Source organism: Capra hircus, chromosome 13, assembly GCF_001704415.2.
Source record: "Capra hircus breed San Clemente chromosome 13, ASM170441v1, whole genome shotgun sequence".
In the NCBI taxonomy this organism is placed as follows: Eukaryota; Metazoa; Chordata; class Mammalia; order Artiodactyla; family Bovidae; genus Capra; species Capra hircus.
The window spans coordinates 33,119,314-33,407,671 of NC_030820.1; the positions used below are offsets into that span (position 1 = coordinate 33,119,314).

General features: G+C 39.5%; 1 protein-coding gene across 8 annotated transcripts; it reads right to left on the reverse strand.

The window, feature by feature from the left end:
• On the reverse strand, positions 4,363 to 204,542 carry ZEB1 (zinc finger E-box binding homeobox 1). 8 transcript variants are annotated; one of them, XM_018057186.1, is made up of 12 exons: positions 204,418 to 204,498; positions 152,771 to 152,927; positions 148,279 to 148,411; positions 139,203 to 139,343; positions 59,787 to 59,987; positions 38,815 to 38,877; positions 31,279 to 31,440; positions 23,084 to 23,286; positions 19,193 to 19,298; positions 9,198 to 11,008; positions 7,005 to 7,185; positions 4,363 to 6,879 (listed from the first exon to the last, which is right to left on the reverse strand). In XM_018057186.1, exons 8-12 carry the CDS (start codon positions 23,111 to 23,113, stop codon positions 6,281 to 6,283), a joined length of 2,727 nt encoding a protein of 908 aa, XP_017912675.1. In that variant the 5' UTR covers positions 23,114 to 23,286; positions 31,279 to 31,440; positions 38,815 to 38,877; positions 59,787 to 59,987; positions 139,203 to 139,343; positions 148,279 to 148,411; positions 152,771 to 152,927; positions 204,418 to 204,498; the 3' UTR covers positions 4,363 to 6,280. The 8 variants fall into 8 exon arrangements, with proteins under 8 accessions (XP_017912675.1, XP_017912677.1, XP_017912673.1 ...); XM_018057188.1 differs by lacking the exon at positions 148,279 to 148,411 and having other exon boundaries at positions 38,815 to 38,874; XM_018057184.1 differs by lacking the exon at positions 148,279 to 148,411.

Sequence of the window (288,358 nt, forward strand, 5' to 3'; positions counted from 1 at the left end):
TATACAAGGTTTGAACAAAAATCTGATGGAGCAAAATGTGATCACGACAGTCACAAATTGCATAATGAACCTATGATCAATTTTAAGCTGTAATAACTTCGCACAGTTAATTGTATTACTCCCTAAAAATGTATTGCTAAGTCTCCAATCAATAACGATAACAAAAGACATACTAAAATGTCTCCAGTGAGTATTTAACTGTATTTAACTTTATCAGACACTGACAAACTATCTTCTAAAGTGCGCATACTATTTTAAATTCCCATTAGTAATGTATGAGAGTTCTGGTTGCTTTCTATTTTGCACAGTATTTGGTATTTCCGGTAGTCTTAGGCATATAAATGAGTGTGTGTAAGTATTCTCCCAGTCTGTCTTCTCTTTTGATTTTCTTAACAGTATCTTGGAGAGCAAAATTTTTAAGTTGTAATTTCATCAATTACTTTTTTCTATGACTCACGCATCCTTTTTGTGTCTTATCTACGAACTATTTGCCTAATTGGACGTCACAAAGAATTCCTTCCTTATGTTTTCTTCCAGAAGGTTTATAATTTTAGCTCTTGTATTTAAGTATGTTATCCATTTGGAAATAATTTCTCTGTATGGTATGACATAGGTCAAGTTCATTTTCCTGCATATGGGGTGACATGAGGATCAAGTTCTAATATCAGCAGTATATTTTGAAAAGATGATCATTTAACCATTGGATTATCTTAGCACCTTTGGCAAAAATCAATTGGCTGTGAATATGTGGGTCTCCTCCTAACTTTTAATGCTTTTCTTGATCTCTATGTCCATTCTCATGCCCTTACAGCCTTGTATTGACTGCTGCAACTTTATAGGAAGGCTAAAAATCAGGTAATCTAAGTCCTCCAACTTTTCTTCTTTTCCAAAATTGTTATGCTTACCTGAAGTCCTTTGCATTTCCATATAAACATTGAATAAAGCTGTCAATTTCCACAATTATATGGCTTCAGTTTTCACTGGAATCATGTTGAATCAATAGATGAATTTGAGGAGGACTGACACAGCAATGACATTAAATCAATCTTCTGATCAGTACACATGGACTATCTTCTCATTTGCATTGCTTCTTTCAGCTGTATTTAGTACTTTTGGTGCCCAGGTTCTGCCCATATTTGATAAATTATCCCTAAATGATTCCTATATTAAAAAATTAAATTTCCATTTTACCACTGTTATAAAAATGATAGATTTTTGCATGATGACCTTATATCTGCAAATAAAAAGTTACTTCTCTTTTCCCAATCTGTGTGCCTTTCATTTCTTTTTCCTGTCATGCTGCACCTGATGGGACCTCTGGTACAATGCTTAAAAAAAAGTGAGAGTAGACATTCTTGCTTTGTTTATAATTTTATGAAGAAACCATTCAATTTTTCAAAATTATTGTAATAACTATGGGGTTTGTTGCAGGTGCCCTCTGTTAGATTGAGGAAATTTCCTTCTATTCCTAGATTGCTGAGGACTTTTATGATTTGGTGTAGAATTTTGTCAGGTGCTTCCTCTACACCTGTTAAGATGATCATGTGGCTTTTTTGTTCTGTAAATATGACAGAAGTATGTAAAAATGATGTAAATTGGTTTCTGAATGCCAAACAACCTTGCAGTCCTGGGATAAAATTCCACTTGGTCATACAGTATTTTCCTTTTGATACACTACTCAAAATGATTTCCAGATACTTTGTCAAGGATTTTTGCATCTACATTCAGAGAAATATTATGTGAAGTTTTTACTTATTGTTATGTCATTGATTTTCCTATCAGGTTAATGCTGGGTCCACAGACTAAGGCAGGAAATGTGTTTTATTTTCTGGATGAGCTTGTGTGGAATTTGTACAATAACTTCTTGGTAGAATTCACTGGTGAAGCTATCTGGTCCTGGAGTCTTCTTTGTGGGAAGATTTTTTAAAGTTTTATTTATTTATGGCTGCACTGGGTCTTTGTTGCTGTGCATGGGCTTTCTCTAGTTGTGGCAAGTGGGGGCTGCTCTCTAGTTGTGATGTGTTAGCTTCTTATTGCAGTGGCTTCTCTTATTGTAGAGCACAGCTCTAGAGCTTGTGGCACACAGGCTTAGTGCATGTGGGATCTTCCTGGACCAGAGATTGAACCCATGTCCCCTGCATTGGCAGGTGGATTCTTAACCATTGGACTACCAGGGAAGTCCTATGGGAAGGTTTTTAACTGGCAGTTTCTTTGTGCTTGGACTAATCAGGTCATCTATTTCTTATTAAAGTGAGTTTTGGTTGTGTCATTTTCATCAAAGCTCTCAAGTTCATTGGCTTAAAGTTCACAATACTTCCTTTTCATCCTTTTACCCTGTAGAAGTTTCAAGAGTATCTTCTCTTATTCTTGATGATTTGTCATCTTGATCTATCTGGCTAGAGGTTTATCAATTAATTTTTTCAAAGAATCAGGTTCTGATTGCATTGGTATACCCATTGCTTTTGTTTTCTGTGCCATTGACTTCTTCTATTACTGCTTTTCTGCTTGGCTTGGATTTAATTTTATTCTTCTAGTTTCTAAAGGGGGAAACTTATGCCTTCTTTTCTAATATAAGCATTTAATATTATGAATTTTCTTATATGCACTGCTTTTACTGGTTACTGCAACTTCTGATGTTGGATTTTCATTTTTACTTAGTTCTTTTTATTGTCAGTGTTTACCGAGAAACATGTTAACAGTTTCAAATAGTTATGCAGGGCAGGGGGAGGGGATTTGCCAGATGTATTTCTGTTACTGATTTCTAGTTTATTTTGTAGTCAGAGAAAACCACTTTGTTTTTAATTCTTTTGAATTTGAAGGTTGTTTCATGGCTTATAATATGGTTTCTCTTCATGAATGTCCCATGTGTTGTTGAGAAAAAATGTGAATTGTTGAGTGGACTGTTTGTTCACCAGAACAGAGAAATTTGTTTTATTTTTTTTAAGGTTCGGAGTCCGTATTATAGTTGTTCTAGTATATCCTCCCATTGATCTTCAGAAGTCTAAGTTTGCATTTTCATGTTTTCATGGCTGATTTTAAGCTTACACATAGATTTGAAAAAAGTCTTTGCCCTTCTCTTTTTCTCCATGTTATGACACGTGCATTAGTCTTGCTGACATCTTCTACTCGTATTACCTACAGCCAGGCTTAAGTTTAGATGTAGATAGTGTGGGCTGTTCTCACATGAGCTGTGATGCAGGCTGGTGACGAGCATGGCTCTCCGTGCCAGATATGTTATTCTGCTCCTTAATATGTGTGTGCTCATGGGCACATGGTGTTTCTGTCTTGTAAGGCTTCTGCGAAACCAGCTTTGACAACAGCAGCAAGGAATCTGTGCACGTGGCACAGGTCAGTGGCACACTGTTGCTGGATTTGGGGGAGTGACAGGAAATGCTGATGCGTTTTCATCTTCAGAACTTCTCTGATGAATCTAGAATTCCTTCATTAGCCATTTACCCATATAAATTGAGCACGGACTTCTTTGAGCTTCCTGTTAGAGTGATTATAGTATGAATGTGTCCTAAGAATGGTTACTTATTCTTGTTTCCTAAACTTCTACTGTGCTTACTGGGGAGGTTTTTCATTGATAGAAGTGAGGCGTCACACTGGGAATGTGAGGCTATCAGAAGGGAAGGGGGTCCTTGTGGAATTTGTTAGGATGGGTGCTGGCACTCCTCCCAGGGGCCTTGAACACATGTGTCATGTACCGTGAGGTTAAGCACAAGGAAGACACCTAGAAATAAACTCACAAATCAGAACAGAAAGGCAGGCGGACAGGCAGAGTTTACTATTTGTCTATTATGTCTAGTGTTTAATAGGACCTGAATAAGGACATTACCAAATTGCTGAAATCATTTAACATATACAGAAGCAAAAGAGTAGTAAAGACATAGCTGAGCTCTTTTAACATGCAAATTATATTATCGTTCAGCACACACGGCCGCATGGACTTGTGCTGGGCACTGGGGCAGGAGAGTGACCTGGCAGGTGGTCCAGAGGATCCTGGTCCTGGTGGGAGGGGTGTGAGTGACAGTGTAAGGGCTGAGGTGAGGAAGGCAAAGGCTGTGGGAGTGCAGAGGAAAGACTGTGAAACCCAGCTCCCCCAGGGTAAGAGGTCACGGATCCAGAGTCGGGGGTAAAAGCTTCTGGACGAGGACGCAAGCTCTCAATTGGCCATTCATTGTCACCTCTGACATTCCCAGAAACACCAGCTGCAGGAAAATCCCTGACTTGGTGGGGAATGTCTAAACCACTGAGTTTACCCAAATTCAGCCCAAGATACACCCAGAGCAGGATGATTGCATACCCACTTAACAGTTTTCCAGAGAAAATCTTGACAATGATCAAGAGAAGGACGGCAAGTCAGGCTTGTTGATGCATTTTATTGTGAGATGGGGAGTCTGGTAAAAAACTAGAAAATGACCATGGTGTAACAAGGAACTTAAAAATGGAGAGTCAGATTTGTAACTTACATACATGAATACAGGAACAAATTGGCACAAAATGTTAAACGTTGTTCCCAACACTGTTTACATGAGGTTATCCTAATTTGGCTTCCTAAGGAAATGAGAGTTTTATGGTTAGACTAATCTCTTAATAAAACCGCAGAGCATCATGCTATTAGTCACACAGTGAATTTCAAAATTTAAGAGTTTTATATTAAAAACTGGGTAAAGGTAAAATGACTTGATTGCAGTTGTAAAACTAATACATTCCCATTTAAATTCTGTTCTACAGTCCAAGGCAAGTATAAATGTTAACATAACACTGTTAAATCAAATCTCAATGCAAGAGAACCAATTGCATCTCTACTTTAAATCTTATCAACTTTCCAAATTTTCATACTAAAATATATTATTGTATTAATACAAACTACAGTATTATACACTACACTGTGTAATAAATAAAGAAATATAAAAATAAGACACATAAATATAAAAGTTTTCTAAAACTAAAAGTACATATGTCAGTAAGAAGGGTATTAATACTGCCAAGTTTGAAGACATACAGTACAAAAATGTTGCACAGATCTATAAACTAAAAGAAATAAAATAATACTGATAGGTAAAAATCAGCTAATGTTGTTAATAAACTGGGTCCATAATAACTAACATTTGGAAACAGTTATGAGCCAAATAACAATGGCAGGTCCATGTTTGAAATGCAAGTACATGGATAAAGCAGATTAGAAAATTTCCCTTTCGTTTCAGTAGAGAAATTTTGAAAGTCAATTAACGCAAAATGAATACTGAGGAATTAAAGGGTGAAATGTCCCAGTGTTTGGCTTCTCTGACAGAGTCAGTGGTTTTTATTTTGGAATTTTGATACAAGAAACAAATCAACAAATGCTAGTTATTGTAGGCCACGCATGAACGGAGGCTGGTCAGAGCCTTGAAAATACTGATAAATGGCACTTACAGCACACAGGTCTTGCTTAAGGCCAGAGGAGATACAAAGCTTCATATCACATCCTTCATATTTGTGTACCACGTACGCAAACACAATTACGAACACTGATTCTGACGTCTCTGCTGTCTCACCAGTATCAACACTGTTAGTCCCTGCAATCAGAACTCAACGGCAATCTCGTCAACTCCATTTTAAACCACATGAGTAAGAAACTTCAGCTCTTCTAGCGGCTGCTTTCTTAAGGCTAACAATACACTTTAAATGAGAATACGCTCTACTGTGACATCTAAATATTAGAAATGACTACCTTCTAGGTTGAATTTAGAAAAGGTAGTTAGCACGGTTTTGAACTGCATTATACTTCTCCGTGAAGGGAATTCTGTAGTGCAGAAGTTCTCACATTTTAAAAAACATAATAAAATACTGAAGCGGATTTAGCATATGTTTACCAATAAAAAATTATAAAATTTCTCCCAATTGTACAGCTTAAGAATAAACTAACGTAAGAGTGCTAATTAATACTGATAAAATGAAACAATGTCAGGTGCTCATCTAATCAATCAGCTTTCTTTAACCTGTTAAATCTCTGCTTTCTGAGTCATTAAGTTTTCTAATCTGCTTCATGTTACAAACTTGTTCCTAACTTTGAAAAATGCATGAAAAATTACTAGGTCTGAGGTTCAGGCACACCCGGATTTTTTTTGTGTGGTTTTTTTTTTTTTTTGATTTTGTGTTTTTTTAAATTTTTACTTTACACAGTAGTGAACAGAAATCACAGTATACAGGTTACTGTGTTTCCATGAAAAGCATGTATAATATAGAACAAAACTTCATTACCAATTAGAATTTTCTTTCTTTTCTAGAAAAACTATTAGGCTTCATTTGTTTTCTCTTCAGACACCTGCTCGCTGCCCTCACTGACTTTGTGTTCTAAGCTATGGGCTTGGCTTCCAGCCCCCGCCCCCTGCCCCACACCTTCTGTTTCTGCTCTCTCCCCCTCCTCCTCCGCCTCCTCCTCCTCGTCCTCCTCGTCGTCCATCTCCTCCTCCCCGTCCTCCACCTCCTCTTCCACCTCCTCCGCCCCTCGCGCCGCTCCACTTCCCTTCTCCTCCTCCAGCTCCTCCAGCTCCCGCTCCTCCTCCTCCTCTTCCTCCTCCTTTTCGCTGTCCTCATCCTCCTCCCGCGTCGAGCTCTCCCTCTCGTCCGAGTCGCCCTGCCCCGCGTGCTGCTCGGGCGGGACCCCTGGGCCTGCGGCCCCCGGCTCGGGGGGCTCCCGCTCCTCGGCCTCCCTCTTGCAGTAGGAGTAGCGGTGGTTCATGTGCTGGGAGTAGGAGCCCGAGTGGGAGAAGCGCTTCCCGCACTTGTCGCACTGGTAGGGCTTCTCCCCGGAGTGCAGGCGCATGTGCTCGATCAGGTGATGCTTGTGTTTAAACGCCTTTTTGCAGATGCCACACTCGTGGGGTCTTTTACCTGAAAATAAGGGCACAGCTATGAAATGTAACGGCATGGAGCTGCTAGGCCTTGGGGCACTTCCGGTTATGGAAATAGCCATCAATTCAACTCTGCAAAACTGGCAGCTTCCTTAACGTACATACCTGTGTGTTCGTATTTATGTCTCAACAGTGAGCTACTCTTTTGGAATATCTTATCACACAAATCACAAGCATACATTCCGTTTTCTGTCTTCCGCATTTTCTTTTTGGGGGGCGTGGAATCAGAGTCGTTCTGATCCTCTACGTTGGATACTCCTTCTGAGCTAGTGTCTTGCCTTTCATCCTAGAGGAGAAAAGGAAGTAGGAAAAGTTCATTTAAGATTACAGGATAAACGACAGACATAAATAAAAGCAGAGCTGAAGGAACCACTTTGATTTCTGCTTTCAACAACCTGACCAAAGCAGGCTCCAAGGGAGGGTTCAGGTGAGTGGGCAGTGCAGTCACAACAGCAAAAGCAGCCCAGGGTCAGCGGGCACTGAAAGAAAGGACGCTGCAGAGAACACTTTAGCTGCCTATGGATCATTAACTTATGAGAAGTCTGCCCAATGTTTTAACTTACCAGTTTGCTAAACAGTCGTGAATTTCTAACTGCATCACTTACCTTCTGGGTTTTACTAAGTGAAAATTAAGACTCTTCCTTAAAAGTGGTCTTTAAATTGTATCTTCCAGAACCTTAGAATTTTGTGAACTAAACTTCATTGTCTCCTCGTAAAGAGGGAGGTTTGTTCTATCAATTTTCTAAGAAGCAAGATGGAAAAACAATGCAGGCAGGTCTGTGTTTTTAAACGAGAATCTTTGCTTGATGGTGAATCTTCAGAGTTTTGGGTGAGGGTTAGGAAGAAAACTGGCAGCAGGGTCTCCTGTAGGTGGAAGAATTCTGCAGGGAGCCTGCAGTGGGATTGGGCTCCTAGGATCCTGTGTCTTTCCTGAAGACTTCCATCCTAAACTCACACATTTTCCACAAGTTTAGAGGTTTCCCACAATTTCTTACAGCTTTGTAAGGCAGGAGAGGACTTCCCTGGTGGCTCAGTGGTAAAGAATCTGCCTGCCAATGCAGGAGATGTGGGTTCAATCCCTGATGCAGGAAGATTCTCTGGAGATGTCAAACCTCTCCAGTATTTTTGCCTGGGAAATTCCATGCACAGGGGAGCCTGGTGGGCTATATATAGTCGATGGGGTCGCCAAGAGTCAGATACAACTAAGCTGAGTGACTGGGTGCGAAGTGCTGACAGACGTTGTTCTGTCACTTGTAAGCTGCCAATCGTGTTAAAGGGACTCTCTTCATGTTACTGGATCTCGTTAACTGAAATTTTCCAGTTTATTCTTCAAAGGTGTGAAGAGTGTTTTTATACAGTTAAAATTTAGATTTCATGAAAAATTTAGCCATGTGAAAACTTTCTCAAGGTTACCACAATTACAGGAAGCCCCATTGGTAGCAGTATTTAAGGAGACAAAAGTAGCAAAACATACGTGAACAGGATATTATAATTATTTTAGTCGCATCTTCTTAGAGTAAGTATTTGGGAAAAAGATTAAATTTATCTCTAGTATTCATTTGATTCAATCAGAAATTGATGGGAAAAATGGAGACATCAAGGTCAGTGACACAGAAAAAGCCTGGACAGTGAAACACACAACAGTCATGCAGAATAGCTTTATCGTAACTGTCATGGACTCGGAGAGCGTTACAGAGGAAAATCCACAGATTCACAACTGTATTCCCTCATGTGGTATTATGATTGAACACCAGTTTACAGCTTATAAAATCATCAGTAAACTCATTAGGTGAATTCTTCATATACTTTTGTTTGCTTCATTAAAGCCTTTTATAAACAGAGGTTAACACAAAAAGTGAGAGCTAAGTTAGCCTGGTGTAAAACATCTGTGAACAAATTTTCATTTACTGATGATCATAATCAAGGCAGAAACTATGATGAATTCTGGGAACTTAACTATAAAACAGTAGTCTGATTAATGAGTATTTGAATTTTACTTTCCTCTTCCATCTCTAGTTTCAAACAGTCAATCTTATAGCTGAGACCCATCGACCCTCTTTTCTGCAAAATAATACTTAAAACTGCAGTGGAAAACTACACTCTGGATCACTAAACAGCAAAAGCCGAGATGCCACCGCAGCTAAGGCACACAGTCAGCTATTTCCTTTCAAACGTGACAGTTTAGCAAGCTGCTTGGCTCTCTCATGCCTGGTTTTTATTAGAGAAATTCACTAAAATAAATCAAACTATCATTTGATCAATGGATTGGGGCTGGGAGTGGTTCTTTTCCTTTTTTACCTGATTTCCATTGGGCTGGATCACCTTCAAGGGTGTTTCCTGGACTGCTGGGCTGACTGCAGTCGAGTATGTGTAGGCGACCTGGGGGATCAGGATGGTCTGCTTGTTGGCAGCCAGTGCTCGCAAGCACGGAACGCTGTTCTGGTCAGCGATGGCCACGATCGTGGGTAACTGGGCAGTGACGGTAGGTATAGCAATATTTATGGGGTTGGCACTTGGTGGGATTACATTTACAACTGGTTCTGAGTCTGTAACACAACTGTCCTTTTGTGGCTCCTTTTTTGCACAAGACAAGTTCAAGGGTTCTTCCTGGACAGAATAAACACTGTTCTGGTAAACACTAGTGATAGTTGGCCTTTCCAATAACTCGCCCTGCTGCTTTGGTAGTGAAAGATCAAGAGGTTCGACCTGCGGCTCTTCCTGCGCCCCTTCTGTCGGGTACGAGTAACCCTGTGCGCTTCTGGAGGAAGAGAGGTTCAGGGGAGAAGGGGAGGAGGCGCTGCTTCCGGAACCATTGACGGCCGAGCCCCCTGGTAAGACAGGGGAGCTAGCTCTCTTCAGAGGGCTCTGGCGGTTCCCTGTGCTGTCCTGGGTTTCATCTGCGTCTGCAGCCTGAGGCTGACCGTCGCTCTTGGCAGGGGTGTTGGCTTTGCCTGGTTCCGGGGAAGATGGTTCAGAAGACTGCACTGAGATCTGTCCCGCTTGCATCTTTTCAAACCACTTTTTCACTACATCCAGTGGTAGGTTCACGGAATCGGCAATTTTTGAGAGCTCTTCTGCACTTGGCTGTGCGTTCAAAGCATAATATGCTTTCAGAAGAGACAAGAGGTTCTTTAAAGGTGGCTGACTGGGAGACAAACTGCCATCTCCGGACCCCGATGGAGCGGAGGCCTCGGGCTTGGCAGCTTCTGGGGTGGGGGGCCGAGGGGGCTGGGTGGGCTGCTTCAGGTCATAGTGCTTCAGCTCCGGAAGTGCATTGATGTCCCCGGGACAGTCGTCACACAGGAGGCAAGTGCTGTCATTCCCTCCCCCTTCAAAGCTTTTGTCCTTCTCAGACTTGACAGTAAGATCTTCCGGTAACTTTTCACTTTTGCAATTGTTGGTGGGGACTGGGGTTTCTTTTTTTAAATTCTGAGGAACAACTTGAAGTTGGCTAGGTTGTTCAAGACTGTAGTTAATGATGATTTTGGTTGTTCCATCTTGATCAACCAGAGGAAGACTGATGGCTGAAATAACAGAATGGCCGCCTTGCTGGATGGATGAAGCATTGATTGTTTCTTGTTCTTTGGATGCAAGACTGGCTTGATTATTCTCCAAAACCTGCCTGATGACATTACCATCTACCGCCACTTTAAGTACATTCTGAATATCGCTTAAATTGATGCTGATGGGGGACACCAAACCCACCGTTGGCAGAACGACGGCCTGCACCACACCCTGAGGAGAACTGGTTGCCTGTAAGGGGCCACCACCACTGAAAACCCCGTTCTGTAGAGGGGCTGAGCAGTTGATTCCTGAAGCAACCACTATGGGTTTGAACTCATAATCCACAGGTTCGGTTTTGATCTGGTTTACGGGAAGTTGCTCTTGCAGGGGCTTGTTCTCTGTCTTCTGCCGCATCTGTGGCCGCGTGGGGCTGCCTGGAGAGGCCGAGAGCGAGGGTGAGGGGCACTGCGAGGTCTTGAGCCCTGTTCTCGGCCGCCCGTTCACAGGCATCAGGCTGATACATTTCTTACTGCTGATGTGTGAGCTGTAGGAACCAGAATGGGAAAAACGTTTCTTGCAGTTTGGGCATTCATATGGCTTCTCTCCTAAACAACAACAAAAAGTTACATTCGTAAATTTTCACATATTCACATTTTCCCTAAAACAAGCAGTATCAATTTAAAAAGGGGGTTACCATGTGTGCTTGTGATACAATTTTATTTAGAATCATCACTTTTAAGTTGAAAACCTACATAAATGTCAAGCACCAGTAAAATGTTAGTTTGAACTATGTGCTGACCAGTAAGAGAATCTTCTCTTCAGGTGTGTATAACAGTTTTGTTCACTTTTAAAAGTTCAAATCTTTCTCAGATACCAAAAAATTATCTCTCACTCTTTCAAGTAATTTTTTTCTTATCCTGTGTCACTAAACTATGTAATTCTCTATATTTTACTCTACTTAACCATCTATAGGAGAAATTAATATTAGACAAAAGGAAGCAAAATCTCCCCTAAGACTCAATAACTGTGGACATCTATCCTTGACTGTATGAGTCATATGAGTATCTATCCTCCCTATATTCATAGGTTTGCTTGAAAAGACCTTTTTCAGTGGGGAAGAAAAGTTTAAATACAAGTATTGTTACAAGCCTTGGCTTATTAAGCTGGGATGTACGTGTGTGCTTAGTCGCTCAGTCGTGTCTGACAGTTTATGACCCCATGGACTGTAGCCCACCAGGCTCCTCTGTACATGGGATTCTCCAGGCCAGAATACTGGAGTGGGTAGCCATGCCCTTCTCCAGGGGATCTTCCCAACCCAGGGATCGAACCCAGGTCTCCTGCATTGCAGGCGGATTCTTTACCGTCTGAGCCACCAGGGAAGCCCAATACTACTGGAGTGGTAGCCTATCCCTTCTCCAGGGGAACCTCCCCACCCAGGAATTGAGCCAGGGTCTCCTGCATTGCAGGCAGATTCTTTACCAGCTGAGCTACAAGGGATGTATGTACTTCTAGATAAATAAGGCAGTGTTCTCTGTGTGCTCAGTTGCTCAGTTGTGTCCAGCTCTTTGCAACCCCACGGACTGTAGCCTGCCCGATTCCTCTGTGCATGGGATTCTCCAGGCACGAATACTGGAGTGGGTTGCCTTTCTTCCTCCAGGGGATCTTCCCAATGCGGGAAGCAAACCTGTGTCTTCTGTGCCTCCTGCACTGGCAGGTGAATTCTTTACCACCGAGCCTCTCGGTATGAAAAGCATCTTGGAGTTTCAATTTCAGTGACAGTGGTTACAGTAACTTAGAACATTTAAGTATTAAAACAGAGTATACTTCTGCTGCACAAATACAACATCTTTGTGAAATGTAAGGAAAAAAAAAATGAAGCTTCCTGCTTGCAGAGGCCTCAGTTACATCACTCCCCAAGACCTTCCACGGTACAAGGTGTTCTTCTGGGTCACTGTGGGTACTCTGACAGAAATTTTTGAGTTGAATATTTTCATACAACTCATTTTTTTTTTTTTTTGCTTAAGTTTGAACATGTTCTAGTTAATGAATGTATAGTCTAAAAGTTACCAATGCCTGGGTTCAGGGAGATCCGGGTCTCAGTGCTGTTTACTCCCACACCTGCTGCGTGCAGGTCACAGAGCTGCTCTGTAAGCCTCTGCCAGATGAATGAGTGGCCAACTATACAATGATGAAGTGTGGTGATGCTGCTTATCTACTCAGTAGCAAAATACAGCTCTTTATCTCCCCCTTTCTTTTTAATGATTAAAAGGAAAGCAGCAAGAAAGCGTAGGACCTGCTAGTCTTGGAATTTCAATGTTGTAAAGGTTAAAATAAGTGCATTATATTTTCTCAAATGTGTCTGCATAATCAAATTAGAGTTGGAAGGAATCTAATAAAGCCCTCTAGTACAGCCTCCTTCTCAATGAAAGGAGGTTATTGCTGCTGGACAGATTGGAGGAAGGCAGTCTAGTCTGGCTTTGCTGAGGACCAGGATCTAAGTTCAGATTCTTGCTCTGGCACATACTATGTTTATTTTCTTAACCTGTCCAAGCCTCAGTGTTTTGGTGCATAAATAAATGTAGATACATCCTCACTGGATTGTTCTGGTTATAACAGATGATATAGCAAAACCCAGTGTGCTCTCAAGAAATGTTAGTGACTCTTTAGAAAAGCAATGAGACAGAGGGTCAGTACTAAGCCAAAGTTGGCCTTCCATGTTATGTTTGTTTCTGATGCCGCATGGAGCTGGTCTAACATTTCCTTGACAAGCCAGACTTTCAATGTGATGAAGAGCTGTCCCAAGAATCCTTCAATTTCCCTCATGCAGGTTAAATGTGTCCAGGTCTTTTACACATTCCTCATGGGATGTGTTCTTCAGAACTCTTACCCGCTTGTTAACTCACCTCTGAGTTTCTCCAGTTTTATCAATATCTTTCCAATGGGATGCCTGAAATGTGATTCAATACTCAAAATGCATTGGATAAAAATTTCCAGTGGGTGTAAAACAAGGGATATGTCTTTGCATCTTTATTTGATGACCTTTTTAGATGAACTACATGATTGTTCCCTTGCTGACTAGGAAAATAAGCATCTGTAGTATTGATTATTTCTGTCTTTACAGAGCACAGTGGGGATGACAGTGGCTTTGGAGTCAGGAGGGCTGTGTCACAGAGCCCAGCTTTTCTGTGTCCCAGCTGAGTGACTGGGGACAAGCTAAGTTCTCTGAAACTCCATTTTCTCATCAGTGAAAAAGGAGGAAACAGTAGCATCTACCTCCCAGGGTTACTGTGAGAGCTGCATGACTTAATGCAGTTGAGGGTCCAGCAGGTGCTAGTTACCGTTACTATTATGGGAATCACCCAGTTACTTTACTGCTGCTATAACCAAGACTGCAGAACAATTATTCTAAAGCCAAAGTCTATGTCTGTTAGAAAAAGCCGTGTTTCTAATTCTAACTTCATAGCTAAAGCACATCACCTCAGTTACTGACCTAGGTTAGTGTTTGTAACTACTACTACGACAGGAAGTTGTGTTGCTCAAAGTTTGATACATTATGCACACTGACCTTTTTCTAATGGCTAAGGTGGTGCTCTGTTGCACGTGATGTAAAAGTTTTCTAGGCTGAAACGACTATCAGGCTGTGGAACAAACCCAGGTTACTTGCTGGGGAGGCTCCCCGCCTGGGTGCAGGGGCTCTTTTGCACCCTCTCTGTGGGCAGGTGCAGTGGCCTCCTCACAGTTCCTTTGCACAGTTCCCATGTGCAAAGGATATAGGACTGTGACACATAGGGTTCCTTTCATGGACATCAGAAGAGATCCATGCAATTCTAGGGCACATAACTTGAGGGCCCTAACCTTCAATGCCTTAAAAACTCAGCTGCAAAAAAACCCCCAGAGTTTCCTGAAGGATATGAGGTTCATTCATTATTAGGTACTCTAAGCAGTGCTTTCAAAACTACCTGTGGTGAATGATCACTGTTCTTTTCATTAAAAAACATTTTCCAATCTCCTATGGACTAACATTGTACAGACTCTAATGAATTTGTCACAGCTCTGTCTTGATATAATACTTTCTAAATGCTTACCCTCGGTTTCTGTTTATTTGGGATGACTTGGAGTAGCCCTGCTTGAAATCTCCCCTTGGAATAACCCACCAGGGAGCTGTAGACTTGGATGGTATCCACTGGGCACCCTGGGGCAGTGCTCTTTCTGAACTGCATTTTGGTGAAATATCACTGGCCTCTATGGAAGAATCTTACTTTAGAATGAAAACACTATTGAATCCTCTGCTGTATTATTTTAAGGATATTTCTGAGGATGATGTAAATTATCTTTTGGTTCTTTCTTCTTAATGATGTTCCAAGGAACAACTTTCTCTATGGACTTCGTATCAGAAGAGTTGTGCTTTTCTCTCATCTTCTGACATCTGATCCTTTTTACCTACAAACACTCTAGATTTCCGTTACTAACTGTAGTTTTCTTACTTCCTAAAACATAGGGTCTAATTTGTGGTCTCTTCTAGCATGTACAAAGGAATTCATAGTATTTTTTTTTCTTTCTCATTTTTACTTCATGCCTGTCTTGCTTTCTTTAAGAGACGTAAATATGAATGGACAGCAGAGCACAGGAGTCTGTGTGCCATGATGTGGCCTGAATCTGCCTCCTCTTTCAGAGCAGCAGCATGCTGTGAGCTTACTATAAAGCTCTTGACCATGGAAACACCTAAAGGGTTTCTACAGATAGCACAAGCATTATTACTTGATTGAAGCTGATTTTTGATGATCAGTGCAGGATTTTGTGATTAGATATCAACTTCTTGTTTCTGGACTTACAATATTTCAACGTTTTGTACGATCTGTGCTTCCCAACTGCATATAATCTATAGATCTGCGACCCTCCTATATGATTGCAATAGGACGTTCATTTTTATATATGAAATCTTACTCTGTTTTATTACCCCAACTTCAACATTAAAGAATGAATTAGCTATAATCTCTATCAACAACTTCAAATAATTTCTGGTGAGAAAGTGAAGTCGCTTAGTTGTGTCCGACTCTTTGAGACCATGGGGTAGCCTGCCAGGATCCTCCATCCATGGAATTTTCCAGGCAAGAGTACTGGAGTGGGTTGCCTTTTCCTTCTCCAGGGGATCTTCCCAACCCAGGGATTGAACCTGGGTCTCCTGCATTGCAGGCAGATGCTTTACCATTTGAACCAGGGATGCCCTTCTGGTAAGAAGCTGCTGCTACTAAGTCGCTTCAGTCGTGTCCGACTCTGTATGACCCCATAGACAGCAACCCACCAGGCTCCCCCCGTCCCTGGGATTCTCCAGGCAAGAACACTGGAGTGGGTTGCCATTTCCTTCTCCAGTGCATGAAAGTGAAAAGTGAAAGTGAAGTCGCTCAGTCGTGTCCGACTCTTAGTGACCCCATGGACTGCAGCCTACCGAACTGCAGCCTACCAAGCTCCTCCCATGGGATTTCCCAGACAAGAGTACTGGAGTGGGTTGCCTTTTCCCTCTCCAGGGGATCTTCCCGACCCAGGGATTGAACCTGAGTCTCCTGTGTTGCAGGCAGATGCTTTACCGTTTGAACCAGGGAAGCCCTTCTGATAAGAAGGGGGGTTATTAAAAATAAATTATTGATGTAACACCTATCCTTCTCAAACTATTTAAAAAAATTGGATAGGAAGGAATACTTGTGAACTCATTCTATGAGGTCAGCATTATCCTGATATCAAACCAAAGCACACACAAAACTGCAGGCCAGTATCACTGATGAATAGGGATGCAAGACTCCTTAACAAAAATATTAGCCAACCAAATTCAGTAATACATTGAAATACCCAGGTATACCATGATCAGGTGGGATTCATCAAGGGATGAAGAATGGTTAAATATCTACAAATCAAGGTGATATACCACATTAACAAATTGAAAGTAAAAACCATATGATCATCTAAATAGATGCAGAAAAAGCTTTTGACAAAATTCAATATCCATTTATGATAAAAAAAACTCTCAAAGAAATGGGTACAGAAGGAACATACCTCAACGTAATAATGACCATGTATGAAAAGCCCATAGCTAACATCATACTCAATGGTGAAAAGCTGAAAGCATTTCCTCTAAGATCAGGAACAAGACAAAGATATCTACTCTTGCCACTTTTATTCATTATTCAACAAGGTATTGGAAGTCCTAGCCACAGTAGTCAGATAAGAAAAAGGAATAAGAGAATCCAAATTGAAAAAGAAGAAGTAAAACTGTCACTGTTTACAGATGATACGATACGATATCCATAGACAATTCTAAAGATGCCACTAAAAAACTACTAGAGCTCATCAATGAATTTGGTAAAATTGCCAGATACAAAATTAATGTAGAAATCCACTGAATTTCTAGACATTAATAACAAGAAAGAACAATTAAGAAAATAGGTTCCATGATTCTATATTGATTCTATATAGATTCATTCATTCTACATATTCAAAATGCCTATTGGGTAATTCCTGTCAAAATGACAATGCATTTTTCACAGAACTAGAATAAATAACTCTTGAAATTTGCATGGAAACATAAAAGATGCTGAATAGCCAAAACAATCTTGAAAAAGAACAGAAGTGGAGGTGTCACAGACCTCAATTTCAAACTATGCTGCAAAGCTACAGTCATTTAGCATGGTGTTGGCACAAAAGCAGATTAATAGATCTAGGGAACATAACAGAAACCACAGGAATGAACTCGTAAGGGTGGTTAACCTATGGCAAGGATATACAGTGGGGAAAAAGCCCCTTCAATAACTGGTGTTGGGAAAACTGGACAGCTACACTCTCTCATACTATGCACAGAAGTAAATTTTGGATTAAAGATCTGAAACCATAAAGCTTCCAGAAAAAAAACACAGGCAGTAAGCTCTTTGACATAGATCTCAGTAATATTTTTTTTTTTGATATGTCTCCTCAGGAAAGGGGAACAAAAGCAAAAATAAAGGGGACTACATCAAACTGAAAGACTTTTATAGAGACAAAAAAACTATGAACAAATTGAAAAGGTCACTTACTGAATAGAAGATATTTACAAATGATATAAATGATAAGGGGTTAATATGAAAAATGTCCAATGAACTCATACAACTCAAAATCAAAAGAAGACACAACCCAGTTAAGAATGGGCTAAGAATCTGAACAGATATATTTACCCAAAAAATACTTATAGAAGCCAAAAGTCAAATGAAAAGATGCTCAACATCATTAATATGATATCCCCATACACCTGTCAGAATGATTATTACACACAAAAAAGTATTGGCAAGAATGTGGAGAGAAGGGAACCCTAGGTCACTGTGGGTGAGGATGTAAACTGGTGCAGCCACTATGGAAAATGGTATACAGATTTCTCAACAAATTAAAAAGAAAACTACCTTTTAATCCAGCAATTCCAGTTCTGAGTATTCATCCAAAGAAAATGAAAACATACTTCGAAAAGATTATATATACAGCCCTGTATATATTATACATTGAAATATAATACTTTTCCATACATTCACTGCAGCATTATCTACAATAGCCAAGGTAAGTCAAATCATGCTGTTTATACAGTGCTGTATGTCAGTTATATCTCAATAAAGCTAGGAGAAAAAGGACAGTAGTAGAGGAAAAATATCCACTGGATATATGTTAATATAATATTAATATATATATGAAATTGATGAAAATTGTTCAATAGCACAGGAGCTAAGAAATAGGATCCTGATGCAGATGCCAAAAGACAGCTTTGTTTTCCAGACACATTAACGAATAAAAATTTTAAAAAATGTATGAATCTCAGTTTGAGCATGTTTTAAGAGGTAACATTCTTTAGCCCTCAATGAGCAATTCAGCACAACTTCTATTAATGCCGTTTCAAAATAAAACACACATATCACAAAGCCACCCAACCGTACTTTTTGTGCAGGATATTTGTAAAATCAATTAATAATTGTTAATATAATAATTTCCACAAAACAAGCATATGCAGAAATCCATAACAGGTGTCTTTCATTGAAATTATTTAGTATCAAATAACGCATCAAAATTTACCAGGAGACAGATTTCATAATGCAATGTGAATTTTCTTGGTTGCTTTTGGGTAAGTAAAGCCTCCAAAAAAAGGCAAATAGAGCTCTCTTTGGTTGTAAGTCTGTAAAATTGACATAGTATTTTTACCATGTATTAATGTTCACTTTTCATGTGAAGCTGTAGATGATGAGTTGTGCAGAACTGAGGGTGAGATGGGGGAAGCCCGTTTTCCGTGAAATCTCCTCTCCTGCCATAGTTCCCACCCCTCCTTGTGCTGCCCTCTCCCACAATCCCCACGGTGCACCATGCCACTTCCTATCTTGAGTTCCATCTCTCCTTCTCTTATGGAGAGAATATCTTCATCTCCTCCTTTCCTTGTGCACATGCTTTATCAAGCATGTATCCTACATGCTTTATCATTCCCTTGTTAACTGTGCAAGAGGCAATGAAATGAACATTCATCGAAAAGCGTAAGTGTCTCAGGTTGTACATCTTGTAAAATGCTATATTCTTATTAGGAAATTCAAAGTGTGTCCTCTTAGCTTGATATACTTTAGCCGAAGAGTAAGATCCCAATAAAATACCGTTTATAAGCAGAAAATGTCTCCATATTAGTGTTTATCCCAAAACAATTGCAACGAGTTTCTAACCATATGTGTAGCTCACATGTGATATTAATTTACTATCATAATCACTAAGATAGTCAAGGTAGACAAAGAAAACATATTTACCACTGTGGATTCTTAAGTGCTCTTTTAGATGGTGTTTGTATTTGAAAGCTTTTCCACATTCAGTGCACTTGAATTTACGATTACCCCCAGACTGCGTCACATGTCTCTGTAAGAAAGAATTGGTATTTTATTTATAAAGCAAAAAAGCTTTAGACATAAAGAACATCCAGTCTGCTAAAAGTAATGTTTGGGTGGTTCTTTTGTTTCTTTAAAGGCCTCAAATAGTAGCAGTCACAAAAATCTAATACTTGGAATGTTACCAAAAAGGAAGAGGACAGTGGCAACAGAATTTCGAAATAAAGGAAAATCTCCACTTCCCAGTTTAAAGAATCAGAATCACAATCACTCTATGACGCAATATAGCATTTAGCAAAAAATATGTACTTGACCAGGAACTAGAGGTGATTTCCCTCGCCTGCACTCTAATTGACAGATAAAGAAACCATGGTCCAGAATGTCCAGGAATCTGTCTCAAGCAAAGAAGAACAAGGTCTCCAGAACAGAAGAAAAGGCTGGGCTTTTTCAGGACTTTATCCTCTCTAGCAAGTTTGGTATTTCCAAAATCTTAATCTGATGATTTAAAAAATACTTCCCTCTTTTCAGTCAAATATGGATTACTGTAATAGCTTTCTGTCTGGTTTATCAACCCCCCACTTTTACATACTTCGAATAAATTCTGCACCCTTTATTCATCTTACAAAAGCAGTGTTTGAACTGAATTATGCAATACATTCTACTCATAAATTTCTAGAGGATTCCTGTTCACCCCTGGGCACAGATTCTGAGGCTACAGATGCCAGGTTTATAGCCCCGAGTTTCCAGGCTGCTTCAGCAGGAGTCCACATCTATCATCCAGTGAGTCCTACGTTCTGCTCCCACTGATACCATCCTTTACTCCTTGGCGATGCTTCCCCTTAATTGTGACTGTTATGACTCTACCCATTGTTCAAAGGCTCCAGTTCTGCTTGCTCTGTGCTTTCCCAAACTGCTATCTCCCTTCTGTCCTTCACACAGGAAGGACCAAGAATAAGCGTGAAGTATGTGTCAGGTTCTGCTTCACCCAAACCCCTGGCTTTGAAATTGAATACACGGCGCCAGCTCCAAACAGCTCTCTCTAGATCTCTCCTCTCTCCATTTTAGACTCTCACAGCTTCCTCGACGTCCCCACTGAACAGTGACAGGCATCTGCTAAGAGGACTACACTGACCTCTTCATTTCTTTCCTGGAAATCAGCTCCTCCTCTCCTGTTTTTTGGGGGCTTAATCCACCTGCAGTGCAGGAGACCAGGGTTCGATCCCTGGGTGGGGAAGATCCCCTGGAGAAGGGAATGGCTACTCACTCCAGTATTCTTGCCTGGAGAATTCCATGGACAGAGGAGCCTGGTGGGATAGTCCATGGGGTCACAAAGAGTTGGACACAACTGAGTAACACTTACTCTTGTTTCTTACCTTCGTGAGTAAACCCCTCATTTATCTGATCGTTCCTTAGGCCCTGAATTTGGAGGAATCCTGGTCCCTCTCTTTCCGAGACCCTTCTCCAATCCCTCAGTAAGCCAGCCTGTAGCCACCATCCTCATGATGTCACATCTGTTACACCAGTGCCTCTGGCCTGGGTTACAGCCACAGCCCTTAGGTGTGCTTCCTGCTTCCTTCTTGTCTCTGTCCATCTACTCTCCACCCCACAGCTCATCTGGCCTTAAAAATAAGACATAAACACAAAACCCAGTATCTTTCAAATGCTTCCCTATAATACTTTAGAGTAAAATCACAGGCCTTAGCCATGGCTCATACAAGAGGCCTCGTCATCTGGCTCCTCCCTACCCAGCCTCTTCGTCTTTCTCCCCTTCATGCGCCCTGGCTGCCTGCCTTTCCTTGGCTTCTGCCTCGAGGCCTTCATGCCCCTCTGCTCCCTCTGCACAGAAGGCCCTTCTCCCAGTCATTCTGTGACTGGCTCCCTCACTTCACCCAAGTCTAGGGTCAGATGCCCTAGTCTCTCTATTAAAAAAGAAAAAGCAGCTTCCACCACTTTCTATCCTCTTTGCTTTGTTTTCTTCATTCCACGTGTGTTTATATTTTACATCTGTTTTCTCTCACCTATAATACAGGCCCACTACTGTCAGGGACTTGCTCATTTTCACTACTGTGTCTTGAACACCTTCAACAGGCCTTACACAGAATCAAAACTCAGACATCTGTTGCATGAATAAGACAACATGGAAATGTTTACCGTGATTTCCAGAGGCCAGCAAGGCAGACGCTCTGCCTCCTAGCCTAAACGGTTCCCAATTATACCCCTCACGTTGCTGGCTTCCACATTCCATCACGGCTCCTTCCTGACCTTGGTCTGACCACGTATTTCACATATGAAACCGACCAGCCACCTTTACATCCCTCAGAGAAAGCCTCACACACACAGTGGCCTCCATGCTCATCAGAGAGCTTACGACTTATTTTTCTCACAGCATCTCCTGCTTTCCCTCCAGTTCTGTCCTTCGAAGCTCCTTCCTTTGACAAGGGCCCTTGGTGGAGAGGATGTGGGGGCAGCGCTTGCAGGACAGCTCTGCTCCCAAATGTCACCTGAACAGCCCCTATCCCAGGGCCCATCGGCACTGTGGCCACGCCCCCAGGGCCTGTCTACACTGGGATCAGGTCCCCAGGCTCCACCCACACTGTGGTCAGGTCAGGACGCCGGGGTGCTAAGAGCATGCCTCTGTTCTGTCCCTGACAAGACTCGTTCAGGGCAGATGAGAATATGGGGTTTGTCTTCTGTGGGTCAGTTTCCTCCTCCTGGCACTCACTCCCACCCCAAGTGCTCCTTTGTGGACTGAAGCGCTGACCTACCCAAGGAAGAGCTGGCCCTGTGCTCATGCCTGCCTGTACACTCCACACCCCATGATTTCATGAGTATTGTCACCAGGGTCCTGAGAAGACAGGCTGACCCATTCTCATCACTGTTTCTCTTATAGATTTTGGCCTGGTTTTTGGTTGAGCCATCACAGCCCAGAGGGTGACTTGCTCTCTCGGGTCAGTGACGTGGGTACACATGGAGCAGACGCTTAAACTCAGGTGCACAGGTATTCCGAGTCTTTTGACAGAAGAGACTGGACATGTGCCCCAAGCACAGCACACACCTTCAACATACTGTGTGCTGCTGAACACTTATTCGACTTTTAAATCTAGATTAACCAGATATTAATTTGATTATTTACAGTTGACCTTACAGAAGCAGAACTGGCAAAACGTTTCTGACTTTAATCCTTAAATTCAGAGCCAGCAACATAACTTAAGGATGGTCTTGGTTTATACTTCTAGAAATTGAGGCAAAGTGACATAGAAACAGAATAAACCGTATGAAAAATTGAGTCCTCAGACTAAAAATGATTCAGTCTAAACTTTAGATTCTTAAGAGGCAACTTCCCTTACATGAAAAAAAGCCACAGTTGTACTGATAACAGTCAGCGTTTCACAAAAAATTAAACTTGATTATTGTTTGATTTTCTCCTCTACTTGGTCAGTAGTAAGTCATGTGCTTTATGAGATGCTATTTATTTTTCCTACATGGAACATTTTAGTAGAATCCATTTTGAAATCCAGTGATAAACTTGACATATTTGTTATGATATAAGCAAAATAACTGAGTTGAAAGGGACCTTGTCTGAAAAAGAAAAAATGTAGTCACTTCTAAAATAGTCTTCGTAGTGTTTACATGTGCGTTTAAACTCAGAAATGACCTGATCATCCAAACGAATAATCACTGTCCTTTTTACAAGGCTGCAGACCAGACACTGTCTGGTACAGCCCCTTAATCTTTCAGCGTGTGAGAGCCCTTGCCTTCCATGGAGCAAGGAGTTCTCGGTGTGGACAGTGGGTGAATCTGAGTCATGCCGCTTACCTGCTCTCGTCCTGATTTGTGGGAGGTCATGTGGCGCTCGAGCTGGGTTCTGTATGCAAACGTGTAACTGCACAGGGAGCAGCTGAAGTTGTCTTCATTCTTCTCGTGGCGATACTTAATGTGTTCTTTCAGAGAGGTAAAGCGTTTATATCCTCTGTCACAATACGGACAGGTGAGCAACTGGGAAAATGCATCTGGTGTTCCTGTAAAACAAGGATCGTACATTTTAAAGATGTTCCCAAATTAGTACCAAAGTGCCCACCGAGGCCCTCTGCTGTGTGCCAGATATTGTGCTTTGTATCTGATCCTCAAAACCAACACACTGATGTGTCTCTGTTTTATAAAGAGAGGATGTGATGCCCAGAAAAGGTTAAATTACTTCCAAGTCACACAGCCTGTGAACAATGAAGTTGAGAGTCAAATGCAAGCTGACTTTAAAGTCTCATATCTTTTTCACTAAAACATAATTCTTCTCTTCTTTTGTATGGTTAATTAGACAAAGAAAACAAAAGCAAAATTATAATGCAGGTTATCATTGTGAATGTATACACATGAAAGGAGTTTGGTACACAATAACCATCTTTCTACAAAGGTAACAATGTCATCGTTAGTTATTGAATGTTCATTCTTTCAAATTTGAAAAATGTCACTTCAGGCATCAGAGACTAAGTAACATACAGTTAGAGCCCGTTTCTAAGGCTCCCCTGCAGGTGACTGAGGAGGCACACTGTAGGAGGTGTGAGGAGCAGTGGGGGCTGGACTGAGGGCGGGCCACTGAGATGCCCCCGCGTGAGTTCTTCGTGTTCTTTCATCTCCTGAGACACACCGGCACACTTCTTGTTTAGTTTCAGATGGATGACTATTAGGATAGCTTTCAGAAAATAAGCCATTATAGATAAACCGTAGTTCAGAGAATGAACTACATATTTTTTAATACATGGAAACATCTAAGCCTGCCAGTCTTAAAATGTAATACCACTTGGCCAATATTATTTAACTACATTTCTATATTGGATTTACTTCTTCAAAGGAAAAAGTTCCTAAGTCACATCTTGCTATAAATGTTATCTTAACTTTGTTTTTAATTTCTTATAGAAAAACAGACTACCAAAGAAAATGTCACAACAATTTTCTTTACTTCCTCAACATGTCACTGTTATTGAAATTCAAGTCCATATAAATTTAATGTCTTGTTCAAGGACAAGCCTGCAAAGAACAGGCTGAACACCTGACTCTACACAGCTAAGACAGAAATATATATCAAACATATGAATAAAGTCAGACAACCAAGACCCCAAAGTTTATGATGGTATCTTCTGTTATCAGCTAGCAAGGAGTCACCAGTGATGACTCTGACATGACCCACTTCTCAGGGGACCAGACTAGCCCCGTGAGGACATGTGGGGCGGGGAATCATGCTGTGTTTTGTCTAACGTCAGTTTCCTGTTTGTACAGGCAAGTGGGCAGTCAGCACTTGGGACACTTTCCTCGCCCGTCGGTGCTGCTGCGCTCAGCTGGCTCAGGGGCTGGAGCTGAGTCCACGTGACGGGGGCTTCATCATCAGCACCGCAGTCAGTTTGCTTCCGCCAGTCAAGCTGCCCTGAACTCCTGTGTCATAAGCTGTCTGCTCGCATTACATTCTATTTTCTTGTTTGTCTTCATGGTTAATTCTTGTAATTAATGTACAAAATACTAATAATTTTATAAAATGGCAAGTTGCTCATATTTTAACAGCAAGTTCTTTTCATAAATATCAATTGAATGTTCTCACACATATGAAATATGAACTTATTATTTTAGGCCAACAGCATAAAACAATGAAAAATAAATCTAAATATTTAACATCATAAGTTTATAGGATGAACAGGTTTAGAAGTTAAAATTTTTGTTTTTGTTTTTACAAAAATAATATATATTTTTTAAACTCACCGTTTAGCAATGAAGACCTTTAAGGAATAAATGTTTCTTTTTAGAATTCCTATAATACACCTGTGGTAGGAATTCAGTACTAAAAAATCCACCCTATGTCTCACCACTTTTTGAACTATAATTTCTTTATGAATCTGTGACCATAAATAAATTTACTTAAAGAACATTTTACATTTCTGTGTCTTAAACTTCCTTTAGTGGCAGACTGATACAAAACCTGTGAAAAAACCTCCTTGATTAGTTCCCACTGTTCCAGAATTTTGATAAATCAACCTGCTGGAATAAAGCTCCCCTGTTTACAACTTACGAAGTACAGGATGGTATATTTAATTTACTAAAACGTTAAAAACCTAAGTGCTTCTGAAGAAAATTACTTTTTCATGGGAAGAGATGTTGCTGGTGTGACAGCATGTCTCCTGAGAAGCACTGTATTAGCAGCTAAACTACATTACATGCCTGAAGGTAATGAATACCCGAATGAAGAACATCGTACACTTCAAATGTTATACTGATTCAGAATGACTAAGGCTCCAATTCTTAGGGGACTTAACTGCACTGATTTGTAACAACGGACTTTACAAAGTTTAGTTTTCATTATTTCACTGAGGCTTTTTGAAATCCTATTTGTTACATAAAAATTTTACATATTTATAAACATCTGTATTTTAAGGTTTTATATTTCCCTTTCATATTTATTGTAACCTACTGCTTCTTCAGGTGAAAGGACATTAGCACCAAAATACTGAAATGATTAGGCATAAATCTAACAAAATATATGTAAGATTTATTTGAGGAAAACTACAACTACAAAACTCTGATAAATGAAACCAAAGCACTCGATAAATACAAAGATATTCCATGCTCAAGGATAAGGAGACTCAATACTATCAGGATGTCCGTTCTTCCCAACTAGATCTTCATATTCAGTGCAGTCCCAATCAAGTTATTTTATGGATATTGACAAAAATTCTAAACTCACATGGAGAAGCAAGAGACCCAGAAGAGGCAACATAACACTGAAGGCAAGAATAACGGGAGACTGACATTGCCTGTCTTCAAGGCTCACTACGGAACTATGATAATTAAGATAGTGTGGTGTTGGTGAGAGACCAGACAGATGGATCAGCGGAATGGAATACAGGTGAGCCCAGAGAGCAAAAGCAATAAAATAGAGCAAAGACAGTCTTTTCAAGAACAACTGGACATCCACACACAGAGATACGAATGTGAACACAGACCTTATACCCTTCACAAAAATTAAACAGGATCACAGGCCTAACTATAAAATGCAAAATGACTAAGACATAGGCTGTAACAGAAGAAAACTTATACCAACTTGGGTATTGTAAGGCCTGTTTAGATTCCAAAGGCAAGAGTCATGAAAGACATAATTGATAAGCTGGACTTAACTGAGAATGTTCTACCTCATGAGATAAGACAATAAGCAAGTTAGACGATAAACCAGACTGGGAAACCTATTTACAAATGACACAGCCAAAGAAGGACTACTATCCAAAATGCACAAAGAATCCGTAAAACTCAAACTCAACAGTAAGAAGTCAAATAATGCAATAATAGGTCAAATCATACCCCCTTCCTCATCCATCTTCATGACAGAGAATAAGGGAATCACCACTGCAGTGCTGAGTTCAAGAATATGTGCCTAAGATTAAAGTAAGCCCAGAGGACAAGATGGTGGAGTAAGGACCTGCGCTTACCGCCTCTCAAGAAGACGCCCAAATCACAGCTAACTGCTGAACAGCCAACAGCATAAAAGGCTGGAACCTACCAGAAAACACATTCTACTTCCAAAGACACAGAAGAGGCCGTAAGGAGATGGTATAAGGGGTGTATTCACAATACAACTAAGCTCCATTGCTGCTGGATGGGTGATGCATATACTAGAAAGTAATCATATTGCAGAGGTTCTCCCACAGGAATGAGAGTTCTGAGCCCTACATCAGGCTCCTGAGTCTGGAGATCTGGCATCAGGGGGATGAGACCCAAGAGCATTTGACTTTTAAGGTCAAAGGGGCTTGATCACAGGAACTCCAAAAAATTGAGGAAAAGAGAAGTAACACACTTAAGGGGCTCACACAAGGTATTGGGTGCGCTGGGACACAAGGGAAAAAGCAGTGATTTCAGAGGAGCCGGGGCCAGACCTACCCGTTGGGACAACATGAAATGTACCCACATTCACATTATAGTCGTCCTAGAAGAAGAGAGAGAAAGGGCCTGAGAAAATATTTGAAGAGATTAATAGCTGAAAACTTCCCTAACATGGGAAAGGAAATAGTCACCTAAGTCCAGGAAGCACAGATAAACCCAGGATAAACCTAAGGAGGAACATGCCAAGACATATTAATCAACTTGATAAAAAATCAAAGAGAATAGCATTGAAACATATATATTACCATATGTGAAACAGACTGCCAGTCCAGGCTCGATGCATGAGACAGGGTGCTCAGGGCTGGTGCACTGGGATGACCCTGAGAGAGGGGATGGGGAGGGAGGTGGGAGAGGGGTTCGGGATGGGGGACACATGTACACCCATGGCTGATTCATGCGAATATATGGCAAAAACCACTACAATGTTGTAAAGTAATTAGCCTCCAATTAAATAAATAAATTAAAAAATTAAAGAGAAAATATTAAAAGCAACAAGGGAAAAGCAACAAATAACATACAAGGGAGTCCTCATAAGGTTATTAGCTGATTTTTTAGCAGAAACTCTAGAGGCCAGAAGGGAGTGGCAACGTATATTTAAAGGGATGAAAGGGAAAAACCTGTAACCAAGGATACTCAGCAAAGCTCTGATTTCGACAGAGAAGTCAAAAATTTTATAGACAAGCAAAAGCAAAAATTTGGCACCACCAAACCAGTTTTATACTAACTGATAAAGAAACTTCTCCAGAGGGAAAAAAAAGCCTACAACTAGAAACAAGACAGTTATGAATGGGAAAGCTCACTGGTTAGGGCAAACATACAGTAAAGGCAGGAAATCGTCCACACCCAAGCATGGCATCAAAATCAGCAATTGTGAGAACAGCAAAGTATAGTGCAGGGTACTGGAAATGCATTTCGAATTAAGAGACCAGCAGCTTAAAACTACCTCGTATATATACTGACTGCTTTAGCAAAACCTTGTGGGAACTGCAAACCGAAAATCTACGACAGACATATGCACAAAAAGGAAAAAGGAATCCCAACACAACACTAAAGATAGTCATCAAATCACAAGAGAACCAAAGAGGAAGGGAAGAAAAATGATTTACAAAAACAAACCACCCAACAAACAGCTCATGCAACTCAGCTGTTCTTTTAACAATGCAATCAAAAAACGGGCAAAAAATCTAAATGGACATTTCTACAAAGAAGACATACAGATGGCTAAAATGCACACGAAAAGAAGCTCAAGATTATTAATTATTAGAGAAATGCAAATCAAAACTACAATTAGGTATCACCTCACACCAGTCAGAATGGCTATCATCAAAAAATCTACAAACAATAAATGCCCAAATCCACAAAAACAATCCCCAAAGTAACAAAACAGCAATAAGAATATATATCATCAATTACCTCAAATGTAAACAGATTAAATGCTCCAACCAAAAGACTGGCTGACTGGATACAAAGATAAGACCCGTATATATGCAGTCTATAAGAGACCCAAATCACTGTAGATGGTGACTGCAGCCATGACATTAAAAGATGCTTGCTCCTTGGAAGGAAAGCTATGACAAACCTAGAGAGCATATTAAAAAGGCATCACTGCTGACAAACGTTCGTATAGTCAAAGCTATGGTTTTTTCAATAGTCATGTATGGACATGAGAGCTGGACCATAAAAAAGGTTGAGTGGCAAAGAATTGAAGCCTTCTAATTGTGGTGCTGGAGAAGACTCTTGAGAGTGCCCTGGACTGCAAGAAGATCAAACCAGTCAATTCTAAAGGAAGTTAATCCTGAATATCCATTGGAAGGACTGATGCTGAAGCTCCAATACTTTGACTACCTGATGCAAAGAACCGACTCATTAGGAAAGACTCAGATGCCAGGCAATGGCACCCTACTCTAGTACTCTTGCCTGGAAAATCCCATGGATGGAGGAGCCTGGTAGGCTGCAGTCCACGGGGTCACTAAGAGTCGGACACGAGTGAGCGACTTCACTTTCACTTTTCACGTGCATGCACTGGAGAAGGAAATGGCAACCCACTCCAGTATTCTTGCCTAGAGAATCCCAGGGATGGGGGAGCCTGGTTGGCTGCTGTCTATGGGGTTGCATAGAGTCGAACACGACTGAAGCGACTTAGCAGCAGCAGCAGCAGTTGCCAGGAAAGAAGGAAGGCAAAAGGAGAAGCGGGTGGCAAAGGATGAGATGAGATAGCATCACTGACTCAGTGGACATAATTTGAGCAAACTCCGGGAGGTAGTGAAGGACAGGGAAGCCTGGCGTGCTGCAGTCCATGTGGTTGCAAAGAGTCAGACACAACTTACTGACTGAACACACACACACGACCCACTTCAGATCACACACACACACACACACACGACCCACTTCAGATCTAGGGATACATACAGATTAGAAAAGACAGTCTCTTCCATAAGTGGTGCTGGGAAAATTGGGTAGCTATGTGCAAAGGAAAGAAATTAGAATTTCCTAACACCACACACAAAAATAAACTCAAAATGGATTAAAGACCTAAATGTAAGACCAGAAACAATAAAACTCATAGGAAAACATAGGCAGAACACTCTTTGACATAAATCATAGCAATATGCAAGATCTTCTCTGACCTACCTCCTGGAGTAACATAGATTAAAAACAAAAACCAACGGGATCTCACTGAAAAGCTTCTGCACAATGAAGGAACCTATATAAGCAAGGGGAAAAGACGGCCCTCAGGATGGGAGAAAATAATAGCAAGTGAAACAACTGACAGAGGATTAATTTCCAAATTATACAAGCAGCTCACGCAGCTCAATACTAGAAAAACAACCAATTCCATCAAAAAGTGGGCAGAAGACCTGTACAGACATTTCTCCAAAGACGACATGCAGATGGCTAATAAACACATGAAAAGATGCACAATATCATTTCCTATCAGAGAAATGCAAATCAAAACTACAGTGAAGTATTATCTTACTCTTATCAGAATGGCCATCATCGTGAAGTCAACCAACAATAAATGTCTAGAGGGTATGGAGAAAGGGGAACCCTCTTGCCCTGTTGGTGGGAATGCAAATTGATACAGCCACTGTGGAGAAGAGTATGGAGATTCCTTACAAAACTAAGGATAAAACTACCATATGACCCAGCATTCCCACTACTGGGAATAAGAAACCATAACTGAAAAAGAAAGACTCATGTACCCCAATGTTCATTATAGCAATATTTACAATAGTTATGACATGGAAGCAACCTAGATGTCCCACTGACAGATGAATGGATAAAGAAGATGTACACATACACAATGGAATATTATTCAGCTATAGAAAGGAACACATGTGAGTCAGGTCTAATGAGGCAGATGAACCTAGAGCCTATTATACAGAATGAAGTCAGAAAAAGAGAGGCGAACAATCGTATATTAATATCATATATTAATGCATATATATGGAATCTAGAAAGACAGTACAGATGATCCTATTTGCAGGGCAGCAAAGGAGACGCAGATATAAAGAACAGACCTTTGGTCACAGTAGGGGAGGGAAAGGGTGAGATGACTTGAGAGAGTAGTATTGAAACATGCTATTTTTATCTGTTTCTAGTGCTTGGAAGGCAAAATGACATATGAACACATTACTATTGTATTTTACTGCTGTTTATACACTGGCTGTTAATATCAGAGACAACCAAGATAGATACAGGGAAAAATAAAATTGTCTCCAAATTAGTATGTTCTGAGCCATACCACCGAGGTTTTCTTCCAGAACAGAGGAGTAGCATCAAGGGAAAGTATGGTTTCTCCCAGTACCTACTTCTACTGCCTGCTGCCATATGAGTGAATGGAAGTCAATGTCCAGGCATGGTCTAAGCATTTCACACGTGGGGGCATCACAGGATACATGAGATGCACTCACAGAAGACTACACACTGTCACCATGGACATCACTCCACTCGCTAAAGAAATTACTCTCGATTGCCATCTGCAATCAATTCTGGTTTTCAGAAATGTTCCCTATAGTGGGGTGGGTTCCCACACAGTGCAGTGGAAGCAATAATCCTTCAGAGGTGAGAACCAAGCGGCCGTGAGCTCCAATTACCGTTTTCGTCATGCCCGCTGGCCTCCGGCGTGCCCTGCCTCTGGTCGTCCTCGGGTGCCTCGGGGTAGATGACTGCAGTGTCTTGTTGTTGCAGGAACTCTTCAACGTTAGGATCATGGTTTTGTTCATTTTCTGCATCTGAGTCGCATTCATCATCTTTTACTAAAAGAAATGCATACTCTATAAAAAAGCCATTTCACCACCAAGTTGTTACATAGTTTTCCTAAATAAGAAACTATCTTGAGAGAATACACGACTGTCCTTGAATCTACAGGAAATATTTACAGGAATATTAAAAACAATTTACTCATTCAGCTATAATCTATTGAGAAGTCTGTTTTCGTAAGTTTAAGGTGTTCTAAAAGTCTCGACATTGTTACCATATCCTCTTTAAGTTTTAGGGTTGTACTTCTATTCCATTTTACTGGTGAATAAGACCCAGTGGAAGTTGGCTGAATCCTTAGTTTCTCAATCAATAATAAAGCAAGGAGAACAGGAAAAGAGAAAAACAGTTCTCAAACCTAAGTTCATCCTAGCAACCTACTGTATCATGTTTACTTAAGAGTTGTACTTGAATGACAAACTGAGTGCAAACTGCTCTGAAGTTCAGTTCAATTATGTGATTTCTTAGAAAACAGCTTTAATAGTTAGCTACAGTCAGAAAGATTTCTAATAAGAGTTAAAGAGTATCAAATTGATAAAAGTGCTTTCCATCTCCCCGAGTATTCAGATACAGACAGGGCTGTTCTTTGTCTTTCTGCTCCAGTAACTGTGTCATTGTTGGGTGATGGGAGGGGCATTTCCTCCGGAGTCAGAAGGTTACGAGGGTAACGCACATCTTCACTTGGAGAAGGGGAGCCAGGGCACTGGTGTGCTGCAGGGTGGGCCTGGTGCGCTGGGGTTTCCATCCGTCTGTCCTCCCGGAGGAGGGTCCACACTTCTGGTGACTATCCTGGGTCAGTATGGCCTCTGGGTGTCTCATGTATGACTTCTTCACATACTTCAGATTGAAGTCAGTTCTGAATTTGTGAAACAGCAGACTTAACTGGGCCCAATTAAGATGGTGATGTACCAGCATCTTGTTGTTCAACAGATACTAAAACACTTGCACGGGAGCAGTAACTCAGTTCCTCAATGTGGCTGCTGTTTAAAACTTATAGCACCAATGACACAGTAATAAAGGTGACTGCTCACCATCTTTTCCTCCTTTTAAACACAGTCAGAAGCTATCAGTTACGTAGTGTCTGATATATATCGTCAGTCCCTGAACAATATGAGTTTGAACTGTGAGGATCCACTTATACTCAGGTTTTTTCAATAGTAAATACTCTAGTACTATACGACTGTCGTTGGTTGAACCCATGGATGTGAAACTGTAGACGCAGAGGAATCCAGTATTGGGAAGGCTGCCTGTAAATTACACATGGAATTCCCACTGCAGGGGGGCAGGTGCCTCCACCACTGTGTTCGATGGTCACCTGTACTGAGAACTCTATTTTTTCAGTTGATGCCAGTCGTCACCAAACCTTGGTCACTGGGTCCAGGCGGAGGTGAAGACTCTTTAAGAGTGAAGCCACGACTCTTCACCTAAAGGCAATCCATTTCCAGATCTTCAGCTTTCATGCAGGGCCCTTCCTAGAGTCCAAAAGCTTCTTTCTTCTACTCCTCTTTCACAGTCCTTTGCTCTAACTTCAAAGACAGACAGGTCCCCCCTCCATCCACTACATCAGTACAGCGCATGCCTTGCAGTATAAAATCTCCAGCTGCCAAAGGAAAACAATTCAAAGTACTGATTGGGAGAAGCCTGCTTTACTGATCAGTTAGGCCAACATAAGAGCACTCTAGTGTCCAGCCTTCCCAGGATTTCTATCAGGGGAAAAGCTGGCGACTAAAATGGGGATGTTTTGGCCATGGTTATGCATCTCTGAAATCAGCTATATGACATGGCCAGAGAAAGTAGAGTAATTTCCCTTTAATGACCTCACTTGTTTCATTCCTTAACTATTCTTAAAAAATTCACTGCTCTTCAGAATGCTGGTGAGAACAAAGCAAGGAGTATTCTCAAAAATCTTTCCTAGGATCTGTCATTAGCTAAAACAATACGTACTTCTGAACAACTAAAGTAGTACAAGTCTGTGTTGTTATATCTTTTATCATTTTATTTTCCTTTTTTATTTTTTAAATTATGAAAGTATGATAACACATTTACAGGAGACTTGGAAAACACAGAACGAAGTTACATATAGTTCCATTGTATATTACCATTATTTTTTTAAGTAGATCTTTTCAATGTAACTTCAGATATTTGAGTTAAACTAGATTAAACTCACAAATGAAATTTATATTTATGTGATTTCTTATAGAGGAAATACAGATTTGACAAGTTACTTAAAAATACTTTTGTCAGATTATATTATGAAATATTTATTTCAACTAAATATTCTCCACTTTCAAAATGTTTACATTTTCTTTTTATTATTATTATTTTTTTACTTTACAATATTGTATTGGTTTTGCCATACATCAACATGAATCCACTATGGGTGTACACGTGTTCCCAATCCTGAACCTCCCTCCCACTCCCTCCTCATACCATCCCTCTGGGTCATCCCAGTGCACCAGTCCCAAGCATCCTGTATCCTGCATTGAACCTGGACTGGTGATTCGTTTCTTATATGCTATTGTACATGTTTCAATGCCATATATTTTCTGTAGCCTAGTAGCTAAATATATCCTAGATGATGGAATGATGGAAGTTTTAAGTAGTGTACGTTGTTCAGAGTTACATGTGTAGTATATATTTTACACATGAATCTTATATCTTCAATAAGTTATAAACTTATCTATACACTGGTTGTAAAGATACTCATTTGGAGACAAAGATTTTTATAACTCATAATAATTAAATTAGATCTAAATAACCTTAACCTCATTGTTGAATAATCTATTTTAAAGAAGTATTTATTTATACATTCCTCTTTATAAATTATATATTCTTCATATTAATAGAAAAAAATTTATGAAATTCCTCAAAACGTATATCAACACATTCATTTTAATTAGAAAAATGAAGACGCACTTTATTTTTCTGCCAGAAAGTCTGACTTGGCTGATGGTCTAACAGTGATAATTGGTTTCACTAGTAAGGTTATTAGGTACAAATTTTCCAGAAATTGAATGAACTACTAAGTTTATAGCTCTAAGAAATTGATCAAAATATACTTAGTTAAGGTATTAAAAGAATTTTTATTTAAAAATGTACTGATGAAAGGTACTGATTAGCAATATTTCAATATTCCCAACCATTTCTGAATATATTCCACAAGGTGCCTCTAAGTGGGAGTAAAAAAAGTAGCAAAAGTCAGAAAAGATCTCATTAGTCTTTGGTAAGTAAGTATGGGTGAAGCCTTTTGGTATACACCCAAGGAAGTGAGGGCCTGAATGATTCAGGTGACTGAGAAACAAATCCTTTAGCGAAACAGGTGGCTCTCAATTTTTGCTTTCAACAAAACTGAAGGCGCATTTAACAGAACTGGTCATTGACAAGTCATTAAAATATTCTTCTTAACAGATAACCATAATTCTTTGCATATAGTTCTGAAGATATATAAAGAATTTAATAAATCACTTGTGACAAAACTTATTTCATCTTTTTATTTATGAGAATAAAGTTCTCTCAGAGCTGAAGGAAAACCAGGAGCAGAATTAATGCCCCACACTTTCTCTTCTGGAACAAGCGACACTGAACTACTGATTATGGGCTAATTGGAAAAGGCTTGGGCTCCTTCAGTCTCATTTCCAGTAACATCTGACTCTGACGAGTAGTTGGCCCCTGAGCAGCAGTTCTGAGCTGCATGGGTCCCCTTATACCGGATGCTTTCAACAGTGAACGCTACAGCTCTACACGCTCCATGGTTGGCTGTGTCCGTGGACGTGAGACCGCAGACAGAGAGAGGCTCTGTGTACGGAGGAGCCGGGCACTCAGGAGCGCTCACTATAAGTTGTATGTGGATTCTGACTGGGCAGAGGGGTTGGCGCCCCAACCCCTAGGTGGTTCAAGGGTAAACCGTAGTTATTAAAATCTGTCATGTATGTTGTGATCAGTGATCACAGGATAAAATAATCCACAAATTTAAAAAAATCTAGGGGCCATATAGTCCCTGGAAACTAAACAGAAAGTTAAATTTCAATTTATATATATGTTTTTCTTGCAAAGAAATGACAGCTGATCAAAAGTATCTTCCAACAGGAAATATACACTGGTTAGCATTGAATTCTGTATTAGTTCAGGGAGTAAACATTATGATGTAACATTTCTGACTCTCAAAGAAGTATTCATATTTAAAAAATGAATGGTATTAAATTGCTGTGGATTTCAAATATAACAGTGATGTTAGAAATGTCACTTTTAATCTGCCAGATAATAGACTGTAACTATAGCTGACCCTTAAAACATGAAGTTTAGGGGTGCTGACCTTCCAAGTGATGGAAAATCCACATATAACTTAAGAGTCAGCCCTCACTGTATATGATTCCACATCCTCGGACTTGGCCAACCCCAGACTGTGATGCACTGCAGTAGTTAATATTAAATGAAATACATGTATATGTGGACCTGCATCATTCAAACCTGTGTTGTTCAGGGGTCAACTGTACTCTCTAAAGTGAAGAATTTTGTATGTCCATCAGACCCCTGGGAGGCAATACCTAATCAGTCTGTATGAAATAAAACCTGGAGGACAGTAACAGTGTGTCCTAGGGTAGTTGGGAGGACGAAATGAATTAACACAGTATGTGTTTAGCACTGTACCAGGCACATGGTAAGTGCTCTGTAACGGTTATGTTTCCTTCAAAGCAGTCCTGCAAGGTGAACGCTGAACTAGAGCAGATGACTCAGTACTGGGGGTCTGCTATCGGAAGCTGGGCTCTTTCCAGCTAAAGTACACAGCTTCCATGAGCCTGTACTTACCAAGCCAATTTCAAGCTAAGACCAGCCATTCCTCAGTTTTACCCCTGAAACATAAAGTGCTGGGGAGTGCACATGGTGAAAAGGTCTATTCTATTATAAAGCAAAATTCCTAGTCTTAAGACTAATAAATTGCATGTGTTTAAATATTAAAGACATGAGCAAATACAGAGAATATGATGACAATTTGGTTTTTCATTTGTGACAAAACTCTGAACTGTCACAGTATAGAATTATAGGATTATAATCATTGGTCAAAGTGTACAATTGTAGAGTTATAATCACAAATTATACAAAGCAAGGCTAGAGAGACAAACATTTAATATAAAGGCTAAATAACATTTTTTATGAGGCTATCAGTGTTTTAATCCCATCAGAATAAAGGATAGTTATCCTTTATCCTCCAGTTTTGAAACTTTACACAAGTATCAGCTAAATAAACAAGGAAAGGATGCTTAGAAGAACAAAGGCTGTTTGGGGTGACTTTTTCACTCTCTGAATACTAAGCTGAGACCACAGTTCTCCTCACTTCGTGAACTGCAGAAGGAAGTCAGCTTGAGAAAGGAGCTGACAAAGTTCTGAACTAATGACGGTGACCTCTTGCCACGGTTTTGTTTACTTTGTCAGCACATTATTCCCTGGAAGTGAAGAACCAACACAAGCAAAGGTGAAACACGATTTCAAAGCTACTGCTCTGAAGTCTCTAATAGCTCCTTTCCACCCTTCTTTGCTGAAAACTGCATTTATCAGAGTTTGATTAAACGTTTGTTTACTGCTAACTCCCCAAGTGCCAGGGAAGTAACACACAGGGCTCACTATTTTGGGGGGGGGGCCTGCTGTATTTCAGCGGGAACTCTAGCTTATATACAGTTACACTGCCTTCCAGATCTGACTATTTTTGGGGGAAGGAGGGAAATTGTGTATCACTCAGTACTTCAAACTGAAAGCATGGATTCATTTTTGTACTGCAGAGCAGACTGTGAGGTAAAATACTGTCAACCTGGAACTCTAGGTGTCTTTTTTGCTGGCACTTTGCCTCAAAGGGCAAACGACCTACGGAAGACCTTCTATTACTCTGGTGACGTGAGTCGTCACATTTTAACATTGAACAGAAGAGTAATGAACAGCATTCTTCTGTGTTCATTAACACTATTTTACTAACAACAGATATATTGTTTAAATATTTTATGTAATGTATAAGTCAGCCTGACAAATATTTGATAATAAGCATACCTGAATACATTATTCATGCAAGTTCAACACAACCATTTTAAAGGCAGAATACAAAATCTTTGGCTGTGGCACCATAAATGATCACATATTCCATTATTTGATTAATTTGGAGTGCACTTTCAGTGAGAGTACAAAGGCTTGCTCTTTGTTTTACAGAACTGAAAAGTATGGGAGGGCTGATGCTTATAGGTAAAAATTGATTTCTGACACATTACTGCAAAATACACTCATCTTACACAACACAAGGTGATTTATAAGGCTCTGTGGAATACTCCTAAAATGTACTGCAAAGAACAAAAAACTATAAATGTTAAGCCAAAGAAGAAACAAAGAAAATTTAAAACTATATGCTAGAAATATCTAATCTATGGTTGAATATACAGAATACAATACTACTACTTTTAAGTACAGAATTTTGAGGAAATGTTTTAATAATTTAGAATTTCTTTTTGAAGTTTACATTCGAAGACTGCCTTATCAGAAGTAATAAGTGCCTGGTATTATTATATACTGGATATTATCATATGAAATATCTGGATTTAAGATTTGTACTTACTCTTTTGCTTCTTAAATCTGATTTGAATCCAACAATAGAGGAATAGTTTAAGTCTCGGGGAACATGTACTAATATAGTCACCTAGAAGCAAATTTCTTTGTTTACTATAATTCAACTTCATTTTGGGTTGGGAAGATCCCCTGGAGGACAGAAAGGCTACCCACTCCAGATTTTGGCTTGGAGAATTCCATGGACTCTGGTGCATGGGGTCGCAAACAGTCGGACACAACTGAGCAACTTTCACTTTCAACTTCATTTTGGCCTTTTTCAATCACAGAAATGGTAAGAAAAAGTGTATTCTCTTGTTTGCTGTGACATGTTCACTTATTAATACTCATAATTTTCATCTGGTTTCTAGATAACCCATGATATTTGCTTATTTTTCTCTCTTCTGCTTTTAGTCTTGTGGGCAATTTCATGTAGATGCTGGTAACTAATAATGAAACTCAAAATAGATCTGTATTTCTGTAACTATGGTAAAAATCTGATAAAAGTTTAAATTATCATTCAAACACTAACTCTGTGGATTATCTGTAGATTATATTTGTTATCCTTACAGATGAATACTTGTATTATATGAATATCTAAGCTTGCAGTATATTTAAAGAATATAAACATCTAACTTTTCATACAGTGCCCCGTATGCCTAGGTACTTAAACATTTAAAGGGGGGCAAGCTAAAGAGGAGGAAACAGATTAAATGCAGGACTCACAAATGCAAAAACCAGTCACACAAAAGGCTGTTCAAAGATGACAGTGCTTGAGAAAAAGGCAAGAGTACCTGCACATCCCACTTCATCTGCCCGAGCTTCCGGCCCCAGGATTTCTTGTCCTTCCTTTCCTGCTAAAAATCAAAGAACAAAAGCATTAAAATAGATCCCCCCTCTCACCAACACTTAACTTCTATAAATCTGAAAAGGAAACTTTTAGGTTGTATTTGATTTGGATTTTTCCCCCCTTGTATAAGTACAGTAACGTGTCCTACTAAGCTAAAGCTTTTTAAAGAAATTAAGCAGTTTCACAGAACTCATAGAGATATTTTAGAGAAGCAAAATGAGAGAAAATGTTTATATATTCAGGACTTCTACATATATTAGAATTACATGCATACTAGGATTTTATTAATGGTATTGTCTTTTAGGAGAGGAGCTCTACCTACAGGCAGTAGGATTCCTTTTTCATCTCTTTCCTGAAGCACAGATTGCTATGTGCTGGGCATCGTGCTAGGTGCTTTATCAACTCATTTCCTTTAACCTTCACAAACTATCTCTTTATAAATTAAAAATCCCACCAAAACATGAGGCTTGAAGAGGTTACAGAACCTGCCTACAGACACACAGCTACTGGGCGGTGGAAGTGGAATATGAAAGCAGGTCTGAATGGCTCTAAAACCCGCTCTCTCCTCCACCCTGGCTTATCTCACTATAGACAGAGTCCCTGACAACCTGCAATGTGCCCAGAGCAAACAGCTAAGGACTATACCTTTTCTTTCACTCTCTTCATGATTCTAACTACTAGTAAGCAGTATTAAATGATAATAGTGGTACCAATAAATATTTTTTTTTAATTTAAATTTATTTATTTTAATTGGAGGCTACTTTACAATGTTGGATTGGTTTTGCCATACATCAACATGAATCCGCCACGGGTGTACACATGTTCCCCATCCTGAACCCCCCCCCCCCACCTCCCTCCCTGTACCATCCCTCTGGGTCATCCCAGTGCACCAGCCCCAAGCATCCTGTATCCTGCATCGAACCTGGACTGGCGATTCATTTCTTATATGCCAATAAATATTTTAGATGTCTATTATCCACCTTCTCTGGGGCTCAGATGGTAAAGAATCTGCTTGTAACACGGGAGACATGGGTTCAATCCCTGGGTTGGGAAGATCCCCTGGAGAAGGGAATGGCAACCCACTCCCGTATTCTTGCCTGCAGAATCCCATGGACGGAGGAGCCTGAAGAGCTACAGTCCATAGGGTCACAGAGAGTCAGACACGACTGAGCAACTAACACACATTACCCACCTCTGACACCTATATATTTGTAATGAGCTGATAAGATCAGAGTCAATATGCACATTATTTAGGCGAGCAGAAAGTAAACTTTATATATTTAGGTACATTTTATTCATTGAGTAGTTTATTAAGAACCTGTGTACATACAAAAGACTAGAAGTTAAAAACTGCTTTCAGAGTATATAATGTAATTATGACCAGAAGACTGGTTACAAAGTCACACTAAAACACTGTGTAGTTATCTGCACTCCAATCAAATCCCATTGAATATGTCAGTCAAAAATCTTGATTCAGATTTTCCTTAAGTTTGATAACTGAATTGAGAAATACAGCACTAATCAAGTAAAATCTGTGCTCACATTAAAGCATGTATTTCTATAAGTGTCTTGGATTACTGGGTGGATTTATTTGGCAGATTTTCTATACTCATTAACTTTTATGTTACCACTTAAAGATGATCATTATATGATAGTTAAAATATGCATAAACCTCTTTAGATCAGCATAAAAAACACTGTCTGAAGTGGATAATGATGAGATTAACTTCTGCTGAAGAATTCTCATTTTATATTTGCTCTCAGCAAAATGACAATTTAAAAATCCCTGGTCAAGTGTTAACAATACTGTATGATGAACACTGGTATTTGCTAAGCATCTGAAAGTCTCCAATGTTTATTTTTTTTCCTCTTCCTCCAAAGCATCTACTTAACCTAAAATAATAAACAGTGTGCCAAGTGGGTAATTATGACAGTAATATATTTATTATTGCATATGTGTGTTCGCTGTTTTTCCTCATATGAAAACCGAAGCAGGCAGAGCTATGACTCGCTAAGGTGGAAGGTAACACTGATTTTAGTTATTTATTTTGGAGCTTTTGTTTCTATTTTTTTTTTTTCAGTACCACGTGGCATGTGGAACTTTCCCCGACCAAGGACTGCACCCATGCCCGCTGCAGTGGAAGCGCAGAGTCTTAAACACTGGACCACCAGGAAAGCCCATGGTATCACTGATTTTAAAGTTTAAATTGATATTTTGGACCTTATTAACTTTACTGCTTGCAATTAAAGCAATGGCAACCCACTCCAGTATTCTTGCCTGGAGAATTCCATGGCCAGAGGAGCCTGGTAGGCTACAGTCCATGGGATCACAAAGAGTCGGATACGACTGAGCGACTTCACTCCACTTAAACACTGTTTGCAATTCAATTAAATTATTCCTTCTGCAGGAGTGAAATCTAGGCTACTTACATGAGAATGTAACATGTCAGAATCTGGTCCCATGCTTATTTACCACAATTTGAAACCTGGAAGGCTCCAATCATCCCCTCTTTATTGGGGGTGGAATTTTTGTTCAACAACTAAAATCATGTCAACTAATGAAAGAGAAATGGTGCTTGTGCTGGGCCGTCAGGTGGGTACCCTCCTCTCGCCAAAAATCACTGCCTGCAGTAGCCCCTCCCCGCTCCATCCAGGGACCAGCACAAGGGCATCTTGGAACAGGGGCTGTTCTAAATATTTCTCAAGCAGCATTCTCCCTACTGTGTTCTGACCTTACTTCTAGTTTTAAGAAATATAAGAGGAATAAAGTATCTAAATCTACTTGTACCTAAGTTTTTTTTCTCCTATAAGACTTTATAATGTCAACATATTATGACTGACCAATCTAAGTGCAACTTAGGAAGGAAAACCAGAGTGCTCCTGAGGGTTTGGCTTTTAGTCTAAATACCAAAGCAAGTATCTAAAGGACAAACTCCAGAGTAACAAGACTTCAGTTTTTCAAAGAATGGCAAAAGATAGCTGAAGTAAGTCATGAAAGGCTATTCAGCAATAAAAAGGAACAAACTACTGATACATACAACTTCAACAAGTCACCGAAAGATTATGGAGAGTGAAAAAAGCCAACCCAAAGGTTATTGCATACTGCATTACTGCACTTATATTACATTAACGAAATGACAAAATTACAGAAATGGAGACTAGCTTAGTGGTTGCCAAGGTTAAGGATGGGGAGGAAGGGAAAGGAGGAGAGGACGGATTGTTTGAAGGCAAGTGGGGAGCCCTGTGGTCATGGATGCTCTGCATCTCACCTGTATCAACACTAATATCCTGGTTACAATACTGTACTACAGTTCTACAAGATGTTACCATTTGAAACTGGGTAAAAGGTGCACAGACTCCCTGTATTATTTGTAAATTTAAAACTATGAATTGTGAATCTGTAATTATCTCAAAATTGAAAGTTTACTTTAAAAAAGTCAAAGGCAAATAGCACACATTTAGATCAAAGCAGATAGCACCTGTTCATTTTGCTGAAGAATGAAATTTCTAGTAAGTAAAAACAAGTAAGACAGATGCAGTTAATTTTAATTAGAGATGTAGATGCTTACTATCAATGGCGAGATAAGATAATTCAAAGTACAGGACCGATAATTTAACACATGTTCTAAATTCTAAAACTTGGATTTCTGAAATTAATATCAAGGTGTTTCTAACAATTACACATATTTCTGTGGGGATATTTTGAAGCAATGGCTAAGAAGGCACAATGAGTGGCTAAGGGAGTCAGATTCTCCTTTTCTGCTCCTGTCTTTTTCTCGATGACACACACACACCAAGCACATTTAGACCTTCCTTTTTCTTAAAGCTGTGTTCTCTGCTAGAACGCTGTTACCCATTCATCTCAGTAACTGCTACTAACCTGACTTCTTTGAAGCTCAGTTCATGTGTCTCTCAGTTTGTAAGTCTTCCCTGACCCTGCTCTCTGCTAGCCCCACCCCACTGTCCCCGTTACAGGAGAGAAACCTATTACAGTAACACTGTCCAAAAAGCAAACATTGAGAAATTCCTGAATTCAAACATAAAGTATTCAAACTTTGATTAAGGATGAAATGTTTGTTTCACTGTATACTTTTTCAGAATGTTTCCAGACAGCTCCATCTTTCCTTCTTATATCCATTAGGTTCTACATGTGTATCAATCTATTTTTGGTATAATTGTCCATCAACCTCCCAGTAAATATAATTCACAACCTCCAGGAAAACCTGTCAATGTAGACAATGGTAAACAAAAAACATGCCTAAAGTCAGCTTTGGTGAACATGGAGATAGGCTACCTGTATGTCCCACCAGACGCAGCTACAACACCTGGGAGAACGCATGGAGGGGCAGTGTGAAGACTCCAGAAGGTGAACCAGAGCAGGCAGAGGAAGAAGAGGGGGCCACTGAGCTGGAAGTGATTCCTCCCACCGCAGCCGGGGTTCAGGGCGGTTCAAAAGCTGGATGTGGACACTGACGCATGGAAGAAGTATGCTAGAAAAGCCCTCCAGTTTAGGCTTAGGGAGCAGGAAAGGGAGAAATATGCATTTTTCCATCTTTCCTTTTGGGTCCCAGCCCCTAGGTCATCCCATAGTGGGAGAGACCATGGTGAAAGCAGGGGCCCCCAGGTACCTAAAAGCCAAGGGAGGGGTACCTTCTCCTCCAGCTGGAGGAGCAGAGCCTGAAGAGGGTGGTACGCGTGTCCACTGAACTCCCTCTGCCTGTCTTCCTGCAGCTCTTCTCACCGTCACAGCTGCAGGAAGTATGCATAAGGTACTGCAGTAAAGTCCCAGGATTTTGGACAGAAGACTGAACAGGAGAGTCCTGAGGAACTGGAAATACTGAGGAGACCACTGAGAGGGAGGAGCATGGGGAAGCACCTGCACAGAGCTGTCTGTGGACCCCTGGGTGCATCCCAAGTTTCCCTCACGTGGATCTGATCACAGACTCTGAGAACTGAAGCGTGGGATAAGATCATTACTCTGCATGGTACAGATCTGAAAAGCACTGCAAAGGCTTGAAAAGGGAACTTACATTGGGACCACAACCCACAAAAAGCTGGTTGGAACTTACAGCCTGATACACTGAATTATTGCCTGCTAAACCAGAAGCACAGAAGTTCTCCACAGGATTTAAATAACAACAAGGGTCTCATAAGATAATACTCAAAAGTGTCCAGGATACAATCCAAAATTACTTGGCATGCAAAGAACCAAGAAAACCACAGCTTCAATGGGAAAATGTGGCAACACTGAGATAACACAGGTGTTGAAATTACAGGACAGCGTTTATAAAGGTTCTCCAAGAAGTTAAGGGTGAACACTCTTGAAAAGAGTAGAAGGAAAGTCTCAGCAAACTTGCATCAGCAAATAGAAACTATAAAAAAGAATCAAAAGAAAACTTTAGAAGAATACAATAACAAAAAATTTTAAAACCCACTTGATACGCTCAATAGTAAAATAGAGATGAAAGAGGAAAGATTAGTGAACTTGATGAGAGGAAAGATTAGTGAACTTGATGACAGATTAATGAAAATTTTCTAATCTGAAAAGCAGAGTAAATGACTAAGAGAGTATTAGATGTACAGGATAATAAGGAAGTATCTTTCATGTCACTGAAGTCACAGAAAGAGAAGAGAATGATATAGAAAAAATTTTTTGAAAAAATAATGTCTAAAAACTTCCCAAATTTAACAGAAGACACGGCAAAGCGTCTGCCTGCAATGCGGGAGACCCGGGTTTGATTCCTGGGTTGGGAAGATCCCCTGGAGAAGGAAATGGCAATCCACTCCAGCACTCTTGCCTGGAAAATCCCATGGGCGGAGGAGCCTGATAGGCTACAGTCCATGGGGTCACAAAGAGTCAGACACGACTGAGCGACTTCACTCACTCACTTCACTCACAAATGAATAGGTTCAGAGGTTAACTGAATCTCAAGCAGGGTAAAGCCCTCCAAACGCAGGCTCATATCATCAAACTAACTCTGAAAATTAAAAAAAAAACTTGAAAGGAGTAAAAGAAAACGTAATATAAAGGAACAATGATTGAAACAATAGTCTGGAGAGGGTGTGGAGAAAAGGGAACCCTCTTACACTGTTGGTGGGAATGCAAACTAGTACAGCCACTATGGAGAACAGCGTGGAGATTCCTTAAAAAACTGGAAATAGAACTGCCTTATGACCCAGCAATCCCACTGCTGGGCATACACACTGAGAAAACCAGAATTGAAAGAGACATGTGTACCCCAATGTTCATCTCAGCACTGTTTATAATAGCCAGGACATGGAAACAACTTAGATGTCCATCAGCAGATGAATGGATAAGAAAGCTGTGGTACATATACACAATGGAGTATTACTGAGCCATTAAAAAGAATACATTTGAATCAGTTTTAATGAGGTGGATGAAACTGGAGCCTATTATACAGAGTGAAGCAAGCCAGAAAGAAAAACACCAACACAATACACTAACACATATATATGGAATTTAGAAAGATGGTGACAATCACCCTGTATGCGAGACAGCAAAAGAGACACAGATGTATAGAACAGTCTTTTGGACTCTGTGGGAGAGGGCGAGGGTGGGATGATTTGGGAGAATGGCATTGAAACGTGTATAATATCATATATGAAACGAATCACCAGCCCAGGTTCAAAGCATGATACAGGATGCTCGGGGCTGGTGCACTGAGACAACCCAGAGGGATGGTACAGGGAGGAAGGAGGGAGGAGGGTTCAGGATGGGGAACACGTGTATACCTGTGGCGGATTCATGCTGACGTACAGCAAAACCAATACAATACTGTAAAGTAATTAACCTCTAATTAAAATAAATTTATATTAAAAAAAAAGAAATTTAGGATTCCATAAGGAAGTGGAATGTTTTAAAGTGCTAAAGAAAATAAAAGTCTCTCAAACCTAAATTTTACATTCAGTGAAAACATACTTCAGAACTGGAGGTAAAAGAAAGATATTCGTAGATAAAAGAGAGCTAGCAGAGTTCAGAGAAGGCAATGGCACCCCACTCCAGTACTCTTGCCTGGAAAATCCCATGGATGGAGGAGCCTGGTAGGCTGCAGTCCATGGGGTCTCGAAGAGTTGGACACGACTGAGCGACTTCCCTTTCACTTTTTACTTTCATGCATTGGAGAAGGAAATGGCAACCCACTCCATTGTTCTTGCCTGGAGAATCCCAGGGATGGGGGAGCCTGGTGGGCTGCCGTCTATGGGATCACACAGAGTCGGACACTACTGAAGTGACTTAGCAGCAGCAGCAGCAGCAGCAGAGTTCATTGCCAGGAGACCTTATCTAAAAGAGTTGCTACAGGAAGATCTTCAGAAAGAAGGGGAAATGGTATTAGAGGGAAACTTGAAATGTCAGGAATGAAGGAGAATATAAGAAATGACAAGTACATATATGACTACAATATAAAGGAAGGAGGGCAATGGCATCCACGTGGGTGTAAGGTTTCTGTACTTCACTTGGGGTAGTAAAATATTGATTCTAAGTAGACTGAAAAGTATGTAACATTCAAATCCATAGAGCAACTACTTAAAAAATCAATAAAGAGATACAGTCAAACATGAAATAGATAAGTGAAAATGGAATATCAAACCATATTCAAATGGTCCAAAAAAGACAGGAAAAGAATAGAAAAATGAAAAAAATGAAAAACAAATACAATTATAAACCTAAATCTAAAAACCAAAAGTTATATTAAATATAAATGGTCTAAACAAGCCAATTAAGAGACAGAGATTTTAAAAGCCAAGCTCCATCTATAGCTCTCTACAAATAAGTCATTTCAAATATAATGATATAGGTATGTTAAAAGTAAAAGGATAGAAAAGGATATACCATGCAAACATTAATGAAAAGAAAATAGGGCGATTATTTTAACATTAAAGTAGACTTTAGAGCTAATAAAATTACCAGAGATATAGAGAAACATTATAATGATAAGTCCATCCACCAAGAAGATATAACCCTCTTAAATATGTGTGAAACTAGCAAAGCTTCAAATCAGGAGACTGAGAGAACAGAAGGCAGATCTATGATTGTAACTGGAGGCTTCAATACTCCTCCCTCACATTAACTGACAGAACAAGCTGAGAAAAAGTCAGCAACAATATAAAGAACCAGGCACCATTAACAACCACTAGAACCAACTGACATTTATAGAACATTCAACCTGGTCCCTTTTAAAAGCACATAAAAGATTCAGGAAGACAGATTACATCCAGGATCATACAACAAAACTTAACAAATTAAATATAATTTAAAGTACTGAGTTGGCAAAACAACATACTTTTTGGCCAGCCTAGTATGTTTTCTTAGCATAATGAATATAAACTAGATATGTAGGAGAAAGGGGAAAAAGTTTCTAAACACTTTGGAAATTAACACACTTCTAAGGAATCCATGGGTCAAAGAGAAAAACGAAAACCAAAATATCAATATTTGTGGAATGTATCAGAAATACTGCTTAAAGGGCAATTTACATTATTAAATGCCTATGTTATAAAATAAGGGCTCAAATCAGAACTCTGTGCTACCATGGTAAACAGTGGGAGAAGAGGAGAAAAATAAACTCAGAAAGAAGTATTAAGAATAGAAATCAATAAAAGTGAAAAAAAAATAGAGAAAATGGTAAAAGGTTCTTTGAAAAGACCAAAAACAATGACAGACATTAAGAAAGGCTGACAAAAAATGAGGGAAGCTATAGATTTCTAATATCAGGAATGAAAAGGGGATCACTGCAGAGCCAGAAGATATTAAAAAGGCTATGAGTTCAAGAAGTAAACATTAAGATATACATTTCTGACTCTTAAAGAAGAGCTTATTCATGTTTTTTTTTAAATGGAAATATTAAATGAAGGTATTAAATTGCTATGAATTTCACAGATGAATGGTGTTTTAAAATGTCATTTTTAATGTGCCAGAAATTAGGTTGTTTGTAATTACACTTAAATGAAAAATTTTATATGTCCATTATGAAATCTGTGAGGCAGTTCATAATCAGTTTATAAAATATAAATTTGGAGGATAATAACAGTAGTTAGGGTAGTTGTGAAGATAAAATCACTACAGTATGTGCTTAGCATTGCACCAGACACTCAGTAAGTGCTATGTAACTGTGAGCTATTTTCCTTAAAGCAGTCTTGTAAGGTTAACATCTCTTAACAGACATGAATTTGAAAACTTTTCAGTGGACTATATCCTCAAAAACTAGAAACTACTGCAAGTCATCCAAGATCAAATGGCTAATCTGAATATTCCTATAATTGTTTTAAAATTTTAATTTGTAGTTTAAAATCTTCTCCTCCAAATAATAGAAAATTCTAGGTCCACATGGTTTCCACTTTAAGTTTTACTAGACATTTACTGAACAGCACTAAATTTAAATAGTATTTTTAAGAAAACAGAAGAGAAAGGAAGACTTTACTATTAATTTTATGAGGCCCATATTACCTTGATACCAAAACCATGTTACAATATTACAAAAAACCAACCAACCAACCTATAGACCAGTATCTTTCATGAACACTGGCACAAAACTCAACAAAAAATTACCAAATCATATTCAGCAATATATGAAAACACAATGACTCAGAGGGGCTTTCCAGATACTCTAAAGCTGGTTCAATATTGGAAAGTCCATTAATGCATTTCACTGTGTTAACAGGCTGAAGAAGCAAAACCACATGATCATATCAACTGACACAGAAAAAGCACTGAAAAAATCTGACATCTATTCATGATGAAAACTCTCAACAAACTAGAAATGAGAATAGTTTCATAAAGAACATCTACAATAAACCCGCAGTTAACATTATACTTTAAAGCAAAAGACCACATACTTTCCTTCTAAGATTTGGAAAATGTCCACTCTCACCACTCCTGGCATTTTCTAATAAAAAGAAATAAATGGTATACAGACTAAAAAGGAAGAAAAACTACCCCAATTTGAAGAGAAGACTGTCTACATAGAAATCTTAAGAATCTCCAAAGAATGTTTAGAACTAGCAAGTCTGCAGGATACAAGGGCAACACACAAAACTCAATCATACCGCCCAACCGTGTAACCCTAATGAGAATGAACAAATGGAAACTTAAAAATAAAATATTCACAATAGTTTTTCCCTTCAAAAATGAAAGAAAGAGGTTTAAGTCTCTCAAAACATGTTGATGATCTGCATTTTGAAACTATAAAATGCTAATATAAGAAATCAAAGAATACCTGTACAGATTAAAAAAACAACAACATTCAAAATCAGTTGCATTTCTATGTACTAAAACCATATGAAACAGAAATAAAGAAATAAATGAAATCTTGTTTACAATAGCATCAAAACTAACAAAATACTTATGAATAAATTTAACCAAGGAAATAAAAGCACTAAATGCTGTGAGGCAATTTTCCTCCAATTAAAAAATAAATTAACACAATTTCCTTAAAAAGCTGTAAAACACTGATGAAAGAAATTGAAAACACAAATAAGTGGAAAGATATCTTGTGTTCATGAACTAGAAGAATTAATATCCATGTTAAATATCCATATATGTTAAATATCCATACTACCCAGAGCTATTTGTAGATTCAATGCAATCCCCATCTAAATTCCAATAGCATTTTTTACAGAAACAGAAAATAAATGATAAATGCTAAAATTTATGAAATTACAAAAGATCCTGAATAGCCAAAACAATCTTGAGTAATAAGAACAAAGCTGCACGTATTACACTTCCTGATTTCAAACTATACTATAAAACTATAGTAATAAAAACATGTGGTACTGGCATTGAAAACACACAGACTAATGGAAAAGAATCAAAGGCCCAGAAATAAACCCATGTATATACTAAAGTCAACTAATACTTGACAAGGGAGCCAAGATAGCTCAGTAGGCAAAAGGTGGTCTCTTCAATTGATGGCGTTGGAAAAACTGGACAATCAGATGTAGAAGAATGAAGCTAGACTCCTATCTCATATCACTATCAAACATTAACTCGAAACAGGTTAAAGACTTCAATGTGAGACATGAAACCATAAAAATCCTGGACGAAAACACAGGGGAAAAAACTCCCTGACATTGATCGTGGCAGTGATTTTCTAGATATGACACCAAAGCACAAGTTAAAAAAATAAAAAATAAAGGCATACATTAAACTAAAAAAGCTTCTGCACAGCAAAAGAAATGATCAACAAAATGAAAAGGCAATCCGTGCAGCAGAAAAAAGCATCTGCAAAGCATACAAGTGAAAGGGGTTAATATCCAACATGCACAGGGAACTTCTACAGCTTGATAGTAAAAAATCAAGTAATGATTTAAAAATGGGCAAAGGACCTGAATGAGCTTCCCTGGTGGTTCAGTGGTAAATAATCCACCTGCCAATGTGGGAGACGTGGGTTTGATCCCTGGGTCGGGAAAATTCCCTGGAGGAGGAGATGGCAACCCACTTCAGTATTCCTGCCTTGGAAATCCCATGGACAGAAGAGCCTGGAAGGCTACCATTCATGGGGTTGCAGAGTCAGGCATGACTTAGTGACTGAGCACACACACAAAGGGCCTGAATAGACTGTTTCTTCTTTTTTTCAAAGAAGACTAGAAACGGCAAAGACATACACATGAGAAGGTGTTCAAAATCACTTATCATCAGGGAAATGCAAATCAAAACCATAATGAGATACCACTTCACACCTGTTAGAATGGCTGTCATCAAATAGACAAGGTGTTGGTGATGTGGAGAAAAGGGAACCCTTGGTGCACTGTTTGGAATGTAACCTGGTGCAGCTACTATGAAAAATAGTATGGAGGTTCCCCAAGAAAATTAAAAACAGAACTACCATGTGATCCAGAAATCCTACTTCTGAGTATATATCTGAAGGAAAAGAAACTACTATCTCAAGAAATATCTGTACTCCTATGTCCACTGAAGCATTATTTATAATAGTCAAGGCATGGTGTCAGCATGACCTGAGGAACCTTCATCATCTGGTTAAGATGCTGTCTGTCAGGTTTCTTTATACCAGTTATTATTCCTTTCTTTATAATTATCTAGTGGGGAAATACTTGGAGATTATGCACGTATCTTTTTTCTCATGTTACCGGCACCCACTAACTTTAGCAACCATTGACGGCTCTTGCCCACAACAATTACCAAGGTGTTTGCCTAATGGCGATTTTCCACTCCCCTGATTACTTCTTAATTTACAACTAGAATTATACTATAAGGAAGAGCTTTCCCTTCTCCTCCATGTATTTAAGTATTTATATCCATGTGGATGCACTGATATTTATTTCATTTCCTAGATTATAATCCAGTACTATCATTTATTTTGCTGCCAAAATTGTTCTAGATTTGGCTATGGGGAGTTCCTTCAGGTTAGCTCTTGTGTCTCTTGATATGCCTTCATAAATTTTTTTTAGCACTTTCTTACTCATGTTCCAGGCTTATCTCACATTTTCTCTCCCTTGGTTCCAGAATCAGTCAGTCATTTCTACAGTCATTCTACAGATTTGGGCACTGGATATGCTTACTGCTAGTGTCTGTCACTGCCGCCCTGCCTTCTCAGCAGACAGAGCTGGGAGACACGTATGTGCACTAACAGCTGCACGTAGGCGTGTGTACTTTTTTATTTGCCTTCATAGACATTAAGAACCATAAGGTCACGCTAATACCTCTGAATCCAATCAGACACCACAGGGTTTATCCCAGCCTCCTTTCTTCCCCTTGTGTGTAACTTCCGGCTGACAGTGAGAAACCTGGGTCTCCTTATCCTCAACATATTTACTTACTTGTTCAATTTCAGAGTACACTATACACATAAAGTAGTTTCAAAATTATGCATTCTTCTGTGAGTAGCATTTTTATTAGGGAAAACAGGGACAGGGATGGGTGTGTGACACTTTTCTGAGTGTGTCTTTCTGTACCTTTACAGCCAGGACAATCCACCCCTCCCCCAAATAAATCACCCAGAAGACAGAATACAAAATGAAATATAGACATTAGCAAGGGAACCTAGCTGTATTACAAATGAATTACATAACACACTGAAGGAGGTGGGGAAGCCAAGAACCTAAGTAACTTGGAAATCAATACTTGGAACATGTGCTGTAGAGCTGACGACACAGGAGCTGTACACACTGCTCTCCATCCAGGCACACGTCTGATTGGCTGGGAGTTTTTCAGGAGGGCAGTGGGCACATCTGAGATCCCCACTGTAGGCAGAGCCCAGGATCCTCCCCCTGTGCCACCTCGTAATGCTTAGGCATTTAGAGTCACTCAAATGTTAGTGCTGCACATTTAGTGCAAATGGAGTTGGATCCCGTTATGAGCAGAGCTAAAAAAAGACCTCTGTGGTCATCTGGCCCAGTTTTTTCATTTTATAGATGCAAAAGTGACGCTCAGGGGACAAAGCAGTACAAAGAAGATGAGAAGCCACATGGTGAGCTTTTCCACATCACACACCACCTTTGGTTGAAAAAGGTTCCAAAGGGTAGGTCAGGCTAAATCTTGAGATGAGGATAATTTGGTTCAATACCGATGGAGGCATTCTTTGCATAGATTATTTATTGTATTTTATTATACTGTTAGTTGCTTAATGGTGTCCAACTCTTTGCGACCACATGGACTGTGGTCCACCAGGCTCCCCTGTTCATGGAATTCTCCAGGCAAGAATACTGAAGTGGGTTGCCATTCCCTTCTGCAGGAGATCTTCCTGACCCGGGGATCAAACCCAGGTCTCTTGCATTGCAGGTGGATTCTTTACTGTCTAAGCTGCCATTATAACTTGTATTCAAAAAAGCTTTATTGCTATAACTGTAAGATCAGACTTTTATATGTTTTTATCTTAAAAAAGTTTTCATTGACTTGGCATTTTTGTCAACATGTGCATTTCTATAGAGGTAAAAAATTTTCAAGTCAGAAAAATGGTTAAGTCACTGTTACTTGGGATCATTTCAAGGCATTAAGAAATAGCCGGTCTATTAAATGATATTGTATACCATTGGATCAGTTTCATGTAATTTTTAAAAGCTAAAAGAATAAAAGGTCTATAAGACAGGTGTCCTGAAAGGGCAAACATATTTAAAAACGTTTAACTGACACAAGCATGCGAGTTTTTGGCTGAACCACAAGAAGCTCTTGTCAGATAAGCATGATATGCTGGAACACTGCCAAGTTACACTATCTTTCCTACCAAAAAAAAAAAAAAACCGGAAGTTTATACGTCTTTTAAGACAACAGGACTTAATGACTCTAGAAATCTTATCCTTAGATGTGAACATGTCTTAGTTTATTTAGTTTTATAATGAAAATACTGCTTCTCTTTAATCCTTCTAAGAACTTGATCCTAACTTGAGACTTCATTCACAAGTAAGATTTTAAAAGGCATTGATGGCATAATTAACATTCTGATAGCATATAATATTTTCCAGTACACTTAAGACTGACGATTTGTACTCTGGTTGTAAATCTGTACCAGTTTCACGTGCTGATCTCTGCCACAGCTGAATGTCATTGCCTGCTTTATCGTTCCCCCTTTTCTTAATCTTTAAGGAAACCAATTGGCATAGACAGTGTGGCTCCTGTAGCTTTCCTTCTTTGGTTTTTTGTTTGTTTTACCTTGGGTAGTGGTTGATTAATAGGATGCACCAAAAAGTAAAGAACACGGAGCAGCCGTGGAGCCATGTCTCCTCCTGATAGAACAGAGGCTAAGGGGACCATCTGCCCCTGGGTGCCAGCTCCTCTGGTCGTAACTCAGGTGCTGTTTCTGCTCTGGGAGCAGGCTGGTATCATCAACCAGGTCCAACGTGACAGATAATTTTTCAAATTCAGCCACAAGGACCATCCTGAGGAGTCATAAAACAATTCAAGGGTAGAAGTGCTCTGGATCTGAGGCCTCATTATATAAACTTTCAGTGGAATGCATGATTAAAGGCCGGTTAATTGTAACCGACTGAATGAACCATTAAAAGTTACTAACCTGGATATTCATGAAGTTAAATTAATTTACAGAGGATTCTGAACTAATAGTCCAGCAAAAAGTCTGGGCTGCCTTGCATCCCTGAGCAGAGCTGCAAATTGGCTGTGCATCTTTTTGCAGATGAAATTTGAAATTCCCATTGTTTACCAGAGGAACGGTTTTATGTTTACTGGCTCATTCTACTGGTCAGGCAAGATTGTTTTGAACACGGTGTGGCACACATAAACCTTATTTACTTATTTAACTAGGTGAGGTAAAGCCCAGAACTAGCAGTTTATATTTTTGAAAGGAATGTATCTTCAAACTGAGGGCTTATTTCTTAGAGGAGTTTTAATTAGTTTTCACTATCTTCATAGCATGTTCTCTAAGCAATGCACACTGAATAACTGTGGCTCAGATAACCAACAGTTATGTTCAGGTAGGAATTAATGTGCAATTCTTAATACCCTATGACTTGGTATCAAATTGATCATAAGATTTAGTCAACTATAACTTGAGGGAGCTTATATACAATACAAATTAGAAAGTATTGACATTTGTTCCATTTCATTCATTTTATCGACCCCTACTCATGTTTTCCACTTGGTCATCACACATAACTGAGAAAACCTGGGGAAAAAGGCTATCTATTACATGTGGCCATATGTTCACTCTCATCATTGTGCTCTGTTCCTTCCTGATAGCCCAAGATTTCTTTTTTGTCGTTTCCTTTTTATTCAGAGGCTGCTTTCAGACACTCGTTTAGGGAAGGTTGCTGGGGACAAACCCTTTCCGTATTCCTTCATTAGATTTCTTCATCTTTGAAAGATCTCTTCTTAGGATACAGAATCCCAGGGCTGACATTTTTTTTTTTTAATGCAGGAGAAATATACTACTACTCAACTTGTACTATAAGGCTGGCAGCCCTGAGAACTCCTTTTTTAATGTAGCATGTATTCCGCTTCCAAATGAATGAGGAGCAGCCACTTCCGCGTGCAAGACAATTCTTTTCTTTAGCATTTGAGGTCCCGTGATTTCCTATGAGAAATTTTTGGCACTTAAACCGTTTCCCCCCTAAAGGTATATGTACTTCCCTTCTCTGCTTCAGGATTCTTTCTTTGGCTTTAGTTTGCTTATGATACACTGTGACCTGGGTCTCCTTGGATTTATCCTGTTTGGGATGCAGGATCCTGTCTTTTTGCTGCATTTGGGACAATTTCAGCCATTATTTCTTGGAATAAGTTTTCAGGCTCATCTTCTCATGGAATTTTGATGACAGGCACACGGGACCCGGAGGAGAGGCTCGGGCTCAGCTCCATTCTGCAGTCCGGCTCTGTTGTTCACGTGGGCTTACGCAGGCTCCAGTCCCCACAGCCACATCACCGATTCCTCCTGTGTCCTCCCACATAGCTATGGAGTCTGTGTGCCGAGGCTCTGAATTTCAGTCATTGTATGTTTCAGTTCTAAATTTTCCATCTGGTGCTTCCTTATATTTTTCTTTCTTTGTGAGGATTATCTTTTCATTTGAAGCACGCTCACGATTGGGAGCTGAAGCACTTTTATCATGATGATCTGTGTCAGACAATTCTAGCATCTTTGTCACCTCAGTGTTGGTGTTTGTTGATTGTCTTTTCTACTTCAGTTGAAATTTTCCAATGAGTGAGTTTTGAATGACACTTGGGGCTTCCGTGGTGGCTCAGACAGTAAAGCGTCTGCCTGTAATGTGGGAGACCCAGGTTCGATCCCTGGGTTGGGAAGATCCCCTGGAGAAGGAAATGGCAACCCACTCCAGTACTCTTGCTTGGAAAATTCCATGGACTGAGGAGCCTGGTAGGCTATAGTCCAGGGGGTCACAAAGAGTCAGACATGACTGGGCAACTTCCCTTTCACTGGGACATTCAGTTACTCTGTCAGCAGACAGAGACCCTGGATCTCCTGTGAGAAGGTGTGCAAGGTCTCATTCCAGGCCATGGAGGGCAGGTCTGGGCTCCTCCCTCAGCCTCTATTCCTGCCTGGGGAAGAGGGCCTGCTCTTTATAGGTGGGATCTAGGCCCCTACCAGGCTCTTCTGATTCCACTCTGGCTGAGGGGGCGAGGGTGCCTTATCACTGCCCCACGTGGCTTCCACTCACATCACAGCTAGTGCAGGGTGGAAGCCTTGAGTCCTCACCAGGCTTCCCAGCAGGAGAGGGCAGGATGCCTATCACCACTGTCGGGAGGGAGAGTGGAAGGCCAGGTTCCCACGTGGTTTCCAGGCCGTGTCGATTCTCACTGCTGCTAAGAGGGGAGCAAAGCCCCATCTCCCTACTTGGTCTCTGACATTACCATGGCAGGGTGTGTGTGTGTGCTCTGCTTAGTGGATGCCGAAGGCTAGGATCCCCACTGGTGGGCATGTGTTGCAGGGCTGCAGTCTTCCTGTGGCTGGACTAGAGCAGCTGGTGTGCACAGCCTTCTTCTTACCAAGTGTTGAGGTTCTGATCCCCAAGGGACTCACTACTGACTGTGTTGTTCCCTGGGTCCTAGGAAATCTGCTCATCTTCTCTCCCCCTTCCAGAGTCTTCTTGGGTTTGTTTACATGTAATATCCAGAGGTTCTGGCTGTACTTAGCACGAGAAACATGGAAAGATATGTATTTCATCTCCCTAGAAGCAGAGGTCTCCACAGTTTTTTAAAAAAGAGTTGATAAGGGATTAAGTTATTATCTTATTTTACTGCTTCCCAGATGGCTTATACATGGGCCAGCCCAGAAAACTCCTTAATCTCTACTCAGGTTTTACATAAGGAAAGTTTAAGAAAATAAAATAAGCAAAGTGCGACTCAGAAGGAGCTTCCAGGTTGCTCTAATTTCAAAAGTATATTTATAAAATCAGGAGAAATATCACCTAACCCAGATTGAATACAGGAGTTTAGACAATGTAAGGTCCAAGTGTCAGGAAGATAAAAACTGAAGAAGAACTGAAGCTCTCAAATCAAGTCTAGGAGGGTGTGGTCAAGCTGGGCTGCATGGGCTCTGGTCTGCTATATGGCATAGTCTGGATTCAAATCCCACAGGCAACCAGGAACATGAGAATTAGTTGTGGTCTTCTTTTCCAGAAAGTATGAAGTTCAAGAAGCAAAAGAAACTCAAAACTCAGGAGAGTGAGATCACGGTACAAAAACACTTGGGTTTCCTGGCTCATACAAAATTATTTTCAGAAAACACAAAAAAATCTTTGAATATAAATAAATGACCTGATCCCGACTCATGATCTTTGAGGGACAGTGGAGATTAGGAGAGGGGGACAAAGTCATTCCATTTGCATATTGGTCCTTTTGAAACTACGGGTCAGAGATGTTTAACTTCCTTCTGGAGAATGTGTTCTAGAATAGATGATATAAAGGTACTGTGTGTGTATCTGCACTAAAGAATAAAAATAAAAATAAAACACTGATCACTAGCACTCAGGATGGGTTCAGTAAAAGAAAAGTCATATAACTGGACTCATATCCATTTTTTACATTATTCCTAGGAGGCATGATCTCATATGATATTTATTTTTGAAGACATGGATGGAATAAAGTAAAGAGGAACTAAAGAGCCTCTGGATGAAGGTGAAAGAGGAAAGTAAAAAAGCTGGCTTAAAACTCCACATTCAAAACACTAAGATCACGACATCTAGTCCCATCACTTTATGGCAAAAGGATGGGAAAAAAACAGAAACAGTGACAGACTATTTTTTGGGTTCCAAAATCACTGTGGATGGTGACTGCAGCCATGAAATTTAAAAAATGCTTGTTTCTTGGAAGACAAGCTGTGACAAAATCTAGACAGTGCATTAAAAAGCAGAGACATCACTTTGCCAACAAATGTCCACATAGTCAAAGTTATGGTTTTTCCAGTAGTCATGTACGGATGTGAGTTGGACCATAAAGAAGGCTGAGCACCAAAAAATTGATGCTTTTGAACTGTGATGCTGGAGAAGACTCTTGAGAGTCCCTTAAATAGCAAGGAGATCAAACCAGTCAATCATAGAGGAATTCAACCCTGAATATTCACTGGAAAGACTGATGCTAATGCTCCAATATGTTGGTCACCTGATGCAAAGAGCCAACTCATTGGAAAAGACCCTGATGCTGGGAAAGATTGAAGACAGGAGAAGGGGATGACAGAGGACGAGATGGTTAGATTGGCATCACCAGCTCAAAGGACATGAGTCTGGGCAAACTCTGGGAGACAGTGAAGGACAGGGAAGCCTGGCATGCTGCAAGTCCATGGGGTCACAAAGTGTGACATGACTTTGTGACTGAACAACAACAAAAAGAATACAAAAATATAATTTGTTGGTTTCTAAGCAGATTCTTGAGAAACCTATATGCAGGTCAGGAAGCAACAGTTAGAACTGGACATGGAGCAACAGACTGGTTCCAAATAGGAAAAGGAGTACATCAAGGTTGTATATTGTCACCCTGCTTATTTAACTTATATGCAGAGTACATCATGAGAAACGCTGGACTGGAAGAAACACAAGCTGGAATCAAGATTGCCGGGAGAAATATCAATAACCTCAGATATGCAGATGACACCACCCTTACGGCAGAAAGTGAACAGGAGCTAAAAAGCCTCTTGATGAAAGTGAAAGAGGAGAGTGAAAAAGTTGGCTTAAAGCTCAACATTCAGAAAACGAAGATCATGGCATCTGGTCCCATCACTTCATGGGAAATAGATGGGGAAACAGTGGAAACAGTGTCAGACTTTATTTTGGGGGGCTCCAAAATCACTGCAGATGGTGACTGCAGCCATGAAATTAAAAGACTCTTACTCCTTGGAAGGAAAGTTATGACCAACCTAGACAGCATATTCAAAAGCAGAGACATTACGTTGCCGACGAAGGTCCGTCTAGTCAAGGCTATGGTTTTTCCAGTGGTCATGTATGGATGTGAGAGTTGGACTGTGAAGAAGGCTGAGCACCGAAGAATTGATGCTTTTGAACTGTGGTGTTGGAGAAGACTCTTGAGAGTCCCTTGGACTACAAGGAGATCCAACCAGTCCATTCTGAAGGAGATCAGCCCTGGGATTTCTTTGGAAGGAATGATGCTAAAGCTGAAACTCCAGTTCTCTGGCCACCTCATGTGAAGAGTTGACTCATTGGAAAAGACTCTGATGCTGGGAGGGATTGGGGGCAGGAGGAGAAGGGGACAACAGAGGATGAGATGGCTGGATGGCATCACCGACTCAAGGGACATGAATCTGGGTAAACTCTGTGAGTTGGTGATGGACAGGGAGGCCTGCCGTGCTGCAATTCATGGGGCTGCAAAGACTCAGACACGACTGAACTGAACTGAACTAAAGCAGATTCTTCATTTGGGGTCGTGATATGAAATTAAAGATAGGTTTAACTATATCAATAGTGTATGAAAAGCTTGATTCTGCTTATAAAAAACTAACAGAAATCAATATATATATAGATAAGTATACTAAGTGCAAGTATGGTTGAAATAACTATTATTCCACTTCAGAAATGACTTTCCGGTAAGTAGAAGGAGCCGGTCTGTGGCCTTTTAGGAACCAGGCTGCACAGGAGGTAAGCGGCAGGCAAAGGAGTGAAGCTTCATCTGTATTTACAGCTGCTCCTCATCACTGTGTTACCGCCTGAGCTCCACCTCCTGTCAGATCAGCAGCGGCATTAGATTCTCAAAGGAGTGTGAACCCTCCTGCGAACTGTGCATGTGAGGATCTAGGTTGCGCACTCCTTATGAGAATCCTCCAGAAACACCCACCCCCCAACACACATCGGTCCATAAAAAATGTCTTCCATGAAGCCGGTCCCTGGTGCCAGAAAGGTTGGGAACCACTGGATTAACAAGACAAATAAACTGTAGTTCATTTCAAACTTATCATCTAGTTTATCATTTCAGTTAATACACTTTTTAAAAAGAACCCAGGGAGTAGAATACTACAAGAAAAACTGAACTCACCATCGTCCTCCCAGCAGCTCTTTGCGCTCCCTTCTCTCGCGCTGCTCCCGGGCAACACTGTCTGGTCTGAGGGCAGGTCATCGTCTGGCACGCCGCCTTCACAGTCGGCTGCATCTGTAATGCTTTCTTCTTCCACAATGTGGAGTTTGTCTTCATCGTCTGAATCTGAGTTTGTTTCTACCACAGTATTATAATTTGTAACTGTAATACAAACAAGAAACAATCAATCAAAACCAACTAGTATAAAAATCAGTTTTACACTTTAGTAAAAAGAAATTTTAAGAAGTGCTTAAAATAGATTGTCACTCAATAATAGTTTATTTTAGACTGTAAAATGTAAACAACTAATGTATTTGATAACATGCATACATACAGCACTTACTAGATATACAAAAAAAGGCAAATAATAGTAGCCATGCTTAGTGAACACTTAATTGTATGTACAGGTGTTTTATAAAGAGTTAACTCATGTGATCTTGATAAAGAGGATCTATCTACTGCCTACTCCTTAAAGCCCTATTTTACAGAAGTGGGAACCAAGACACAGGGAAGGTCACTTGTCCATCTAGGAAGTGGCAGGGCAGGGATTTGAACCCCAGGAATCTGGCTCCATATTATGTATTCTTAAACACTCCATCAAATATCTTCTCCAGTTATAGCAAGCTTATGTTATATGATACTGCTTATATGGAATGAGGGCTTCGAATCTTTCAAGTACTACAATTTAAGAGAAGAGTTCATCTTCCCTAATAAAACGGCAATGCAACATCAAGTTTCACAGTATTCTCAATTTGTCAATTAGGTCCAGGCATTTTCGATTAATCCCATACCAACTTTAGAAAGAATCACCCAATATAACCAAATTTCCACATAATTCAGACATGATTTAAGTGATGTTTATATGTAAGTGATGTTTACATGTGAGTCATTCTGAAAAAAGACACCTAATGTTCAGTTTTCAAATGGGCGTCCTTTCTACCTTTTCAATGAACTTCAGTAAAGTTTAACACCAGCGTTATAAAGACATATAATTATTCTGAATGACCACAGCTCACAGAACCAAAACAAACAATAAAGTCCAGTCAATATTTTTCCTCCAGAGTCTTTGTAATAGTCACTTTAATTGGATTAATTATTTAGAACTTCATTGGATATAATCACTGGAATAGCTCTTTTCAGCAATCTGCAGGGTGATTCTTACTTGCTAAAACTGAAGGGGAAAAAATAAGCTTTGTTCATGTAGCCAAACAATAATCGCTTTCAGTTATTCTTTCCATTTTTCCCTTAAAATTTCCAAACATTCTTGAAAGAAGATAATCACCTAAATGCTTAAATGACATGCATATATATATATATATATATATGCACCCCTCCCCATATAAACACACACAGACACACACACACCCAAAAGAACACTAAAGAAGAAACACAATCTGAAAGTAGGGATGTGTATGTCAAGGCAGGAACTAATAACCAAAAGTCTCCAAAACTCCTTTGACAGACCTGAGAAGACCCCTCTGTCCAAAACAGTACCAGAGGTACCCTTCTGCCCACATTAGGAACTCTTCCATATCTGAGGAAAAATATCAAGTCTTGTGTCTTTAATACTTTGGAATAAATACATTTTCCCAGATTGTTCCCCGGAGCAAATAGTTCTCTCTATGTTTTAATGTAAAAGTAATAATGTCACTGTAAAAAATTCACAATACAAAACATGTGTAGTTAGTAAAAGCCCCCTCCCCCAATTTTTCCTTCCTCAACCCATTCTTTCAAGGTAACAATAACAGCAAGGTTTATTAATCACTTTATGCACTAGGTAGACATGGTACTTGGAGAAGGCAATGGCACGCCACTCCAGCATCCTTGCCTGGAGAATCCCATGGACAGAGGAGCCTGGTGGGCTGCAATCCATGGGGTTGCAAAGAGTTGGGCACGACTGAGTGACTACTATACACACACAGACATGATACTAAGTATTTTATACGATGCTGCTGCTGCTAAGTCACTTGCAGTGCTAGACTGTAGCCTGCCAGGCTTCTCTGGCACAGATTCTGTCCATGGGATTCAGCAGGTAAGAATATCGGAGTGGGTTGCCATGTCCTCCTCCAAGGGATCTTCCTGACCCAAGGATCGAACCATCGTCTCTTGTGTCCTACATTAGCAGGTGGATTCTTTACCACTAGTACCACCTGCTACCACCCGTTTTATATACTTTATGCTATTTAATTGTAACAGACCTCACCTTATACACCTTTATTTAATATAACCCCTATATATATAAATGTATGCATGCATATCTAAATAAACACATGTGTGGTCTGTTTTGCCATGTAGTTTTTGGGCCACGTAGTAACATATCTTGGAAACTTTTCTATGTGAGGATCTATTGAGCTTTCTCACTTTCCTCTGGATGGCTACATAGCATTTCACTGTACAGACATAATCTAACCAATCATCTGTAGACAAAATTTAGCTTTTTCCTAGTGTTTAAGCATTGTAAACAATGTAGTAATACATTTTCTTATAAGTACATCTTTGGACATTCCTTAAATACATTTGTCAGATACACTGGTAGGGGTGGAATTGCTGAATCCAAGGAAAACTTACATTTAAGTAGCTATGAAAACACAGGAATTCCTTCCACTCCAGTCACACCACAAATAAGGTAAATTGTGAACCTATGTTGCAGGTAAAGAGTGTGATTCTCAAAGAACAGTCTACAGCTGGAAAAGTGTTTCCCAGTGAGAGTAAGCGTTTAACTGAGAGTAAGATACAAATGTGTGTGTTCATGCTTTTATTTATTTTGGGCTGCGCTGGGTCTTTTTGCTGTGCGTGGGCCTTCCCCAGCTGTAGTGAGCGGGGACTGCTCTCTAGTTGTGGCACAAGTGCTTCTCATTGTTGGGACTTCTCTTGTTGTGGAGCATGGTCTCTAGGGCACATGGGCTCAGTAGCAGCAGCTGGGGCTAGAGGTTCAGAAGTTGTGGTTCATGTGCTCAGTCGCCCTGCAGCATGTCGGATCTTCTGGATCAGGGATCAAACCCATGTTCCCTGCATTGTCAGGCAGGTTCTTTACCAATGGGCACCAGGGAAGTGTGTGGGTGTGTGTGCGCTTGAGTGAGAGATCTTATTGACAAATGATGCGAAATGCTATTAGTCTTGTTTTTACTTTCCAGGGCTCCTTATTAGTAGCCTCCTGAAAGCCTTAACTGAAGTCATTTAAAGTTGAGACGGTATATAAAGGCATTTATAATGCCCTAAACTAAAATCTGAACACAGCTAATGTTTCCTGAGGATTAACTTATTCTGTAGTCCACTAGACCTGGCTGCCATGGAAGGTCTGGTTCAGTGCAAAGCTCTCACTGTGCTTGGACATTCACAGATAGCTGAAATTCCTACTAATTTCTAAAAGGAGGTTTTAGTACATTTTCAGTATTTTGCAGTGGCCATGGGTTTGCAGTGATGCTATTCTTGCCTTTTAATACAATATACTCTTGTTTATCTTTATTATTATCAATTTTGTTGGCTGTAGGCTGTCTGGTTAACTCCTGATTGTATATTTACATGTACACTTAAGAGTGTTTGGGGCTTGAAAATTTTCCAAAAATTGGCCTTAAGATATATATATATATATATATATATACCCCCACATTATGGTTTAAATATTTATTTGCATGCTTCATAGTTTTCTTTAAGTTCTTTTTACTCTGAGCTGTTTCATTCCATCTGAATCAACTGTAGCCTGAAGTCCTCTTTGTGAATATCTGTCACTTTCTAGGGTTCTAGTAAAACTCCTTCCTGTGCCCCAGTAGAAGCTGCCTTTGTAGTATGGATGACTATAAGCCATATAACAAAAACACAGAGACTGCATATATTTTACTGTTATCTTGTGAATTTGCCCTGAAGTGTGTTTTGAATAAGTGGAATAAAACTTGAAAAATCCAGAAGAGCAATATATTTTGTTGACGAAAATGGAAAAAAAGACCAATAAGCCTTCTCACTGTTTTCTGCTTCACAGTCACTTAGTGGAGAGAAAGTAGTGAAAATCACTTATATTAATTATCATAACTCAGATAACACACAAGCCTGTGTGTCTGGATCTATCCTTTGGTGGATCCACAGAGCTAATTTCAAACTACACAGCTCCCACATCAGAAACACAGAGAGAATAATGCAGGACCTTTATAAATTGTAGAACACAATGAGTGTCAGTGATCTCAACTGTCTGCCCATCTATTTCCATATCTCTATGCTGTGTGCAACCTTTGAATAAAAAACAATGAAATAGTTTTTCTAAAGAGAAGCATTTTTAACAATCACAGGTGATCATTACCTCTCACTTTTGAGTTTTAATTAAAATAATAAAATGTTAAGAAAGAAAAATATAAAGGTTTTAAAATCTTTAAATTTAGAAAATTATATAATTATATCATATTATAAATATACACAATGTGAAATTTAAATTTCAATAAAAATGGTAAAATTTTCAATGCATTCCAGAATGTCGTAAGGATATGCTGACTCTTGGTGGTGATTCTTGTGTGTTACTTGCTAACATTAATGCCAGATTTAACAGTGTTTCCCACACAATGTGGTTGTGAGGAGCTAATGATTGAGAAATGCATTGTGCTCGGAACAGTATTTTACCAGCAGTAAAGACTACAGAAGTATCTGCTATTACTCTCAGCAGCAGCGGCATCTCACTGAACCTTTACGACAATTCCTAAGAAGCAGGTACTATTACATCTTCCTTTTATAGACAGAAAACGTAGCTGAGTAACGGTTCTGAGGTCAAGTAGCTACTAAGTTGAATAGCTGGACTCGGATCCCGGTCTGCCTGATTCTACAGCCCATATGCTTTTACTACTATGTATAAAGCCTGCTGGCTGAAGATTTCTGCACTAGTGATAAATATTTTTAAACTTGTATTTCTGTGTCTAGCCTATTCTGGGGGCCTGTAATTCCATACTTAACAATTGGCCACTAAAAACATTTTTAAATAACTCAAAAACTTTAACCATTAGAATCTCAGAATAATATAACCAACAGTATCCCATGAAGTAATATCATTATTATAATCAATAAGCCTTTACAAGACTTGCACATACTATTTTCAATACTTGATAACATGTAGTACTGTGTCAAAGGTGCTCATTAAACTCTGTGTACCTATTTCTTAAGTCATGTACAATTATAATAAAAGAATTAGCTAAATTAGATGAACGAGGTTCAAGAGCTGAGCAATACAATCCTAACTTCCCTCACAAAGGTAAGAGAAAGATATCTGAAGCCTTTATAAATAGAAGCCCCACCAGACACCGTTTACAATCATGCTGCACAGCAGATTAGGTTCCTGTATGTAAAGGGGGGGCCGGGGGGTGGAAGAGGAGGTGGGGTGGGTCAGGTCTGACTCACAGGTCTTCGGTTCCTGTCAGGTGACAGCAGTGGCATGTGTTGACTAAAGCCACAGGCAAAGGCCACATTTTGACACATTTTCTGATGTACAAAGGCATTTTTCCTTCCAGAGGAGAAGTACATCATGCTGAACTACATCCCACTCCTTCACCAATCCCCCCCCCCACCACCCGCCACACACATCTGCATGGCAGAAAAGAAAACTTCTCCTAGGAGGAGACACAAGATTGGTCCTTAAAAACTAACAAGCCACTTCTAGCAAACTGCTCTTGGTACATCAGTCTAACTTACTGTCATAATTTAAGAGAGACCTAGAAAACAGGTACACTGAGTCACGATCTCCATATTAGAGGGGGATGGGGCCGTATTTTACACATGTCTGCACTATGCTGGGAACAAGACAGTTTAGGCAGGAGTGCTATGAAACAGACTGGAAGGTGGAGACACTGCCCAAGTACTTCCATCATTGCTAACGTCGCTGCGATGAAAATACCATCACATCACGTATTCGTGTTTCTCTTGACCTGGGCACAGTCCCTGACACATTCACTGCCTTCCCCTTCCACAGAGTAGGTACAGAATTATTTGCTGAACTGAATGTGAGCCCACACTTATTTATTTCTCAGGGAAGAAGTCAGTCAGTATATTTAAGTTCTACTGATAATTCAGGAAGATAAAGACAAAGCTGCAATGATAACCAGATAAAAAAACTTGTCAATTAACACACAACGTAGAAAGGAGAGGTCATCTGACAGTTTGTAAGGTTAGAGAAAACTTGTGCAAACAGCATGACTCCAGGAAAGAGGAGTGCTGTCCATAAATACGACATTCAGTATTTGTTAATCTGGCTTTTGAACTAATTTATAGATAATGTTAACTTACTATCTATATGTATTTTACTGCACAAAGTTATTATGAGTATGCATATTTACTGTAACATACAAGTAATCTAATAAATGGGCTTCCTCAGTGGTAAACAATGTCTGCCAAGCAGGAGATGCTGGTTCAATCCTTGGGTTGGGAAAACCCCCTGGAGAAGGAAATGGCAACCCTCTCTAGTATCCTTGGCCTGGGAAATTCCATGGACAGAGAAGCTTGGTGTGCTGCAGTCCATGTGGTCACAAAGAGTTGGAGATGACTGAGAGACTCAACACCACCACCAATGTAATAAATAATGTACAAAGTGTAATTAGCTAATCTTAAGTCCCTTAAAAATAGATATCATAGTGATTGTAGAGTGCTCTAAACACTGAAAATGCAAGATTTTATTTTATAAACACTAATGGTTCAGCAAATTTGGAGGTAACATTTCAATTCTTCTCTAGGTACAATCTTTCTTAAGAGTACCCAATAAACAGTAGTTACAGACTCTTTTGACATTTTCAAAATAATTTGAGAAACATAACTTCAACGAAAGTCAGTGATTCTGAAATTTACCCCTGCAAAAGGGCTGGTGGTTTCCAGTGCCTCCAGATACCAGCTATTAATAGACGGACAGCTGAGAGCCAAGGTGGGAGGGAGGGCTGCTACCATGCACAGAATCCTCGTTCTTATTTTCTCCCCTCTCTCATTACACAGAAATCACTGAATATTCATAGGATCTGTCTTTGGTCCTCTCTAGTTCTTATTTGGACCTTTCTCCTATTCTCCATGGGTCCCTCTGTCTGTATCTCTTCCCAAGAGCCATCCCTTTTTCTGCCCTATCAAAACTCCCACTCACTGAGGGAGCTTAGTTTAGCCAATGTTTGTATAATTTACTATAAGGCTGGCAAAATTGTTAAACAGCAAAATTATCAGCAGATTAAACTAAATTCAGCCCCAGGAACAGGTGAGGAATGTATATAGACTAAAATAATTCATGCTAAATTATCAATAACTAATAGCTCCTTCACAGGTAAACTCTACACTGATAAAAAGGATGCTAATTTTTAATTTATATGACTTGTTACTCATGTAATACATGCAGTATGACAAAACTCAATGTGAAGAAGGGATTTAAAATGCATACACAGAAATTATTAAGTCAAAAAGCAGAAAAGCTATATAATCAATAAATCAATCCAAAAGCCAGATCTTTAAATAATTAATAACACAGACAAATCACTAGCCCATTTAACACTAGAAAAAAACTGAGAGGCACAAATATTCAATAGTAAAATACAAACAGAGAAGCAACTAAAATGACTTACCAACTAAACAAGAGGAATTTAAGGACAGACTTTATAAATATTTTGCACAAATCTAAGCAAATAAATTTGTAAACATGGATGAAATAACTTTCTTTGAAACCGAAAATGATTATAGCTATATTTGTTATTTGATAGAATTTATAAAATTATAGAAGAGAGAGCCAAGGTAGACAGACCATAAAATAAATTAGGGAAGATATCAAATAGTTAACCATAAAGTGCCGTATGTTTTCCCAGGTGAACTTCAGGATCTTCAAAAGACTGATAATTCTGTTGCTTTTTCAAAGGAGAGGAAAATGAAGAGTCCAAGTTCTTTTTATGAGGCCAGCATAGCAACAGTCAACTAGAATCTGAGGAAGACCACACTCTTGCCCTCCCCACATTCCAACCAATAAAATCAGTCTTACTGGTAATCACTGATGTAAAAATTCCAAACAAAATATTAAATCCAGGATTATATTAAAAGAATAAAGCAAGCACTACTCAGTATTAAGAAATATATGAGAATTCACTACATTAACACAATAAAGAAGAGACAATATGACTTGTATAGAAACTGAAACACATCTGAAAATATTCCCTATTCCTTGTTGATAAACACTTGGTCATAAAAAATAAAACTGAAGTTAGTATCCTGATAAACAATTATGTATTGGGAGGCATTTTTAAGATAAAGATGTTTAATGTCATTAGGGATTAGCAGTATTCTAAAGGAACAAGCCAATATTGTAAAAGAATGAAAGAAAAGCACAAGCAATAGAAAAGAAAAAGCAAAATTATTATTGGTGAGTGATATGAAGATGTTTCTTCATGGAGAATGCAAGAAAAATCACTAAGAAACCATTAGCAATTAGAAAATTTGGTAAATAACTAATTATGAATTTAACAGGAAAGAATCAATAGTTTTCCAATAAATCAACAATAACCTGCAAAAGACATAGCAAAAAATATTCTACTAATATTGATAACTACTCAGAAGATAACCCCTACAGGAAAAAAAGAAGCCTCGAGAGCCAGCGGGGAGCTGGCACACTCAATGAGCATGGAGGATGTGGGTGAATGAAGACATCCCTCTCTGGGGTAGAACGGTTTCATATGGTAAAGATTTAGTTCTACCTAAAATAATCTACAAACTCAATGCAATTCTGGCCCAAGTACTAACCATGCTATTTTAGATTCTAAATCTAGACGATCTGGCCCAAATGATTCTAAAGCTTACAAGGAGACACAAGAGCACAGTCTCTGGAGCCAGACTGCTTGGTTCTAATCACAGCTTCCTCTCTTACTGGCCGTGTTGCCTTGGGCACATTACTCAATCTTCCCATGCCTCAGTTTCCTCATCTCTAAGATGGGAATGATGACAGCATGTCCATAATAGAGTTAACATAATGAGAAAAAAGTTATATAAGCAAAAACTTCATACAGTACTGCACATAAGTGCTCAACACATGATGTTAGTATTATTATTTTCTGGGAAATAAAAGTATTCAGGAAAATTCATTAAACTAATAGTTACAGGCTTCCCAGGTGGCACAGGGGTAAAGTATCCACCTGCCAGCATAAGGAGACACCAGAGACACAGATTCAATCCCTCGGTCAGGAAATGTCAACCCACTCTAGTATTCTTGCCTAGTAAATCCCACAGACAGAGGAGCCTGGCCTGGCAGGGTACAGTCCATGGATTGCAAGGAGTCATACATGACTGAGTGTGCGCGCACACACACACACACACATGGTGGTGGTGAGGCAGGAGATATTTGGGTCCCAGGCTGAGCAAATGGAGTTCACCTGCTATGGACAGAAACTCTATAATGGAAGGATAACAGAAAGATAAATGGAAGGATAATCTGAGTCCCACCCAGATACAAGACAGAGACCACTTATTTCTCATTCTTGAAGTCAAGGAGACCTTCCCAACTAGAAAGTTCCTTGGAGGTCAAAAGGGGAGTGATGTCAGTCTACCCATAGCCTCTTTGCTGGAATCCATCTTGGCTGAGAGATGCATGCACGCATATGAGAGGACCCTGAGATAAACCAAACACTGACTCAGACCCAGGCAAGTCAAAATGACTAGCCAAAGGAAACGGGAAGAAAGGGCTCATACAAATGATTTAAACTAGCACAAGGGTGTGACTCTGAGTCTGCCCGCGTGTCTATCCACATATACTCTTTCTCCTCTAATAAATACTTTACTTGGTTCACTACCTTCTGTTCTTGTGGGAATTCTCTACAAAGCAGAAAAGCCAGGATCCTGTCACTGATCACCAGCCTAGTGACTGGGATCCAGCACTCTCACTGCCATGGCCCAACCTCAATATCCAGCCGGGAACCAAAACCCTGTTTCAAGCTGCTGCAGGATGAGGCCACTGGAGATGAGTGGCAGGAGAACACGGATGAGCTGTACCAGACAGGAAACGAGTCTTGAAGCCATAGAAATGGAAAGATTTACACCAGCACAGGGATGGGCAACCGATCAATGGGCCTCACAGAATCCAGAAACAGATCCCCAAATACATGGTGGTCTTGCTCATCAGATTCCCACCTCACAACTTTAACCAAAATGAAATCTGCATGAGTCAAAGATTTTAATCAACAACAATTAAACCATAAAAGTAACAGAAGAAAGCACAGGCAAATCCTTCTACACACTTAGAATAGGAAGGCTGTTATGAAACAGACTCACAGAACGAACTTATGGTTGCTGGGGGAAGGATGGGCGGAAGGGATAGATAGGGAGATTGGGAGGGACAGGTACACACTACTGTATTTAAAATTAATAACCAACAAGGATCTACTGTATAGCACACAGAACTCTGCTCAATGTTATGTGGCAGCCTGGATGGGAGGGGGGTTTAGGGGACAATGGATGTATGTATGTGTACAGCTGAGTCCCTTTGCTGTTCACCTGAAACTGTCACAAGATTGTTAATTGGCTACACCCCAATATAAAATAATAAGTTTTTTAAAGAAAGGCTGTTATAAGCATAACACAAAATCCATGATTATACATAGCAAAATTAAAGTCAAAAGACAACAAATTCTGAAAAATGTGTACTACATGCTACCAAAGGTTGATTTGTTTATTACACAATTCTTAAAAACCCATGAGAAAATGATGACCAACCAATAAGAATATGCAAAGGAAATTCAGACACAACAGCATGAGTGGCCAATAAGCAGGTAACAAGAACACTCAACTTTGCCAGTTAAGGATGCGTGTGCATACTCAGTCGTGTCTGATTCTTCATGACCTCATGAACTGTAGCCCACCAGTCTCCTCTGTCCACAGAATTCTCCAAGCAAGAATACTGGGGTGAGTAGCCCTTCAGTGGGAGAACATTCCCTTCACCAGGGGATGTTCCTGACCCAAGGACTGAACCTGGGTCTCCGGCACTGCAGGAGGATGCTTTGCTGTCTGAGCCACCAGGGACGTCCGTCAATTAAAGCTCTGTTTACTTTAATCCTATGTTGTTAGCATATCATTACTTCCATACATAACTTCAATTCTCTTGCCTTTCTCTGACTTCAGAAGCCCCTATTTTCATTAAATCTCACTTTTCTAGACTCTATACCTCAGTCCTTCTTTCCTGCAAAACCTCCTGAAAACACTGCCTACCCTCGTCTCTGATGTCTCTTTCTATTTGCTTTTATCTTGTCAGGACTGTGAAGGATGCTTACATTGTTAAATCCAATGACAATCAGGCCTCATGTTACACGACCAAGTAGCAGCATTTGACATAATCCGTCACCCTCTCCCTCTTCAAAGCCATCTCTTCTTTCTGCTCTCTCGGTTCTCCTAATACACTGCTGCTTTTCAGTTGCTTCCCTTCATCTCCCTACCTCAATCTGTCTTAGGGCTCTAAACCCGCTTTAATACCTGAGTTCCAGTTTCTCCTCTGAACTCCAGACTTGCACAACAACTGCCTACTTGATGTCTCCACTTGGATGTCCAAGGGCAGACCTGCCATACCCTAGGTCCAATTCTTGGGCCTCCCCTGGTCCTCTCCATTTCAGTCAACGGCAACTCTATTCTTCCAGGTGCTTGGGCCAAAATTCTTCATGTCAGCTTTGACTCCTAATTTTCTCTTATATTACACATTTAACCCAGAGGGAATGTATCTTAAAATACCTTCAGCATCTGACCACTCACTCCCCCACCCCACCACTCTCTCCAGAACATTCTAACAGGCTCCCATCAGGCCTTCTTCCTTCCTCCTCTGCCTTCTGGCAGTCAGTTCTCAGTATAGCATCCAAACAACCCTCTACAGCATCAGAGGAACCCTGTCACCCTTCTCTCAAACCATGTAATGAATTCCCACCATATCCTCTGTAATTCAGAGGCCCCTCCGGAGCTGTGCCCTTCCCCTGCCACCTCCCAGATGCCACTTTGCCTTCACGCCTGCTCCCTGCACTCCAGAGGCACTGGCCAAGGGGTCTGCAGTCACACCACTCTACCTGGCCAAGGGGTCTGCGGTCACGCCGCTCCACCTGGCCAAGGGGTCTGCGGTCACGCCGCTCCACCTGGCCAAGGGGTCTGCAGTCACGCCGCTCCACCTGGAATGCTCTTCCTGCATGGTTCAGCTTCACCTCCTCAGAGAGGCCTCCCTGGCTGTGCTGTTTACATTTAAAGACCTACACAAAAACACACCCCTCTTCCTGTGATTTCTTTCTTTCAAAAATACTTATTGCCAACTGCCATAATACTTTACTAAAATTGTTTCCTCTCAATTGGAGTGATGGGAATGTAAAATCCATAGGGGCAAGATTTTTTTCTGTTTTGTTCACTGCTGCGCCTCCCTGTAACAACACTGTTTATTCACTCATGGTGTATGCAGAGGCTAAGGAAACAAGTACATGCTTACATGTTGTGTGAATTTGGCAGTGTTTACCAAAATTTTAAATGTTTGCCTGTTGATCCAGTAATTTCTTGGAATTTACCCTATAAATTAACTTACACAGGTGTGCAAATATGCATACATATGTTTCTCTGCAAACTTGTTTTTAATTGTAAAACACCTAAACAGCCACGCAAATTATATCCATTTTTACTAATACAGAAGAGTCCTTCAAAATAGTCTGATCCCATTCTTGTAGAAAATAGACACGGAGTATATACACATGTATCTCAATAATACATGATAATGTCTTGAAGGACATACAAATGAAGAAATGGGGTAATGAAAGAGTGATCTGTTTTTTTCTACCTCACTCCTTCTATGAGACTGTTTACATTTTTGTATTACATTTTTTAAAAGATAAATTTTAAACTTGCAGGGGAAAAGTCTGAAATAAGAGCAGCATACAACTGCTAGTGGTGAACATTAGAAAACTGAACTGGGATCAGGGAAACATTTTCTTAATATTTTTGTTATTTAAATTTTAATAATAGTAGATAGGAGGTATGATTAGAAACAGCATGAAAATTTAAAAACAGAGGTTAAAAATAATGTTTAGGAAGAAACTAAATGAGTTGTAAATATACATCTTGTAGATTTTGAAATAAAACAACTTCTTATTAGAAAATAATAGCCCTACTTTTCTTACATATAAAATATAAAAGATGGCTTCTGTTTCACAGTGTGAGTAGCATTCACCATTTTTACCCATAGTTACATAAAAGTACGAAATCACGTAGAATGAAAAGGAAGCTAACACTTGCAGAGGGAGCTAAGTGAACACGCAGCCCAGCACTCACTCCCTGCCCTTCCCCGGTGCCCAAAGGCCGCCGTGCTCACACTGTGTAGGCGCCCAGGAGGCAGGCCCTGAGAGAACGCATGCCGCCCATCATCAAAGGCAGCTAATGCTCCCAAAGCTCTGGTCAGAGGAACACACACATCCACACATACAATCGTGTGTTTAACAGCTTCTTGCTACATCCTAAGTTTTTCTTAATTTACAAAAAAAGTTTTAAGATGTATCTTGTCATCTACCAATCCCAGAAAGCACTTTTTCCTTGACTGGTTTTGAGACTCATCCATTTCAGGCTGAACTGGTTATGAAAAATAAGATGAACACAGAGGACAGGAATTTTATTCTAAATCGTTCATTTAGGTTTTTCAGAAATCTTTCAACTAGTAATATAGTGTGTTTAACTGAAAGCTTCTGGCCATGTGCTGGACACCACGGCTCACAATGGGAAAATAAATCATAGAAGTGCAAGAAACAGGCTGTGGCCCCCAGGACAGAGTCTGAGGCTGGCTCGTCACTGGCTTCCAGGCGAGGTGGAGCACAGCAGTCCAAGCAGGGCTCAAGGTACCCAAACTTTCCTGAGGGCATTTCAGTTACTAAATCCTCTAGTTTGGCCTCATAAAGGAACTCGCTTCACTCCTTTATGGACTGGACATGGAATAGCAAAGATCATACTAATAGAGTTGAACTGGAATTGATTTCTTAATGAAGAATTAAAAACAATCCACAGGTAACTACATTTTAGTTTTACTGAGATCTTCTAAACATTACATGATATAAGCTTGTGACTTACCAAATTAGGAAGAAGACTAGTTCTTCTGACCTAAGTGCTCCAGAAGGTGGAAGAATGAAGACGTATGTTGTCTACAGTCTCTGCTTTTTGAATATGTGCAATATTTACAAAGCATGAGTGATATACATTGACTATTATGATGAGAAATGTGATGGTAAATAAATGCCAAGAGTGTATGCGTACTAAGTCACTTCAGTCGTGTCCACTTCTTTGCAACCCTATGGACTGTAGCCCCTCCAGTCTCCTCTGTCCATGGGATTCTCCAGGCAAGAACACTGGAGTGGGCTGCCAGGTCCTCTAGGGGATTGTCCCGACCCAGGGATCGAATCTACGTCTTTTATGTCTCCTACGTGGCAGGTGGGCACTTTACTACTGACTCCACCTGGGAAGCCCAGAAGTTAAGAGTGATGGAGTAAATAAATACCACAGGATTTCCTGTAACACTGAGTCTTAATCTTTATGCTTTGATAACGAGCTACTAAAATACAATTTTTAATACTTCTGATTTTTAATTTGAAATATGTTGAAAAGTTCAATGGATTTGAATTTTGTACCAAAGAACTTCTAGTATTTGGTTGTACCCGTTTTGAGAAGGAGTAGAATGGTAACTCTCTTTGGAAAGAACCTTTTCAGAAAATAAATAATAGACAGTAAACAGGAAAGTGAAAAGTGAAAGTGAGGTCACTCAGTCCTGACTCTTTGCAACCCCACTGACAGCAGCCCACCAGGCTCCACTGTCCATGGGGCTCTCCAGGCAAGAATACTGGAGTGGGCTGCCATTTCCTTCTCCAGGGATCTTCCCGACCCAGGGACTGAACCCGGGTGTCCCGCATTGCAGGCAGACACTTTACCATGTGAGCCACCAGGAAGCCAGTGAACAGGAACACCATGTGAACTCACTACACTCCAATTTTCATATGAACTTTACCTTAGAGAAGAAATGGCCCTAGTGGTCAAAGAAATAGATTCTAGGAAAAACACACATAAATGGAACCTTTTAAGATCATATACAGAAACAGAAAAAGGGGTATTAAGGGGTATTTTTAAAGTATTTAAAAGACATTATGACCTATTGAATTTCTACTGCCAGTGAAAAGGTAAGCCAATCAATACTGTGTAAACAGTTTTACAGTCTGCCTCAAGAATACTACATATTCAGTTATTTTATAAATGTAAATTCAGTTAATCTGTATGAGAACCATATGAAGAGTTATTAATATTCTTAGTGAACAGATAAGAAAACTGAGACTTGAAGAGGTTATGGAATTGCCAAAGGTATACCAGTTGTTCTGGAGCCAGGATTTCCAATCTAAGCTGTGTGGTTCTGGAGATCCTGCTCTGAACCTATACATACTGCCTCCCCAGGCAAGCAGAATGATAGCACCAACAAATCCTCACAAACCAGGAGCAAAGAGAGGGTCATGATGAATTATTAAATACTTCACTGACAAGCATTTAATTAAATCTTTCTGACCTCAGAATCTCAGAAAATAAAACTTAAAAATATCCTTATTATTCATCTTTACATCAGAATGACATTAGAAGACACAAATAATTACAAAATGGCAGTTCAGAGTTTGTTTTATTTTCTTGATTTAAATTTCCATCACACATACCTGAATTCCAAAATCCTATGCACAGCAAATAAGGGCCTCCAGACTGAATGTTATGGCCTCCAATATCTCTTTATCTTTACCCCTACCATTCTGCCCAATATATTCTATTCCCTAGACATCTCTGAATATTCATGTTCCCCTCTGCTCCTTATCCTCTACTGCCAAATTTCTACTCATTTTTCAGAACTTACATCCAAGCCATCAACAAATCCTGGGAGTCATAGCTCTCCATGCCCTTCACTGGATCCTACAGGACCCACCTCACTGGAACCCTTGCCTCCATCTACCCCACAGCAGCCACAGCGGTATTTTCAAAGCATAAAGCAGAATACGCCACTCTCCTTGGAAACTTTCAATGGCTCTTCCATGTTCTGTCACGGCCTGCAGGTTCTGTGTGTTTAGGCCCACACCTTCTTCTCCATGATTCTTACGTATTCTCACTAGATGATCTTCTTGTTCTTGGCCTGTGTCTAGCCAGCCTTGTGCTCTCCAAGCCCTTGTCCTTGCCCTGCCCTCTGCATGGAGTGATTCTCTGCCCCCAGCTCCTTCCACAGCAGCTCTCTTCTCCATGTCTCCATTGCAATGTCACAGCCTCAAACCCTCCCAATACCATCCAGCCTAACCTGATCCACCTGTGTTCTCTCTCATCATCCTATTTCTTTCAGAGCAACCAATCTGTAAATCTCTGAACTGTTTAATTACTTGTTTATTTTCTTTCCTTTATATTAGTTTCCTATTGCTGCTGTAATAGATTACCAGAAACCTAAGAGGTTCAAATTACACATTTGTTATTTTATAATTCTGAAGTCAGAAGTCCAGGATGGGTCTCGCAGGTTAAAATCACAGTGTTGGCAGAGCAAGAGTCTCTCTGGAGACTCTAGAGGAGTGTATTTTCTCATCTCTTCCAACTTCTAGAGGCTGCCACATTTTCTGCATGTGACCCCCTTCCTACTTCAAAGAAGCAATGGCAGCAGCGGAGACTCTTTAACATCACAACATTCCAACACTGACACTACTTTTGTCTCTCTCTTACCTCCACTTTTAAGGGCCCTTACCATTGCCTGGTGGCTCAGACTGTAAAGAATCGGCCTGCAATGCAGGAGACTCGGGTTCAATCCCTGGGTGGGGAAGATCCCCTTGAGGAGGAAATAGCAACCCACTCTGGTATTCTTACCTGGAGAATCCCACAGACAGAGGAGCCTAGTGGGCTACAGTCCACAGGGTCTCAAAGAGTCAGACATGACTGAGTGACTAACATACCATCAAGGCCAACTGGATAACTCAAAATAGTTTCATTTTAATATCAGCTGATTAGCAAGCTGAATTTTCTTCGTCACGTAATGTGACATATTTACAAGTTCTGGGGATTAGGACACAGGCATCTTGGGAGGCCATTATTCAATCTACTGTACCTTCCCACTAAAGTGTAAGCTCCACAAGGGCAGACATTGTCTTGTTCACTCCAGGAGTCTAGTTCCAAGCATTGCAGGGCCTACTGAAAGCATTCAAAAAATCTGTTGAATTAATTAAAATGCTACTGCTTTGGTAATGTTCTTAACTTGTGAAGACTCTTGTTTTAACCTCTGTGATCTTATAGAAATTTTTACACTTTCTGCGATAGTGTATACATCCCATTATGTTTTCATTAGGTTCACATGCCGACATTAGGTCTTTGGTTAAGTGTGAAGTGTCCTGATAATATAAATGATTAAGTGCTGTGAAAGAGGTCTACAGTCAATGACTTTTAAAGTGAAAGAGACTTTAAAAGGTTTCAAAAATGTGTTAATGATTTTGTAATTGTTTTTATGATTCCCTAATAAAGTGTGGTATATTCTAACAATGTGTCAATAAAGGATCACTTTGCTGTGAAATGTATGTTAATAAATTTTAAGCTTGGAAAGTATTTGGAGTATAAGTCTCAGTCCAATATTTTATATTTGAAACACAAAGAAGCTAAGTAATTTGTCTAGTTATACACAAAAATTATGAATCTGGCACAAGATTCAGTGAAGTTTCTGTAAGAATCCACTTCCTGAGGCTGCCATGAAGATGGAATGAACGCATCTAAAAGAACAGAGATGCAAGACCTAGCGGAGAGCAAGTGCTCTATACACAGTGGGGCCAGTAGACGCTCTTACTGGCATGATTGTTATCATAAACACTATATACTTCCAACCTCTCAATAACAGAAATAACTTATGCAGAGCAGACAGTCAATGAATACTTGAGTTAATGAATGATTAAAATATAAAATACAAATAAACAAGGTTACACAATTTTTAACAAGCTAAATGCTTTGCTACTTTCATAGGAAAGGACAGGTAACGAGAAAAAGCAAAGCAGCAAAGGCATACCCACTGACCTGTGTCACGATGCCTCCCCCAGCCTGTCTTTATGAACGGCACTTGCCCTCCTCCCTTCTCATCTGTCTTGGCGGGGGTGCAGTCATCTATATAACACTGCTAAGGTGCTATGTCATTCATCTTATTTACTCTTTGACATCTGCACAGATGCGAAGGCAATGGTGGGTAAAACTGTGGGTTCTATAGCATAATTCAAAGCAGTAGCAACAAACTGTGCATCTTTGTGTCTTTCACTGCCACTCATTTCCAGTTTAAAAATAATTGCCATTTCAGTTAAGAACGCCTTCATGAAGTAGTAAACATCATTTTATTAAATCTGTATCCTTTTAGTTCAGTTCAGTTCAGTTGCTCAGTCATGTCCGACTCTTTGCGACCCCATGAATCGCAGCACGCCAGGCCTCCCTGTCCATCACCAACTCCCAGAGTTCACTCAAATTCACGTTCACCAAGTCAGTGATGCCATCCAGCCATCTAATCCTTTTAGTACAGGTCTTTTAAATATTCTGTGACACAAAATGGGATGTACACATAAAACATTTCTGCTGGATACCAAAGCATGCAATTGTTTTGAGTTGCCAGCTAAACTATCAGCTTTATTCATGGTATAGCAATTTTACTTGAAAGAACAGCTGATTATTATTTAAAGTTCAAGATAGACCAATGGATTTTAATGTAACAGACTATGAAATTCATTATATGGTTTCATATTTCACCCACACTGCAACTAAAGAGTTGCTACTTGATGAATTTTGGTGCAATAATCAAAGAATATCCCCAATTATCAGAAAGAGCTAATTCCAACTACATAACTGTGTGAGGCTATATTTTAACATACTTTAACCAAAACAATTTGCAACAGATTGAAGGCAGAGCAGAAATGTGAACCCAGCTACCTTTACTACTGTTACTAAGAATCATTTCAGTGTTTTATTAAGAATCATAAATATTTTAAGTGTTTTCAGTTTTAATTCTGAAAACAGTAAATATTAATAAACAGAATCCACATACTTAAAAGCACTTTGAAGTATTCAAGCATTCTGAAGAGTGTAAAGGGACAGTGTAAAGGGACCCTGAGATCAAAAAACTTTGAGAAATGTGCTGTTTAATAAGGTACCCACTAGTCACATATTATTTTTCATATTAAAGTCAATTAAAATTATAAATAAAATATAAAGCTCCTCATTCATACCAGACTCAGCTCAAGTACTCAATAACTACATGTGGCTAGTGGCCATTAGACAGAATATAGAACATTTCTATCATCACAGAAAGTTCTATTGGACAGTGCTTATCTATAACTGTATTTGGGGGGCAGTTAATCAGCATCTTACTAAATATCACTGGTACAATTCTTTCAATATTTTCATACCCATTTTAACTCCCTAAAAAGCATATATATCTTAACACTAAAACACTAATATCTATTCTATATATAGAGGACATGGTAATGTTATATACATGATACTATATTGTAGCCCATAATGCCTTAAATATACATTACTAGAAATTATGCTGAATAAGAAAAATATCTATTCAACTGAATATTTATTAACTCAATAAATATTTATTGTGGGTTTTACATAAGACAAGCCTATTTGATTATTTATCTTTCATATTTCAATATATTCCTGTCCAAATTTTAAGCACTGGGTCTCAACTTTTTTTGTTTTTGTGTGTAATAAACTATTTTGTCCAGGGTCAAGTTATCTTGCTTCACTTCATTTTCATAACTAAGGATTTAAACCCAGTCCTTCCCTCTTACTATCTATTGATCATGCAAAATAGGTATTATAGTTCATAATCATAAACCACTAATTATGACTTTCATATTTTCCACAGACTTCTGTACATGTGGCTGAAGAAAGTAGTTTTTAAAGTTATATTAAGTTATAGTAAACAATGAAATGATTAAATTTGTTTTGAATGAATTAGTATCACCCTGGTGGCTCAGACGGTAAAGCGTCTGCCTGCAATGCGGGAGACCCGGGTTCAATCCCTGGGTCAGGAAGATGCCCTGGAAGAAGGAAATGGCAGCCCACTCCAGCATTCTTGCCTGGAAAATCCCATGGATGGAGCCTGGTAGGCTACAGTCCATGGGGTCACAAAGAGTCAGACACGACTGAGTGACTTCACTTCACTTCACTTCAGGGTTTTATCTCCTGTATAGTGTTGTAGGATTCCTAACTTTAAAAAATTTTAGCAGCTAATTATTTTGATCTGAAAATCCTTATATCCTACTAAAAGCAGGGAATGAAATTTGGGGAAGCTTCTTAAAGTTAAAATTTTAAATACATTTTGTTTAAATACACCTTAAGTTTTTACATATTAAGAAAACTGCAAAGTACTCTGGAATACCAAGAAGCTTGGGCGGGCCTGTACTTGTCCTCTGTTCCTCCTCACTCAGGACATAAGAGATTTATAGTGTAGTGGACATCGCCTCTTATTTCCTGTTTAGTTTGAGGCAGTGCTCCCTGGCAGGCAAGACGTTTACAGGAAGGAGAAGAACAGGAGAGATATGTGGACTCCTAGCCAGGTAGGTACTTCTCTGGGCAACAACCGAGAGCTGGACCTGGAACTAGGTGAGAGATTAGCTGTTTCCATCTATACAAAAGCCCTCTGCCATTTTAGGACTATGTATCACCCCCTTCACACACCCCGTGAAAGATTCTTTTTGGAAAAAGAAGACAATAGTTTTTCTTAAATCTGCCTTTTGGGTGAAAGAAGCAAAAACATGATCCATAAAACTAAAATACTCTTTGTACAGTACAGAGTAGGTACTACTTTGGGGCTTAGAAAATCACCCCTCCTCCCATGCAGAAGAATGTGTACCATAAGTTGAACTGTAGGAATTTATTTCTTCATTAAAAAAATAAAAATAATTACCATTTAAATTAAGTAATTTTTGTAAACTATAAAGTTTATAATATGCTAGCTCCTAAAGCCTGTTTTCAATTTTGTCTTGTTATATAAGTTCATTCTAAACAATGTTTCTGTAACCAGAAAGGCTTATGATCTAAATAAGAGCTAACATATTTTCATAAACTGCTTTATTTTCCATATAAACTGTTTGTATGCTTATGCAGCAAATTATTTTCCAAGGAACATTAATCTATGGTTAAGGGTAAAAGTTTGACACTATATTGGCAGAGGTAGAATTTTTTGTAAAGTAAAATCAGATTTTATGATTCAAATTGGCTTGTTAAATTTTAGTATGGAAAAATTAGGAAACAGATGAAAGTTATATGGCTACTTATTAAACTGAAGAAAGAGACAATGTTTATGAAATTCAAGTCATGCCTCTATACAGCAGCAATCTAAACTACTATGTTAAAAAGGTAGTATTTAGGGACTTCCCTAGTGGTCCAGTGCCTAAGACTCCACACTCCCAATGCAGGAGGCCTGGGTTTGATCCCTGGTCAGGGAACTAGATCCCATATGCTGCAACTAAGAGCCCTCAGGCTTAACTAAGACCTGGTGTAGCCAAATAAATTAAAAATAAATGAATACAAAATGAAAATAAAAAACAAGGAAGCAATTCATTAACAAAAGCCATAAAGGTTAATCTAACAATGTAACAGAGACTTTGGGGTCCAACTGATTTGAGTGTAAATCATGGGTCAAACATCCAATGGGTGGTGGTTCCTGAGTAAGTTTTCTTCTTAAGTCTTGGTTTCCATACATATGGAACAATAATAACTACTTCAGGGCTGTTTTCAGGACTGAATTAGTCAGTTTCTATAAACTGCTTCATACAGTAAAGGATGCACAGTGAATGACTAATGAATGATCCCACGCATCACACATACAGTCTCCCCAGGACACAAATACACTTACAAGCATTTTACACTGATTCACTTTAGTAATCCATACTTGACACAATATTTAAAAAATTTTACTATGTCAAATATCACTTAGAAGTTTAAGTAAGAATACGACCCAGCAATCCCACTGCTGGGCATACACACTGAGGAAACCAGAATTGAAAGAGACATGTGTACCCCAATGTTCATTGCAACACTGTTTATAATAGCCAGGACATGGAAGCAACCTAGATGTCCATCAGCAGACGAATGGATAAGAAAGCTGTGGTACATATACACAGTGGAGTATTACTCAGCCATTAAAAAGAACACATTTGAATCAGTTCTAATGAGGTGGATGTAACTGGAGCCTATTATACAGAGTGAAGTAAGCAAAAAAGAAAAGCACCAATACAGTATACCAACACATATATATGGAATTTAGAAAGATGGTAACAATAACCCTGTATGTGAGACAGCAAAAGAGACACAGATGTATAGAACAGTCTTTTGGACTCTGGAGAGGGCGAGGGTGGGATGATTTGGGAGAATGGCATTGAAGCATGTATATTATCATATGTGAAATGAACTGCCAGTCCAGGTTCGATACGTGATACAGGATGCTCGGGGCTGGTGCACTGGGATGACCCAGAGGGATGGGATGGGGAGGGAGGTGGGAGGGGTGTTCAAGATGGGGAACATGTGTACAACTGTGGTGGATTCATGTTGATGTATGGCAAAACCAATACAATATTGTAAAGTAATTAGCCTCCAATTAAAATAAATAAATTTATATTAAAAATAAAATAAAGACATTTAAGAAAATTAAGATATTTAAATTAAAAAAATCATATGCAACTGCATAAGACTATCACAAACAGACTCTCAGAATCCCATGAGACTCTTTCCCTTAAGTATGAAGTCAGTCTACAGTGTCCCAGACCGATTCGTTGACTTTTAAAGCAAGTGTTTCAAATTTTGTATATTTCAGATGAGGGATAAGGAGGGAGGGAGGGGGGAGAGGAAGGAAGAAAGGGAGGGATGGAGAGAGAGAATGAGAAAGGAGGAGATTGAGACTGAGCCCCTGGATCAATCAATACCCTGAAGTCGTCACCCTTGTATTTTAATGTTATACAAGCCAATAAAATTCATTCCTTGCCCTCCTCCCGGCTTTGGGCTTATGCCTACTGATTAAGTAGGGTATCTGAAACTTACAACCCAATAGTCTTTATTAATAAACTAATTATGGGTGAGAATACAGCAGGTAGACAAGATATAGGTTTTATTTCTATAACATCCATTAGAATTCTTTAGTGAATGATGGTTTTGGCTTTTATACTCAAGACACTGATTCCTGAGCTTCGAAGCAGCAGCACTATTGCACATGTCCTTGAGATGTAACCATGGAATTCCTTTCTGAATTAAGACCAGGTTGTACATACCTGTATGCATCTGTTTTTTAACCATACACTTTGATAGTCTGTAAAGAAGATCAAATGGCAACAGAGACTACAAAGATGCAAATGAGATTTTCCTAGTCTCAACAATTTTGAAAAGAAGATAATAAATTCTTTTTCTGGAAAGACTTCTGCTACATTCATATGAGGAGGTATACAATTCACAACCTGTTCTCTCAGTTATGCAGAAAGACTGCAGCTCTGGGTTTGTGTTTCAGGTATGGCTCCCATTCCCATCATCGGAGAGTGCTCATTAAAGTGTGACTGGAGACCTAGCTAGTGGTCTCTGTTATAATCTTGCCTTTTTGAGCTAAGAGACTCACCTACAAGAGGTGTTTGTTTAGGGAGAGGGTAAACATGCAAACTAGAGATTTCTGTTGTAGAAGGTGCTATACAATCTGGCACTAGAATTTCCAGGCATCTATCCAGTTATTCACAAACAGGATATGGGTGGGATTAGCTAGTACACTAGGAACAGTCAGATCACAGGACGTCCCAGCTGTAAAACCTCAACAACATGAGGGTTTTCTGGACTACTCCTGGGCTATAAAGTTAGGCTGACACTATAATCAGAGTATCTTAGTAATCTGAAGACTCTGGAGTGAATTATAGACATAAAACTGTCTTTCAGGAGGAGTGTTTCACAAGGTCAAAACAATCTAGAAGTCAATGAATATCCATAAAGAGCTGCCCAAAATGTCCTGTTTCCCCAAGAATCTCTTAACTATGAAGAGCTGTCACCCTGAGTCACTCTGGGGAACAGAGTGGAGTCTCTTGTTTTCTCTAGGTCACGTGTTTTGTATTTCAACGTGAATCTTCAGATTGACAAAGAGTACAACAACCCACAGCATCTCCAGACCTTAAAACTGATTTACAAATGACAAGGCCCTTCAACCAGAACATCCTCAGAGCAATACCAAGAGAGTGTACAGTTGGTGGTCTCACCAACCACCTTTTAAGGAAAAGGCATATAAATTCACACAGAGAGCCAGCAGGAAAGTAAGGATTAAAAGCAGGTCTCTGGAGTTCTCTCCAAAGTACCATGGTATTCCAGGAACAAATTTAAGCCTCTTGCTAGGTGCTCTGAATTTCTCAATTAATCTTCCATAAAACCTTTGTGCTGTTTATATGCATGCATCTAAAATTCTCTTCGATACCTGCAAATAATTATTTCATCCTCTGGTAAACATTTGTATTCTAATTTCTCAATACATGGGTAGATGTTCAGCTCTAGAAAAATATACCCTTAAGTGCCATCAAAATGCAAGTTGCTACACAATAATTTTTCAGACTTGCAAAAATGAAACAAGGGGAAAATCAAGTGAAAAAGTTAAGCTTCAAGTCAGATAGTTTAAAAACTTTAAAATGGGCACAATTTACATAATCCAAAATCTGTGGGAAACTCTGATGCTTACAGATCACAATTGAGGAAAGCAGGTGATGTAGAGTTATACTGGAGGAAGTCTATCATGCTGAGAAATGTGGGGACTTTTACATTAGAGAATTTCTCAGGTTTATTGAGGAACACATATATAGCAATTTTTCTTATGATTTCCCTAGAGTCTATCTTCTCTGAGGTCTGTCCTTCCTGCATTTCTGCCAACCTCACTCTTTCTAGAAACCTCACCTTGTGGCTGGGCAGGAATCACTGAGCTGTCCTATTAAAACAAACAAAAAAAAATGCATCTTAGCACTCAGTCTTGAATGTACCTCAGAGTGTTACCACATGACGAAGTGCTCTGAGTTCATGATGACGGTGGGAAAATTATTCAGTTATTCAGCTAACTACTGGCTAACTCGAAACTACTAAAAATGTATTCAAAATTTTAAAATAATGTCTTCCATTTCCTTTCATCTTTAAAATACTGTCTAATCTAAATTTAATTCAAATTCATGATTTCTGGTCTCTGTATTTACAATTAACAAAAGTCTACTAAGCCAGGTATACAACTCCTCTTCTTTGCATATATTGTGCTATCCCAAATTCCTTCAGGAGTACTGACATTCCTCCCAAAGTAACAAGGGCTGAATATCAACCTTCCAAATGTTTTCCAATTTTCTGTAATAAAACGTATTTTCCCCATTAAAAACAATGAAACTTGGGTTGCATTTATTGTATAGGAACGCTTCAGACAGAAGGTCAGTGCTGTGCTTAAGGCACAATCCTCTGTCTATACTGACTGTGTGATTGATAGCATAACACAAAGTTATTGTTATGAAGCATAAAATGTCGATTCATAGGCTGAAAAAGGTTTAAAACATAAAATAAATCAATAAAATACTATGATTTGGTAAACCACTTTAAAGAGAAAAACCTACGAAATACATTATGCCAATAACCCACATGTCAAAAAAGAAATTCCCACCTTAGAAAAATAAATTCCTTGTGAGCAGCATGAACGTTCTAACACAAGTTTAGCACACCAGAAGCTGTCAAGTTCCAATAACCTATTATTCACAGCTCTTTAATCACTGCCACAGAGTCGATTATAAATAGCCTCATACATTTTAAAATAAGGTCATTCTGAAATGAAACAAAAGGTAGTAAATATTCTCATATATAAGGAACTCAAATCCTAATGCACCACAGAACTGTGTATGCTCAAACGTGCAACATAGAGTAGGTTAATCACACCTTTTATTAACCATGTCAAGTGTGTGCTCTGCGTAGATTCAGTGGAATAACTAAATTGCAGCATCAATTAAATCCAACAGCTTAAAAAAAATCCCTCCCCAACAAATTTTCTTATTGAGACCTTAGGCATTATTCATGGTATCATAAAAGTAAAATATAATAATCAAATTGTTAATCTACTGAATCAAGGCCCTGCAAACTCATGACGGAAAGACTAGTCTATAAGGAAAACACACAGCTTCACCGATGACACAGCTGGTGGCCTCAAATGTGTGTTAGAGAAGAAGGTATGAAATATTTTAACAGAGTGGCAGAACACTTTTCAGAAAAATATGTATACTATCATGTAAGAATTGAATCGCCGGTCTATGTCTGATGCAGGATACAGCATGCTTGGAGCTGGTGCATGGGGATGACCCAGAGAGATGTTATGGGGAGGGAGGTGGGAGGGGTGTTCATGTTTGGGAACGCATGTAAGAATTAAAGATTTTAAAATTTAAAAAAAAATAAAAAATTAAAAAAAAAATTAAAATTGAGAATAAGGAGATTAGTACTACTCAGAAGGCAAGGTCCTAAGACAGTAAGCTGAAGCCAGGAACTAAAATAAGGACAACAGAAGAAGAGAGACAGAAGTAACAGCTTGGCTTTGTGTCAGGAGCCCTTCCTGACAGCTGGTCCTCACAGAATCTCTAGGAAAAATCTCAAGTAGTCCCGTGGTTCCAGAGTGGTTTCTGATCCCCATGGCCCCTGTTAGCATGAGAGGAGTGCGCGACTGCAATCCTTCGTTCGGGGACTTTAAGCTAATCGAATGAAAAGACTGGGCCTGAAGAACATTTGATTCCCAGTAACCATGTTTGCCTTCAATTGACTGCTTTAAGACTTCCCCATGAAGTTTTCAGACTAAAACTCCTGAAGTTTTTTCTGGAAGAGCAAACTTGCTAAGTGAGCAACTCTCCCCCACTTTTCCAATTCTTCCTAACAAGTGTGCCTACCTATAGTTACAAATTACATTCTGGGAAGAGATAAAGTTTGTGCCAACTTAGCTCCTGAAAACTGATCCTTATGCAGTTACATTATGTAGTAACACAGCCTTTGTGGAGAACACCTACAGCGTAAACTCGTTATCAGAATAATAATTGATAATAATAATTTTCCTCTTTTCCTGTGGAAACAGGAAAGAAGAAAGAAAAACATGCACTAACATTTTACGATCTTAAAAAATCACATGCATGTCCCACTTTCTACTGAATCATTCACTTCCCTCCCCTGCTTTTAGAACTATTAGCTTAAAAACCATTATTTCTTGCATAATAAAAAGTTACTCACCTCCAGGACTCTGTTTCCCATTTAAAATAGATTCATTTTTAAAGAATAGCTTTTAGTTAATTGTAGTTAGTTACTTTTCACAAGGTAAGTACCGAGAGAAAATGCTGACCGTAGAGAAAGCCATGAAACTACTCTCTGCCCGTATTCCAGAACAAGAGCTACACAGAGCTTTCTGAAATTAACGCAGCATTGTTATTCGTATCAAATTCTCTTACTTCTATTCTATGCTACAGTCATCGATATTTTATAGAATTACTTTTCACATTAAAAAGTACGCTTGTGATACGGAAGTGATGTTCTTCCAAGGTCAAATTTCTAATGATGCCACTGCACTGTCTTTCTTTTTTTTAATATAAATTTATTCACTTTAATTGCAGGCTAATTACTTTACAATATTGTAGTGGTTCTGCCATACATTGACATGGATCCGCCATGGGTGTACGTGTGTTCCCCACCCTGAACCCCTCTCCCCCCTCCCTCCCCATCCCATCCCTCTGGGTCATCCCAGTGCACCAGTCCCAAGAACCCTGTCTTGTGCATCGAACCTGGACTGGCACTCCAACTAATGCATATATATGGAATTTAGAAAGATGGTAACAATAACCCTTTATGCGAGACAGCAAAAGAAGACACTGCACTGTCTTTAATGCTGCTTTTCAGTGGTAAAATATGTAAAGACCTTCAGTAGAGACAATAATCAAAAGATCCTCTCTGACTTGGCTCTCTATTAAGCATGAATATAAAATTATTTCCTTAGTAGTTCAAATAGTACACAACCTTAAAAATACAGTGCACATGTCAAAATATGGTGATTTCCAAAGATAATGTTTGGTCTATTCCCCAAACCATCACCGACTCGATGGACATGAGTTTGAGCAGGCTTTGGGAGTTGGTGATGGACAGGGAAGCCTGGAATGCTGCAGTCCATGGGGTCGCAAACAGTTGGACACAACTGAGTGACTAAACTGAACTGATACCCCATACCTAAAGATACTGGTGGAATTATTGCTCCTGTTCGTCTATTTCATATCTTCAGAGGTTCATACAAAGGTAAAAAATTATAATGAAGACCCTCGGCTAGTGCTTCACCCTAATGCCAAGCACTCTGCTCTTCCTATATTTTCTGGGGTGACTTACAGAGCTTCAGAGTCAGAGTAAGACTTTGACTCAACCAAAACATCTTTTTGAAAGACTGGTCTTATGAATTTAAAACATGCTGGTCAGTAGGGGATGGGGGGAGAGGGAAAAAAGCAGAGAACTCTAGGCTAGAGTAACCAAACAAGCTACAGAAAGGATGGCTGTTAGTTCAAGTATCATTATTTAGCCATGGAGCAAGGTGTGGTCACCTGAATCATATGGATGGAAATATGACTTGTTTGGGAGCAATGACTGATTCCTTCATTTATTTAAAACATTCACTGAGCATCTGTCATAGGTCAGACACTACAGTTAAAAAAATGAATAAATCAATGTTGTTACAATTTTATTGGTGAGGATCTCACAAGTAGGGTAGACAAACATTAAATAAGTTATAATGCGTTATGACGGTGTACTTGATGTAAACGTAACAGCCTGATAGAGAGCAAAGAGTAAAAGAAGGATCAACTTTCTCAAAGGTGGACTCCGGGGCAGGTTTCAGGAAACGAAAATGCTTTAGCAAGAACATAATGTCTACGCCTTTTTTCCTAAGCTGGTTCTTAATGGATAAACTAAACAGATAAAAAGAGATGAAGATCTTTTCATAAAGAAGAAAAAGGAACTGCTTCTTCCAGGCAAATTCCACCAAGCTATTCCTAAATTAGGGAAACTGTAGAAGACTAAAGGCCTTAAGTTATACATAGGATACTCAATTTTGCTAGAGGACAGAAGGTTGAATTCAAGTGCAAATGATATACCTGAATTCTAAGAATGCATTTATGATTTAAATTCACTGGTGGGTTAATAACAGCCCAGGCATGTCCCAACTCATTCATGCCTGGCCCCTCCCAATGAAAGCCATGAGGGTACATACACTCTTTGAAGGTGCCAGGTGCGCCACGGCTCCCCTATGGCTATACCTTCAAGAACCCCCTGACACAACCACCTAGCCCTTGAGCTGGTCAAGTTTCCCAACCATCCTCAGGGTTTTCGCCACCATCCACACACAGCTGAGTGGTTGGAGCCATAACCAATCATGGTAAGCTGGGGATGGGGATCATCCCTGGTCTTCCCAGAAGGATCCAAGAATAGCAGGAAGTAATAGAATAGACTGCTTTCGTTTTATTCCTTATACGATGTCTGTCAGCAAGTGATTGGAAGCAAAGGAACCTATTAGTTTTGTTTTTAGAAGTAGGAAAATGGTCCTCAACCAAATGAAAAACAATAGATACAGGGTCAAGAAACAGGCTGGATGGTTATCAGGATGTTCTAGGGAACACGAACATTTATGGAATGGATGAAGATAATGGAGAAGAAACTGCCAAAGACATGGAGAGACTAAGATGACCGTGTCCATGGGAAACCACTGTGGGAGAAATTCAAGAAGGGCAGGTGAGGCAGACACAGTTCTATGAGTGACTACCTTGTATAATCCCTGCCTTGTAAGTATGGACAAGAAACATCACTCCCAGCATAGCACTGTTACATGATGAAAGTGAAGGGATTTTGCAGATATAATGAGGGTCTCTAATCAGCTGACTTTGTGTTTTTCAAAAGAGATTATCCTGAGTGGGCCTGACTTAATCAGATGAAACCTTTAAAAGAGGGCTTAGACCTCAGACCTCCCCTGAGCTCAGAGATTCAAAGCACAGACTTTCTCTCTTTTACTGTTCTTGAAGAAGGAAAAAGCCATGTTTTAACTGCCCATGGAAAGGAGCAGCCTTTCTACAAATGCCAGGAAAAGGCTTCTGTCAATAAGCTGAAGGAGTTTGGACGATGACCCTGAACTGCATGTGGGGACATGGCCTGGTAGAGTCCTTTCACTGCAACATCCAATACCCACTGAGGCTGTGCCTGGACTCATGACCCACAGAAACTGTGAGATAATAAACGTGCTGTTGAACTCATAAAATTTGTGGTGATTTATGTAGCAGTGGAAGTGTAATCCATTAAGCAGGGTCCCAGTTTTGCTTTTCTTTTGGACATGAATGTGGGTAAACTCTGGGAGATGGTGAGGGACAGGAAGACTGGCGCGCTGCAGTCCATGGGGCTGCAAAGAGGTGGACATGACTTGGAGACTGAACAGCAGCAGCAGCAGCAGCTTTTCTAAGAGGGAAGGAGACTGGGAGTCCATCTTTAGTCGCCAGGTCCCTGATACATGTTAGGACTTAGGAGGGGCTGTATTTTCAGCAAAGGCAATCGAAGCAGAAACCCAGTAATATAGGTGAGAACCATGAGAGTCTTGTTGTTCATCCAGGACATTCCAGATCCTGAGGCTGGGACAGTGAGGCTAATTTCACATCACACCATTGACAGGCAGGAGGACAGCATGCCACTTGCTTTGCTCAGCTCTGTTAGCCAGACTGCAAGTCCCCTGATGACACACTGCATGCCCGTCCTATTCATGATTCTGTATATTCAGCTCTCAGCCACCCAGCACATTTTAAACATTCCAGTATTTATTGATGAATGAATGACTCATACTGGCCAAGATGAAGAAGTCAGTCAGAATATTTGAAGTTCTATGAGGAAAAATTAGTACCAATCAGCACCAGTCTTCACAACTCCTTAAAACTATTCAGTTTCACTCATGGTCGAAGTATGAATAATCCGTGATGCTACAGCAGACAGTGGTCTGGTCACTGCGCAGCAAATCCACACACATCTGCTGTGTGCCCGATGCTGGGTAAGCTCCTAATTGATGTCTCTGTGTTCATTCTAGCTGTGCTCTTGGCCAACTCCACACATCACCCACAGCGACCTTTTTAAGACAACTCATCTTTAATTCCCTTGTTCCAAACCTTTCAATGGCTTCTCATTGGTTCAGTGATAAAGAATTCACCTGCCAATGCAGGAGATGCGCGTCTGATCCCTGGGTCAGGAAGACCCCTGGAGTAGGAAAGGGCAACTCACTTCAGTATTCTTGCCTGGGAAATCCCATGGACAGAGGAGCCTGGTGGGCTACAGTCCATAGGGTTGCAAAGAGTCAGACATCACTGAGCGACTGAGCACATTATACTGAGGATAAGTGCCCAGGTGCTCAGTGTGGTTTCCATTTTCTGGCTCTGCCCCCGACCCACCCCACCCCAGCTCCTCCCATGCCATCCCTTCATCACCTCGGACTACCCATGCCTGCTATACTGGTGCCTGGAACATTCTGCCTTTGCCAACCTCCTTCTCACCCTTCAGATTTTAGGTTAAGTCTCCACTTAGAGGTCATTTCTTCAAAGCGCTCCCAGCGTAACTCCTGTTTCTGCACATTAGTTACCACAAGGCCCGTGCGATTTCTTCCACAACACTGGAAGCTCCACTAGGTCAGGGACTGTGTCTGTTTTGCTCAGAGAAGTATCACCAGAACTAAGTATACTTAGTTCACATTTTGTTGAGTTCAGTTCAGTTGCTCAGTCATGTCCGACTCTTTGCGACCCCATGGATCGCAGCACGCCAGGCCTCCCTGTCCATCACCAACTCCCGGAGTTCACTCAGACTCATGTTCATCGAGTCAGTGATACCATCCAGCCATCTCATCCTCTGTCATCCCCTTCTCCTCCTGCCCCCAATCCCTCCCAGCATCAGAGTCTTTTCCAATGAGTCAACTCTTTGCATGAGGTGGCCAAGTACTGGAGTTTCAGCTTTAGCATCATTCCTTCCAAAGAAATCCCAGGGTTGATCTTCAGAATGGACTGGTTGGATCTCCTTGCAGTCCAAGGGACTCGCAAGAGTCTTCTCCAACACCACAGTTCAAAAGCATCAATTCTTTGGCGCCCAGCCTTCTTCACAGTCCAACTCTCACATCCATACATGACCACAGGAAAAACCATAGCTTTGACTAGACGGACCTTAGTCGGCAAAGTAATGTCTCTGCTTTTGAATATGCTGTCTAGGTTGGTCCTAACTTTTCTCCCAAGGAGTAAGCGTCTTTTAATTTCATGGCTCCAGTCACCATCTGCAGTGATTTTGGAGCCCAAAAAATAAAGTCTGACACTGTTTCCACCGTTTCCCCATCTATTTCCCATGAAGTGATGGGACCAGATGCCATGATCTTCGTTTTCTGAATGTTGAGCTTTAAGCCAACTTTTCCACTCTCCTCTTTCACTTTCATCAAGAGGCTTTTTAGTTCCTCTTCACTTTCTGTCATAAGGGTGGTGTCACCTGCATATCTGAGGTTATTGATATTTCTTCCGGCAATCTTGATTCCAGCTTGTGTTTCTTCCAGTCCAGTGTTTCTCATGATGTACTCTGCATATAAGTTAAATAAGCAGGGTGACAATATACAGCCTTGACATACTCCTTTTCCTATTTGGAACCAGTCTGTTGTTCCATGTCCAGTTCTAACTGTTGCTTCTTGACCTGAATACAGATTTCTCAAGAGGCAGGTTAGGTGGTCTGGTATTCCCATCTCTTTCAGAATTTTCCACAGTTTATTGTGATCCACACAGTCAAAGGCTTTGGCATAGTCAATAAAACAGAAATAGATGTTTTTCTGGAACTCTCTTGCTTTTTCTATGATCCAGCAGATGTTGGCAATTTGATCTTTGGTTCCTCTGCCTTTTCTAAAACCAGCTTGAACATCAGGGATTTCACGGTTCATGTATTGCTGAAGCCTGGCTTGGAGAATTTTGAGCATTACTTTACTAGCATGTGAGATGAGTGCAATTGTGCAGTAGTTTTGTTGAGTACATAAAAGTAAAAACCTAAGAGACTACAAGTCACAAATCATGAAGGCCACTGCCACCAGCAGTGAGAAGCCCAGAGTCCTACCTGGTAACATAACGTCACTGGAGAACACAATTCCCAACCTCAGTGGAACAGAGGCGAGGCCATCACCCCACTGCTCTGCTAGATACAGCAGAACAATCGCGAAATCACCACAACTGAAACAGAACTTCTCCTTCTATCTTTTCTTAAAATACTGTACTAAAATTTTTTAATTTTTAAGAGACCCAGGCCTCCCACGTTGCAGGCGGATTGTGTCTGAGCCACCAGGGAAGTCCAAGAATACTGGAGTGGTAGCCTCGCCCTCCTCCAGGGGAACTTCCCAACCCAGGAATCGAACTGGTCTCCTGCACTGCAGGTGGATTCTTTACCAGCTGAGCTACCAGGGAAGCCCTTTCTTAAAATACTGTATTGAAATTTTTAAATTTTTAAGAATTTCACTTACAGGAAAACAAGAGTTTTAAAATCACTTATTTAAGGGATCAGAAGTGCTTTCTTTAAGCAACACTATTAACAGTAAGAAAGTATAGGACTTTCCTGGTGATCTAATGGTTGAGTCCATCTTGAAAATGCAGGGGATAGTGGTTCAATCCCTGGTCCAGGAGAATTCCACATGCCAGAACTACTGAGCCCACATGCCCTAGAGCCTGTGCTCCACACACGAGACGCCACTGCAATGAGAAGTCCGCAAACCGCAGACAGTGAAAGCCCGCATGAAGCAACAAAGACACAGTGCAGCCAAAGATAAATAAAAATTTTTTAAAAGAGTAAGAAAGTAGAGTATTTCCAGGTGGCACAGATGGTAAAGTATCTGCCTGCAATGCAGGAGACCTGGATTTGATCCTTGGTTTGGGGAGATCCCCTGGAGAAGGAAATGGTAACCCACTCCACTATCTTGCCTGGGAAATTCCAAGGACAGAGGAGCCTGCTGGGCTACAGTCCATGGGTTTGCAAGACAGATAAGACTTACCAACTAAGCAATAACAATAACAAGAGCACAGACTGTCTATTCGTGGCTCTAGTACTAAAGTCCTATGTTTTGGCACATAGTAGATACTCAATAAAAAATTTTTTTGACAGAATAATCAAGTGTTTTATAAAAACCTATTATGTACAAAGTAGCATTAGAGTTGGGACTAGAGATACTGTTTGGTTAAAAATATGAACCATAAAATATTTACAGTAGCTTCGAATAAAATTATCAGCAAATATGAAATACAGGGCAAAAACTAGAAATTTCCATTAACTAGTATTCCTATACATGTAAATTTCTAAGCAAAACATCTTCAGGATCATCAAAGTAGCATTAAGGATGCTTCAGTATATTCTCTCATAATGTGAGTTTGACTGAAAGATGCTGAGCCTTGTTCACCTATAAATTAAATGTGATAACCCACTAATTAACTAGAATACTCAATTTTCTGATAATGCTTTCGGATCCAGAATAAAAGAATGATCCAAATTAGATGACTAAATTCAACCTCAAATCTCACAAGGTACTTCTGGCTGGCTGTGTTTTTAAATATTTTAAGGAAGGAGGAAGACATTCTTGAAGAGGAAGGATAAGGCACCAAGAAGCAGAAACAGACATGTACTATGTTGAAAATAAGAAAATGTTACCAACAAGAGATTTGGGATGAAGACCAAGAGTAAGTGAGATTTGGAAAACTTTAAATTCTAGCTTGAGTTTTGATTTGGTAGCCAATTAAGGACTATTAGAACTCCTAACTTAGAAATGGAACATATAAAAACATTGCTTAAATAAATGCTTGACACATGGTTGGGTCTCAGATGTATACAGTTCAAATAAATTAATTACTGAATGTCTCTGAGCAGGGCAAGACTGAGGTACAGATTCCAGCACACAAGATACAATAAGTCAGGTGTAAAAAGATGAGAGCCAGGACTAGTGGAGCAGCTGTGGCATTGGAAAATGATGGTTTTGTAAATTTTCTAACAGCCTGAATATTTGCACTGGAACTGATTTCAATGATCAGAGTAATACCAGTGATAGAAATTTCTAGGCCAGTATGGTACAATCAAGAAAATAGTTGCTTCATAGAGTTATTTTATTTGGCAAGTACGTGCCTGTGTTGCTGAGTCCTTGAATTAACTATCAAGTATGTAGCTGAATTCATTCTTTCTATATACTCCTACGTTTCTCTCTGGTGCTCTAAAAATAAGATTAAGGTATACCTGTAATATCTCCTGTTTATAAGGTGCTTAGAATCTTTAGCAAAATATTTTAAAATCTGATCCAAAATCTTCTAGGAAAAATGGCTAAAGGGTTCATTGAGAATTCAAATTCACCATTTTTAATGTCTTGCTTTCCACCTTAAGCAGATTGGTGCATTACCATCATAAAGATAACTCCAAGCTTATAACAAGACTAGAAAATATACACTGCCATGTCAATTGGAGAGTAAGAAATAACTTGGTATTTAATTTCTTGAATACTTTCCCTTGAATTTGTTTTTTATTTTAACAGCTTTATTGAGATATCTTTGACATATAATTGATGTTTTGATATGTGTATGCATTGTGAGACAATCACCACAATCAAGTTATAAATAACATATCCATCTCTACATAGTTGTAAATGTGTCCCTCTGTTTGGTGAGATTTAATCATATCTATCTTAAAAGACGCTTACTCCTTGGAAGAAAAGTTATGACCAACCTAGATAGCATATTGAAAAGCAGAGACATTACTTTGCCAACAAAGGTCTGTCTAGCCAAGGCTATGGTTTTTTCAGTAGTCATGTATGGATGTGAGAGTTGGACTGTGAAGAAAGCTGAGCGCCAAAGAATTGATGCTTTTGAACTGTGGTATTGGAGAAGACTCTTGAGTGTCCCTTGGGCTGCAAGGAGATCCAACCAGTCCATTCTAAAGGAGATCAGTCCTGGGTGTTCTTTGGAAGGAATGATGCTAAAGCTGAAACTCCAGTACTTTGGCCACCTCATGCAAAGAGTTGACTCATTGGAAAAGACTCTGATGCTGGGAGGGATTGGGGGCAGGAGGAGAAGGGGACGACGGAGGATGAGATGGCTGGATGGCATCACTGACTCAATGAACATGAGTCTGAGCGAACTCCGGGAGATTGTGATGGACAGGGAGGCCTGGTGTGCTGTGATTCATGGAGTTGCAAAGAGTCGGACACGACTGAGTGACAGAACTGAACTGATCTTCTTTGTGAATTTCAAGTATATAATACAGTACTGCTATCTGCCATCACCATATTGCACATGAGATCTCTAGAACTTACTTGTCTTGCATAACTGAAACTTTGTACCCTCAGATCTACATCACTTCACTCCCCCATCCCTAGATCCTGGCAACACCATTCTACTCTCTGCTTAATGAATTTGATGAGTTTAGAGTCCACGTACATGTGAAAGTGAAAGTGAAGTCACTCAGTCGTGTCTGACTCTTTGTAATTCATGGACTGTAGTCCACCAGGCTCCCCTCTGTCTATGGGATTTTCCAGGCAAGAATACTGAAGTGGGTTGCCATTTCCTTCTCCAAGGGATCTTCCCAACCCAGGGATCAAACCGGGGTCTCCCGCATTACAGGCAGACTCTTTACCATCTGAGCCACCAGGGAATCCCACATACGTGTGAGATTTCCTTATTTTTAAGCTCATAAATATATAATATTCCATTTATATTCACTAAGTCATGTATGACTCTGCAACCCCATGGACTGCAGCATGCCAGGCCACCCTATACTTCACCATCTTCTGGAGTTTGACCAAGCTCATGTTCACTGAATCAGTGATGCTATTCAACCATCTCCTCCTCTGCTACCCTCTTCTTCTTTTGCCTTCAATCTTTCCCAGCATCAGGGTCTTTCCCACAACTTCAGTTCAGTCACTCAGTCGTGTCTGACTCTTTGCGACTCCATGGACTGCAGCACACCAGGCCTCCCTGTCCATCACCAACTCCCAAAGTTTGCTCAAACTCATGTCCATTGAGTTGGTGATGCCATCCAACCATCTCATTCTCTGTTGTCCCCTTCTCCTCCTGCCTTCAATCTTTCCCAGCATCAGAGTCTTTTCTAGTAAGTCAGTTATTTGCATCAGGTGGCCACAGTATTGAAGCTGGAGCTTCAGCTTCGGCATCAGTCCTTCCAGTGAATGTTCAGGACTGATTTCTTGTAGGGTTGACATCTCAGCTACTGTGAATAATGCTGTGCTTAACATGGGTATGTACGGGGTATCTTTCAGATCCTTATTTCATCTGGGTCTGTCTCAAGAAGTGAGATGGCTAGATCACATTAGTTCCATTTTCAAATGTTTGAGCAATCTCCATACCATTTTCCATAGTGGCTGTACCAATTTATGCTCTCATCAGCAGTGCACAAGCATTCCCTTTTCCTTGCATTCTCACCAACACTGATCTTTGTGATAACTGCCATTTCGATGAGCATGAAGCAGCATCACTTGGTTTAAATGGCATTTGCCTGATGATCAGAGATAATGAGCATCTTTCCATATACCTTAGGTGTCTGAATTACTTCTTTTGAAGAGTAAGATGGGGTATTTTTATTTTTGGTATCGAGTTGTATGAATTCCTCATATTTTTTGAATAGTAACTCTGTATTGGATATGTGGTTTGCAAGTATTTTCCCATTACGTACTTTGCCTTTTCATGTTGCTGATTATTTCCCCACTTTCAGTAATGTATTGAGCCTCCAGCAGAAAATTAATAGGGAACTTTTCCTTTGCTTTATAGAAGATTTTTAATGTAATTCCCCCTATTTCTTTGTTTTTGTTGCCTGTACTTTTGGTGTCATAGCCAAAATAATTCCTGCCAAGACTAATGTAAAGAAGATTTTCTCCTATATTCCTTCTAGGAGATTTTTATGGGGTCGGCCAAAAAATTCCTTCAGTTTTTAAATAAAAATAAAACGCATTTTTTCATTTTCACCAAGAACTTTATTGAACAACGTATTCAACCTTTTGTTTCACTACCTTCTGCCATATTTCAGGCAACTTCATAATTCCACCTTCCCAAAACTTTTTATCTTTTTGAGCAAAGAACTGTTACAGATGCCTTTTACAGTGTTCCAGGGAACTGAAGTATTTTTCCATTAAGAGAATTTTGTAAAGACTGAAATCAATGGAAATCTGAAGGTACAATGTCTGGTTAGTATGAAAGGTGAATCAGAACTTCCCAGCCAAGCTGTGAGTTTCTGCCTGTTCATCAAAGAAACACGCAATCTTGCATGGAAGATGATGCATTCTCTGTTGACTAATTCCTGATGCTTTCTGTCAAGTGCTGCTTTCGGTTGATCTATTGGGAGTAATACTTGGAATTAATTGTTTGGTTTTCCAGAAGGAGCTCATAAACAGAGGACTTCCTTCCAAACCCACCATATACACAACATCATCAAGAGCACTTGCCCCATGATCTCTTCCATTTCATGTTATACTGTACAGTATCCACTTATCACTGCCCATCACCATTTATTTTAAAAACGAACACTTTCATTATGTTTCAGTAGAGAATTACATGAGGAAATACAGTGAAGATTTTTTTTTTTTTGCTTAAGAGGAAGCTAAACACCAAAGCAATAAACCTAACAAAGCTAAAATAATGCAGATAATTTTCAATTCTTGATTTGGATATGTTGAGTCTATCAGCTAGTTCCTATGTGGTAGAATGTTGATTGCTCTCACAATTAAAGTCTCAATTTGATTACTATCAACTTCAACTCATCTATCTGACCTGGGAGCATCATCTAGCGAGAAATCTCCAACATCAAAATTCAAAAACCACTTATGACATGTATTAGTCACAGGTACCTTCTCTATACACTGCACAAGTCTTTTTTTGGTGTGTAAGTGTTTACCTTTCTTGAAATAATAAAGCCTAATATGCCAAAAATGTTACTTTTTTCTTCAATATTAAAATAACTACACAAAATTTTATCAATTTTGTTAAGTCTTTAAGTGAACGCTGATAAGACAGCTGACACAATATGATCTAACAACATTGTTTTGAATGAAATTAAAGACAACTAAGTGCCACTAGAACCATATTACGGGAAAAAAATAAAAGAACCTTTTGGCCAACCCAACAGATTCAGGCCCTACATTTAAGTTTTAACCCACTTTGAGTTGATTTTTGTAAATGATAGAAGATAGGCATCCAATTTAATTCGTCGCATGGAGATAACCAGTTTTCCCAATATCATGTGTGGGGGGAAAATGACGATTTTTCTTTGTTGGCTGTTTATTACTAATTCAGTCTCTTTCTTATTGGTCTGTTTAAGCTTTGTATTTCATCTTGATTCAGTTTTGGTAAATTGTATGTCTATAGGAATTATCCAGTTGTTGGCATATAATTGTTCCTAACAGCCCCTTATGATTCTTTTTATTTCTCTCTAATGTCTGCAGTTTCTGATTTTATTTGAATATCCTCATCATGTGAGACTATCCTTTTCCCATCATGTGTTACTGGACACTTTATCAAAGATCAGTTGACTGTAAATGCGTAAGTGTGCTTCTGGGTTCTCTGTTCTGTTCCATTGGTTTATACGTCTGCTTTTATGTCAGTCCCTTACTCTTTTGATGACTGTAATTTTGGAATGTGACTTGAAGTCAGGCATTGATGCCTCTAGCTTTGCTTTTGGTTTAAGATTGCTTTGGATACTTGAAGTCTTTTGTGGTTCTATATGTAGGCTTTCCTGGTGGCTCAGAGGGTAAAGCGTCTGCCTGCAATGCAGGAGACTTGGGTTCAATCCCTGGGTCGGGAAGATTCCCTGGAGAAGGAAATGGCAACCCACTTCAGTATTCTTGCCTGGAGAATCCCATGGAGAGAGGAGCCTGGTAGGCTACAGTCCACAGGGTTGCAAAGAGTTGGACACGACTAGTTCTATATGAATTTTAGGATGTTTTTTCTATTAACAAAAACAAAATTATTGGAATTTTGATAGGAATTACATTGAACTTATAGATCACTATGGGTAGTATAAACATTTTAACAATATTAATGTTTGCAATTCATGAATGTTGAATGTCTTTCCACTTATTTGCGCTTTTTAAAAATGTCCTGCATCTATGCTTTATAATTTTCAGTGTATGTCTTTAACCTCCTTGCCTAATACCTAAGTATTTTATTCTTTGCATAGCTAATGCAAATAGGCTTTTTCTGTAGTTTCTTTTTCAGATAGTTTGTTGTTAGTGTATAGGAATGGAACTGATTTTTTTAATGTTGATTTTATATCCAGCAACTTTGCTGAATTTATTTGTTCTAACAGGATTTTTTTGTGGAAACTTTAAGAGCTTTCTATTTGTAAAATCATGTCACTATAAAGAGGAAATTTTATTATGATTTCAATGCCTTTTATTTCTTTTTCTTTCCTGATTACTCTTTAGAACTTCTGTTATTATATTGTTAGCTCTATTGTTCTGAGTCTTAGAGGAAAAGCTGTTACTTTCCTATTGGTTATGATGTTAATTTTTTTCACACATAGCCTTTGTTGTGTTGAAGTACATTCCTCCTACACCTATTTTGTTGAAAGTTTTTATTCATAAAAGGATTTGAATTTTGTCAAAATTATATTTCTGAATCTATTGAGATGATCATCTGTTTTTCGTCTTTCATTCCATTGCACCACACTGACAGATTTTCATACAAGGAATAATCCTTGCATCCCGGGAATAAATTTTACCTTTTCGGGCTTCCCTCATAGCTCAGTAGGTAAAGAATCTGCCTGCAATGCAGGAGACCCCAGTTTGATTCCTGGGTTGGGAAGATCCCTTGGAGAAGGGATAGGCTACCCACTCCAGTATTTTCGGCTTTCCCCGGTGGCTAGCTGGTAAAGACCCACCTACAATGCAGGAGACCTGGGTTTGATCCCTGGGTTGGGAAGATTCCCTGGAGAAGGGAAAGGCTACCCACTTCAGTATTCTGGCCTGGAGAACTGCACGGACTATACAGTCCATGGGGTTGCAAAGAGTTGGACATGACTGAGAGACTTTCACTTTCACATGCTGTTGAATTCAATCTGCTAGTATCTTGAAGACTTTGCATCTATGTTCAGAAATACTGGCCTATAGTTTTCTTGTGTTGTCTTTGGTTTTGGAATCAGGGTGATGCTGGCCTCATTAAATGAGTTTAGGAGTATTTTCTCTGCTCCTAATTTTTGGGAAGAGTTTAAGAGCTGGTATTAATTCTTCTTTGAATGTTAGGTAGAATTCCTTCCATGAGGCCATTCAGTCCACAATTTTTCTTTGTTGGCTGCTTATTACCAATTCAATCTCTTTCTTATTAGTCTGTTTGACCTCTGTATTTCATCTTGATTCTATTTTGGTACGCTGTATGTCTCTAGGAATTATCCAATTGTTGGCATATAATTGTTCCTAACAGTCCCTTTGGTTTCTTTTTATTTCTTTGTAATGTCTGCAATTTCTGATTTCATTTGAATATTCTCTTTTCTTCCCCTAAACTAGTTAAGGGTATGTCAATTTTATCTTTTAAAAAAACCAACTCTTACTTTCATGGACTTTGTTTTGGTAATGTTTTTATATTCTCTATTTCTGCTCTGGACTTCCCTGGTGGCTCAGACAGTAAAGCGTCTGTCTACAATGCGGGAGACCCGGGTTCAATCCCCGGGTCAGGAAGATCCCCTGGAGAAGGGAATGGCAATCCACTCCAGTACTATTGCCTGGAGAATCCCATGGACGTATTTATTATTTCATTCCTTCTGCTAGTTTTGGGTATAGTTTGCTCTTCTTTGTCTAGGTCCTTGAGTTGTAAAGGTAGATTAAGATCTCTCTTCTGTTTGTTTATTTATGACTGCACTTGGTCTTCATTGCTATATGTGGGGTTTCTCTAGTTGTGGGGAGCGGGGGGCTTACTCTTCATTGTGGCGTATGGGCTTTTCATTGCAGTGGCTTCTCCTGTTGCAAAGCATGGGGTCTCGGCATGTGGCTTCAGTAGTTGTGGTACATGGGCTTAGCTGCCCCATGGCATGTGGGATTTTCCTGGACCAGGGATTGAACCAGTGTCTTCTGCATTGGCAGGCAGATTCTTTACCACTGGACCACCAGGGAAGTTGCTCTTCTTTTTTAATGTAGGTATTTATCATTATAAACTTTCTTCTTAGTATTACTTTTGTGTATCCCATAAGCTTTGCTAAATTATATGTTATTTTCATTTATCTCAAGATATTTTTAAAATTCCCTTTTGATTTCCCCTTTCACTCAATGACTGTTCTAGAATGTGTTGCTTAGCTTCCACTTGTTTGTGAACCTTCCTATTTTCTGTTATTAATTTCTAGTTTCATTCCATTGTGGTCTGAAAAGATACTTGATATTATTTCAGTCCTCTTAAATTTAAGATGTTACTTTTTATAACCTCACATGAGCTATCCTAGAGAATGTTTATGGGCGCTTGAGAAGAATGCGCATTCTACTACTGTTTGGTGGAAAGCTCTGCATATTAGGCCCACTCGATCTCCCGTGCTGTTCACGGCATCTGTTTTCTCACTGATCTTCTGCTGGATGTCTTACCTGTTACTGAAAGTGCAGTCCTGGAGTCTCCAACAACTCTCCCATTTGTCAGCTTTCTATGTCGATCTGTCAATATTTGTTTTATGTATTTATGTGCTCTTGATATTGGGTGCATATGTAACTGTTCTACCTCCTGTTGAGTTGACTCTTATTATATAATGACCTTCCTTGTCTCTAGTGACAATTTCTGACTTAAAGTCTACCTTGTCTGATGTAAGTATAGCCATACCTGCTCTCTTTTGGTTATCAATTCTATGTAATATCTTTTTACCTATCCCTTATCTTATCTGACTTGGTATCTAAAGTACATCTCTTCTAGTCAATCTATCACTAGATCTTCATTTTTCCTTTTTTCTAGTCACCCAGCCACTTTTTGCCTCTTGATTGGGCATATTAACTCATTTACACTTAAAGTAATTATTCACAGTCATTACTGACTTAACTATTTTCACTTCATCGTTTTATGCGTGTTTTGAAGTTCTTTTTATTCCTCTCTTCCTCCCTTCTTTTGTTGAGCTCTTTGGTAATGATTCGGTTTGACTCCTTTCTCTATCATTTGATTATCTACTGAAGTTTTCTCTTTGTGGTTACCATGAGGCTCATATAAGTCTTATCGTATTTATAACCACATATCTTAATTTGATAATGTATGTTAAACTGCATACAAAAACTCTTAGTTTTGGGTCAGAATTTACTTTTTATATTGTGAATCTGTTAGTCAATTTTTGTGGTTATAATTAATATTTGTGTCTTCTAAGTTTTATGTTATAGGTAATTTGTACATAACCATTACACTGTTGTGTTATGCTATATTTGTCTATATATAGTCTATATTTGTCTAGATATATGCCCTATCTCACTCTACCAGTGAGATCTACACTTTCATATATTTTCATGTTGGCTGTTTTGCATGCTTTGATCCTATTTGAAGAATTCTTAAGAATTTCTTGTAAGGCAGGTCTAGTGGTATTAAACTTCCTCAGTTTTTGTTTACCTGGGAGGCTCTCTCTTCATTTTAAAGGATACCTCACAGGGTATAGTATTCTTAGTTTGAAGGTTTTCTTTCCTTTGGATATTCTGAAATGTATCATCCCACTCTCTCCTGGCCTGCAAGGTTTCTTAAAAAACCCACTGAGAGTCTTCTGGGGAGTAAGGGGGTTCCCTTGTATGTGATGAGTCACTTTTCTCTTGCTACTTTCAAAATTCTCTCTTTGCCTTTAACTTTTGACAGTTTAACTGTAAGGTTTCTTGCTGTAGATCTCTTTATGTTCAATCTGTTTAGAGTCCTATTGCTTCCTAAGTCTGGATATCTATTTCCCTCCCCCAATTTGGAAAGTTTTCAGTTATTATTTCTTTAAATAAACTCTCTGCCCCTTTCTCTCTTCTCCTTCAGAGAGTTCTGTAATTAGCATATTGGTTCCTTTAACAATGTCCCATAAATCCTGTAGGATTTTTTCATTCTTTTTTTAGCTCCAGCTGGATAATTTCAAATCACCTATCTCTGAGTTCACGGATTCTCTCTTATGCTTTATCAAGTCTGATGTTACAGCTCTGAATTCCATTTTTTAGCTCAGGTATTTTATGTTTCAACTCCAGGATTTATTTGGTTCTTTTATATTTTTTCTGTCTCCTCATTGAACATCTCATTTTGTTCTTGTGTTATTTTCCTAAATTCCTACCACTGTTTGTCTACGTTCTCTTGTAGCTCACTGAGCTTCTTTAGGACAATTATTTTGCCTGTTTTTAGGCATTCTGTGGATCTCCATTTCTTTAGGGGTAGGTTATTGGAAGTTTATTGAGTTCTTTTGGTGGTGTCATATTTCCTTGACTTTTGATGTTTCTTGTTTCCTTGCATTGGTGTCTGTGCAGAATCTGAAGAAGCAAGTCACCTTTTCCAGTTCTGATAAAGAAGGTTCCATTGAGTGTAGGAGTAGATGTCAGTTCCAGGTTTGGGGGAGAGGCCCAGTGCTGCAGCAGCTGAGGTCAAGCAGTGGCTATGAGGCTATGAGGGCTGGTGGGGTCCTCAACAGTACCTCTAGATCCAGTAGTGAGTATCCTTGGGTAGGCAGGGGTTAGGGCTGGCTATGAATGTAGGGGTTCAGCAGGCTGACTACAGCACTGAGGGCTGGCTGTAGGCATGCATGTAGCAGCAGGGGACAAGCCCGCTGTGTGCAGTTGTTGCTGTAGGAGTTATCCACAGATACACGGTCAGCAGCGGGAGCCAGAATGGCGGCAGGGGCCAGATGAAGTCAGAGTGAGTGTGTGTCGTGCTGATGGCCAGTTGTGAGCACCTGTGCAGGGGTGGGGTAGCAGAGTGTGTTCACAGCGGTAAGGACTGACCACTGGTACACATATGGCAATGAAAACTGAAGCTGGCAGCAGGAGCTGGAATGATGATGCCTGGTGATGGGATCCAGCAGCTAGGCTTACATGGCAGCAGAAAGTGTCTTCTTTTGTATGACAGTTCAGTTCAGTTCAGTCACCCAGTCGTGTCCGACTCTTTGCGACCCCATGAATCGCAGCACGCCAGGCCTCCCTGTCCATCACCAACTCCCGGAGTTCACTCAGACTCACGTCCGTCGAGTCCATGATGCCATCCAGCCATCTCATCCTGTTGTCCCCTCCTCCTCCTGCCCCCAATCCCTCCCAGCATCAGAGTCTTTTCCAATGAGTCAACTCTTCGCATGAGGTGGCCAAAGTACTGGAGTTTCAGCTTTAGCACCATTCCTTCCAAAGAACACCCAGGGCTGATCTCCTTCAGAATGGACTACAGTAGTAAAAGAAAATAATGGAGAGCTCAGCATATTTGACTGTTTCAATTTTTGCTTAGAAATCTACACCACAAGAGAGAAAGAGATTAAGAGACCACTGACAAGTGTAACTAAAATCACCTCTCTTCTTTTCCAAATATGGCCAATGTTAAGTTGTAACCAATCAAAAAGAGCGAAAATATCTAGCCCAGATAGTCTTTAGAACTATGTGTTAGTAGTAAACAGTATCCCATATTTAAAATCTGAGGGGAAAAAAAATCCATCTTCAGATAATCACACTTCTACAACAGGACACAAATGATAACAGAGGAAATAATTTCAAACCTTTCAACACATTTTTATACCAGCAGTAAAAAAGCGAAGTAGAAAGTCAGTAAGACATTAGCATGTATATCTAAGATTATTACAAATAATTCTAGCCTTGCCTATCAATTAGGTATCTCACATTCTGAAGCCATCGTAAAATTTTTGAGTGTCAACTTGGGTAGTTCTTAAAACACCAAGTAATTCTAGATAACTTTTTTGTTATTGTTCACAATTGAGGAGAAAGTAATACTTGGTGCCAATGATCATTCACAAAAGGTTATGGAACAAAATAACCCATCAATATTAGTAATTCTAAATTATCTTTGAGAAGGCAAAAAAGGCAACAAATATCTCAAATACTGGTTTACATTCAAATAAAAGCTTCGCTTTTCTGGATTTCCCTGATGGTCAGTGGTTAAAAGTCCTCCTGCCAAGGCAAAGTACATGGATTTGATCCCTGGTTTGGGAAGATTCCACATGTCACAGGGCAACTAAGCCCCCGAGCTACAACTACTGAGCTGGCGAGCTGCAACTACTGAAGCTTGTGTGCCCTGGAACCCGTGCTCCACGACAAGAAAAGCCACCACAATAAGCCTGCACACCACAACTAGAAAGGAGCTCCAGCTTGCGACAACTAGAGAATGCCCGCACAGCAACAAAGACTCAGAGCAGCCAAACATAAACAAGAAAAAATGTTGTCTTCACTTTAATAAGACAACCAAAAAGACTTTAGAACAGATGTGATCCTGCCACCCATGATGGCTTTGACCCCAAGCCTATGAACAGAAGAGACCTTTCTCTGCACTCTTAGTGGTAGGTGTGCTAGTACTAGTCACGACAGCAGCAGCCAGGATGATTAAAGTGTCCTTGTTTAATTGATATCATATACATGGACTAAATATTTCTAGCACTACTTCTCAGAAATGTAATTTTTTAAACACATGTATCACCTCAGTGGTTATTAAGAACCTTTTTTAATATTTAAGTTTCTAGAATTAAGTGAGCAAGGTAAAACAAATCTATAGGACTATGCTGTCTTTTCATAGAAATCACGTTCTCTCTTAAACGTTTTATTTTGTATTGGGGTATAGCCGATTAACAATGTTGTGGTAGTTTTAAGTACAGTGAAGGTACTCAGCCATATATATTTGAAAAGCTAATTATATTGGAGACACAGACTTTGTATTCCAAGGGGAGATTTAAGGGAACTGGATGTCACCATCAGGATTGCTGACCAGGTCAAAGTTCATCGTAAGGATGCTGGAGGCAGGCAAAGGGAACAGTCAAATGATTCTGAATGACAAACAACATAGAATTTATAAAACTATATTGGGTAAAACCTGTGATTCCTGTTCCTCAATAATCTTGTTTGAATAAAGTTGATCCACTCATGGTAAGTTTCAATTCCACCCTTTCATCAATGGTTAACCTTTATAAAGTATGAACAAGACTTTTATCATCCTTTAGATGTATGCTCAATTAATATATCAAAAAGTCTAGTTGACAATGCTGCTGCTATTTATAACCAAGTGAGGACTGAATTCTTCTTTGCTGAGGGATCTTGAAAGATGGAAAGAAGGCAGTTGTGATAGGTAAAGGGTTGGTACTAAGGTTATGAAGTTCAATATGCTGCCACAGATGCCAGGGATCTCAGGATTCAGATAGTCTACATCACAGGTAAGGATGTGCAGGCATTCATTCACAACCTCCAAAAATCACCGAGTCACCGATAGGGATATGGAATTAGAGATGCTGCCTCAGTTTGAGAAGCAAATAATTTCATAACTAAAATTAGAACTAAGTATACCCTGTCTCATGTAACAACCCTCTCAGTAACTTTCAAACTAATTTTAAGATAATTATGATTTTATGGGTCCACTGTAGGACAGTGATGCTATTTTTGTTATGCTACAACTAACCTTTTAAAACAAGTAAGGTAAAGAGAAAACACTTGATAACCTATCTAATGAGAACAAATTTATATACAAATCCATTTGGCAAACACAATTCATTTTTTTCTCTAAATTGTCACCTTTTCAGTAGAGTTATGATTACTAGTTGGTAAGAGAGGAAAAACACACAACATTTTCCGACTGAAGGTCAATGATTGTGTGCCATGCACTATGCTGGGTGCTTTCAAATACTAGTTCACTGAATTCTGAAAGTGGCAATAAGGTTTTCTTATCTCCAGATGACATATCAAAAAACCAAGGCACAGAGAGATTAAGTCACTTGCAGAAATTATACCTAGGACCAAAAAAGGTAAAGGAAAAAGAGAAAATGAAAAATGACTCCTAACTTGCTAGTCCTTGGATACACCACCAGGAGGAAAAGGAATTCCAGGAGGGGTCAGGAGAGGAGGCTGTGGCAATGAACTTAGGCTTTGATGCAGAGCTGGCAACCAGTGGAGCTGCTGCAGGGCAGCTGGAAACACGGGCTGCACAGGGGCCAAGGCGTCTCAGCTGTTCACGCTGATGAACATCAAGTTTAGCTGCTATAAAATTATAAAGATGTTCAATCGATAGAAGTAAACTGTAAACGAACCTCAGTTTAAAGATATAGACCATCTCGGTATTCTTGACAGCAATAAAAAAATTTTACAGGTAGCCTTAATTAGAGACTTGTATTTTGCCTCTCTCAAATTCTCTGTCCTGAAGGAACGCCCGTGGAGGTGTCTGTTAGTGAACAGTTCTGGCACTGAGCCCACCAGCCTGCTTCTGCATCAGCTTCCTCCTCAGCTGTTATCTGTTTGTCCCAATAGTTTTGCATTTTCTTTCTAAAGAAGCACCAGTCCAAGGCCCCCAATTCCTAAAGCCAGTGCTTTCTGCCCTCTACACCTGTAATCACAATTCCTGTCCTTTCTCACTGCAGCTTGTTAAAATCACCTTCTCCAATCTCTATACCATATCTACAATTTCACCTCCTATGTAAATTTTTTTAGGCCAAAGCAATAGAGGCAACTTTTTCTAGACCACTTGAGCAAATAGAAGAGTCTATTACCTATGAAGCCCAAAACGCACTTACTAGTCAACCACTACATTCTTTTGACTGATGCCCAGCGTTCAGCTGCTTGTGTATCTTCTATATGTCGTGTGTCTTTTATGTTGATATTGTCTGTGTTTTAGACTTATGACTGGCAGACAGATATTTAACTTCATTTTTACAGTTATTACCATGTACAATGTCATGTAAAACTAATGCTTCTGATATAGTTTATTTTCTATATAAATATATAATCTTGCAATTCTGCATAAAAATAAGTGAAATAATACTTATCCATATTTAGACTCTGTAACTTTAAAAATTAACTATATGAATCTTTAAAAATCTCCTGCAATGGGAAAAACTGAAGACAGTTAGCTGACTTTAGTTGGTTTCTCCCTCTTAGTTATACTTCCAGGATGTAGAAGTCTCAACACCTTCACTTGGCTAAGGGCAGTACCCTTGCTTAAATCTTCATCCTGATGCTTCCTGACAGCTGTTTCAGGCTACTTTCCAAAACCAGGAAAGTCTTTTCTATAGACTACTACATTTTCATGTAAAGCCAAGGAGATCTAAAATAGAGCCAATGAATCCTTAATATTATATAAGGAAGAATTTTAAAGAAATATATTTTATCAATTTTAAAATAAAAATTCCACAAGTGTAATCATCTTATGATGAGAATTTTGGTAATTACTGCCTTCTCTAGTTTTTAAAAGTCAGCTCTCAATGAGACACTTCATAAAAATGGGCACAAACTTTAGTAAACCTGCAGGGAAATGACAGTGTTGTCAGCTATTCCTCTCCACTCCCATCTTTTTCAGTTTTGCTCCTAAAAGAAAGTACCATCTTCTGCTATGTCGAATGGTTTTACATATAATGGATCCTGACTGAGATTAGTGACGTGAAATTCAAATTTCAGAAAATCTTATACTGGTTCACTTAAGTTTGCATCGATCCTTATGAACTTAGGCAGTCCCCTCCCTCACCCATTACTCTGTAATTTATTAGAACAGGATGCTCAAGTGAAAGAATGTACAAAAGTCTGATTTTGTTTTAGCTTGGTTATGCAGTTCAATGAAATTAGCAAACTTGAACAAAGAAGAGATCTGGAAAACGAGTTCAGATGTGATACAAAGCAGTCTGTTCCATCTTAAACACACAAGTACTAGGGAGAAAGACTGACAGGGCTACCTAGAAGCCATAATGTTTGGCATTTTGCATTTCTAAATTTTAATTTTCAAAATCTTTTATTTTTTCTCTTTTTTACCCTTGCTGACAAATATTCACAGTACAAATATAAGAACATTCAAAGAGTATAGAAACTAGAGAGTCAAAAGAAAAAGCTGTCTTCTATCCATTTCCACTCCTTCTGTAAGAGCTGACCACACTTACATTTCATAAAACCATTATTAATATTAGTTTATCATTCCAGATGTCTATTTGCATTAATGTAAATATAGACGGAGACTTTCTTTTTTACTTGAACTTAATAGGAAAAAATATGCTAATGTGAAATCAAGTGTTAGTCTCTCAGTCATGCCTGACTCTTTGCGACCCCATGGACTGCAGCCCACCAGGCTCCTCAGTCCATGAGATCTTCCAGGCAAGGATACTGGAGTGGGTTGCCATTTCCTTGAGATTGCCAAACTTCAAACAACTACTGCTTCACTAACAGAGTATGATTTTATAAAAATCTTCTTTTTGGTTTAAGAAATAATATTTTGAAAAAAAAATGAAGCTGAAGTCATTACTTATTTGTTAATATTGAAGTTTGTGACATTTTTGTTTGTTTCCCTGCTATCAAAGATTCGGAAATTAGGTCCCTGTGCTTTTTCTGAAAGTTTTCCCAAGTTCCATGCATTAATTATTAATTTTATTTTCTCTTTTTTAATTTTTGTTTTTTTAAAATATAAATTTATTTATTTTAATCGGAGGTTAATTACTTTACAATATTGTGTTGGTTTTGCCATACATAAACAAACTTTACCAGCACCATAAAGGCAAGAAACCATCACCATGTTAAAATAACAAGAATATTCAAAGGAAAAAATTACCAAGTAATTTTCTTGGGCTCCAAAATCACTGCAGATGGTGACTGCAGCCATGAAATTAAAAGATGCTTGGTCTTTCGAAGAAAGCTATGACTAACCTAGACAGCATATTAAAAAGCAGAGACATTACTTTGCTAACAAAGATCCATCTAGTCAAAACTATGGCGTTTCCAGTAGTCACCTATGGATGTGAGAGCTGGACCATGAAGAAAGCTGAGTGCTGAAGAATTGATGCTACTGAACTGTGGTGTTGGAGAAGACTCTCAAGAGACTCTTGGACTGCAAGGCGATTAAACCAGTCAGTCCTAAAGGAAATCAACCTGAATACTCATTGGAAGGACTGATGCTGAAGCTGAAGCTCCAATACTTTGGCCACCTGACGCGAAGAACTGATTCACTAGAAAAGACCTGGATGCTGGGAAAGATTGAAGGCAGGAGGAAAAGGGGACAACAGAGGATGAGATGGTTGGATGGCATCACTGAGTCAATGGATAGGAGTTTAAGCAAGCTCCAGGAGATGGTGAAGAACAGATAAGCCTGGTGTGCTGCAGTCCATGGGGTCACAAGAGTCAGACATGACTGAGTGACTGAACAAAAGCAGTACACTGAGTACAAAGTTTCAGGCTTTACTGGTGAAGGAAGACTATTATGGGTTGTATAAATGTGCAACAAGTTAATTCAGAATGAAATTCTGTGTTTCCAATTGTTTGCACTTCTCAAACTGGGTATATTACATATTTACTTGGTAAAGTCTCAGTTGGAATCGAATCATCTATGATAGTTTTATAAAATCATTTTGATAAGCTCCTATCTCCCTCCACCCAATTTTTTGTTAAAGTGGCTGCAGTACACATGCGCACACACACATGCACACACTTTCACCTTAGGCCAAGTTTCCACAACTCTTCAGTGTCTGTAAGTTATGTTTAAAAATCATTCCCATTCTGAGAAAAGGAATGAAGAACCAAGGAGGCAGAAGAAATCTCTACTTTTTCCCCTCATTATTTTCTATGGCAGGATCAGCTACATTAATTCGGGAGATCCTGTGCACAGTGAAAATGCAGGGACCTCTGTATGTGAATTATTAAGAACTTAAAGACATTGACAGCAGAGCATTCTGCTAAACACAGGGCCCCTCAGCGCACTGGGTCCTGTGTGACTGCTCTCTTCCTTCTGCGAACTTAACCTCGCTTCATCCCCTTGCCCAGTCTACTGCTGAGACATCTCTCAAGTCAGCCCCTCTGCCCTCCCTCTCACAGCAGCCACACGGTGACTGGCAGAGACCACATTCACCCTTTGATGCTGTCTCCCATCTTCAGATGGAAACAATAAAAGGAGGAGAGCAAAGGGAAAAGTTCAATGTAACAGCTCCCAATGGTCCATGAGTGATTTTAATTGTAACCTACACTTCATATGATAAAACAGGATACAAGAGAAGCATAAAAGGACCAACTTGCTAGACAAACTATACAAAGTGATACAAGAAAGCAAGCATGTATGGAAATACAAAAAAACCTCCAATAGCCAAAGCAATCTTGAGAAAGAAGAATGGAACTGGAGGAATCAACCTGCCTGACTTCAGGCTCTACTACAAAGCCACAGTCATCAAGACAGTATGGTACTGGTACAAAGACAGAAATATAGATCAATGGAACAAAATAGAAAGCCCAGAGATAAATCCACATACCTATGGACACCTTATCTTTGACAAAGGAGGCAAGAATATACAATGGAGAAAAAAACAATCTCTTTAACAAGTGGTACTGGGAAAACTGGTCAATCACTTGTAAAAAAATGAAACTACAACACTTTCTAACACCATACACAAAAATAAACTCAAAGTGGATTAAAGATGTAAACATAAGGCCAGAAACTGTAAAACTCCTAGAGGAAAACATAGGCAAAACACTCTCCGACATAAATCACAGCAGGATCCTCTATGACCCACCTTCCAGAATACTGGAAATAAAAGTAAAAATAAACAAATGGGACCTAATTAAAATTAAGAGCTTTTGCACAACAAAGGAAACTATAAGAAAGGTGAAAAGACAGCCTTCAGAAAGGGAGAAAATAATAGCAAATGAAGCAACTGACAAAGAATTAATTTCAAAAATATACAAGCAACTCCTGCAGCTCAATTCCAGAAAAATAAGTGACCCAATAAAAAAAATGGGCCAAAGAACTAAACAGACATTTCTCCAAAGAAGATATACAGATGGCTAACAAACACATGAAAAGATGCTCAACACCACTCATTATTAGAGAAATGCAAATCAAAACCACAATGAGGTACCATTTCATGCCAGTCAGAATGGCTGCTATCCAAAAGTCTATAAGCAATAAATGCTGCAGAGGGTGTGCAGAAAAGGGAACCCTCTTACACTGTTGGTGGGAATGCAAACTAGTACAGCCACTATGGAGAACAGTGTGGAGATTCCTTAAAAAACTGGAAATAGAACTGCCTTATGATCCAGCAATCCCACTGCTGGGCATACACACCAAGGAAACCAAAATTGAAAGAGACACATGTACCCCAATGTTCATCGCAGCACTGTTTATAATAGCCAGGACATGGAAGCAACCTAGATGTCCATCAGCAGACAAATGGATAAGAAAGCTGTGGTACATATACACAATAGAATATTACTTAGCCATTAAAAAGAATACATTTGAATCAGCTCTAATGAGGTGGATGAAACTGGAGCCTATTATACAGAGTGAAGTAAGCCAGAAAGAAAAACACTAATACAATACACTAACACATATATATAGAATTTAGACAGATGGTAACGATAACCCTGTATATGAGACAGCAAAAAAGACACAGATGTATAGAACAGTCTGTTGGACTCTGTGGGAGAGAGCGAGGGTAGGATGATTTGGGAGAATGGCATTGAAACATGTATAATATCATATGTGAAATGAATCGCCAGTCCAAGTTCGATGCAGGATACAGGATGCTCGGGGCTGGTGCACTGGAATGACCCAAGGGATGGGAAGGGGAGGGAGGTGGGGGGCATTTAGGATGGGGAACACGTGTACACCCGTGGTGGATTTATGTTGATGTATGGCAAAACCAATACAATACTGTAAAGTAATTAGCCTCCAAAAAATAAATTAATTAATTTTAAAAAAAGAAAGAAGAAAGAAAGAAAGCAGATGTAAACTTAAAACTGATCAAATATATTTCCTATTTCTTTTTTCCTACAAAGGAAAACCTCTTAGGTTTAGGTATGTATTTTGCTTTTAACCAGAGTATTAACCAGTTAACAAGATTTTAAAAGATGGTGGATTCATGTCAATGTATGGCAAAACCAATACAGTACTGTAAAGTAAAATAAAGTAAAAGTAAAAATAAAAATAAAAGATATACTCAAGGACACAAAGTTGGTAACTGTTTTAGTAAATCAGTACTTGCATAGACAAGTACTCTATACAGAGAAGTAAGAAAATGTACAAAGGTGGATATGCAGCGGTCTACATTTAATATTACCCAATAATAACCATTTATCTTTTCTGAAACAAGAGAATCACTATAATGAAACAGACTTTAAGAAGAGCAAAAATAAAACGGTTGTGGAAAAGGGTACACAGCAATCAGAGGCAATGACTGACACATTCTTCAATAGTAACTACAATCATAAAATGAATTTATCTCAAACATATCTCAAACATATAGTTTCTGCTCTTAAAAAGAGTGAGTTTTACTATTTTCAAATGTGCAGAAGAATAATATACCAGATCTTTCATAATTCAGGTGGACAATCAGTTCAGTCACTCAGTCGTGTCCGACTCTTTGCGACCCCAGGAATCACAGCATACCAGGCCTCCCTGTCCATCACCAACTCCTAGAGCTTACCCAAACTCATGTCCATTGAGTAGGTGATGCCATCCAACTACCTCATCCTCTGTCGTCCCCTTCTCCTCCTGCCCTCAATCTTCCCCAGCATCAGGGTCTTTTCCAATGAGTCAGCTCTTGACATCAGGTGGCCAAAGTATTGAAGCTTCAGCTGCAACATCAGTCCTTCAAATGAATATTCAGGACTGGTTTCCTTTAGGATGGACTGGTTGGATCTCCTTGCAGTCCAAGGGGCTCTCAAGAGTCTTCTCCAACACCACAGTTCAAAAGCATCAATTCTTCGGTGCTCAGCTTTCTTCACAGTCCAACTCTCACATTCATACATGACTACTGAAAAACCATAGCTTTGACTAGACAGACCTTTGTTGGCAAAGTAATGTCTCTGCTTTTGAATATGCTGTCTAGGTTGGTCATAACTTTCTTTCCAAGGAGTGTCTTTTAATTTCATGGCTGTAATCACCATCTGCAGTGATTTGGGAGCCCCAAAAAATAATGTCAGCACTGTTTCCCCATCTATTTGCCATGAAGTGATGGGACCGGATGCCATGATCTTCATTTTCTGAATGTTGAGCTGTAAGCCAACTTTTTCACTCTCCTCTTTCACTTTCATCAAGAGGCTCTTTAGTTCTGCTTCACTTTCTGCCATAAGGGTGGTGTCATCTGCGTATCTGAGGTTATTCATATTTCTCCCAGCAATCTTGATTCCAGCTTGTGCTTCCTCCAGCCCAGCGTTTCTCATGATGTACTCTGCGTATAAGGTAAATAAGCAGGGTGACAATATACAGCCTTGACGTACTCCTTTTCCTATTTGGAACCAGTCTGTTGTTCCATGTCCAGTTCTAACTGTTGCTTCCTGACCTGCATACAGGTTTCTCAAGAGGCAGGTTAGGTATTCTGGTATTCCCATCTCTTTCAGAATTTTCCACAGTTTATTGTGATCCACAGAGTCAAAGGCTTTGGCATATTCAATAAAGCAGAAATAAGATATTTTTCTGGAATTCTCTTGCTTTTTTGATGATTCAACGGATGCTGGCAATTTGATCTCTGGTTCCTCTGCCTTTTCTAAAACCAGCTTGAACATCTGTTCATAGTCAACATTTATGTTTTATCCCTTAAAGAACTTGCGGACTTTCAGCAGTAATTTGCCTGTCATACTCTGTCCATCTATTTTATTTTTTTTTTTTTTTTTAATTTATTTTTTTTTTTTTTTTTATTTTTTTTTTTTTATTTATTTTTTTTTTTAAATTTTAAAATCTTAAATTCTTACATGCGTTCCCAAGCATGAACCCCCCTCCCACCTCCCTCCCCACAACATCTCTCTGGGTCATCCCCATGCACCAGCCCCAATGTCCATCTATTTTAAAAGGTACTTTTGTTATTTCAGAAAATAAAATGATTTCTGCAACAATGTTTTACTATTACCATATCATTAGTATTACTTATCTGTTTCTAATTAATGGAAAGCATAAAAAATGTTAAGAAGTATCTAAGTTTAAAGTATTTTTTGGAAGATTTAAAGTAAATTTCATGAAAGCAAAGCTGAATACACAATGGAAATACTGTACCAGTAAACAATCTTTGATACCTACAATACTGGTTATCTTTGACAGGAAGTAGTGTAATCAAGATTCTACGGCATGCTGCTTCTGCTATTTTGTCACATTTAGTAGATTACTAGTCTACTATTACTTTTTAAAATACTTTTTTATGTTAGTCTCAGAAATAATGCCATTTGAAAGGCAAAAAATAGAAGGGGAAGTCATCCTAATTTTACACATATAATTCCTCTCTAATTGATGAAAGAGTAATTTTTGCATTTAAATAACAGAAGAAATTAGTTCCAAGTTCCTAGAACAAGGTTATTATTTGTCACCATGGTAGAACCTGGTTTAAAAAAAAGTCATGAAATTACCCTTATTGCATATAATTTTAACCATCACTAATTTTTAACTCTTTGTGGGGAAAAATAAAGCTATCCTGTTAGTAGCTAAGGGTAGCTGTTCTCAAAATATGGTCCCTGAAACAACAGTATTAGCACCTCCTGAGAACCTGTAAGAAGTTTCTTGTAAGTTCTGAAGCGCCACCGTAGACCCACTAAGTCAGAAACGATGGGTGAAGGGTCATTCCATCATTGTTTAAGCAAGTCCTCTGGGTGATTCTGATACAGCTCAAGTTTAAGAACCGGTGGTCAAATATGTTTTCAAAATAGATCATTAACTATTTGAGATAAAACTGTCGAAATTTCATGTATGTTTTATGGATGAAGTGTTCCCAGACCCAAATGGATAGTTGAAGTACAACTTAGAAGAAACAAAAAAAATCAATTTTACAAATACATCAAATCTACTGTTTTCAGCAATGATGTAATCATCTGTAAGAGAGACAGAGAGCGCAATGATGATTGAATGTAATGTCTTGGTCAATAACAGGTTGGAAATTTTTTTAAAGACACCAAAAATGCTTTCAGTAACAGCTGTGTAATAGGTCTTGCAAAGCGAGCAGTTGCAAGTGCACAGTACTACTGAGCTGGCGCCAGGTAAAAAATGCAGCAGAGCAGAGAGAAAGCCATACGCCTGTTCCTTAAGGACGCACATGAAGGCAGCCATCTGATCACATAGTTATGCTGGTTTGAATCAATTCCTGCAAAAAATAGGTCTTCTGATAGCACATCATTTGATATTACTAATATTTCCATGTTTTAATTATTCAAAATGTCTGTCTTTTCTCTGGAATGTAAACAAATCTTCCTGCTTCTGTTACAAAATACATATTTAAAGCATTACGGTCTTTTTAAAATTTCCCTCTAATTTTTCATCTTAACCTATTTTGTCATTCTGATTAATGTCTTTCTTGATAAAACAGTTATTTTCATTCATGTTTTCTTAGTTTTGAAACTCATGATATGTCTACATGGTCACTGTTTCCTCACGTCCTACTCTTCTTTCTTCCATATGTATCTGAATAAAGAACTAGTATAAATTAAGTTGGCTTCCCAGGTGGCACTAGTGGTAAAGAACCCACCTGCCAAAGCTGGAGACATAAGAGACACGAGTTCGACCCCTGGGTGGGGAAGATCCCCTTGAGGAGGGCATGGTAACCCGCTCCAGTATTCTTGCCTGCAGAATCCCATGGACAGAGGATCCTGGCAGTCCACGGGGTCACAAAGAGTCAGACATGACTGAAGTGACTTAGCTAGCATGCATGCAAGCATAAATGAAGTCAACGAAACACATCTACTTTCTTTAGATCCCTGAACAAAAGAAACTTTCCAAAAGAGGCCACTGAGAACCACGGACGCCTTCCTTTGATTAAATACTCAAGTTCTTCTAGCATTAAAAAAACCAACTGTATTTAGTATGACAGTTCATTGTAATAACATTATAAAATACAATCAATAACCTTTGAGAAACAAATTAGCTCTCCTGATTTCCATCACAAAAACATTTTGCATTATTCGACCTAAACTCCCTGAAAAGTGTACTTCTAGTAATTTTATTGCAATACTGTCTGAATCTAACAAATGTTTTCATAAGAGCAGCAAAAGACAAGTATTTATAGAGAAAAAACATTTCTTTAAAAATAAACATTATTCTACCTGAGACTTGAATATGTTGAAGCTCTAGAATAAGAATTTTAGCAATAATTCTTTGGTTTTACCATATCATTTAAGCTGCCAAAAAGTTGAATATTAGAAACCCCATGGTCTCTCTCTCTCTCTGACACTGACACATACACAACCCTAAATTATAGGATAGGAATTCAGAATAAGTATTTAATGCAGGCAAGATTTTGAAAAAGTATTAACTAAGTATATATTATAACTGTTGATGATAAAAGGTTAGTGTTTACTGAATATCAGACTAACATTTAGTAGTTTACATTCTCTCTCATCATAAAGACAACTCTGCAAACTCAGTATTAACCGTCCCAATTTTACATGTAAACTAAACCACCCGCTGACATCAAGCTTTTCTTTTCAATTTGCCTAAAGGTACACTGCTAGTACAGCAGTAAAAGTGATGATTGAACCCACACTAATTCCAAAATCTGCTCTTTTATCTACAGGTTATTGCTTCCCCCAAGACTGTATTTATCACATATATTTTATGTATGTATTTATGTGAAATTATTATATTTGCATTGCATTACTTTTTCTAAGTAATTTATTGGGATTTATAGTAGCTAAGAAAAATAAGAATCCCCCAAGTAGCTCTTATGGAAAACTCCAGAATGCTTTCTCAAAGTCTGGCCTTAAATCCAATCTTCTCTGTTCTAAATTTTAATCTACAAGAAGCTGCTTCTGGCAGACAGAGATAAAATGAAGTGTCAGTTTTGCACTTCCTGTGTCAAGCGTTTTTCTATATTAATGAAAGTTTCAACTCCAACAGACTCCAGATTGGACATTTATCTTCATTTTTTGTAAACCAAAGTTTTAAATAAAAGGTCACTAGAAAGCAATGAGAAGACACAGTAATGGAATTCGATGAAACAAAGACACAGTAATCATTCCAAAATGGGGAGAGGCTTCAGCAGCCGCCTGGTAGTAGCCCCACGCTTACTTCACGAATGAGAAGCTCAGAGCTGGAGGAGCGAATGGCTGTCCAGGGTGCCATTAGATTAAACAAACTCTCAGGACACAGGCCAGCGCTGCAGCGGCTCACTGTGAGGCTTCCTCGTAAACAAAAGTCACCATTTCAAGAGGACACACTCCTTCCACTCAGAAAGTCCTTCTTCCTGGCATGTCCCTGGTGGTCTAGAGGTTAAGAATCTGCCTGCCAATGCAGGGGTCATGGTTTGATCTCAGGTCCAGGAAGACTCCACAAATACTCAAGTGCTGTGGCTACTGAACCCATGAGAAGCTCGCGCACGACAGCTAGAGGGGAGCTCCCACTCTCCACAACTTAGAGAGAGCCCGTGCACAGCCATGAAGACCCAGCACAGCCGAAAATGAAGAAAGTTAAAAAAAATAAAAAAATTTTAAAGAAAGTCCTTCCCGATGTTCTGTTCTTTCCCTAGAATCACTACTCCTTACTACAAAGGATAATACTTTGAAGCCATCTTGGACAAATCATTCTCTCACACCTCCTTTGTCCTGTATTTATAGAAAGATAAATCCTACTGCTTATATTTAGACTTTATTTTCCATGCTTACTGCCACTGCACTGGATAGCAATCTCTAATAGGAGAACAGTTTGTTAATAATGAATATCAGGATTCAAAAAAACGGAAAGATATCCATGTTCTTGGATTGGAAGAATTAATGTTAAAATGGCCATACTACCCAAAGCATCAACAGATTTAATGTGATCACTATCAGATTACCCATGACATTTTTCACAGAACTAGAGCAAATAATCCTAAAATTCAAATGGAACTATAAATGCCTCAGAATTGCCAAAGGAACCTGAAGAAAAAGAACAAAGCAGGGGGCATAATACTCCCAGACTTCAGACAATACTACAAAGCTACAGTGATCAAAAGAATGTGGTACTGACACAGAAAGAAACATGTGGATCGATAGAACAGAATGGAGAGCCCAGAAATAAACCCACACCCCTACAGTCAATAGTCTTCAACAAAGAAGACAAAAATATATTAACACCACAGGAAAAGGACATTCTCTCACCAGGTGGTGCTGGGAAGGTTGAATAGCCACATGTAAATCAATGAAGTTAGAACCTTCGCACTGTGCACAAAGATAAACTCAAAATGGCTGAAAGACTTAAACATAAGACATGACACAATGAAAGGCCTGGAAGAGAACACAGGCAAAAGATCCTCTGACATAAATCATAGCGATGATTTCCTAGGTCAGTCTCCAAGGAAATAGAAATAAAAACAAAACTAAGCAGATGGGACCTAATCAATCTTATAAGCTTTTGCACAGCAAAGGATACCATAAACAAAATAAAAAGAAAATCTACAGAATGGGAGAAAATATTTGAAATGATACAAAATACAAGGGCAAAATCGCAAAACATATAAACAGCTCATACATCTCAACAACAGCAAAACAACCTAAACAAAAACTGGGCAGAAGACAGACATTTCACCGAAGAAGACATATAGACAACCAATAGGCATATGAAAAGATGCTAACATCAGTAATTATCAGAGAAATGCAAATCAAAATTACCATGAGGTACCACCTAACACTGGTCAAGATGGTCAACATTAAAGAGTCTACAAATAATAAATGCTAGAGAGGGTGTGGAGAAAAGGGAATCCTCTTACACTATTGATAGGAATTTGTTGCAGCCACTATGGAGAACAATATGGAGGTACTGCAGAAGACCAGAATGACTATACGATCCAGCAATCCCATTCCCAGGCATATATACAAATAAAACTATAAATCAAAACGATACAAACACCCCAATGTTCATAGTAGCACTATTCACAATAGCCAAGACATGGACACAATCTAAAAACCCATTAACAGACGAATGGACGAAGATGTGATAAATATATATAACAGAATAATACTGCAAAGATGGGCTCAATAACGACAGAAAAGGTACGGACCTAACAGAAGCCGAAGATATTAAGATGTGGCAAGAATACACAGGAGAACTGTACAAAAAAGATCTTCACGACCAAGATAATCACGACGGTGTCATCACTCTCACTCACCTAGAGCCAGACATTCTGGAATGTGAAGTCAAATGGGCCTCAGGAAGCATCACTACGCACAAAGCTAGTGGAGGTGATGGAATTCCAGTTGAGCTATTTTAAATCCTGAAAGATGATGCTGTGAAAGTGCTGCACTCAATATGCCAGCAAATTTGGAAAACTCAGCAGTGGCCACAGGACTGGAAAAGGGCAGTTTTCATTCCAATCTCAAAGAAAGCAATGCCAAAGAATGCTCAAACTACAGCACAATTGCACTCATCTCACACGCTAGTAAAGTAATGCTAAAAATTCTCCAAGCCAGGCTTCAAGCAATATGTGAACCGTGAACTTCCCAGATGTTCAAGCTGGTTTTAGAAAAGGCAGAGGAAACAGAGATCAAATTGCCAACATCCGCTGGATCACTGAAAAAGCAAGAGAGTTCCAAAAAAATATCTATTTCTGGTGGCTCAGACGGTAAAGTGTCTGTCTATAATGCGGGAGACCTGGGTCCCATCCCTGAGTCAGGAAGATCCGCTAGAGAAGGAAATGGCAATCCACTCCAGTACTGTTGCCTGAAAAATCCCATGGGAAGAGGAGCCTGGTAGGCTACACTCCATAGGGTCGCAAAGAGTCGGACACGACTGAGTGACTTCACTTTCCTTTCCTTTCATTACTGACTATGCCAAAGCCACTGACTGTGTGGATCACAATAAACTGTGGAAAATTCTAAAGGAGATGGGAATACCAGACCACTTGACCTGCCTCTTGAGAAACCTGTATACAGGTCAGGAAACAACAGTTAGAACTGGATGTGGAACAACAGACTGGTTCCAAATAGGAAAAGGAGTACGTCAAGGCTGTGTATTGTCACTCTGCTTATTTACCTTATACGCAGAGTACATCATGAGAAACGCTGGGCTGGAGGAAGCACAAGCTGGAATCAAGACTGCTGGGAGAAATACCAATAACCTCAGATATGCAGATGACACCACCCTTATGGAAGAATGTGAAGAAGAACTAAAGAGCCTCTTGATGAAAGTGAAAGAGGAGAGTGAAAATGTTGGCTTAAAGCTCAACATTCAGAAAACGAAGATCATGGCATCCGGTCCCATCACTTTATGGGAAATAGATGGGGAAACAGTGGAAACAGTGGCTGACTTTATTTTGGGGGGCTTCAAAATCACTGCAGCCATGAAATTAAAAGATGCTTACTCCTTGGAAGAAAAGTTATGACCAACCTAAACAGCATATTCAAAAGCAGAGACATTACATTTCCAACAAAGGTCTGTCTAGTCAAGGCTATGGTTTTTCCCGTGGTCATGTATGGATGTGAGAGTTGGGACTATAAAGAAAGCTGAGCACTGAAGAATTGATGCTTCTGAACTGTAGTGCTGGAGAAGACTCTTGACAGTCCCTTGGACTGTAAGAAGATCCAACCAATCCATCCTAGGGAAGATCGGTCCTGGGTGTTCATTGGAGGGACTGAAGCTGAAACTCCAATACTCTGGCCACCTGATGCGAAGAGCTGACTCACTGGAAAAGACCCTGCTGCTGGGGAAGACTGAGGGCAGGAGGAGGGGACGACAGAGGATGAGATGGTTGGATGGCATCACTGACTCAATGGACATGGGTTTGGGTAGACTCTGGCAGTTGGTGATGGATAGGGAGGCCTGGCGTGCGGCAGTTCACGGGGTCACAAAGAGTCAGACACAACTGAGCAACTGAACTAAACTGAACTCAGCTATAAAAAAGCGTGAAATAATGCCATTTGCAGTAATGAAAATGTTAAGTAGAGATCACATACTAAGTAAGTCATAAACACAAATATATCACTTATATGTGAAATCTAAAATATGATACAATGAACCCATCTACGAAACAAAAATAGAATCAGGACATAGAGAACAGACTGTTCATTGTCCAGGTGAGGGGGGTGGGAGAGGGATGGATTGGGAGCTTGAGATTAGAAGATGAAAATGGGTATAAATGGATAAAACACAAGGTCCTACTGTATAGCATGGGGAACTCATATTCAATATCCTGTGATAAACCATAATGGAAGGGAATATGAAAAGGAATATACATGTATAACTGAGTCACTATGCTACATAGCAGTAACTAACGTAGTATTGTAAATCAACCATACTTCAGTAAGTTTTTTTTAAATGATAATACACAATGGAGTATTACTCAGCCGTTAAAAAGAATTCATTTGAATCAGTTCTGATGAGATGGATGAAACTGGAGCCAATTATACAGAGTGAAGTAAGCCAGAAAGAAAAACACCAATACAGTATACTAACACATATATATGGAATTTAGGAAGATGGCAATGACGACCCTGTATGCAAGACAGGAAAAAAGACACAGATGTGTATAACGGACTTTTGGACTCAGAGGGAGAGGGAGAGGGTGGGATGATTTGGGAGAATGGGAATTCTAACTTGTATACTGTCATGTAAGAATTGAATCGCCAGTCCATGTCTGACGTAGGGTGCAGCTTGCTTGGGGCAGGTGCATGGGGATGACCCAGAGAGATGTTGTGGGGAGGGAGGTGGGAGGGGGGTTCATGTTTGGGAACGCATGTAAGAATTAAAGATTTTAAAATTTAAAAAAAAATAAAAAAAAAAAAAAAAAAAAAAAAAAAAAAGAACATTACCAATGTGGTCTATTATTAACCAGTTAAAAAGACAATGATGTTAAAAATAAATTAATTTTAAAAAAAGACAATGATGGACACCATAATGAATCAGGCAAAAATGGATATAATTTAGAAACAAAATGAAATGAACATTATCTCTACAATAGTTTGATACATTATGCATGCAGTCAAGACAGAAAATACAGAAAATTTAAAATATTAGTTATTTGGTGGTTTTCTGATGGTTATTAAAAATTATTTATAAAAGCAATAGCTTTAACAAAAGCTGTATTAGTAAGTTTAGTATCTACATGTTAAGCTTTTTGAAGCTTGTAAGCTTATAAAACATAAATTAAGAATCCTGAAGAGTATATATTATGTACTATCTTCATAACTCTTCTGTAAATGTAAATTATTTTTTAAAAGCTTAAAGAACAAGATTCTTCATATTCTACTAAATGACCAACACTTTTAAAGACAAAAAGAGTCTTTAAAAGAAATCCATGTTGTAGCACACTCAATGATCATATATAATTTCAAATAATAATTTTTCAGTATTCTATACTTATAAAATTTCATAAGTAATTGGTCAAAACCAAGGATTTGTTGAAAGAAGCAAGTTTTGTATGCAATAATTATATCGCTATATACAGTCATATTTCTAGGTCCATGTTGTTTATTGAAATGTTTGAGTGTTTATTAAATGATCCAAGGGCCCTCACAAACTCTGAACTACTTCTAATGTAGGGGCTACTGTTAAAAAGATTGGTAACATCTGTTGGCTCACAGAAAAAGCAAGATAATTAAAAAAATAAATCTGCTTCATTGACTACCCTAAAGCCTTTGACTGTGTGGATCACAACAACCTGTGGGAAATTCTTAAAGATATGGGAATACCATCCACCTTACCTGCCTCCTGAGAAACCTATATGCAGGTCAAGAAGCAATAGTTAGAACCAGACACAGAACAACGGACTGGTTCAAAACTGGGAAAGGAGTACGTCAAGGCTGTATATTGTCACCCTGCTTATTTAACTTATATGCAGAGTGCATCATAGTGAAACGCTAGGCTGGATGAATCACAAGCTGGAATCAAGATTGCTGGGAGAGATATCAACAACCTCAGATATGCAGATGATACCAGCTTACTGGCAGAAAGCGAAGAGGAACTAAAGAGCCCCTTGATGAGAGTGAAAGAAGAGAGTGAAAAAGCTGGCTTTAAACTCAACCTTCAAAAAACTAAGATCATGGCATTCAATCCCATAACCTCGTGGCAAATAGGTGGGAAAACATGGCAACAGTGTCAGATTTTATTTTCTTTGGCTCTAAAACCACTGTGGACGGTGATTGCAGCCACAAAATTAAAAGATGCTTGTTCCTTGGAGGAAAAGCTGTGACGAACCGAAGAAAAGTTATGACAAAAGTTGTGACAGTGTATGAAAAGCAGAGACATCATTTTGCCAACAAAGGTCCATACAGTCAAAGCTATGGTTTTTCCAGTAGTCACATACAGATATGAGAGTCGGATCATAAAGAAGCCTGAGTGCCACAAAGAACGGATGCTTTTGAATCGTGGTGCTGGGGAAGACTCTTCAGAGTCCCCTGGAGAGCAAGGAGATCAAACAAGTTAACCCTAAAGGAAATCAACCTGAATATTCACTGAAAGGACTGATGCTGAAGCTCCACTACTTTGATCACCAAATGTGAAGAGACCACTCATTCGAAAAGACCATGATGCTGGGATAGATTGAGGGCAAGAGGAGAAGGGGGTGACAGAGGATGAGATGGTTAGATGGCATCACTGACTCAGTGGAAGTGAGTTTAAGCAAACTCAGGAGATAGTGAAGGACAGGGAAGCCTAGCATGCTGAAGTTCATGGGGTCACAAAGAGTCAGATACAACTTAGTAACTAAACAACTTCCAAAATTGCATTTATTTGTTCAGCAAATATTAACTGAGCATATAACATGAACCAGGCCTTGGGCTTCTATGTGCTAAGGATACAGCAGTGAGCAAAGTGAACAAAATCCTTGCCTTTACATTCTATGTGGAAGAGGGAAGAAAAAAAAAAACCAGAAAAGTAAAATCTATGCGATGGTAGATGGGAATGGCACTCACAAAGAAGAAGTGGAGGAAGCAGAATGGGGCTGGAGTGGGGGAAATTTGCAATGTTAGACCGAGTAACTGAAGAAAGCCTGAGTTAACAGCTGAGTACAAACCCCCAACCGACAAGGAAATGAGTGACACAGGTAATAGGGAAAGAGATCTGCAGGCAGAGAGAAGAGCCAGTGCAAATACTCTAAAGCAAGAATCTGCCTGCACGCTTCAAGAGAGCCAAGAACCAGTATGAAGAGAGCAGAGTAAGAGTGCACAATAGAAGCAGGCCCAGGAAGAACAGAGATCAAGGGGAGGAGCCTAGGAGGAGACTTATCTGGTTCCAGATTTCATTCTGATTGAGATGAGAAGTCAATAGGGGGGTTTAAATCAAGGGGGTGACATATTCTGACTTAGATTTTATGTAACTACGCTACATGCTGTGTTAAGAAGAGACCTATGTAAATCACAGGCAGAAACAGGAAGACCTATCATAGGCTTTTTCAATAACAGAGGCAAGACGCAAAGGGGACCTGGATCAGAAATGCAACAGTGGAAACGGCGACTTGTGACTGGATTCTGGACATTTTGTAACAGTACAGACAGGAAACTATGGTGACAGAGATGTGGGGAAGCATCAGACATGGATGAAAGAAGATAGGAGTCAAGGATGCAACAAGACTGAGCAAAGAACCAAGCTGCTACCTACTGAGAAACGGAAGAGTCAGGAGGAAGTGGGCGTGGAGGAGACAGGCAGTCTGGTTTACTGCAGTACACTCTGAGAACAGAAAATGACTTCTGCTCATCAGCAAACAGATGGGCATCTAAAGCTATGGGGCTGGGCGAGGTCATCAAGGGCTTAAGTGTGAACAGAAAAGAGGTCCAAATCCAAAACACTGGAGAATTTCCAGTTCAAAGGTTAGAGAGGAGAGAAGGAACCAGCAAAGGAGATTGAAACAGAAGCCAGAGAGGTGAGGGAAACTAGCTGAGTGCAGCATCTGGAAGCCAGATAAAGGCAGCAGTCAGAGCTGCTGCCGGTCACGTGAGCTGAGGGCTGAAAAGCCCATCACCGGGGTCAGTAAGAAGGACAATTCTGGTGAGGTGGCAGGGGCAACACACACTGAAATCCTAACACACAGTCAACTCTTTCAGGGAGATTAGCTGCAAATGAAAAGACCCTCGGTAGTAACTGAAGGGAAAATCAGAACAGGAAATTTTTTTAAGGTGGGAGGACAAAAAAACACAGCATTATCTGTATGTTGATGGAAAAGAGCTAGTAGTGAAGGAAAAATTAAACGATGCAGGAGATGGAAGTCAGGTGTTCAATTAAAAATATTTTATGTCAGGAGAGCAAGAGCTGTTTCGATAATGGTTTTTTTTTTGGATTGTCAGGTCCTTCAAAGCTCTGAAAAAGTCAGCAAGTCTTCCACCAGAAATGATACACATCTAAACCTCTGTTTTCATTTCAGAGAGGTCCAGATTCACTGAAGCTGATCCACAGCTCTCAGGGGAAGATCCCCTGAACTTAAAAAGCACAATCATTTTGTCCCTTTAGGTAATTTCATAGATAAAATCTAAATAGTTACCACATGATAACAAGTAAAATCTAAACAATTAATTACTACTTGATGACAAGTAAAGTAAAATTATACTTACAGATAATCTAAAAATCAGTCACCTGGGCTGTTATATCTGCTGACTTATTGAGCAATTCAAATCCTCTTATCCATCAAGCACCAAATTGGATTCTACCACAACTATCATTTCTTCTGATAACCTCATAATTTCTTTCCCCTGGACTCACTGCTTCAACACCATTCAGTCAGTTAACCCCATAATAATTTGCATCAGCTCACTGTTTCTGTATGTTCTGAGTTTCCCAACTAGAACTCTAGCAGTATAGGCAGAAATACTTCTTGGCATCATCACCATCAGCTACAACACTGTTACCAACACAACACTTATTTCATAAGTATATGCTGAGCAACAGACTGGTTCCAAATGGGAAAAGGAGTAGGTGAAGGCTGTATATTGTCACCCTGCTTATTTACCTTATATGCAGAGTACATCATGAGAAATGCTGGGCTGGAGGAAGCACAAGCTGGAATCAAGATTGCTGGGAGAAATACCAATAACCTCAGATATGCAGATGACACCACCCTTATGGCAGAACGTGAAGAAGAACTAAAGAGTCTCTTGATGAAAGTGAAAGAGGAGAGTGAAAAAGTTGGCTTAAATCTCAACATTCAGAAAACGAAGATCATGGTATCTGGTCCCATCACTTCATGGCAGATAGACGGGAAACGGCGGCTAACTTTATTCTTCTGGGCTCCAAAATCACTGTAGATGGTGATTGCAGCCATGAAATTAAAAGACGCTTACTCCTGGGAAGAAAAGCTATGACCAACCTAGACAGCATATTCAAAAGCAGAGACATTACTTTGCCAACAAAGGTCCATCTAAGTCAAGGCTATGGTTTTTCCAGTGGTCATGTATGGATGTGAGAGTGGACTATAAAGAAAGCTGAGCCCCAAAGAATTGATGCTTTTGAACTGTGGTGTTGGAGAAGACTCTTGAGAGTCCCTTGGATTGCAAGGATATCCAACCAGTCCATCCTAAAGAAGATCAGTCCTGGGTATTCATTGGCAGGACTGATGTTGCACCTAAAACTCCAATACTCTGGCCACCTGATGCAAAGAGCTGACTCATTAGCAAAGAGCCTGCTGCTGGGGAAGATTGAGGGCAGGAGGAGAAGGGGACAACAGAGGATGAGATGGTTGGATGGCATCACCGACTCGATGGACATGGGTTTGGGTGGACTCCGGGAGTTGGTGATGGACAGGGAGGCCTGGCGTGCTGCGGTTCATGGGGTCACAAAGAGTTGGATGCGACTGAACTGAACTGAAACAAACTAGTTGACTTTTCAGTGGCTTCTGAAAATACAGGTCTGATTTAACTATGTCAACATCGATTATAGGCAAAAATTTAAAAAACAACCATGAAATGAAACGGAGTGTTAACTTTTAAAATAGTACCACCACATATGCAGCAAAGCCCAAAGCTGGGTAAAACTATGAACTGAAAATTGTGATCATGATTGCTTAGTTTTTTTTTCTTTCACCAACATGATAAACTGCCTTCAGTTTAAATCTTGTGATCTAAATGTAGCACTGAGTCTTGGTATGGGTGACAGGGGTAAATGGACATGTCTATTTGTGATCTCACTGTCAGCGCTATACTGATTACTGTTCTTTCTATAAAACTTCCCAAGGGTACACTCAGCCCTGGCAGCACTGTACAGCAGGCAAAGTTCCCTGCTCACAGCTCCTTCCCGCCCCCTGGCATCTACTGACCAGGTTTTATCACCCACACTTTGACATCCAGTGTCCTGCCTGTGGCAGCTGCCATGACTTGCACTCAGGTTATAGGTTTTACCTCATTCTCATCTTTCTTTCCTCTGCCCTTCCAAAATCTAATGAACATTTGTCATGTTGAGATTTGCCAAATAAATAATCATTTCACAGAAACAAACTCACTTTAAGGTGTGTGTACTGTGCTAATTAAAAAAAATTACGACAACAGAAACTCAATTTAAGCTCCAAAACAGACAGACAGCACATACAGCTCAGTATCAAAAACAATCCAATCCAGAAATGGGCAAAAGAAGTAAACAGACAGTTCTCCAACGTACACATACAAATGGCCAAAAGGCACATGAAAAGATGCCCAACATCACTAATTACTAGAGAAATTCAAATTTCAAAACTACATGAGGTATCTCCTCACATCAGTGAGAATGGTCAACATCAGAAAGACTATAAAAAAACAAATGCTAGAGAAGGTGTGGAGAAAAGGGATCTTTCCTGCACTTTTGGTGGAAATGTAAATTGGGGAAGCCTTTATGGAGAACAGCATAGAGGTTCCTTAAAAAATGAAAAATAGAGCTACCATATGATCCAGCAATCCCCCTCAGGTGTGTATCTGAAGAAAACCCTAATTTTATAGGATGCATGCACCCCAGTGTCCACAGCAGCACTATTTACAATTGCCATGACATGGAAGCAACCTCACCGCCCATCAGCAGAGGAGCGGTTAAAGATATGGCGCATATATACAATGGAAGACTACTTAGCCATGAAAAGGAACAAAATAATGCCATCTGCAGTAACGAGAACCTAGAGACTGTCATACTAAGTGAGATCAGTTAGAGAAAGACAAATATCACAGGCTATCATTCATATGTGGAATCTGAAATTTTTAAAACTATATAAATTAAGTTTTTATAAAACAGAAACAGACTCACAGGTTTAGAAAACAAACTTATGGCTACTGAAGAGGAAACATGGTAGGAAGGGATAAATCAGGAGTTTTGGACTAGCATATGTACACTACTATATATAAAACAGATAATGAACAAGGACCTATTGTATAAAACAGGGAACTCTGCTTAATATCTTGTAATAGTGTATAATGAAAGAAAATATTAACAAAAAGAATATATATGTATGTATAACTGAATCACTTTGTATAGACCTGAAAGTAACACAACATTGTAAATCAACCAGACTTCAATCTTAAAAAGCCCTAACACATACACAAAGCGTGAAGGCACTGCAATGCCTCTCATATCATGTGTATATTAATGGGAAAGTGTAACTCTGCTTGCATACGAAATTAGTACTGTTTCAGGGGGAAGCTCTGTAAGATGCGACAAAATCACTCCTACAAACATTTAGAGAGAGTATTTCATGAGATTTACAGGTGAAGAAAGACAAGCTTTACAACATTCTCTATGCAGAAGAGCTCTTTGTTAGCACACTATTATCAGTGAACGTAAAACCAGGCATCCATTCAACCGACAGGTACTTAGCTGTATAAAGCAGGCCTGGGCACAGTACCTCACACAGGTCAGACAGTGAATTAATCATCCCCCTGTATCACTAAAACACAAACAACGATCCATTCCTCTCCAGTGTTAGGGCTTAATAAAGTGAACACCATTTCTGCCCAAGTCAGAAACCACAGATACCCCTGGTATCTCTGTATTCTTTGACTGCTCATCTAACTACACCTGACGCCCAATAAATTCTCACTCTTAAATCTCTAACACACCCAATTCTCTTCATCCTCACCATCGCCAAACTAGCACAAACCTAAACTGACTGTGAAGCTAACAACCTCCCATCTTTCTATCCTTCATAGAGCAGATGCGTCAGTCTCAGAAAAGCGCAAATCGTGTGGTACATCCACGTGATGGAGCTTTACAGAGCAGTGAGAATGACTGGCAACCACACTCAACTACGTGGTGACTCTCATAATTATGATGCTGTGTCTGGCTTCTTTCCCTGAAATGAGCCTGTACAGGATGCTCGTATTTCTGTAACCTATGAAGAAGGTGGGCCAGAGGTCTCCTGAGGGGCAGGGGGAACACTGACGGGAAGGAAAGGTGAGAGGGGACTTCTGTTTCTTCACCCAGGAGATGGTCACGTACATGTATTCAGTTTGTGAAATTCATCCATCTATATACTTATGATATGCTCACTCTTCTGGATGTGTGTGAGGCTTTAGTTAAAAGTTTTAGAAAAAATAAAACATGCTGCTCCATGACCTCCCACCACCCTGAGCTGAAGCCCCAAAGCCAAATTCCTAACAATGACCTCAAATACATTTCACAAAGGTCTCTGAAGTCTTTGTCTTAAATGGTCACTCTTTCTCCCTTTACGGCTTTCATATATGCTTATCCCGCCTCTGCATTTTGTTGGACTAACTCCTAGCAGTGCTCAGATTCAGTTAAAATTTCATTTTCCCCAGGAAGTCTTCCCTGATCTGAGACGAGGTTACCATCCGTGTCTCCCTTCTGCATGGCCCCACCACACATCTGTATGAGACTGTCAGTTCTCTGAGGGCAGGGCACGTGCTTTATTCACCTCTCTGTTCTCTGAGTTCTTTGTATATTTGATAGCCAGCTGAATAAACTTATTTCCTATACAAGAACATGGCAGGCAGCTGCCGCAAAGTTTCAGTCTATGAACTGCAGTATAAACAGTGAAACTGCTAAAAGTTTTTGATATAGAACTTAAAGGAAGTAAGAGTTACATGCTAAATTATTTATACACAGCAAAGTAGGAAGTCATGTATGTGGTCACACAGAGAAGTCACTTTTAATACAGCTATTAAATTTCTTTGAAAATTCCATTTTAAATAATAATCTATGGTAATAAAATCCTAAAATTGATCATAAATAATCTTTTACTCATCTACATTCAAATGTTGGTTATTTTAAACCAGTTGTGAAAACCAAGGCTCTACCAAGCCTCTGAGTGGACTGAGTAGGTCAGTTGTTTCAGCTTCTTTGCATGCAAAAAGAATATTTAATATCTGTCTATCTCAACTTTAAAAAGCTATAAATATTTGCAAATGTTCCTAAGAAGAATTTCAGTTTTTCTATTTTAAACACAAAATAACTTGCTGAATAAAAAGTAGAACTATAACTCCTTATTTGTTATAATTACCCATGGCAAGTAATATAGGCAGCCTGTTGATTCACAAACTGTTCTTCCTGGAAAAAAACACTTAAAAGGTTACTGGCTATAAAGACAGAGAGCACAAGTGATAACCACCTTGAGTGCTAATACCCAAAAGAAAGAACAAAGCTGTCATCTTTTTCCGAAATCAATGCCATTTTCTATAATGAGCCTTAGGCTACAAATTTTAGAAATTTTTAAGTGTAATGAGGTTTAAATAAAAATACAGGTAATATCCTGAATTGCCTTGCTTTTTTCTATTCCTTTTGGGAAATAATTGCTTTCTGTGTATCATTCCTCAAATTTCTTTGTATTCTAATCTTCATTAAAATTCATTAAATCTAAAGTTAGGTAGACTTTACTGGCCAGAAGCAGTAAAAGCAAGGATAAAGATACTTCCTTTATTTTGAGAAAGATTAGTTTCCTTAATATAGAACTTGCTTATACAACATTTCTGAAGTACTACTATCACTTTTGGAATTTTTTTGGAGTATAGTTGATTTAAAAGCATCTTACAATAAAGAGAATAACCTTAAAATACTCTATCACTGAACCACAACTTGACGTGTACACTATCTAATCACAGAATTTAACCAGAGTTCAGAACGAGAAAAGGTCCCAATAATGCTCAGTGTGATGTTTATTAGGGCAATTAACTGCTTTTTAAAAATACTCTGAAAATTATAAAAAAATAACATTATTGCTTATTTTCTTGAGTCTTAACTCTTTTTGAAGGAAAGATCTGAATGATAATAGATAATTCATTTTTTTCTTTACTCCAGCTTCAAGAATCTATTGCACAGTCTCACAATTTATTAAGGAGTTATTTTCATGTGACAGCTGGCAGAGACTGCAGTCAAAGCGGGGAACATAAGAAACTATTAGCAAAGTAAATGTTCCCATTTAGGCTGGTATTTCTCAAGTCTAATTAATTCAAGTTAAAGCTTTTTCCTTCTAAAAATAAGTACAATGTTTCTTAGAATTAAACTTTAGTTTTTATGAAGTTTCAAATGAATGAAGGTAAGTAACATATTTTTTGAACTTCAGTTTGTCAATAAAGAGATAACTAGTCCAGATCAGTGTTTATCAGATTTTTTGTTACAAAACCCTTCAAGAAGATGATGGAAAAAGTACAGACATTCTTCCCAGCAAAAAACACATACACAGAAAATTTGATTATAATTCCAGGGTATTCACAGACCCTCTGAAACTCATCCAAGTACCACTTGGTAAAAATGGAGCTAGGTTGTATTTAAAGTATTTTGTAGTTTTAAATGTTGGTTTCAGAAATAAGGTTAACGTCTTTAAACAAAAGAAAGTCAGGCTTGAGAATAAATGTGAAAACCCAAACACAATTCGTTAATTTACTCATTGCTACTAAAGATATTAGCTTGGAAAGCCTGAACACCTTATTTACATATAGACACAGGTGCTAATTTGACAAAATAATTCATACTTAAGGCATTAGAAGTTAGGCAAAATAAGATTCTTATGTAAAGCCAGGGTATTTCTAGACATGGTAATGTGTGACATTCACAGCTTTCAAATCACAATAAGTCGTCTCCTTCCAACCCTCCCCATTACCAGGTTCAACCCCTTGGAGTGAGGAAGAAAAATATTACATTTGTTGCACTTGAAGTCTTTCAGGTGACTGTTTTGAGGGAAAGGGAGTACTTTCAGATCCTTAAATTTGGGATCACTGCCCCCTCCAAAAAAAAAAAAAAAAAAACACTTACCTGTAATTCTCGTTCTCTGAAGGAAATGCAGTAATTATAAACATATCCACACTCTTGGGCTCATCCTCCTAAGCATGAGGGGATTTGGAATGCGCCAAGGCTTACACCCAGCCGCTACACTGCCACATGCTGCCGCACGGCACTGGCCTCGGCTCTCCCTGCCTGACTGGAACGGAGCAGGGCTCATCCAGTCATCCACCCTGGGAGGCAGGTGCTCCCCCACAGGAAGTGTGGGGTGGTGTAACTACTGTCCTTAGAAAACACCAATTACCAATGGTCCCTCCTCTACAGTTTAAGGGGGATGAGACACTACTAGAGTTGCTGTTACATGCTTCAAGACTGGCATTAAAACTGCAACATTGAAACTGTTAAAGCAAAGAATTCCCTAGTGATCCAGAGGTTAAGACAGAACACTTCCACAACAGGAGGCATGGGTTCAGTCCCTGGCTGGGAAATTAAGACCCTGTGTGCCACGTGCCTCAGCCAAAACATTTAAAACCTAACTGAATAAATACTATGCAAAATAAATGTTAAAGTGTAAGAATGGAAAGCTGTTCCTCTGTAAAGAAGCCCTGAGGGGGAGTAAGTGATGCAGGTGTAAGAACTGACTGCCTGTTGATCAGGGTGACGTCCCACGGTCAGCTAGAGAGCAGAGCATCACAGGCACTTAAATATCGTATCTTGGCATTTAGCAACCTAGTATTTTGTGTTAATGCCTGCCAACTCAAGAGTCATGTGCAGAGTCAGCTGCAGTGTAGCCAACAGTAAGAAGGTAACTTGAAACAGCCAGGACCCTAAAAACTGCTGAGATTATCACCAAGGGTGGATGGTTTTTCATAAGGTCTGATACTCATAATATGTTGTTCGACTTCGACAAGCTCTCCTTTATGAACGCAAGTAACTAATCATTCAGTTTACAAAACTTAATCAACCTTACAGCTTAATGTGATAATTAGATTTTAAATGTTCAACTATACAAAGACTGAGTCCCTGTCATATATAAACCCCTCTTCTCTTAGGAGAAGGCAATGGCACCCCACTCCAGTACTCTTGCCTGGAGAATCCCAGGGACGGAGGAGCCTGGTAGGCTGCAGTCCATGGAGTCGCTAGGAGTCAGACACAACTGAGCAACTTCACTTTCACTTTCATGCACTGGAGAAGGAAATGGCAACCCACTCCAGTGTTCTTGCCTGGAGAATCCCAGGGATGGGGGAGCCTGGTGGGCTGCCGTCTACAGGATCGCACAGAGTCAGACACGACTCAGCAACTTCACTTTCACGCATTGGAGAAGGAAACGGCAACCCACTCCAGTGTTCTTGCCTGGAGAATCCCAGGGATGGGGGAGCCTGGTGGGCTGCCGTCTACGGGGTCGCACAGAGTCAGTCACGACTTCAGTGACTTCAGAAGTGACTTAGCAGCAGTAGCAGTCTGTCTCTTAAACATCTTAAGAGAATTAGGAAGAGGGGCTTCCCTGGTGGCTCAGTGGTAAAGAATCCACCTGCCAATGGAGGAAAATTAGGAAGAAATGGGCTACATATAGTTCCTGGTTTGCATACTGATTTTCAGCAGGTTATAAAACTTATCCACAGAGGACAAGATTCTCTATCCTCTGGTCCTACAGACTGGTGTCTTCCACTCAAACCAGGGTAGGACTGCCAGATAGAAACCAGGATTCACAGTTAAATGTGCATTTCAGAAAAATACTTTTTTCTTAGTATATCCCAAACATAGCATAGGACATAATTACACTAATTTATTTGTTATTTATCTCAAATTCAAATTAAGCTGGGCATCCTGAATTGTTTTTTGTCTTCTGCTAACTGCACACTCTAACCCAGGGGGAGCTCACAGGGTTACGCAGGATGGTGCTAGAGTGGGCCTTCCACTCTCAATCCAGATCTACACCAACACAGTGGTCACAAGCAACGTGTGGCTATGAAGCACTCAAACTGAGGCCAATTCAATATGAAACATTCTATAAATGTAAAATTCACACCAGATTTTGAATGCTTAGTGTGAAAAAGGTAAAAATCTCATAAACTTTTGTACTAATTGCATGTTGAAATAATAATATTTCAGATATATTAAATAAAATATAATAAAAAGTAATTCTGCCCACTTCTTTTACCTTTTTTATGTGGCGACCAAAACACTCTTAAAATTACACATGTAGCTTGTATTTGTGACTTGCATTATATTTTTACTGGACAGAGCTGGTCTACATGCCTCGAAGAAGAGCACTGGTCTAGAATTTCCTTGCTGTTCTTTCTCTAAAAAATCAATATTAGTAAACAAAGGGCTGCCTCTCACTTCTGTCTAGATATGAGAGTAGGCACGGGACATGACCATACCAAAGAAATGAAAACAAAAAACACAGCATCCAAATATAACTGAGAGACAATTCAGAAACCTGTTATTTGATAAGGTCTTATGTACAAAAGAAATAAACCCTAGTAGGTGCACGCTGTGTATGATTAAGTTGTGCAGCTGGATATAAAAATAAACTCTCCCAGACCCTAGTTCCAGTGGAAGAACCTCTCAGTACTACCACGTCGGGTGCCCACTCCTATATATTATCAAAATCATAGAGCAATAGTGTTTTGTTCTCTAATAAAAATTGGGGTGACATAAACTATTAAGAATTATTGGGAAGACTGTACTTATGATGCTGTAGATACAGAAGGGCTAGACTCAAAGGTCCTCATTTTTTACATTCATGCTACATGACTTGACCTTATGCGGGTCAAGAAGCAACAGTTAGGACTGAACATGGAAAAACAGACGGGTTTAAAAATGGGAAAGGAGTATGATAGGCTGTATATTGTCATTTTACTTATTTAATAATATGCAGAGTCTATCATGCTAAATGCAGGGCTGGACGAACCACAGGCTGGAATCAAGATTGCTGGGAGAAATATCAACAACCTCAGATATGCAGATGATACCACACAAATGGCAGAAAGTGAAGAGGAACTAAAGACCCTCTTGATGAGGGTGAAAGAAGAGAATGAAAAAGCTGCCTTAAAACTCAACATTCAAGAAATTAAGATCATAGCATATGGTCCCATCACTTCATGGCAAATAGAATGGGAAAAAGTAGCAACAGTGACAGATTTTATTTTCTTGGGCTCCAAAATCACTGCAGACAGTGACTACAGCCATGAAATTAAAAGACGCTTGCTTCTTAGAAGGAAAGCTATGACAAACTTAGAGAGAGTATTAAAAAGCAGAGACATTACTTTGCCGACAAAGGTCAATATAGTCAAAGCTAGGGTTTTTCCAGTAGTCATGTACAGATGTGAGAGAGTTGGACCATAAGGAAGGCTGAGTGCCAAAGAATCGCTGCTTTTGAATTGTGGCCCTGGTGAAGACTTTTGAGAGTTCTTTGGACTGCAAGATCAAATCAGTCAATCCTAAAGGAAATCAACCCTGAATATTCATTAGAAGGACTGATGCTGAAGTTCCTATACTTTGGCCACCTGATGCAAAGAGCAGACTCATTGGAAAAGACTGACGCTGGGGAGAGTTGAAGGCAAAAGGAGAAGCAGGTGGCAGAGGATGAGATGGTTGAATGGCATCACCAACTCAATGGACATGAATTTGAGCAAACTCTGGGAGACAGTGAAGGAAAGTGGAGCCTGGCATGCTACAGTCCATGGGTCACAAAGAGTTGGACACAACTTAGCAACTGAAAAATAAACAATGGATGTGAAATCAGAGCACTGGTTCTAGAACTACAAAATAAATTTTTCTTTTTTAAAAGTATATTGTATTTAAAAAAGTATGTTGTCAATACTATAGTAAGATAAAGCTTGTTTCAAAAATGACAGGCGCTGGGGGAGGAGGCTTTTTTAGAATAAAAAAAATTCAGTTATATAAAAGCTAAAGCTTAAGTAAGAAGTAATACCTGTTTATTTTTATATACTCCACCTCACATTTTCACTTGGTTTGATTTTCAATTCGAATTTTTTTCTCAACTGGCCTAAAGAATTAATAAACCTGTCTATTCTGTTCCATTCTGTTATAAAAGTTAAAAATTATTTAACATGTTCTTCCAAATTAAAAGTCGAAAGAAAATTATAGAGAGATTATTTCCAAATTCTTAGTAACGTCTATTTTTCACTAATGTAACTTATATCATCTCCAAAGTAGATTTAAATCTTTTAAAGGTGCCTGCAGTTGTAATAAGCAAGACTGGTTCTAACCCAACTACAAACACACACGAAAGTTGATTCTCAAGGTTTTTTCATAAAAGGCCTCAGTCGAATTTTTACTCATTCTAACAGCAAACACAAAGTGTACTTTCCCTTCTTAATATCTTTTTATTACACAGATATAGGAAGAACAATTGCTTTGAAAAGACAATAGAATTATCATAAACCAAAGACAGGGCTAACCAGACAGAAATCAGCAGATTTCTCCTAAATTTGATAGTTCATAAAAAGTTCAAATCTTTTAGAACTAAACTTTCCAAGATCATTTTAAGAGCTTTAAAAAAGATGAACAAAATTAGACATAGATATTTAATTTCTTCATCAGCACTAAGTACTCACTGTCAATACCAATGTCCTGGTGATTACAATCTGAAATGTTCTGTAGACATTAAGTCTCCGATCGCCTGTTACCATCTGACATGAATTTTATGACCACATACCTATTAAAGAGTAAGAAGACATTTGCTTTCACACTTTTTGAAGCTTAGCAGAGATTTAAAAAAAAAATGGTTTGAGGGACTTTCTCTGAAGTAAAGGTAAGCTTCAAGAAGACCATGAAAAGCAAATCTTCAAAGCTGGTTCCATCAATTTAAGCAGACTGCTTAAATGCTGTCACTGTGTCAAAATTCTTGAATGCAAATCTTAATACATCCAAGAAGAGTTTTGGATGAAGGATCAACGACGGTAGTCATTAAGCTGATTTAAATGCAGACTGAAGTGGAAGACAAGCTTTACTGTTAAGTGGAATTTCTGGAAAACAAAACAAAAAGTGCCCTGCATCTCTAGGACGTGTGCACTTCAACAAGGAGAACCATCCCTGCTCGACAGCGTGTGTGGGGCCCTGCCCACACGTGCGGCCTCCGCCTCTCTTCTGTGAGAGAGGGAGGGGCGTCTCCAGGCCTCCACGGAGCAGTCCAAAGCCAGTCCTGCAGGAGCCTCGGCCCTGAGCGCACTCCCTGCTCGGTGCTTACCTTTAGAGAGCAAGGAGGATGACACAAAGTGACCAGGGCTCACAGCCCACACCTCCAAGAGCACGGAAAAGACCTGCAGAGCCTTCCCGGTGCAGGAGGGACCTCTTTTTAATCTTCTGCTGGTGGAAGTTTAAGATTTTCCTGAAGAGAAGAGAAGAGTCAAATATTACACTGAGATCTTGCCACATGATTCAAGTTTATCTAGAATACAAATGGTAGGTGCTAAAGAAATAAATTAGATAAAATCAGGGATTTCCAAGAGCCATATTCTCTTCTTTCACAAAAAGTATTTTCCCTAAAGAATATGACTTCTCTTTAAACCCTAAACCTTAAGTGACTAGTTCAACTTCTTCCTCTGCACTGAACTAACAGTTGGGAGATGAGAAACATATAGAAAAACTCTAGGTTGTCAAATGATCACAGTCGTAAATGCCATTAAAATACTTAGGAGAGCTAAACTCACGGAAAAGCAAGCAGTTAAAAAGATCAAATAGAAATTTTGTCCTGCCTCTGTCTCTCTTTGATGACATGCATTTCCTGACAATTAACAGAGAAGTGGCCTCTGAGTTAAATGCCACATAATCACACATGGAGCAATCCACTAAATGTGGGCTCCTGGAGGAAAAGGATCTGGGGTGCTTTTACTTCTTTATACTGATTACCTATACAGTCTAAAATAGCTCCAGGCACATAGTAAGTACTAAAAATAAAATTGGTAAGTAGAAAGAATATTAACCAATTAGCCAATATTCTCAAGGTCGAAAGTTACACAAATGAAACAATTAGAAGCCTACAAGTGTTCTAAGGAGCCTGAAACTGTATTATTCGAAAACAATATTAACACCACCAACATTCCTAAACACATATTAAATAACTTAAGAATATAATGTTTTAAAAATGTTGTATCTTAAAATATGAGGAAATGTTATAAATATATTATTTCAAGTCAAATTCCTGAAAAGGGGTGGAAATCACACACTGTACATTTACAGTACATTATGCAGGATCAATTGTAAGAATATTAATATAAGTGAAAGGAAACATGCCTTTTTAATATTTTATTATTATTTTTCATCTTTTGAAGAGGTCTACATAAACCAAGTGATAATACAGTTATCTATCAATATATGCATAACTATGCTTAAGTAAATCATTAGCATAATTTTAAAATGAAATCAGAAGATGCCATTCTATGATTTTCATAATTTCAAGTAAATGTTTATGTTTTATTTAATCTCAAAAAAACCCCACAAAATTTAAACAGGAAATGCTGAGTATTGTTCATTTATTTGCTTTCCTGTCACTTACAGACTATTACTAAGAACACAGATTGATTTCCTTCAAGTAGTTTTACAACTCTTCCCAAATTTGATAAATTAGGGAAAAAAAGAAAAAATGCTGAAATCAGTAACACACACAACAATCATACTGATAAAGAACTAAATGTGTTGTATATGTTTTTTAATTAAAATGCAAGGCTTGTATATCCATGGCTGATTCAGGTTGACGTATGACAGAAATCCACACCATATTGTAAAGCAACTACCCTCCACTCAAAAAAAAAAAAAAAAGAGAAAAGCAAGGCTACTAGAAGAACGAACTATTACAAAATATGTGATTTCATTTGACCCCAAATTCTACATCTGTAGAACTGGCCCTCCAAATACACTGGACGGTGCCCATAGGGCCTTTCACCTCAGGGCACAGGCAACTGTTAAACACACAGCCAAACCACAATAAGAAAACAGGCAGTAAATCCAGGACTGACGATTACCAGTAAAACAATGTTTTAGCTGACAGATCATGCTTTGATTATAGTAGTAAAGAGCTTTCCCTATTTCACAAAGAATTCAATTTAATATCTTTTATCAGGGCATCAGGATTAAACGTGAAAAAAGGAATAAATTTTAAAACAAAACTTTAGAAATCCACTGAATTCAGAACAATATTTCTTATCTGGACATGCTGTGAAACCTTTGAAACTCATTTTGGGGAGAGGAGTGAACACAGTTACAAAGAACTAATGAGCTTAAAGGGGGTAAAGGAAAACATAAAGTTGGAAATTCTGCTGAAAGAAAAAGATTCCACTACTTGGTTGAATCCCAGGCCCAGGAGGGTCAAGAGAGGACATAAGTTCCCCAGACAGAGGCCCTGACTGGGAGCTTCTTTAAAATCCTGGTTCCCATTAGAGGGTGATGGAGCCTTTGCCACATCTCCAAAGGCAGGAGGAATGAAGTTTAAGTTTACCACATTTGGAAATTAGTGTTCAGCACTTAATTTCACTTGCAAGTATAGATTATTAAGGTACAGTACAAGTGGCTTAGTTTCTTACACAACTGTCATAAGCAATCTGCTTTCTCTTTTTCATCCTGACTAATGTTTCCCATAGCTCATAGCTATTACTCAGCTCAGACCAAAGGGGGATTCTCCAGGCAGCTTCCTCAATGAGGTAAGACAGGTGATGTGCTCAGATGACACAGAAGTATCCCATGGCTATAAAAGGTTCTAGGCAAGCACTGAGGTTGAGAGGAAGCAGGCAGTCAGGGACAGCAGACCCATCTCTAGTCCACTGCCTGTACTCTATGGGATGCTGATCTGGGTTACAAAAGTAGTGTCTTCTGATACTATTCCTTATACTCTTTTACTGACTCGCATTTCCAGTTCTAAATTGTGCCCTTCAAAATTGGCTGATCAGTTAAGTTATTAAGGACTTGTTCCTGTATATTCCTCCCATCGGTTCTCTCCACAGCACTTAAAACAGAATGTTTTGCAATAGTTGATTTCTGTATCTGCTCTGTCCAAATGTAAGCATTAGCCACACAGAGCTACTGAGTACCCAAAATGTACTAGTGTGACTGAGGTACTGAAGATTTAATTTTTACTTAATGTAAAAATTTGTATTTAAACTGCCACGTAGGGCTGGTAGCTACCATACTGAACAGCACAAGTGTGGAGTGCTGCCATTATTTTCACTTGACTTTCTAATTAGCATTTAAAAAATCACCCATTTCCTTCAAATCTAACATAGATATTTTAACTGCAGATACCTCTTTACATAGGTACATACAAGTACATACACACTTGTAACCATAACTTACACCTAACATTTCTCTACATTTCTAGAACTGCAATGCCCAATACTGTGGCCACATGAGTATTTAAATTTAAATGCTGTTAAATAAAATTAAAAATTCAGTTCCTAAGGTCCATCAGCCACATTTCACATGCTCAGTAGCCATGTGTGGCTAGTGGCTATGATATTAGTGTAAATCATAGGATATTTTCATCAAAGCAAAAAGTTCTCTTGGACAGCTGTTCTAGAGTCTTCAAAACTTATTAAAGACAATATTTTACAGTGATGTTCTATAATTAGTCTCTACATATATGATTTATAATTAGCACAATATTTATTTCCTAAATCCAAAGTGAAATATTTAAACATTACTGTGATTCTAAGTATACATGCCTAAATCACTCCCCAAGAGTTTGGCGCTACTGCTTATCTTGCAAGATTAGATTTAAGAAAATTTAGTCCTTTTAATACAAAGAAAAATCTATATTTCCAAGTCATAATTTGTAGTTTTTTGGTAAGTAAACAGGTAAATACTCCCCCTCATACTACTCTTATTTCTTTATTCTCACAATCTGTCATACTTTTTCTCATTTATATGTTAGGATTAGGATCTTGAAGTCTAAATTCGCATATTCTGCAATAATATGAGACTGTCATATCTGTTACCACTTCCTCTGTAACTTGTTTTAGATATTCTCCACAATTTTCAGTGACCCTTTTAATTATAATATTTTGATCTGCCAAACATTTTTAATATTCAGGGGTATACTTTACCTTGGTGAGTCCTACCAATGCTTCATATATGAGATGTAAAAGCATTTCCCATGCTACTTAAAAAAAAAAAATCTCTCTGGTTGTATAAAGTATGGATGAATGCCTTTTCTTGTCTTATCCCTTTTGCAGTTATAACACTACCTAATACTACTGAATGAATATCCTTTAAGTGGCCTCTTCTATAATGAAAAATAGTTAAGTTTTTGTAAGTACATGGGACCAAATTTGGATTCCTTATAACATTCCTAAAATCCATGTTTTACAGGACAGAAAAAATACTTTTCAGACTCCCTCTAACAAAGGCAATTGGATTAGTTTAGTAAAGAGTAAAAGCGGGGCAAGGATGTGGGTAGTGATGTTTTGCCGAAAGATTAAGATAAAACTTGCCGAGTCTCTAAACTCACTGAATGCTACATTTTAAAAAAACTAGTAGAAGGGGGTGATTTTCCATCTGTATTGACACTGGCAAAGAAATCACAGTGGCCACCGAGGCAAGAAAGCTGAGATCGTGAGGGACAGGGATTTGCAGAGGTCACAGGATGAAGGGCATTTCTCTCAACTCTCACTGACCAAGAAGTCAGGGGCTCAAGGAAAACTTCTGTCCAAATCTGCAAGCGGAAGAGAATTCTCTTCTACTATCTGAGTTACACGTCTGTTCCGGCATCATTACCACTGACGTTTTAAACGTTTCCCAGTATGTAGTAGAATGAGACTTACCCTCTCTGTTGAATCACTATCAAATAAAGTGAGTCACTAGAAAATCTGAAAGTCAGAAGTAAGCTGAGAAATCTATTAATTGCTTATAGTGAAATAATTTGCCAACAATTCTCAAGATTAATGAATAGTTTCTCTTCATTTATTTAACTGTTAAGATGCTTTCAAATGTTTTCTTTCAAAAGGTCTAACATCTTTCTCAAATTTATTGGTAAGTATTATGCTTTGTTACAGTTCTGAGTAGGGTCTTTTTCCAGTGTTTTTTCAGTTGGTATAAAGATACAGTATATCCAGAACTTTATTTTTTCTATTTATAAAAATGGCTTTAAAGCTGATTGCCATAGGTTTTCTTAATCAGTCATGTCATCTAACTGTGAAATATTTTCCTTATTTTGTTAACAGTATTAAATGGAGTTACTGGTGGTTGTTAAATAAACTAATAATAAAAATAACAGTTTTGCTCCTGAATTTAAGTTTACAAATCTGGCAATATTAGATCATCCCTTATATGCTACCCACCTATACAGTACTACTCTGCCCTGTGATACTGTTTGGCTTGCTGAAGTTCAACTAATCACTCATGACTCAGCAGAGAGAAACATATTTGACCAAGTGGAACTTGGAAGAAAAGGGTCCCAGTTCCTAAATGATCAATACTGTATATGCTAACTATATAAAGTTGTCCTAATACTGACACTGTTCATAAAAATCAAGTAAGAAGTATCTTTACTCTATAAAAATCCTGTAATTACATGGTCACTTCAGTGCTATGTGATCTTCATACCTAAAGTTACTCTTGGATAGTAAACTAGATATTTAAGATTGGGAACTCATGTACACCCATGGTGGATTCATGTCAATGTGTGGCAAAACCAATACAGTATTGTAAAGTAAAAAAAATAAATAAATAAATAAATAAAAAGAGATGATATTAAGAGCACTGGGTTTATTTCTAGGAAGAACTATTTCAGAGAAATCAAAAGTCACAGTTTACAAAGGAAAATTCTTCTTAGAAGAATTTCTAGTAATAAATGTGGATGGTGTAACAGATTAAAATATTTGTTATCCTGCAAACCCTGATGATAGAATTGATTCAGAAACAATTGGCAACGGATTAAACCACAAAAGGAAAGGGGGAAAGGCTCCATGGAGAGACTGGGCTGTTGGCACTGACCAATTCTAGCACTGCGAAGAGTATGCCAAGCAGACACCACATGCTCTGTGACGTGGTTCAGCATAAACGCGCAGCTTCACGTACGAGGTATTCCTGTCCACCCCACCTAAACCCGAAAATCAAAGCTCGACCTGGATCTAACCAGGTCTTTTGAGCTAACTTCTAATTTGCAGGAAATGTAGATGTCAATGGAATATATTAACTGGGAAGCCACCAGAAATATCCAGAATAGGGGCTATTCTATGGGACAACTTCCCCAGCTCCTTTAATGAGTCAAGAACAGGAAGGAAAGAGAGATGAAGAGAGGAAGGGAAGGAGGAAGGGAGAGGCAAGGGGGAAGGGAAGTAGGCAGTGAGGAAGAAAAGACGTCAACTATGCAGCCATCCTAACAACCTAACATGACAAGGATTTCGTGTGGCTTCTGAACAAGCAGCCCAAATATCATGTGACAATTTTGAATCAAAAGCATAGGGGACTGAATAGGGAGATAGCATCAGCTGATACAAGTTAAGTTTTGTTAATTTCGTTTGATGTGTTAGAGGTATTGTAGTTATATTAAAAAGTCTCTCTTTCCCTCCTGTATAGCACAGGAACTATATTCAGTATCTGTTGGAAGAGAATATGAAAAAGACTGTGTGTGTGTGTGTGTGTGTGTGTGTGTGTATTTATAGGGGTAACTGAATCACCCTGCTATATGACAGAAAGAGAATATGAAAAAGACTGTGTGTGTCTGTGTGTATTTATAGGGGTAACTGAATCACCCTGCTATATGACAGAAACTACCACAACATTGTAAGTCAACTATACTCCAATAAAATAAACTTTTAAAAAGTCCTTTTTTTAAATAAAAGAGTTGACTATTGTAGAAGGTAGGAGTGAAAAAGACTTGACGTCTGGGATCTTCTTCAAAATAGTTGAGAAAACAGGAGGAGGTAGATGAAGCAACTGTGGCAAAATTTTCTAATTGTTAAATCTGGACCATAGATATAGAGAGTTTATTACACTTGTCTCTTTTCCTTTACATGTCTGAAATTTTTCATAATTATAAAAACCCAGGCCCCCAGAATATCACCTAATACAGTCTAAGTAAAAATAGAACTATTATCTGCTGCCTTGCCACACACTGAACATGCTCACCCTGTACAAAGCAACGGCGCAAAAGATAGTACAGACTGCCCTGTGGTTGGCACGGATGCACCCACATTGTAGGACAGGCATTTAAAAATTAAATTTGACTTGCATATATTGTTACTGCGTATATGTGTATTTGCAAGGAAAAATTGTAAATTTTAGTCCAATGATACTTTAGGAAACAAAATGTCAGAGAAACAGAAAAATCTGTACCCCTAACAAACAAATATGAGATATTATGGTTTGTCAGGTATACTGAACCAATGCAAAGGAAAGTACTTTGATATTATACCTCTTTCATATCTCAATAAACTCACGCTGCCTTCTGATTTTAATGGTATGTATTACACTTGGGTTTGCATTTTCAAAACTATTCCCGATTCAAATGACCTCTCCTTTAACCAACCGATATTCTTTTCTCTGAATGAGGTTGACTGGTCTCAGCTAAGTGACAGGAGGTTGTGGGTTACAGCCTCACTGCGCAAAATATAAAACAGCATAATATTTTATTCACAGCAGGTACTCAAGTATTCAAGTGACAGATTTTAACACCCACACAGGTATTTGGATTTATATGTTCCTCAAACATTTAAATGAATCTCTAAGGGTAAAGTATGTGGCAGAGATACCCTGAAATGTGCCCCTCATATGCTCCACCACATCACAACCACCATGGAACCATAGTCATCATTTATCTGTCCCCACATAAAATGTCCCTACAGCATAAGAGAGAACTGTTTACTTGTCTTATTTTCACAGTAATTAGAAATGTTATCTTTTTTAAATTCTTGGTTTCGCTTTTTCTGTATTAATGATCGCTTAGTGATGGATAGGACTTTTTCCAACATGGTAACACTGTAAGCAAATCCTCCACGAATTTTGTTAGTTTTATATTCTTATAAACTTTAGACTTCTTTCATATGACAGCATGTTAGTATTTCCTCCAAATAACTTGTAAATTTAAATGCTATCCTTGTCCAAAAAGCTTTGCTTTTAATGCCTTGTTATATTTTAACATTTAAAATGCAGCAGGCGTTCTTAATGTGTGTGCAGTCACTTCAGTCGTGTCTGACTGTGCGATGCTACGGACTGTAGCTGGCCAGGCTCCTCTCTCCGTGGGATTCTCCAGGCAAGAATACTGGAGTGGGTTGCCATGCCCTCCTCCAAGGGACCTTCCTGACCCAGGGTTCGAACCTGAGTCTCTTTTGTCTCCTGCATTGGTAGGCAGGTTCTTTACCACTAGCACCACCTGCGAAGCCTATTTAATTATGACTACAATCTCATCTGTAGGTCAACAGACACACAAACCAACTTCCTACATTCACTTGGCTGGGAACACATTGGGGCCCAGATGCCTGCCACACACTGAGGCAGAGCTGGGCAGTACAGGGGACCTTTAACTAGCAGCTTCTGGCCACTCTGCTCCCCTTTAGCAGGAGTAGGTGGTATTTACAGGATTCAGTGAGATCATATGGTAAAGTGTATACATACAAGCACAAACCATGCTTGCTTATGTCTTCTCCCTTCAAAGGCTATATACTCTACTTGAATCAGTAAAGTACTCTGGAAACTCATGATACCGTTTACATAACTAGAAAACCATACACTGTTGTAAAGGGCAGAGTTGCTATGAACTACTACAATTATTTAAGACTGGTTTATAAAAAACTAGTTTAAAGATGTAAACAAATAACTTGGTACCTGCTAGAAATGTTTACTGGAAAAAAAGTTTAATCATATGGCAAGGAAATCAGTTTGAAATTGGGTAGACTAAAGCAATCCACTCCTTGACTATTGCCTGGAAAATCCCATGGACAGAGGAGCCTGGTAGGCTATAGCCCATGGGGTCGCAAAGAGTCAGACATGACTGAGCGACTTCACTTTCACAGCAATTTTACATTTCCCTTGTGAAGTTACAGAATAGTACATAATTTATATGGGAATATTTGAAAAGCCCTGAAACAGTATATGTAAAAATCAATAATGTATTTTTACTTGATGGTATCAAGTAAAACACCATGTACAACAGAAATCTTTACTCAGCATATAAAATAAAAAGCTTAAATGAATTCTTAGCTTTTCATTTCAATTTAGGGCAATAATATGGAATGGATATAAACATACTGCATGTACATATGCACACACACACACACATATGCACACACACATATATATATAACATACACACATAAAGTGAGGAGACTTGAGACCTGAGACAGCCTCAGTTAGAGCAGTTCATATATCTGCGATCCCTCCACGTATCAGTTGCAGAGCAGGAACTAGGTCTCAGATCTTCGGCTTGACGTCTAAGTGTTCTTTCCATGGTTTTAGTCTTCCTAAGGCCTAAGCACAGTGACAGCATAATTCTTCTGGCTATCATGACACTACCATCAGCAAGTGCTAGACAGCTTAGTAAGTGCTCAGTGACTTACCAAGCTGATTAATTCTATCCAACTGATTAGGGTCATGGGAAATGATACTTCCAGTGTTGAAATGATTCTCTCTTACTGAGACCTTACAATGGAAGAAGTAATTCTATATTGCAAGCAAAAATAAGGACACTAGAGTATGAAACACCTATCTTAAATTTAATTCAAATATGTCATCTGAAAATCATTGAAGTACTTGCACTTATTGTGAATTGAATTGAATTAATCTACAAATACAAAAATTTTCTTTGTACACAGAGGGGTTTAAGGCTGCAAGCTTATAAGTCTCAGTTAATAGTCAAATCCAACCGATTTGATTCTAGAGCCCAACCTCTTAATCATGACAACTCAGAAATGTAAAACTGCTTCGTATTGTTTTATTAAGTGATCATACAGGATAGGCTTTATGAGCTCTGCCGATATTCACATTTCTTGGTACCTTAGAAACTTCAAGTTTCCTTATTTTAAGTAAGCTATTCAAAAGCCAAGAATGTATAAGTCCCTACTAATTTCTAAGATCCATTCTCAAAGAGTTTCTGTTCAATTTTTATGTGAAAATGATTAACCTCATTCAAGAGGAAAATAAACTGAATAATGAACACACTATAGATCAATTCTCAAGGTATCCTTAAGAAAGGATGTTTTTAAAAAAAGTCACAACTTTACTGTAATAATTACTAGGTTAATGTCTACCCTCCTTGACAGACCCTAACCTGAAGGTGACATCAGTCATATTTATGACTACAACCCCCTGTGCCTAGTGTAGTGCCTGACACATACAGCAGCCTGTCAATAAGAATTTACAGAATGAATGAACGGGATATACTCTTTTATCTGTTATATTTATTTAGTAAAGATCCCTAGCATGTGTGTGCTAAGTTGCTTCAGTTGTGTCCAACTTTTTGTGTCCTTACTGACTGTAGCCTGCCTAGTTTCTCCTCTGTCCATGGGATTCTCTAGGTAAGAATATTGGAGAGAGTTGCCATGCCCTCCTCCAGGCAACTGCCTGACCCAAGGATCCAACCTGTGTCTCCTCCACTGGCAGGGGGGTTCTTTATCACTAGCACCACCTGAGGAGCCCAAAGATCCCTAGTAGTAGCAACTAAATATTGCTTATAACATTTTACATAAGATAATACATTTTTATCATCATTTAATATATTAATTTTTAAGATGTCACAATTTTTCTTCAAATGATCCTTGTGATTTTTATCAGCAAGAATTCCTTCTTTATAAACTTCTGTCTTAGGTTCTTAAAAGAATGGATCTTGAAAGGTACTCATTTTTCACATTTAAAAGCTCTTCCGTCTAGGAACTGAAAATGATTTTTTCCTTCCCACTATTATAAACAGTAACTTTTTATTAAAATTTATCTTTCTGAAACTTCAAATTCCACACCATTGCTAATCATCATTTATTCTGATAGTGGTAGCCCCCGAACTTCTTTTAGAAGCCACTGTATCACAACATACCAAGCAGATACCGATTCGCTAAACTGAAGTTACAGTTATGTCCATCATAAAAATGATGACTATTTTTGTTTGCTTTTGTTTGCTTAGAAACAAGAGTCATTTTTCATTCATTTTAGTAAAAGAAAGGCTATGTATCCCCTTCCATCTGTGATGTTTACATAAGTATGTGGTTAAACATCTTTATGTGGCTAAATACCCAATTCTCCACCTGGCCATGGACCAGTTGAAGCTAAATGCATAGAACCTAAAAGAGCCATCATAGAAACGTGATGTCATAAAAACTGCCAGGCCCGCGGCCCAGCCAGGATCATTTTCCTCTAGACACTCCTCCTGGGAGGATGGGAAAGACATCTTTCTCCCAGCAGTGACAAACAAACTGCCTTATCAGCTGAGCTAAGATCTTCAAATCAGAATACTTGAAAGGGAGGCTGGAGTCCTTCTTCTGAGTGTACACGGGAAAAAATTATAACAGAAGTCACTGCAGAGACTGAAGTCAATATCACAATCTTGAGGAGGAAATTAACAACAGACTTACCCTGGATTTTTGCCACTTGAAAAATAGTTGTAGTTATTTAATTTTTAAAATAGCTTATATATTTTAGTAGTAAATTAGGGGAAAGAACATGTCTAATCTAAAAGTAAACCTTTCTGATTTTAGGTTCTTACTAGATTGCATCCTCTGATTCAATCTGCTTTCATATTATCAGCTGAATAAAGAAAAGTGAGTCTTCAATGAGTTGTTTTTTAATGTTGACAGATCTAACTTAGAAGCAAACTAACTTTATCATTTTTCAAACATCACTTCCCTTAGACAAGATTCACTGTGTCCTACAGAAGTGTAAATATTTAGTCATCAAATGGTCTATCATATATATTTTCAAAAATTTAATAAAATATGCATATTTCAGAATAAGCTATAAAAGAAACAAATTTTACAGTTATTTCTTTCAAAAAGGGATAAAAGTTGATTAAGGAAATCATACTATCATTAAAAAATGTCTTTACATAACAACTCAATGATATAAAGCGAGTGATAAATCCCTGTGCTGGCCTGACACTAGAATGGAGAGGACAGTGCTAAGGACAGGACAGTGGTTAGTTCATGGATGACATCTATTTTAATAATCTTAAATTCAGCTGAAGAAATCAGGGCCATCATTCACTGCATTCAGTCTTAAAATGTAAGAATTCTCTGCAGAAAATGAAATTCTTATAAGAACATGACTTTAACAAGGCTTTGCTGCAAATTCTTAAGAACATCTAAGAAAACAGAATAGCAGCAGAAAAAAAATTTCCGTGGTTAGAATTCAGTCTTTCTGCATGTTTCGATTAGAAGATATTCATTTAATAAATGATACATATTGGAAGTTCAGAAGACAAGTCATCGGTTACCTTAGTAAATAAATAAGAGATCCCTGCTTTCCCGCTTTCCTCACACACCTGCTTATGCCTTTCCAAAGTACTGGTTCCAGCTGCAATTTTATCTACACTGTAATCACCATCTACACTGCACGTTTAAGGGCAGTTCGGAAGCGCCTTCGTTCTGAAAACGGCACCATCTTCCTTTCGGCACTCCGCTGCACGGGCGGCACAGAGCAGACTCTCCACAGACCGAGTGCAGGGAGGACAGCGGCTGCCATCCAGGGCACCAGGCTCGCTGTCAGCGTGAGAATGTTCATATGGTGACAGATGCTGTGTGAGGCGCTTGTCACACGTGCTGGCCCTGACATGTTTGTTACTAAGCTCTAGAAAATACAGTCACATTCAACTAACATCATTTTGACACCTCTAACTGCAAAAGAAAAATTACCCAAACTATGTCAATATCAAAAATCGTAAGTCTGACACAGAATCACAATCTATTATTAATATCTGGCCTTCATCACACTGTCCAGTTATCACAAAGTTACTATGTCCACAGAGACACTCAAGTAAGATCTGATAAACACTGATTTTGGATTTCAACCTTTATAATTTACTAATTCCACTCCTGTCCAAAGTTACTATAATGAATCATGGATCTGACAGGACACAGATATTCAAATAAAGGGGTATACAGGAGCCAAACGCAAAAAGGATAAAACTATTAAGTTTCAGGTCACTTGAAGGACATAAAAATGTAGCCAAATTTGAATTATTTTCTCAGTGCAAACATGTGAAAGGCAGGAGAGAGGGGTCTAATTGTTTTACTACAGTTTGATACTGTGCTATATTATAAACAGCTACTCCATTTTATTCTGGCTACATAAATATCTTAAGAACTTTGTATTTTGCACAGAGGTATAGTAATAATGATGTTTTAAAGGCCCAATGTCAGACTCAGTGTATTTGATTATTTGATATTATACTTTCTTTCTTCCTCCCTATCATCTTATAATGTAATTAAAAAGGAAGCAGAATCAATAGGCTACTTCACTGCAAAATTTATGACATTTACTTTGAATGAGGAGCAGCTATGAAACTAATTCAGTTAGGGAGAAACTTTACTCAAGGAACATTTAAAATATGCTATTTTAAAATGATGATTAACTACAGCAGAACTATTAAAAATTGAATGTGTTAAACTGATTTTTACACTTAATATTATTTTCTTATCAACATCAAGCATTATAAAAATCTCTTATCTACAAAACCATTCCTTACATTTATCTTATTATAGATGTAAATCATAGACATATAAATTCAAACACTTGGCATTAATTTTGTCCTAGATTTTAAAAGTTCTAAATTTTAATTCAGATACAATGGGTTGGTATGCTTCACACACACACACACCCAGTAAGTTAAAGGGAAACTCTTACCGTGGGTTTTCTTTTGCCAGTCAGTTCTTCCACAGCTCTCCCGGCAGGGCCTTCCTCTGTCGAGCAGACAGCAGCCAAATCACAACATGACTTTTGGATGCTCACGTCTTCAGATGGGAGTTTTCGGCCAATTGCCAGTTGAGAATTTAAACTGAAACTAAATTACCCAAACTTTATTAAATTGTTTCCACATCCACTAACTGATAATGAGTAAAGACTCTAAGCTGGAAAATTAAGTGAGTTGAGTCTGATTCACCTCTTTTCAAGCAGTCATTAACATGTTTAAGAAGAAATGCTAGGGTAAAAAATATTATCTTCAGAGAACAGTTTTAAGTAAACTTCAATTGTTTCCAAAAAGTTCCCACAATTATTCTGTAACCCAAGTTAACACATGACAAAGATGGTATTTATTCAATGATGTATCTATAAACTGTAGAGTCACAAATTTAAATTCTGTCATTGAATCTACCTGAAAACTAATTATAATATGGGGACACACTCTGACAGCATCATCTATACTTATATAAAGTATTTGTTAAGTCATCACCTACTTGCAGTCCACACCATTAAGAAGTTAAAGGTTACACGCCCTGCCTGCAAGCATCATCCTCTGTACTGAGAAGAAAAATGTCTGGCTACCACTTGCGATTACACTGCACCAACAACTCTGCCCCCTTTCTGCACCAGCTGAGGCTCCTTTTCTCTCAATTACTACAGTTGATCTTTGTAGCACCTGTCAATTATATACGGTCTTCAATCATTGGGCTTTCTGATTAAGTTGTACAGTCTCTCTCTGTTCTGATAGTTCTCAAGTATTTGGCATATTACATTGTTCCACCTGTGGTTAAGATATTCCCTCAGATCCCCAACAGCATTTCTTCCCAGTCGGAAGTTGGCCCATTCAATAACATCTTTTCCCTGACAATGTAAAGCTTCAGTAAATATACAATAAAGCTGAAACGAAGACAGGAAAGCAAAGGAAAACACTGTCTTACCTTCCTGAGGTATCATATTTACTACTGATTAAAACCAGTTTCTGAATGTCACCTATAACAGGTGCAGACTCAGTGTACATAATTAGTCACGCAGGACTCAGATCTGAACGCTGAGCATGACACACCCCTATCCTCAGATTCCATGCCTGCCCTCCTCTCACACACGTGAAGGCAAGTGCACATGTGTCTCTAGCCACCCACACACTGACAGGTTCCTCCCATCAGCAACCTGGTGTTACATACAAGGTATTACATACAAGAGAATATAAAGTAAAGAGTCAATTTATAGTTAAACCAGGAGAAACTGACTTCAGAACAAAGCCCAAAGCTTACCAAAACTGCTGTGTCTTAAGAGTTAATCACACTGACCTCAAATAGTTTGATATCCTAGAAACAGGCTTACTCCATTCTATCCAATAATTTTAATCCCAAATCCTCAGCAGCAATAACACTTAAGAACTATTCAGAGATGAACAGAGTTCTTTCCTGGATAGTAGGAGCTACAACGTTAACCTCCTTTCTCAAGGAGTTTTATAATATAAAACTTTGAACACGGGGGTTGTGGGAGGATGTGTGATTGGTAGATTTCCAAGAAAGAAAGATTTCCAAGACAGAAACAAGCACAAAGTGTTAAATTGTTTGAATAGATTTGTCACATGTGGGGTGATCTGAAACTTTCTATCAACATGTATTTTGAAAGCAGAAAATATACAACTATTTTATTATTATTGAGCCTGATGAAGCCCACAGAGCAAAACTTAATTAAATATAGACTATGACTGTAGGAGTATTCATACCCTTACTCTGGAAGAAGATCAAAGATAAATTCCTTAGTCAAATGAAACTGCAGAACATGAGATATTTTAAAAATCAAGCCTTCAGTATAAGAGAAACAATTCTAAACTTGTTCATGTCACTAATCCTAAAGATTCCAATCATCATCTTAGTGATTTAATCATTACCTAGTGATTTAATTTTTAGTACAAGAGACATAATTCTGAAAAGTTACTATCACAGTAACAAAACCATGAACCAGAAAGCATAGAATGCTTCTTTTGGTGTGAACAACATTATTGATAACACACCTACATAACAGAGGTAGTTTCATACTCCAGCAATGATGACTTGTCAAGTGTTTTTGTGCCTATATATAATCTTAAATGCATTCAACTAGTTCATACTTATAACTGTTTTAACATTTAATGCCACCCCTCATTTTAATGGAGAAACAGGTCCAGCAGTAATATACTACTTGTCCAAAGTCACAGAGCTAAATAGCAGCAAAATCAAGACCCCTTAAGAACCAATGTTTCTTTTACTATAATTAAGTAAATGGCAGCCTGGATGGGAAGGGGAGAATGGATACATGTATGTGTATGGCTGAGTCACTCTCGTGTGCATCTGAAACTATCACAACATTATTAATAGGCTATGCTCCAATACTGAATAAAAAGTTTTTTAAGAATTATGCCTAAGAAAGAAATATAATTTTAATAAAAAGATGTAAACCTTTTAACCTCAACATTAAATCTCAAACATACAGATCACTAACTCCAAAGACACAGACTCAATACATAAAGTTAGGGGAAGAAGAATGTATGATTAATTTAAACCCCACAGGCATTCAGTCTTACACCCAAATCTTACAGACTCAGAACACGAGTTTGAGGAATATATAAAATTTCATCAAAAGTTTCTCTACAGGCCAGTATAACTGATGAACATAGATGCAAAAATCCTCAACAAAATTTTAGCAAACAGAATTCAACAAGACATTAAAAAGCTCAGACACCATGATCAACTTGGGTTTATTCCAAGGATGCAAGGATTCTTCAACATACACAAATCAATCAATGTGATACACCATATTAACAAATTGAAAAATAAAAACCATATGATCTCAATAGATGCAGAAAAAATCTTTGACAAAATTCAGCACCCATTTATGATTAAAACTCTTCAAAAAATGGGCACATTTGTTGCCCTACCTCAACACAGTAAATGCCATATATGATAAGCCTACAGCAAACATTATTCTCAATGGTGAAACACTGAAAGCATTCCCCCTAAGATCAGGAACAAGACAAGGGTGTCCACTTTCATCACTATATTATTCAACATAGTTTTGGAACTCCTAGCTACAGCAATCAGAGAAGAAAAGAAATAAAAGGAATCCAGATCAGAAAAGAAGAAGTAAAGCTCTCACTGTCTGCAGATGACATGATACTGTACATAGAAAACCCTAAAGATACTATCAAAAAATTACTAGAGCTAATCAGTGAATTGAGCTAAGTCGCAGGATACAAAATCAATACACAGAAATACCTGCATTCCTATATACTAACAATGAAAAATCAGAAAAAGAAATTAAGGAATCTATCTCATTCACCACTGCAACAAAAAGAATAAAATATCTAGGAATAAACTTACATAAGGAGACAAAAGAACTGCACACAGAAAATTTTAAGACACTAATGAAAGAAATCAAAGATGACATAAACAGATGGAGAGATATTCCAAGTTCCTGGGTAGGAAGAATAAAGGTAGGAATAAATAAAACTGTCATTGTGAAAATGGCAATACTATCACATGTGATCTACAGATTCAATGTGATCCCTATCAATCTACCAATGGCATTTTTCACAGAACTAGAACAAAAAATTTCACAATTCATATGGAACACAAAAGACCCCGAATAGCCAAAGCAGTCTTGAGAAAGAAGAATGGAGCTGGAGGAATCAACCTTCCTGACTTCAGATTATATGACAAAGCTACAGTCATCAAGACGGTATGGTACTGGCACAGAAACAGAAATACAAATGGAACAAGACAGAAAGCCCAGAAATAAACCCATGCACCTATGGGTACCTTAGATTTGACAAAGGCAAGAATATACAATGGGGCAAAGACAGCCTCTTCAATAAGTGGTGCTGGGAAAACTGGACAGCTACATGTAAAAGAATAAAATTAGAATACTTGCTAACACCAGACACAAAGATGAATTCAAAATGGATTAAAGACCTAAATGTATGACCAGAAACTATAAAACTCCTAGAGGAAAACATAGGCAGAACACTCGATGACATAAATCAAAGCAAGAGCCTCTATGACCCACCTCCTAGAGTAACAGAAATAAAAATAAAAGTAAACAAGTGGGACCTGATTAAACTCGAAAGCTTTTGCACAGCAAAGGAAACGATAAGCAAGGTGAAAAGACAACCCTCAGAATGGGAGAAAATAATAGCAAATGAAACAACTGACTAAGGATTAATTTCCAAAATATGCAAGGAACTCATACAACTCAATATCAGAAAAACAAACAACCCAATCAAAAAGTGGGAAAAAGACCTAAATATACATTTCTCCAAAGACATACAAATGGCTAACAAACACATGAAAAGATGCTCAACATAGCTCATTATTAGAGAAATGCAAATCAAAACTGCAGTGAGATATCACTTCATACTGGTCAGAATGGCCATCATCAAAAAGTCTACAAACAATAAATGCTGGAGAGGGTGTGGAGAAAAGGGAATGCTCTTGCACTGTTGGTGGGAATGTAAATTGATATAGCCACTATGGAAGACAGTATGGAGATTCCTTTCAAAAAAAACTAAGAATAAAACTACCAGCAATCCCACTCCTAGGCATATATACTGAGGAAACTAAAATTGAAAAAGACACATATATCCCATTGTTCATTGCAGCACAATTTACAATAGCTAGAACGTGGAAGCAATCTAGATGTCCATCAACAGATGAATGGATAAAGAAGTTGTGGTACATATACACAATGGAACATTACTCAGCCATAAAAAGGTATGCATTTGAGTCAGTTCTGATGAGGTGGATTAACCTAGAACCTATTATACAGAGTGAAGTCAGTCAGAAAGAGAAAGATAAACATCGTATACTAATGCATATATACACAATCTAGAAAAATTGTACTGAAGAATTTATCTGAAGGGCAGCAATGGAGAAACAGACATAAGAGAACAGGTTTCTGGACATGGGGGGAGGGGAGGAGAGGGTGAGATGTATGGAGAGAGTAACATGGACACTTACATGACCATATGTAGCAGAGACAGCCAACGGGAATTCGCTGTATGTCTCTAAACCCAAACAGGGGCTCTGTGTTAAGCTAAAGGGGTGGGATGGGGAGGGCGATGGGAGGGAGGTTCAAAAGGGAGGGGATATATGTATACCTATGGCTGATTCATGTTGATGTTTGACAGAAAACAACGAAATTCTGTAAAGCAATTATCCTTCAATTAATAAATAAATAAAAATTACACACACACACACACACACACACAGAGTCTCTAATACAAAAGTCAATTTTGTAGATTTTCCCGTGGCATCACATCTATTTTTATTTTACCTCCTGGCATTCTTTTTATCCAGTTTTTCTTAGGACTGCCTAGCAATTAAACCATGCTACATGGATAGCATTAGAAATTAAAGTCTTATCTTGACTGCTTGATATAACTCATCTTGACTATACATAAACTGACAGTAAGAGAAGTTCAGAAAATTTGTAAATGAGAAATATAAAAATAGTCAAAACTGCTTAGATTTAGCTATAAGGATAAAAGTTGGCACTAACTCAATTTAGGTTTGTCTACTCAGTCATAATTCATAAGATGTTTCCAGTCAAACACAACACGCTTTTTTAGTTGTTAGTCTCCAAAGTCAGAGTACTCATTACGTAACACCTAAAATCATTCACTAAAATTCTCCAAACAGGCAACAATACCAACGTATTAGCACCTCCTACCACCACTACCACATGCTTCCCCAGACCACAGCCAAAGAGCATGAAATAATCTTACCCAATTAAAAATAGAATATTTCTGAATATAAAATCAAGATTTATGCTATTTAAGCAAAAAATATGTGTTTAAGGAGTCTTATATTTCATTTGGTCACAAAGTAACATCTCTCTATATGTCTATTGCATATATATATGTACACACATATGTATACATATACATGCATGTATTTATACTAAAGAGCAGTCCTCTTAAAATCATGTGTTTATTAGAATGTGTAATTTTTTTAAGTTTTCCTCAATGTGTGCAGTTGTGTGTGTGTCTACATTTTTTTACCAGGAGTTGTAAAATATAGGGCATCTATATCTAGATCTGTTGAAGTATTCTATAGAGCTGGTGTATTGATATGAAACATACATAAAGTTTCTTTATATCACATTATTCACACAACCCTTGAGAAAGGAGGATTTTTAAAATTAGCCAAAGAAATATGCCTCATCCTTTTCATAACTTTACTACATTTACAAGAAAGTTATTTGGGGGCAAGCTATTTATCTCTACCTCAGTTTCTCCAGTGAAAAATGAAGGTAACAACAGCAACTCAGCTCACAGGCTTGCTGTGAACACAAGCCAAGTTAACAGCTGTCCACTGGCTGGAGGAGTGGGCCAGACACACATCAGCTTTCAGAGTGGTCACGGTCATGACCATAACCACCACCACCTTTGAAAGCACCTCAAAGCGGTCTTAGTAAAAATGCAGAGTAAACCCCACTCCCAGAGATTCTATTTCACTATCAAACCCAAAGTCTAAAAATAATGTATTAAAGACAAAGCAAAGAAATATGCAAAACACTGCACCAACACGGCCTTATGCATACAGTACCAAGTAGCAAAACACTTTAAAACAAAAAAAGCTACACCTTCCAAAGTCCAACAGAAGCTTTATTTCCTTCTCTAAAACACACACGACCCATCCCCAAAGCCAAGAGCTATTTTCCAAAGACCCAACTAACCCTACAGGCAGACAGGAACGCAGAAGGAAGTAAGGGGTCCTGGCTTGAACAACAGTTAAAGAAACTTAAATACACCCGTCCTTCTTGGGTACAGAGTAGCAAGCAATTCTGCAAAAATTCTTGTGAGTAAAGCAATTACCAAACATTTGCCCACTCACTCTAAGTGGGATTCTCTGCTAAGTGTTGAGGGGGAAAGAAGCATGAAGTATGAAACGTTATGGAATCTCATCATGAAAACAGCCTCTCAGCTTCTTCCAAGAATCACAGAAGTCCTGCTCCAGCTCATGAGTAGTGTGTGCTAGGAACTCAGACAAAGGATTCAAATTAAGGTTGATTGGGAAGCCTACACAGAAGAAAAAGGTCTTTGCTAGACCTTACAACTGGAGAAGGTGATGGCACCCCACTCCAGTACTCTTGCCTGGAGAATCCCATGGATGGAGGAGCCTGGTAGGCTGCAGTCCATGGGGTCACGAAGAGTTGGACATGACTGAGTGACTTCTCTTTCACTTTTCACTTTCATGCATTGGAGAAGGAAATGGCAACCCACTCCAGTGTTCTTGCCTGGAGAATCCCAGGGACGGGGGAGCCTCATGCGCTGCCGTCTCTGGGGTCACACAGAGTCGGACACGATTGAAGCGACTTAGCAGCAGTAGCCGCAGCAGACCTTACAACAAATAAGATCTTTATAGGTAGAGATAAACTGTATTTCAGGCAGAAGAAATCAGCATGAACAGGAAGCAGAACCTTGGAAAACTCCCACTCTCCAGGAGAGCACATGCACTGCAGAGGACCCACGCCACGTCCGGGAAGGGCAAGCAACGTTCTCTGCTCAGAAACCCAAGCAACCCTTCAGAAAGCCTGATTTCGCAAGGGTGTGCCTAACGGGGTGTGTTATGACAGTCCAACCCTGGCTTTGAAAAGGGACAGAGACAGGAATCCAAAGGATCATTTTAATCCATCATTCGGCAGTGAGGAACAAAACAGGTATCAAAGATGATTCAAGTTTGAAGTCTGGTCTTTCCCAGCAACTCTCTACTCCACCCTACCAGCTCAGGATGAAGGAGGTGGTAGACAGCTGAAGCTGTTGAAAGGGGGCAAGACGGCGTCAGGCAATAAGGACCACCATGTGGCATGAAAGGCAGAGGGTAACCCTGGCAAAGACTGGGCAGTGTGAGCCTGTCTGCTGGAGCCAAACATTCACAGCTGTTTTTTTCTTGATGACACTTCAAAAGGCCATAAGGGTGTGACTCAGAAAGAAAGAAAGAACAAAACATTTTAACACTTGGAAAGCCTAAAAATGACAATGACTGGTCGAAAGATGATGTTCCCTGTATTTAGTAGGATGTACAAATGCATTTTAATATGGTTTATAACATATTCACAAATTCAACCTGTCCAACAAAAAGAATCAACAATAAAACTTTTATTCAGTACAAATAAAGGTATCAAGTACTTGCAAACAAACAAACAAAAAATAATAAAGCTCATTTATTTCATTGAAAGTGAGAACCTTTGCTTTGTTAAATTAGATTCACCTTTAAATATCACATTGTTCTTATGCGTAAGAAGAATTTAAGTCATACTTGCTTCTCATTTAAACCCTGCCTCTACCCACCCAGCACCCCTGGCCTTTCTTGGAAAGCTGTTCATAGGCAATGTTCATAGACTTCCCTTACGTCGCGTGCACCGATCTTAGCCAAGCAGGTCGCATCACTGAGATGGCTCCTCAGAAGCAAAGGCCACACTGTTTTCAGCTTGGCCCACCAAAACTCAATGACACTAAATGTGTGTTTATGAAATGAATTATATCCCCTAACCTAATGTGCACACAAATTAAATAAAAGCTATGCCAAATTACAGAATTCTGTAACAATAAACACGTGATTTCCTAGGGCACCCAAACAGCACCATTCAGGTTGCTGATGGCCCTGCCACAGCACAGCACTCACAAGCTCGTGAACTCTTTGGAGATATTAATAAAACATTTCAACACAATTAGTTTTGCTGGCTGAAAAAAGATGCTTTTCACATTTCACTAAATATATTTTTCTTGCATCTGAGTTTGCATTTTCAGTCTTCAAAAATAGTCCACATTTTGTTCATCTGCTCAACAAAATTAATTTACAATATCTTGTCATACACCCTTTATTTCCAAAAAGTTAAAGCAATATTAAAAGCTACCATTTAAAAGCTACCATATTTTAGGGATAGTCACACACAGTCACACACTAAAATAGGCAAATGTCGGTTCCAAAGCAAACAGGTCACTTATCTTAAAACATAAGGAAAAACTAGCATCTGTTAACCTCTCTCCTGTACCCGATTTAAGATCCTCACTCAAACCCTGGGAGGCAGATGGGGCACAGCCACTTTATAGCTGTCGGCGTGCTCAAGGACCCAGAGCCCCTAAATGACCCATCACAGTCCCCATGTCGTCTGGCTATGCTCCTCCTTTTTACAGTACCTCTGGAAAACTGCCAGTACCACTTTTTTTTAAGGGCAAGGGACTAGGGGTAGGCAGGACAGGGAGGGCAGTAGCTGAGGAAGGTAAACACTGCAAAGCCCCACCACTCTCCTGGAAGTGCTCTGCAAGAGGACCTGCTCTTCCTCACTTTGTTCACAGGCAGCCTTCCCCGCATGCCAGTAGCCATATGAATTCATATCATGCCTTGAAAAATGGAACCAGTATTTTAAAAAACTCAAGGAAACAGAGTATACTGAGAACTGTTTTTTGTGAGGACAGATGGCCCTATGACACACACACCCCAAGAACCCCTGAAGATATTAACAATAGTCATCAACAATCCAGAGTTCTTATATATATATATGACTTTTAAGAATTTTACTCTAAGAAAGGTCGAGATGAAATGTTCAAGCAATCAAAGAAGGCAAGCATTTATTATCTGGAAAACTTACTGATTGCATGTCTAATGATTCTAGATGAATAAATTACTAATTTATCTACAAACTTTCAAGAGGTATTTATGCTATCATTTTATACTTTCACAAGAGGATACTGCAGTGTGTAATCAGCCACTATAAATTCAGTGGAAAACACCAATTATTACAAATTCCAAATAGTATAAAGTTTTTAACTTTAAGAAAAAGAAATCCACAGGCCTCTTTTTAACACAAGCTGGCAGTAAACCATACCCCTGTCAAAGTTTACAAAAAAAGTATTTCAGAATAGAATAGCCTACAGTACTTCAAAAGTGAGGGTGAAATTGTTTCAGTTTACTCCTCTCTTCCCTCCCCCTTCCTGTATCTCTGCATACTGATGGTTAAGATTTTCCCATTTACCTGAAGAAGATGCTGTACCATCTAGTACGACAAAGTGAAATGGGTTTACATTTCAAGTGTCCATAGGGTCTTAGGAGTTTTGAGGTTCTCAATACCAAACTGCATGCAGGCTGGATCTTTAAGAAATGCTACAGCTTCGGGCCCAAAACACAGTTTGTCTAGCATTTTAAACAGGATTTCACATGATCATTAGCATGGCAGTAGGCAGTTTAACATGTGTGACCCTTTGTACAGCAACAACTTTTAAACACAGTGGTCAAGAATAGTCATTTATTTGCTCTGTTACCTTGATTGAGGGGAAAAAATTCACAAGAAGACCTATTCTATACAAAGAATTTATATGACACTGAAAAATTAGCAAACAAAGTTTAGTTGAAGGGGAACCAAATAACGAAAAGTCAGAACCTGGTCAAACAGAGAAGCAAGCTGGCAACCAAAAGGCATCAACCATTGTGGCCTAGATTTGCTCGTAATGACTGTGTGACCCAGATACTGAAATATTTGGCTAATACTTAGAAATCTAAAAACTGAAATAAATGAACTATATGGTCAGCTGGTTAAATATTTTAGTCAAAACGATAGGTACTTAAATAGCATTTTCTACACAAAGTTTTATAATTTTAAAAATAAGTATTTTTTGCTTTGTAAATAATTTCAATAAATTATAATTCACTTTTCTAATCAGATAATAAGGATGATACTCTCTACTGGAGATTATGGTACAAAAATTCTTTGAAGAGCAGAATGAGAATATACATTTTTAAAAGTAAAGCTTATTTAAAGATATGTAAACTAACATTGTTACATTTATGATCAACATAACTTTTTCTACAATGAGATGTCTACTAAGTGACAAGAGAATTTTTGGAAAAAGAAAATCTTCCACCAGAAGCTATAAAAATTATTATTTTTTAGAGGCAAAATCAGACTAGTTTGAAAACTGGCAGTTAGGAAACTAGTAAGTGCCTGGCTTTATTTAAATACTTTTAGAAAATTACAAAATTAGCTTTCCTATTCCTGGCTTTTAAAGAAAAGTGGTATATACACTTTTTTATATTTTCTTAACTGCCTACAATAACTGTATTATATGTGTTATTGAGAGAAGAGGATTTAAAACATCAGAATGTAAAATGTAAAAACAATTCCTGATCTGATCTCTTCCTGATCATGAATGTAAAAGTCAAATAATGCTTTTAAGACAGTAATGCTTTCAAGGCTCCATGACCTACTTATATGGGTCTTAGAGTTGGAGTTCTCTCTGACTCAGCTGTGTCTTGTTTCTGCTATACTTTGCTGGGAACTGGTTACGAGAGAACCACCAAATGCCCACCTACAATACCTGGGCTCCCTGCTCCCCGCACACTCCCATCCATGCACACGCAGACAGCTGAAGTTGCCAGAGGTGAGCTCTGAGGCACAAATTATTCTGGGGACAGTGAATCTCTCTTTACACTAAAAATAACACCTAGATAGTTATGTATTTCTTATGTAAAAAAGCCCTTCATTTCCTCTTTCCTTTTCTTTCTTCCTTCCTTCTTTTGATGTTTGCTTTACCTATAAATAATTCCGATCTTTTATCTTCACATTGTGTGAGATGATGTACTAGCCACCCCTCTCCCACTTAGAGGAGCACAAACTCTCTAGAGCCCCAGTCTCCAGGTCATCTCTCTAAACACTCCCACTCTTCATGTCAGAGCTCTTACAGGTATCTGGCGATGCGACCCCTGATACAGCAGACAGCAGCCCTAAGAACACAGAAGACACTGGCGGCTAATAAAGTACAGCAGCAGATGAGGCACTCAGGGAACGGTGCTTCTAAAACATCCTCCTCCTGAGTCTTCTAATTTAGCTAGGAAACTATTTCTAGAACCAGTGAGCCAACTGTAAATTCTTATCATTACAAAGGAAAAGTGTTTCTTAATAATATGCTATTAAAACAACATGGTTTAGATCTAAGTTTCCACCAATCAATCAAGAATGTGCGGTGTGCGTGCCAAGTTGTTTTAGTCGTGTCCAACTCTCTGCAACCCCACGGACTGTAGCCTGCCAAGCTCCTCTGTCCACGGGATTTCCCAGACAAGAATAATGGATTGGGCTGCCATTTCTTTCTACAAGGGGATCTTCCCAACCCAGGGATTCAACCTGCATCTCTTATATCTCCTGCATTGGCAGGTGGGTTCTTTACCACTAGCGCCACCTGGGAAGCCCCAATCAAGAATACTAAGATCCAGTCTTTTGGACTCTGTGGGAGAGGGCGAGGGTGGGATGATTTGGGAGAATGGCATTGAAACATATATATTATCCTATGTGAAACGAATCACCAGTCCAGGTTCGATGGATGACACAGGATGCTCGGGGCTGGTGCACTGGGATGACCCAGAGGGATAGTATGGGGAGGGAGGTGGAAGGGGGATTCAGGATGGGGAACACATGTGGATTCATGTCGATGTATGGCAAAACCAATACAATATTGTAATTAGCCTCCAATTAAAATAAATGAATTTATATTTAAAAAAGAATACTAAGATCCTAAATATTCAGTCACCTTTCAAATCTGATGTTGATTAATAAGTAGTGTGAGCAAAGTAACATGTACCAAATGAGCACACATCATGCATGTACAGACTTGTCCACAAGCCTTACCACATAAATTAAGATGAAAATTCTTTTAAAACTAAGTTCTCCCTAGATTACTTAATGGAATCCAACAAATGATAACAGGAATTAGCTCAATACACAAATTATTTTTTAAGGAGCAATGCTTTCTAAGTTATTCTATATAATAGTCATTGCCTAACATTAAGCCCAGGCTACTAAGAGGATTCTGGAGATGCTCTTACAGTCGAGTTCTACACATGGAACAACAACAAGACTGGTGTTATATTTCTGTCAAATCCCTTGTTCACCTCCCAAATCTCAAATCTATCCACTTCTGTCCAACTCAGCTGCTGAATCCATCATCTCCAACCTGATCCATAGCAACAGCTTCTAACAACTGGCCTCTACATTCACTGCAGTCAGATTCATGGTTTCCAGATGAAAACAAATCACATTACATCTCCATTACAACCTTCCCACGACTTCCATATTCTTTAGGATAAGGGTCGAACTCCTGAACAGAGTCAGGTAATTTGCTTCCTGAATTCCTCTCCACTGCCACTTCTCTTCCTTCTCAATGCCAGCCACCCTGGCATCCCTTAACGTCTTGCTCTTGCTCTTGCAGAGACTATGTCTGCTGCCTGTTGTGCTCTTCAACTCATGGATTCCGAATAACCTCAGCCTAAAAATTAACTTCTCTTGTCCCTCCCTGACCTGCCCATTATTGCTGCCCACCAGTACAGGGCTGGGTTAGGTCTACCTGTTGCTGCTGCTGCTGCTGCTGCTGCTGAGTCACTAAAGTCGCGTCCACCTCTGTGTGATCCCACAGATGGCAGCCCACCAGGCTCCGCCGTCCCTGGGATTCTCCAGGAAAGAACACTGGAGTGGGTTGCCATTTCCTTCTCCAATGCATGAAAATGAAAAGTGAAGATGAAGTTGCTCAGTCGTGTCCGACTCCTGGCGACCCTAGGACTGCAGCCTAGCAGGCTCCTGCATCCATGGGATTTTCCAGGCAAGAGTACTGGAGTGGGTGCCATCGCCTTCTCTGAGGTCTACCTGTTACATACTCTCATATCACCTTATGACTTTCTTCTCCCTTAATGTTCCTATGAGTTGTAGTTGTTTAGTTTCAGTGTTTCCCAAAGTTTTTGGTTTCACAAGGATACAGAACTTACTGTTTTACAATATCATTTAACATAATGCCCAGCACACAATAAGAACATTTAGTAAATATTTGTTGAGTAAATGAATCTCAGTTAAAGATGCAAAAGGTAGCACAGTAGACAGTACACACATCTGGACGTCCTGAAGACCTGGTTTATAATCCCAAAGCAACCATTTATTATGCGACTTTAAGTCTCAAGATTCTTGACCTTAATAAGAACAGTATCTGATACCTGCTATGTCTTCCTTATGTAGTTGGAGGGAGGAAAAAACTATAGTCTGTTTTCTTCTATAATGTATTCTAGAATACATGTACACTAGCAACTTCCCTGACCGTCCAGTGGTTAAGAGTCTGTGCTCCGAATGCAGGAGGCATGGGTTCAATTCCTGGTTGGGGAACTAAGACCCCACATGCTGTAAGGTACAGCCAAAAACACAAAAGAGTATATTTTTAATATTTTTCACTTTAACATTTTTCAAATAAAGAGGAGTTTTCCAGTAGAAATCAGAAGTACTTTACAGTCATTACACACGGCATCACATCTTGTCATTGCCTATCCCTGTGTAAACTTGGGCATGATTAACAGTGTACCTTTTATCTATCACCTCAATTAACTGCATTGCTAGAGCCATACAGAGGTGAATTTTAACTCAACAGTAAATCCCTAATTACCTCTTAAAATGTCTTTATAAAGAACTCTATAATGCAGCATTGAAATAAAAAGTCATTACACATGCAGAGCTGCCTGTAACATGTGGCTAATTTATGTTTAGTGAAGATTTACTAAGTGATAATTCTGAGCAGGTAACAAGTACTTGTCTGTGAAATTCTCCTGGATGACTTTCAAGAGAATTTACTTAACTTTTAGTGGTGTGTAATGTAACTAGTTAAAAAAAAGAAAAGCTACAAGCTTAACTAAGAGATGGAAGCCAAGCCAAAGGAACTCCTTGATGTGCCTCAGAATTATGCTGTCAATGCGAAAAGTGCTCGAGGTCAAGAACAGCATGCCTATGGCTGAAAGAAATTCAGAATAATCCTTCAGTAGAACACTCCTCCTGCCTCCAAAATAAGCGCTCGATTTTTCCAAAAGGAGAGAAAAAAAGTATTAAATCAAAGGATATGTCTTTCAACTGCTATCTCTTAGAATCAAGAAAAATAGTAATATGTACAAACATGCTCTGCAAATGCATACAGGTAATTTTAAAGGTGGGCTTCCCAGGTGGCTCCGTGGAAAAAGAATGTGCCTGCCAAGACAGGAGACGAAGGAAGACAAGTTCAACCCCTGGGCTGGGAAGATCCCTGGAGGAGGAAATGGCAACCCACTCCAGTATGTGTAAAGTAGCACTGCTTTCCATAAAACCTAAAAGCTTCTCTCAAAAATCACATATAAAGGCCATGTTTAAAAATAAGAAAATGAACAAGATTCCAATGTCACTGACTTTGTTTTAGAGGAAATAAAATGCTCCCCCTAACTTTCAAAAGACAAATGTACTTGACAAAACTAAGCCCCCTTCTTTTGCCCTATTCTCACTTTCAGCACTTCCAACACAATCTATCACACCATCATATGCTCAATTCTTTAAAACATTCTCCTGGGAAACCTATTCTAACATCTAATCATTATTATTGTCCAAAAGTTCTTTCTTACATCTATCTTCTTTTTTCCAATTGTCTATTATATTTAGTATAGTATTTTATTTGGTTTTGTCTTTGAAGACATTATTTAAAGGCAAATCAGTATCCTCTGCGATCTGATCTTAAAGAGCAAAGCAGGACACGAACTTTCACTTATTTATGGTGACCAAGACTCTGCAATGACAATGTAACAGATTGCTGGCAGTGGTGACGCCTAAGACAAGAACAAAGAGCAGCTGATTCAAATGGAGTCAAACCTTTGGTTGTTAGTACCATGGCTATTCTCCAGTGGCAAACACTTCAGTATTCTTGCCTTGGGAACCCCATGAACAGTATGAAAAGGCAAAATGACAGTATACTGAAAGAGGAACTCCCCAGGTCAGTAGGTGCCCAATATGCTACTGGAAGTCAGTGGAGAAATAACTCCAGAAAGAATGAAGGGATGGAGCCAAAGCAAAAACAATACCCAGCTGTGGATGTGACTGGTGATAGAAGCAAGGTTTGATGCTGTAAAGAACAAAACTGCATAGGAACCTGGAATGTCAGGTCCGTGAATCAAGGCAAATTGGAAGTGGTCAAACAGGAGATGGCAAGAGTGAACGTCGACATTCTAGGAATCAGCGAACTAAAATGGACTGGAATGGGCGAATTTAACTCAGATGACCATTATATCTATTACTGTGGGCAGGAATTCTTCAGAAGAAACGGAATAGCCATCATGGTCAACAAAAGAGTCCGAAATGCAGTACTTGGATGCAATCTCAAAAACGACAGAATGATCTCTGTTCCTTTCCAAGGCAAACCACTCAATTACACGGTAATCCAAGTCTATGCCCCAACCAGTAATGCTGAAGAAGCTGAAGTTGAACAGTTCTATGAAGACCTACAAGACCTTTTAGAACTAACACCCAAAAAAGATGTCCTTTTCATTATAGGGGACTGGAATGCAAAAGTAGAAGTCAAGAAACACCTGGAGTAACAGGCAAATTTGGCCTTGGAATGAGGAATGAAGTAGGGCAAAGACTAATAGAGTTTTGACAAGAAAATGCACTGGTCATAGCAAACACCCTCTTCCAACAACACAAGAGAAGACTCTACACATGGACATCACCAGATGGTCAACACCGAAATCAGACTGATTATATTCTTTGCAGCCAAAGATGGAGAAGCTCTACACAGTCAACAAAAACAAGACCGGGAGCTGACTGTGGCTCAAATCATGAACTCCTTATTGCCAAATTCAGACTTAAATTGAAGAAAGTAGGGAAAACCGCTAGACCATCCAGGTATGACCTAAATCAAATACCTTATGATTATACAGTGGAAGTGATAAACAGATTTAAGGGCCTAGATCTGACAGATAGAGTGCCTGATGAACTATGGAATGAGGTTTGTGACACTGTATAGGAGACAGGGATCAAGACCATCCCCGTGGAAAAGAAATGCAAAAAAGCAAAATGGCTGTCTGGAGAGGCCTTACAAATAGCTCTGAAAAGAAGAGAAGGGAAAAGCAAAGGAGAAGAGGAAAGATATAAGCATCTGAATGCAGAGTTCCAAAGAATAGCAAGAAGAGATAAGAAAGCCTTCTTCAGTGATCAATGAAAAGAAATAGAGGAAAACAACAAAATGGGAAAGACTAGAGATCTCTTCAAGAAAATTAGAGATATCAAGGGAATATTTCATGCAAAGATGGGCTCGATAAAGGACAGAAGTGGTATGGACCTAACGGAAGCTGAAGGTATTTAGAAGAGGTGGCAAGAATACACAGAAGAACTGTACAAAAAAATCTTCACAACCCAGATAATCATGATGGTGTGATCACTCATATAGAGCCAGACATCCTGGAATGTGAAGTCAAGTGGGCCTTAGAAAGCATCACTATGAACAAAGCTAGTGGAGGTGATGGAATTCCAGTTGAGCTATTTCAAATCCTGAAAGGTGATGCTGTGAAAGTGCTGCACTCAATATGCCAGCAAGTTTGGAAAACTCAGCAGTGCCCACAGCACTGGAAAAGGGCAGTTGTCATTCCAATCCCAAAGAAAGGCAATGCCAAAGAATGGTCAAACGACCGCACAATTGCACTCATCTCACATGCTAGTAAAGTAATGCTCAAAATTCTCCAAGCCAGGCTTCAGCAACACATGAACCGTGAAATCCCTGATGTTCAAGCTGGTTTTAGAAAAGGCAGAGGAACCAGAGATCAAACTGCCAATATCTGCTGGATCATGCAAAAAGCAAGAGAGTTCCAGAAAAACATCTATTTCTGCTTTCTTGACTATGCCAAAGCCTATGACTGTGTGGATCACAATAAACTGTGGAAAATTCTCAAAGAGATGGGAATACCAGACCACCTGACCTGCCTCTTGAGAAATCTATATGCAGGCCAGGAAGCCAACAGTTAGAATGGGACATGGAACAATAGACTGGTTCCAAATAGGAAAAGGAGTACGTCAAGGCTGTATATTGTCACTCTGCTTATTTAACTTCTATGCAGAGTACATCATGAGAAACGCTGGGCTGGAAGAAGCAAAAGCTGGAATCAAGATTGCCAGGAGAAATATCAATAACCTCAGATATGCAGATGACACCACCCTTATGGCAGAAAGTGAAGAGGAAATCAAAAGCCTCTTGATGAAAGTGAAAGAGGAGAGTGAAAAAGTTGGCTTAAAGCTCAACATTCAGAAAACGAAAATCATGGCATCCGGTCCCATCACTTCATGGGAAATAAGATGGGGAAACAGTGGAAACAGTGTCAGACTTTATTTTTTGTGCTCCAAAATCACTGCAGATGGTGACTGCAGCCATGAAATTAAAAGATGCTTGCTCCTTGGAAGAAAAGTTATGACCAACCTAGATAGCATATTCAAAAGCAGAGACATTACTTTGCCGACTAAGGTCCGTCTAGTCAAGGGTATGGTTTTTCCAGTAGTCATGTATGGATGTGAGAGTTGGACTGTGAAGAAGGCTGAGCGCCGAAGAATTGATGCATCTGAACTGTGGTGTTGGAGAAAACTCTTGGGAGTCCCTTGGTCTGCAGGGAGATCCAACCAGTTCACTCTGAAGAAGATCAGCTCTGGGATTTCTTTGGAAGGAATGATGCTAAAGCTGAAACTCCAGTACTTTGGTCACCTCATGCGAAGTTGACTCATTGGAAAAGACTTTGATGCTGGGAGGGATTAGGGGCAGGAGGAGAGGGGGACGACAGAGGATGAGATGGCTGGATGGCATCACGGACTCGATGGACGTGAGTTAAAGTGAACTCCGGGAGTTGGTGATGGACAGGGAGGCCTGGCGTGCTGTGATTCATGGGGTCGCAAAGAGTCGGACACGACTGAGTGACTGAACTTAACTGAACTGAACCATGGCTATTAATCCATGTAAGTATTCTGTATCCACACCCTCCTTATAAATGGCTGCTGGAAAATTACATATCTCTTCAGACTTCTTCCTCTGATTTTGTTTGACGTCCCTACAGTAAGGGACTTGTAAATCAGATCATAAACAAATTTTCTGGAGGGTGACCTGAAAAGGGGGCTTTCCTGGGAAAGTCACATAACTTCTCTGCAAAATGGCAGGCTGGGTTGAACACAGAACTATGGCAGATGAAAATGGTCAGCTGATTTATTTAGACATTTCTACTGTCCAGCAGCTCACTACATGGTAAACAGCCTATACAGAGCCATTTACAAAGAATCTTTGCATGGAGTAGATGCTTAAAATTAGAAGATCTATGAATTATATGGCTATTGTCAACTTTACTCAGATGAGAAGTATCAAAATGCCTTGGTAAGACTAATAAGACTTTAGATGAATTACCATTTGTCATTAAGAACAGACTTCTAAGTCCTAGAATCTCAGATACAAGCACTAAGGAAACATGCAAGGTGCTGGAGAGGGATGGGACAGGAGTAGCTGGCGCTCCGGCACAAGGCCCCACGTCCCATCATCTCATCTGTCAGGGCATCCTGGAGGGCTGACATGACTACTGTATGGCTGAGAAAACGGCAGCTAATAGCTCTTAAGTGACTCCAGTGTGGAGCTAGCACACGATCCTCATATGCCTGATGACACCAGCTTGTGAAACGCGTAACCACCACCATCTGTGTCCAGCCAAAAACTCCTCTCCTCTGCAGCAGGTCAAGTTTCCCAAGATAGCTGCAACCACACATCTCATCCCATCTGCTCTTTCACTGTCATCTCCCCCATCAAGAAGTGAAGCCTACCTCCCGCCACCGCCCCCCAGCCCTCCCTGAAACCAAGCTTTGAGGTGAGGTGGTCTTGTGACCAGTTTTGACCAACAGAATGGGCAGGAGTGACTTTGAGTCTCTCCAGAATCTGGGCCTTAAAAGAGCTATGGCTTTTGCCTTCACTTTCTGGAAACTTCCTTCTTGGGATCCAGCTATAAAGTGGGAGGAAGCCCAGTCAAGTCCAGAGAGAAGCATTCAAGGAGAACCCAGCCCCCATGGGGCCTGCCCCAGCAGCATCCTGTATGCCTGTCATCCTTCTGAGCACCCTGACCATGAGCACATGATGCAGAAGACAGAGCCAGGCAACCCTCAGGATGACGAGAAATTAAAATCAACTGTCGCTTTAAAGCACTAAAGCCTTGGGGCAGTTTGTTATGCAGCAACAGGTAAGTGACACAGTCACTGTCCCCCTCAGAAACGTGCTTCAACAATATAGTATCAGCACGAAAGAGGCCAATAAAACCCCCAAGACATCTGGTTTCTGTGACTCTTGAAACAGAATTGTGAAAAACCAGAGTAAAGTTAGACTTTACTCAGTGGTTAAGACTTCACCTTCCCATGCAGGGGGTGCAGGTCCGATCCCTGGTCCCACATGCCTCACAGCAAAAAAGCCAAAACATAAAAACAGAAGCAATATTGTAACAAATACAATAAAGACTTTACAAATGGTCCACATAAAAAAAAATCTAGAAAAGAATTACTAGGGATTGAAACTAATTTTGATGAAAAAAAAATCAACATGGTTCAGCACTTAAAATCACGTGTCATAAAATCACAAAGTGTCATAATATCATAATGACTATTTATGAATGAATTTAATATTGAGTGAATCACTAAGTCTTAAAATAAGCAAATAAGGTGTCACCTGAGGTTTGAAAAAAGAAAGGCAAATAGGTAACATATCAAAGCAGAGCATCTAAATCAATTTATTAGCCTATGTATTAAAGACTGCCATATGAAAAGCACACAATATACACACTGAACTCTACTAATCACAATCTTTTATCTTACTTAAAAACTTATTCAAGGATAAACATTGTATTGGTGAAGTATCTGTACACTAGAGAAGCAGAAAAATATCAATAAATGTTCCCAGTTGATAGAAGTCTGGGTTACAGTCTAGTATTTTAAATTTCTATCACATAAGTGTAAAAAAGGTATTATTATATCATGAAATGTGAATAAACACGTTTCAAGAAATATTTTTAGATAATCTCTTAAGATATCCAGATACTAACTTATTACAAAAAAAAGGATGCAGTTGATTTATCAAAGATAACCACCATCTCCAGCTGTGTCACTCTTCAAGAGATTATTGGGCTGAGAGAAACTGCTTTGATTCAATAAAACACAAGTCTCTTATGACTTAAATAGCAAAGGGAAAATAACCTGGCCTAATTCCTACTTTGGTGCAATAATAAAAGGTAGAAAAAGAGAACTTCACATAAATATATAATATTATCTTCATAATTTTTAGAAAATAAAAATTCCCAAATGGCCTGTAAAGGATTAAAAAATGCTCATGTTTTACCAGACTAATTCTGGCAATGTCATAGTCATAATGAAAAGGTTTCTGAAAAACCAGAAGAAATGCAATGATTTCCTCAATTTAAAATTCAATTTTGTCTTGAGGCAAAAACTGTGAAAGATACTATAGCCAAAAAGAAGAACATATTTTGCTAAAGAAAATTCCCCGGGAAACTTCACCCAGGACAGGGCCTGACGACGTGTAACTACTCTGCCCCTTTCTAGGCGCTGCTGGAGAACACACTTTTAACACAGACCGCGCCCCCCAACTCTGGTGACCCCAGTTATGCTGCTACACCCAGCCTGCAACCACGCTGCAGCCCTTGCACATTCACACGACGTTACTCTTTGGCTGTAAAGGATCCTTTTAAAAGAGAGAAAGCGAATAATGGGGGAGAAAGGCACTGGGGAGAAAGAAAAAGCCGCTTTTGTGCCATATGAATTATTTATTCAGTCCAGCAATGAACTCACTATTTCTACCTCTAACAATGCATCAGGGAACTCTAAATAGTGAACTCAAAGACTAACAAAGTTTAAAAACTATCACTATTGAGCAAATTTCTGATTTTTTTCCTACATGAAAACACTTTTAACACTGTAAATTAATTTATAAATTATACATTTCTAATTTATAAATTTAAAAACCAGACCGAAAGTGTCCATTTTAAATTAACAGACCAATAAATCAGCTAATAACTTTCATCACAGGATATTAGAAACTAACAATTTTTTGTTATTCTTACTTTATAAAGCTGATTACAAAATGCTCATTTATCAACCTTTTAATTTATATCATTATTTGTGTCTGTTCAATATTTAAATGTCTTACACTGGTCCAAGGAAACCCCTCCCCACTGGTGACAGGGCCATAGAGATTAATTCTACAGACGTCTCTCGAGGGCAGTCCTGCTCCTGAAGAGCCAGCCAGGCTACGGTCAGGTTTCCCTCACAACCATTCATGACGTCTGGTTGTCTGAATTATTCACAGAGATTAAGTCTTCTTTGAATAAAAGCAGAATTAAGGTGCTGCTGCTTGAAGAGAGAAATAACCAAGTTTATTCTATGCCCAGGTCTCCTTCTACATATCTGAGATGATAAACAACTTTTGTTCCCTTTATCATCACAGCATAATTTACTCTAAAAACATGAAGATATTTTGCCTTCTGTGTATCTGAATCTTTAATAAACTTTTTTTCCCTTGGCTTGGATCTTTTGTAATCTATAGTCCACATAGGACACAACTTCTGAAGAATTACATACATGTTTCCTGTACTTCCGTCCTCTACTTGAAATTATTTGAAAATCCTTCTGTCTCCAGAGAAGCTGTCTACACGATATAGTTTGACTGGATCCTGTTTTTCTTCTCCAGGTAAACACCTAAACAGTGACTCAGACGTCTTGTTCCTCTGGCCCCCTGCCCTCCCTCCGCCATCTGATTCTCCTACTTCTGCTTTCCTTCCAGACAAATCCCCTGGCAAAATGCCAGCACTCATCCTCCTTGCTCAAATCCACTTTTAAAAAGGATGCGAAGAGCTGGGAGAGTACTTAGAATTCATCTAAGGTTATGGTGAGGAAACCAAGGGCCACACAATTTATGTGATTAACCCGGATATCTACAATTAGTACATGGTATGGCGGAGACTAGAAACCATGTTTCCAGACACCATCTGGTGCTCTGTGTACTAACCTCCCAAGAGGATACGGGAATTCATGCTGGAGAATATAAACTGATAAGGGCTTTTGGAAAGAGCACCAGCAATACATATTAGGAGGCTTAAATGGGTTTGCCCAATCATTCCACTTCTGGGACTCTATCCTAGGATAAACTGTCAGACAAACTTGATGTACGGTTATTCATGTTATAAAAAAATTTAATAACATGTCCAATGATAAGAGGGGATAGCATATCCACTAAAAGAACTATAATGGAGTAATTTCAATTGTTTATGAAAGTTTTATAAATTTTATAAAAGGAATTTTCCTATTAAATAATGGTTTGTGTGTGGAGGGGACAAGTTAAAAGCCCACGAAGGTATGCAAAATGAATGTTTTCCATCAAATGAATCCTTAGCTTTTCACTGAGTGAGATTCTACTAAATTAAGACTGATAGAAATAAAAATCTTATTTTAGTAAGAGGAAATTACAGAAGAGTGATCTTAGCCTCTAAGAAATAAACACACTTTTTTAAAATCAGCATTTCACAATTCAGTTCCTTTCTCTAGCACTTTATAAGGACTAAAAATCTGCTCTCATAATCACTTTAGAGTAGAAATAAAATGAAATTTCCTAAACCCCAAATAAAACCTCAATACCTTCCTTATCTAAAGCTCAACTGCATTTTACTTAAAACTGGAATACTGTTTTGATAATTTTTAAAGTCCTCTTTTAAAGCATTAATATCACTTATCAAAGCTTCAAACAATCCTCAGTAGTTAGGGGCCTTTCAAAATTCACACTCTTTAAATTCTATAATTCTTGTCTAATCTTAACTGCAAGGAAAAGGGCTGAATGAGCAAGAGTAGTGTTAGGGTAGAAAGATATTTTGTGCATTTATTAAATGAGGAATGCAGGAAAATGTGCAACGTACATTCATTATGTAAGATTCAAAGTTCTGATAACACATTTATTCTGTAACCTATCCTGAAAGAAGACCTGATAACTGACATCATTAAACAGGCATGGTTATATTAATGCCTGAAAGACAGAAATAGACTTTGTGTAAGTTGACAAGATTTATTAAGTTCCTTTTTACACAATAAAGAATAGCCAGACAAAAAGATACTAAATTAAAAACAAAACAAAACAGGATTTGTCTATTTTAGTTACTATTTCATTCCTCTCCTCAACAAGTAGTCTGTTCTTGGCTAATCAAGACATAATAGATAGGAATATTAAAATGCTTTATCCACTCAAAAAGAGAAAAAAAATGGGATATTTAAAATTTGCATTTATATATTTATGTTTTTACCAAAACAAATACTATTAGTCCCAAATCCATCTAATTCAAGACAAACTGCTTAAGGGCAACGGTTAAAATATCTCAAAAAAGTTTCTGTTTCATTCAAATTCTAAGTACTAAACTCATAACATTCTACCTTAATTTGGGGACTAGGGCTTCCATACATCAACAACTCTTTTATACTCCTTTGTCTCCCTAAGTAGAACTCTGAAAAACCACCATAAAGCTCCTAGAAATAACCCTATTGGAGTTGACATCTCAAGTGAGCCAGACATTTCCCATAGTTTGAACAAAGGTCAGTCTTACGTACAATTCAATGAGTAGAGTTTTACTTCTGAAGTGTGTAAGGAACAGTGAACATTTTGTAAGGTAACTAGTGGTCCTTCTGGCATATGGTCCCCCATATTCCTTACATTTTAACAATGACTTCATACTTTTAACCAACCAAACCCAATAAGGAAATTGTAGTTTCTGCTTCAAATTATCTGTATGATCTATACACCAAATCATGTAGCTTTCTGAGATTCTCGGTTCCTATGTACAGATGACCTATTCAGCTGGATTTCTTTAAGGCCCTTTCCAATTTAAAAATCTAGTACTCATTTCTCTCAGTCTTTTTCAAGTCCTTTTCAAAACTGATAGTAAAAGAAAATATTCTCATCTCTTTCTGTTAGTCTGCACAGAAAAATTTTCTAGGTTCTCCCAGCATTTTCCAAACCCTCCTTATGATCTCAAGATGCTGACTTCCTCACAACATGATGATGCTTGTAAGTGAATGGGCTTCTCTACTAACAGCCTCCTTTTTAATCTTCCTCCTTTTAGACTACTGGTCCCCTAGGCATTCCGCTTAGTCAAGAAGAGTCACATCCCTATCAGGGTTTCTCTCCCATAAAAGGTAGTAGGATTGTTGGTTGGTTTTTTTTTTTTTTTTTTTGTCTTAACAGCTTTATGGGGAACATCAAGGCTTCTGGAAAGTGGTTCTGTGCAGCTGGACAACTTAACAGCATGTAGGGTCTGAATCTACCATCTTAGCTAAAGAATGGGACGAAGTTAGAAAGAATTGATTTGAGGTTACTAGTCTACCTTTCTGTCACTAAACAATTCTGAAAAGTGAAATTGAGATTTCTACTTTAAGCAGCTTTAATGGAATTTATTACACTTATATAATAAACTATTTACATTATGCATGTGTCCTAAATTGCTTCAGTGGTGTCTGACTCTTTGTGACCCCATGGACTGTAGCCCACCAGGCTCCTCTCTCTATGGGATTCTCAAGGCAAGTATACTGGAGTGGATTGCCATGCCCTCCTCCAGGGGATCGTCCCAACCTAGGGACTGAACCCATGTCTCTTTCATCTCCTGTACTGGCAAGTGAATTCTTTGCCACTACGCCATCTGGGAAGCTCATTTACATTGTATAATGCAAATCCCCCCAAATCTGTTTTCATCTATCAAAATGTATACACTAATCTTTAGCTAAATAGAGTTGTGAATAAATGAACTGACTTCAGAGCCCTGTAAGTGAAAAGACTAGTCAACAAAAATGCTGAGAACAGAAATGGTTTAGTGAACTGCCTATAGATTTGGGTATTCAACATGTCAGTGGTCAATTTGGGTTTAGCCACCTCTTCAACTTCCTTCCCCCTCTTCCAGAATCTTAAAATCAAACAAGTTCTTTTGGTCAAATATTTCTTCTGGTCAAATCTTATTATCTGACAAATACGAAATATTCTGATTTTTCTACGTTCTCTCATATCAAAATTATTGGAGATCTCCTCCATGTTAATAGTTTTCATTACTTTAAGTTTCAAATTTATATTTATGAATTTGAATTCAAGAGCTTTAATCACTAAACTATTGATTCAGCAATAAGAAAAAAATGAATTAGTTAAGTTCTCAACCATTCCAAGAGTCCAGTTCAGTATGTTCAGAATAGTCCTGAACAAGTTGAAATATCCAAGTTAGCAAGAAATCTCCCACAAGTCTTGTTTAAAGGGAGGAAGAGTCCTTTCACCCAAGCTGTGAATAGAGCTTTTCTTTTGAAACAAAGTGTGTGAGATACAGTGAACAAACTGCAAAGGTAGCTAGTTCTTCTGCCATACGGCCTCCTACAACCTTCTTGTATTTTAACAGTTAGCAACAGTTCGTAGCTTCTAATCAACTACAGTCAGTAAGGATGTACCAGCTTCTGCTGTTCAAAGTCATGCGAGCCTAACTAAGCACCAGGCCTAATTCCCTAACAGGTTATCAGAGCCTAAATCAGAAAGTTTTAGAGATTCAAGAATTTTCAACTTCATTACTGTATAATTAAAATACTATTTACTTAACTCTTTAAGCATTTTATAATTAAGAGTTGACAAATTGGCATAAATACCAGATTTACAAAAATCTACACAAAAAAATACAAATATAATCATTTATTATATAATACACACATATAATACTTTTTTTCATTGAATACACGAAAAGCCTCTTACACTAGTAACTACTGTGAGGCAATCTAGTCTAGTTTACTGAGGAGGGGAAAGGGAGATACTCCCAAATACAGCGTCTTGATACAATTCATCAGTTCACACACTAATAATGAAATATAAGTGCCTGGGTCAAGTGGGAACCACAAACACCTTCTTCTCAGAGAGAAGAGTACAGCAAGCCCACCTACCCTTGACTCATACCTTCTCCTCTGGAAGAATCATCCCCTCAGCCCCCAACAAACCTCCATAATAGAAAAAGATAAATGTGGGGATTATGCCAAGCTGACCCCAAGGTTTGTTCTCCCTCTCAAGACACATTCAGTAAAAAGGTCTAAACACCCATCTGATTTGACAAGCATTTCAGCTTACAAAGAAGGAGGTGAAAGTGAAATCATACTTGGAGCACTCATGGGTTCTGTGTCAAAGGTCACTTAGCAGCATTTCAGCTGCTGCTACTAAGGACTAATGTAGGCAGAGCACAGAGAACAAGATCATGGGAATCTGCTCTAAAAGGCACCTTTGCGAATCATCTCCTCCACCCTTTGCATTATGTGAACATATTTTATAACAGATTTTATTAACTCTAAATTTCCTAAGAGCTGTTACTCAGAGTGATACTCACTTGTCAGAAGGACATACATACATACATAAAGGATAGGTGACATAACTATACAACCACAAAGTGAAAAAAAGTTATCAATCACTTTACAATATTGTACTGGTTTTGCCATACATCAACATGAATCCACCATGGGTATACACGTGTTCCCACCCCTCCCACCTCCCTTCTCCCAGTTAAAATAAATAAATTTAAATTTAAAAAAAGTTATCAATCAAAAGCTATACTTTAAATTATATAATAAATAATAAGTTTTAACACAATGCTATAAAAAATTACTGAATTTTTATATTTTTCTAAAGGGAAATAGTCAAGACAGAAATAACAATGCTATCAATATATATGAAAATAAATTAGAGCCTTCCAAAGCAAATGAAATATCAGATTGAACAATCTTTTTTAAAAATGAATCAGGACTGATGGCTTAGGTTATTGAAACATGCTGCAAATGTTCCACCAAAAACGTTAACTATAATGTAAGTGTTAAAATAAATTTTACTTTTTTCTGTGTCACCATGTAATGTAGAAAGAAAGCTCTCAAGAGCTTCTTGAAACAAAAGCATTGGAAAAGGGCCCTGGGGGAGGGGCAGGGTAAAGGGTCAGCAGGGAACTGGGAACAAATGGCCAGCCACTGGGATGAGGGCGGCCGAGGGCGAGAAAAGCAAGTGCGTTTTGTTCCTGCCGTTCTTGGGATGTGTCCTCAATAGCTACTAGACAAAAATCAGAGTTGCTACAAACACCAAGATTTTACTCTACTACTACAAAAACCCAGGGAAGGGTTTTTAGGGGTGTTTGGTTGGTTGGTTGTTTTTTTGCAGGGGAGAAATGCAACATTCAGAATTCATTTCTTAAATATTGCTGGAATATTAGGCAAAATTTACAACTTTTGTATTTTTACTCCGGGGACTTTCGTAGCTCTGCAGTAGGACTGTCCCCATCTGAAAAGGAGTGAAGCCAATCTATCCCTGTCTTCTCAGCAAATCAGCTCTCACCTCCATGTTCAAAAGCTGGGAGGGAACTGGAAAGAGAAAACAGCACTCATCACAGAAAGTGGGCTTCCTCGTGAACATGTCTCCACAGAGCAGCCCCTCACCCAGGAGGGCTGGGCCACCACCTTCCCCTCCATCCAAACGTCTACAGAGGACACCTTCCACTCCACTCCACTCCAGAGACCCGACCCTTTGTCACCACCCAGAACAACCCCCATCACTGACCTCCCTGACCACCCTCCTCTCTGCATCTGTCAGGACCTTGTCCCCACCATACCTCCTGGACAGTCCCAGGATGCCTTTGCTCCTCTCCCAGCTCCACGTCTTGGCTCACTTCCTTCTCTACCAGCTCTGTCACTAAGTAACATGAGTTACTGAACCTCGCCTTGCCCAGTTTCTACCTCCACAAAATGGAAATGATACTTTACATCCATGGCTTTTCCAACAGTCATGTATGGATTTAAGAGCTGAATCATGAAGAAGGCTGGGAGTTGAAGAATTAATGCTTCTGAACTGTGGTGCTGGAGAAGACTCTTTATAGAGTCCCTGGGACAGCAAGATCAAACTAGTCAATCCTAAAGGAAATCAACTCCGAATATCCACCGGAAGGACTGATACTGAAGCGCCAATATTTTAGCCACCTGATGCTAAGAGCCAACTCACTGGAAAAAGGCCCTGATGCTGGGAAAGACTGAGGGCAGGAGGAGAAAGGGGCGGAAGAGGACGAGATGGTCGGATGGCATCACTGACTCAATGAACATGAGTTTGAGCAAACACCAGGAGATAGTGAAAGACAGGAGAACCTGGCACGCTGCAGTCCATGGGGTTGTCGAGAACTGGACATGACTTCGCGACTGAAGAACAACAACAAATCCACTCATTTATTCAACGACCATGTGGGCGCACTCTGCAGGTCAGGCACTGAGGACAGAAATCCCTGTCCTCATAGAACCGACACTTAGAATCTCCTGGAACAGAGAAGGCTGTTGTGAGGATTCAATGAGTTGATACACATAAAGAATAATGCACAGTACATAATATGCAATACCTGCCACAGCCGATCACCTAAACTGCTCTGACTTCAGCACATTAGCTGCACTAAGCTCCTAAGTTTGTACTGTGCCAGCCTGGTGAGACTCCAACCCTGGATTACTGCTGCATCTCGAATGCCATCACTTACTTGTTTAGGCTACAGAGGGCATCACAGCCATGTCAATTTGTTCTATTAAAAACATGGCTCTTATTTCCATAGTTGGAGCCTCAGATGGGCTCACTGGTGATTTCATTTGTTCTTGGTTGATTCCTTCTCTCCTTTGTGGGGCTTCTCTTTCTCCACCTGACTCTGAAACTCCCCAACAGCCTATCTATCTTCTGTCCTCTTCCATGTTCTTAGCCCATAGATGCTGCCTGAAAGGTCTCATGACGTCAATCACCAGATCACAGCATCCACAGCATCAGATTCAAAAAGTCAACTGCCTTTCTAAACCTCAAACTCAAAATGTCCCAATCTGACTTGCTTAGCTTCTAGACTGGTCCTTACTCATCATGTATTCGCTCTGCTTGGTGTCATCAGCATCCATGCAAGCAATAGGCTAGAAACTCTGGAGTTAATCTTGTCTACTCCTACCCCCCAGCTATTTCCAAGCATCAAGTAGTACTGAATTTACTATCAACCGATATCAAGTGTAAAGAGTCTGAAATCTGTTCCTGCTTCTCCATTTTTACTAATACAGTACTATTTAAGTCCTTGTCAGCTCTGATTAAGCCAACTACTTGGCCTCCCCACCTCCAATCTTCTTCACTTCAAATTTACCATCCATAACAGCTACCAGAGTAACCCATTCAACTTGGCAACAATCATTCAGCCCCTGCTTAACACTCGTTGATGGCTTCCCAAAGCAAAAAAATGAGAAAGGAACTTCAGTCTTCTAACAACAGCATAAAAAAGCTTCCCGTGTTCTGGTACTGCAGCTCTCCACCCTGTTGGTCCCTTAGTTATCCTCCCACCAAAATACACCTGCATGTACTTCCAGACCACAACTGTTGCCTTTCATCAACGTGTCTTCACCTCTCTTCTCCTCCAGGTTTGCCCTCGGTTCCTATTCCCCACCACTCCCCAACACAGACACACGCACAAATGCTCTCTCTCCGATTCTTTTAATACTCAGTTCAGACATTATTGCTTCCACTAATGCTTTCTTTGGCCATTCTTTCCATTTTTCTATATTACACTGACTGTACTGTACTACAAACATCTGTTTTGTGACTCTATCCATCATCCAACTATGAATTCTCTTAGTGCAGGACCACAGCTTTACCCATCACTGGATCCCTAGCAATTAGCACAGTGCCTATGACACAGGTGACAAGCATTAAATGTTGGTTATATTATACCATCTAATCTCATACCAAGAACAGCAAGTAAGTTCATCAAGTACCAGATTGTAAAACTATATAAAACAGAAAATGAAAAGTTAGCTGATTTATTTTTTCCTTTCTGACTGTTAAGTGCTATTTCTAAAATGTTATGAATGGGGTTTAAAGATTAGCTGAAGTTCCATTCAACAAAAATCAAGACTTTTTCTATAGTTTATCCTCCAAATGGTTTCAAGTTTATACCGAAAGAGTAAGTTAACAATTTCTAAAATATATCCCTGACGGTTTTGACATCTGAAAGAAAAATATCTTGTGCCAAAAGCCGGATGTGCTTGGTAGGGGAAAAAGAGTAAGAACACAGAGTTATAAAACCCTTGAATTTACATGGAAATTTCTATCAGCTAACATCAGATTCTCAAAAGGATGTGGCCCTCAGTGGGTAAAGAACTGTCACTCTAAAGGATCTGAGTCTTTTCTCTCTACCTCTGGTGCCTAATTTTCAAATATTACTACTAGTTTCTTCACAAATCACTTACAATTGCCTACTTTTTTTCTATTCATAGTCTATCTTATTATAGGAATTTCCCAAAAGTATCACATCAGCATCCCTGAATCAAATATTGCTTTCCAAAATTCATACATGCTACCATTAAACTTTCTTATTTAAAGTATGACTCCATCAACTACCTTCAGAAGAAGAAAGAAAGGTCATTATCACCATCTGTGCATGGGTTAGACCTGCAATTAGACGAACAGGTACTCTGACCTCTGACCCTTCTCATCTCATGAATATATCGACACAGGTTAATTTGAGTCAATTTAAGCAATGTCTAGAAATACATCATTTATTCAGATCATTTTTCACATCAGATAAAAGGGAATTATATAATCATTTGATCATAGTCTAACAATAAGCTGTCAATTTTCCAAAATAGTACCCTCTTTATTAAATAATACTGAAAATGATGTTTCCCTTAGAGACCTACTTCATAAGGTCTTTTGTAGCTCAGTGGTCTGGAGCCAGGCTGCTGGGTTTACAGGCTCTACTTACTAGTGGTGCCACCTTAGGCAACAGCCTCTCTGTCTCTGTGTCCATGGCTATAAAACAAGATAACAATATCCATCTCACAGGATTTTAATGCAGATTAAGTGAGTTAATATTTTTAAAGTGCTTAGAATAGTGCCTGACACATAAAACTACTATTTTATAAACAATAACAATAACAAAAAAAGTGGTAATAACCTGAAAGAAAGTCAGTCAGTCAGTCTGACTCTTTGCAACCCCATGGACTATATAGTCCATGGACTTCTCCAGGCCAGAATACTGGAATGGGTAGCCTTCCCCTTCTCCAGGGGATCTTTCCAACCCAGGGATTGAATCCATGTCTTCCGCATTGCAGGTGGATTCTTTACCAGCTGAGCCACAAGGGAAGCCCAAGAATGCTGGAGTGGGTAGCCTATCCCTTCTCCAGAAGATCTTCCCAACCCTGGAATCAAAATGGGGTCTCCTGCATTGCAGGTGGATTCTTTACCAGCTGAGCTACCAGGGAAGCCCAATATCCCGAAATAAAACATTATATCCATATATTGTGAGAATAAAATACATCACATACGTTTTAGGCAGGGCAAGGCTGTTCTCAAACTTCTTAAAATGCTCAATAAGTAGAATATATTTGAAAGTAGAAAACTGTAAATTCAGTATTCAGAAAAATGTGAAAGAATTAAAGCTATCTGTGCCTCATGGGGCTTCCCAGGTGGCGCTAGCAGTTAAGAACCTGCCTGCCAAGCAGGAGTCCTAAGAGCCTCAGGCTTGATCCCTGGGCTGGGAGACCCCCTAGAGGGAGGCACTGCGAGCCACTCCAGTATCGCCTAGAAAATCTCATGGACAGAGGAGCCTGACGGGCTACAGCCCATGGGGTTGCAAACAACTGGACATGACTGAGAAACTAACACACTCCCTCAAAAAAGACACAAATGTCATATTAAAAACTCGAGATATTCAAAATAATTTTTCCCGGTTACTATTTTCAGTTAAATACTGATTATTAGCAGCTGATTAATTTTATAAGTAATTGTTAATATTAAATACTAAAAATAATTCTATAAATAAGTTTAAGCTATAAATAAAAATATAACAAATATTTCAGTATTCACCATACAGGTTTTTTAAGAAAAAACATTACCCTTACCTCTTGCATTTACTATGTCCCTCCCCAAAGCAATGTTATTCACTCATCCCTAATTTTATATTTATCATTCCCTTTAGAGTTGTACTGTAATTGTATCCTTGAACAGCATATTACTTCACATATTCTTGACTTTTATATAAACGGAACCATGCTCTATCTTCTATGATTTGTTTTGTACCAACAGTACATTCTTCAGATGATCTGAGCTATTGAGCACAGCTATAACTCACTCATTTTTAGCATTCCATTGTCTGAATATATCACTATGCATCCTACTGTGAATTTAAGGGTTTTGTTGTTATTGTTATCAACAGCGCTGTATGGACAATTATACACGTCACCTAACATGTCAAGTGGAGAGGTTTCCCAAGGACACACTCAGGAATGGAGACACTGCCTCATAGCGTATGTGCATCTTCGTTTAATAACACCAGTTTTTTCCTAGTGGCTGTACCAATTAACATTACCACCATTACTTTCTAAGTGTTCCAGCTGCTCCATACTTACATGAACAGAAGTACTATTTGCCTTTTAATTTTTGAGAATCTAGGAGGAATTAAATGCCTTCTTGTGGTTTTAACATGTGATTCCTTAATTACTCAGGGGCTTCTCTGGTAGCTCAGAGGGAAAATTGTCTGCTTGCAATGTGTGAGACCTGGGTTCAATCCCTGGGTTGAAAAGATCCCCTGGAGAAGGAAATGGCAACCCACTCCAGCATTCTTGCCTGGAGAATCCCATGGATGGAGGAGCCTGGTAGGCTACAGTCCACAGGGTCGCAAAGAGTCACACACATCTGAGCGACTTCACTTTCTTTCCCTGGTTACTCATGAAGTTGAATATCTTATAATATGCTTATTGGTCAAATGACTTTATTCTTTTATGAATGAAATGACATTTAAGTTCTCTGCCCAGTTTTCTATTGAGCTCTTTATTTCGCTGTGTGGCAGACTTTTTATGTGCTGAGAACTAATCCCTATGCTCTTTACATATCTATGTAGTGAAAAAATTAATAATTTTGATGTAGTCATGCTTGCCCATCTTTTGCTCTATTTATGCATTTTTACCTTATTTATTCAGTCCTTAAAATATCCTACTCTATTACCTTTGGAAAGTGGTATGGTTTTACCTTAACTATGCCTTTATCTTACCTACAGGTTTAGATCTACAATCAAGTCTAACTGATTTCTTTAACTATTACGAGGTGATGCTCCAACTCAACTTTTCTCCACTTAATTAACCAACCACCCCAAATACCGGGTCATCTAACAATACCAGTGCTGTTACTGATCAGGCTTCCTTTATGAATATCTTACTATTATTCCTTGAATAGTTTGTATAAATAGAATTTGCTAGTAACCTGTGTGTAGCTGGTATTTTTGTGAGCGTATTTTTCCTTTATGTTTTAAGACCATTCAATCTTTTATGCCTTCTTGAGCTAATCAATACAAGCTATATTTTTCTAGGAATGTGTCCACCGATGTAACTTCCATCTACAGGAGCATAAAGATGGCCATTCCTGAAACACCACTGGAACACTCTTCTTCACTCCAAAACCATACTATCTTGTGACTTCTCTTCCCTTTAGCCCTGCCAGTAGTTTTCAATCTTGTTAGAAATAACAGGTTCTTAGTTGCATTGTTTCCTCTGATTTACTTTCGGTTTCAATTTCATTAACTTATATTTCCTTTTTACACTACTTGAAGGAGCATTCTTTTATTCTTCTAATTCTTAACAATTCAGTTATTTTTTTCAGCATATAGTCCTGTAACAATCATTAAAGTCTATAAATTTCCATAAACTATCACTTTAGCTATATCACATAAGCCCCGATATACAGTATTTTATTACTGTTAAATTATAAATATTTTCTAACATTCTTTATGAGTTTTTCTTTGGCCCAAGAGTTATTTGCAAATAATACACCTGAATTCCCACCTTTGGAAGGAATGATGCTAAAGCTGAAGCTCCAGTACTTTGGCCACCTCATGCGAAGAGTTGACTCATTGGAAAAGACTCTGATGCTGGGAGGAATTGGGGGCAGGAGGAGAAGGGGACAACGGAGGATGGGATGGCTGGATGGCATCACTGACTCGATGGACCCGAGTCTGAGTGAACTCAGGGAGTTGGTGATGGACAGAGAAGCCTGGCGTGCTGCGATTCATGGGGTCGCAAAGAGTCGGACACGACTGAGCGACTGAACTGAACTGAACTGACAGGGAAATTATGTTATCATTATTGTTATATAAATTATGTGTTTGTAGTTAATGGCATTGTAAACAGAGAAAGCAGTATGATGTCAATACACAGGAATTTGTTAAAAACCGGCTGTATTTGACCAGAGTACTGTCAGTTTTATTATATGTTCTCCATGCGCTTTAAAAGAATTTTTTAAAGATATCTGACAGGCAATGTTCTATAAATGGCTGTGACAGCAAGTTTGTTAATGCTGTTATTAAAATCTTCTATATTTTTGTTGATTTTCTCTGCTTATTTCAACATTTATAAGCAGAGAAATTATTATAAGCTTATTAAAAATTAATACTAAGCTCTAATAAGGGAAACCTTTAAATAACTTACAATGCTGATGGATTTTTTCCTGTGGTCCTATTTTTTGCTTAATATATTTAGAAAGCATATTATCAGGTGCATGGCAGTTTTAAATTACCATTCCTTTTATTTTTTTTTATCATTATTTGGTGACCCTCACTCTCTAGGATAGTTTTCCCCCCCAAAGTAAACTTTACACAATATTCATATGGCAACATAACACAGCTTTTCTTTAGTAACTATTGTCAGGCATATCTTATTTTTATCCTTTTTAAATTTTTTATAACTTTTTAAAAGGCATGTTTCTTTGAAAGAGCACATAACTAGATTTTCCTATTTTATCCAATCTGACAATGAGTTTCTGTTAACAAGAGCATTTTTCCAATTTACATGCATTTCATTCCTAATATATTTACATTTATATTACTACTACCTTGTTTGTGCTTTCTACTTTATTCCCATTTCTTGTCTTTTTAAGAAAATTGAGTATATTTTCTATTTCCCTATTCTACTAGTTTGGAAGAAATGCATACTACTTCCAGATTTTTATTCCTTATCTCAGAAGTTTTAACATGAGTACACAACTTACCAGTCTACAGCTTATCAATAATATTACCCTCCTGCCAAGTTTAAAGTGTTGCTCTGTCTTCCTTATTTACCATTTCATCTCCTGGGCTCTCTCGCCTTACATCTCAGACTTTCCATCTGCGGCCGCCTTCCTTACCCTTGGTGATCAGAAACTCAAGAGAACATGATGGTGGCAGTATGACCGTGACTTGTTAACCGACTGCTGACTCAACCCAGTGCACCAAGGACAGACGGCAACCTGGGCTCTGCATGACTCAGGTGACCAAGAACAAGTGGGGTGAGTGTGGTCACGAAATCTGCCAACAGCTAGTACCTTGCTTCCTTCCCCCGATGCGTCACTGTCCAAGAACAGACTGTCCAAGTCCGCCTTCCTGCCTTGAACTGTTTTTGTAGCACAGTAAAAATCCATACTCATCTACTGTGGAAAAAAGAGGAGGATGAGCCTTGTCCAGAAAAGCAACTTCACATGGTAAAGCCACGATTACAGAGCATTTTACAACAGTTAAGTTTACTACTGTCACACACAGTAAGGTAAACATATACAAAAGGTACAAATGAGTATCATGAAGATGAACTTAGTTAAGCTTTAAAAGTTTCTACTACACAGTTTATAGCATACGCAGCACAAAAGCCCCTTAATTAACACAAAATTAGGTCCAATGTGATATATTTAGAAAACATATACAGATAAGAGGAGAAGGGAATGGCTACCCACTCCAGCACTCTTGCCTGGAGAATCCCATGGACAGAGGAGCCTGGCAGGCTACAGTCCATGGGGTTGCAAGAGTCAGACATGACTTAGCAATTAAACCACCACCACCATACAGATAAGATGGTATTTTTTACATAAGAATTACTTAGTGATTGAAACACGATGAAGTGTGCTTTCTCAGCACCTGGTCTAAATACAAGCACTAATCTATCCTTTAACATGCAGTGTGATTTCCCAAAAAAGCTTGAATTTTTTTTTTCTGTTTGTTTATTAAGAAAAACACACACCAATCCTACAGCTATTCTGAACCAGAAACATTCCCTTAAACAAACTTTTATTTTATTTGGAATCTGTAAGTTTCATACATGCCTAGTTATTTTAATGTAGACAGTAAAAGAGTCAGCTCATTTATCAGCCTTGTTTAAAATTAACAAGCAGGTAGTGGATCCTGCCAGCCCAAAGAACGGCAAGCACCATTACCTTATTTTATTAATTATCTACAGTAGAGAACTGATCACAAAGTACATATAACAGATTCACAAGATGGAGTTCTACACAGAACTATTAATAAGTGCCAGAAATAATCTAGAAAACTGCCCAGTAATAATAAATGCAGAGGATTTTACATCTTCAGAGAATCATAATTAACAGCAGTAAAACCATCTTATTCCTTAAGACTGTAAGTCCACAACACATTTGCATGGGTTGTGATTTACTGATTTGAAAAAGGAAAAAAAATATATATATATATACACACATAAAATTCCTCACAATAGTGCAGAGCTCAGAAACAACCAACTTCTTACAGATTTGAGCAATCTACTCCAACCAAGGCCACTTCTGCTTCCAGTGAAGTAAGTCTTTTATTCAGAGATGAGGAAGTGGCAGTGGCGACCGTCACAACGGCAGCCGCACAATCAGAGCAGTTACTGTGTGACTCTGTTAGCAATGCAGCGCCCAAGCAAAAACTCGGGAAAACAGGAAAAATATGCTTTCACTTTTATAGCTTTTCCCACTTTTAATAAAGCAGCATATATGTTCTTCAGTGTTTAATCATTTAACATCTAATACATAAAGAAAACTGGATGATAGATTACATAATCACCTCACCCTCTTCCTCAAGACCTTTGGCAATTCCTCATCATCACTGCATCCAAGATAAAATCCAATCACAGTAAAACACAGCTTTATTTTTTTCACTTGCTTCCAATCTAATTCTCCAGCCTCATCTTTAGCCATTCCTCCACTTGCCCTACAGAGTTCAACCAAACGTGACCTGTAAGCCCCACAATGAGTGCTGGGTATGTGTGTGTGTGATGTACTTGCATACAATTCCCTATTTGGAATATTGCTCTCTACATCTTTACTAAGATAACCCAGACACATCCTGTAAGACATAGCCATCCCCTCTGCATGTGGGTCAGAGTATCACATCAGTTATACATCAAACTATATTCTAAAGGCTGGTTTTCCTATATTTCTTCCATAGTACACTGTAAGCTCTTCAGGGCTACATACTGTATCCTTCATCCTCAGGGTTTCACTGCCTTTCACACAGAGATCCATCATGCTCATTCTACAGATGAACAAACTTGACCCAAATAAATTATTTTCCCAATTTCATAGGCTGAGTAGCAGCAGATTTAATATTAGCATCTAAGACTTCTATCTTCCAGTTCAAAGCTCTTTCTATACATGCACCTAAGGATACCAGAACAGAAGGAATTATGCATTAGTATCTATAAAGTTCAAGCCAGATAGAAAGCTAAGTGGACTATAAAAAAGTGAGAGCTTTACAAACAAAAAATAAGATAAAAGTTAGTTACAATGGATTTTCAAGAAATAGGGACAGGTGATAAAAATAGAAAAATTAGTTAGAAAAATACTATCTTAAAAATAAGAATCACACAGGAGTTAATCCAGTGACATATAGGCTTTTTAGGACATGAAAAAGATAAATAATAAACAAACATTATCTTAATCAACTTCAGTGAGGGATAAAGTATGTAGCAAAAAAAAAAACAAGATCAAGCATCTTTGCCAAAGTAATGGGTATAATGGGGCTTCTCAGGTGGCTCAGTGGTAAAGAAGCCACCTGCAATGCAGGAGACAAAAGTATAATGTCTGGGTCAGGAAGATCCCCTGGAGAAGGAAATGACAACCCACTCCAGTATTCTTACCTGGAGAATCCCAAGGACAGAGGAGCCTGGTGGGCTTCAGTGCATAAGGTTGCAAAGAGCTGGACACAATTTGGGGATCAAACAACAACAACAACAAAGGGTATAATGATCATTTATGTTAAGAGGAAAGCAGCTTTATTTGGTATATGTTATCTTTTATGGGAAAAATGTTTTAGGAAGCAAGATTTTAACTTAAATAAAAAACCACCAGTCTCAAGAGAAATGACCTTAAAAAAGCTCACATTGAAGAGTAAACATAATATTAACCAACTCAGATCTATATGCTTTAAAATATTTAAATGTTACAAAACACAGAAAATTTGAAAATAGTCTTTGAAGTTACCCTAGGAGCAGAGGGGAGCAGGGCAAGACTTCTTCTCCCAGGGTTAGCCTTGACTCCACAAGCACTGATTGCCTACCATAGGCAGGTTCACTGAGAGGCACGAAAGGGCAGGGTCCAGGAGGATGGAATCAACTGGAGTCAAACCCCAGTTCTACTGTTTATTAGCCCTACAAAAAGGGTCTGACCTTAACAGGATCACTGTGAGAATCAAATGAGCTCTTAACAGTAAATGTGAAACCCTCAGAATAGCACCTGCCCTGTGGAGAATAGTGTAAATACCGCAGGTGCTGAACCTGGCCAGTCACCACCACCTTGAGACCACCCCTGGCATACCAGGGCAGGAAAGAAAAGGAAACCAGCACAACAATGTACAGCAATTTTCCTCCAATTAAAAAAAAAATGAAGAAAGATCAAGGAAACCAGGGTCAGGTAGGGAGGATGACACAGAAACTCCGTGACACAGCAGAACAAGCACAATAATACAAGTATAAACCTGGCCCACAACTGTAACAGAAGAGAAGACAGCCACCTTCCTCTGACAAACTGGAAGGGGACCAGTGAAAGCATTTTAGTGGAAGAAACATCTGAGATGCACTCCTGTCATTTCACAATGTAACAAAACCCAGGGGATCATGGGGAAAAAAGTGTATACCAGGTAGAGGGAACAAAAGGACCTCGGAAGGCACAGAGCAAAAGCCAGGAGTCTGGAGGCGGGAGGGGCCGCCAGAAAGAGGGAGAAATAGCAGGCAGGACCATAAACCAGGGCCTGGGATGCCTCTGGAAGGACCCTGGTTTTGTCCAGTAAGTTAGTAAAAATCCCAGGAAGGGGCTTAACTAGGGTAATGATTGAATGAGACTTCTTTTCTCACAGATAGTTTCGGCAGCAACCTGCACGGCAGACCAGAGGAAGGAGGAACAACCAGCTAGTTTAAGACTGGAAGTGCTAAACTCACCACCACCACGCAGGAATGCAAGAGTGCAAAGAGAACACTCACAGGCAGCTCAAGTCTGGTTACCCTCTTTCAGGATCTTTCTAGAAAACGTTAGCCTTGAGTATCTCTGTGAAATGAAAATGTGTCAAGGACAGAAAAAAATTGAAAACTGACTGGACACAATGAAATGGCTCTCTGTTTAAAAAAAAAAAATGTATAAAACCAGGAAAGCAGGATTTGTGTTTCTCTACAATCAAGAAAGAACTTCAGTTCTTTAGTTAGGTTCTGAAAAACATTCTTAAAAATCTCAAGTAGAAATTCTTATGCTGAAATTTTGATGAGTGAGATCTAGTTTTTGTCTCTTGCAAACTACTCAAGGCTATCTACATTTGCAGATGAAAATAAAAACAAGATTCAGACAAAAGTTAACCCAAAATGGACCATAGACACAAATGTTAAAGCTATAAACTTAAAAAATAAGGAGAAAAATTTCCTCAACTGGGCAAAGATTTCCTAGAATACAAAAAGCACAAAGCCTAAAAGAATAAAATTATAAACTGTACTTCATCAAATGTGGGATAAGCCACAGAAAGGGAGAAAATATTTCACATATCTAAATCCAACAAAGATCTTGGATCCAGAATATACAGAGAACTCTTATAACTCAATAATAAAAGGCAAGCAACCCAATTAAAAGTAGATAAATGGTTAGAAGACATATTTCAGAAAACAAAATATCAAAATGGCCAATAAGTACATCAGAAGATACTCAAACGTCATTAGTTTTCAGTTAAATCCAAATTAAAACCAAAGTACACCTCTACATACCTACTGGAATAGCCTAATCTAAAACATGGACAAACGTCTGCAAGGATTGGAACAACCAGAACTATCATTCTTTGAAAAGATGAAACGGTACAAGCACACGAGAAACTAGTTTGGCGGTTTCTTGCCAAGTTAAACATGCACTTACTACATGGGCCAGCAATTCCACCCAAAAGAAATATAAGCATATAACATAAAAACTGGATGTGAATGCTCATAGCTGCTTTGTTCTACAGCAAAGAACCAGAAAACAACCCAAATGCAGGCATAACTCGTTCTACTGTTTGACTTTACAGTACTTCAAAGTCACTGCATAAAAAAAAAAAAAAAACTGAAGGTTTGAGGCAACCGTGTGTTATCAAATGATGGCTAGCATGTTTCAGCAGTTATTTTAATTTAGGTATGTGTAGTTTTTTAAGACATAATGCTACTTGCTGAACACTTAAGAGTACAGGACAGTGAAACCTGCATGTGACACTTTAAGGCGATACTCATTTTATTGTGGTGATCTGGAACAAAACCTGCAGTATCTTCAAGGTCTGCCTGTGGTAAGCCCATTGCAAATGAACAGAAAATCAATTCTACCACACAAGGGAAGACTGCTCGGCAAGACAAAAGGGATGGACTACTGATACACGCTATAACACAATGAAAAGCTGTGCTGAGCGGAAGCAGGCAGACAGCACACAATGTATGGTTCTGCTCATGTAAACTCTAGGGCGGTCAGTCTCATCTCTAATGATCAAAACCGGATTGCCAGCGGCTTGGGCCAGAGGCGGTGATGACTGACAGAGACGAGGTACAAGAGAGCTTTCGGAGATGCAGGAAACATTCCGTATCTTGATTCTGTTGTTGGTTACACAGGTAACCACAGGTATGTTGAAACTCATCAGAATGTACATGCATACCACTGTACATGAGTTAAACCTCAATAAAACTTCATAACATGCACAAAAATCAGAGTCACATTTTAACTTTTATCTTAGGATTGCCTTGATCTATAACCACAAGGACACACTATGTTTTAGGAAGACATACAACTGTCTTCTTCCGTATTATTTTCAAACTAAATGAGTGAAACCATGAAAAGTTGTGGATGCCACATTCCCTATGCTATTCAATTATGGCATATGAAGCTTAGCTTCCTTGGGATTAGGCTGTTTTAGGCAGCAGAATAACAAGTTCAGGTCAATACTATATATGAGGTAATATGGTGAGGTCTCTTGCAATAAAATGTCCTTTAAAAAGAGTCCAAGGTAGCCTTTCTAAAGCTAAACGACATACCCAGATACCTGTAAGATGAAGCTTCAGGTTATGTTACTGTTCTACTGATTTAACAGTCAGCCATGTTGTTAAGACCAAAACAATTAAGCAATGCTTAAGGTGAAAGCTATAAAAACAAAAAACAAATTTTATAAATAAATAAAAATAAATATAAATAATAAAACAATATCCTTTTAGATGGCATTTATTACTGTATTAGTTAAAGTTAATTATGGACAAGAGAATAAGAAATTGTCAGTTGAGTCAAGATGCATTTAAAGCAAATAATCTTAATAATATAAATAAAAATTTAAACAAAATTTATTGAATGCTTAAAACATGTATTAAGCTCAGGGCTTCATACATCTTATTCAACCTAAGGTAAACTCTAAGGTTACCATCCCCATTTTACATATGGGGGAATTTAAGCACATGGAGACTAAGAAACTTAATTTTCTTAGTCAAGGCAACTCAGGTAATATATTATAGGATCAACCCAAATCCTTAACTACTGTTTGCTCCCCTTCAGAAAGAAACACCATATTCAAAAAGTGAACTACAGTCTTACCAAAGACCTAAATATGAAAGGTAAAACTACAAAACTATTAGAAGAAAATCTAAGAAAATATCTTTGTAACTTATGGATTAGAAAGGACATCATATGACCCACAAAGTAAAAAACGTGGTGGATTTAAGTATATTACAATTTGGGATCCCCATACCATAGTCAACATCAACAGGTGACTGGGATTACTATCTCAAACACACAAGGAATTCCAGGAAATCAACAAGTGGAAACTCAACCAAAAAGAAGGCAAAGAGCATGAATAAGTCAGACCTGGAAAGGGAAACTTAGATGGCCACCAAGGACGCAAAGAAACAATCAACCTGCCTACGAAACAGAGAACTGTGTTTTATACTTTATACAAAGCAATTACAATAATCTACTTAACAACTGTTAAATTAACCAAATGTAGATGCTGTACAATACCAAAAGCTGACAAAAATGCGAGAAAATGGGAATTATCTAACACTGGTGAAGGGAAAAAACTGGTGTAGCCATTTCAGAAATAATCTGGCAGAACTTAGTGATATTTAATACGTGACTAACTTATAACTCAGCAATACGATGCCTGGATATATGTTCCCAGAGAAACTCTTTCACGGCCATTAGCAACAGGTAGAAAGATGCTTTTTACAGAATTATTTGTACCCAAGAGTTGGAGTCAATACGGGTCACCGTTATTAGGGAAACTGATTAAGTAATTGTTAAGTGCTGAAGCAAACCATGAAATACCACACAGCTACAAGCAATGAAAGACATGTACTTACAATAACATGAACAGATCTCAAACAACACTAAGTGAAGGAAACATACAGCAAAATATCAGTTATACGGATACAAAACAAAGAACCAGATAATTTTACAAGGAAACAGCCAAGAACATACATAAAACACATTAGATTGAGTACAAGCGAGAGTTGGGAAGGAGAGAGTGAATGGAAGCTGAGGCAGGGAATGCAGAGGGACAATGACAATCCAAGCAATAGGAATATGCCTCTAAGCAACACGATACCAACTCTGCACCTGCAATGTTTTAGATGAAGTCAGCACATCAACTGTCAAATTTGATGGATTTATGGGAAGAGATTAGAAATCCATTTTTATGAGACAACTGAGTATTCCACAAGATACCTTTGGTTTTTCCTATGATAAATCTGAGAATTCAAGACTTCTACTTCTTCCTTGTTATCTTCATAGGTGAAATGGTCCGATTAAGGCATATCAAGCTACTCGCCTGAGAAACTGGAACCAAGTCCAAGCAAACTAGTAACAGAATTTTGCAAAGTTCTTTTTCCTCTTTGAATCTGTTTACTTATCTGAAAAAAATAGATTTGGATAATTCTCCCAAATCCCTCCAGCTCCAAGATTTCATTTAATTACTATCTGTTCACATTAAATTATTTTCTCTCTGCTCCAACTATTCCCTCCCCCAATTAAAAAAAAAAGAGTATCAAAAGAGATTTAGAAAAGGATGTAGCAATAGGAGTGAACAGCAACGTAATTTTTTAGGGTAGAAACTAGAAAACATTAGAGATACAGTGATGTTCAAAGAGCCTTTTCCCATATCTAAGGTAGAGTAAGGTTAACTGGAACCCAGGCTCAGACATTCTATTTCATGAAGGATTTTAGGTATTCCACCCATTACCACTGCCCCTTCTTAAAACATATGTTAAAGTCTCTTATGGAGTTTCTACTTGAAGGTTCTAAATTTCAGCTTTACTGTATCAGTTTTCAGATAAAAAATGACGATTCCCTAAAGGTCCGTTCCATATTAAACATGTTAAGATTCCAAAAGAATGATGAATTTTTTAAATCAACAAACTGGTCACATTCTGAACACTTAACAACAACAACAAAAAAGACAAGCATTCAATTAGATCTGTGGATTGAATGGATATAAGGCCTTAAAAATAAGAGAAATTAGACTATACTGTAGCTTGGTAACCACGAATAGTAACTGAGGTATCTGAAGAATAGTGATGTCACATTTTACAAAAAGAAAATTAAAATCAATATTTTAAATATTTTAAAAGCTGAAATTAGAATATACCTAAAATTCTGAAATTGGAACATATTAAAAGAGAAAAGGGATGTCTTGCAATATTTTTAGAATAAATATGAGAAACTGACATCACTCCCATATTTATCTTCATCCACACTGAAGTTTAAATATGGATGGGGAAGGGGTGGGGGAAGGGGAGTGGGAATTAAGAGGTCACGAAACATCTGTTCCTAATAATTCCAGCACAGATACAGTTGTTCCTGCAGGTCCCCCAGGCCGCCACGCTATGAGGTCTTCCACCAACAGCTAAAGTGTAGACTCCAAAGCCTGCACATTAAGTCTCAGATATCCACAGAGTTGACTATAGGACAAACATGTACGTGGACAATTAACTGCATTCTCTGTGTCTACAGGGGACCTCTAGTAAATACCAAGAAAATGTTTGAAGAAATAAACGAGAGGAAAATAACTTCTTAGAGAAGGAATAAAGAATCTAATAACGTTTCACAAGCATGGACTTGAATACTTTTTTTAGCTGATACTTTTGGAACCTTTCAATTTATCTACACCCCAATGATATTCTCCAAAGTATGTTTTAACAAAATCAATGAAGTGGGTTGTAAACATTAATTTTTTTCTCTGAACACAATCTACTAGAGGGCCTCTTACTGCCATACTTTCAAGACACCCAGTTTCAGATTAACCAGCAGCATAAACCACCCCCATCATGCACACAACAGACTTAAAAACTTTATTTGGTAAAACCAATGCCCTAAGAATGCTTCCTTTACAGCTATCATTCTTCAAGCACTGTTCCACAGGGATGTTTGTCAAAGGGACAAACTTCCAATTATAACACGAAGAAATTCGGGGAACTGATGGCTGGTTAACAGTACTGTACACTGTACTTGAAAGTTGCTTTGAGAGTAGAGGTTGAATGTTCTCATCATGACAACAACAAACTGGTAATTATGTGAGGTGAAGGATGTGTTAACTAACCTTACTGTGGTAAACACGCTGCAATACATATGTGTATCAAATTATCACATTGTACACCTTAAACTTGCACAGTGTTATGCGTCTATTACATCTCAGTAAAGCTGGAAAAAATAAGAAAAAAGCCACTGTCTCATCCAAAGGAAAGATGATTTCCTATAGCAAAGCTTGTACAGTAGGTCACATTTCATTTTAACCAAGGTTGCTGCAAAACTTTTCCTACTCTGTGTATATCCATTTATTTTCCACTTTTAATATACCTATTTTAGCTATTATTTAGCTAGCTATATGCACAACATAGTCTTTCAAAAAGTATTTTCATTTTATATATTCATTTTAAATATATTGCATTTTATTTCTTAATTGAGGCACTTTAATTTTAAAAATTTACATTTTATGTCAATAATGAACTTTAATTTTATTTAGCTTATAGGTCTGTTGGAAATGAAGAGACATTTCTCCCCATAAATTAGCGATCATACTGCAAGGATTGTGGTGGTAGTGATGGTTTAGCCACTAAGTCAGGTCCCACTCTTGCGGCCCCATGGACCACAGCCCACCAGGCTCCCCTATCCATGGAATTCCCAAGGTAGGAACACTGGAGTGAGTTGCTATTTCCTTCCCCTTTTTCACGCCTGAATACTACTATCATTTTATCAAGTCCTCTAACCTCTCACTGCACTTTTGCACATTAACGCATATCTTCTTCCAAAATCTGTGTGATTTTTCTTTACCTCTTCTGCAATTCACGACAAGTAGTCAAGTGTAGCTAGTAATATAATTCCACATGATACTGCATCTGTGTTTACATCTGGCTCTAATCACACGCTTAGAAGTGATTTATACAAGGGAAAGCAAAAAAAGAGAAAAAAATAAAAACACAACCAGGAGAAATAATTATGCTGTTATTTTAAATGTATCATTTCCAATTTGACAGAACTTTCTTACCATATGCTTCAAAGCTATCAAAATTGCAAACACAGGGTATGGCATTTTAAAAAATACTGTCTATAAGAAAGAAAAGTACTAACCAAATATTCCATATGTTTTTATATCAGAGTCATCTTAACAAGTGCTTGATGCTTCCAATTTATAAGATATTTTAAGTTTTATTCCATGCTATAACTGTACATGTCATGGCTTCATGGTGAAATTCCTTAGTTCATTAAAAAAAAAAAAAAAGTAAACCAACACTATTCACTATTGAGCTCTAGGAATTGGTAGAACACCAATCTCAAGAACTATATCAGGAAATGTGAAACTATACACACAAACACACACTCTTGAAGAACTATGACACCCTAAAATGAGAAATTCACACAAGTTTTCCTGATAATTCAGGTAATTCCTACCTGAATTCCTACAATTCAAGATAAAGAGCATTACAATTGCATTATGGTAATGGTGTTGGTGCATTAATAAAGAAACCATTAAAAATAATTAAGGAAATAAATATTCATGACATTTGACCTAAGTAGGAATTCCAAAATTTACAGTTACATTAACATAATTATACAGACACAGGCCAAAAAGATATAAATACATTGAATCTTGTACAATATAAGTTGTATCAATTTACATTTATTGAAAAGAATTCTTTGAATACAAGTATACTAATTAATAAGCTGCAGAGATTTTTAAATGAATTTAAAACTTCAAAACAAATGTACACTCCTTAATTTTCAGCTGATCAATTTAAAATTTATATACTACCTGATTCTGAACCTTAACTAGAAGGGGCGGGAAAGACAAAATCTAAAAATCACTAACATCTGAGTAACCGCTGTTTAATACCTTCTTCAGAAGTTGTCTGCCAACCCATGCATAGTTTAAGTCTACATGAATTATGAAAAAATAATTACACAGTATCACCAATTTCAAATTTTCTTACTATATCCAACCACTTACATGTTTACATCTAAAAGTATATATTCCCAGAGATCTTACTATGAATGAAAAAGGGAGTAAAAAAATATAGTAATTATGTAAAATAAATATGGACAAATCATTACATATTCTTCTCCAAAACTACCAACATAAAACTTTCTTTAAAGAAGCAGTAATACAACTGGTCTAAAGCAAGACTAAATTGATAGCAACCTCAATTTCAAGATACAAAAAGATCAAATTTATAAAACTATCCAAGCTAAAACAATCCTACTTCTTTCCAGTCCTGGCAGCCTAGAAAATGCTATGCCTAATTTACCTAGGGCTAGTTTTAAATAACAGTTAAGACCCAGAATTACATTGAAGGTCCCTATCAAAGCAGAGGTCCCAAATCAACAGGAGATAAGACAGGTTTATGGTAATACTAAAGCAATAATCATTTTTGTTAGCATCCTCTACTGGTGGTTTCCAAAGACAGCAAGCAGAAATGCAAATAACAGAAGATATGTACCTGCTAGTCCATCCAGGGTGAATTAATCAGTGTGTAGTCATTAGTGACTAGAGTAGGTTTCTCAAGAAAAAAAAAAAAAAAGTAACCACAAAGAGGAGAAGTGGAAAATGAGAAGACAGATTTTGAAAATATAGCAAACAAACCATTACATTATAAATGGTAAAAAAACAATTTAAGCCATTCTAATGCCACTCCTTTAGAGACGACTAACATCATTACCATAAAGTTACTACATAAGGTTGATGCTTTCTCAAACCTTGCTCAACTGGTTTACCCCTGTCAAGTCACATTACTTGAGGCTTCCATTAGTATCCTACTCTGCAGATATATTCCAGAGAAGAAATTAAAATATTTTACTGGAGGCTGAGCAGAAAATCTGCATGCCTTATTTCAAAATGAACAAAAAATTATTTACATATAAATTACAGCATAAAGTACCTCCATGACTATCTCCCACTGTATACATCACATCATTTATTCCTTCATTAAAAAGATTTAAGAGTTAACGTTTTTCCCAAGCGATTCTCTCCAGTAACAACTGCAACTTACATATGATTGCGTTGCTAAGAAATCCTAACCAGCACCTATCCTGAGGTTTCACAACACAATGGCGTGTAACTTCATTTTTAATTTGCAAATCAGGAGGCTTAATCAAATAGCGTGGCTGTAATAATCAGCAATGGATGAAATGCATCTGAGAACAAAAAGAAATACAAGGACGGAGCCAAAAGTGATGAAAATGGAAGATACCTGTAGTAGCACACTGCTATCTGAAACACCTTTTGTTTTCTGAGAGTAATCCTCACTGCAGACAAGACGTTTTGTGCTAAACATCCCCAAATCTGTTTTTCTAATATTAAACACAAAGGAAAAACACTGACAGCAAGCGCAGTAAATAAATCCCTCCCTTGAGAATGAAAGCAGCAGACAGGAGCGGGCTGACATACATGCAGGAGGAAAACTAAACCCCATCTTTTTTCTACCTGCACAAGTTGCCATTTGCTGCAGCGATCCAACAGCTCTCTTTCCTGTTGATTTCAAGTACCTTTCAGGATCGCTTTTTCCCCTTAAGTCATCTGTTGATATGCCTGATGGGTGTAATAGTCACATCCCAGGATCTTTAGAAGAAAAATCCATCCTTTCCTGCTCAGGTAAACATGTTTACAGCAGCTGCACAGACGCTGGGTGGTTCAGACTCACATGTCACACACATGTCGTCAGCAACAAGAAAAGCCCCTTTCTCTGGCGATGAACATTTTAAATAAGGTAAAACGCGAACAGCCCTTTCCAGACCAACTTACCTTTCATAAAGCCACATCAGCAACAGCAGCAACAGCTCAATATAGCACACACACTGTATGACGCTAAAACAGGAAATTAAAATTGCAATAGCCTGTGCTCCGCTCCTGGCCGTAACAAGTCATCTCTCCACAACGAGGACGCCAAATATTAGTTATCGATCATCACTTAACAGACGTCTTTAAAATGCAAATGTGTATTTGGATAACTAAGACCGTTCACGAAAGCGGCGGTTTCAATGTCGGCTAGAATAAATTAAAATTACGTTTACATCTTGAAACCGCCTAAAAACCTCCGTATCTGCTTCTAGACAGGAAATCCCACACAAAATCTAAAATTGCCAGGAAAGGTTACAAAACCTCGCGTTTCGCATCCCGCAGGGGAGGGAGAAAGGGAGCCCGGGCCTGGGGGTGGGGCGAGCGCCGGAGAGTTTTGACTTAAACCCGTATTTCCTCATTTTCTGGAGGATACGGAGATCCCGTTCCAGGCGCATTTATTTCCCTACTCTCAGAAACTCGTTTTAAAAATAACGCAGGAACCCATACGAGCCCCTCGGTCCGCTAGATCCGTGCAATTCCTTATATAGACTCGGCCGCAGCCAGCGGCAGGGCCGTAGCCGCCCATTATTCTCCAAACAGGTACCGGGCGGGCGGGGGCCGCGCTCCGGCCTCGGCCCTGTCGCCGCAGGAACTGTCCAGACAATACCCACCAGCAGACGGTCGCCGCGGAGCGGGCGGGCGGGCGGGCGCAGCATCGCCCCCCAGATAAGCAGAAATGCAACCAACTTCCACCGTCTCTCCCCACCGCAAAGGGCGACTGTGCAACCCAACACATGTTCGGGGCTCGCTCGCTCGCTCTCCGGTTATTATTGTTATTTTTCTAAACTCTCACGCCAGGCAGATGGGTGTGTGTGTGTGTGTGTGTGTGTGCGCGCGCCCCTCCCCGCGCAGCATCAGCACTCATTAGTAAACCCGGCGGCCGCCGCCGCCGCCGGGCGGGCAGCGGCGACCCGCGTCCGTCGGTCCGGCCGCCCCCCTCCCCCACACTCCTTCCACCCGAGACCCCGAGCGCCGTCCAAGCTCCCTCCGCCGGTTTCACGCCCCGCGCGTCCGGCCCAGGTAACAACTTCCCCAAACCGAAAGAGAACAAGGGAGGCGCACGCTCGGCAGCCCATCCCCGCGCAGAGGAGGCGTCCTCCCGGGCGGGGGGACCTGTCTGCGGTTCTTCCCGGTCCCGAGACCAGGTAACAACTCTGCCAACCCGCCGCCGCCGCCGCCCCCCCTACACACCCCACGGCTCCCACGGCCGCGGCTCCGCGCCCGCCCCGCCCGCCGGCTCCCCGCGGGACGCGGACCGCGCTCGGGGCGCTTAAGGGACCCGCACCCCACCCCGAGGACCGTGAAGCCCCGTCCCGCGCCGAGCGCGCCTCGCCGGCCGCTCCCAACTTTACCGCCACCGGCCTGGCCCGTCCGCCCGCCGCGCGCTCCGCGCACACGCGCGCACGGACGACACGCAGCCCGCGGCGGCCGCGTCCCGCCGCCGCGCGCCCGCAGCCCGGCCCGCCCGCCTGGCCAAGCCGCGGGGCCCGAGCCACCGCGCCGGCGGGGCCGCGGCGCGCGGAAGCCACTCTGCACGGGCAAGCGCCGGGCACAAGTTAGTTCCTCGGCTCCGGGGCCTCGGCGCCGCGGGGACGAAACGCCGAGGAAGCCGAGGAGGCGGGGAGGGGGGCGCCGAGGGGGCACAAGAGTGGGGAAAAAGTGCGGAAAGAAGCAACAGCCGCTCCCCCCCGAGCCCAGAAAAGTGGGCGCCGCGTCCCGGCCGCCCGCCCGCCCGCGCCGGGGATGCGGCGGCGGCAGCGGCGGCTAACGGTCCAGCGAGGCGGCAGGGGCGGCGGGAGCCGCTAGGCGGAGAGACCAGGTAAGAGACATAACGGTTCAGGGAGAGCGGGCGGCCGCGGCGCGGCTCCGGCGGCGGCGGCCCGGAGGGGGGCAGAGAGCACTACTTTCTACTTTCCCACTCCACTTGGCCCGTCCCTGCCCGGCCGCCCCCAGCCCAGCTCGCCCCCCTCGCCCTCGGGGGCGCACCGGCCGCCCGGCTCCCCCTGACTCCGCCGCTCCCCGGTCCCCTCCGCCACTCACCGTTATTGCGCCGCGGGTTCGCCTGCTTTCTGCGCTTACACCTGGGGCCATCCGCCATGATCCTCTCGCTTGTGTCTAAATGCTCGAGTCACCTCCTCCCCCTCCCTCCCTCCCCCTTTCCCCCCCCCGCCCCTCCGCCTCCACCCCTCCCCCCTCCCCACCGCACCTGGTTTACGACACTCGCGGCTTTACGACATCACCTTCCTTACACCTAGAGCCACTCGCTCTACGGCCGGAACCTTGTTGCTAGGGAGAGGACGGTTTGCGGCAGACGGGGGAGCAGCTGAGTTTGCATGGAGGGGCGAGGAAAAAGTTTCCTCCAGGTGTCGCGGGCGGGGGTGCCGGGGTGGGGGCGCGGGGGAACCATGTGGACGTGGTCCGAAGGGCGACTGGCCGTCGGAGCCGAGAAAGGTAAAATAGGAGCTCTGAACTGGCCACACCCGCTGCGGCCGCCAGGGGCACGTTCAGGTCTAGCTGATTCTCGCCGTTATCCCGTGCCCTCGGAGCCGCCCCCGGAGTGGCGGGATCGACCTGTCTTCCTTCGGCCTTACGGGCGGCGGGGTGGAGGGGGTGGCGGTTCACGCAACCCCGGCCGCCCGGGGATGCCTCGCAATCGAGGGGCGGGCAGGCGGGTCTGGCGGGCGGCTGGTTCGGGACACGCGGCGCCCCGAGACTCCCTGCCCCTCCTCGGACGCACGGTTCCCTACCCCCGCCCCCGAGCAAACCGGGGGTGGGAAGTGACTTCAACGAGGTAGAAGTTCAGCTGGACCGAAAGAGGGGCGAGAAGTTCCGCTTGCGAGCCACCTCGGCGGTGAAGCGGAATGAGTAATCCCCACGCCAGCCTGTCTCACTTCCTCCTGCGCGATGGGCGCTCACCTGCTGTCACCTCGGCCGCCCCCGCCCCCAGGCCGCGCCCTCCTCCCTGCGGCCACGTCCGCCCTGCGGCCCCCCGCCCCCAAGTACATCGGCCAGATCTGAGGCCCCCAGACTTAAGAGTTAAGGTGTTAACAGGCCACAATTTAGTATCTGGGAGAGCAGCGGTCGCTGTGCAGAAACTTTTGGCGTGAAACGAGGGCTGGCAGGTGTGGTCTTGGCAGGTGATGGATGGCGATCTTATCTCGAACTGTGTACAAGTTCAGGGATTTCTGAAAGACCACGTAGATACCAGCACAAATACCAAGAAGGTCACGTCTTCAGTATTCAGTAGAGACTTTGCTCTCCCCTCCTCCCTGTCTTCAAACGAGGAAATATCTTTGGGACCAACTTGAGGGAATACAGCTGAGCTGTGTTTCGAGTAATAAAGAGTTATAAATGAACATTGTAGGAGATGATAGATAAAGAAGTTGAGAAGACTGAAACATCACAAAGTATTAGAAGTCACAGTTAACCTACCACAGTGCTGTCAAAGTAGGTTCTCAACAAATTTATGCCTATGATTTTTGTCATGCCGACGGCAGGACTTTTTTATTATGTTAATTTTTTGAACACCGTCCAGGCTTTTGGAAGATTCATTAATAATCTCTCCAAACCTTTCATCTGAAATAAATTTACAGCTGAAGTCTAGTAATTTAAAATTAGAAAGTTTACTCCTGAATATAGATGAAAATTTTCTCTCCCACGTTTGCTTTGGCATTTTGATAAGTGGATGTGTTATTTATTGGTGCATGAAAGGGGACTGTAACTGTTCTTTGCTGTGCATTATGTCGGTGTGTCTGGTCTCTTCCTCAGTACCAAAGCTAGAATCATCACTCTGAATGATCAGCTTAAGTACAGGCAGTCCTGATCTCCTCAATCCCATGTTCACCAAACTTGTGCATGTGAGAACCAGAACGAGGCTCATGCATTGCTTGGTTAAAGCGGTAATTTTTCCCTACCCTCCCAAAAGCTGTGTTCTTCAGTTGCAGGCTTCTGAATCAGCTTAGACTTTATCCTTTGCTGACATCCCTGCCCCACCTCTCAACACACACACACACATCCCTGCCCTGCCTCTCAACATACACACACACACATCCCTGCCCCACCTCTCAACACACACAATCACACATCCCTGCCCCCACCTCTCAACACACACACCATCTCCCTGCCCCTCCTCTCAACATACACACACACATCCCTGCCCCTCCTCTCAACACACACACACACCCTTACACCCCCTTACACCCTTTTTACAGCTACCCAGCCAGAAAGTGGAAAAAAGTACTTTCTAACTCAAGCACACATTTCACTTAGTCTTAACCTTAGGAAGTATCACACCTTTTTCTGAAGTAACCTGTCCTGATCTGCAACCCCATGGACTGTAGCCTGCCAGGCTCCTCTTTCCATGGGATTATCCTGGCAAGAATCCTGGAGTGGATTGCCATTTACTCTTCCAGGAGATCTTCCTGACCCAGGGATCGAACCTGTGTCTCCTGCATTGGCAGGCAGATTGTTTACCAGTAAGCTACCTGGGAAGCCCCTTCTGTATTCATCCTTACCCTGAAATCAGATACAAAGTGAAGGAATAAACCAAGTAGGAGTTAAACCATCTTTGGTGGTTACTGGTTTACTTAGTTTGGGCCAGACTATTCAGCTCCTTGCAGACAGATACCTTTTTTCCACCTTTTGCTTGCTTCATTTCTGTGCCCTCAGTACCTGGCAGGGTACCTAGTCACATAGCAAATACTTGATAAGTAATTTTTTTTTAAGTTAGTACTGTTGACTTTTTATGGATCTGTTCTTGGCTATAAACTAAGGGTGGTTAATCGCCTTCATCACATTAATTCTTAGGGGCTGTTGAAATTATGGATGTGAAAGCCATTTACTGTCATTTATATCCTGCCTTATTTTGAGAATTATTGCTCTAGATTTTAGATTCTCCACAGCCATTTTTCCCCAAAATGATTAATCCTGCTCACTTCTGTTTTTTAAATATGTGCAGGAAATACTGATATACCAAATTTTCTAATACAAAATTTCAATTTTTTAAAAAAATCCTGTAGTAATGGGTTAGTGGAGGACAAAGTATCCTGGCATGCTACCATCTGTGGTATCACACAGAGTCAGACATGACTTAGCAACTGAACAATAACAACAGTTAGATTGTAAACATAATATATGTGTAAATGCACTTTATTTACTATGATGTTCCCAAAATTATTGAACTCTAAGCTGAAAAGAAAGCAGGCAAATCTCAGAGTAGATTGCTGCTTTAAACCTGATGCGTATGTGATGGTTGCTTCTTATCTCTTAAATATAACTGAAGAATTGGGAAAAAATCTTGTGAAGAACTTTAGAAAAGGAATTTTTAAATGTTTTAAGATTTGGGTTTGTTTAGTCAATTATACTTCAAAATTTAGGTTTCCTTAAACAAAATGGGGATACTAGTTAGAGTTTAACATGTGCCCTGTACTGTTGGTTTTTAGTATTTGTGGTGTCATTATACAATGTATATTCAGTGTGTACTCCTAATTTTAATGTCACTGAAATGTTAACACTGCTTCTGGAGAGCACTGGGATTGCACATGCTGAAGGAGAGGTATTCTGCTAAAAATGAATTACTGTAATCTTTTCTAAATTTACAGGGAAAATGTAAATCGGTGGAATATTTTCAATATTGAGTTTTTTCTATAAATTTTTCATAAATCCTTTGCACCTGCTATTCGCATTCCATGTAAGATTCATGTATACAGTAGGATAAAATTTGACATAGTTAAGTTTAAGCTGTGCATATTTCATGGTGTTCCGCTTGGAGCACATGGTTTCTGCATAGCTCACTTTATGAACACGTTCAAGAAGCAGAATATTCTATGTGTGCATCTTCTGTCGCTCAGTCGTGTCTGACTCTCTGCGACCCCGTGGACTGTAGCCCACCAGGCTCCTCTGTCCATGGGATTTCCCAGGCAAGAATACTGGAGTGTGTTGCCATTTCCTCCTCCAGGATAATATTCTGTAATCTTTGTCAAAATAAGAAATCAGTTATTTTCATTTAAAGTTAATATATCTATTTCATAAAACAAGTTGAGTACATTAACTTGTAATTTAAAAAAAACTTAAAGTCTTTAAAAGAATCCATTTGAGACATGTTATCCATCAAAGGAAAGACTGTAGAAGCCCCGCAGAGAGGTGCTCTCAGTCTGTGGCTCAGTAGTGACCCTGGATGTGTGGTTCACGGGGAGTCAGAGAGGGCAACTCTGCGTCACCGCGTCTGGAAGTAAACATGGCTACCATGTGATGCAGAACCAACGGCTGGCCTAAGGACCCACACACACTTTTCTAATGAAGCCTCCCAGGAGGCAGTAGTAGGGACAGGTGTCCTCAAACCTCCATATGATTTTATTATGTATTGCATCATGAAACCGATTTTCCCTCTCTGGGGAATAAGGCTCCTATTTTTCATGTAAATTTCTGAAATCTTAACCCCTGGGATTTCTTATTTGGAGGACAGTTTTTCAGAAACATTTCTAACGGATGTTAAGTATAAATAAATGCAGACAGAATTGTTTTAAGGCAGTTAATGAACATCTAAAAAGTAGTTTCTATAAAAATCACAATACTTAAAACGATTGCTTTCAAAGGCTACCTCTACAGAAGATAGGTCATAGTTTCTATTATTGAAATCCTTTATGAACATGAATAGCATTTTTTCATATACTTAACAACTATAGGTAGGTAATTTGTACTAGAGATGGGGAAGCAACGTGCATGTTTAGGATTTGATGGAATTTTAAGAATCTTGTGGTATCAGAGGTCTGATATCAGGTTTCTACTGCTGTTTTTTCCCTTTTGTCTCAATGTATTTCTTTTCTCTGGCATCTTGGCTTATTTTTTGCAGCTGACTGGTTCTGCTACAGAGTATTGCTATTTCTTTGACCTACAGTCCTGGCCTTCTGTATTCCACAGACCTTCAGTTATAATCATTGCCTCTATTCCATCCTTTCAGTATACATATTAAGAATATTTGCAGTCAGTAACAGATTTTAGATGTCGCATCATTGTGTTACGCTCACATGGAACAGTCGGCAGTTAGAAACACTGTGTTCACATAGATCCACAGCTTTAAGGCTCCTGATCAGGCACTTCTCATTTTTTCATCTTATACCTCAATTTCTTTGCTCCCTCTTGTTGTCTCACTTAAATAAATAGATCACACCTGTGCCCCTCTTGACTGTCTCACGTGTTAATCATTCTCTTTATCTTTATCCCAGGTCTAGCCCAGATCTCTTTGGGTCAGTTCCCTTTCTGTTTTTGTTCAAGGTTTTTTGAATCATCCCCGCCCTGTAAAATGCTTTTACAGAAAAATTTTATGAAGAATGAAAAACTGCTGGTTATCCTCTGATCCTCAGAATTCCTTCACTGCATTTCTGTGCCGTGAAAAACTGGTTTCTGTGGACCACATCCCCCAAACCCCTTTGCCCTTTGGTTTCTGTTCGGTTTCAGCCAGTTTGGAGGCATTGGCAGATGATCAGAGGAAGGAAGGAGAGAGAGGTCAGGATATTAATTTAACCTTCCCCTACACGCCCTCCTGCCTGTCTGTGGCTTTTGGCAGAAACTTCATTCCTTTACCTAAGGCCATGGCTTGGGTCAGACAGTCCTGTCCCATGGCTACAGGTCTTAGCAAGTACCAGAAACGGCTCCTTCCCTTTGTCCCCTCAGGCCTAGAGATGGCCATGGCTTCCTCCTTATAATTGTGTGTCCTTATCCCTTGCTGGTTCCCCTAATGCCTTCCCACGTCACTGTAAGAGTCTCTTTATCAGACTCTCTTCGATTTACCCTTGGAGTGTGCCATCTGTTGCCTGCCAGGCCCCTGAGTTGTACACACCTAGAAATGTGTTTTTATCCTATTTCTAATCAAGAGTTGTTTCCATGAATTACAACACTAAAGTTTGAATGTGAGGTAGATGCCTTATGTCATCATTGTCAGGCATATACTCATGTCCTAATAAGTGTACATGCAAAATCTGGCAGATGCTGCATAGAATGCGCTGGAGTCTACGACATACGCTTATTCAGTTACTGTTTTTGTCAGGAAGCCCCCTGCCTTGGTTGATCTAAAGTAAGAGAAACTACTTTCATATACTTCAAACAATGGGCCGGGGGAATCAGTGCTTCAGTATCAAGATGGAGAAAATGATTGTTCCCATCAGTTTCTTCCTGTTTTAATAATGGAACCATCCACGCTTACCACACGGCCCTGGAATGGTCCTTGCACCTACCTCATTGCTACTGTGCTGCTCAGTCCTGGTCTGTGAGTGATGTGCTGGTTGATGGAAGTCTCAAGAGAAGTGGTTCACCATTCCTTCTCTTTCTGCTGGCTGGAATCAGACCTGCTGGCCAGAGTCCCGTCAGGTTAAGGAAGGCACACCAACAAGACGGAGGAGCCTGAGTCCTGACACCACAGGAAAGCTTGTAACTTCTGCCTCCAGGTCTCCGTTACAGAGACAAGTCAACCGACATCTTTTTTCAGCTGCTGTTGTCTCAGGTTTTCTGTCACATACAGCCAAAGTTAATCCTGTTTGGTATAGGGCTGTGAATTAGTTTCCTGTTGCTGCTGTTTTAAAAACAACAACAACAACAAAAAAAAACCACACACTTGGTGGCTTAGCACAAGTACATTATCCTACGTTTCTGGAAATCAGAAGCCAGAATGGGGCTCACTGGGCCAAAATGAAGGTGTTGGCATGATTGGGTTTCTGCTGAAGGCTCTAATGGAGAAACCATTTCCTGGCCTTTTCCAGCTTCTTAGGTCCCTCCCCATCCTTCGACTGGAGAAGGCAATGGCACCCCACTCCAGTACTCTTGCCTGGAAAATCCCATGGACGGAGGAGCCTGGTAGGCTGCAGTCCATGGGGTCACTGAGAGTTGGACACGACTCAGTGACTTCACTTTGACTTTTCACTTTCATGCATTGGAGAAGGAAATGGCAACCCACTCCAGTGTTCTTGCCTGGAGAATCCCAGGGACGGCAGAGCCTGGTGGGCTGCCGTTTATGGGGTCGCACAGAGTCGGACACGATTGAAGTGACTTAGCAGCAGCAGCATCCTTCGACTCCTGGGAAGCTTCCATCTTCAAAGCCAGCAGCACCGGGCAGAGCCCATGCATGTCATGCTGCCGGATCACTGGCTCTAATCCTGCCTCCCTCTTCCGTGTCTGAGGGCCTTTGCGATTAGATTAGGTCCACCTGGCTCATTCAAGGTATCGTTCCATTTTAAGGTCAGCTGATTATGATTAGGCTTATCCCATCTGCACCCTTATTTTCTCTTTGCCTGATGACCTGACATATACATCCAGTCTGTGCCCAGGGCATTAGGGCATAGACGTCTTTCGGAGGCACTATGCCTCCCAAAGGATGCAAGCTTTAAGCTTTGTGATTGAGAAGTATGTTTGTGTTGATTAATCAGTTCATCTTAATTGATAAGCAGCTATAAAGCATTTCACTAAGTGGTCATTATTTTTTATATAACATTTAACACTGGGCCACATAGAAGTGTTAATAATAATCCCTTGGTTCATTTATTCACCTAATATTCTTTTTTCCCCCCACCTAATGTTCTTGACCGTATTCTAATGTGACAGGTGTTGGGTGAGGCTATAAATGCCTAATTTGGTCCCCAGCCTCAAGAAGCTTGGAGGATTGTGGAATAAACAAGTTGACAAAGAGGCTGCTGCACAAATGTCCGCGAGAGACACCTAAAGTCATCTGGAGTCAAGGAAGTCTTGAAGAAGTGATGGAATTTGTCAGGAGGAGGAGAGAAGTGTGTTAAAAGTCACAACATAGGCAGAAATCTCCAGATGAAAGTAGTGTATTGTGGAGCAGGGGTAGGGGGAGGTGGCAAGTCCAGTAGAATGAATGCATCGAATAAAAAACCCACATGTTCCAGAAGAGGCTGCAGAGGTGGGTGAGCAGGAAACAGATCCTATGAAGATGCTAAGCTTTTATAGTGATGAGTTGTAGCCATGGAAAGGTTTTTTTAATATCAAGAGTGTCCATGTTGTACATGATGTTAATTAGTGTTCTGGGCGTGGGGGATGAGGGGGTGAGCAGAACAGCAAATATCAAGAGAATTTTAAAAGTTTTTATTTTCCTCTTGAATAATCATTTACAAAGGAATAACTGAGCAAGTAAAAGCAATACAAGCTGTGACTATCCAAACGAAGCACAGATGGAAGATAACATTTCCAGATTATATTAGCAAGTAGTGTAATAATATTAAAAGCAATGTAAAGCATAATTATCATTTCTCATATAAACACTGTCATATATAGTAGAATTGTTTCAGATTATACATTCTTGCAGTGGTCTTACTAGCTCCTAATACTGCCTCAGTACATGGTAGGACCTCAAAATTATGTACTAAATGAATAAATGTTTTTTGAAAGTTTCTCTGATGTACCTTTTAATACTCGGCTTTTTTCCCCACTATCACATTTACTACAGCCCAACTCATAAAAACTCACATCCTCTCCATTCAAATCCTGGTGTCTTCCAGGTTACCTCACGTATTTTCAGGAAGGCAAGTCGGTTTTCTTTCCCTAGTTTTCACCTTATCTCAGCACTTCTCCAGTTGTATCAGAGTCCTTGAGAATTGTACCACCAGCCCCACATAGCTGGTAATTCCCTCAGCCACTTCAGAGCATGTCGTACCTTCCACTGTGGTGAGCGTTGACCATCTTGACTGTTTCACATCTCTCTCCTTGCCTAGTCTGAGGCTCTTCATCTTTGTATTTCTGATACCAAAAGCAATGCCTGTCTAATGGGAAGAACACTCGGTTAATTATGGAGAAGACTGAAAGCGCCTGCCATTCATGCCTCATTCTGGTGGGGGGGCTTTGTGAAGAGCAATGAGATATTACATGTGAAGTTTTACATGCTGCTTGGCGCATGGCAAACATGATTGGTACTACGACAAAAGCAAATTCTTGGGCGAAGATCAGAATCAGATGTTACGAGCATAATCTGCTAGCATTCCTACACAGTGCCTTTCTGTTCAGGCTAAAGGATAAGATAATTTTTATCCCTGAAAATGTCACTTCAGGTGTAGGTGGAATGATTCTAATTAAAAGGCAGAAAGAGAAGATGATATTAACATGTTGTTTGTTTAACATCACTTGGTTAGGTTGTCTAGAAATACTATTGGCTCACATTAGTTATATTATCTCTAGAACATCTGTCTACACAGTAAGTGAGCTCCCTTTCCTGGAATGAGTAACACTATTTGCCGTGCAGTTAGATTGTGTGTGGGGCTTTTAAAAATGCACATTACAGATTATGAAAGGAATATTAAAATTTCTTCATTTCTTGATTTGTAACAGACACCAATTCAAAGTGGGTCAAGCCAAGAGTAGAGGTGCAGACACAGAATGGACCTGTGGACACAGGTGGGGAAGGGGAGGGGGGGATGAACTGGGAGAGTAGGACTGACATATACACACTACCACGTGTAAAGCAGGTAGCTAGTGGGAACCTGCTGTATAGCTGAGGGAGCTCAGCTCCGTGCTGTGCGATGGCCTGGGGCTGGGGGGTGCAGAGGTGGGAGGGAGGGTTCATATGCTGATTAGCGTTGTAACAGCAGAAACTAACACAGCACTGTAAAGCAATTTTACTGCAGTTTAAAAAAAAAAAGCCCGCCAGGCTCCACTGTCCCTGGGATTCTCCAGGCAAGAAAACTGAAGTAGGTTGCCATTTCCTTCTCCAGGGAATCTGCCCCACCCAGGGATCGAACGAATCCATATCTCCCACTTTGCAGGCGGAATGTTTATCACTGAGCCATCTGGGAAACCCAATAAAAACAAAAATAGGGAATAATAAATAAAAACGTGGCCCAAGAAGAATTAATAATAAGGATGTGGGTGGGACTTTCCCCAGGGAATCCTGGAGTCGGGGAGCAGCTGGTCAGGAGTGAGGATCCGGAGCACCTGTAGATGTGCAGGCAGTGCTGCGCCCTTGCTCACCTCTGCACCCTTGTACGGCTCTGACTCGTTTTTTCTCTCAACCTCCTGCTCTGCACGAGGGTGGGATGGACTCAGGAGAGGTCTGGGGAGACGCTATAACATCACACAATACTTGGGATGAAAACAGTCACCGCTACCCCAGCCCCAACATAGGACTGTTCACTTTTCATTTGTAATTTATACAGTTATGATAATGCCTGGTTTTTGCCATACATGTGTATAAGAACGGTGTATAATTTAGCGTTATCCTGCTTTCACTGAGCATATCAAATATATTTTCCCAGGTAGGCACATAGCCTTTATGATTGAATTTTTTTTTTTCGCTGTGAAGTCGCTCAGTCATGTCCAACACTTTTTCGACCCCATGGACTGTAGCCTACCATGCTCCTCCATCCATGGGATTTTCCAGGCAAGAGTACTGGAGTGGGTTGCCATTTTCTTCTCCAGAGGATCTTCCTGACCCAGGGATTGAACCTTGGTCTCCCACATTGTAGGCAGATGCTTTACCGTCTGAGCCACCAGGGAAGCCCTTAGTCCTACTTAACTGTAACATTCCTCAAATTGATATACTATAATTTACTAAACCAATTATATCTTGTTGAACATTTACATTACATCCAGATTTTTTGTTGTTGTGAAAAATGAACACTATTTATGCTTTTTGTCATCTCCTAGAGAAATACTCTTTAACACTAGAATTATTTAGTCAGTGAAAATGAACATGGTTACATATTTTTAAACGTCATCAGCATGCTTTTGTAAAGAGTTGTATCAACTTATGATGCCACTGGAAATATAAGAATTGGTCTCACCAAAACTAAAAATTTTTGAAAATAGGTAGTTTATTCACACTGCTTGGAATCATACAGATCATTCTATGCTTTAGAATCTATAGGAAGACACTTAAATGAACTAATAAAGAATATATATGAATATATAGTAAATTCCATACTGGATTAAAACATTAATAATTCCATCTTGAATCTTGAGACCTATTCAAGCGCTTTCATGCCTAGTATTAAAAATGTGTGTGTTTATTCATTTTTTATTTTAAATTCCCTTATTAGTGCAAGAACAGTTTGAATTTCATTTATGTTCTAACTAAGCTTATCACCGGATTTTAAAATAAATGTCTAGTAAAATGAGAGTATTTAGAAATTTGTAAGTTTCAAAGTTCTCACTTGCTCTTATGGAATAATCAGTTAACTGCAAAGATTCCTTTTCTATGATAGCAAAGGTTAGCAATTTTAGAATACTTGAAAAAGTATATTTGGCTATCAAATAAACTGGAAATTAATCCAAAGGCATTCCTAGGAATACTGTGCAGTCATTTAAAAAGAATGGAGCATGGGACTCCTCTGGTGGCCCAGTGGTTAAAATCTGCATGCCAATACGTGGGACTTGGGTTTGATCCCTGGTCTGGGAAGATCCCACGTGGTGTGGGGCAGCTAAGCCTGTGCACCAAAACTACTGAGCCTGGGCTCTAGAGCCTGGGAGCTGCAACTACTGAAGCCTGTGAGCAGCAATGAAGACCCAGCACAGCCAAAAATAAGTTAATAAATTTTTCAAAGTAAAAAAAGAATGGAACAGTTGATCTGAAAAACTCTCAAGAAAATTAAAGTTAGATAAAATGGCAAGATAACAGAGTGTATTTATTTTATCCTCGTAATTGTACACGCACATATACATGCCTGTGCATAAGCTAGAAAGATGACGATGCCCAAGAACATGGTAAAGTGATTCCATTTAAAGCTGTAAAGTAGATGATGCTCCAGATCATGGTAAAGGGATTCCATTTAAAGCTGTGAAGTAGGAAGACAGCCAGCTCTTAGCCCTGCTGATGAGTGTAAGGATAGCATGGTCTGACAAAACTGCAAATCTCTGTTAGCCAATATTTTTACTTTTGATTCATGTCCTAACCATACAATTCTGGCCACTTTCCCATTTTGCTGAGTTTCTATAGTACATTCTTAACTCAGGTGGTTTTTATTTCTCTATCAAGATTGCCTTTATCCAACAAAGAGAACTTAGGGAAAGGAAGCTCAGTTAGCCAAAGATGGATGAATGAGTGAATGAATACATGAGATTTGAGAGTCCACACTCAGCAGTTTATTGTAGGCATCAGTTCAGTTCAGTCGCTCAGTGGTGTCCGACTCTTTGCGACCCCATGAATTGCAGCACACCAGGCCTCCCTGTCCATCACCAACTCCCGGAGTTCACTCAAACTCAGCGTCCATCAAGTCGGTGATGCCATCCAGCCATCACATCCTCTGTCGTCCCCTTCTCCTCCTGCCCCCAATCCCTCCCAGCATCAGAGTCTTTTCCAATGAGTCAACTCTTCGCATGAGGTGGCCAAAGTACTGGAGTTTCAGCTTTAACATCATTCCTTCCAAAGAACACCCAGGACTGATCTCCTTTAGAATGGACTGGTTGGATCCTTAGGCAAATCATCTAACTTCCTTGACCCCAGGTTCCTTCTCTGCAGAATTAAACCTAGTTCCCCTATGTAAACTAAAATCCCTTACATATTCACAGGGCCTTGGGAAGTATGACATGAGATCATGTGTGTGGATGTTATTTTGAAAACTGTAAGACATCAAGATTTGAAATTTTACTGTGCAAACCTGTATCAGTATAAAAATACTTCCTAAAGTCAAATGTTAAGAAGTTTTGAATAATTAGCTCCTTTGTATTTTATTTGAACCTCTAATATTAACTCATTTCAGTAAAATAAATTGATTATTTTTAATTTCTTTCCTTTCTCTTGCTCATCCTCTAGTGGAGGTGACTTTAAACAGGAAAATATCAAAACCAAAATAGATTAAAAAAGAGGAAAAAGAGGTCTGAACTAAAATGGCATATCAAATATTTAACTATTATTTTAAAACCACCATGATAAACTTTTGAAAAAATATTTGCCTTTTCTTTCTGAAGGCTTTTGCAAAGGACTGGCTTTGGTTTTATGACCAGTTTTGTCTCTGAAATTATCTTCCAGGATTTCAGCCAACTGTCAAATGCAATTGAATTTAGTCACATTTTTCCTTCTAGATTACCTTATAAAGTGCTCCCAACAGACCATTAAAAATGCCCACAAATAACCAAATTATTATTTACTCCTAACTTTGATATTGTTTTACATTTTGCTGTATAACTTTAGATAATTGTGGTGTTTTACTTTCAGTAGCAATATTGTAGTTATAGGTAAAATCATTCCTATTTAAAATAGTATGGAGTGCACCCACACTTTGAATCAACATTATTCAGTACATTTTGCTGTTACTTACAACTAGTCATTTACATTATTTTATTTATATTATTTTACTGTAAATAGTTGTGGAATTTAGTCATTTTGTATACGTTGAATTAATGAATGTCATTAGATAAGTATTTTTTCTCTTGAGTAGCTCAACTTGTTTTCTGATTCTACCAATCCAATATTATGCTTTTGACTGGTAAAGTCACTGACAAATATCTGTTACTGATATTTTTCAGATATTTAAATATTTGAAATATAATTTCAGGTAATATTACAATGATACAAAAGATTTTCTGACTGATATTTTCACATAGCTAACCAGTGACATATTTAGTAAATTCTAAAAAGTAATATATAAATGCATGCGTGCTAAGTCACTTCAGTCTTGTCCTACTCTGTGACGCTATTAACTGTAGCCCACCAGGCTCCTCTGTCCATGGGATTCTCCAGGCAAAAATACTGGAATGGGTTGCCATGCCTTCCTGCAGGGAACCTTCCTATCTCAGGGATCAAACCTGCATCTCCTGTGTCTTCTGTATTGTAGGCAGATTCTTTACCACTGAGCCACCAGGGAAGCCTCCTAATATATAAATATAAAATATCAAATGCTAGCATAAACTTTATAAATAGCAGAAATGGTTAGTAGAAGAAATTACTCAGATACTGTCTACTAACAGAAAAAGATGAGAAACATTGACTATAGGAGAAAAATATAATTAATGTCAAGAGACAGTTGAATAAATTGATTAGTTCTTCATTTTATTTTCTGTCCCTATAAGAAGTCATACTAAGTGAAGAGAACATGGCCTGAATTTCTGTTTTTCTTAGTCTCTAGTTGACTTATATCTTTGTCCTCCCTCAAGCTCACTTTCTGCAGACTTTGGGTGCATTATGGATGTAAATCAAACCACTACAGTTCACTTTGGGGGTTGCTGTTGATTATAACGCATGTCCTGCTTCACATCCTCTCCCCTTCCACTGCCAGTCAGCATCGAACTGACCAAAATGTTATCAACAAGACAGAAGCACTTGATGCAAAGAATTGGACAGCCCATTAGCTAGAAAACCATCCCGTGAATGATTCAAAAATCAATTGATGCTCTTCCCCCAGATATAGAATTGTTCTGGAGTTCCATTCATTGTTGCATTTCTCCTTTGCAGAGCCCTGGAAAACACAGATCAATGGTGTAACAGCGAAAGACATCATGATACCAAATAGGGAACAAGGATCTGGGAGATGCTTGGGACCTCTTAATTTCCAGGCCACTTGATAGCAGATACAGTTCATTACACAGGAAAATTGCTTTATCTGGGAAAGGAGGGTGCTGGAGGTGAGGGAAAATGAGCTAGTCCCCAACACAGTTCACCTTGCAATTCAGTCATTTCGATCTAACTGGAGAGTGATTGCTGTTGCATTCCAGATGAAGAATGAAAGCTGCTTTCCCCGAGAAAATGGCGAATCACGAATCCCCTGTGTTTAGATCTGAGAACAAAAAAGAATAAAAGGAAAAGATGTAGAGCCTTTTATACAATTTGTAGAGCCTTTATAATCTACTCTGAACATGGTTTTATTTGAGCTTCATTAACAGCGCTCACTGATATTATTCCCATCTCATATGTGTAGATACAGATTCAGAGAGGCTGCCATCACCCAGTTGAGAATAGTCTAGACTGGGACTCAGCTGACACTGACTGAACAAACCCCACCTTCAAATTCTGTTGTACTTGGTTAACATAAAAGCATACCCATGGCTTTGCCAAAACAGAGTTCTGAAGCATAAAGGAAGTGTTGCTGCTGCTGCTGCTGCTGCTAAGTCGCTTCAGTCGTGTCCGACTCTGTGCGACCCCACAGACGGCAGCCCACCAGGCTCCCCCGTCCCTGGGATTCTCCAGGCAAGAACACTGGAGTGGGTTGCCATTTTAAAGGAAATGTTAGCCTTCAGAAAAATAATGAGCAGAAATATTTTAGTGAACATTTGGTTATACATTCAACATTTCTGTAAGTTTTCTCATGATGTATACCATTTTGAGTGACTTGTAATTCTTTCCATATCCCCTCTTCTCTACTTGAGCAATTCCATGAACACAAGAGATTCCTTCAGAAGGTTCTTTTTCTCCCCATTCCTCCTGATCTGCTGCATTGATTTCTGTAGTATCCAACCATCAAGTTTTTAATTATCTTTATTTCATAATCAATTGGTCCATGTCTTTTCTCTTATGCTCCATTATAAAGTCTTTTATGATAGACTATGGGGTGCTTGTAACTCCATAGTTACTGTGTTGCTGTGATGGTCATGTCTGGTAAGTATATGTATTTTCAAGTATCTTCCATGATTGATAACTTCCATCAATGACTTATATCTGAAAGGGTCCTTACTGGAAGCTGACATGGAAAGAGCACGTTTTGTCTCAGAGTAATTGACCTGAACTTAACCCAATAAGAACCAAAAAAAAAAAAAAAAGGTTGGAAGAGCAGTTGCCCTTTTGAAATGAGCTGCCAAAGATGAGCCATCACATTTTATATCATTACTTATGGTATTAGTATACCTGACTTCTGAGAGCCAAGGAAGTAAAGGTTGGTTTGGGGAGCAGACATCTTTGACGTGACTAGACCAAAAGAAGGAGAAAATAGCAGTCAAAAGTTGAAAGATGTCCATCATCCCAACCAACTTAGTAAAACTTGGTAGCCCTGGAATAAATAGCAAGGGATCTAGATGGTCCATGAAAGTGGGAACACAATACAGCTTGGGAGTTACAGAAACAGAATAAGTCAAGACTATGTCTTCTAAGAACTTCTCTGGTGGTTCCAGTGGTTAAGAATCCATCTTGCAGTCCAGGGATGCATGTTCAATTTCTGATTGGGCACCTAAGATCCCGCATGCTGTGGGGCAACTGAGCCTCTGTGCAGCAACTACTGGGCCTGCATGCCGCAACTAGAGAGTTTGTGTGCTGCAATGAAAGATCCCACATGCTGCAACTAAGACCCCACACAGTCAAATAAATAATTTTTTAAGAGTATATATTCTGAAGTGAATACTTCTAATGGGGAAGACTAAGAGTTGGAAGAAAAAAATCTGACATTGTTGCTAGCATAACCCACAAACATAATGCCAAAGATTCTTTTGAGACAGAATTTAAAAGTTTTATGATAAAATAAAACATGGAGCCAAGAGTTCATAACTATCTCCTTTTGGACCTAGATAGATTGCCAACCTGATACAGAATTAATTTGTAGAACTCTCAAGGTACCGTGCCTTTGATAGGCACACTTTAAATTAGCCAATAGAAAAATTAAGAAATGGCAGACATATGGATGTAGGGAGAGGAAAAGTTTTTTCAGACATCACAAGATGTTTTATTTGTCATGGAAGGCAATTTAAGCATCAGGGCAAGATCTCAAAAATATGCATCACTCTCAGCATCTCAGTTAACCTACTTTTTCAAACCAGGATTATCTGGAGTCAAAACAAATGACTGCAGAGCAGGAAAAAAACTCAAATAGCCTACCAAAAAACAGTTTTAAAGGACAAAATTAAAATGTTTCCAAGTAATCGTGTCTCAGCACTAAGACATTCCTACAAGAATAAAAGATAGTTTTATATAGATGCACATACACATACAATGTAGTGATTGATAATTTGAAAGAGTAAAATATAAACAATAAACATTGGATATCTAAGAATAAGGATCAAAAGATAAGGGTCTAGTCACACTAAGAAAAAATTTTTGAAAAGAATAGAGATACTAACAGTTTTCCACAAAGAGATGTCAGCAGAGAAAGAATATCTTTTAAAAGGCATCCAAGTCATTAACAAACAGAACGAAAGAAATCATAGTGAAATTGAAAGATATTTGAGTGAAGCCAACTGTTGGTTTAAGGCATAAGGATGATTGTTCTTTGAGTATCAAGAAAGTCAGTGTGGTAAGGTGATTACAGAAAATACTGTTAGATTGTTTTTGGAAAACTGGACAGAGCTGTGTGCCAAGTAAGATAAAAACAGATCAAATATTAAGTCAAAGATGTCAAAACAGGCCATTTAACCTTATAAGCCTACCTTGGAAGCAAGGGAGAGTGCCTAATCTTTTTAAAGAGGGACACTTAGGAAGAAATCTTTTCCATTCATTGGACAAATATTTATTGATCTGCTTCTGTGTGCCAAGCACTGTTCTAAGTTGTTGGAAGACATCAAGGGGCCAGAGAGACACAAATCCTTGCTCAGCAGAACTTGCTAGCGGAATGAGACAAGTAATAAGCAACGGATATAGTATAAATAAATAAGCAAATCATTTAACATGTTAAAAGGATTAAATGCTATGGAAAAGTAGAAGAGGGTAAGAGAGATTAGAGATGCTGATTGATCATGATCCCTCTGTTAAATTACTGAGCAAAATCACCATTAGCTGGTAACATGATCTCAGAAAGGTGTGTGCTGCAATTAAACATAAATTTAAAAAGGAAAGGTGCACGCTGGCATATCCAGGAGGGTGTTGGGGGAGCTAGGCAGGTAGGACTTCTTCATGCACAACTGTTTGATTTTAATTCCTCCATAATGTTCGTTTGGTTCAAAACAGGTGTTGTCAGAGCACCAGGATGGAAGCAGTGGAGTTCTCATAAGAATGTAAGTCTGTTGTTTAGTCGCTAAGTCATGTCCAACTCTTTTGCAGCTCCGTGGACTGTAGCCTGCCAGGCTCCTCTGTTCTTGGGATTTTTCAGGCAAAAATACTGGAGTGGGTTGCCATTTCCTTCTCCAGAGGACCTCCTCTACCCAGGAATCAAACCTGAGTCTCTTGCATTGGCAGGCAGATTCTTTACTGCTGAGCCGCCTGGGAAGCCCATATAGTCTGTTATGAACACTGTAATGAAGTCTGTGGTGTCTCTCATTAATTGACTCCCTAACACCTGTTCTCCTTATTTACCTTGCTTTTGTTTTCCATTATGTTAAATACTATTTCACCACTGTTTTAAAACAAAATAATTGAACATATGTGCAGTTACCAACTCTGGCTTTCTTTCCATCAGTGTTAATGGTGATACAGTTGCCTGTGTTTGCATGTTGATGAAAACAGGGCTAATGTCTTTAACCACACAGATGAAAACGCAGAGCTCATATGTTTGCATAGCACCCAATATGGAGGGATTTGCTATCTGCTGCCAAGGGACCATGGGCTTCAAGTACCTTTGCTCATCTCTTCTAAATTTGATCCGAGTACATCATCAGTAACACTAAAACTCCGCACCACATCAATGTGGGAACTTCTGCCTCTTTTCTCATCCTTGAAAGATCATTAGAAGTAAGAAGCTGATGTATCATTCTTAAACTCCAGTCACCCTAGTTCAAAGAGCTTTGGGCTCATGACCACTTAAAATCTCCCTCATGATAACATTACAATGTGAGGAACATCTTTTGGCAACTAAGGGTCAGCAAGGTTATTTTGCCATGATTGCTCACCTAGTTGGGTGAAGGGCACAGTGTGTGAGGCAAAGCTGAATATTATACTGAACTGTTCCTAAAAAAACCAAACATCTCAGTTACTTAGGCTTAAGTGACTTGGTTTTGTTGTGAAAACTGGGGCAGTATTTAACAGAACTTACCGAATCTTGGTATTGCGATGACCTAGGTAAGTCTTGCCCTTTAATAACTAAATGCCTCTCTCATTTTGTCCACAGTTGGTTCCTCTGCCCCAGCCAGAGCTCAGCTCAGCTCACCCCAACTCCCCCTTGCATTGGGGGGTTGGGGGGCGGGTAGGACCAGAATGTTGTAATCTCTGATAAAGGAAGCAACCAAGTATGCATGAGAACTCTGGTTGGCTTATTTTTTTTTCTGTTTTATTTTGCTTTTTTTTTAAAACTTTTAATTTTGTATTGGGGTATAGCAGATTAAGAAACAGTGTTTATTGAAAAATATGCTCACCCAGGATACAAATTCTACAATTTTTTAAAATGAAACATTTCTTGTACAGTCATTCTTAATAATTCATGATTTTTTTCAAGATGGAAAAAAACTGAAACTGGATATTGCAAAAAATTAGTATCTCCAAGTCACTGTTTTACTACTTTGTATTTAATTTATGAATCAAGCCAAAATTTTAGAATTTAAATTTGCGGAATAGTCAAGTCTCAATACTTGTGTTAGTGCAGAAGCAGAACCACTAAACCCTGAGTCATTTTAGTCCTTGATTGTGTATTAATGCACGTCTGGAACATTCACTGCTATGGGCTTTGCCTCAGGTCTCTATTTCCAACTTGGCCATTAAGCTTGTGAAAGAATATCCTATCACATTTTGTTTATGCAACAGTAGAAATAAAGTCTCTTTGAAATCTAAAGTTTTTTTCCCTTGCTGTTCAAAAATATTCTTAGAGGGATGTGTGTGTGTGTACCCTCTGAGGGATTGATAGGCAAGTGTAATTGCATATTGAATAATGAGATGGAATTTAACATTATCCAACCCACTCCAGCATTCTTGCCTGGAAAATCCCAGGGATGGAGGAGCCTGGTAGGCTGCAGTCCATGGGGTCGTGAAGAGTCGGACATGACTGAGCGACTTCACTTTCACTTTTCACCTTCATGCATTGGAGAAGGAAATGGCAACCCACTCCAGTGTTCTTGCCTGGAGAATCCCAGGGATGGAGGAGCCTGGTGGGCTGCCGTCTATGGGGTCGCACAGAGTCGGACACGACTGAAGCGACTTAGCAGCAGCAGCAGCAACAGGAGTTCCCTACCCTGCGCCCAGGTGAAACGTATATTATTAATGGAATGTCTGTAAAAATTAACTCCCCAGAGAAGGAGACTTAGGCCTTCTTTCCACTTTTACAGCTTTATTAGTATATTTTTTCCTTATTGCTCAAATGGCTTACTGCTTTTTTAAAAATTGGGGTATAATTGCCTTACAATGTTATATTAGTTTCTACTATACAGCAAAATGAATCAACTATACATAGATCCACTCTTTTTTGGATTTCCTTCCCACTTAGGTCATCACAGAGCATTGAGATAGTGTTCCCTGTGCTATACAGTAGGTTCTTACTACTGCTGCTGCTGCTAAGTCACTTCAGTCGTGTCCGACTCTGTGCGACCCCATAGACGGCAGCCCACCAGGCTCCCCCGTCCCTGGGATTCTCCAGGCAAGAACACTGGAGTGGGTTGCCATTTCCTTCTCCAATGCATGAAAGTGAAAAGTGAAAGTGAAGTCGCTCAGTCGTGCCCGACTCTAGCGACCCCATGGACTGCAGCCCACCAGACTCCTCCGTCCGTGGGATTTTCCAGGCAAGAGTATTGGAGTGGGGTGCCATTGCCTTCTCCAAGGTTCTCACTAGTTATCCATTTTATACATAGTAGTGTATATATATATGTCAATTCCAATCTCCCAATTCATCCCATCCCCCCTTCCTCTTTAGTACTATACTGACTTACTACTTTTGTATTTTTGCATTTTCTTCTGGTTTTCTCAACTGGCAATAAGGCCAGCACAAGACCCCTCTCCTCCTCTACTGGTACGCTGCATTGCACTGCCTCTCCTTCACTCGGGGAAGGAAATTGCTTCCTCTCTTCTGCATCCGTATCCCTGTCAGTAACACAACTGTTACAGCATCCTGAGAGCTGGCGGTTAGTCTTCAGTCCTTGGGATGGCAAATCCTCACGGCTGAGCCTCTGTTCCTAAAAGATCTGCTGCACTTGACCTTTACGACAGCACACTGGTCTGATTTCCCTAACACTTTTCAAGCAACTCCGTTTCAATCTCTCTGACTTGTTCATCTTCTTCTTCCCACTCTCTAAATATTAAAGTGCCAGGAGTCACTCCACAGCTGTCTTTCCTTCTCCACCTGCATGCCTTCCTGAAGTGATCTCATCCATGTCCTTGGCTTTAGTTCTCATCACTTGGTCAGTTCAGTCCAGTCGCTCAGTCATGTCCGACTCTTTGCAACCCTATGAACCGCAGCACGCCAGGCCTCCCTGTCCATCACCAACTGCCGGAGTCTACCCAAACCCATGTCCATTGAGTCAGTGATGCCATCCAACCATCTCATCTTCTGTCGTCCCCCTTTCCTCCTGCCCTCAGTATTTCCCAGCATCAGGGTCTTTTCAAATGAGCCAGTTCTTCGCATCAGGTGGCCAAAGTATTGGAGTTTCAGCTTCAACACCGCTTGGTCAGTGGCTGCCAAATAAATATCTCCAGCCTGGTTCTAATCTGTGAACTCTGAGCTGACTTGGCCTCTCTATTTGGATGGCCAGTAGACACTACAGACTTAAACAGCCCCAAACTGAGCTTTTGGTATCAACTCCGCTCCCCCAACCTGTTCCTTCTGTCTGCTTAGTCTCTCGTTTCACACAATAATCCCATCCTTCTAAAAGGCTCAGGACAGACTTAATCTTGAGTTAACCTTGCAGTTACTCTTGACTCCCCTTTTTCTTAAACACCTTGTACAATTTTTCAGAAAACTCACGTGTTCTACTTTCAAAATATATTCAGAACTTTCCCACTTTCCTTCACAGTCTTCTGGCGGAGCTGCCACTGTCACTCACCTGGACTGTTGTAGTCACCAGTGTCCGTCATGGGGTTTTCCCTGTTTCTACCTCCAGCCCGTTTCAGTGGGTCAGCCCGAGCTGTCCTGTTGAAACAAGTCAGCTCATGTTCTTTGCTCAGACCCCCCAAAAGCATGCCTTCTCAATAAGTTCAATCCACAGTCCTCACAGTGATCTTCAACATTCACATGATGTGCCCACAACCCAGCTCTCCAGCCTCACCCCCTGCAGTCCTATCTTCACTCGTCTCCACCACACTGGCCTCCTCAGTTTCCTTGTATGTGCCAAGCAAGTTTCTGCCCTAGAGCGGGGATTAGAACCAAGGTCTCTCAGATCCCAAAGCCTATTCCTAAATCCAAATAATTTAATTGAGTATCCCCAGAAATCCTAATCAGAATATTCTCATAGAGACATAGCACCTAAATTTTTAAAAATTCCTTTATTAAAAAGAATTCTGAACATATGCTTTATTGTGCTGGGCTATTTCTTAATAATGTGATATAAACAGTTGTAAGACTTTAAAAAAAGGTCTAGCAGAGTTCTGTGATGTATGATATATGCAGATTGTCTTAATATAAAATCATCTAAATACTGTCAACAAATATTTAGTGTCTATTCAGTGCTAGCACCTACAATGACACCACAGGTGTCAAGCCCATGTTGGAGTAGGGGGATGTACTGGCGAATGAGAGAAATAGAGACAGAAATTGAGAAGGAAGGAGAGAAACTGGAGAGGCCCAGGTGATTTTGCAAAAGGGACTGTCAGGTAGGTGACTTTGTCCAAAAGGGAATAGGACAATGACTGTTAAAAGAATCTGGAATGTGTGTCTTATTCAACAATATAATACCAGTTAGTGAATTCATCATGTTAACAAACTGAAGAATAAAAATTTTAAGATAGTAGGTGCAGAAAAAGCATTTGATAGCATTCAACATTCATTTGTGATTTAAAAAATAACTCTTAGGAAACTAGAAATAGAAGTACATTTATCAAGAGTTAATCTGACAAAGCACCTATAAAAAACCTTATATAAAATGTTGTATTTATTGATGAAGTGATGAAAACCTTCTCCTTAAGATTGGGATAAGATAGTCATGCCCTTTATTAATGTTCAAACAATATTGTAATGAAGGTCATAGCCAATACAATAAGGCAAGAAAAAGATATGAAGCATAGAAGGATAGGAAAGCAAAAAATAAAGTACATTGTTCACAAGTGATAAGATTGGGTCAAAGTCCAAAAAGACCTTTAGGTAAATTTTTAGAATTAATTAGAGAATTAGCAAGAAGGCTGAGTATGCAATCAATAATACAAACATCAATTGTATTTCTCCAAACTCCAGAGTAAGTAGGACCTATAAAAAAGGAAAAATTTAAAGATATCATATAGAATAGTTTTAAAAGCATCAAATGCCTAGAAATAAGCTTATTAGAAGATGTACACCTCTATATAGAAAACCAAACTATAAAACATTATTAAAGGCGTAGAAGCCCCTTAATAAATGTGTGTGTGCATTGAAAAACTCTGTTGTAAATTTAGTTAGTTCAGTCGCTCAGTCGTGTCCAACTCTTTGCAATCCCATGAATTGCAGCACTCCAGGCCTCCCTGTCCATCACCAATTCCTGGAGTTCACTCAGACTCACGTCCATCAAGTTGGTGATGCCATCCAGCCATCTCATCCTTTGTCATCCCCTTCTCCTCCTGCCCCCAATCCCTCCCAGCATCAGAGTCTTTTCCAATGAGTCAACTCTTTGCATGAGGTGGCCAAAGTACTGGAGTTTCAGCTTTAGCACCATTCCTTCCAAAGAACACCCAGGACTGATCTCCTTTAGAAGGGACTGGTTGGATCTCCTTGTGGTCCAAGGGACTCTCAAGAGTCTTCTCCAACAACCACAGTTCAAAAGCATCAATTCTTCGGTGCTCAGCTTTCTTCACAGTCCAACTCTCACATCCATACATGACTACTGGAAAAACCATAGCCTTGACTAGATGGACCTTTGTTGGCAAAGTAATGTCTCTGCTCCCTAAATTTATCGAGTTTAATGTAATGAATATATTCAAATGAACCCAATAAAAACTCCAGCAGGTTTTTAGCAAACTGACAAGCTGATTCTAAAATTTTATATGGAAAGGCAAAGTTTCTTAAAGAAGAGAAAGAAGTATGGAGGAGCCATGATTTATTAAAAAACAAAGTAATTAAGGGTGTGAACTGGCAAAAGGATTGAGATAAAGACCAGTAGACCAGAGAAGATTTTTCAAAACTGATTCATATACATATATGGACTCGTTTTATGACACGTGCCATCCTTGGTAAGTGGTATTGAGTCAGTTGGCTCCCCATATGGTAAAAGATGAAATCTCACCCTTCATATCACACATAATCCATTACAAGTAAATTGTAAATAAATATGGAGTGTAAACATTAAATCTTGCAGAAAATGAAACAGGAATATCTTCAGGACAATAAGATAGGTGGTTTCCTTGAACAGAAACCAAAAAACACTGTCTAAAAAGAGAGTGATTATACGTCATGTTAAATAGATTGCGTTGAAATTAAGAACTTCTACCAGTCAAATCATTAGAGAGTAAAAATGAAATCCATGGAGTAAAAGGCAATATTTGCAACCATATAATCAGCAAGAGCTCATATCTGGAATTTGTGAAGAACTCTTATAGATCAATAAGAAAAAGATTACCAAAAGAATAGTGGGCAGGAGACTTGAATTTCACAAAAGAGGATATCCAGATGGCCAATAAAGATATGAAAAGGTGACATTGTTACTCTTCAGGAGAATGGAAATTAAAACCATGAAGAGATTTTACTTCAAATCTACTGGAATGACTAAAATAGAAATGCCTGGCAGCACAATGTAGGGAGGATATGAAGCAATAGGTACCCCTGTATTGCTGGTAGGGATGTAAATTGGTACTTGTCAGTTAGAAAACTATTTTGTACCACCTACTAAAACTGTGCAGAGTCATACCTTCTGACCCAGTACTTCCACTTCTTGGCAGAAATGCACACATACGTGCACATACATCAAAAGGCATATACAAGAATGTTCACAGCAGCATATATGAAAGTAACATTGTGAAACATTCATTCAGGCAATGCAAATGAACTAACCACTGTTGTTTCATTTATATAGAGTTAAAAAATAACATGAATGTATGGTGATAGAAATCAGAATGTTGATTATCTTTCAGGAGAAGGGAGGATTTAGAAATGGAAAAGGGACCAAGAGGGGGACTTTAGGAAGCTAGTAATGCTCTATTTCTTGACCTGGGGGGTGGTCATAAAGATGTCCACTTCGGGATAATTCATCAAGGTTATGATTTTCACTTTAATATATGTCTATTATACTTCAATCATATTTAAAAGATTTTTTAAAATTCCCACTGCAGAATAGCAGGTTTTACTTATTAGGTACTTTTTTTTTTTAACCTATTTTGTCAATGGATTTATTTCTGTTACAGTGTCTTACAGTTGTTGGAAATAGCATTATGTGAATTAAAAATATAATATTAACAGCACCTCAGGAAATTATACTATTGACCTGAAAAATGACCGGGTTATTTTACTGCATATTTTGTGTTAGCAAGCGTGGTTACAAATAAAATTTTAGGAGCCACTTATCAAGTGAATACTTTTTCAAAAAATATTTTAATTCTGAAGTAATACATTGTTATGTGGTGTTCTATGGCTGCACACATTACTTCATGCCTGTGTTTATCAATACATGTAAAATGCCTAGTTTTTAAAAAATGAAATGTGACCATAACTTACATACTATTTTGTAGTTTATTTGTATATCTAAAATATATGTGTGAAATCTTTCTAAAATGTGATCATAACTTACATACTATTTTGTAGTTTATTTGTATATCTAAAATATATGTGTGAAATCTTTCTAATTTATTTATTTTTATAAAGTAAATGTTGTTACTCAAACTCAAAAAACGATAAGAATTAAATGTAAATTCCATTTACTCCTCCCTTAACTTTCCCCACTTCTCAGAATTAAGCTTGTTAACACTTCTGCTTTTTGCATCTTTCCACAAGTGCTCAGTGTATGTCAATACAGTTTTTGTTTATTTTTTTACAGTTTGAGACCATGCTCTTCTTCAACTTAGTCTTTTCCTCAATATAGTTTCTTGGCAGAACTCTATTAGCCTTTGCCCTGCTTCATTCTGTACTCCAAGGCCAAATTTGCCTGTTACTCCAGGTGTTTCTTGACTTCCTACTTTTGCATTCCAGTCCCTTATAATGAAAAGGACATCTTTTTTCGGTGTTAGTTCTAGAAGGTCTTGTAGGTCTTCATAGAACTGTTCAACTTCAGCTTCTTCAGTGTTACTGGTCGGGGCATAGACTTGAATTACCGTGATAGTGAATGGTCTGCCTTGGAAACAAACAGAGATCGTTCTGTCATTTTTGAGATTGCATCCAAGTACTGCATTTCAGACTCTTTTGTTGACTATGATGGCTACTCCATTTCTTCTAAGGGATTCCTGCCCACAGTAGTAGATATAATGGTCATCTGAGTTAAATTCACCCATTCCAGTCCATCTTAGTTCACTGATTCCTAGAACGTCGATGTTCACTCATCTCCTGTTTGACCACTTCCAATTTGCCCTGATTCATGGAGAAGGCAGTGGCACCCCATGCCAGTACTCTTGCCTGGAAAATCCCATGGACAGAGAATCCTGGTAGGCTGCAGTCCCTGGGCTCGCTAAGAGTCGGGCACGACTGAGACACTTCACTTTCACTTTTCACTTTCATGCATTAGAGAAGGAAATGGCAACCCACTCCAGTATTCTTGCCTGGAGAATCCCAGGGACAGAGGAGCCTAGTGGGCTGCCATCTATGGGGTCGCACAGCGTTGGACACGACTGAAGCGACTTAGCAGCAGCAGCATGGACCTAAAGGTTCCTATGCAATATTGCTCTTTACAGCATTGAATCTTGCTTCTATCACCCGTCTCATTCACAACTAAGGTTGTTTTTTGCTTTGGCTCCATCCCTTCATTCTTTCTGGAGTTATTTCTCCACTGATCTCCAGTAGCATATTGGGCACCTACTGATCTGGGGAGTTCATCTTTCAGTGTCCTATCTTTTTGTCTTTTCATACTGTTCATGGGGTTCTCAAGGCAAGAATACTGAAGTGGTTTGCCAAACTCTGGGCTGGAGGAAGCACAAACTGGAATCAAGATTGCCGGGAGAAATATCAATAACCTCAGATATGCAGATGACACCACCCTTATGGCAGAAAGTGAAGAAGAACTAAAGAGCCTTTTGATGAAAATGAAAGAGGAGAGTGAAAAACTTGGCTAAAAGCTTAACATTCAGAAAACGAAGATCATGGCATTCGGTCCCATCACTTCATGGCAAATAGATGGGGAAACAGTGAAAACAGTGGCTGACTTAATTTTTTCTTGGCTCCAAAATCACTGCAGATGGTGACTGCAGCCATGAAATTAAAAGATGCTTACTCCTTGGAAGAAAAGTTATGATCAACCTAGATAGCATATTAAAAAGCAGAGGCATTACTTTGCCAACAAAGGTCCGTCTAGTCAAGGCTATGGTTTTTTCCACTAGTCATGTATGCATGTGAGAGTTGGACTGTGAAGAAAGCTGAGCACCAAAGAATTGATGCTTTTGAACTGTGGTGTTGGAGAAGACTCTTGAGAGTCCCTTGGACTGCAAGGAGATCCAACCAGTCCATCCTAAAGGAGATCGGTCCTGGGTGTTCACTGGAAGGACTGATATTGAGGCTAAAACTCAATACTTTGGCCACCTGATGCGAAGAACTGACTCATTGGAAAAGACCCTGCTGCTGGGAAAGATTGAGGGCAGGAGGAGAAGGGGATGACAGAGGATGAAATGGTTGGATGGCATCACTGACTCAATGGACGTGGGTTTGGGTGGACTCCGGGAGTTGGTGACGGACAGGGAGGCCTGGCGTGCTGCGGTTCATGGGGTCACAAAGAGTTGGACACAACAGAGTGACTGAACTGAACTGAACCGAACAATATAGTTTCAGCATATTTATGTGTTTTCATATCAGTGTGTAAATATATACTCTTAAATATATAATACATCTTGTTTTAAATATAGTGTCTATGTCATATTTTTAATGGCTGCATAATATCCCAACATCAGGAAATGTCATAATGTATTACATTTAGCTTTTCTCCTACTGATAGGTATTTATATTACTTCTAGTTATTTGTTATTACAAAATTATTACAACAAATATGTGTCTTTATGTATTTGAGAGAATATGTATATAGGAATCTCTAGGTCAAGAGTATAAATATTTTTTGACATTGAAAATAACCAGAACCATGCTTTTGTGAATAGTCATTGAGAATTGGATTCAGCAGTATAGCTAGAAATTATTTCATCAAGAATTAAAGTACGGCACCAAAATGGGTACCAATGAGTCATTGAAGGCAGGTAAGTTATGGTAAATGTGAGTGGAATGAGGCTTTAGTGGAAAGGGAGAAACATAGCAGATAGCATTCCATGCCCAAACACCCAGCCACAGTTCCTGTTTAAATGTCAAATATAGAATGTCAGACAACTTACACAAAGGTATAGCCACTATTCACAAATGGAAATTATAATACAATATAATTAAATCATCCATTTATATACCTAATAATCAAGTTGAATATTTCACTTAGATTCCTTAAATTTAGAATTTGTCTTCTCAAGATCAGGCTACATTTCCTCTGGAAACCCATCATTTTTGAATCATGCTGTTCTAAGAATTGAGTTTTTCTTCTAACAGAGAACTGTTGATCATTTAAGTCTGTACCTACTGCTGCTAGTAGTTCTTAGTTTAACACCAGGAAATGAAGACATCAGAACCTGTTAGAAATGAAGCAGTGGACACGACATGTGTTAATGTACTCCCTAAATTGTTGAATTTAGAAAGGAACAAATAATATGTTTTCTTCACGGCTAGAAAATTAGTACCCTGGCTCTCTGTTATTCCCCTACACCATGCATCAAAACAGAATCTTTCTTTGCCATTATATAAGATTGTTATAAGAGAACAGGAGACATGGTGGATATCTGTGTACCTGGATGATTTTGGCCTTTGTGGACAATCACAGCTGATATCTGAGTGCTTATTATAAGTGTGGTGCACTTGTAAGTGCCCATTTGTATCATTTCATTTACCTGTTGTCATAAAATCCCTGTGAGGTGGGTGTTATAATAAGCACCATTTTGCAGATTCGAAGTACGAAGTGTAGAAATGCTAAGCCAGGTAGACAGCTGCTGAGTAGTCAGTATTCAAACTCCGGTAATATGGCTCCAGAGCCCCTCTCCCTATACCTTTCCCCACAGCTGGAGTCTCATTTGGTTCTGATCTTCTGAAGCCCAAGGCCCTACATCTTTTCTGCCTTCACCCACTTCAGAGCACACAGCATCAGTTGGTCATGAGATTTCCCCCTGCCATTGGGAAGAGGAGCTGGACAAGGGCAGAGGTTTCTGTGTGTGCGTATGTCATCTGTAAGATGGGTGTCTTCACCTTGTCTTGACTTTCAGCATGACTTGTTTTTTGTTTGCTGAAAGCCAGATGTGATCTAGCTAGTAATAGGAACTGAGTTTATCAGGCTTTTAGTGCGAACTGTCAGTTTGTCCAGGAGCTGGTCTTTATAATCTTTGCTATAGTTTGGCCAGAAGCTTCTGTTTCCTCTGGGGTTTTTTGGTTTTGTGTGCAGTGTTTTGTTTTTAGTGTTCTTTTCTTCCCTGCTGTTGTCTTTAGGTTTCCTGAAAAGCTCCTTCTTAAACAGTCTGTGTCTCCCCACTATCTCAGTTGTAATCTACCGTTACTGCAATGGAGCCTTGTTGATTGGTGGCGAAGTATTGGGGAGGAGAAGTGTACTGTAATCTCATGATTAACTCTCTACCTCTTCTCATGGAAAATTGTGCAGCTATATACTGTTTATTAAATGGTATCTGAAAGAAATGACAATAATGTTCATAAAATATGGCAGTACCTGGTAGGCCTGGCATGCCTGGCTGTGCCCAGTGGACATAACAGAGAAAAAGGGATTAAAGCCATACATGCTGGTGAATTCTCTTCATCATGGTGAAAATTGACCAGATTTATTAAGGAGCTCATATGAAACAGCCCTTGAGCTGTCAGAATTGCTTCAGGCAGATTTGTAGAGACCTAGGATATTGTGTTAGCAAGTGACAGAAAGATTCTCTGAAAGCAGAATTTCCCTAGTTAGCTATAGGTAAATTTTTAATTTTAATATTAAAAATTATAGCCTTTAAAATATGTGCTCTTAAACATTCTCTTATTTTTGTCTGTTTTTGCTATCTGAAATTCCCTTACTTGCCATCAATCCAGTTCTTTGATGGGACTGCAAATCTGCAAAGTAGTCTAATTTTGTTGGTTCAGAGCTCAGATCTGCGCAGGAGCCAGTACAGAAGAGAACCAAGGACATGCCTCCAGGACATGAAGTTTCAAATGCAAGCATAGGAATTCTCATCCTCTTTCAAAGCTCTTGGCTCAGTGTGGAGCAGAATGGGTTGAATGTTTCTCATCTTTTTTTCTGCCCCTTCCCTAAACTCCATCCATTCTTAATATTTTGTGGGCTTGTTAAAGGTAAAGAATGTTCCAAATTTAATGCCAGAAAATTGATGTTTGCAGCTATGCTTCCTTAGTTATCTCTTTATGAAAGTATCTGTCTTTTGTTCTGAAATAATTATGTGGGTTTTTAAAAATTATTATTTTTCCTGATTGTTGACCTAGGAAGTCAGTGATTATGGGTGGTTGCCTCCCCATCAGCCATTACTACTGTAAGCCCCATGCTGAACTGATGTGCTCTGGGGCACCACAGAGAACTCACAGAAGCCCTGGGAGATATTTTACATTTTCAAGAGAAGCACTGTAACATTTGTTGAATGCTGTGTTAACTACTATTATTAAGTTGTTTGGACCTGACCATTTAATAATAAAAGGAACAAAAAAGGAGCTGTTGATTATTTCTTTTGACTGAGAGGCACCATGAAAAAATTACTGAGGCCCTAAGGGCACTGTGAGCAGCAGAAGTTTAGCACCTCTGCATTACCTTCTTATCAACAACTCTATGGGGATCCATGTGGATCCAAGACATTGAATGCATCATTGGATTCCAGGGATGGATGATGTGATCAAGCTAAATCAGTCAATACAGTCTATCTTACAGACCTTGTTAACAGATGAATCAGTTCAGTTCAGTTCAATCGCTCAGTCATGTCTGACTCTTTGTGACCCCATGAATCGCAGCACGCCAGTCCTCCCTGTCCATCACCAACTCCCGGAGTTCACTCGGACTCACGTCCATCGAGTCAGTGATGCCATCCAGCCATCTCATCCTCTGTCATCCCCTTCTCCTCCTGCCCCCAATCCCTCCCAGCATCAGAGTCTTTTCCAATGAGTCAATTATTTGCATGAGGTGGCCAAAGTACTGGAGTTTCAGCTTTAGCATCATTCCTTCCAAAGAACACCCAGGACTGATCTCCTTTAGAATGGATTGGTTGGATCTCCTTGCAGTCCAAGGGACTCTCAAGAGTCTTCTCCAACACCACAGTTCAAAAGCATCAATTCTTCGGCGCTCAGCTTTCTTCACAGTCCAACTCTCACATCCATACATGACCACAGGAAAAACCATAGCCTTAATTAGACGGACCTTAGTTGGCAAAGTAATGTCTCTGCTTTTGAATATACTATCTAAGTTGGTCATAACTTTTCTTACAAGGTGTAAGCGTCTTTTAATTTCATGGCTCCAGTCACCATCTGCAGTGATTTTGGAGCCCCAAAAAATAAAGTCTGACACTGTTTCCACTGTTTCCCATCTATCTCCCATGAAGTGATGGGACCAGATGCCATGATCTTCGTTTTCTGAATGTTGAGCTTTAAGCCAACTTTTTCACTCTCCTCTTTCACTTTCATCAAGAGGCTTTTTAGCTACTCTTCACTTTCTGCCATAAGGGTGGTGTCATCTGCATATCTGAGGTTATTGATATTTCTCCCAGCAATCTTGATTCCAGCTTGTGTTTCTTCCAGTCCAGCGTTTCTCATGATGTACTCTGCATAGAAGTTAAATAAGCAGGGTGACAATATACAGCCTTGACGTAATCCTTTTCCTATTTGGAACCGGTCTGTTGTTCCATGTCCAGTTCTAACTGTTGCTTCCTGACCTGCATACAGAGTTCTCAAGAGGCAGGTCAGGTGGTCTGGTATTCCCATCTCTTTCAGAATTTTCCACAGTTTATTGTGATCCACACAGTCAAAGGCTTTGGCATAGTCAATAAAGCAGAAATAAATGTTTTTCTGCAACTCTCTTGCTTTTTCCATGATCCAGTGGATGTTGGCAATTTGATCTCTGGTTCCTCTGCCTTTTCTAAAACCAGCTTGAACATCAGGGAGTTCACAGTTCATGTATTGCTAAAGTCTGGCTTGGAGAATTTTGAGCATTACTTTACTAGCATGTGAGATGAGTGCAATTGTGCGGTAGTTTGAACATGTTTTGCATTGCCTTTCTTTGGAATTGGAGTGAAAACTGACCTTTTCCAGGTCCGAAATGCAGTACTTGAATGCAATCTCAAAAACGACAGAATGATCTCTGCTCGTCTCCAAGGCAAACCACTCAATATCACAGTTATCCAAGTCTATGCCCCAACCAGTAATGCTGAAGAAACTGAAGTTGAATGGTTTTATGAAGACCTACAAGATCTTTTAGAACTAACACCCAAAAAAGATGTCCTTTTCATTATAGGGGACTGGAATGCAAAAGTAGAAGTCAAGAAACACCTGGAGTAACAGGCAAATTTGGACTTGGAATGTGGAATGAAGCAGGGCAAAGACTAATAGAGTTTTGCCAAGAAAATGCACTGATCATAGCAAACACCCTCTTCCAACAATAGAAGAGAAGACTCTACACATGGACATCACCAGATGGTCAACACCGAAATCAGATTGATTATATTCTTTGCTGCCAAAGATGGAGAAGCTCTATACAGTCAACAAAAACAAGACCAGGAGCTAACTGTGGCTCAGATCATGAACTCCTTATTGCCAAATTCAGACTTAAATTGAAGAAAGTAGGGAAAACCACTAGACCATTCAGGTATGACCTAAATCAAATCCCTTATGATTATACAGTGGAAGTGAGAAATAGATTTAAGGGCCTAGATCTGATAGATAGAGTGCCTGATGAACTATGGAATGAGGTTCGTGACATTGTACAGGAGACAGGGATCAAGACCATCCCCATGGAAAAGAAATGCAAAAAAGCAAAATGGCTGTCTGGGGAGGCCTTACAAATAGCTGTGAAAAGAAGAGAGGCAAAAAGCCAAGGAGAAAAGGAAAAATATAAGCATCTGAATGCAGAGTTCCAAAGAATAGCAAGAAGAGATAAGAAAGCCTTCTTCAGCGATCGATGCAAAGAAATAGAGGAAAAGAACAGAATGGGAAAGACTAGAGATCTCTTCAAGAAAATTAGAGATACCAAGGGAACATTTCATGCAAAGATGGGCTCGATAAAGGACAGAAATGGTCTGGACCTAACAGAAGCAGAAGATATTAAGAAGAGGTGGCAAGAATACACGGAAGAACTGTACAAAAAAGATCTTCACGACCAAGATAATCATGATGATGTGATCACTAATCTAGAGCCAGACATCTTGGAATGTGAAGTCAAGCGGGCCTTAGAAAGCATCACTATGAACAAAGCTAGTGGAGGTGATGGAATTCCAGTGGAGCTATTTCAAATCCTGAAGGATGATGCTGTGAAAGTGCTGCACTCAGTATGCCAGCAAGTTTGGAAAACTCAGCAGTGGCCACAGGACTGGAAAAGGTCAGTTTTCATTCCAATTCCAAAGAGATGAATAGGTGTCCCAAATCAGCCCAACCAGTGTAAATCTCAGGTCTTTCACTTGCAGTGTTTGAGCGGTCTCCATCTCAATCTCTCTCTTTCTGTCTTTGGCTGAGAAAACATGTAGCCACTGAAGCTCTTGATAGTCATCTTTTGACTACCACAAGAGCCACCTTTGATGCCGCTGATACTGTAGAAGATAGAGCAGAGAGACTGAAAGAAGCTGAGTGCTTGTAACATTCTTAAGCCATTCTTGATTCATTGGATCAAGTCATGAATAAAGCCTCCTGGTCTTCTTCATTAAAATTTTTCTTGCCTTATTGCACTAACTAGGATCTCTAATACAATGCTGAATAGAAATGGTAGTATTGGACATCACTGTCTCTTTCTCAATCTTAGGGAGAGGGCTTTCAATAATTCACCATTAAGTATTACACTTGCCATAAGCTTTGTTTTATTTTTGTAAATACTCATCAGATTAATAAAATTCCCTTTTATTTCTTGTTTCTAAGAAATGATATCATGGATGAATGTTGAATTGTATCTGTTGAGGAAGTAGGACCTTCTGTCCCTCTCCTGGATTGAAACAGTGCTCTGGGCCTAGGATAGTCCCTTATGTGGAGGCTGGGTTCCAAGCTGTCACTTAGCCCTAGCTGCTTCTTCCTTGTTAGAGAAAACTTTGCCCTGTTCTGGACACACAGTGAACTTCCTTTCATTTCTTAACTCTGTGTGTTATATGGCATGTGGACATCCCCGTGTATATCTGTCCCCGCTCCTTGGGAAAGGAATGAGGCTTTCACCTACAGCATGAGAGAGGTGCACACATCCACAGCCCTGCATTGACCATCAAGAGGGCCATCCTGCTCACTGGGAACCAGCACACTCTGCACACCTGATTTTGCTGCATATATTCTCCCTTCTGTGAGTGAAACCTTGTTCCAACCATTACCCTAAATGCTGAGTCCTTCCCAACTGGTAGAAGGTGCAGTGGGCTGAGCTCTGTGGCTTCCCACTTCTGGTGATTGGCACTGTTACGATCTTTGTTGCCCTCTATTCAGTGGGAATCCTCTCTGGGGATTGGTAGCTGCAGTCTTCCTGCTCAACATCATCATATACTTTTTCTTCATCTACCAAAATGACCATATCATTCTTTTTTCTCCTTTTTTCTCCATTAAGTGAAGTGTATTACGTGAACTGATTTTCAGATGTTATACTACACTTACATTTCTGTAATAAACTCCACTTAGTCATAATATAATGCTGTTTTTATGCATAGCTGGATTTGACTTGCTATTACATGATTTAGAAGTGTTGAATGTTTGTCCAAGAGAGACTGGTTTGTGATTTTCATGTAATATCCTTGCAGATTTTGATATCAAGATTATTCTGGTCTCATACAAAAGTTGTGATCCATTCCGTCCTTTTCTGTTCTCTAGAATGTATTTATTCACGATATGTCTTCCTGAAAAATTGTGAAAGGCTTTGAAGCCATCTGGGCTTGGAGCCTTCTTCATGGGAAGGTTATCAATAACATAATTATTTAACACACGTGTGTGTGTGCATATGCGCATGCATGTTTGACTATTTAGATTTTACGTTTATTCTTTTGTCAGCTTTGGTAAATTCTGTTTTTAAAGAATTTGTTATTTCATCCAGACTGCCACAGTTCGTGGCATGAAGTTGTACATTTGTTGTTCAGTCACTCAGCCGTGTCTGACTCTTTGTGACCCCATGGACTGCAGCTTGCCAGGCCTCCCTGTCCTTCACCATCTCCCGGAAACTGCTCAAACTCATGTCCATTGAGTCAGTGATGCCATCCAACCATCTTGTCCTCTGTCCTCCACTTCTGCCTTGAATCTTTCCCCGCATCAGGGTCTTTTCTAATGAGTCAGCTCTTCGCATCAGGTGGCCAAAGTATTGGAGCTTTAGCTTCAGCATCAGTCCTTCCAGTGAATATTCAGAGTTGATTTCCTTTAGGATTGACTGGTTTGATCTCCCTGTGGTTCAAGGGACTTTCAAGAGTCTTCCCCAACACCACAGTTCAAAAGCATCAATTCTTCGGCACTCAGCTTTCTTTATGGTCCGACTCTCACGTCCACTACTGGAAAAACCATAGCTTTGACTTTAGGGACCTTTGTTGGTAAAGTAATGTCTCTGCTTTTTAATGTGCTGTCTAGGTTTGTCATAGCTTTCCTTCCAAGAAGCAAGTGTCTTTTAATTTCATGGCTGTAGTCACCATCTGCAGTGATTTTTGAGCCCAAGAAAATAAAGTCTGTCACTGTTTCCATTGTTTCCCCATCTATTTGCCATGAAGTGATGTGACTAGATGCCATGATCTTCATTTTTCGAATGTTGAGTTTTAAGCCAGCTTTGTCACTCTCCTCTTTCACCTTATCAAGAAGCTCTTTAGTTCCTCTTCGCTTCCTTCCATAAGGGTGGTGTCATCTGCATATCTGAGGTTATTGATATTTCTCCTGGCAATTTTGACTCCAGCTTGTGCTTCATCCAGCCCAGTGTTTCTCATGATATACTCTGTATATAGGGCTTCCCTGGTGGCTCAGACAGTAAAGAATCTGTCTGCAATGCAGGAGACCTGGGTTTTGATCCCTGGGCTGGGAAGATCCCCTGGAGGAGGGCATGGCAACCCACTCCAGTACGCCTACCTGAAAAATCCCCATGGACAGAGGATCCTGGTGGTCTACAGGGGTCGCAAAGACTCAAACACCACTGAGTGACTAAGCACACAGACACTCTGCAAATAAGTTAAATAAGCAGGGTGACAATATACAGCCTTGATGTACTCCTTTCCCAATTTTGAAGTTGTACATATTAGTACCTTAATACATTATTTATGTCTGTAAGATCTGTAGTGATGTTAATTTTTTATTTCTGATGTTATATATGCCTATCCAAGTACATTTCTTAATAATTGGTCTTGATAGGTTTTCATCAGTTTTATTCAGTTGATTTCTAACCTTGTGCCTATTATTTCCATTCTTTTACTTTTCTTAGGCTTTAAATACTTATGTTTATTCTAGCTTATTAATGTTGAAACTTAAAACATTCTTTTCAGCCTTTTTTCTTTGCTCATAAGTGCATTTGAGGACATAGTTTTAGAGGTAAAGCTTTAGCTGCATCCTGTGAGTTTTGATATATTACTTATTCTTTTAATCTCTATATGTTTAAATCCATATGTTGAGTTCTTAATTTCAGTTTTGTCTTTTCCTATATTTTAGTATATTTTTGTCCTCTTTTATTTCATTGAAGATGTTAATTATAGTCATTTTAAAGCTCTTGTCTGCTAAGTCTAGTCACCAAATCTCTAAGAAGTCTCCTTTATCTCTTGAATTTGGGTTGCATGATCTTTTTCTTGGCATGCTAAGTAATTTTCTATTAATTCTGGACACTGTGTGAATTAAACTGTAGAGACTCCAGATCATATCATCTTTGTCCAGATGGTTTTCACCTTTTCCTCTGCTGGGCAGACAGAGTGAAGACTGACCATCTAAATCCAGTCAAGGACTGGACTGTGTTCACTGGAGGTCAGCTCTCCATGACTTCCAGATGGAGGCCTCCTGTGTTCCCCAGACCCTCGCCTTCTGTCTAGTCCTTAATTTTTTTTTCTCCTCAATCAGAAACTCAGGTCTGATTTTTCTGGTCTTTGTTCTTAGATTCCCTTAGTTCTCCACCTTTGCAGCTTTCAGAATTCAGCAGATGTCCAAGGAGAGCCTACCACTTGCCAATCCTAGTGCTTCTTATACTCCTGTTATAACTTTGTCAAACTTTTGGTTATGTTGCACATAGGGTGCTGGGTGGTGAGCCATGGTTCAACAAAAGGTCACAAGAGATTGAAACAGAGAAGTTTATAACTCATAGGTCCTGGAGGAAGTTCATGGCACAGTTTGAGGGGTTAGAGGGGGAGCAGGCAGAGAAAGAGGCAGGACCTGGGCACATACTTTTATTAGAGTCAGTGGGTGGAATGCTTTTGGGGTTCCTGTGCTAAGACAAGATTTGTCAATTTAAACCAAAAAGAGTGGGTTTGGGAGAAGTTCTTAGGTGCCCTCAGTGGAGGTGCTGGGAGGCAGGCAGACTGCTGATGGGGAAGTCATATCAGGAACTTGCACTGCCTGTGACTCTGGGGCTGTTATCTAGGGTGAGCACTTGCACTGAGGCTGGCGTCAGTGTAAGACCCCTGCAGGCCCCTTGGTGAGATGAAATGTCTGCTGAGACAATGATACCATGGAAGAGCTCAGCTATACTCTCAACAGTCCCTTTTCAATTGACTACTGGCCCGTTGGGTCTCTAATTTTGTGTCCCAGTGCAGCACGACCACCCAAAACTGCTTCTGTCTCTGCTCAGTAGCCCTCTGTCCATGCCATCCCCAGATTCTAGGACTGACCTTTGGCAAACTCCAGGGAAAAAGCAGCTACAGACTCTGACCTGCTCTTTCCCTGGTTGCCTTCTTTACAGAAGCTTCCAAGTCTCAGCCTCTGTTCTTCCTTGTTCCTTCAATAAGTCACTGATGCATTTAAACAGATTTGTGTTTTGTGTATCTTATTTTGTATTTGTCCATTTTTTCTCAGTGGGAACATTGAGGTACTCTAAGGTACCCCATCGTATCTTGAAATGGAAGTTGGCTTTTTTCACGTTAATCTTTTGAACTGTGTTTTAGGAGATCCAAGTTTTCTATGTGTCACTGAGTGAGTTCAACCAACATTATTTCTTAAATACCTTTCCCTTTTGGTAACCAGGGCTATGGCTACTTCTAGAATTCTCATGAAAATAATTAGAAATGATTAAAGAATAAATGACTGTGTAAGTTGTGGACTAAGCAGTCATGCGTACACTTACCTGATAGAAAAGATATTGCATTTTTCTTCTTCTTTTCACATGGTTGAAAGGACTTCAGACATCTGGAACAATAACGGTAGCATCAAAATGGTGACCTTGGCTTCAGAACCATCCACTTGTGACCTCAAATTTCCGTAGTGCTGCACAAGCTTTCAAACTTCACCATGCGTTGGATGAACGGAAACGAGGCTTGAAATATGATTTTACCCAGAAACGCAGAACATTTGGAAACTGATGTAGCACAAATAGCTATTAAAGTATAGAAGAAGGAACAGAGATTTAATTCAAAGTCAAAACCTGTTTCCAATTGGACAGGGTCGGGGGAAGAAGCCTACATTTCCTAGTAGCCCTTTCCCCAGATCTTTACATGCCCAACATCCTCCTCTACCCCAGGGAAGACCCTCTCCAGCCTGGGAATCCCACTACTCACACAGATGGGGAAGAGCTTTCAGGCTCTTTGGAAATGTTCTTTTTCCCCTCTCAGAATATATTAGTTCTCTTTGATCTTTTAGGTACATTCTTTCATGTGTCTCCTGTTTTAAGGCTCAAAGGGGGAAAAAAAAAGTTTTTAGTAACTAGTTTCAAATCAACTACTGGTAATTTTTTAAATGCTTTATTTACCTGCATTACATTTTTTCCTTCCCATTACTTCCTATCTGTGCACATCCAGGTGCAGATGACCCACAGAAAACTATAATCTTTAACCCTGAGATCAGAATCATCTAATGTGGCTCTAAAAACAGTCTAGGATGAGCCTTATATATTTATTTGGAAAGGAGGGAGTAAAGCTGTCTTTATTTGCAAACAATGTGACCGATTGTGTAGAACTAATCAATAAATTTAGCCAGGTTACAGAATCAGCCCTTTTTAAATGTATTATTTAAAAAAATTTTTCACCTGTAAGGTGGTACACAGGCATACTCACGTATTTTGAAATTAAAAAGCCTCAAAGTTCAAACACCTGGAACTAAAATAATGTTATATGTCAATTATGTTGCAATTTTTTAAAAAGAAAACAAGCCGCGAAAGCCTTGTTGAAGAGAGTCTCTCACTGTCCCCCTTCACCTCCCAGTCTGAGGACCGCAGGGCAGCCAAGTGCAGTTCTTTTCTCTGCTTCCCTACCTCATAGGTAATGTGCTCAGACTGCAGTTCCTCAGTTTATGAATTCTTGTCAGCATCAACCCGTGTTTTGTAGGCGAGGCCATGGTCTTACCCTCCCTTTCCATTCCCCGCTCCCATTTTCCCAACAGAGTGAAATTTGAATTTGTGGCTAGATCAGCAGTCATGGTTTGCCTTTATAGTTCTACATTAATCTTTTCTGTTGCTTATACAGGCAGTATACTTTGTTTCTTTTTCTGTATGTAAGTTTTTATTCTTCCTAGAACTAATTTATATTTTTATTTGCTTAGTTTCTGTGTGTCTATCACTATATATATATATATATATATATTTCTTAATGCTGTAACATACCTGTCAAATAACTAAAAATTAATTTTCCTAAAAGACAAACACAGCACATCAATCAGTTCCCTTTTCCCCTCTCTGGAGATTTCTCTCCCATGGCTTTCAACCTTGCTGGAACATGGACCTGCTGTCCAGAGCTGCCGCACAGCTGTCATTCCGGAACATTCTTTCACTGCCCCCTGGGAATTTCCATAGGCTCCTAAATCCTCTGTTTCCTGTATTGCATGTCTTCCTTTTTCTTCACTTACTTCCTCTTTTTTCTGGACCAGATTCTCTAGTAGTTTCCTGAGAAAGCGTAGACATAGGAGGTAAAAGTTTTGAGCTTCTGAATATCATAAAATACCAGAAATAATCAATTGTGTGCCTGGGAGTAATGTTTTAGGTGGGAAAGAATTTTGCCTCAAACCTTTGAGGACTTCTCTCCATCGTCCTCTAGTTTCCTGTGTTGTTGGGAGTTAGATGCCACTTGACACCTGAGTGGTGTTTACTTGCTTGTCCTTTGTGGGAAGATTTTAGGATCTTCTCTTCTACTGATGTTCCTAAATTTCACTGATGTGGTTTGATGTGTGTCTTTTCTTGTTTCTTGGGCTGGCCCCTTCAAATGTGGAAAGTCTTATCTTTTAATTTGAGGGGGATTATTTGTTTATACTTTCCCCATTTGCTGAAACTAGCAAACAAGTTTCTAATCATGTCTTTATAGAACTGTTCAGACCATAAGGCTCATTTATGGCAAATAGTTTGCATGACCTATGACTTTGGAGAATGAAGTGTGGGGGAAGAAATCAAGTGTAAATCTAAAGAATGATTTATCTTACCCTTACTCAGTTTTTTTCCTGTATAAATCTTGCTTTAATAATTTCTTAGAGTGAAGAAATTCCTGTTGTTTTACTTCCTTTCCTCATTGGATGTTAATCCTTCTAACAATAATAGTAACATTGTGATTGTTAATAATGATGACTCCCATGATGAGTATTATTATGGCTCAGGTTTCTCACTGTGAAATCAGGCTCACAGTAGCAACTATTCCTTAATATTGTGAATGCTAAGGGAGTTTCACATATACAGTGCTCAAGCCAAATACTGTACAGAGTAAGTACTCAATAAATAATGCCCCTCTTTATCACAGTTTTTGATCCAGTATATGTAAGACTAGTATTATCCCCATTTCACAGAGAAGGAAACTGAGGCTCAGAGAAGTTAAGTCACTTGTACAACGTGGCACAGCCAGCAAGGGCTCTTCCTGTTCTGCTGTGTTCTAAATGTCACACAGCCATCCTAGTTTTAATTGTAGAACAGATAATCATTATTTAAATTCTTTTGCAAATAACGGTTAAGGCTTTGGAGGAAAAATTATTTGGAAAATCGATTTAACTTACTTTCTACTTAAAATTTTCATTAGAGGCCTCCTTGTCTTTGCGTCCTTGCACTTTTTCCTACCTGTGGACACAACTCCCTGGCCCACCCATCTTAACACCTCACAGTGTGCCGAGTCAGGGTTGGGTCACCAAACGCTAGAGACTGTGGACTTCCTTGAAGACACTCAAGAAGCACATAGAGATCTTTGCCCCAAGTACATCAAGTGCCTGCTATGTGCAGCCTGGGCCTGGAACACACCTTCTCCACATGTGCTATTCCATGGCATCACAGATAGCCCTGGGCTTGTCTCAGTGAAGGCTGGGATGCTTTCCAGCTGGTGGACAGGGAATGCTGGTAACTGATGCCTGCAGCATGTGTTCAGCAAGCTGGGCCCAGCATCCTCTCCAAGAGAGTCACCAGCCTGGCCATCTGTGTTCTTTACAACGCTTCCCTAAAAGAAGAGACTCTGTATGTGAGTGTTCAGGTAATGACTGTGTTTCTCCAGTCAGGCACATGAAGTTCAGCCCCTCGAAGCTCTCCTGAAATAACCCCACATCATGGCCAATGGTGATGGACAGGGAGGCCTGGCTTGCTGGAGTCCATGGGGTCGCAAAGAGTCAGACACGGCTGAGCAAGTGAACTGAACTGATGGTCTGTGGCACTGGATGCTGAACACCTTACAGACCCTCAGACTTGCCCTGGAGAGCCCACTCCACCCTGGGCCCAGGGATGTCCTGGGTGCTTGGCCCAGTGGGCCGCTGTACAATTCCCTCTAGTTTGGGACCTGGAAGATATTCTTTTTTGATAAACTTGGACCCACTTTTGGACAGGCCCATTGCACCAGGCAATTTTTGAACCAGAAATAATGTATTGGGTTGACCAAAATGTTCATTTTGGCTTTTCCATATGATTTTATGGAAAAACCCAAACAAACTTTTTGACCAACCCAATAAATTACCATGAGAGGAAAAGTACTCTTTGCCTCTCTCCCCATTGAAAACCTCTTAGAAGTTTTAACAAATGGAAAAAAGGTCCAGCACCATAGGAGGTGCTGGGCTGTCTTGTGATCCTGAGCACATAATCCTAGAAAAGAACATGGCTGGGCAATCAATTCCAGGTACTGGAAATACAAGAAACAAAAACACACAACCTTCTCAGTACTGGTCAATCTGCTTCCTCATCCTTGCCCATCCTTTTCTAATGGTAAATCCAGTTTCTCAGGACTGCCTTTGTGGTGTTTACACTATGAAGCACCTGAGAGTCTGGAAGCCAAAGAGTCAGGCTGAAAGAACGGATGTCATTCTTTGTGTGTTCTGATTCTTCTGGCCTCAAGATTTACATTCATGATACTGGACAGACGGACAGGTCAGAGTTGAAACAGGGTGGAGACAAGGGTCTAAGTTAGGCGAGGCACCTGGGAGGGGTCCCACCCACCTAGACCCTTTCCCCACACTTCCTCCTTAACATCTCAGCTCGATGAGGTGGTCATTTCTGTTCTCATATTGTAGGTGAGGTAACTAAGTCACCTAGAACTTCACCAGAGCATATAGAGGAAGAGCTGGGATTAAACTCAGACCTGTGTGTAGTGGCTTTCCAGGTGGTGCTAGTGGTAAAGAACCCACCGGCCAATGCAGGAGACTTGGGTTAGATCCCTGGGTCAGGAAGATTGCCTGGAGGAGGGCATAGCTCCCACTCCAGTGTTCCTGCCTGGAGAATCCCATGGACAGAAGAGCCTGGCAGGGTACAGTCCATAGGGTCACAAAGAGTTGGACACAAGTGAAACAATAGCATGCATGCACCACCCAAAGAGTCTGTATAACTAGCTGAGTCCCTCGTGGGAAATATCAGATTAAGAAAACTGCAATCCCAGGCAGGACTTCCTGGATGGTCCAGGGGCTCCCACTGTGGGCTCCCAATGCAGGGGGCCTGGGTTCCATCCTTAGTCAGGGATCTTGGTCCTGCATGCCACAACCAAGACCCAGGGCAGCCAGATAAATAAATAAATAGAAATATATATTAAGCAACAACAAAAATGTTTTTAAAGACAGAAAAATGCAATCCCAGAGGTAGGCAGGGAGATGAAAGAGCTTTTCATTTTAAATTCTAAATGTCACACAGCCATCCTAGTTTTAATTATAGAACAGATAATCATTATGTATCAAAATTCTTCTTTGAATAACAGTTGGTTTAAGGCTTTTGAGGAGAAATTATTTGGAAAATGTGTTTAACTCACTTTCTACTTAAAATTCACATCAGAGCAACTATTTTAAGTACAATGAAATGCCATTTTAATAATTTCGTAATATATTTTTGTGATGGATAGCTACTTTAAATTTACATGCAGCGATGTAAATGGCCGTAAGTGATTTTTCATCATCCTGAATGAAAGAATGGTAAGCAGCTTGAGATACCAATGCGAGAGTGATGCAGGCATACCATTTATAGTTGATTAAACTAAAAGGATGCTAATCAGTCTGTATATTTAATACATCACCCATTGGGGAAGGAGGTTGATTTGCTGAGATAAAAAATTGTTTTTTAGAGTTAGAATGAACTCTAACAAGGACTTGACTTTAATAAGTATATTGATGGTGAGAACACACAATTATAGTTGCTAAGGCTTATTAATTTGACCTTAAGAAATTACTGTACCCTTAGAACCAAGTGAAGGGAAGTCTGGGAGGAAGTCTTTATAGGATTTCCTAGTAGACAGACTGGCAATTGATTTTCTCCTCTGGCATAAGGAAGACTGACACTCATGAAAATATCAGCCCTGAAACTCAATATTTGTATATTGACACCTAGGCTCTACATCATCAACTCAACGGACATAAGTTAGAGCAAACTCCAGGAGACAATGAAGGAGAGGGAAGCTTGGTGTGCAGCAGTCCACAGGATTGAAAAGAGTTGGACACGACTGAACGATTGAACAACAAGAAGCCTCTACACTACATTTCTTTGATTTTGAATTTTTAAAAAGGCTGTTCATAAAGCTTTACTATTAGAAGTAATGACATCAAAGCAGAAGTAGTTTAGCCTTGAGCAAGCAGCAATGCAACCTTTTAAAAATCGTATGCTTGTGAAGCAACATGAAATTCTGCTGATTCTTCTGCCATGAAAAAATGTTGGCTGGACTTCACTGGTGGTCCAGTGGTTAAGATGTCGCCTTCCAATGCAGGCGGTGCAGTTCCATCCTTGGTGCGGGAGCTAAGATCCCACATGCCTCTAGGCCAAAAACCCAAAACATAAAACAGAAGCAATATTGTGACAAGTTCAATAAAGACTTTAAAAATGGCCCACACTAAAAAAAAAAAATCTAAAAAAATTTTGGCCGAAATCTTTAATTGCAATGACTAGAGGTGAATTAAATAACATTTTTTAAAAGGAAGTCTACTCTGTTTTCACACAGCTAACTTTTTTGAGGAAACCAGGATTGATTTACAAATTGTTTTGATCGGATTTTGTCAGTAAAGAATAAGGTTTGTTTCAATGAGGGGGTCAAGCTCTTTGATGCATATTGATCACCTTTTATGAACACATGTTTGCAGTTAATTGTTATAGCAATGTATTAGCTGATTTGGAAGTTGATAACGTTTCTTGGGAAGAACAAAGGATAAATTTAGGTGTAAAATTAGTTTAAATTGTTAATCCATAATTTATCCTTGAGTGTATTATTTTACAATTCTATGATACTTTACAAACTGGAAAAAAAAAACCCAAAAGCTTTATTATACAGATACCCTCTTTAAGTCATTTCATTTTCTGTACTTTCTACATTTTACTAATTTTAATTGTAGCCCTATTATGATGTGTTATGGTAAAACCAGGCAGAACGTAATTTTGTCTGATATTTAAAAATGAAAAGTATGTAGGATTTTAAGCTTCTAAATATTTCAGGGACAACATTACACATATATGGGGTTCATTTATTCCTTTTTCAGTATGCATCCCAGTAAACAGCTACTGAATGCTTATTCAGTATAAACCACTGAGCTGAGTCATGAAGCGGCTACAAAGAGGAATAAAAAACAGCACCTTCTGCATGGGGAGTGTTTGTTAGGCCAATTATTTAGCTGCTGTAACAAACAGATCTAAAATACAGTGGTTTAATTAAGATAGAAATACATTTATTTCACCTCAGCCCATAGGCGTATCCAGTGCTATGGGGGTGTTCTGCCACCCTGAACTGGTAGTTTCCCAGATTGATTGAACCATCAGATCTCCCAGCCAACAGGAAAGAGAGGTTCAGAATAAGCACCTTGCGATTAAGAGGGTGCCCCAGAAATCACATATATTATTTCTGCCCGCTTCTGTCATTGGAGTAAATTTAGTTTTATAGCCACATTTGAGGAATGTAGTCTCTAACTGGCAGGGGAACCCAACTAGGGAACTCCATCACTGGTAAGAATGGGAGCTCAGTAATTAAAAGGGTCAAAATAATTTTTTAAAATTGCAATATATTTGATTTACAACATTGTATTAATTTCTCCCGTACAGCAAAATGAAGGTAGATACACACACACTTGTCTTTATATTCTTTTCCATGGTGGTTTATCTCAGGGTGCTGAATATAGTTCCCTGTACTATACAGTAGGACTTTGTTGTTTATCCATCCTATATATAGTAGTTTGCATCTACTAATCCCAAACTTCCACTCCATCCCTCCCCCACATCCCTTCCCACTTGACAACAAGTCTGTTATCTGTGTCTGTGAGATTGTTTCTGTTTCATAGATAAAAGTTCATCTGTGTCGTGTTTAAATTCTATTATACATCGAAGTGATATCCTACTGTATTTGTCTTTTTCTGACTTCTTTCATTTAGTGTGATAATCAATAAGTCATCCATGTTTCTGCAAATGGCATTATTTCATTCTTCATTGTGGCTGAGTAGTATTCCATTATATATATATATATATATATATATATATATATATACACACCACCTCTTCTTCATTCATCTGTTGATGGACATTTAGGTTGTTTCTATGGCTTGGCTTTGTGAATAGTGCTGCTATGAACATAGGGGTCCATGTATCTTTTTTAATTGTAGTTTTGTCTGGATATATGCCCAGGAGTGGGATTACTGGATCATATGGTAGTTCTCTTTCCAGTTTTTTGAGGAACCTCCATAGTGTTCTCCATCGTGGCTATACCAACTTGCATTCCCACAAATAGTGTAGGAGGGTTCCTTTTTCTCCACACCCTCTCCAGCATTTGTTACTTGCAGACTTCTTTAATGATGGTCGTTAGTGATTGCTGACAAGCGTGAGGTGATACCTCACTGTAATTTTGATTTGTGTTTCTCTTAATTACTGACCATGTTGAGCACTTTTCCACATGCCTACCGGCCATCTGTATGTCTTCTTCGGAGAAATGTTTTTCTAGGTCTTCTGCCCATTTTTCAGTTGTGCTATTTGCTTTTTTGTTGTTGAGTTGTATCAGCTGTTTGTATATTTTGGAAATTAAGTCCTTGTCAGTGACATTGTTTGCAGATATTTCCTCTCATTTCATAAGTTGTCTTTTCATTTTGTTTCTGGTTTCCTTTGCTGGAAGAAAGTCTGTCATCTGGTACTGTTTATAAAGTCAAAAGTGCTTGCTGCTGCCATTGGGGAAGAAACCTCACTTATTGCCTGGCAAAGGAGCCTAGGACTTGGAGGGTCAGTCAGCATCCTCTGCCCTCACCTCATCCCTTCCTATCTGCATCCAGGCAACTTTCCTTCTCCCCAGATGCTTGTGAAGGTCCCTCAGGGTCCCATCCTTAGCAGTAAGTTACTCTCATTGTAAAAGCGATTTGAGAATAGGCAACAGGATGTCCTCTAAACTACCATCCTCCCACACTGTTCCCCCCACCCCCAAACTTAAACTCTTGTTGGATCAGAATTAATATCCTGGGCCATGAGCATCTCTGGTGGATCTGTAGAGGGAATTGCCCCATCTTTTGAGACGCCATGTGTCTTCAAGTCAAAGGTGATCATTTCACATTGAAGAGAATAGACTGTGGGTCTGGTTTTCTATCTTCTTTAACAGACTTGTAATGAGAGCCAGGCGGAAAGTTTCTGGCCTGTGATACTGAGCTGTACATGGGGGAGTCTAATCCATGCTGCCCATCTCGGTTCTTTGTCATGATGATTATTCTGGGATGTTCTGAGCCTTGGATTGTCCTTGACTAACCACGGAATTGCTACATGCCCTTCAGAGGTATTTTGCTGTGCTCCTCCATGTCTAGCTGTACTACTGTTATTATATGATATCAGATTTCTCCACAAAATGCCTTTGCCATTGGCTATTCATTTGTGTGCAACAACAAGATGATTTACTGCACCGAATCCATTCTGTAGTATTTGGTGACCTTCACTGGGAGTTCAGCGTTCTTGGCAGCATCTTTCCTCTTGGCTACAGAGGAGTCCTGTGTTTCCCTGGATCCTTCCAAGAGTTGGGAATGCAACAGCAGCAGCCGAAGGAACAACACAGACACAAATTCAGAAAAGTACGGGAAAAGAATGATGAGCTGAAGCAGTTCCCTTTTGATGCCAAGCATTCTATAGGATTCGGTGATAGGTTGGCTGCCATGTGGCAATTTTGAGCAGGAGAAAAAGAACCATATGTGTATTGATATGTGATTTCATATTTTAAACACAGATGATAGATTTTTCACTACAGATTTGACTCATTGGCCCATGTGAGTGACTACCTTTATATGCTGAAATCCATGAAATAATTAGAATCAAATAGAAACTTCTTATATATATATGTATTTTATTATTTTATTATTTTATTTTATTTTTATTTTATAGTTGATATAGGCGTCTCTGGTGGCTCAGCAGTAAAGAATCTGTCTGTAGTACAGGAGATGTGGGTTTGATCTCTGGGTCAGGAAGATCTCTTGGAGAAGGAAATGGCGACCCACTCTAGGATTCTTGCCTGGGAAATCCAATGGACAGAAGAGCCTGGAAGACTAAAGTCCATGGGGTTGCAAAAAGAGTCAGATAGGACTTGGTGACTAAATAACAACAACAGCTGACGTGCACTGTTGTGTTAATTTCTGCTGTACAGCAATGTGACTGAGTTATACATATATATACATATACACAGGCTTCCCTGGTGGCACAGTCGGTAAAGAATCCACTTGCAGGGCAGGAGACCAGGATTCGACCCTTGGTCGGGAAGATCCCCCAGACAAGGGAATGGCTACCGCCTGAGTATTCTTGCCTAGAGAATCCCATGAACAAAGGAGTCTGGCAGGCTACAGTCCATGGGGTCACAAAGAGTTGGACATGACTGTGCAACTAAGCATGCACTCACACATATATACCACATTCTTTTTTATATTCTTTTCCCTTATGGTTTATCCCAGGATATTGAATATAGTTCCTTATGCTATACAGGAGGCCCTTGTTGTTTATCCATCCTAAATGTAATAGCTTGCATCTGCTAGCCCTAAACTCCCGGTCCATCCGTCCCCCACCCTCCCCCTTGGCAACCCCAAGTCTGTTCTCTGTGTCTCTGAGTCTGAGAAACCTCTAATATGTTTTTAACCAGACACAAGTAAAACTTTAGAACTTCACAAAAAGAAATGAATCTAGTGGGTGGATGATGTCAGCACCTAAATTTCTGTTAATGCTTTCAAAGTGGGCTTTAAAAAAAAAATGTTCCACTGATTAGAAAACCAACGCTTGTTGAGGTACACAGCGTCTTGGAGCGAGCATTCCAAAAAAATGAATATGTCCTCTGGCCTGGATGTTTCTCTCCTCGGCATTCCTAGCTGACGCAGCCACATTTCTCCAGTTATATGTTCTGTTAGCCTCCAGACTCCTGGGCTGTCCCACCCCAATGCATTGACGTTGCCATACTACCATAAAAGTCCGCCCTGTGAGTAATATTTAAGAAACAAAGCAAATGGGCTGCATCAACATAAAAAAGCAGCCTCCCCTCCTGGATGGAAGAAAACATACCCTTCACACTCTGGCTGCCGGTGTTCCCGTCTTCCCAAAAGGAAGGTGACTTCCCAAGTGCAGAAAGCTTCACCCCAGAAAACAGACAGCCATGATCTCTGCTTCTGTTTTTAACTCTTTCCCTGAGGGTATTGTAATGCATCAAATCTTAACTTTAAAGCTGTGTTTGAGATCAAGAGAAATATTTAAAACATTTGTGCATTCAGTTCATGATTCAGAGATTTATTTATAAGCCTGTTGATTTGAGGACACCCAGCTCTTGCATTTAAACTGCCGAAGTGAGTCATGTTTGTGGGAGGTAATTACTACCAGAAAGTACAACTAACTTGTAAGCTTCTCTTTAAAATGTCCATTCACAATCCACAATTACTGTAAATAATGGGCTATCAGGAATCTTGCTCAGTTCTGTGGCTGTATATCTTTATTAAGTGTGCATTAGGCTACACCCAAACAGACTTGTGTCACAGAGGGATTCTTGAAGGAAAAGCGAGTCCCCTTATGAAAGTGTCAGTATAGGTTTCTGAGGATGTAGGATTGGAGAGATATATCTCAAGGTCTCTTTTGCATTATAGGGAACAAAGCTGAGAAAAGAGCTGGCTCAAAAGAGAAATAATAGATTCCCATTTGTGGAAAGTGTGTACATGTGGTTCATGCATCTTTAAAGACCAGATCCAACCCACTATCATTATGGCAGGCACCTCCCTCTTTAACACCTCAGTGCCTCTCACTGGCTGAGTCCTTGTCTTCCTGGGGGGCTCTCTGACTCTCCGCTTAGAGACTGTTGAAGCCCATGCCCCTCTGACCAGCAGCAGAGTGGGAAGCTTCTTGTAGTCCCAGTGCCAGAGATTTTGAGAACATCCTGCAGTCCACATGTCCGTGATGGGGAAGGAGGCCTCACCAGGGAGTGTCTGATAGCTCCCAGAAGGTGTCTGGAGAGCCAGTGTTGTATGAAGGAGAAGGAGTGGGAGGGGATTTGGTGTCTAGATTCAGCTTACACAGGGGACGGGGTGGGGAAACACCAGGATAAGGTAGAATTTCCCTAGACCAGCTCTGGCCCACTTGATGGTTTTACTCAGCCCTAGCTTCGCCTGCCTTTGACTTGACCTTGCTTAGCACAGCTCTGCTGTGACACCAAGGCCTTCTGGTCTCCCCTAAAGCTCCCTTTACACCTGACCAGACACACTTCTTTTGGTGGGTTTGAAACTCAACCAGCCCTATCACTAGCCTCCTCAGGCTGCCTATGACTCAGCTGCCTTCTCAAACCTGTTCACAGACATTCATCCATTCTTCACTCATTACTCACCACTCGTTCAATAACCATGTACTGTCTCTCCTCTGTGTGCCAGTCGTGTTGAGTCCTGGAATGCACCTGGAATGTAACCTAGCCCCCGTCTTTGGGGATCACATTGCCTGGCTGGATAGACAGCCATGAAAAGTGGCCATTTCAAAACCATGTATTTAGTGTTGGGGTGAGTGGGTGCTCTAGGGACACATTAGGAAGGTGCTCTAGCTGATTTTGGGAAGTTGAAAACACTCCCATGAAAGTTGAAAACAGTTTCATGAGAGCCCATGTTTAAGCAAAGCTGTGAAGGAAAAGTAGGAGGCAGGAGACCTATAAGAAACAAAGGAAAAGAGAGAAGGTGCAATAATCTATGAGGAAGGAAAGGAATAAACCAAACTCTGAGATCCAGGCAGATACAGTTCAGAGAAGCGTGATGAGTTCACAGTGGATGGTGCAGAAAGTGGAACAATTAGTGGAATGATGACAGCCCCAGAGGGGGAGACCAGACATGAAGGGTCTCAGTTACATTCAACGTTAAGGTGTTGAATCAGTCGGTGGATGAACCCCATGTACCATGTTTCCATTAAGGCAGCCATTTCCAGATTTGTCATAAGCTTGTGTCTAAGCACCCAAGTTTAATCCCAAACAGTTTAGTGGACTCAAGAGAGCCATTTGGCTGGCTTCCGTGCCCTCCCATCTGTCCACAGTTAACTGAGGCTGTGACCAGGGCACACACACTGTTTGTGTCCCTTGACTGGTGGTCTTGCCCGGTTTGACCTCCTATGTTCAAACACTCTGAGCTCCATCTGGGCCCATCACATAACCTTCAGAGCTTCTACTTTATGCATTTTCATCAAAATGTCTCTCTTGCTTAATTTTAACTGAAAATCTGGAATGTATAAGAATATAGGAGCTTACCATTCACCCCACAAATATTAGAATAACTAACTATTATGTGTAAGAGAATGTTCCAGGCAATACTGTAATGACTATAAAAGACTCAGCCTCCAGCTTTATAGAGTCAAAGAGAGATAAACAAGACATCAGAAAATGATGGTTGTTACGCAGAAAACTATCAAGAGATCATGTTTGTTCTATAGAAAACATAAGAAGCAAGCGTTAGCAGGTCTATGTTGTTTTACTTTAGGATTGTAACATACACACACACACTAGAACAGATGCAGGCTACCACACTCTAAGCCTGTATCAGTGTAAGTTTCTTAATCACCTCAGGGTTCCAAATTAGAGAATTTAGGTAACTAGTTACAGATCATAGACTTGGATAGTTATATTATCGATGCTTGTCAGTTTCAGTTTTCAAGAATCTTTCTGATCTTGAGTTTATTAAATTCCAGGTGTGGTTATAGTTTTAGCCTTTTAGTGGAATAAAGAGGATTTTTCCATAATCTTACAGTCTAAATGCCCCTGGTTTATTTTTTTAAGGCAAAGTCTTTTAAATTTATTTATTTATGGCGGCACTGGGTCTTTGTGGCTGCAAGAAGGCTTTCACTAGTTTTGGCAAGTGGGGGCCACTCTCTAGTTGGGGTGCAAGGTCTTCTCATTGCCATGGCTTCTCTTGTTGTGGAACACAGGCTCTAGGCATGTGGGCTTCAGTCGTTGTGGCACATGGAGGTAGCTGCTCTACAGCATGTGAAATTGGACCAGGGATAGAACCCATGTCGCCTGCATTGGCAGACAGATTCTTAATCACTGGACCACCAGGGAAGACTGCCCCTGGTTTAAATACTGCGACTCAATGCATTTCTGAATTAGGATTTTGCTTTAAGCAAATGATAGTTAAGTACTTCAACATTTATATTGTGTCTTAATTTTCCATTTGAAGGATGGAAAAACATTACAACCTTGTGGGTGAGAGTAAGGACTTTGATAGGGAGGGACACAGATCCTCCTGTATATGCCCAGTAGGGTGGACAGGGAAGAGGACTAGAGAAGCAGGACTTGAAGAAAGATGAGCTGAAAATTTCCAGAATTGTAGGACAGTCTGAATCCTCAGGTTAAAGGGACACTGGTAGCAAGCAGGATGAAGAAAAAATAAGTACAACATAGTGAGGCTGAAAAACATCAAAAAATAAAGAGAAAAATTGTAACAGGGAAGAACAAATCTGACCAGACCCGTCTTTCTTTCATTTTAACCTTTATCCTCTGTTGCCCGTGCTTAGTCATGCTGGCCCTGCACCCTTTTGGAAATAGTATTCCTTACAGCCTGAAATATGTCCTATGCTCAAGGCTCTGACCTTTAAAGGTGTAACACTTTTCCATTCATATAGAGATAAAAAGTTGCAGAACAGAGAATAACATTTGTGTTGTTGGAGGTTTATAATAACAGTGCGACCTGATCTACCTGGACAGCTGTAAGAACAAAGTATTCCTACAGAGAAGTTTTCAACAACTGACTACACCCTCTTGACTTTAAAATACACCTCTTGCCTTTAAAAATGCTTTGCTGAAACCCTTCTGAGAGTTCAGAGTTTTTTGGGCACAAGCTACCTGTCTCCTTGCATGGCCTCTGCAATAAACTGTTCTCTTTTCCAACTGTGGCATTTTGGTTTGTTTGGCCTCCCTGTGCATTGACCACACAAACTTGTGTCCAGTAACAAAAACTTTAAACCCATTAGAGATAAAAGACAGATTCCATGCAAAGCAGCACTCAACAGACTGACAGTGGATGTGTCGTTATTACAGTTGTGGGGAGAAAGTAATGTCTTTATGACCCAAGAAAAATTAACCTCCATCTAGGATGTTAGACCGCAAAACTATAAAATGCAAAAATAGACATTTGCATAATTACAAAGATTTAGAATGTTAACCAATCACAGTATATATATAGGATATATTTTTAAAAAATTAACCCAGAGAAAAAGTATGGACCAGATGATAACAGTGAACACCTATGTTGATAGAAATAAAAGACAATATTAATATATTAACATTTTTAGTCTATAGTCTATCTTTTAGTCTTGTATCTAATAGTCTAATATGACTGTCAGAAGCATTTTTATTGTTGTGTAGATACACCTGAAGTTCTAGATAACAGTATGAAGTATTTAGTGGGAGAAGTTTAAAATACTGACCAACTTTACACTTAGCTTTAAAAACATTTTAGCAGGCCTCCCTGGTAGCTCAGTGGTAAAGAATCTGCCTGCCTATGCTGGAGACACAGGTTCAGTCCCTGGTCTGGGAAGATTTCATATGCCATGGAGCAGCTGAGCTCACGCGCCACAACTACTGAGCCCATACTCTAGAGGCTGTGAGCTGCAGCAAGAGAAACTGCTGCAATGAGAAGCCCACAACTGCAACCTGAGAGTAGGCCCCCCACTTGCTGCAACTCGAGAAAAGCCATGTGCAGCAACGAAGACCCAGGGCAGCCAAAAATAAATAAATGCTTTAAAATTTTAGTGGTAATCACCCAAAGAATAGAATCTATAGCTTTCAAACAAGTAGCAGGGAGAAATAAGAAGATGGAAGATGGAAGACCAGACAGAAAAGAATATTGCAAAAGAAGTGATGGTAAACTTAAAGTACTAATGTTAGAAATATATGCGATAAATGAACTGTCACAATAAATGCAAACGGATTAAGACAGAAGTCAGAAAACTTCTTTTCTGTAAAGGACTAGGTAATAAATATATTCAGGTACTATGGGTCACATACACTGTCTGCAGTTCTTTAAAAACCTGAAAATCATCCTTAGCTTGTGTATGGCTTGCAAGCCGTACAGGCTTCCCTGGTGGCTCAGATGGTAAAGAATCTGCCTGCAGTGTGGAAGACCTGGGTTTGATCCCTGGATTGTGCAGATACCCTGGAGAAGGGAACAGCTACTCACTCAAGTATTCTGACCTGGAGAATTCCACAGACAGAAGAACCTGGCAGGCTACAGTCCATGGGGTTGCAAAAAGTCAGACACGACCAAGTGACTTTCACTTTGCAAGCTGTACAAAAACAGATTTCAGGCCAGATTTCACTCTTGGGAGTAGTTGGTCCACTTGTGAATTAATTTCTTCAGACAAATGTTTTTTCCATGTATACTTGTTTATTTTTTATTGAAGTATTATTGATTTACAATGTTGTGTTAGTTTCAGGTATACAACAAAGCAAAAGAGACACAGATGTATAGAACAGTCTTTTGGACTCTGTGGGAGAGGGAGAGGGTGGATGATTTGGGAGAATGGCCTTGAAACATGTATAATATCATATATGAAATGAATCAGCAGTCCAGGTTCGATGCATGATACTGGATGCTTGGGGCTGGTGCACTGAGACGACCCAGAGGGATGGTACCGGGAGGGAGGAGGGAGGGGTTCAGGATGGGGAACACGTGTGTACCTGTGGCGGATTCATGTTGATGTATGGCAAAATCAATACAATATTGTAAAATAATTAACCTCCAATTAAAATAAATAAATTTATATTAAAAAAAGTATATCATGTATTGTTGTTGTTTAGTCCCAAATTCATCTCTGACTGTTACAACCTCATTAGACTATAGGTCACCAGGCTCCTCTGTCCATGGGATTTCCCAGGCAAGAATACTTGAGTGGGTTGCCATTTCTTTCTCCAGGGGTATCTTCCCGACCCAGAGATTGAACATGCATCTCCTGTATTGGCAGGCAGATTCTTTACTACAGAGCCACCAGGGCAGGCCCTATATCATATATATGTGTGTGTTAACTGTGCTCAGTCACTTCATTCATGTTTGACTCTTTGTGACCCCATGGACTGCTCCTCTGTCCATGATATTATCCCATCAAGAATACTAGAGTGAATTGCCATTTCCTCCTCCAGGGTTGGATCGTCCCAGCTCAGGAATCAAACCTGTGTCTCCTGAGCCCCTGCATTGGCAGGGAGATTCTTTATCACTGAACCACCTGGGAAACCCATCACATATATTTAATTTTTCATATTCTTTTGCCATATGGCTTATTGAAAAATATTGAATATATAGTAGATTCTTGTCTTTCATCTATTTTATATATAATAGTGTGTATATGTTACTCCCAAACTCCCAGTTTATCCCTCCCTCCCACCCTGCACCTTTGGTAACCATAAGTCTGTTTTCTATATCTAGAGTCTGTTTGTGTTTTGTGAATCAGTTCATTTATATCTTTATTTTTTTGGTTCCACATATAAGTGACATATGATATTTGTCTTTGTCTGACTTACTTCACTTAGTATGATAATCTCTAGGTCCATCTAGGTTGCTGCAAATGGCATTATTTTATTATTTTTTATGGCTGAATTGTATACGTGTACCACATCTTCTTTATCCATTCATTTATTGATGGATATTTAGGTTGCTTCTATGCCCTGGCTACTGTAAATACAGTACCGAAGTGAACACTGGGGTGCATTGCATGCATCTTTTCAAATTATAGTTTTCTCTGGATATATGCCCAGGAGTAGGATTGCAGGATCATATGGTAGCTCTATGATTAGTTTTTAAAGTAACCTCCATACTGTTCTCCATAGTGCCCTGTGGCCAATAATGTAGGAAGGTTTCCTTTTCAAAACCCTTTCCAGTTTTTGTTGTTTGCAGACTTCTTGATGGTGGCCGTTCTGACTGGTATGAGGTGATGCCTCATGGTAGTTTTGATTTGCATTTCTGTAATAATTAGTGATGCTGAGCATCTTTTCTTGTACCTTTTGGCCATCTGTATGTCTTTGGAGAAATGTTTATTTAGATCTTCTGCCCATTTTTTCATTGGGTTGTTCCTTTTTTGTGATATTGAGCTGTATGAGCTGTTTGTGTGTTTTGGAGATCAATCCCTTGTCGACTACATAATTTGCAAATGTTTTCTCCCGTTTCATAAGTTGCTTTTCATTTTGTTGTGGCTTTCTTTGCTGTGCAGAAGTTTCAAGTTTAATTAGGTCCTGTTTTATTGTTGTTGTTGTTTGTTTGTTTTCATTGTCCTTGGGAGACAGAGCCAAAAAGAACTTGCTGCAATTTATGTCAAAAACGTGTCCTCTGTTTTCCTCTAAGAGTTTTATAGTATCTGTCTTACTTTTAGGTCTTTAATCCATTTTGAGTTTACTTTTGTGTATGGTGTTACAGAATGTTCTAGTTTCATTCTTTTACATGTAGCTGTCCAGTTTTTCCAGAACCACTTACTGAAGAGACTGTCTTTTCTCTACTGTATATTCTTGCCTTCTTCATCACAGATTAATTGACCATAGGTGCATGGGTGTATTGCTGAGCTTTCTGTTCTGTTTCATTCATCTCTACTTCTGTTCTTGTGCCAGTACTATGCTGTTTTGATTATTATAACTTTGTAGTATAGTCTTAAATCAATGCACTTGATTCCTTCAGCTCCACTCCCTGCCCCACCCCCTTCTTTTTTTGGCCATGTGGCATGCAGGATCTTAGTTCTCCAGGTAGAGATCAAACCTGTGTCCCCTGTGGTAGAAGGATGAAATCTTAACCACTGCAACATTGGGGAATTCCAGTTCAGTTTTTCCTTCTCAAAATTGCTTAGACTATTCAGGGTTTTTCATGTTAACATTCAAATTAAAAAATTTTTGTTCTAGTTCTGTGAAAATGTCATTGGTAATTTGATAGGGATTGTGTTGAATCTGTAGATTGCCTTGGGTAGTATAGTCATTTTGACAGTATTGCTTCTTTCTATCCAAGAACGTGGTATATATTTCCATCTGTTTGTGTCATCTTCTATTTCTTTTATCAGCATTTATAGCTTTCAGAGTACAGATATTTTGTTTCCTTAGGTAAGTTATTCCTAGCTATTTTATTCTTTTTGATGTGATGGTAAAGTGAGATTATTTCCTTAATTTTCCTTTCCCATCTTTCTTTGTTAAGTATAGAAATGTAACAGATTTCTGTGTATTAATTTTGTTTCCCACACAGACAAAAATTTTCAGGGTGGAATTTTTAAAGTCAGCTCTATCTTTCTGACAAGAATCTTTTAAAAAATCACATAAAAGACTTATAATAAAGAGTAGGAAGATACTCTATGCATATACAGCTGACCCTTGAACAACACAGGTTTGAACTATGTAGGTCCAACTATATGTCGATTTTCTTCAGTAGAAAATACTACAGTGCTGCATGGTCTCTGGTTGAACTGAGGATGCAGAACCACAAGCAGGGGCTTCCCAGGTGGTGCTAATGGTAAAGAATCCACCTGCCAGTGCAGGAGATGTAAGAGATGCATGTTTGATCCCTGGGTTGGGAAGATTCCCTCGAGGAGGGCACAGTAACTTGCTCCAGTATTCTTTCCTGGAGAATTCCATGGACAGAGGAGCTACACCCCATAGGGTTGCAAAGAGCTGGACACGACCAAGCAACTTAGCATCCACACAACCACAAGCAGGGAGGTACAGCAAATAGGAGGACCCAGCTGTAAAGTAAATGCAGAGATTGAGCAAAGGGTCAGTGACCTTAACCCTGGGATCACTCAAGGGTCAACTGTATTAACCAAAAGAAAGCTAGTTAACAGATCTCAAAGCAAGGATTCAAGTGCAGGTACTTTATTTGGGAGATGATTCCAGGAAACACAGTTAGGGAGAAGGGAAGAGAAGGAAGCCAGTCAAAGGTATCATCAGCCACCTAGCACCATGGCAACTGAAGCTCCACCCCTTGGGGCCTCTTGGAGACAGCAGAAGGCAGATCAGAGCTTCTACCTGAGGAACAAGAGAGCAAGAGTGTTTAGTGATCAATTACCCAGCTATCCAAAATTACTGCAGATGGTAACTGCAGCCATGAAATTAAAAGATGATTACTCCTTGGAAGGAAAGTTATGACCAACCTAGACAGCATATTAAAAAGCAGAGACGTTACTTTGCCAATAAAGTTCCATCTAGTCAAGGCTATGGTATTTCCAGTAGTCATTTATGGATGTGAGAGTTGGCCTATAAAGAAAGCTGAGTGCCAAGGAATCAATGCTTTTGAACTGTGGTGTTGGAGGACTCTTGAGAGTCCCTTGGACTACAAGGAGATCCAACCAGTCCATCCTAAAGGAGATCAGTCCTGAGTATTCATTGGAAGGACTGATGTTGAAGTTGAAATTCCAATATTTTGGCCACCTGATTTGAAGAGCTGACTCATTTGAAAAGACCCTGATGCTGGGAAAGATGGAAGGCAGGAGGAGAAGGGGACAACAGAGGATGAAATGGTTGGATGGCATCACCAACTCAATGGACATGAGTTTGGGTAAACTCCGGGAGTTGGTGATGGACAGGGAGGCCTGGCATGCTGCAGTCCATGCAGTCACAAAGAGTCGGACACGGCTGAGCAACTGAACTGAACTGAACTGAACCCAACTATCATCATTGAGCACTGGCTCTGGGGACATTGGCTCTCTGGCTTTCTAGGATTGTCTTGTGGATAAGTAGAGTATCCTGCCATGACCATAAAGAAAGCAGCCTTTGAACCTAGACATGAAGCTGAGGGTATATGAGTGGGGTAAGGAGTGCTTTCCAGTACACCAATACAACAGTATTAATATGAGTCAAGATTGAATGTAGGGCAAATGGCACTGCTGCTGCTGCTGCTGCTAAGTCGCTTCAGTAGTGTCCGACTCTGTGCGACCCCATAGACGGCAGCCCACCAGGCTCCTCCATCCCTGGGAATCTCCAGGCAAGAACACTGGAGTGGGTTGCCATTTCCTTCTCCAATGCATGAAAGTGAAAGTGAAGTCACTGAGTCGTGTCCAACTCTCAGCAACCCCATGGACTGCAGCCTACCAGGCTCCTCCATCCATGGGAGTTTTCAGGCAAGAGTACTGGAGTGGGGTGCCATTGCCTTCTCCGAAATGGCACTAATAGGTATAAAATGAGAAATGACATAACAATAGATGGATAATCCACCAAAAGGCCAAACCAATCACAAATTAGTTCAAGACACAGCATCAAAATATGCAAAGCAAAAACTGACAGAATTACATGGATAAATTGACAAGTGCACGATCATAGTTGAAGATTTTAACAAACCTCTATTAGGAATTATTACACTAAGCAGACAAAGATTAGTAAGGAAAGCAGAAGATATGGTGGAAAATAGTCCACTGTGTGATGTGTGCCAGCTCAGTTGCTCCATCGTGTCCACCTCTTTGCAACCCCCTGGACTGTAGCCCACCAGGCTCTTCTGTCCATGGGAGTCTCCAGGTAAGAATACTGGGGTGAGTTGCCATGCCCTCCTCCAGGGGATTCCTTACCCAAGGATTGAACCAGGTCTCTTCGTGATACTTTATTAAATCTGCCAAGTCTCTTTTGCCATGTAAAGCAAGGAAACATTCACAGATTCTAGGATTAGCACATAGAGTTCTTTGGGAGGGTCACCATTCTGCCGCCACACAAATTATGGAAACTTTTGCACCATGTATACTGGGGACAAAGAGATGCATTAGTGTACTCTTGAGATCAGGGCAAACATATGAAAGGGCAACCATAGACCTATTTTACTGATGGGCATGGAGGCAAAACATTCTAAATAAAATAGCAGCAAATGAAATTCAGCAGTATTTATGTTCAGATTGGGTTCATTTCAGGAGCAGAAGGGTAGTTTCAGAAGGGATTCCAAAATCTTTTGATATAATGTGCTACATTAAGAGATTAAAAAAGTCTTTCTGATCATCTCAGTAATTCCATAAAAAGCATTTGATTAAAAAAATCAACATTCATCATGATTTCAAAAAATCTTAGCAAAGTAGAAATAGAAGGGAACATTCTATACCTAATATCTAAAACCTACAATAATCATGTGTATTGATGAGAACTTTATAAGCATTCTCACTAAAGTCAGAGACCAAAAACAAAAGATATTTTGTGTCACCACTCCATTGAGGAATGTACTAAAGGTTCTAGAAAACCCAACAGATTAATTAAAAACATAAAGAATTGGATAGAAAGACATGAGCTGTGTTTATATACATATAAAGCCTAAGAAATAATTTTATTCCTAGTAATAAACCAATATAAAATTCTAAAACTAATTTGAAAGTTGGTGCACATTTTTGGATATAACCTCAGCATAATCAATAACATTCCTCCTGATCCATTAGAAAAGCAATACACAAAACATACTTTTTATAATAACAATAAAAACTATAATTTACCTAAGGCTAAATCCAACAAAAATGTACTTGATAATTAAAGAGAAGACACAGCATTATTGAAGTAATGGAAGTCTCAAATAAATGGAAAAGTCATAAAAACCATGTTTGGGATTGGAAGGTTTACTATAGTAAAGATAGCAGGTTGCTCCAAATTAATTTATAAATTCAATTTAAAATGTAATTCCACTTAAAATATCCTCAGAGTTTTATATAGAACTTGATGTGTCCTTTATATGTGGAGAAAAGGACAAGAATAGCCCAAAAAATCTTTAAAGAAGAGCAAGGTAAGGAAGAGATCAATACTGTTTGTAAGATTATAGTGATTAATACAGTGTGATGTTAGCACAAAGATAGAGAAGGTACCCAGTGGAACAGAACACAGAGTTCAATCCCATTCATCTTGGAAAGCTTAATATTTGTCAGAAGTTGCATTACTGATCATTGGGGTAATAAAATGGTGGTGGGAAAATTAGCTATCTGTGAGAGTTGGACTGTGAAGAAGGCTGAGCGCCGAAGAATTGATGCTTTTGAACTGTGGTGTTGGAGAAGACTCTTGAGAGTCCCTTGGACTGCAAGGAGATCCAACCAGTCCATTCTGAAGGAGATCAGCCCTGGGATATCTTTGGAAGGAATGATACTAAAGCTGAAACTCCAGTACTTTGGCCACCTCATGCAAAGAGTTGACTCATTGGAAAAGACTCTGATGCTGGGAGGGATTGGGGGCAGGAGGAGAAGGGGACGACAGAGGATGAGATGGCTGGATGGCATCACGGACTCGATGGATGTGAATCTGAGTGAACTCTGAGAGTTGGTGATGGACAGGGAGGCCTGGTGTGCTGCGATTCATGGGGTCGCAAAGAGTCGGACACGACTGAGCAACTGAACTGAACTGATGGCAAAATGTAAAATTTACTTCTTACCTCATTCCCCTGGCTGGATTTTAAACTCAAGAGTGTGGAGCATTATTTTTAAAATTTAGAAGATAACATAAAATAAAATCCTTAAGACCTCAAGGTGGAGAGAGAGCATCCTTAAACAATATACGATAGCAGTTAAGGAAAGAGTTGACAAATTTGACTCCTTTAAAATAGTAAACTTCTTTGCAAAAGTGTTAGTCCCTCAGTTGTGTCCGACTCTTTGCAACCCCATGGACTGTAGCCTGCCAGACTCCTTTCTCCGTGGGATTTCCCAGCCAAAAATACTGGAGTGGGTTGACATTTCCTTCTCCAGGGGATTTTCCTGAGCCAGGGATCAAACCCATGTCTCCTGCATTGTAGGCAGATTCTTCACCACCTAAGTCACCAGGGAAGATCCATGTGCTAAGTCACTTCGGTCATATCTGACTCTTTGCGATGCTGTGGACCATAGCCTGTCAGTCTACTCAGTTCATGGCATTCTCCAAGCAAGAATACTGTAGTGGGTTGCCATGCCCTCTCTCAGGGGATCTTTCCACCCCAAGGATCAAACCAGAGTCTCTTGTATCTCATGCATTGGCAAGAGGGTTCTTTACCACTAGTGCCACCTGGGAAGCTCCTCCATGACAAAAGATGCTATTTAATATAAATGTAGTTAAATTAAAACAAAATGAAAGAAAATGTTTACAGTGTTCCTAGTTAACAAAGAATTGGTTTTCAAAGTATATAATGATTGCCTTCAAATTAAAGAGAAAGAACTGACTTGATAAAAAAAAAATAGGCAAGGTTTTGGGGGGTTGGGGAGAAGGAGGGATGAATATGTGGAGTACAGATGATTTTTAGGGCAGTGAAAATACTGTCTGACACCATCATGATGGATACATGTACTTATACATTTGTCCAAGTCCATAGAATGTACAACAGCAAGAGAGAACCCTAATGTAGACTGTAGACCTCGTATGATAATGATGTGTTAACGTAGCTTCATCAGTTGTAACAAATGTACCTCTTTGGTGGGGAGGGGTTGACAATGAATGTGTGGGGGCTGGGGGTATATGGAAAATATTGGTACCTTCCCTTCTAACTTTGCTATGAACCTTAAACTGCTCAAATAAATTTTTTAAAAGGTCTTACTTTTTAAAAAATAGGCAAAGTTATATGAGGTGACAGTTTATAAAAGGATGGCCTAATGACCAATAAACATGAAATATTGTTTCACTTTTACTGGTAATCAGAGACACATAAATTTTTTTTAAGTTTCCATTTCACATCATGAGGTTAGAAAAATATTTAAAACCTGACAGTACCACACGGTGACTTGGATGTAGATCAAGGAGAACTTTCAAATATTTCTGTTGGAAATGTTAATTTGTACAAAATATTTGGAGAATAATTTGACAATATCTAGTAGAGATGAAACTTGATATTCCCTGTGCCCCAGCATTCCACATCCTTCCTAGAGGAATTCTTGCAGGTTGTGGCACAAATGCACTTGTACAGGGATGTTCATTATAGTGGTACCAGTAATGACAACAATATGGAAATCATTTCAATGTTCATCAATAGGAGAATGAATAAACAAACTGTGATACAAGCAAGTGAAAAGGAACCGTACACAACTTAAAATGAAAGAACTAGAGCCACAGGTATCAATATCGATTAATCTCAAAAACATAATGCAGAAGGAACAAAAGTAGTACAATGATATCTAGAGTATGATGCTTCACTAATGTGAAGCTATGATCCTTCAGAACAATGCTATATAATATTACAGAGTGCTCTAAATAGGCAGTAAAGTTCAAAAACTCGACATGAGAAAGATAAATGCCAAATGATTGACAGCAACTATCATTAGGGATGGAGAGAGAAGAACAGGATTCAGAAAGGATACATAGGGGTTTCCACTTTATCTGCAATATTTAATTTCTTGAAAGAAAACCAATGTGAAGCAAATATAGTAGTATGTCAACATTTGATAAAGCATGGGGGTACCATTGTGCTTCCTGTTTTAATTTGTGTACATTTCTGTGTCCATTCATTGAAAATTAGTATCTTGCATGTACTAAACACTGTTTTAAAAACTAGTGGAAGTGCCAAATATCAACATGAATCAGCCATTTGTATAAGTGTTAGTTGCTCAATCATGTCCAACTCTTTGCAACCCCATGGACTGTAGCTTGCCAGGCTCCTCTGTCCATGGAATTCTTCAGGGAAGAATACTGGAGTGAGTTGCCATTCCCTTCTCCAGGGATCTTCCTGACCCAGGGACTGAACCCTGGTTTCCTGAACTGCAGGCAGATTCTTTATCATCTGAGCCACCAAAGAAGCCCTTTAAGAACTAGGGATAAAGCAAACCCTTTCAGCCTCCTAGACATTATATTCAAGAAAGTGTTTAAGATATTCCATATCTTTTAAAGGGGAAAAAAAGAGCAAGAGAAAGAAGTAGACATGAAGACAACGTTTGAGAAAGATTGGTTAGAATTGTGTAGATTCGGTTGTGCTTGATCAGCAATTTATGGTGATTAGCTGTCTGTTCATTAAAATGATTTTCTCTAGAGGGATTCCACTGCTGGATTGCAAGCAAGTATAAGAAGAGTGTGACTGGGTTGGTTCAGAGTTTTTTGCCAGGTAGGGAAGTGCAATTAAAAAGCAAAGATTCAGAGGTTTCTGGGAAGGTGGCAGAGCAGGAAGCACCAGCAACCTGTGTCTACAGCTAGACAGCAATTGCACTGGTAGAATCCACTCAGTGTAAATATTTTGTAACTCTGGAGTCTAGCTATATCTAGGGAAGGCTCAGCTCAGCTCAGCTCAGCTCAGTCACTCAGTCGTGTCTGACTCTTTGCGACCCCAGGAATCACAGCATGCCAGGCCTCCCTGTCCATCACCAACTTCCGGAGTTCACTCAAACTCACGTCCATCGAGTCCGTGATGCCATCGAGCCATCTCATCCTCTGTCGTCCCCTTCTCCTCCTGCCCACAATCCCTCCCAGAATCAGGGTCTTTTCCAATGAGTCAACTCTTCAAATGAGGTGGCCAAAGTACTGCAGTTTCAGTTTCAGCATCAGTCCTTCCAATGAACACCCAGGACTGATCTCCTTCAGAATGGATTGGTTGGGTCTCCTTGCAGTCCAAGGGGACTCTCAAGAGTCTTCTCCAACACCATAGTTCAAAAATTCTTCAGCACTCAGCTTCCTTCACAGTCCAACTCTCACATCCATACATGACCACTGGGAAAACCATAGCCTGACTAGACGGACCTTTGTTGGAAAAGTAATGTCTCTGCTTTTAAATATACTATCTAGGTTGGTCATAACTTTCCTTCCAAGGAGTAAGCGTTTTTTAATTTCATGGCTGCAATCACCATCTGCAGTGATTTTGGAGCCCCCGCAAAATAAAGTCTGACACTGTTTCCACTGTTTCCCCATCTGATGGGATCAGATGCCATGATCTTCATTTTCTGAATGTTGAGCTTTAAGCCAACTTTTTCACTCTCCTCTTTCACTTTCAAGAGGCTCTTTAGTTCCTCTTCACTTTCTGCCATAAGAGTGCTGTCATCTGCATATCTGAGGTTATTGATATTTCTCCCGGCAATCTTGATTCCAGCTGTGCTTCTTCCAGCCCAGTGTTTCTCATGATGTCCTCTGCATATAAGTTAAATAAGCAGGGTGACAATATACAGCTTTGACGTACTCCTTTTCCTATTTGGAACCAGTCTGTTGTTCCATGTCCAGTTCTAACTGTTTCTTCCTCACCTGCATATAGGTTTCTCAAGAGGCAGGTCAGGTGGTCTGGTATTCCCATCTCTTTCAGAATTTTCCATAGTTTATTGTGATCCACACAGTCAAAGGCTTTGGCATAGTCAATTAACCAGAAATAGATGGTTTTCTGGAACTCTCTTGCTTTTTCCATGATCCTGTGGATGTTGGCAATTTGATCTCTGGTTCCTCTGCCTTTTCTAAAACCAGCTTGAACATCTGGAAGTTCACGGTTCACGTATTGTTGAAGCCTGGCTTGGAGAATTTTGAGCATTACTTTACTAGCATGTGAGATGAGTGCAATTGTGTGGTAGTTTGAGCATTCTTTTGCATTGCCTTTCTTTGGAATTGGAATGAAAACTGCCCTTTTCCAGTCCTGTGGCCACTGCCGAGTTTTCCAAATTTGCTGGCATATTGAGTGCAGCACTTTCACAGCATCATCTTTCAGGATTTGAAATAGCTCAACTGGAATTCCATCACCTCCACTAGCTTTGTTTGTAGTGATGCTTTCTAAGGCCCACTTGACTTCACATTCCAGGATGTCTGGCTCTAGGTGAGTGATCACACCATCGTGATTATCTTGGTAGTGAAGATCTTTTTTGTACAGTTCTTCTGTGTATTGTTGCCACCTCTTCTTAATATATTCTGCTTCTGTTAGGTCCATACCATTTCTGTCCTTTATTGAGCCCATCTTTGCATGAAAGTTTCCCTTGGTATCTCTAATTTTCTTGAAGAGATCTCATTCTGTTGTTTTCCCCTATTTCTTTGCATTGATCACTGAGGAAGGCTTTCTTATCTCTCCTTGCTATTCTTTGGAATTCTGCACTCAGATGCTTATTTCTTTCCTTTTCTCCTTTGCTTTTCACTTCTCTTCTTTTCCCAGTTATTTAGAAAGGCTTCATGGTAAATTGAGGTTAAGTTCAAATCAGTTTCATTTCGTAGTGTGGTAGCAGCTCTATATCCTCCATCTTTCCAGTCCCCTCCCTCCCACAACCCAAGCAGCTTGTGTGTGTTCAAGGAGCAGTTTGTGCAGCTTTTAGGAGCCAGAGGTTCTGTGCTCTGATTGCTGCTTCTACTCATAAAGGTGCAGGTGAAGAGGTGAGCAGGCATTGTTGCAAGCCCCTCCCACTCTGGCTGAAGTGACTTCCAGGGCATTTAAAGGCTGCTCCTTCTTTTTCTCTTTGTACACTTTTGGGAGCTGGACACTAAAGACTAGAGAATTCAAAATAACTGCTCATATGGGACAATTAGAAAGTTACCACACATATCCAGGGAAAGGCATAGATTCAGAAAAGAATTGAAAAGACCCAAAGTAGTTTACACCTCAGGTTGACCCTCAGTTAGCATGGAGACAGCATAAAATGAGAGAGAGAGAGGCAGGTAGGGAGAGAGATAAAGAAATTAGCAAACCTTTAGAGAAGGGGGAGAATCTGATTTCCATAGTTAGCACATCATTAGATGCAATGTCCAACTTGAAACAAAAAAATAATCACAAGGAACACAAAGAAATAGGAAGGTATCACCCATTCAAAGGGAAAAATAAATCAACAGAATCTGTCCCAGAGAAACAGCAGATGGTAGACCTACTAGACAAAGATTTAAAGTAGCCATCTTAAAGATACCTCAGAAAAGCTAAGAAAGGTGAGAAAGTGAAGAAAATGATGTATGAACAGAATGGAAATATGAATAAAGATAAAATGTTAAAAAGAGGGATAGAAATTCTAGATAACATGTGGAAGCAAAACAAGTGTTCAGATAAGCAAAAAGTGGTATATACATAGCATGGAGTGTTATTTAGCTCTAAAGAGAAAGGAAACTCTGACATATGCTACAACAAGGATGAACCTTGTTAAGTCATGTTATGTCTGAAAGTTTTATGTTGCTTCTCTTGCTCAGTGATTTTAAAGAGATTGAGTAGTGTGATCTTTTTCCTTCCTTTTCTAAGCTGAATTCCTATTTCCACCGAAGGCATGCCTCTATGTATTGGCTACTATTGTATTTCAAAAATTGTTTGAGACATTGTGCAGCATTCCTTAATTCTTTCTCTTACTTGTCACAATTGCATGAAAACATTGACTTTTTTTTTCTCTTAGCTTAAATAAACTCTAGGATTACTGGGAAAAAATATGCTAAATGAAATATACCAGAAATGAAAAGACAAATACTATATGATTCCATTTATGTGAAGTACCTAGAGTACTCAAAAATCATAGAGACAGGGGACTTACCTGGTGGTCCAGTGGCTGACTCTGCTTCCAATACAGGAGGTACAGATTTGATCTCTGATCAGGGAACTAGGATCCCACATGCTGTGGGGCTCAACCAAAAAATTAATAAATAAATAAAATAGCCTATTTAAAAAATCATAAAGGTGGAAAGGAGATTAGTCATTTCCAGGGACTGGCAGGAAAGAGGAATGGGGGTGTGTGTGTGTGTTTAACAGGTACACTATCAATATGCTTACAGAGCCATATGTTTTGGTAAAATTTGAAAATTTTTAAAAAGATTTTATGATTTTAAAAATATCATCATTCCCTTCTTACTTCCTTATTGCTGAAATGGCCAAGGGTATTTTTGCCATCCAGCCAAGGAGAAGCTGTGCTGAGGATACATCCAGTTGGGTTTATTGAGATATACATGTGGGGCTCCCAGATGCTGCACTGTGGAATGAACCAATTTCCACCAGCACTGGTGTAGGAGTGATTTCTAGAAACATATCACCATCCCGTATGCTGACTCACTGGGCGTTGGTGTGGCTACCAAGCAGAGGCTTTATCATGACAGGAACGTGCCGGGTGGCACTCAGCACAGGAAGTGGGTGGGCACCAGAGAAGACACGAGATGTGAGGTGAACAGGGCCAGAAGCCAGTCAGTGGAAAATTGTTCTAATCAGACACATCAAACTGTAAACTGAAGATTGGGTCAGAGCAGTGCCTGGTCAAAACAGAACTTTCTGAAGTCAGGAATACTCTCAGTAACACAGCATAAATAGTTATACAGTTAAACACCTATCACACATTTTTTTTTGGTCATTGTTGATAATTGGACAAAATAATAGAATGTATAGGTGCAGCCTGGTGGCCAGATGACAGAGTGGGAATATCTATATGTGAAGCTGTATGTTTTATTCATTCCAGTTATCAACAATAATAAAATTGTGACCAACATTATAGAAGAAACACTGAATTATCTTTCCATTTTCTCTATAAAAATATTACACTTAACTCTGACAGGTAGTTACTTCGTGAAAATGTTACTTTTCTAGATTTTATAATGTCTGTTGTCTTCATTAACTTATTAAAACTTGATTTTTTATTTTGTTTTGATTATTCTGAGCAAATAATCATTTTCATATTTGACTTTTACTAATCACTGTGATTAAGTGATTTATTAACTTTTCCCCAACTGTTTAAACTTTAGGTCCTACAGAACCTAGACCTACCCCAGGACAAATTAATGAGTGTGATAAGAGGAAAACTTAAGAGAGGCAGAGAGAGTTCTGGAAAGGAAGACATTACTAAAGACAGAGGTGGTGCAAGAAGGGTTTCAACTGAACTCTGTGATCAAGTGGAAGGATCTGAATTCAGAAATACAGCAAATGATACTCTAAATGAAGAAGGAAATTCTTCATAGCTCTTGTTTTTACTTTAATTTTTAAATGGTAGTATAATTACTTTACAATGTTGTGTTAGTTTCTGCTGTACAACAATGTGAATCAGCTCCACGTATACACATATCCCCTCCCTCTGAGCCTCCCCCCAACTCCTCCCATCCTACCCATCTTGGCCATCACAGAGCACCGAGCTGAGCTCCCTGAGCTATGCAGCAGGACCCCATTAGCTACCTATTTGACACATGGTAGTGCAGCTATGTCAGTGCTGCCCTCTCAGCTCATCCCACTCTGTTCTTCCTTCCCTCTGCCCTTAAGTCCATTCTCTGCTTGTGCATCTCTGTTCCTGCCCTGCAAATAGGTTCATCAATACCATTTTTCTAGATTCCATGTATATGTTGTATCTTTGTAGCTTTTAAATAATTTCTATCCCTGGATCTGCCCACTCAAATATTTCTAATCTGTTACTGACAGATGTCATCTACCTTCACATCCTTTCTGATTCCACATCCAAAAAGATGCTTTGTGTCCATGGCTTCAAGTAACAAATTAGTGGGAACTTGGTGAGTGTCAAGGAACAGACTTTCCCAGGATGGATTCTGGGTTGGAGTTCAAGAAGTTTGTGCCACCTAGGCCCTATGCCATGAATGATGCAGAAACAAAGCAAACTCTCTCCCCTTCTCTTCACTTGTGGTACAGTCTGTGACCAGATCGTCAGAAACAGAAAAGTCCTATTTTTAAGCTCTAGTCTAGAGTCGCCTCCATCCATGAGAAGGAAACGATCATAATATTCAGAAGTCAGGGCAAGAAGTTTTCACATGGAGTAGTGTGGCCTAGATGGGGCTTCCCAGGTGGCTCAGTGGTAAAGAATCCACCTGCCAATGCAGGAGATGTGGGTCCATCCCTAGGTTGGGAAGAGCCCCTGGAGAAGGAAATGGCATCCCACTCCAGTGTTCTTAGCTGGGAAATCCCGTGGATGGAGGAGCCTGATGGGCTAAGGTCCATGGGGTCGCAAAGAGTCAGATACAACTGAGGGACTGAGCACGCACGCACACACACACAGTGTGGCCTGGATGCTGTGACACCACATCCTGAGCTTAAGACCATGGACTTAAGAACATGCATGTGCATATGTGTGAGAGAAAGAAAGAGACATAGAAAGACAGAGGCTGGAGCAGCCATGTCCTGCACAGGGACTCTGGAGGAAGGGCCACTCCCTTCCCCTCCGCAGCAGCTCAGCCTTCAAAAGTCCAGTGACTCACCGGCACTTCCAGGAGCCCTGGACTTTGGGTGACTCGGCCCTGAGCAGGTTCAGCATGAACCTAGCTGACATGAGTAGGGAGAGACAGCATCAGTGACATAGAGGGTCAGCCCCTGGGATCTGGAAACAAGGCTGGAGGCAGGTGGAGACTGCTGAGTCCTAGAAGGAAGAACCGAGAGCCTTAACTCCTGCAGATGGGACGCTGGGAGCAGTGACTAGGGACCAGGAATTCCTTCCCGCCACTGGCTGATGCTGTGGATCCTGCAGCAGGGCTCTTGTCATCTAACCAGAAGGCTAACCTCACGTCATGTTAATGATTAATGTCCTGCTCCCTCCTCACTCCTGCCCTGGTTTTCCGGGTCCCTGAAGCTTAGGGACTGAGCTCTGGCCAGCTCAGGGCTGTTACGTGTCACCATGGCCGTGTGCTCTGCCAGCCTTTAGGGCATCCGCCTCCTATATGACTTCCAATGAGAACGCAGAAGACACACCACTTGCCAGGGGTTAAACCTTATAGTCAGAATATGACTTGCCATTTGATGCAATTTCCTCCTTACAACTATCCTCCAAGATGAGTATAGTCATCCATTTTATGGGTAAGTGAGCAGAGACTCAGAGGTAGTACCTCGTGTGGGTCCCACAGATGATCATCTTCATTCTGGTTTTATTCTTCTGTGTCTTAACTTTCATGAAATGTAGTTTCTTGGTCATTCTTCAGAACTGGGTAGAATAATAGCTACAGGATTATTTTAAGGCTTAAATGAAATCCTCAGTATGAAAGTGCCTGAAGTGAAACTGAAAGTTGCTCAGGTGTGTCCAGCTCTTTGCAACCCCATGGACTATACAGTCCATGGAATTCTCCAGGCCAGAATACTGAAGTGGGTAGCCTTTCCCTTCTCCAGGGGATCTTCCCAACCCAGGGATCAAACCCCAGTCTCCCACATTGCAGGCAGATTCTTTACCAGCTGAGCCACAAGGGAAGCCCAAGAATAGTGGAGTGGGTAGCCTATCCCTTCTCCAGCAGGTCTTCCTGACCCAGGAATCGAACCGGGGTCTCCTGCATTGCAGGCAGATTCTTTACCAACTGAGCTATCAGGGAAGCCTACCATGAAAGTGCCTACCACAAGGTAAATAGTTAAATAACAATTTCCTTATTTCATCCTATTCTAACTTCTGCATAGAAAACCACCTCTGCTGACAGAATCTGAACTGGACACACACCTGGTTCAGCACCAGGGCATGTAGTAGGTTGTAATAAATACAAAGAACTTCCCTGGTGACTCATCTGTAAAGAACCTACCTGCAACGCAGGAGATCAGGTTTGATCCCTGGGTGGAGAAAGAAATGGCAACCCACTCCAGTATTCTTGCCTGGAAAATCCCATGGACAGAGGAGCCTGGAAGGCTACAGTCCATGGGGTCACAGAAGAGTTGGACATGACTTGGAGACCAAGCAACAACAATAAGCACAACCTTGGATGGATGGATGAACTAATGGGTAGTCAAAGGAAGTGTTACATTTCCATTTAGGGTCTGCAAAAACCATCATTTCCCCCCTCTACTGGGCTTCTCTTGGGTCTAGAATCTGAACTCAGATCTGCTCATTTACTGGATTTCTCTTTCCTCATTCATCCTCACAAGTTCACAAGAACACACTCCTCTATTCTACATGTGCCTCATTGCCAGGTTCCAAGTACTCCTAGCTTGCCTACACCTTTTCTTTCCACATTGCCATCTTGATATTGTGGACCAAGGAGGCTGAACAAGAGAGGATGTGTTTTGCTGATCAAGGAGGGGTCCTGAAAGGGCAGGTCTACTAAGATGTAGATTTGTGTGGACATGGAGGGCACTCAACTGCAGCATGCTCAGACCACCTGCTGGCTCAGCACCTTTCCACATAAGCAATATACTGAGAGCCTGGAGTTTGGAATCAGAGGATAGAGCTTTGGATAGTAGTATAAGCAAGAGTTCTACAGTTGCTTCATCCACTAGCCAGAAGGTCCATTAAGGAAATTTATTTCAGTGTTTTAGAAGCATGAAGATTTTAGTTCAGTCATGGAGACTTCCAGTCATCATTGTGCTCAGTCAGCAGATTCAAAGACTGCTTAGAGGGGAAAACCCAGGGCCCTGGGCCATCTGTAAGATCAGGCACACCCACAACCATGATAGGGAAGTCCTCCACTGAGTATCTGTTAGCGGGTTGCAAGAATGGCATCTGGGTCATCAAGGCAAAAACCACCTCTGGAATCTGATTAATCTGTAAAATTAAGAATTTAGAAAGGAATAAAAAAGTCCACAAAAAAATTTACTAAAGGATGCAGTGACCAAGGAATTCTTTGCTCTTAAAGCCCTCATGTCACACAGCTGGGACTTCTTAGTGATCACCTGGAGACTCCATTCTGCCTTAGGCTCTGTGATCAGGTCAAGGGGAATGGAGGAGCCATTTAGGTATCAGTTTGGGGGCGTTCAGCATCAGGCCAGCCTTGGTCTCCTGCTCGCTCTGACCTTGCAGTCTCGAGTCTGTTAAGTGGAGTTTCTTTCACCTTATGCTTTTTGATCAGTCTCACCTTATGCTTCTGTGAGTCAGAAGTTCCAGACCTGCATCCTTATCTAACCCTGCATACTTCAGCCTACCTGCCTTGGCATTTTCAGGACTGGAAGCCTGCCTTGTTATCACAAGAATTTGCAGGAATCTGACTCCCCTGTTGCCTGTCAAGCTTAAAGCAGTTTTAGCTCACTTGGAGCTGAAATCTTCTAGGAAAACCTGCATGAACCCATTGCATCAACCAAGTTTTGCACTACAAGCCCATCACACTCCATCTGACCAAACTTGATATGAGACTGCCCTCTGATTGTGAAAGAGTAGAGTTGGGTAGATTAAACCATCTATGCCCAACCTTTCTGTCTGCACATATAATCTGGGGGTTTGGGTGGAAGCTACTGGAGCAGCAGGACATCCAAGAGTCTCAAGGACATCACAGAGTGTGAAAAAAACAAAATGAACACTTCTACTTCTGAACTAAATCCTACCAAACATTCCAGGAAGCCTGGCTTCTAATTCTGTATGTGTTCATCCACATCACCCTTCCAAGATTTTGGCCCTGCATCATATGCCTTCATTTCAAAGAACCAGCCTATTAAGTATCTTAAACTGCTGTGAAGCAATAAAAATTTCCCTAAACAATAACTATACAGAGGATCACTTCCAAGACTGAGATTTTGTTATCTCATTGCAGGCATTCTAAATTAAGCCCTGGAGGAACATTTTACTGCTAATAAATAATCATTTGTTGTAATGTGTGTTATTGCTGAGATAATAGGCTATGTCAATATCTACTCATGTTATTGTAACTGGGAAATAAGACGGGGGAGTGCTGCTGTGTGTCTCAGTATGGAGGAGAACCAAATGTTAATTTTCATAGTGTCATGTTTGGTTTAAATTATCTATTCTAAAATAAAGGCATGTATTCACCTTCAATGTAATGAATTCATTTGCTATCCAGCCACAGATGATTTCTATCAAATTTCTCTCCAAACCAATTTTATTTGATAGGACACAGAAGAACAAAAACAGTCCACAACTTACCAGTTGATAAATACATTGAAATTCACTAAAAGAGAGTGTTGATGAAATCTTTATATTAAAAAAAAAGAGAGAGCATCTCTGTGACAACCTAGAGGGGTGGGATGGGGTGGGAGGGGGGTTCAAGAAAGAGAGGACATATGTATACCTATGGCTGATTCATATTGATGTATGGCAGAAAAGAACACAATACTGTAAAGCAATTATCCTCTAATTAAAAATAAATAATTTTTTTAAAAAGGAAAAAAGCATCATAATAAACTTGGGGAAATTAATATCATGTGTTAGTTGCTCAGTCTTGTCGACTGTTTGCAACCCCATAGACTATGACCCACCAGGCTCCTCTGTCCATGGGATTCTCCAGGCAAGAATACTGGAGTGGGTTGTGATTCCCTTCTCCATGGGATATTCCTGACCCAGGGATCAAACCCAGGTCTCCTGCATTGCAGGCAGATTCTTTATCTTCTGAGCCACAAGGGAAGACCTGAAAATTAATGTCATAAAAGGGCTAAAAAAAATTTAGCTCAGATACTTGTGTGTGTTTCCTCCCTACTGAGCAGCATTTCAAAAATGTGGTTTTTTTTGTAAAATCCTGAATATTGTAGATATTCTGATTTTTAAATATTTTCAACTTTTCAGGTGGAGAATCACAGCCTCTGATTGATCTCCAAGGTTCGATTTGAGTTTTTAATTCACCAAAAGTGATTGCTGAAAAATTAACTATTTTTTCCCATGATTTTAAAAAATTATTTTTTTCCCAAAACAAACTTGGATGGAATGTTACACATGAAATAATTGACTTAAGAAGAATCTAAAGCCACTCCAAGTCTTTTGTTTCCAACTTTATGATCAAGCACCCCTAAGGCTGTATAACTCAGTGGGGATTAATAGGGATTGAGTCAGCCATAAATAATCAATAAAAAGAAAGCAACTTAGTACAATGGTCTTAAATCCAAGTTCACAGTTTGCCTGACAATGGACAGTCCAGTGAGATTCATAGTGGCCAAGATATAAATCTCCACTAAATAAGCTTCCTAAAAGAAACACTAACTCAACCATATTCTAAAAATTGTGATGTTACATAAAAAGGACTTTGAGTTTGCTGATCTTTGTAATAGTGGAAAAGCATTAATAAATGGAAAATCATCCTAAAGTTTTAGGTTTTTCTTTTCAAACCATGGAATAAATTTGGCTTCTGTCACTGACCAGCAAAGTGCCCAGGACTTGAAGGACCAATACCCCAGAGAAAAAGGACATTGAGGAAAGTTCAGCATTTGACATCATTTTTCTCTTATCTTTTCAAAGCTCAAGCTGTGCAGGTCAAAGCCTAGGAAACTAGGCAGAAAACACTGAAACACAGTGTGGAATTTTCAACAGTCTCATGATCCTTGAGAAACAAAAGTTGGATTTCAGAATCTGTCCAGAGGGGAGGGGGTGCACAGTAAACTTCACCTGGAATCCCTGGGGGTTAGTGTACTATTAATATTAAGCCTGTGGGTAAACCAAGCCTTATAAAGAGCACCAGAGCACCTCACATCAGCTCAATCTTGATTGGATTGAACTCATCTGATCCCATTCTGGCTCACAGAATAGAGGAAAGCCTCTTTGAAGAAAAACAATAGCATCCAAGGCCATAACTTTTTAAAATCATAGTGTCTAACATTAAACAAAATACCAGGTGGACTCATTTGTGACTCAGATATCAATCAGACACATGCTTAAAAAATAATGGAGATTATCATGTTAAAAAAAAATCAAAATCAGGATAGAGAATTTTCCAGAGTACTAGATCATTAAGATCAGCTGGACAACATATATAGGGGTCTTGGTTTTGTATCCATTCAGCCAGTCTTCGTCTTTTGGTTGGGGCATTCAACCCATTTACATTTAAGGTAATTATTGATAAGTATGATCCCATTGCCATTTACTTTATTGTTTTGGGTTTGAGTTTATACATCCTTTCTGTGTTTCCTGTCTAGAGAAGATCCTTAAGCATTTGTTGGAGAGCTGGTTTGGTGTTGCTGAGTTCTCTCAGCTTTTGCTTGTCTGTAAAGCTTTTGATTTCTCCTTCGTATTTGAATGAGATCCTTGCTGGGCACAGTAATCTGGGCTGTAGGTTATTTTCTTTCATCATTTTAAGTATGTCTTGCCATTCCCTTCTGGTCTGAAGAGATTCTATTGAAAGATCAGCTGTTATCCTTATGGGAATCCCCTTGTGTGTTATTTGTTGTTTTTCCCTTGCTGCTTTTAATATTTGTTCTTTGTGTTTGATCTTTTAAAATTTGATTAATATGTGTCTTGGGGTTTTTTGCCTTGGGTTTATCCTGTTTGGGACTCTCTGGGTTTTTTGGACTTGGGTGATTATTTCCCTCCCCATTTTAGGGACGTTTTCAACTATTATCTCCTCAAGTATTTTCTCATGGTCTTTCTTTTTGTTTTCTTCTCCTGGGACTCCTATGATTATCTTCCAACAAACAAAAGCCCAGGACCAGACCACTTTACAGCTGAATTCTACCAAAAGTTTAGAGAAGAGCTAACACCTAACCTACTCAAACTCTTCTAGAAAATTGCAGAGGAAGGTAAACTTCCAAACTAATTGTATGAGGCCACCATCACCCTAATACCAAAACCTGACAAAGATGCCACAAAAAAAAGAAAACTACAGGCCAATATCACTGATGAACATAGATGCAAAAATCCTTAACAAAATCCTAGCAAACAGAATCCAACAACATATTAGAAAGATCATACATTGTGACCAATGGGCTTTATCCCAGGGATGCAAGGATTCTTCAATATCCACAAATCAATCAATGTAATACACCACATTAACAAATTGAAAAATAAAAACCATATGATTATCTCAATAAATGCAGAGAAAGCCTTTGATAAAATTCAACATCTATTTATGATAAAAACCCTCCAGAAAGCAGGAATAAAAGGAACATACCTCAACATAATAAAAGATATATATGGCAAACCCACACCAAACATTATCCTCAATGGTGAAAAATTGAAAGCATTTCCCTAAAGTCAGGAACAAGACAAGGGTGCCCACTCTCACCACTACTATTCATCATAGTTCAAGTTTTGGCCACAGCAATCAGAGCAGAAAAAGAGATAAAAGGAATCCAGATTGGAAAAGAAGAAGTAAAACTCTCACTGTTTGCAGATGACATGATCCTCTACATAGAAAACCCTAAAGACTCCACCAGAAAATTACTAGAGCTAATCAATGAATATAGTAAAATTGCAGGATATAAAATCAACACACAGAAATCCCTTGCATTCCTATACACTAATAATGAGAAAACAGAAAGAGAGAGAAAAGAAATTAAGAGAAAGAGAAATTAAGAAAACAATTCCATTCACCATTGCAATGAAAAGAATAAAGTACTTAAGAATATATCTACCTAAAGAAACTAAAGACCTATATATAGAAAACTATAAAACACTAGTGAAAGAAATCAAAGACACAAATAGATGGAGAAATATACCATGTTCATGGATCAGAAGAATCAATATAGTGAAAATGAGTATACTACCCAAAGCAATCTATAGATTCAGTGCAGTCCCTATTAAGCTACCAATGGTATTTTTCACAGAGCTAGAACGAATAGTTTCACAATTTATATGGAAATACAAAAAACCTCAAATAGCCAAAGCAATCTTGAGAAAGAAGAATGGAACTGGAGAGATCAACCTGCCTGACTTCAGGCTCTACTACAAAGCCACAGTCATCAAGATAGTATGATAGGCACATGCTATGATAGTATGATTGGCACAAAGACAGAAATATAGATCAATATAGATCAATGGAACAAAATAGAAAGCCCAGAGATAAATCCACACATCTGTGTAACCTCAGATATGCAGATGACACCACCCTTATGGCAGAAAGTGAAGAGGAACTAAAAAGCTTCTTGATGAAAGTGAAAGAGGAGAGTGAAAAAGTTGGCTTAAAGCTCAACATTCAGAAAACGAAGATCATGGCATCTGGTCCCATCACTTCATGGGAAATAGATGGAGAAACAGTGGAAACAGTGTCAAACTTTATGTTTTTGGGCTCCAAAATCACTGCAGATGGTGACTGCAGCCATGAAATTAAAAGACCCTTACTCCTTGGAAGAAAAGTAATGACCAACCTAGATAGCATATTAAAAAACAGAGACATTACTTTGCCAACAAAGATCTGTTTAGTCAAGGTTATGGTTTTTCCAGTAATCATGTATGGATGTGAGAGTTGGACTGTGAAGAAAGCTGAGCACCAAAGAATTGATGCTTTTGAACTGTGGTGTTGGAGAAGACTCTTGAGAGTCCCTTGGACTGCAAGGAGATCCAACCAGTCCATTCTGAAGGAGATCAGCCCTGGGATTTCTTTGGAAGGAATGATGCTAAAGCTGAAGTTCCAGTACTTTGGCCACCTCATGCAAAGAGTTGACTTGTTGTAAAAGACTCTGATGCTGGGAGGGATTGGGGGCAGGAGGAAAAGGGGATGACAGAGGATGAGATGGCTGGATGGCATCACGGACTCGATGGACATGAGTTTGAGTGAACTCCGGGAGTTGGTGATGGACAGGGAGGCCTGGCGTGCTGTGATTCATGGGGTCACAAAGAGTTGGACACGACTGAGTGACCCAACTGAACTGAACTGATGGACACCTTATCTTTGATAAAGCAGGCAAGAATATACAATGGAGAAAAGACAATCTCTTTTCTTTAACAAGTGGTGCTGGGAAAACTGGTCGATCACTTGTAAAAGAATGAAACTAGATCACTTTCTAACACCCCACACAGTAATAAACTCAAAATGGATTAAAGATCAAAACGTAAGACCAGAAACTATAGAACTCCTAGAGGAAAACATAGGCAAAACACTCTCCAACATAAATCACAGCAGAATCCTCTATGACCCACCTCCCAGAATATTGGAAGTAAAAGCAAGAATAAACAAATGGGACCTAATTAAAATTCAAATATTCTGCACAATGAAGGACACTATAAGCAAGGTGGGAAAACAGCCTTCAGAATGGGAGAAAATAATAGCAAATGAAGCAACTGACAAAGAATTAATCTCAAAAATATACAAGCAACTCCTGCATCTCAATTCCAGAAAAATAAACGACCCAATCAAAAAGTGGGCCAAAGAACTAAACAGACATTTCTTCAAAGAAGACATATGGATGGCCAACAAACACATGAAAAGATGCTCAACATCACTCATCAGAGAAATGCAAATCAAAACCACAATGAGGTACCATTTCACGCCAGTCAGAATGGCTGCTATCCAAAAGTCTACAAGCAATAAATGCTGGAGAGGGTGTGGAGAAAAGGGAACCCTCTTACACTGTTGGTGGGAATAAAAACTAGTACAGCCACTATGGAAAACAATGTAGAGATTCCTTAAAAAACTGGAAATAGAACTGCCGTATGACTCAGCATCCCACTACTGGGCATACACACCAAGGAAACCAGAATTGAAAGAGACACGTGTACCCCAATGTTCATTGCAGCACTGTTTATAATAGCCAGGACATGGAAACAACCTAGATGTCCATCAGCAGATGAATGGATAAGAAAGCTGTGGTACATATACACAATGGAGTATTACTCAGCCATTAAAAAGAATAAATTTGAATCAGTAATGAGCTGGATGAAACTGGAGCCTTATTATATGGAGCGAAGTAAGCCAGAAAGAAAAACACCAATACAGTATACTAACACATATATATGGAATTTAGAAAGATGGTAACGATAACCCTGTATGCAAGACAGCAAAAGAGACACAGATGAATAGAGCAGTCTTTTGGACTCTGTGGGAGAGGACAAGGGCAGGATGATATGGGAGAATGGCACTGAAACATGTAAATTATCACATGTGAAGCAAATCGCCAGTCCAGGTTCGATGCATGATACAGGGTGCTTGGGACTGGTGCACTGGGATGACCCAGAGGGCTGGGATGGGGAGGGAAGTGGGAGTGGGGTTCAGGATGGGGAACACCTGTGTACACCAAGGTGGATTCATGTCAATGTATGGCAAAACAAATACAACATTGTAAAGTAAATAAATAAATAAAACTGAAAAAAAAGATCAGTTGGAAATCCGAAAACTGAAAAATATAATAATGCAAATTAATCTATAAATATATGTATTTTATAATTAATTATATATAACCAAAGAGAGGATTAAGGAATGTTAATGATGTGATAAATAAAACTAATCTAATTAGCATGCACCTATCTTGAGAATATACTTGTTCTCAACTCATATATGCCAAATTTGATCAAAATTGATAATTTGCAGTCATAAGTCTCAACAAATTTTAAAAGATCCAAATCATGTTCTCTTACACAGAAGAATTAAACTAAAAATAAACAAACAGAAATAATCACTAGAAAATCCTCAGGTAAGCAGTTCATTTAAAAATAAACTTTGGGTAGGAAAGAAATCCCAATGGAGTTAAATGACATTTTACACTGAATGAAAATGAAAATATGGCATATCAAAATATATTGGTTGCCACAAATGCTGTGCTATAGAAAAATGTACAACCATCAAATCCATATGTTAAAGAAGAAAGTTTAAAAACCAATGATCCCACTGTCCAGCTAAAACAAAATAAATAGGAGGGGGAAAAAAAGTCTGAGCAAATTAAGCCTAAGAATATAGGTGGAAGGAAATAATAAAGATAAGAGCAGAAATTAATAAAATAGAAACTCTAAGTACGATAGAGAAAAATCAACAAAGCTGAGATTTGGTTCTCTGAAAGACTAAGTATTTTGAAGATTGAAAAAGGAAAAAAAGAGGCCCTATAGTCAATATCAAGAATTTTTTAAACTGGGAGTCACTACAGATCATAAAGATATTTTAAAGATAATAAGGGATATTAGAAATAAATTTAGGCACAAAATTTACCAGGAAATGGACAAATTCCTAAGAAAACACAGTTTACCATAACTGATACAAAAAGAAAAGTCCAAAATCTAAATACCTATTTAAAGCTTAAATATGTAGTTAAAACTTAAATTTGTAATGATAGCTCAGTTGGTAAAGAATCTGCCTGCAATACAGGAGACCTGGGTTCAATCCCTGGGTTGGGATGATCCCTTGGAGAAGGGAAAGGCTACCCACTCCAGTTTTGTGGCCTGGAGAATGGCATGTATAGTCCATGGAGTCACAAACAGTTGGACACAACTGAGCAACTTTCACGTTCCCTTTTCACAGATCTTAAAGATATTTAAAGATAAAAAGAGATATTAGAAATAAATTTAGGCACAAAATTTACCATTTTTGAGGAAATGGGCAAATTCCTAAGAAAATACAGCTTACCATAACTAATACAAAAAGAAAAGTGCAAAATCTGAATACCTATTTAAAACTTAAATATGTAATTAAAACTTAAATTTGTAATTAAATACCTTTCCATTAAGAAATCTTCAGGTACAGATAACTCCACTTGTGAATATTTCCAAACCTCAAAGAATATATAATACCACTCTTATAAAAACACTTCCCAAGAATAGAAAAAGAGAAAATACATCCCAGTTTATTTTTATGAGGCCACATCAGAATCTTGATATCAAAGCCTGGCAAGACTAGTACAAGGAAAGAGAATTAAACCTGGTTCTTCTCATGAACATAGATGCATGACCCAAACAAAATTTTAGCTGATTGAATCCAGCAATTTATAAAAACAAAACCAAAAACACAACACAAAAATTTGGATTTATTCCAGGAATGCAGAGTTGATTTAACACTGTAAAAATCAATGAAATGCAATTTACCATACTAACTGAATAAAGGGGAAAAAATTGATTATCATGCCAGATGCAGAAAAAGCATTTGATAAAATTCAAACCCCAATGATTAAAAAAGAGAAGAATTTACCAAAGTCTATACAGAAGGGAAATTCCTTAATTGAATGAGCAAGTATATACAAAAAACTTAGAGTAAGCTTCATACTTAATTTTGGTATATCAGAAGTTTTCTTCCTTAAGTCAGGAACAAGACAAAGATGCCTAATATCACTTTTAATTTAATGTAATAGAGATCCTAGCCAGTACAGTAAGGCAATAAAAGAATAGAATGATTAGAAAGGGAGAAATCAAATAGTCATTATACATACATAGACTATTCAAATAATCTACAAACTATTATAATTTAGAAGTTAACTTAGTAAGGACACTAGATAAAAGATCAATGCAAAAATCTCCTTTATTTCTGTATGTTAGCAATAAAGATTTAAAGATGAAAAACTTAAACATACCATCTGTAATAGCATCAGAAATATCAAATATCTAGGACCGTAACTAATAAAAAATATACAGGGTTTCTATTTGGAAAATTACAAACATCATGGAAATAAATTAAAAATACCTAAATACATGGAGATTTACACTGTGGTAGTGGTGGCTGCGCAGAGGGCCTAGAGGAGCTAGTCCATGTTCAAGGTGAGGAGGGGTGGCAGTGAGGAGATACCCCTCATCCAAGGTAAGGAGCAGCAGCTGCACTTTGCTGGAGCAGCCGTGAATAGATACCCCACACCAAGATAAGAGAAACCCAAGTAAGACGGTAGGTGTTGCAAGAGGGCATCAGAGGGCAGACACACTGAAACCATACTCACAGAAAACTAGTTAATCTAATCACACTAGGACCACAGCCTTGTCTAACTCAATGAAACTAAGCCATGCCCTGTGGGGCCACCCTAGACAGGCGGGTCATGGTGGACATGGTCTGACAGAATGTGGTCCACTGGAGAAGGGAATGGCGAACCACTTCAGTATTCTTGCCTTGAGAACCCCATGAACAGTATGAGAAGGCAAGATGATAGGATACTGAAAGAGGAACTCCCCAGGTCAGAGTTGACTCACTGGAAAAGACTGATGCTGGGAGGGATTGGGGGCAGGAGGAGAAGGGGTCAACAGAGGATGAGAGGTTGCAAAGAGTCGGACACGACTGAGCAACTGAACTAACTAACTAATGGATTAGAAGACTAAAGTTGTTAAGATGACAAATCTCCACAAGTTGATTTATAGAGTACATGCAAACTCAATGAAAATGTCAGCAGATATTTTTTGGTGTGGAAATCAACAAGCTGATTCGAAAATTTGAGTGAAAATATAAAAGTCTAGAAATAACCAAAATAATTTTAGAGAAAAACCTATTTGTTGAACTTATACTCTCATACATTAAAACTAATGATCAGTTCAGTTCAGTTCAGTTCATTCACTCAGTCATGTCCGACTCTTTGCGACACCATGAATCACAGCACGCCAGGCCTCCCTGTCCATCACCATCTCCCGGAGTTCACTCAGACTCACGTCCATCGAGTCCATGATGCCACCCAGCCATCTCATCCTGGGTCGTCCCCTTCTCCTGCCCCCAATCTCTCCCATCATCAGAGTCTTTTCCAATGAGTCAACTCTTCGCATGAGGTGGCCAAAGTACTGGAGCTTCAGCTTTAGCATCATTCCATCCAAAGAAATCCCAGGGTTGATCTCCTTCAGAATGGACTGGTTGGATCTCCTTGCAGTCCAAGGGACTCTCAAGAGTCTTCTCCAACACCACAGTTCAAAAGCATCAATTCTTCAGTGCAAAGCCTTCTTCACAGTCCAACTCTCACATCCATACCTGACCACAGGAAAAACCATAGCCTTGACTAGGCGGACCTTAGTCGACAAAGTAATGTCTCTGCTTTTGAATATACTATCTAGGTTGCTCATAACTTTTCTTCCAAGGAGTAAGCATCTTTTAATTTCATGCCTGCAGTCACCATCTGCAGTGATTTTGGAGCCCAAAAAAATAAAGTCTGACACTGTTTCCACTGTTTCCCCATCTATTTCCCATGAAGTGATGGGACCAGATGCCATGATCTTCGTTTTCTGAATGTTGAGCCTTAAGCCAACTTTTTCACTCTCCTCTTTCACTTTCATCAAGAGGCTTTTTAGTTCCTCTCCACTTTCTGCTATAAGGGTGGTGTCATCTGCATATCTGAGGTTATTGATATTTCTCCCGGCAATCTTGATTCCAGCTTGTGTTTCTTCCAGTCCAGTGTTTCTCATGATGTACTCTGCATATAAGTTAAATAAGCAGGGTGACAATATACAGCCTTGATGTACTCCTTTTCCTATTGGAACCAGTCTGTTGTTCCATGTCCAGTTCTAACTGTTGCTTCCTGACCTGCATACTGATTTCTCAAGAGGCAGGTTAGGTGGTCTGGCATTCTCATCTCTTTCAGAATTT

Coding starts and splice junctions, on each gene's coding strand:
- ZEB1 (XM_018057180.1), bottom strand. CDS start 204,475: ATGGCGGATGGCCCCAGGTGTAAGCGCAGAAAGCAGGCGAACCCGCGG. Junction 11,009..19,192: donor GCACTTAAGAATCCACAGTG/GTAAATATGTTT, acceptor GTTGTTGTTTAG/GAGAGAAGCCATATGAATGC. Junction 6,880..7,004: donor ACATAAATACGAACACACAG/GTATGTACGTTA, acceptor CCTTATTTTCAG/GTAAAAGACCCCACGAGTGT.